The 288358-nt window shown below is 38.3% G+C and overlaps 4 protein-coding genes across 5 annotated transcripts; all 4 read right to left on the bottom strand.

Moving 5' to 3' along the window:
* Nucleotides 1–65973: 65973 nt before the first annotated feature.
* LOC134528186 (probable chitinase 2) lies at nt 65974–116289 on the bottom strand. Its single transcript, XM_063361576.1, has 8 exons — nt 116008–116289; nt 87674–87886; nt 86383–86542; nt 83120–83216; nt 81728–81943; nt 70113–70301; nt 68246–68374; nt 65974–67447 (listed from the first exon to the last, which is right to left on the bottom strand). The coding sequence occupies exons 1-8, from the start codon at nt 116105–116107 to the stop codon at nt 67124–67126; spliced, it is 1428 nt and encodes a 475-aa protein (XP_063217646.1). The 5' UTR covers nt 116108–116289; the 3' UTR covers nt 65974–67123.
* A 3418-nt stretch (nt 116290–119707) lies between these two features.
* LOC134528185 (uncharacterized) lies at nt 119708–138808 on the bottom strand. Of its 2 annotated transcripts, none has more exons than XM_063361574.1 (5): nt 137531–138808; nt 136628–136877; nt 127749–127926; nt 125544–125719; nt 119708–120999 (listed from the first exon to the last, which is right to left on the bottom strand). In XM_063361574.1, exons 1-5 carry the CDS (start codon nt 138492–138494, stop codon nt 120291–120293), a joined length of 2277 nt encoding a protein of 758 aa, XP_063217644.1. In that variant the 5' UTR covers nt 138495–138808; the 3' UTR covers nt 119708–120290. The 2 variants fall into 2 exon arrangements, with proteins under 2 accessions (XP_063217644.1, XP_063217645.1); XM_063361575.1 differs by having other exon boundaries at nt 125544–125701.
* A 21899-nt stretch (nt 138809–160707) lies between these two features.
* LOC134528184 (glutathione S-transferase-like) lies at nt 160708–172438 on the bottom strand. Its single transcript, XM_063361573.1, is given in 5 exon segments — nt 160708–161068; nt 164060–164202; nt 165592–165759; nt 168894–169043; nt 172400–172438. Coding segments are annotated over 4 exon segments (615 nt in total). The 5' UTR covers nt 169030–169043; nt 172400–172438; the 3' UTR covers nt 160708–160900.
* Nucleotides 172439–181797: 9359 nt separating this feature from the next.
* LOC134528183 (nardilysin-like) lies at nt 181798–285109 on the bottom strand. The gene is made up of 21 exons (XM_063361572.1): nt 284560–285109; nt 275096–275187; nt 272897–273012; nt 267253–267393; nt 265009–265177; nt 263547–263752; nt 253085–253255; nt 246834–246955; nt 241242–241362; nt 237148–237366; nt 230327–230450; nt 225027–225282; nt 204886–205036; nt 203204–203337; nt 202099–202333; nt 200465–200608; nt 195131–195267; nt 191976–192183; nt 188911–189012; nt 184607–184727; nt 181798–182087 (listed from the first exon to the last, which is right to left on the bottom strand). The coding sequence occupies exons 1-21, from the start codon at nt 284796–284798 to the stop codon at nt 181936–181938; spliced, it is 3360 nt and encodes a 1119-aa protein (XP_063217642.1). The 5' UTR covers nt 284799–285109; the 3' UTR covers nt 181798–181935.
* Nucleotides 285110–288358: the final 3249 nt, after the last annotated feature.

Below are 288358 nucleotides of genomic sequence, written 5' to 3'. Positions count from 1 at the left end.
TCCCTCAGACGAAAACAATTTGGTGGACATGGCATTAGAATCGAAAAGGTGGTTGTGACATCAGATCAAAGATGGCGGCCGTGACATTAGAATTCAAGATGTTGGGTGTAAAGAAAATGCAACGTTAAATTCATACACATCTAAGATGGTGGGCTTAACGAAAAGTGCAACGTTCGGAGAATGGGACGTTCGATTTCAAGATGGCGGAATTCAATATGGAGACGTCAAAGGTCAAGGTCATTTACCGGCTCAAGCTCCTCACTCCGACTCCTGTCTTCGGAGGAACATTTATATATTACTATACCTATATTTCATTTTAAAAAATGGAGATGGTGTTATTTACCTCCTAGGTAAATTTTACTTCAAATCAACTGCTATTTAAGTAATAACTCACATCTGTGCGTAGGCTTTATATAGTCAAGTATCAAAAATCCAGGAGTTTCTTTATTACTTCTCGGAAAACATTCTTGTGCTACAGTGATTTATTACCGCCTGTCATTAATTTTTCTGAGGAAATCTCACAAGCTATTAGAGTTTCCAATAATTTAGTATCCTTGGGAGAAGAAATGTTAATTGTTAAAAAAACAGAACTAGAAAGTTTAGCGGGCCAAGGCTCACAAGTAAATGTTTAAAAAATAATAATGTAAAGTACTAAGATAAAAATAATGCCGTTATTATGAATCATTTAAATAGTAACTTATCTCTGATGCAATATATATTTTTTGTGTTGTAAAGTAAATGGTGTGTCAGTTATTTTTCGAAGTACTCCACTAAATTAATGTTTATTTTAAAAACCAGAACCTAATAGGTGTAATGTACGTTGAAATTAAGCGGTTCTGCTTTGGCAACGCATCTTTCATTGCATCTTAAAACTATTAACTTGAAATAATCTCTATATCGCCATTTTGAATCTATAGAAACAAATCATTTAATTATGTTAGTGAATTTGGTGAGTAAAGTTAAATTAATTTTTAGTGTATTTTTTGTTTGTTTTGTTTTTGTGTTGGTATATGTCGATTGTCTTCTTTCTCGTGTACCTGTTGGTGCCTTGAGCTTCTGTCGAAATCCCGTAAACTTGACGTTACTTCAGGTATTAAAATATTACGTGATTGTTTCCATGACGGTTTGGTGCGCTCAAGATTGGACAGCTTTATATGGTACGAGTAAAATGACGAGCTAACAGGCTCGAAGACAGGTTTTTTGGGACTCGGACTATACTGCAGGTTACCAAAACAGGCAAGAAAAAGAAAGTTATTATTTAATGGTTTACGGTAGCGTTTCGCAGTATGCGGGTGAATGGACAGTGTAAACAGACCAATCACAAACCCGGGGAGGTCAATATTTTAATATTTTTTTTCCACGAGTGTAAAACCAACGGGGAACCAAACAGAGGATGCTTTTCACTAACTTTAACAACTCTAGACTTACCTATCATCTTCTCTTAACAGCACTATCCATAGCTTGGTATTTTGTAATCACTGTTGTTGACGAAATAAAATTCAAGGTCAGAGGATTTGGCGAAACAGTATATTGGCCACCTTAACGCACATATTTAGTAGAAGTAACACATTATTTTATTTATTCTTAGCCCTTTTTAACACGCTTTTTTTCCCGCGTTGATTATGAAATTTTTTTAGCGCATAAAAATCTATTGTTTTAAAACACTGAAAGTAAAATAGTAGAAATGTTACGAAATGCAGGTACCTAGGTTACGTGTAAAACTTAATGTTACTTATGCGAAAACTTTGAAGGCGTATTTTGGTTCAAAAGCTATGTTTAACAGTTTTCTTGCTCGTACTTCTCTTCTACATAGAGGGAAATTCATTCTACCATTATCAAAAATAGGTAATTTGGAACGTACCCAAAAAAAGGTAATTTAATACAAACACATCAATATAATAAACGTATCAGTAAATTCCTCGTGAGATAAAATATAATGTCACATAGGTGTGCTAATAATAATTAGAAAATATTATAACCACATAAATATAATGAGTTATACCTTATACCTCAATTTAATGCTGTATTCGAAAAATTCGGACATTATGAACAATAAAATTCAATTCTAAAGTATATACTTACTATTTTGAATTTCACTTCTTATTTAACATAACTTTAGTTATTTTGTTTCATAAGTTGGCCATTTCAACTCGATGGTTGTCAGTAGGGAGTTAAGACCATCTTCCAGTTAAGTCAAGGACAGTAATATGCTCGATAAGGGCATCACAGAGCATATTTAATCGCTCCGAAAATATTTAACAACAGTAGGAAGGCAGTAGTATATAATAGGGCATACTGAAACTGGGTTCTGGGTGTGGTGGTGGCGGAGTCGACCGCCATATTGGATTGTGACGTCACGGCGGCCATCTTGGATGGTTGTGACCTTGACCTTTGACCTTGACCTTGACATTTGACCTTCAAAATGTGCCAAAATCGTCCAAAATTGGGCAAAATTTGCCCAAAATTCCTCAAAATCCGCCAAAATTTACATTTTTGTGGAAAAAAATTACACCAAAAAATCTCAAAAATTTTGATAAATTAAAAATTCCCGTTTTCGAGGGAAAAATTTCCCGTTTCGTGGGAAAAATTCCCGTTTTTAGTCCTTAAAAATCCCAGCGACTAGAAAGTCTTAAAAGAGGCTTAAAATTCCTAAGAGATAGCCGCTTATAAGCCTCTGACGTCAGCTAGGATTATGACGTCACCGTTGCAATTATCGTTACGGTCGCCATCTTTAACTTTTTTATTTACTATCCGATTTTAATAAAAAAAATTTATAAAAAAATTCAATTAATAAAAATTTAATAAAAAAATTATAAAAAACAAACATTTACGACACGGAGCTCGGAGTCCGCGGTTGGAACCCGGTGAGGGCAAAAAAAATGACGACCGATCCTTCCCCCGCGGTGGCTGCTGGCATACTGACTCACACCACTTTTTTCAAAGCATATATAACATCATCTAGTATGAAGTCATGTCCGCCATCTTGTCTTCGATGCTGGAAGCCATCATCATTGTATCGTCGGCTAGAGTGCGCTGACGCCATGTTAGTTCAATTCGTATCCGCTAGAGTGCAGTAATCATTTATTATTGCTGTGACACCCGCCATCTTGTCATTTGGCCGCCATCTTGAAAATCCGTGATTATTTAGCTAGAAATGCGGGAAAAATTCCAAAATTCATTGAATAAATCACTCATCAATTTACATATTGATTCGATACGCTCCTGTCCCTGGTTCGATACCCGATCGATTCAATAATGTTTAATTTTATATAAAAAATAATAATTTCAATAAATCATGTTCGACATTTGTAAAGAGACTTTAAATCCTCTACTACCATCATCCTATCAGACATCAACACCACCATATTGGAAATTCGTAATTTGAATGCTAGAGATTCGGGAAAAAGTTCAGAATTCATTAAATAAATTTGTAATCTATATACTGATTGATTAGATCGACTAAGGTCCTTCGTTCGATCCCTGGCCGATACAAAACAACTTTAATATTTGAAAAAGTACCACTAAAGTGTCAGGTTTGAGAAAATAAAAAACACTGCAAATTCTTTCACAAAATAAACTTTATTACATACATACTACATACTACAAGTACAAAAAACACAGACAAATTACTAAAGTTTTGTGGATTCCTTGATTCAAACAGTCTTCTTATTATACGGACTAAGTCCTTTACATGACTTAAAAAATGTCTATTCAGTTTATCAGGTCGACATATGGGTACTTACAATTTTCACACAAAGACGAATTATTGACTTCATTAAAAGGACAGTGATATATTTCGTGTCGTTGTGCACTTTGAATATTTTCCAATGTTTTGTTACAAAATATACAGCTTGATTCCGATGAATGTACAGCCAGTCTATCACAATTCCTGAGGTGCCGTTTTAATCTCCCATATTGTACAAACTTGCCTAAACACCTGTTGCACTGATATTTAATGCGTTCAGAGTTATTACTACAACTGTGTATTACATGATCCTGTAATTCCAAGTTTTTGATATTCTCACAGTACGTGCAGTCGGGTGATGGAACACCGCTGGATGCTCCTTCCTTCATCAATGGCACTGGAATTGTTGACAACCATTGTAACACTGCTGACATGTTAACTTCTGAAGCCGTTGAAGTCTGCTCTGCAGAAGATGTTGCACGCGTCGAAATCTCCTGCTGTGCTGAGAGAGCAGGTGTAGCTGTAGACATCGTTGTCATCGTGCTCTGCACTGATGATGGTAGACGTTCCATCCAGGTTGGTGTAGATAGTGGTAATGAAGCCATCGAGTTCCCATAATAGCTAGATACCGGTCTATTATGTTATACAAGTCTAACTATCCGATCCGTTCATCACCGCAGTCAGAGACGGACTGAAGTTCATATCACCAGGGTCTCACTTACATAGACTCATCAGCTGGTACAACACATGAGTCAAAACAATAACCAGGTTCATTATACTCGCACTTAACTTTCTCGGAGCATTTTTTATAATGAAGATGTAAGCTATCAAGACGTGAAATTAGTTTATTGCATTTATTGCACTAGTAGTATACGAATGTATGTCCTGCGCCTGGCGTTCTGGCTGTGGAGCTGTGTGTCCTTTCCGCCATCTTGGATTGTGACGTCACGGCGGCCATCTTGGATGAGCGTAATGGGACACCGCGTAACGTGACACTTTTTCGTGCGTGCAGCCGGCGTAACGGGACACAGTGTAACGGGACACAGCGTAACGGGACAAGTAGATCACGGCGGCCATCTTGGATCCACCATTTTGGATGACGTCATTTTGTTTTCTAGAAAATTCCGACATTGTGTTGTCCGCCATTTTGAATTATGACGTCATCGTTGCAATTTTCGTAATGGTCGCCATCTTGAACTTTAGACGCCATCTTGAAAATCTGCAATTTTTATGTTAGAAAATCGTGAAAAATTATAAAAATCATTAAAAAATTTAAATAATCGAATTAAATAAAAATCTTAAAAACCACTGTTGCAGTTATCGTTACGGTCGCCATCTTGGATTATATAAATGTTGCATATTTCGTTACACCCGCCATCTTGGTTGAGTACTATACCATTCTTACACTTTACGTTACGACCACCATATTGGATCCTATTAATGTTGCAATTATCGTTATGGTTGCCATCTTGAAATTCAGTCACCATCTTGAAATTTAGACGCCATCTTGGAAATCCGTAATTTTTATGTTAGAAAATCGGGAAAAATTCCAAAATTCATCAAGAAATTAACTTAATAGAATTCCGATTGATTATATCGATTACCGTCCTAGGTTCGAACCCGGTGAGGGCAAAAAATAAAAAAATCAGATCCTTCCACCACAGAAGCCACCTACAGACTGACCTACCTCCACCAATAACAAGGTATTTACCATCAGCTGGTATGACATCATGTCCGCCATCTTGTCTTCGTCCGCTGGAGTCCACCATCTTGTTTTCGTCTGCTAGAGTGTGCTGACATCATGTTAATATATTGTTCTGTTCTCCATACCTTTAACCTTGTATATTAACATTAAACTTTGACCTTGACCTTGAACTTTGACCTTGACCTTGAACTTTTACCTTGACCTTGAACTTTTACCTTGACCTTTGACCTTGACCTTGAAATTTGACCTTGACCTTGAACTTTGACCTTGACCCTTGACCTTGAAATTTGACCTTGAAATTTGACTTTGTCCTTGAAATTTGACTTTGTCCTTGTCGGCCATCATGGATCCGACATTTTATGTTCAGTACATGCTACCAGGAGCCACCACCTGCCGGAGTACGCCATCTTGTGTGTGTACTTGTATTATAGAGGACATTCCCATCTGGATAGTTTTATTCTAACCCACTACAGTGCAGTAATCATTTATTATGGAGGTGCCCCCCACCATCTTGAAATTCGACCACCATCTTGAAATCATGTAATAATGTAGCTAGAAAAGCCAGAAAAAAAATCCAAAATTAATTAAATAAATTTGTAATCCATATAATGATTGATTGGATCGACTAAGGTCCTTGGTTCGATCCCTGGCCGATACAAAACATCTTTAATTTAAAACAAAAATACTAAAAAAGTGTTGGTTTTAAAAAAAAAACACCGCAAGTTCTTTTAAAAAAATTTTATTACATAAATTCAATAGGAAACGAAACGTATACACACATTACACACAGGACACGGAACGTACACACAGTACACACAGGAAACGAAACGTACACACAGTACACACAGGAAACGAAACGTATACACACATTACACACAGGAAACGGAACGTACACACAGTACACACAGGAAACGGAACGTACACACAGTACACACAGGAAACGGAACGTACACACAGTACACACAGGAAACGGAACGTACACACAGGAAACGAAACGTATACACACAGTACACACAGGAAACGGAACGTACACACAGTACACACAGGAAACGGAACGTACACACAGTACACACAGGAAACGAAACGTACACACAGTACACACAGGAAACGAAATGTATACACACATTACACACAGGAAACGGAACGTACACACAGTACACACAGGAAACGAAACGTACACACAGTACACACAGGAAACGAAACGTACACACAGTACACACAGGAAACGAAACGTATACACGCAGTACACACAGGAAACGGAATGATCACACATACAGTATCGGAAACACACACGCTTAGTTGGAAATCAGAATACAAGAAATAAAACATACTTTAAAATATATAATAATTTATTTATTTGTCAATAGTACACACATGAAAGTTAAACAATTTATTATTGTATGTAGCCAGCTTTCCGAAGTTCTTTAAGTATGGACGATACTTCCTCGATATACGAGTAGTTTCCTCTACGAACAGATGCCACCATCAGTCTTAGCCGGTCATCCAATATGTTTGGTTGTTTCAACGATGTGTTATCAATCTCTTCTGTCACCATCTTCCTTGCACGTTTATAATAAATATTATTATCTCTGGTGTCTACCGTTTTATCGTCATCCACAAGGTCACTTTCGTCATCGAGCCAGTGTTTATCACAAGCTTGATCAGATTTATTTATTGCAACACGTCATTTCCATCGTTTCGGTCTCAATCCACCATCACAGTCTTCGCTCTTACATGCTTGAGGTGCTTCAGCACAGTCTTCGATCACGCCATCAGCTTCAGAGTCACTGTAGCAATCACCGTAGAAGGCACCGTCTTCACCCAGATTACCGTATGAATTCGATAGCGTTGACGTCGAAGTGTCTTCATCTTCATGCTTCATTTTTAGGAGTCCATCATTTTTACAAAGTATTGTGGATCTACTGAATATCGGCTTGGTTGTATTCTCACTTTTCACGGTGTTGTTACTTCCATTAGTTTCAGTCTTCACGAAGCCATCAGCATCCTTCAATTTATGTTCTTCAACATGATCGATCGATCTAATACCATCTCGCTCAGGTCAAGGAAAAATTATTGTTGTATTCTTTAGTCTAGTGGATCCATCGATGTGATCTATGACGTAAGTAGGCTTGGCTTTACATGTTCTACAATGTATTTTTAATCCGTCAATTCGTGTTAACAACCTGATACACCGATTACAGCTTAACATTTTGCGTAGTGGGTTTTTAACACAATCATTCTTCTCATACCGTTCAGCATTCTTTATCAAGGTAAACACCTTGCTACAGTATCTGAAGTGATGTTGTTTTGATACAGCTACATACATCGAAGGCTCCAAAAGGCTCCAATTGCTCCAACAGCTTTTTGTTTCATCAGCGCCAATGATATTTGGCTAGAATGCTACGAGTCTAAGAGACTATGAGGTCTCAAGGCAACGAGTCTAAAAGGATCTAGCTGGTTATGACTTATACATGGCTGCGGCGAGTCTGCATGGCTAAAATACCGCGTGGCTACGTAAAAACATGACTATGAAGTTACAAGGATACAAGTCTACTCGGCTCCAAATAAATGCAAGACGACATGGCTACAAGAAAACTAGGATACAAAGCTTCAATTCTACGAGTCTACAAGACTCCACCAACTACCTTCGAGTGTTTAAAGCTCCAACTGCTCCATCAGCATTATGTTATAAGATTACAAGGCTACTTGCTTACGTAGCTACAATTCTATGAGGTCCCAAGACATCATGACTACACGACTACGAGCCATGAGGTTACGAGACTACACGCCTACGAATCTTAAAGTTTACGAGACTGCAAGGCTACAGAGCTACGAAGCTTCTAGAACACAAGTTTATGTGACTGCGAGGATACAGGACTTCAAGTCTGCATGAGTTCTTGACTACGAAGCTACTCCTCTACAAGGCTCCAATTACCGTATCTTTCTTCGACGGAATTTTCTCTTTTGCTCCAACTGCACCATCAGCTTTATGTTATAAGATTACAAGGCTACTTGCTTACGTAGCTTCAAGTCTACGAGGCTCCAATGCATCTTGACTGCGAGACTACGAGACTATTTCGATTGCAAATCCTCAAGGTTACGTGATCTCGAGGCTATAGGTCTATGATTTTATAATGTTTTCCACTGTGCACATTGTAATAGCCAGTTACTGAAGCTGTGGCTCTATGAACATCCTTATGGCCGCATGGCTACGAAACTTCATGTCTCTAACTGACTAAAATAGCACCATTCAGTGGTGAGAGTTAATTTATCTCATGCAAAGGTACTTGTTGCAAGTAGTTCCGCTTTTCAACAACAGATATCGCCACATGTTGCTTACAGATAAATAAAATTTATTTCTTTTATGTAGGATGCAGGATGCTCACTAACGCCTGCAAAAGAAGCACGGCTTCGGAAGTCACCAAGGAGAAGGAAATTCGTCTTGTACGTTAGTGCTTCACAGATGTCTCATGGTATATTACTAGACTGAGTAATAATATTTTTTTTTATTTCCACCTCATTAAAAAATATTGCAAGTGACGATTTAGTAGCCGAAAATCACTAATTTAATGTAACTTTGAATAAAATGACATGTCTCATTAAGAGTAAAACTCCTTCATGGAGAGATCGGTTTCTCAGAAATAACCAGAAGCACTTGGAGAAACCACAGGAATGATCGCAAGCACACGGAAAAAACCTTCATAATATTGACAAGAATAATCAGGAGCACACGGAAAACACCTTCATAATATTGACAAGAATAATCAGGAGCACACGGAGAAAAACCATCATAATATTGACAAGAATTATCGGTAGCACACGGAGAAAAACAATCATAATATTGACAAGAATTATCGGGAGCACACGGAGAAAAACCATCATTATTTTGATAAGAATAATCAGGAGCACACGGAGAAAAACCATCATAATATTGACAAGTATAATTAGGAGCACACGGAGAAAACCGACATAATATTGACAAGAATTATCGGGCGCACACGGAGAAAACCACCACACATTTTCTTTGATATCATAAAATAAAAAAAATTAAAAATAAAAATAAATTAATAAAAAATTTAAAACAAAAAAAAAATCTACAAAAAATACATAAAATTCTGGCTTGTACTAAAACTCTATCTTTGCTCAACAATGATAAGTTTACAAGATAGCAGAATCTATTTATGTATTTTTTGTAGATTTTTTTTTGTTTTAAATTTTTTATTAATTTATTTTTATTTTTATTTTTTTTTATTTTATGATATCAAAGAAAATGTGTGGTGGTTTTCTCCGTGTGCGCCCGATAATTCTTGTCAATATTATGTCGGTTTTCTCCGTGTGCTCCTAATTATACTTGTCAATATTATGATGGTTTTTCTCCGTGTGCTCCTGATTATTCTTATCAAAATAATGATGGTTTTTCTCCGTGTGCTCCCGATAATTCTTGTCAATATTATGATTGTTTTTCTCCGTGTGCTACCGATAATTCTTGTCAATATTATGATGGTTTTTCTCCGTGTGCTCCTGATTATTCTTGTCAATATTATGAAGGTTTTTTCCGTGTGCTCCTGATTATTCTTGTCAATATTATGAAGGTTTTTTCCGTGTGCTTGCGATCATTCCTGTGGTTTCTCCAAGTGCTTCTGGTTATTTCTGAGAAACCGATCTCTCCATGAAGGAGTTTTACTCTTAATGAGACATGTCATTTTATTCAAAGTTACATTAAATTAGTGATTTTCGGCTACTAAATCGTCACTTGCAATATTTTTTAATGAGGTGGAAATAAAAAAAAATATTATTACTCAGTCTAGTAATATACCATGAGACATCTGTGAAGCACTAACGTACAAGACGAATTTCCTTCTCCTTGGTGACTTCCGAAGCCGTGCTTCTTTTGCAGGCGTTAGTGAGCATCCTGCATCCTACATAAAAGAAATAAATTTTATTTATCTGTAAGCAACATGTGGCGATATCTGTTGTTGAAAAGCGGAACTACTTGCAACAAGTACCTTTGCATGAGATAAATTAACTCTCACCACTGAATGGTGCTATTTTAGTCAGTTAGAGACATGAAGTTTCGTAGCCATGCGGCCATAAGGATGTTCATAGAGCCACAGCTTCAGTAACTGGCTATTACAATGTGCACAGTGGAAACCATTATAAAATCATAGACCTATAGCCTCGAGATCACGTAACCTTGAGGATTTGCAATCGTATAGTCTCGTAGTCTCGCAGTCAAGATGCATTGGAGCCTCGTAGACTTGAAGCTACGTAAGCAAGTAGCCTTGTAATCTTATAACATAAATCTGATGGTGCAGTTGGAGCAAAAGAGAAAATTCCGTCGAAGAAAGATACGGTAATTGGAGCCTTGTAGACGAGTAGCTTCGTAGTCAAGAACTCATGCAGACTTGAAGTCCTGTATCCTCGCAGTCACATAAACTTGTGTTCTAGAAGCTTCGTAGCTCTGTAGCCTTGCAGTCTCGTAAACTTTAAGATTCGTAGGCGTGTAGTCTCGTAACCTCATGGCTCGTAGTCGTGTAGTCATGATGTCTTGGGACCTCATAGAATTGTAGCTACGTAAGCAAGTAGCCTTGTAATCTTATAACATAATGCTGATGGAGCAGTTGGAGCTTTAAACACTCGAAGGTAGTTGGTGGAGTCTTGTAGACTCGTAGAATTGAAGCTTTGTATCCAAGTTTTCTTGTAGCCATGTCGTCTTGCATTTATTTGGAGCCGAGTAGACTTGTATCCTTGTAGCTTCATAGTCATGTTTTTACGTAGCCACGCGGTATTTTAGCCATGCAGACTCCCCGCAGCCATGTATAAGTCATAACCAGCTAGATCCTTTTAGACTCGTAACCTTGAGACCTCATAGTCTCTTAGACTCGTAGCATTCTAGCCAAATATCATTGGCGCTGATGAAACAAAAAGCTGTTGGAGCAATTGGAGCCTTTTGGAGCCTTCGATGTATGTAGCTGTATCAAAACAACATCACTGCAGATACTGTAGCAAGGTGTTTACCTTGATAAAGAATGCTGAACGGTATGAGAAGAATGATTGTGTTAAAAACCCACTACGCAAAATGTTAAGCTGTAATCGGTGTATCAGGTTGTTAACACGAATTGACGGATTAAAAATACATGGTAGAACATGTAAAGCCAAGCCTACTTACGTCATAGATCACATCGATGGATCCACTAGACTAAAGAATACAACAATAATTTTTCCTTGACCTGAGCGAGATGGTATTAGATCGATCGATCATGTTGAAGAACATAAATTGAAGGATGCTGATGGCTTCGTGAAGACTGAAACTAATGGAAGTAACAACACCGTGAAAAGTGAGAATACAACCAAGCCGATATTCAGTAGATCCACAATACTTTGTAAAAATGATGGACTCCTAAAAATGAAGCATGAAGATGAAGACACTTCGACGTCAACGCTATCGAATTCATACGGTAATCTGGGTGAAGACGGTGCCTTCTACGGTGATTGCTACAGTGACTCTGAAGCTGATGGCGTGATCGAAGACTGTGCTGAAGCACCTCAAGCATGTAAGAGCGAAGACTGTGATGGTGGATTGAGACCGAAACGATGGAAATGACGTGTTGCAATAAATAAATCTGATCAAGCTTGTGATAATCACTGGCTCGATGACGAAAGTGACCTTGTGGATGACGATAAAACGGTAGACACCAGAGATAATAATATTTATTATAAACGTGCAAGGAAGATGGTGACAGAAGAGATTGATAACACATCGTTGAAACAACCAAACATATTGGATGACCGGCTTAGACTGATGGTGGCATCTGTTCGTAAAGGAAACTACTCGTATATCGAGGAAGTATCGTCCATACTTAAAGAACTTCGGAAAGCTGGCTACATACAATAATAAATTGTTTAACTTTCATGTGTGTACTATTGACAAATAAATAAATTATTATATATTTTAAAGTATGTTTTATTTCTTGTATTCTGATTTCCAACTAAGCGTGTGTGTTTCCGATACTGTATGTGTGATCATTCCGTTTCCTGTGTGTACTGCGTGTATACGTTTCGTTTCCTGTGTGTACTGTGTGTACGTTTCGTTTCCTGTGTGTACTGTGTGTACGTTTCGTTTCCTGTGTGTACTGTGTGTACGTTCCGTTTCCTGTGTGTAATGTGTGTATACATTTCGTTTCCTGTGTGTACTGTGTGTACGTTTCGTTTCCTGTGTGTACTGTGTGTACGTTCCGTTTCCTGTGTGTACTGTGTGTACGTTCCGTTTCCTGTGTGTACTGTGTGTATACGTTTCGTTTCCTGTGTGTACGTTCCGTTTCCTGTGTGTACTGTGTGTACGTTCCGTTTCCTGTGTGTACTGTGTGTACGTTCCGTTTCCTGTGTGTACTGTGTGTACGTTCCGTTTCCTGTGTGTAATGTGTGTATACGTTTCGTTTCCTGTGTGTACTGTGTGTACGTTTCGTTTCCTGTGTGTACTGTGTGTACGTTCCGTTTCCTGTGTGTAATGTGTGTATACGTTTCGTTTCCTATTGAATTTATGTAATAAAATTTTTTTAAAAGAACTTGCGGTGTTTTTTTTTTAAAACCAACACTTTTTTAGTATTTTTGTTTTAAATTAAAGATGTTTTGTATCGGCCAGGGATCGAACCAAGGACCTTAGTCGATCCAATCAATCATTATATGGATTACAAATTTATTTAATTAATTTTGGATTTTTTTCTGGCTTTTCTAGCTACATTATTACATGATTTCAAGATGGTGGTCGAATTTCAAGATGGTGGGGGGCACCTCCATAATAAATTATTACTGCACTGTAGTGGGTTAGAATAAAACTATCCAGATGGGAATGTCCTCTATAATACAAGTACACACACAAGATGGCGTACTCCGGCAGGTGGTGGCTCCTGGTAGCATGTACTGAACATAAAATGTCGGATCCATGATGGCCGACAAGGACAAAGTCAAATTTCAAGGACAAAGTCAAATTTCAAGGTCAAGGTCAAATTTCAAGGTCAATGTCAAATTTCAAGGTAAAGTCAAAGGTCAAGGTCAAAGTTCAAAGTCAAGGTCAAAGTTCAAGGTTAAGGTCAAAGTTTAATGTTAATATACAAGGTTAAAGGTATGGAGAACATAACAATATATTAACATGATGTCAGCACACTCTAGCAGACGAAAACAAGATGGTGGACTCCAGCGGACGAAGACAAGATGGCGGACATGATGTCATACCAGCTGATGGTAAATACCTTGTTATTGGTGGAGGTAGGTCAGTCTGTAGGTGGCTTCTGTGGTGGAAGGATCTGATTTTTTTATTTTTTGCCCTCACCGGGTTCGAACCTAGGACGGTAATCGATATAATCAATCGGAATTCTATTAAGTTAATTTCTTGATGAATTTTGGAATTTTTCCCGATTTTCTAACATAAAAATTACGGATTTCCAAGATGGCGTCTAAATTTCAAGATGGTGACTGAATTTCAAGATGGCAACCATAACGATAATTGCAACATTAATAGGATCCAATATGGTGGTCGTAACGTAAAGTGTAAGAATGGTATAGTACTCAACCAAGATGGCGGGTGTAACGAAATATGCAACATTTATATAATCCAAGATGGCGACCGTAACGATAACTGCAACAGTGGTTTTTAAGATTTTTATTTAATTCGATTATTTAAATTTTTTTATGATTTTTAAAATTTTTCACGATTTTCTAACATAAAAATTGCAGATTTTCAAGATGGCGTCTAAAGTTCAAGATGGCGACCATTACGAAAATTGCAACGATGACGTCATAATTCAAAATGGCGGACAACACAATGTCGGAATTTTCTAGAAAACAAAATGACGTCATCCAAAATGGTGGATCCAAGATGGCCGCCGTGATCTACTTGTCCAGTTACGCTGTGTCCCGTTACGCTGTGTCCCGTTACGCCGGCTGCACGCACGAAAAAGTGTCACGTTACGCGGTGTCCCATTACGCTCATCCAAGATGGCCGCCGTGACGTCACAATCCAAGATGGCGGAAAGGACACACAGCTCCACAGCCAGAACGCCAGGCGCAGGACATACATTCGTATACTACTTGCACTGAAATTGTATTCTTTTAACATTATAAGAACAACTTCTTCTTTCATGTCTGCGAGCATTTGAGGTGATAGTAAATGATGCGTCACAGTATTTGCACTAACGCAATGTACGCACTTCATTAGTGGAAGTATCCATTGCTGATGATGAAACTTCGGATGATGGTGGTATCACATCTTTTGAAATCTCCTCCAATGTTGACGTCGTCGTCGTTGCCAACGGGATCTGCACCTTCTCCGTCGTAGCTGTCTTAAAGGTTCCCGTAGACGATGATACAACCTCCGAGTTCGACGTTAAAGTCGGTAAAGATGCCATCGAGTTCGCAAGAACAGGTAATTACGCGAATTATGCACCAGATTAAACAAACTAGGTGATCCTTACACCACCGACGTCAGTAACAAACTGAGCGTCCTGCTGTCTAGGACTCGCTTATATACATGCGCCGTATGGAATAATACGCTAGTCAGATCAAGAACCATCTACAATAATAATAGAGTCAAAACAACATTAACATAGAAGGACAATCAACGAAAAGGCAGCACATTTGGAAGCACCGTCAACGAAAAGGCAGCACATTTGGAAGCACCGACAACGATAAGGCAGCACATTTGGAAGCACCGACAACGAAAAGGCAGCACATTTTGAAGCACCGACAACGAAAAGGCAGCACATTTCGAAGCACCGACAACGAAAAGGCAGCACATTTGGAAGCACCGACTACGAAAAGGCATCACATTTGGAAGCACCGACAACGAAAAGGCAGCACATTTGGAAGCACCGACAACGAAAACGCAACACATTTGGAAGCACCGACAACGAAAAGGCAGCACATTTGGAAGCACCGACAACGAAAAGGCAACACATTTGGAAGCACCGACAACGAAAAGGCAGCACATTTGGAAGCACCGACAACGAAAAGGCAGCACATTTGGAAGCACCGACAACGAAAAGGCAGCACATTTGGAAGCACCGACAACGAAAAGGCAGCACATTTGGAAGCACCGACAACGAAAAGGCAGCACATTTGGAAGCACCGACAACGAAAAGGCAGCACATTTGGAAGCACCGTCAACGAAAAGGCAGCACATTTGGAAGCACCGACAACGAAAAGGCAGCACATTTGGAAGCACCGACAACGAAAAGGCAGCACATTTGGCAGCACCGACAACGAAAAGGCAGCACATTTGGAAGCACCGACAACGAAAAGGCAGCACATTTGGAAGCACCGCCAACGAAAAGGCAGCACATTTTGGATGCACCATCATAAAGGCAGCACATTTGGAAGCTCCATCAACAAAAAAAAAAAGGCAAAAAGGAAGCACAAGTTACGAGACCTAAGTCTTAGTTAGAAATCAGAATACAAGAAATAAAAACATTAAATTCTTATAATTTAAATTATTTATTTTATTTCTTTATTCTATACAAATGCAAAAAAACAAGCCATTATTGTATGTAGCCAGCTTTCCTCAGTTCCTTGAGTATGAAGGATATTTCTTTGATGCACGAATAGTTTCCTGCACAAAGCGAACCATGTAGAAGTCTTAGCCGGTCAACCAATATGTTTGGATCTTCCCATGATGTGTAATCATTCTCTTCTACCACCATCTTCCTTGCACGTTTATAATAAATATTATGATCTCTGGTGTCTTCCGTTTTACCACCAACCTCAGGGTAACTTTCATTTTTGAGACGGTGATCATCACAAGCTTGATCAGATTTATTTAATATATCACGTCGTTTCCATCGTTTCGGTCTCAGGACACCGCCACATTCTTCGATCTTGTCAGCTTTAGGTGCTTCATCATAGTCTATGTCTTTGTCAACAGCCTCAGAGTCACTGTAACAATCACCGTAGAAGGAATCGTCTTCACCCAATTTACCGTAATAATTCGATGTTGATGATGTTGAAGTGTCTTCATCGTCTTCATGCTTCCTTTTTAGGAGTCCATCATTTTTACAAAGTAGGAAAGATCTACTTGAATTCGGCTGGAATTTATTCTCACTTTTCACGTTAAGGATGTTTCCATTGTCTTCATTCTTCCGTAAATCATCAACCTCCTTCAATTTAAGTTCTTTGTCGAGATCAGAAGAGCCAAGAAAATTATTGTCGTAATGCAGATCACTCTTTCTTAGTCTAGTAGATTCATCGTTGTCCTCTAGATTGTACGCAGGCTTGGCGTTACAAGTTCTGCCATGTCTTTTTAGGCTCTCTCCGCGTAAACGACTTGCTACATCGAACACAACTTATCATATTGCGCAGTGGATTTTTAACACAGTCATTCTTCTCGTGTTGGCTTTTATTCTTTCTCAAGATAAACTCTTTGCTGCAAAACTTACACCTATGTTCTTTCGATACAGCGTCAGATCCCAAATCGGAATTCATATTAATTACTGAGACTAATGCCAGATACCAATTGAGTGTTTTAAATTAGATCCATTACTTAAATAGAAATTTTTTCATATTTCATCAGCGAGAATTAATATATCTCATGCAAAAGTACTTTATGCATGTAGTTCTGCTTTTCAACAACAGATGTCGACACATGTTGCTTGCAGGTAAATAATATTTAGTTCTTTTATGCGGGATGCGGGATGCTCACTAACGATCGCAAAAGAAGGAGGGCTTCGCTAGACTCCAAGGAGAAGGAAGTCCGTCCTTCCTGTTAGTGCTTCTTAGATTTCTCAGAGATTATTATTATTTGACTGAGAAATGATATTTTTTTTAATGTCCACCTGATATTAATATTACAAGTGTTGATTAAGTAGCAGAAATTCACTAATTAAATGTAACCTTAAATAAATTAACATGACTCATTAAATAAAAAAAATCCTTCATGAAGAGATCAATTGCTCATCTGTAACCAGAAGCACTTGCAGAAAATCATCAAAATATTGTCAAGTATAATCAGGAGCACACGGAGAAAACCACCATAATATTGTCAAGAATAATCAGGAGCACACGGACAGGTAGAACAATGTTATGGGTAAGTACTACATAAAAGGTCTGATGGGTGCCAAACACGAGTGCGAAACGGCGTGCGACGTAAAAAAAACTTCTCCTTTAGGCCGGGTGTACGAACTACGCAAGAAATGCAAGACGCAAAACGTTCAGAAATAACATTACAGAGAGCCGGTTTATAAACTACGCAAGGCGCAATAGCGCAACGCATTAATATTGTTTAACATTCAACTACCTTGCGTTTTGTATTTCGTTTACGACGGCCGTATTTGGAAAGAAGTGATCCGAAAACTTTTACAGGCGCAGATTTTACGTGCATAGGAGCCCATTATGGTCTTTTTATTATGTAGGCTACATCGCGTTTACACGTGTTAAACTTTCACCTTTCACACAGCTATTGTAAATAACGTTTAAATAACTTAATATCACAACAATTTTGTCTTTGTGATAAGTGTGAATTATAAAAAAAAAGCTAGCTTTTTTTTTTTTTTTTTTTTTTACTGTTTCATATTTTTAAGTTACAGGGTTGGTGAGTTCTTGCGACTTGCGCGCTTGATAAACGACTTTGACCTTCTTGCGTTGGTTTGCGGTTTCTTGCGTGGTTTATGGACCCAGCCTCGCAGCCTCGCAGTGGTCGGGCGTGCCGGGAGATCGTGCACACGCCAAACGCGCGCGCATTGACACACATTCCGCGGTCAGGTGTCGGGCTACCGCGCTACGCTCGCCGCGGGCTTACGAGGGGCCGTTGGCATACATCCTCTACCTGTACGCACCCCTTCCCCCCTGCTCCTGCCGCGAACCGAAAACTTGACCACCTTCCCCCCCCCCCCCTCTTCAAAGTGCCGGCAACGTCCTTGCGAAGGTAGTGGAGTGGCCTCGTGCGCGCTCCAACACCTGGCGTTTCCGCCGCGAGAAGCCCAAGATGTACATCAAGTTCTGTCCCTGCCCGAACACGCCCGAATATTCGCCTTCGGCCAACCTCGGGATTTGTTTTATTTTTGCGCAGGAAAAATTAATTCTAATATTAAAAGTGGTCGGTTAGGTTAGCTACATTAAAATACTTTAAAACACTATGGACGGTTGGTTAGGTTAGTATAGCCACATTAAAATAAACAGAGAAATATAAATATATATAAATAAAGCTGAGGTTGGCCGAAGGTGAATATTCGGGCGTGTTCGGGCAGGGACAGAGCTTGATGTACATCTTAGGCTTCCCTTCCGCCGCGGTGCGTGTCAGTCAGGGCTCGTCTCTCGGGTTCTTGAGAACAAGCAGAGAGCAGAGGCGTAATCTCAGCTTTTAACTTGTTGGTGGGAAGGGGGGTTAAGGAATACCTGGGATCTAGAGGGTACGGAATGCCAACACGTTTAAGGTTTTGCCCGGGGGGGGGGGGGGAGGCTCCCCCCGGGTAACTTAAAAAAAGACTAGCATTAAATTGTTAGTGATTTCAGCTTTTAACTGGAGGGGGAAAAGCCATACCTGCGAAATGTGGTGGGGAGGGGGGGGTTACGGAATGCCCCCACATGTAAGGCGGGTTCGGGGGCACTTCCCCAGGGTAACTTAAAAATAAGTAGCATTAAATTTTTAGTTTTTTTTTTAATATTTTCAATATTTTTGTTTCACCAATAGTCACAAAACAATTGCTAACATTAATTAATAGCCAATCATTTGTAAAGTATATTATATAATTTACACAATTAAGGCTTGATTAATAAATAATCAAGAAAGTGTCCTGCTTGTTAGATTTTATTTTACAATCGTTTGTAAATTATTGATATTTTTCTTCAAAATGGGGTGGCTAAATACTGGGTTGGACAATTTCCACCCCCGGATTATACCTATGAGAATAAGTACTTAAACCCTAGTTAATAAGTAATAGTCCTTTTACAATAACACAAAAAGTATAAATAATATAAAAATATTAAAAACAAAATAAAAAAATAATAATTTTAAATCATTGTACTAAGTCTAATAATAAACACTGCACACCCATGCCACAGCTAGGTGTACCGCACATTTAGTAACCTAGTGCCTAGTTTGTAATATATTATTTATTCTCTTCCTATTCTTAGATTTTTTAGGTGCTGACTGGCAGCGGAGTGAGTGGTCAGTGTGGCCACTCACCAACAGGGACGCTTTGGGTCCCATATCACTAAATCCAGCTCAGGATTAAATTAAAAGCGGACCACGAGTTCAAGTACCCAATTCCCGCATGTACACACTTCTCTACTCTGTCCAACTCTTCATCCAGACCATCATCTGTCTCCTGTATTCTCCTGCACTTGACGCACGAAAATTTGCACCCCGCATGACTATTCCAAGGGTTTTCCCTGTGCCTGGGCACAACTTATCTAGTTATAGTCTAGACTCTAGAGTAGTGCCTTTGGGGTATTCATTTCCTAGCTGTCACTTGCAAAGCAACTCTGTCGACAGAGAAACAGTGGCAGAAGTATGTACGCAGTGGCGCTCCTATAGGAGGGGAAATAGGGGTGGTAATCACCCCTCCCCGGCTTTTAAAACCTACTGAACTAAATAAAATGTAAAGATAACAACAAATAATCGACTTCATATATTATCCAATGGATTTTAAAGATGTCAGAAATGCGTTGAAATATCATTATAATAAGGCTGTTATTTTTCAAAATTACGGATTACCCGTTAAACCGGGAGGTAAACCATACCGCTTAAAATACCTCCAACTTTCACCCCTCACAATATTCGGTGCTGGGTCAGTGCCTGGATGTACGTATACCATCGGTACATAGGCTACGTTTTTTTTTTTTTTTTTTTTTCTAATTTTGACAATTTTATTTCACATGAATGACTGTGGGAATTCGATCTCATAGTATGGTCAGATCTGATAAAGCTCTGAATAGCATTTACGTTGTGGTTTTTCATAGCGTTTAGTTATTGTGACGATAAGCAATTAAAATTTAATATGCATGAATCGGATTACTTTTAAGTAAGTGTAGTTAATCTTGCTGTTGTAGCTACACATAACGAGGTGAATTGTTCATGCGGGTGGTCAATACAGTTCCAAAACAACGACCGAAAGTGAACTGACGCATAGGTCTGGTGCCCCTGGCTGAAGCGGGTCGTTACCACAACGCCGAAATACCATAACGCCGAATGTCAAAATTAACCACAACGCCGAAATACCATAACGCCGAATGTCAAAATTGACCACAACGCCGAAATACCATAACGCTGAATGTCAAAATTGACCACAACGCCGACAGCCAGAAAAAACTGCTGTGTACCACAACGCCTAATTCCCACAACGCCGAAATAACAACTGAATGAAATTGTGTGTGTTTCTTAAATGTACCTAACGCCGAAATACCACAATCAAACCTAACCTAACCTAACCTAACCTAACATAACCTTACCTAACCTAACCTTACCTAACCTAACCTTACCTAACCTAACCTTACCTAACCTAACCTTTGTGGCAGTCCTGCAATGACATTTTTCGGCGTTGGTGTATTTCGGCGTTGTGGTAATTCGGCCTTGTGGTACACAGCAGTTTTTTCTAGCTGTCGGCGTTGTGGTCAATTTGGCATTTCGGCGTTGCGGTGCGTCCCCGGCCGAAGCAAAGGGAATATTATCTTTTTTGACGCCACGTGGTTCGCACGGAGGAGGTAACGCGATGCGGTCCGAGCCGATGACGCAACGCACGTGACCAGCGATCCCAGGGCGCATGCGCGGGGCAACCTGATCTCCGCGGGCCGTCCTGCGAGGCGCGGCGCTTGCAGTGCTGCGAGGCCCCGCCAGGGGGTGGAGCTGTCTGAGGCGAGGGCGGTCGCAACCCCCCACACATCCCCTCCACCGCCTCGGACCTATGGAAAATATCAGTGAAGAGTATATGCTACCGTGTGACTCAGTGGCGTAGCCAGGATTTGTGTATGGGCGGTGTTAAGAAGCATCCCCCCCCCCCCGTATGAAAACGGGGGGTCCGGGGTTCTTCCCCCGGGAAAATTTGGATTTTAAGGTGTAAAATAGTGCTATTTTAGCAGTTTCGGTACTTAAATTTAAATATTGTAATGGTAAAAATTTTATTAATTTTTATATGAAATTTGTTTGAGTGATGAATAAGAAATTAATTAAAGATTTGGTGCTAAGGGGGGGGGGGGGGGTTGAACCTCTAACCCCCCCCCCCCCTGGCTACGCCCCTGTGACTACCTACGACTACCACCGCGAGAAGCCTTCATTTCACAGACGAGAGAGCCACACCCGAGGTTCCCCGAAGTTCATGCTCGCTTTTTTCCCCGTTCTATCTCATTGTATAAACCGGTGTGGCATTAAATTTTGCGGTCGATTAGGATAGGTCAGCTACATTATAAATACTTTAAAACATTGTGGATGGTTGGTTATATTAGGTAAGTATGGCTACATTAAAAATACTGTAAAATCATTTAATGGTTGCTTAGCAAATAACTTTTTAATATGTAGCCATCCAGGGCTGGGAAACCGTTTACATGATTTCACAGTATCTTTAATGTGGCTATCCTGACGAAATCAACCGTCCACAATATTTTAGACTATTTGTAATGTAGCTAACCTAACCTTTTACAATGAAAAAAAAAAAACCTAGAAGATGCACGATCGGGCGTTTGGCTCTCTCGTCTGTGAAAAGAAGACTTCCCTACTACCGCAGGCCCCTGTCATTGTGTTAATGTCAATAGTAATGTAAGTTATGAAAATAAAAAAACTAATTTTCACGATATGCGCGCAGAATTAAAAAAAAAATACCAAGTGAGAAACATGTTAAATGCTAATAAAAATTATATATGTGCTTTTTAATTAATATACTTAGGAGATGGTTTTTGAATACTAGTAAATATAATTAAATAACCTTTATTATTGTGAGCATTAGTGATAGAAATTGTGTTCATAAACTTTTTTAAGTTTTGAGTGATTTTATTCAAGTGAGGTTGTGTTCCCGTGTGTATAATATATTTTCATTATAACTCATAAATTATTACATTATCCTACTAATATTATTAAGGCGTAAGTATGAAAGTATGATGGATGTTTGTTACTCTTTTACGTAAAAACTACTTAATGGATTTGAATGAAATTTGGCATACAGCTAGCTCATAACCTGGATTAACACATAGACCCCATATTAATATGAAATTCCATCCCTAAGGGAGTGAAAAAGTGACAGTTTCATTTTATAACAGAAAAAAATCATAGGTAATAGACATACAAATAGTGAGTGAGTGAGTGTCATTTCTCTATGTCTGACACACGATCATACACATAGTAAGGTCTGGCAAATTAATATTTTTCTCCTTGGTGAGACCAGTCCGCTTAGTGGAGCTCGCAGCGGCTAGCAAAATAAAGGCGCTAATAACAGTTTTGTTCTTAACTTCGTCAATAGATAGAGTTGCCTTGAATTTTAAACGCACCATCGTTTGATGCGTTTGTCATGTCTTTAATTTTCGTTTGTTTGTGCCGTATGCGTTCCTATACCATTCATCCGATTGTGATGAAATTTTGGTGATTTGTTATGCGCATGCCAATTAAGGTTACTGAGACGGTATAACTATTTTTCAATAGTTGCAGCACGAATAGTGTCAAAAAATGTGTTTATTTCATTTTATATAGTGACACTTCATCTGTTTTTGTTATTTAAATATAAAAGAGAGACAAAGATAGAGTGATATAGAGTGAGTTAGAGACGGATAGATAAGTTGAGATAGAGCGAGGTATAGAGAATTAAATGGGTTAGATAAAGAGATATTATACCTATAGATGTATAGAGCTATATAGAGACTTATATATATAGAAGATATAGAGATAGTGGGAAGTATATGTGTAGATATAAAGAGATAAATAGAGATAGAGAGATACATATATGTATAAAGATGTAGATAGAGATAAATATATATAGGGAGATGGATAGATGATTTGTATATGTGGAACTACTTCAAACATATTACAAAACAAAACTGAATGAGGCATTGCAATGTAGGCCGAGCATTAGCTAGATAATGGAATCTTTTCAATATTAGTAATCTCTTATTTTTCAGGTTTTTTCTATATTGCTTTAAAAAGTCTAGATTACATACAGACCAGGTAAATAACTATAAACGGGCAGAACCACGTCTGTCGGGATCTGAAAGTGATATAAATTAATTTTCACACTTGACATTCAAATTAAGAAGACAATTACTAACTACATCTGATTTCGAAAAAGGTCCCCTTCACCATGTAATTCAGCCCGGGCAACGCCGGGTATTGCAGCTAGTTATTTAATAAGTCTTTGAAATAAATTAATTTAAATAAACATACAGTAGTCTATATTTATTGATTTTAATTATTAATTTAAAATATATATATAATATTTTACTAAAGTAAATAATTAATTGTATACACGTGTTTATAAAAATTCCTCTATTTGTCACTGATGTGTTGGGAGGTAAATGTTAAAATGTTCACCTTAAAACTGGTTCGTACATGCCATTTCAATATTTTATTTTTTTTCGTTTTCTCGTCGTTTCTATTATTCAAGGGTTATTTTTAAAATTTTAGAACTATACCTCCGTTGCATTTAGTGTTCTGTAATAAATTTTTTCAACAGATTTTTTGCACTAAGTAAGAAGTCGCGCAAGTGATAATTACGAAAAATTTGCGAGACATTTTACACCCATTATGTAAAACTTCGTGAATATCTGTTGAAAATATTTACGGGCGAACAACTAATGCAAGGGGGGTATCGAGTTAAAATTTAAGTTTTATTTCTTAAATAAAAGTAACGATGAAATATTTAAAAATCCAACATTGCGTGTGAGACATAGCTTTAAGTTTACAAGGAATCCTAGGTACCTATTATCCAGGGATCTAAATAAATCTACCGATTTTTTCATTAAATTAACGAACACTGAGTTTACTTTAGTTTAAGCAAAAAATAAATAAGAGATTCATATTGGAGTATTAAACTAAAAAAAAATTATAAAATCTACAGCAAACATTATCTTCTTCCTTCCGCGTGCAGTTTAGTTCTGTTTAGAGCGGAACATTGAACCCTGAAGATGGAATCTTTCGTTGTTAATACGAAGATTTCAGTTATTTGTAACTACGAATTAGAGAACCAAAACAAAATATTAAAAGTTAATAGTTTTATTCCAATAACTGCATACAAACTGTTAATTCAAAACTGTATACTTCACGAATAGAGACCAGAAAAATTCACGGATTCATTTCGCAAAAGGCTGGAAGCCAGACAGGTTTACATTTTTCTCTTGACTCCGTTATTGAACCACAGTTGGCTAGAAGCACTCAGAGCCAATGAAAAACCCTCAATGTGAGACGTATAGAATCAGAAGCAACCCAGTTCAGACACAAGGTCTTACAAGTCAGAAGCCAATGAGCAGGTAGCATTTTCCCGATTATGTAGAATATTGTGGAGTCCATCCTAGAGGTATATGAAATCGCAAGTTTTTCTAGTACCTACTCATGAATATGTGCTCTAAATTCATGCTAGTATTGAAATATACGTTGGCATTTAATGGTTTTAAAAAAACATTAAATAATTACCTATTGAATGGATGAAACCACTTAAGTGCAATCAACCACAGTCATGTGTAGGGGCATGCAGATTTCGCGAAAAGATTTCGAGACTAGCTGAAAGTTAAAACACTGTAGTATTGTCTGTGTTCCGTTATTAGGTGATTTTCTTTCAGTTGCATGTCGATTGTTACAACACCAATCTCAATAATTCAGTACGGAAGCAAAAGCGTCCCAAGTGGCTCGGTCAAATAAGGCAACGACTTCTCTCGCAGACGGACGCCAATCACAATGAAGAAACCACAGTTGCGGGTATACCTTGTTGCAGTCTAATAGGCGTTCAGATCTTTTCGCAAAAAATACCTGCCCCTAGTCATGTGTCATGCATCGTTCGTTCTATTATTATTCTATTAATCAAGAACGGAAGTTTTCGACGTAAAAAAACCCCAACTTTCAAAGGCTTTCAAAACAAAATGGCTGGACCTATGTTAACGTTCAAGCTTTAAACACATCCGCCTTCTTGACTCTTCTTGATCCCGTTACTTCCCCTTCTTACCCCTCTCCCACCCGGAGGAAATATCTTAACCGGAGGACTCATTAATAAGATGTCGAAAAACGAGATATTGAAATATTTTCTAACGATGGGGGTCAAAAATTTATTTATTTATCGACTTACTTTACATTGAGAAGTAAAGGTATTGTCTACCACTTAACCACTGGCATGCTGTAAAATTAAATGTAAAGTTATAACGAAACAATCATACACAACTAAGCTAGCCTAAATAAAAGACAATAGACAAGAACATGATAAATATTTTACAAAATAAAATTGTTTCTTGTTTGGATGTGTCCAACATTAGTGGATCGGATTTTTAATATAGCTGCAACAAAGGCATGCCTAAACATCGAGCACACCATCATTTCCTAGTGGCCGAGAAATAGTAAGTAAGTAAGAAGTTTAAGTAATAGTGCGTACTGATGTAATTCCACGGTACCTTTTTTTTAATAATCCTTCTTTAAGATCTGGAACTAACAAATAAAAGTTTAGCTGGTAGACTTTCATGGTCAGAATCACTAACTAATTTCACTACAGTTTGTCAACCCTCTTTGAAGATGGTTGCAACAAGGCATCTTGAAACGTCGGGAAATCCACTGACAGTACAGACGTGGCTTCGACTCAGAAACCAAAAAGTAGTTAAAAAAAAAAGGGGGGGGGGGTTGTCTGTAAAGTCGGTTTACGGACGATAATTTTACGTGATAACGTCATAAGAAAACATTGATGAAAAATTGCATATTTTTTTTTTATTTTCAACTATTATTTACAGTTTTTTGCAAATTTAATTTAAATAATTTGTTTAAATATAATCACGAACGATTAGTAAAAAAAAGACCGCCTTAACCTGTTTGATATTATAGAAGATATTCTCGCACGGTGGTCGGCCGGTTCTCGCACGCTCGGCTCAGGCGGAACGTGACGATTTTTTCGTGCGTGCAGCCGGCGTTCATCGATTTACAAGACGTTATCACGTCAAAAAAATTCGACACGGGGTCGGGTCCGGACCTTGACTCGCTGGCGCCATCTGCACAGCATTCGCGCGCCGACACCCGGTGTCTCGAGTGTTTCGAAACGCCCGTTCGCGAAGGTTGGCGTGTCTCAACGAACCCGCCTCGCGCGCTCAGCCCAGCCTCCAGTTGTCCGGAGACTCGGGGCGGTATTCCAAGCAGGGTGTCCACAGTTAGTACTTTCCTACTATATCTATTACTTTGATAAGTTTTTTAGTGGTCCAGTACATTTATGCTCAGATCTAGTACTTTTTCTTTAATATAGTAATATTACAGTAACTCCAATATGTTTTATTATTAAGCGTAATTATTTTTAAAAACTATGGAATTTATGTTTGTGTGGTGTGATATTTAAGTTCAAGCATTGCAATGCCATAATAACTTCCTATATTGTTTAAACCAAAAAAAAATTATAATTTTGTAATTTTTTTTTAAATTTAGTACGTTATTTTTTTCAAATATGGTAGGCTACTTTTTCTCGCCTAAGTTGGTAGAAAAATATATTTTCCTCGTGGACACCCTGATTCCAAGACGTTCGGGTAAGGCACAGGACAAGCACTGCCTTGTTGGGACACAGCCGTGACCCAACTCGCGGGCACGTCAATACGTTTGGTACGTCCCCCATGTTCACGAAATTGAATATATTCGAGTTAGTGGCGTCAGATGCGGGGCCACCAACTGAAAGAAATCAACGAAAAATGTAAGCTCTGCGCATGCGCGGAATTTGGACAACAGATAGGTTACGAATAAGTAGAGACCTGTAAAATTCGCGGTTTCGATGGCCTTCAGGATAGACTGTACATACCCCTGTGCACTCGGGCAAATAACGCAAGTTCATTGGCTGCCGACTTGTAAGTCGTCTCACCTGGTTTGTCTGTGATTCGATTCTTCTTTGGTGAGGGTTTATAACTGGTTGAGATTCGTCCAGATGAACAGTAAGCCAATAGCAAAATTATCTAAGAGGTATATGTGTTTGAACTCTTGCCTTACACCGAATGAATCCGCGAATTTTGAAGGTCTCTACGAATAAGACACCGAAATCCGTTCCCTAAAAATAAGGGACTGGCCGTGTCCTATCTGGGACTAGGATTACAGTTAGGGTACCGGTGTAGCATATTCAACACATAAACCTTTAGTTTTGTGTTTTGGAATACTGGCCTAAGTCATCCACTCCCCAAACAGCACAGCAAACTCGTAGGCCGGGTTTATAAACTACGCAAGAAACTCAACACGCAAAATTTTCAGAAATTACATTTAAGAGTACCAGTTTGTCAACCACGCAAGGCGCAATAAGTCCAAATTCCAACTTGCTTGCGTTTTGGCTTGCGTTTTCGACGGGCATATTTGAAAATAAGTGTTTTGAAAACTTTTAAAGATGCAGAAGTTACGTTCATAGAAACCCATGATGTCCTTTTTATTATACTCGTATACGTATTTACACTTTTTAAATTTTCACACAGTGATAGGAAATAACTTATTATTTTTCATTTTTGTTTTCATAATAATATGAATTATAAAAAACTTTCTGGGGTAAAAATATGTTTTCTACTATTTCACCTTTTAGGTAGATTTCAAAGAAATATTACCGTGGTGCGATTTTCGGAATAAATTTTATATAATTTTTCGTTTCATGCTCCATAGTCCCCAGAACCATCGTCAAATCAAAAGTTTTTATATATATTTATATATCATAATTTTTTGGACACGATAACTATCGCAAGTTTTCACAATTCACTTCCAAACTTATAAATAAAATATAGTAGTGGAAAGTAACGGCAGAGTTCGTAAATGGACAATATCCGACCAAAAGGGTAAAAATGGGGAAGGTTTTTTGAAAAACAAAAAAATCGCAGTAATTCCCATAATATGGAAAATATCACATCCGTTTTAACGTATTATAACTCGTAGGAGTAATACCATTATATCTTATCTTAAAAAGTATTTGATAAGACTAACCATAACTGCAACTAACACTATATTGAAGATTTTCATTTTTTTCTTCATTAACATATCACATATTTTATTTATTGATTATTCTACAGAATAATACAACATTAAAAATTATTGTAGGAAATTTAAAAATCAACCGAGCGAACTATAACGATCGGTGTTTGTAATTATGTACCGTAAGTTTGCATGTGACTTTGACCGACGATAATTTTCGAACCGTTGATTGGATTTTCATAAAATTTGGTAAGTGGGCAGGTATGGCCAATGGAGTTTTTGAATTGAAGTATGAGCAAGAAAGGAACATCGCTGTGAACTGCTGCATATAGTTTATGTGCTTCAGGCCCTGGGATTGGTTTTAAAAAAATAATATCTGGCCCTCGAAAGTTCATCCTGCTGCAGAGCATGTCTCCGCGGCTGGCCACGGCCACCCGGCTATCCAGGCATGGGTTCGGAGACTCCAGACGGGGACGCACCACAACGCCGAAATACCACAACGCCGAAATGCCAAATTGACCACAACGCCGACAGCTATAAAACTGCTGTGTACCACAACGCCGAATCACCACAACGCCGTAATACACTAACGCCGAAAAATGTCATTGCAGGACTGCCACAAAGGTTAGGTTAGGTTAGACTAGGTTAGGTTAGACTAGGTTAGGTTAGACTAAGTTAGGCTAGATTAGGTTAGGCTAGGCTAGGTTAGGCTAGGCTAGGATAGGCTAGGTTAAGTTAGGTTAGGTTAGGTTAGGTAAGGTTAGGTTTGATTGTGGTATTTCGGCGTTAAGGTACATTTAAGAAACACACACAAATTCATTCAGTTGTTATTTCGGCGTTGTGGTACACAGCAGTTTTCTAGCTGTCAGCGTTGTGGTCAATTTTGACATTCGGCGTAATGGTATTTCGGCGTTGTGGTACAGTCGGCGTTGTGGTCAATTTTGACATTCGGCGTTATGGTATTTCGGCGTTGTGGTAACGACCCCTCCAAACTGTCAACACGGAGGCCGACGTAACTCTTCCTCTACGTCATATAACAAATATCGCGCTTGAGAACACGAGCGTTCACATCCCGAAACGGCCGCTTGGATGCAGAAAGCGCCATCCGTTTCCACATTGTTTCTACCCGGCTGGTAAACATTAGAATTCTTATTTTGTACGTTATTAATAATCATAATAATAAGTTTTAAAAATTCTTCAATTTTTACTATTTGTTGATTTATCTAAGATTATAAAACAATGTCCTTTTGACGGCATTATTACCGTTGTAATAAAATCTGAAGAAGAAAAAGATCAATTCTAAACATCAGTTATTATATCACATGAGAAACTATTTGTAGCAGTCTGTCACAAGAAATTTTATTAATTATGTACCAAGGTCGAACAGAGCCAAAATGTATAATATTCAATTTTATACATATATATATATATTGATTGCAAAAACGGTTGAAACCAAAGTGGCGTCTAAGAATTGAATATTACCTACCAGTTAATGATCTTTATGAAATAAAAAAAAGGTAATGTATTTCCAAAATTCTCATTTCCAATTTTCATTATAAAATTGTTTTTGTAATTTGTTCATTACATTATAAAGTTATGTCTTGCAGTACAGCACGCCGAATCAAGAACAGAGCTAATAGTAGATATCATGCATTATACAGAGAGAGTCTTTAAAGTGGTGTTTTGGAAGTATACCGTTTATGGCTACCTAGGGCTTATCTTTATTTCAAGTTCTTGTACTGAAAAATAATTTTATCTAAGTCATTAAGAGGCTTCTCCATCTTGAAATTTCAAATATTTTAATACCGCTTGCAATAAAGCTTCCGTGCTTTTTTTTTTTGTTAGTTTTACACGTCATAGGACTTAGCCTTGGCTACTTGGTGAAGTCAACACTGGTGAACTGGTGTGATCATCATGATAACTGAAGTCACCTACATGAAATAACAAATTATTTCCTCGCGGTGCTTAAAGACTAGAGCCTGTTAGTAGATATGTTGCTGCAACAAATTAGAGAAGGTATGAGAGTTACGATTTATCCCTTGACATGCCAAAAATGTTCAAAATTATAATTATAGCAAAAAAATTGAAAAATTCAAGATTTTGGGGCCTAATCCTAATTAGGGTGCCTTGCGTTCACTCGTAATTTAACTACGCTATCTTTGCTGGAAAATAAACCAACTTTTAAAAAATATATATCTAACCGACTTCAAAAACAATCCCTACACTAAAAAACGAAAAATAAAAAATACACATTTAATACAAAATACAACAATGCACGTTATACTTTTAATTTATTTTTGTCTCATTTCGTTTAGTACACAGTATTATAATTACTTATTAATCAATCAATCTACATTTATGATTTATTTATACAATTACAATGTGACAATTCTTGTCCAAAACTAATACCTATAAGTTTAATAAAATATTATTATTGGTATGTGCTACCTACTGATCGGTTTGAAATCGGTGCCAAGCCAAATAGGTAGTAGGTAGATAGACTAAGTTCCCTTCCGCCACATTGCAAGTCTGTCCGCGCGTGTGAGCTTGTAAGCGTGTATGGCTGTCTTGTAAGCAAAACAACCCAAGCGGACAGACACGAGCGGGCAAACTTCATTGACGGTAGTCTCAAATTATTGAAATTTAGATACGTTATAATGTAGTTGATCGATTTGATTAATATTACTGTTGAACATAGCTATTTATAGGATGATCTTTAATCAATAACAAAATATTTAGGTATTCTATTATATTATTATTCCGGTATGAATTAAAGCTGTTTATATTATTTTTTTTGTTTCGGGTTTGGCACCGACTTCAATTGCTGACAAGTCTGGCCAATCCCCTGACAATGCACATGATGCATGCGACCCTCTCCTTGCATGGCTACATCTCAGCATGACTAGGCGTATAGGCTACGGCCTGAGACGCACCTAGGTCCCTCCCTAAACCATACCCCTCCTACAAATTCACTTAGTTTTTAGTTAGGTTAGTAAGAAAATAATGATTGCTTTGTGTGCAGATACAGTGCATCCTAGGCAATCACAACACGGGCCTTTTTTGTTCATTAGATCGTAAATCTCAATATAATTGCATCGATACAGATGGTGATGCTCGTTGTAATTTTTATGACGAGGAAAAGTATGTTTTGTAAATTGGTTAGTAGAGTAAAGAATCTTGCAATTAAAATACAATTTCAGAGATTAAAGTTGATTCATCAGATAGAGAGATTGGTGTTTTGTAAAATGATTTTAAAAGGTGAATATCACCCTTAGAAAACTAGTTAAACTGTAATTATTTTACGTATACTCTACCTGAACTTCCTTGAATCTCAGACTCACAAGCAATGTTGGTTATTTCATTTTAATGGCATTGCTGCTAGTTAAAGTGAAGGATTTTCCTGGAAAGTTATCTCGATGGCTCTCTTACATTTTAAGTTTCGTCTCAAATATTCTCAAAGTACATTTACTGATTATCATCTAACAGAGGCAAAAAAGTCACGCATATTTCAAAAATTATGATCTTTAGCGTAACAATTTGCAGTTCGAAAACAACGTGTAGTCAATATCTGGTGAGACAATTTGCGATTCAACATTAAATGCTGAGAACTATCGGAATAAATTTGCAGTGTAATGCCTTAATAGTAATGGAAAGAAAATGACATTCGAGACCGGGTTTTAAGGAATCACCTTCCAAAATATTTCAGTTCAATTCTGACAGCGCTAGCGGTATTGAAGACAGAAGAAAACCGTTAGGGAAAAAGTGGTCGATCTTCAATATAGTGAAGACAAATTGCAAAAATTTTGGAGATCTAGTGAGCCAAAATTGTATTATCTACAATGACTTTACAGTACAGTCTGTGGTATTGCAATTGCCAATTTTTCAGAGTATTCTGATGAAGAGATATGTTCTCCAGAACATAAATGGCTGGTGACACCGTGCAATTCTACCGCTGCGGCTAAAACTTACCGCAGCGATTTTCGGCTGAATATTCTTAACTTTTTTTAAGATTGCGCAATTCAGGTCTCTCATTAATTCACTAAGTAAGTTTACCAAAAATTTAACATGTAAACAATTTAGCTATAAGAAATCACCGAGTAGAAACCAAAAGCGGCACCAGAAAAACTTTCAGGAAGGAGGTATCGTACTAAGAAAGGATTCATTTACAAAACATGACATCAGAGATTGGCGTTGGAATATTTAGAAACTTACAGTCTCAAAAACAACACGTTCATATTTCCATACAACTTTTGATTAAAGTTAAGTTGAACTCATGAATTTTAGTATTTAGAAAAACATAAACATACTCTCCAAAATAAAATTTGAAATGAAAATAAAATTCGGGCTAGGGATGGGACTGTCGTCCCTGGAGACGCATTTTGGGAGAAAATGGCAATCGCTCTGTTCCAAAAGCTGAGCGTGGGACGTTCCGTTCTAGGTAATTATTTTATTTTTACGTTTAACATGGTTACACTTGTAGACAATTTTTAGTGGCCAAACATCAGGAAAATTTTAAAAAATATATATGTACTGCATACTTTTTGCATAATTCACAGGCAAAGTTGAATTTTTTACATTTCTGTGCAGGTTGGATTAGGAGAACCAAATGGAATAAACAACTGAAATTTTTTGGGTTCAAATGCAATCTTGGTGGCTACTGCGTGGCATGGTTCAAATTTCTTCCAAGAAAATTGTATTTAAAACCTTTCAAAATCATAAAAAAAATCCTGAGGATTTTAAAAGGCTAGCTTAAAAATAAATAACTTACTTTTAAAATAACATTTACTTTAAACCTAAAATGTTTCAGTTTTATATTTTATTCTCACTATCAATACTGCACAAAAACGTTAAAAATTCAATTTTGCCGTAATAATTATGCAGAAATATGCGATATATTGGTTTTTTTTTTTTTTTTTTTCATTTTGTGAAAGTTTAGCCACTCAAAAATTCGGCAAGTTTAACTGTGTGGAACGTAAATATAAAATGAAGACCTGGAACCGAACATACACCCGTAAGGTTTTAGCGTCTTGTTTTTACAATCGAGTTTCTCGCGATGCAATTTTTTTTTTACTCTTATACAACCGGAAGCACCAACTTGTAAACAATAGTCGGCTTCCAAGAATAGCACTTTCTTGTTCTTTTTGCGGGGGGGAGGAGGGGAGGAGGGGGTCCGTCATCACAAGGAGAGCAGAGGCGAGGTTCGAACGCGGTTATTCGAGGTCGGGCGAGAAAAACCCGGTGGCGGGACGGCATTCCTGCCGGCGAAGGTCGCTCGGCATACCTAAAACAAAAATGCCTCCGCTCTTTTTTGCTCCCGCTCTACGTCACTCGGCCGTCCCTGGCACAGATGCGCGAGGCGGTAATGACACGGTGGCCGGCGCGGAGGTTGGTACGCCCGCCTCAGAACGGGCGAACCCTGCAATCCCCTAGAGCACCGCGGCTGAAGACGTGCTTTGCGCTTCGGCTACCGACGCCGCGCGTTCGCTTGCGACCAGCGGGTGGCGACTCTTAAGGGGCCCGCCTACCTGGGCACACACACGGTGTGCAGAGCTTCAGGAAAAACAACGCGATTTCAAAACTACTCAAGATATCCGAGTGGGGCCTATTTACGAATAGCATTTAAGAGTTCGCTGAGGACCGAAAAGTACTTTTAATTTCGGATTAAGTTTTTAAACTGTATTTTTAGAAGCGTTAAAATGCCTAAAACGCATGTTTTCAGAGTAATTTTTAGACATAAAACAATCAGTACAGATTCTTGAAAGCACTTAAGGGACTTGCATTACACCTTTATCTTCATTTATCGGCCATATAATGTTGCGGTCACCGCTCAAATTTCACAGTTATCCTGTGACGGCTAGAAGACTGCGCGCCAGTTCACACCCTTGCGCTTAGAGGCTATACCGCGCTAGAAGCACCAGCGCGCGTCGCACTTATCATCCTGCCTCACTAACACACATTCACCCCTGACGAGGCGGCCTATACGTTCCCAAGTAGTGTTCTTAAATCCACACCGTACTGGAGCTAGCTAGCTCGTTTGTAAACCAATAGAGAGCATTAATACTTGTAATTAAATAACAATTGAAATTAGTATGGCGGAATTAAAAAGTATTAATTTAATGACAAATATTAGCACAAATTGTATTGTTATCAATATTATTATTAGTTAAAAGTGTTTTTTTTACGTTAACGCGTTACCACCTGATCAATTCTATAACAACTGTAGTTAGTGAAATTAGCAGGTATAATATAGTCCATAACGTAAAGAAGATAAAAACCCTTTCAGCGTTCTGAAATTGTATCGAGAATCCTGACGGTAAATAAGTCTTGAGGTGTTTATTATTATTATTAATAATACTCTACTGTGCGATGCTAATAGTTATCTGGTGCTTCCCTTCGAGCTTAAAAGAAGTAAATTTGACAAACTGTTTTTTTTTTTTTCAAAACTTTCTACATGGCAATTTAGTCGATTATTATATGAGAGTACATAAAAACAATATTGAGTGCGCAGTCCCTTCCAGATAACTTCAACACTTACGATATTTTATCCCCCTTAAGGCCAGTCACACACAGAATGAGGCACTACACGACACGCGATGAGACATTTAATCTGGTGGTAGTTGACTTCCGTGTTTTAACGGACAAGAAAAGCACACAGAGTCAGGCGTGGCACGACGTCGCAAAACTGTCGCGACCAGACAACATCGAATGACTGCTCCAACTTCGTCGCGAGCGGTCTGCCTGATGGCTGCAGTGTTGTGCGCATGCGCTAATATGGAAAACATTTGTCAATAAAGGCATTCCGTAGTGTTTTTGTAGCTGACTAGTTAAAATACTGTTTTCATCGTTAAATTTAATTCGAGAGAATATTCGCTTGTAATGTATTTTAATTGAATTTTCCTCAATGTTGAGCTGGATGCAGATCGATTAATATTCCATTACGGGAAAGATATGTTTTGTATAATCCATCTTTGAAGAAGTATCACGACAGCAATTTTATTTCAAGAACGTGGGAAGAATTAACGTAACGAAACGTAACGGAAATACGCGGCATCGTTGATTTGTCGCGTCGCGTCGCATCGTCTGATTCTGTGTGCACCCAGCCTAAGTGCTTCGTTTCAGTCAAGAAAGCGTTTAGTTTCAAAATTGCCTTTGTTGTTGGCTGTAACAAGCGTAAGAAAAGTAATTCATTCTGTCAGACCTCCAGCAGAAAATGAAATAAACGAACCGCAAGGCCCGGAAAACATAAATATAGTACTTACACATTGATAGTTATTGCGATAAGCTCTTACGCAACACAAAGCAAGCTCAGCATCTTGGATACAATAAACATCAGTTTTAACCACCAAACCCTTTTTTTTCGTTTTGGCCTTCAGGAAATGTATGTTGCTCTAATCGGCAGTATGTAAACATAAGGAGAAAATAGTATTTACAGAGCGATATCCTTAATACCGTAGGAATTTTGAAATTAAGTGCGCAAATATTTTTTTTCTACTTAGGAAAGTCGTCTTTATATCTGAAACATAACTTAAACTTGCAAACATAATGAAACGAAAGAAAATTATACTCGTAACAATCAAGTGAACACACGAATTTTCTCATTTGTTAACTAGTTCTCAAAAGACGATGTAGCAGGGTGTTCAGATTTTATGATTGGCCGAAAACGTATCAAGGTGTTAGCAATAACACAAGAGTTAAACCTGGAACAAAACTCTACTTAATGCTAATACGGGGTCTGCGTAAAACGTATCGCAATGTACGATTGTAGTTGGTCAGATTGAATTACATGAAGTTCAACAATTACGCATAATACTGCGTTGCGTTAGTGAAATGCTTGTATTGATTGTGTCCCGGCCTTTACTGCCTAGTCAACATTGAAAGTCATTAAAGACAAAGATAGTTCATGAGATGAGATTGGAGCATTTACAGCATGGACGTGTTTATGGAGCAGGGTAAGGAGTACCGCAACATCTCAAGGCTACGGCTGTAAGTTTCCGCTAGCTAAAACTCCGGATGTAACACCGCCGGTACTCGAACCAAGATCCCCTTGGTGTAAGGCGAGTGATATTTCCAGCAGGAAAGAGCAGGTGCACAAGAATGGTTTTAAAAACAACAGTAAGTAGGAGGCTGGGTTGAAAAATCAAAAATCTCTTGACATAGGCCTATTCCGATTTTAATATTCTTAATATCACTTAAAATTCTAAAATCGATACGCTTTGGTACGTACCTAATGCTTATTTTATGGTTCAGTAAAGTTAAATATGTTAAAATATCAAACATTTCAATGTTTAAAGGTCACGCGATGCTATCGAAAAACCTGGAATGTACAAGTTTTGTGCAAGTTGGAACATTTTTTTATCATAAGAAAGTATAGCCTGTTCAAATAATCAAAACATCAGTCGTATATAGAAACATATATTGAAAAAACAAATGTGAAAAAAGTGGCGCAATATGTTAAATTTCGTCAATTTTTATCACAATTTGTACTATGTGCGATCGCAGAATTTTACACATTTTTAAAGTTATTGACGTAGTTTTTCTTCTTAGGAAGAGTCACCCTAATCCGGACCAGACCTTTCCGGATCACCAAAAGGCCGGAGTAAACGGAATTTGCATTAAAATACGCATGATACAATTTTGATATGGGTGAAAATATATACATAGGTATGTACATTTTTTTACTAAATACCAAGAGCGTACGCGGAATTTAATTTCAGGGAATGGTTGGTGAAAAGGGTGGTGGGGGGAGAATTATGTAGAACCTCATGGTATGCGGTTTGCTTTCAATTTGTTTTCCTTTTGTTGGCGGGAATGAGAGTATTTTTTATTTATTTTTTTAGGATTTTGGCAGATCCTTTACCCTTACGTACACCTTTGATAAATACAACTTTCAGTTTTAATACTATCGTGTACGGAGACACAAGTTTTAATCCTACGAACTGATGTAGGATTGAGAGAACAAAGTATTTTTGTGATTAAAATTCTAAGTTTATTGATAGTTACTTTAGAGTCCGGAAAAATTCGCGAATTCATTTCGCGATAGGCTAAAATTTACATACATATATACATTTAATCTTCTTCAGCTATTGGCTCACTGTTCGTCCGGACGACTCTGGGCCAATGAGAAACCCTCGACCAAAGAAGTATTGAATCACAAGCAAACAGTTGCAAAGACTCACCAGTCAAAAGCCAGTGAATTTGCGTTATCGTCCCGGAAAAAAAAAGAGAGATCTGTGTGGCATGTCCTGAAGGTCATCGCAACCGCGAATTTTTCCAGTCCTGATTGATGACACATAGGGGCACGCAAATTTCGCGAAATGATACCAAAATTAGCTGAAAGTTAAAACACTGTAGCATCGTCTGTGTTCCGTGATTGGGTGAGTTTGTTTCAGGTACATGTCGATTGTCACAAAACCAATCACAGTAATTCAGTGCGGGATCAAACGCGTCCTGAGTGGGTCGGTCAAGTTTTGACCGCGACTTCTCTCGCAGACGGCCGCCAATCAAAAGGAAGAAACAGCTGGTGCAGATATACCTTGTTGCAGTCTAATAGTCGTTCGGATTTTTTTTTCGCGAAAAATGCCTGCCCCTAATGATTATAGACCTGTAAAATTCGCGATTTCAAATTCCTAAAGGATAGACTCCATGATCCTCTATGCACTCGTGCAAATTACATCTGCTTATTGGTTACCAACTCGTAACACCTGTTGACTGGAATGATCGTGATTCGCTAATTCTTCTGTTAAAGATTTTTCATTGGCCCAGAGTCCTTCAGATAAACTGTGGCCCAATCACCGAAGCAAAATAATGTCAAAAGTATTTGGACTCTATCCTATCGCGAAATGAATCCGCGAATTTTTCCGGTCTCTACTAATGATACAGTATTAACGGGATGTCCGGACGAGCAGGACCAGTTACAGGACGCTAGTTCGTGGTTCAGACAAGTTTAGACGCTGGCTGCACGCTTCGCGGTCGTGAGCTGAGACTGACGTCAGCGATGAAGAAGACACGACACGACCTCTCGCTCTAATTGGGTGCTGTCACTCTCCGACTCGCGCCGCGTCAGCCTGCAGACGGATGGAGACGAAGCATCGTGAGAAAGTCTCGTCTGCTGCATCCCTCCTCTCACTGGTTCTTTCCTAACGCCACCTGGAAGGCCACACACACACACACACACACACACACACACACGCGCGCGGTGTGCCGAACTTCAGAAGAAACCACGAGATTTTAAAAACTGCTCAAGATATATCCGAGTGTGGTCTGTTTACGAAAAGCGTTTAAAGAATGTGTTAAGGACGGATAAAAAGAAGCTTGTTTTCAGGATTAATTTTTTAGGTATGAAACGACCGGTAAACAGTCTTGAAAGCACACAAGGGACTTGCATTACATCTTTATCTTCATTTCTCCGCCATATAATGTTATTTTTACCGCTCAAATTTCATAGTTGTCCTATGCACGACGAGAAGACTGCGCGCCAGTTCAGAGACTTGCTCTTACAGACGATACTGCGCTAGAAATACCAGCGAGTGTCACATTTATCATTCCGCCTCACTGACACAGATACACCCCTGACTAGGATAATTCCAAGGATCATTACAGAATTCACCGGTAATATTCTAGTGTAGTGACTTTTCCATTAAATAAAGACGAAAATATTCCGAAAATGTTACTATTGCACAAAACTAACTTACCCTAACCTAATAAACCGTTCAAAACATTTTACAGTGATAAAAAAGAGGATGAGTCAGCAAGCGGAGGTAGCTGCTATGTTTTTTTTACGTTTTGAATGCGTTATAAAGTATATCAAGTATAAAAATATCTAGTGCTATGTCATTGCTTTCTAGTTTATTTTCACTAATGTTTATGTAAATACATACTGTGTTACGGTCTCATAGCTCAAATTTTTTCAGTTAAATACTTTTGAATAATCGTTAAATTCGTTCTCATTGGTTCTAATTTGTCACGTTTCCGTGCAATTGCAGAATGGGCCTTAGAGGACCTCGGGAAGTGAGTTCCGGTTTTTGATAAGTGATGCACAGAAATTAATAACTCTTACTTATACGAGTCTGGAGAAATTTGGCGTGAACATAAAGAATGACCACGTACTGCAATGTGTAATATTTATCTCGGTAGATGTACCAAACTTATTTAGGATGAATGCGAAGATTTTTCTTTTCTTATGCTGTCGCAATTAGAAACTCGTCTACGTAAAAAATTGTGAACTATTTTTTTAATGCTTAGTTTCGTCATGTTTTACGTTTAATGAATACTATTTTATTTTTTATTTTTAGACAATGCGGACTGAAACATTTTTTTGTGAACGTTGCAAAAGAGGCCAGAAAGAATTTAACGAAATTACAGTCTGTAAGTGGTCCTAATTTCGTAATCGCCTCGCTACGAATGACGTAATTACAGCGTGAGTTTTATTTTTAGCCTAACTCCCTGCGGCGTGAAAAAAATCAGACGAGATTCCGCGGTAGAACCGAGCAACCACCGACGCACTATCGGTACATGCGTTAGGACGCAAACATACAAGCACAGACAGGTCAGAACTCAACCATTGAAGTTCTAGATGGCGCTTTACAGAAAACGACATAAATGCAATGTTCATGTAGGAACTGACGTAAATTGTGCTGCCGACAGAAATAACACTGGAAGTACAAATAAAGGCCTTAACACTTTCTAGCTCTAAGTTGATTTCTCAACCCCGAAGTTCCCTGTTGCAATGCAGAGCAAAATTTCGGTACGATCTACCACTTTGACGTTGTTCAACCTATAAAGCAAAGATAGTTCATTAGAAAATGACTGCGAAAGCAAACAATCTACTTCCATGGTGGTACATAGTAAGATATCGTGTGTGATAAGTGAATTATTGATAGGGGCATGTATTTTTTTTGCGAAAAAAAAAATTGGTGGTCTGTAAAGTCAATTTACGGACGATAGTTTAACGTGACAACGTCATAACAAAACATTGATGAAATGATTGCATACTATTATGAATAAAATTGAATCATTTTTATTTTAATAATAAAAGAAAAAAATACTTGAAATTATACTAGTAATCAGATTTTTAAAATGCAAGAATAATTAACCTTTATTGCCGAAATTGTTGTTGTAATAAGCAATGAAAACCACATTAACTTTTCACTTCACTTTATAAACAGTCGACGAAACAGTTCACGTGTAGATGACTTGTAATTAATGTTAAAAACTGGCGTTTAGCTATAAAAATTAAATATAATTATGAACAAGTTTTCATATAAAAAAAATTCTGATCACTCATCAGACTGCAGTAACGTGCGTCTGCGCTAGCGATTTTTTTTCCTTTTGATTGGCGGCCGTCTGCAAGAGAAGCCAGTGCCCTATTTGACCGGTCTATACAGGACGCAATTAATTCCCCACTGATGGATGGCTGTGACCGGTGCACCGACAGTACACATGCGCCTGGAATAAACCCAGCCAACCGCATAACACAGACAATGCTACAAAGTTTTAACACACAGCTGGTCTGGAAAATGTTTTGCGAAAAATACGTGCCCCCATATCATCGAACATTTGGTTTTTTTTCTCGTAAAAGTGGATTCTTCAAGTGCCAAGTTTCACTTCTTAACTGCCTTGTTGGTCACACTGTAATTATTAATTCTGTAAATTGAACAATAATATTCATGTAAAATCAAAGATATTTATAAATTTGTACATTTACATTAATAAAATGCTATCACTACAAAATAGTGTTCGAAGTAATGCTGAGTTCGGATTCTTACCCAGGAAATTATGCTTCTTGTTGTCCCAGTACTACCAGTAGTTAAAGCAATTTTCTTAACCGTTCCCTGAATAGCTTTCTAGTATTGGCTGAGCATATCGATAAGCACGGAAAAACAAAATAAAGTCAAATTATTTAATATTCACCTATCTACATAATTCATTGTTTTTTCAAAAAATATATTTTTACAAAACATTAATTGAAATATAAATTAACGTAAGAAATACTCAGTGTTATCTTAAAAAAAATAATAATTTTATACATTGAAAAAATAAGCAAAGCCGTGTGTTGTACGAAGGTAAAATATCTTTCTTGTAGTACCAGCAACCATTTCTTGGAAACTCGTTCCCCAAAAAAAATCTTTTGTAGAAGAACAGAAAAGTGTTTTTTCCGCGTGAGGAACGAAGACAAGCAGCGGGCAACCGGGTCGCCCCTCGACCCGGCGGGTACGCACCACAACGCCGAAATACCACAACGCCGAACGTACAATAACGTCGAAAACCATAACGCCGAATGCCAAATTGACTACAACGCCGACAGCTAGAAAACTGCTGTGTACCACAACACCGAATTACCACAACGCCGAAATACATTAACCCCGTCATGTCATTGCAGGACTGCCAAAAAGGTTAGGTAAGGTAAGGTTAGCACACAAATTCATTCAGTTGTTTTTCATTTTGCTCCTGTGCCCCCCCCCCCCTCCCCGCAGCAACATTTTTCGGCGTTACTGTATTTCGGCGTTGTGGTACACAGCAGTTTTCTAGCTATCGGCGTTGCGGTCAATTTGGCATTCGGCGTTATTGTACGTTCGGCGTTGTGGTATTTCGGCGTTGTGGTAACGACCCGACCCGGCCGCGGCAAGCAGGCGGGTCGGCGCGGCTTCGCAACAGTTCGCCGCCGTCGCGCTCATTAGCGAATTTCCCCGCAGGAAACCAGTCGTTGAAGTAGCTCCGGGTGGGCGGTTCCAAATGGAGCAGCGTGCGCAATCTCCCCCACCTTCCCGAATCCCTTTCCCCACCACAGCAATGCAAACCCAATATACACGAATCTTTTTTTTTTTCTTCTTCAAAGTGTAAACATCTTAGCTCTCGGTCTACGGCAATCGGTAGGAGAAATCTCGTGAAAATAATGTAACGAAAGTAGTTTAGTGGAAGTGTGACAAAAGGATGGCGGACCCACGTGTAGCAACATAAATCCGTATATAGTCACTTCCGTAAACATTAAGGGACATGCCGAACGCGTTGTTGTGCCAAATGAAATTTCATAATAATATTTAGTTGACTAAAATATTCATAGTAAAAAGTATTCACAAATTTTAAAATGCAAAAAAAAAAAAATCTGGCGTTACATTCATTATAATTCGTATTCTCCTATTTCCTCACTGGATTTTTTAAAATAGTTTTAATTACATTATAATATAATAGTAGGCCTAATGTTGAATCAGTTCAATAATGTTAATATAAGGAAGTTTTTATATAGTGATCTCAGTCGTTTGAGTAAAAACAAATATACAAGCATTTTCTTAGTGTTATAATTTGTGTTTTAATAAGTTGCAGGTTAATATTTTAGCAATACCATAGAAGTAAAACTTCTAAAATGCGCGTAAACTTTATAGTACTAATGTTTAGTGAATTTTAATCAGATAGACAATGTTATAATAAAATTCCTTGTCGAAAATCAGGTTCTTAAGGCTGCGTTTCATCAGAACTGTTTCTAATAGTTTAAAATTTCCGGTTGTTTTGCTGCTAATTGCAATCCGCGTTTGATAGTGGCAAGCAATTTTTACGATTCAGGCAGCGTATTCTAGCGGCGGGCGCGGAAAGTATGTGTTTGTTTCACATCCAGAAATTCTGGTATTAGATAAGCGACTATTTTGTTCAACAGTTAATTTATAATGCTCGGCATTATTATTAAAAAATCTATTTTAAATTGTGTGCCTGAGTTTCGTACTATAGGTTTGTTTGCAACATGAAAAACATGAGAACACATTAGTTTGCTCTTTACCTAGGTTAAGATGTTTATACATCACTGCGAGTACTGAAAGACACGATCACTTATTATTATTATTATTATTATTTGGGGAGGAGGGGGGTGGTTCAGAAGTCTTGTTTTGTTCCCCTGTGTGGACGCACTAACGTGACCAGCTACTAGAAGTTTTGCTCCGTTACTTTAAGTTCCTCCGGGAAATTTCCTGCGGTTTATTTTGACACTTCCAACTCTGGTAACTCCAAGTCTGCGCGACGTGTTCAGTTCAACCACAATTGATTTTTGATAAGCCCTAAGCAGGGCAGGTTACTGAACTGACTTCTTTTTGGGGGGAGAAAGGAGGCAGGGGAGCAACATCTTTCTGTTATTATTACAAACTATTTCTTGGCAACTGGTTTCCAAAGGAATCTTTTGTAAAAATCGCCAAAAAAAATTTTCTCCCTAGGTATCTGAGTTCACCTTTGGGCCCGGGGCATCCTCGGACAAAACAACAAGCCAGCAGCAACAGAACAGCCGCAGTAAAGTTTTAGAGTTGCGCGACCTGTACGAACAAGTGGTTAAGGTGCCGGACTATTCAGAAGGTGTATTGGTAGAGACTGGAAAAATTCGCGCTTTGGATGACCTCTAGGATATACTCCATAATCCCCTACACACTCGGGCAAATGCCACCTGCTCATTGGCTACTGACTCGTGATACCTGTCAACTGTGACGCTTGCGATTCGATGCTTTTTTTGGTTAAAGGTTTTTCATTGGCTCAAAGTCCTTCAGATAAACTGTGAACCAATCAGAGAAGCAATATAAAGGTACACTTGTTTGGATACTATCATATCGTGAAATGAATCCGCGATTTTTTCCGGTCTCTATGTATTGGTGTTGGTGAGGCGGGATGATAAGCTGGTACTTCTAGCGCGGTATCGCCTCTAAGCGCAAGGCTGTGGCAGTGTTCTCGTCGTGCATGGGACAACTACGGGAACAATACCCGGTTGTATCATGCCTAGAAGATATTATGAAAACACCCATTTAAGCCATTTTTCACTTTTCTAAAATTACCGTTTGAAACGAAAAACTGAAACATAAATACTAATCCAGCCTCGGTGTGTTTTCAAATGCTTTTCGTAATTTTGTTATCTTGAGCAGTTTATAAATTACGTGGTTCCTTCTGAATCTCTGCACACCATAGGCCTTAACAGTTCTATGAAACACACACCATTTTCAAGTTTATTCTGCGTGTCAATGAACTCCGCAATACTGCTGGGTCCCCACGGGTAACGTATAAAGCTACCGCGGCTTATTTTGGTGAATAGTAAGCAAAAGGCGGTAGATTAAAAAAAATTAAGGTGGCCTGTTATGCAATACATTCCTGCACCAAGGCCTTAACAACGTGACTCCCAAATTTCCAGTAGGTTTCGAACCACTTTTGAATTTGACCCTGGGCCTACACTGTTAGAAATCACAGTCCATTTTACATATTATTTTCAATGAAGAGAGCACCTGAAATAAACAGAAAATTATTCGAGATAGTAAATATCTTCAAGAAACTACGACGTATTCCTGCTTCCAAGTTGTGTGCTTCGTTGTAAACAAGGTAAACAAACAAGTGGGGCAAATAAAAAGTATTTTTGATCAGGACTAACACAATTTTTGAATATTTATTTTACTAATACAACAAGATTATTCTTGTGAATTCGTTTTCAAAACAAACGAACTCACTGTAAACTGACGAAGATACACAGAAAAAAATTGGTTGTCTGTAAAGTCGGTTTACGGACGATAGTTTAACGTCAACGTCATAACAAAACATTGATGAAATGATTGCATTATTTTATGAATAAAATTGAATCATTTTATTGAATTATCACTATTTTGTATGGATACAAAGAAAGAGTGAAATGAAATCTACAATTTAATTGATAAATTTACTCTTATTGCACCCATTAATTCAAATATGTTTATTACTTTAACGAAGAGATTAGTTAAACTATAAATTGTAGGTATACACGTTTGCTATTTAACTTCTTCCAACCTGTGTTATTCTGTTAAGGATAGGACGATGATAGGAAAAGTAAGAAACGAATGGGAGTGTTTCAAGTTTAATGTGCCTCGAAAATGTCAAATCGATGGTTGTTCCAATCGAGTGGAAGAGAGATAGATGCCGCGCAAGCGTACAATGAGCGTAACGGGACAATGAGTCATCCTTTTTCGTGCGTGCAGCCGGCGGTCATCGATTTATTAGACGTTGTCACGTCAAAAAAAAGTCTCTGCTATTTCTTACGAAGTATTGGCGCGTAATTCAATTTTTAAGTAGATTTTTCATTCAAGCATATTTTTTTTTTCAAACCATAGAAAAGACAGTCGAATATTCAATCATTTGACTTTATTTTGTTTTACTGTGCTGATTAATCTGCGCAGGTAATACTAGAAAGCTATTCAGATAACATTTTCCAAAGAACTTCAGCTATTGGAGGTACTGTGACAACTCAAAGCATAGATGCCCGGAAATAATCCGAACCAAGCATTACTGCGGACACTATTTTGTAGTGATACAGTTATTTCATGTGAATGTAATAAATGGAGAAAAAAAAATATCGTTATCCTCCAAAAATATATCTGTTCCATTTATAGATAAACGTATATGTATCACAGTGCAGAGAGAGGTTTCTCGCGACAAGGTGATCCGCGCATGCGCGCCTCGCAAGGCTAATTATAACGCTCCCGTTGTGCGGCTCAAGGTCTCCCTTTACCGGTTTGTATACCACTGTCCCGTCACGTTTTTACAACAGCGCAGTGCGTTGCTATGGCAACGCAGGGAACTTGAGCCAATCAGAGTTTTGAAGCACGCGACCTGACGCGACGTGCGTCGCACGAAGATCGCACGTTGCGTTTAACCGCACAGGAAAGTTTTTTGTTTATTTTTCAATAAAAAAAATTAATAAACAGCGCGAAAAAAAATCGCGCGGGATTACGAGCGCATGTAATGTAACAGTTTCCAGAGGTGCCGATCGTAGTTCACGTCAACTGAAGAGATTTTTGCCAAGAACAACCATAGTCCAAAAAATTTGATTTTGCTGCTTTTGGTCCATCCTGTTGTGATTTCTCGTGGGCGTGCATAGAACCAACTGTTAAAGCAAAAAGTAATAGAATGTACAATATGAGGTTTCGAAATATGATAGAGTCACGGCGCGATGACAAAATATTTTTGTATCGTCAACGTGCGGTTTTCACGCACACAGTGTTTATTTGCCATCACACACGTGACAAACACACGACAGCCATAAAAACCTTACACGTTAATTTTTTTATCGACATGTTAGAGAGAAAATTTTTAAATAAAAATTTTGGCATTCAATTGTATAGCCTATATAAAATTGCACCCAAAATTTTAGAAAACAAAAAAATATATATTATTTTTAATGCACAAATACTAACCGCATCACTAAGCACCAAATTAACTGTCTTTCGGAAACGACATTCTGACTTTAATTTCAGTATGTAAAGTCGCGCCCGCGACGCGATGTTTCAAATCGGGAAGTCTGTCGCGTCTGCCATTTTTGTCGCGTTGATATCACGGATGTGTCGACCATTATTGGTTGTAAAAAAAAATTGTTCACGTACACCGCATCGAAATGTTCACGTTATTGTGATTCCCGCCTTAAGTATCAGTATTACACGCCATGTTGGTTTCTTCATGTTCTCGTCAACACCATTATTACCATTATTTAAGGGTTCTTTCTAAAATTTTAACACGATACCTCCATGGAATTTTTTGTTCTGTAGCAAATATTTTCCACACACATTCACAAAGTGCAAATTAATGGGTTAATTAAGTCGCGCAAGTAATAATATTTACGAGTTCTAGCGCAAATGTTTTCACACATTATGTTATACTTAATGAAACTTTATTGTAAAAATACTGCCCATCTTGTTAAAATTCATTAAACAGTCAATACCATACAGTTTACCTTTGGCTTTGTGAACAATGGTTTACACCATCCGCCACAAACGGTAGCACTGTAGTTACACATTTCCGTTCCACGCAACACGAAATTACTCCTACCAAATGCCGTATACCGAGAGCTATTATGCTACAAATAAAATAAAAAAAAATCATAATGGATTGTGAGAACTAGCCATAAGTCTCCATGTATGACGTAAAATCCTGTCAACAAAAGTAATTTATGCAGTGTTCGAATTCAAGTATACCTACACGGCTATGTAATAGTGACTTTCTCATACCTGAACTTCACTAGCCCTTGTGGTGTACCAGACATGTATAATTTTTCGCCTTTGTAAATGATATTAGCCAGCTAAACATAAATATTTTACATTAAAATATAGAGTAAATAATTTTAAACACAGCGAAAATATTTTATCTGAAAATAGAAAATGTTAGGTACATTAAATTACAATCACATGAATTTATGGTCATTGACTAACGTTTTCTACCTTCGTTTCGTAAGTTGAAACTTAATAAAAATGTTGTTTAGTTAAATCTTTTTATCGTGATTATAATATTAAGTTAAAACGGATTTTAGTTGCCAAAGTGTTCTTTTATATATACGTAACCTACAAAAAGTTTTTTTTTAAATCAAAATGGCAACGTTTCTTCCCCTGGAAGTGCACGAGAAGTAGAAAAGATTTGTCTGCTCGAGAAACCTTCACAGAATAAAAATTTCTGTACTTTTAATAAGATTCCTTTGTAAACCAGTAGCCAATAAAAAGTTGTAATACTTCAAGAAAAATATTGTAACTTTGTACAACACATGGCTATGGTTATTTTTGCATATATGAAATACGTTTTTAGAGATAATACTGAGTATTTCTTACGAAAATTGGCCAATAATTTTATACTTTTATTGGTGTTTAATTCAATAATATTTTTTTAAACTATAGTAAAGCTAATCAAATTTTCAATACATGAAATTTATTTGGTTTTCTCATGCTTATTAATGTGCGCAGTTAATACTGGAAAGCTATTCAGGGAACTGTTTACAAATAACTAACTATTGGGGTACTGGAACAACACTAAGCATAAATGTTTGGGTAAGAATCCGAACCCAGTATTACTGCAAACACTATTTTGTAGTGATACAGGTGTTTGCATGTAAATGTACAAATACAAAAATATCTGTAATTTTAAATGAATATTTATGTTCCACTTAAAACAAAAAAAAATATATAGTGTACGTACAAGTAAGTATGTACTTGAGGTGAATTCGGACACCACCCGGAATCCGTCCGACATCCGTCAGTTTGGACTCTTTCGTCCGTAAGCGCTACACGCAGCTAGCCAAGAAATCAAATATTTTTCGAGGCCAGCGCTGCCAACAATCCAAATCTTTTCTCTCTCTATCTGATATTTATCTTGATGTTTTTTTTATTTCTTATGTCTTGTTCCTGGATGTATTATTTTATCGAATCCTCGGGAAGAAAAAAATTCAGAGTCGTAATTGAATTGTTTGGGAGTGAGTTTTAACAGAAATTTTGTTATCATGCAAAAACACCTGAACGAACAAATACAAACTCCGCAGGCCTAAATCCTGGCGACGTAGGTAGCATCTGTCCGTTAGTCCGTCAATTGTTTGATTTTGCCAAACTTTTGACGGACGGTGGTGACGAACGGGAGGAGAGACCGGAAATATTCGCGGATCCATAAAGTGACAGGCTGGAAGCCAAACACGTTTACTTTTGACGTAAATACGTCTTTAAAATTGCTTCCATAGTGGGAGGCAATTCAAAAATCGAATGATAACAAAATCGGGGGATACAGTTTGGTGTTGCAGCTACATATCTATCATCTCGGATCAAAGAATTCGTTACGCTAAGTGAGGAATGTGACGCATCGCGCGTAGTGAAGGGGGAAGCGCCGGCATTTTGAGGTCATTTTGCTGCAGTTCAAGGTTCCCATTTAGTATACCTACCTTTTGACTCGGAGAAGCTACGACGTTCGTTTGGGTTTCAATCGTCAGCTGTCGTCAAAATTTATCGATTGCATATATAAAACAGCGTAAAATAGTTACAGTGAAAATATATATGTGTGTGTGTTGTTAAAATTAAATAATAGCGTATTTTATATTTTTTATAGAAAATATTACCTGTTACGTACACGTATTCACGTACAACACACGACCGTGTCCATGACACAGCCTCACCTTTTTTTTCCCCGGTTATTATACCGCAGTTTGTTAGGAAGGACTCTGAGCCAATGGGAAACCATCGCCGTGAGACGTATCGAATCACAAGCAACCCGGACACCAGGTCTTACATGTCAGTGGCCAAAGAGCAGGTGGCGTGTTCCCGAGTGGAGAATTGTGGAGTCCAGGGACGTCGGAACGTTTTCATGAGTGGGGGGGGCGAAAAGATGTATCACACTTACCTCAGTCCTAGAGCGGGGGGTCCGGGGGCCCTTCCCCGGAAAAATTTGGAATTTTAGAAGCAAAATTGTCCTATTTAATGAGTTTCCTAACCAAAATATTAAATATACCATTCCAAGAATTCGATGACATAGTATGTATTAAATACTACTCTGACAGTAGATGTAGTACAATTTAAATAAAATACCATCTAGGAATTTGCAATCATTTTACAGTATATTGACAATCATAAATTTGAGTTTTCTAATCAATGTGATCACCAATGCAACGTTTGTAACTACTGGTTGAGAAAAATACTGCTAGGACCAAACATTTATTCTGGGAAAAGGAGGGGGACGAAATGCTACTATCGCCCCCCTTCCCATGCATAACAGCACGGGGGCAACTCGCCCCTTCTGCCCCCCCCCCCCCCCCCCCAGTTCCGACGTCCCTGGCGGAGTCCATCCTAGAGGTGTACGAAACCGTGAATTTTTCAATTCCCTAGCTGTTCACGACGTGTCCTTACTTCGAGTCGAGTAGCACCGCCGCGGACAGCGGGTGCCGGTGATGGGGGAGGGGATCGGGGAGGGTGGGAAGGGGTGGGAGGTGTAACTGGAGCAAGGTGATGGACCACGGCTTGTGGGAGGTTGAACTAGGTTGCCGCCCGCGCTTGTCTCGAGAATGCAGGCCAGCCGACGCCAGCTGCCAGTGGCGCCGTTCTTTCTTTCTTTTCTTTTTTCTTATATTGCCGCGTCTCTCTCAGGCATTACCATTCCCCACTCCATCCCTCCTCTCGAACCAGACAGTAGCTTTGGGGGCGGGGTAAGCAAATCATTAAATAATGTGATTTTTGAAATTATTTAAATAAAATTTAATGTGTTTTAGTTTACGCATTTTTTTTAATTTGTTGATCCAAATAGCTTTACTTTTTTTGGAGACTTTAAATACATTTTAACAGGTTTTTAAAGAGATTTTCAACAAATGTGCACACAAACCGATCGTAACGTATGAAACCAAAGTAGAAACTTAGTAAATAACCATAAACGTATGTGTTTGTAACGAAGTGTAAAACGGTACTACTGTCGGATATTTTTTTAAAAAAAAAAAAGCGATTAGATTTATTTATGAAAAAATAAATGTCAAAAACCTGCTTAAATTGCCAGTACTGTTCACAGAGATGAAAAAAGTTAACATGTAACTTTTCCTGTAGGTAAATGTATCACCAAAGCTCTCTTGCATTTTACGTTTCATAAGAAATTTTCTCAACAGATATTTACTAAAGATGGTCTAATGGCGGTCAAAAAGGGACAGTTATGATCACTTGTGTGAATATTTACAGCCCGAAAATAACGTTGACAAAATATCTAGCTAGAAAATTTCTGACCCTACAAAAATGCGAGAAAATCGCGTAACTTATGGCAATAACATGAAAATGAAATAACCAACTCGGTCGTGTGAGACGGGGCCTTAAGTAACGAAATGAATTAACTTCGTTATTTCCGTCATTCTACTTCCGCCCAACTTCGCAATAAGACCTGGAACACAGACGGTCCTTGCGCTGACTTAACAGGAGAGAAAGTTTGGCAAACGATGCAACCTTAACTGCACGTGTGTAGCATGTAAGGTATGTTACTTCAAGAATAACACGTAGCCTACGTCATGTAGACATCAAGGTGACTCTTGAGATGATATCACTGACATTACAGACTGTAAATATTGTAGATACAACTTATGAGCAGAAGATTTTGTGGTTTTAATTTAGTACAATTTCGTTTTTAAAACAAGAAATTTCAGTGAAATAGTTTTATTTTTAATTTTTATATATTGTTGTTATGTATTTGAAAAGTATTATCAACAAATATGAAAATAAAATATTCCTTTCACAAAAATCGTTTCGTTTTAATTGACACTGATGCACATATACAGTAAAATCATTAATAATAAGCATGTCTAGAACAGAACTAATCAGAAAAATATCAGCGAGTTCGTAATTTTTTAAACATGTTCCGTCATTAGTGTAGTAACGTGTTACTATTGTAAGAAATGCTAGATCAAATAATATAACATTAATTATTTTCAAATCCATTTAGGTCGTACATTATGTTAGAAAATTCATGTTACATAAATTACATTCAATTAATTTATCATGATCAAGATTATATTTTGTAATCTGAGTTAAGTCTTGTCAACTTGCTGAATGATTTCATGTTTTAGTTTCGGTGCTAAATGGTGTATTAGCTTTCATATTTCGGTGTTATATGTTGTATTGGTATGTTTTGCTGTGTTATTTCGGTTTTATCACAATTCACCGTATGATCGTGTCCGTACTATTATTTAGCTATTTTTCGTGTGCACTGCAGTCATCCTTTTGCTTAAAAAAATTGGTTGTCTATAAAGTCGGTTTACGGACGATAGTTTTACTTGACAACGTCATAACAAAACATTGATGAAATGATTGCATTATTTTATGAATAAAATTGAATCATTTTATTGAATTATCACTATTTTGTATGGATACAAAGAAAGAGTGAAATGAAATCTACAATTTAATTGATAAATTTACTCTTATTGCACCCATTAATTCAAATATGTTTATTACTTTAACGAAGAGATTAGTTAAACTATAAATTGTAGGTATACACGTTTGCTATTTAACTTCTTCCAATCTGTGTTATTCTGTTAAGGATAGGACGATGATAGGAAAAGTAGGAAACGAATGGGAGTGTTTCAAGTTTAATGTGCCTCGAAAAAGTCAACTCGATGGTTTTTCCAATCGAGTGGAAGAGAGATAGATGCGGCGCAAGCGTACAATGAGCGTAACGGGATAATTTGCGTAACGGGACAATGAGTCATCCTTTTTCGTGCGTGCAGCCGGCGTTCATCGATTTATTATACGTTGTCACGTCAAAAATTGAATTACGCGCCAATACTTCGTAAGAAATAGCTGAGACAATTTTTTTTACGTGAGAATGGGACACAGCGTAACGGGACAATGTGCATAACGGGACACTTTTTCGTGCGTGCAGCCGGCGTTCATCGATTTATTAGACGTTGTCACGTCAAACAAATGCGTGGAGTAAAGGAACGATTTACGCGGAATTTCACGTTCGTTCCGCGGCGCCCGAGCACGGTGCACGAAGACGTCTATTCCTCCCGGAGGCGTGCAGTGCAGAGCCTAACTTCACACTTGAACTCAGTGATCCACGCGGACGATGAAACTAAGCAACGGTAGACGCAATAACACAGCGAATACCACCATGACGTAGGAAATGCGCAGCTGAGAGAAGGCCCGAGGGTTTCCAACGTCATGAGGACGGGTGTGTCGCAGAGGAGATCTACAAACACATTCCCTTTCAGTTTTGCTACGCGATAACGAATCTAACTCAGCAGTGAACGAATCCATCCCAGCATACCAAAAATTTGTGCATCTTTATTTTTATAATGTAACTTTTTATATTAAAAAAAGTAAATAATAACATATTTAAAAAAATTAACATTATTGGAAATTTTTATACAAAAGTTTACAATTCGAAAATAATTTAATTTAGTGTTTTAAACTAAACCTCTTTTTTTCTTTTCCAGCATAGCAAAAATATGCAGCACTCTAACATCGCTTCACTAATAATATTTTTGACCAAGAGTCACGAAAAAGGCTACTCATTATTCCCCTTCCACCTCTTAGCCATCGAGCGCCCCACTGCTGAAAGTTGCAATTTTTTTCCTTATTCTCTGAGTTATCGCATATGATTAAACCTACTGGCTGAAATAAAAAAAAGTTGTACTTCAAGAATAGCTCAAGATTTCCGACTCCATGACTGTGGAACGGGTTTTGATGTCAAAACTATGTCTTATGGACAGGGACGTCGGAACGTTTTCATGAGTGAGGGGGGCCAAAAGATGTATCACACTTACCTCAGTCCCAGAGCGGGGGTTCCGGGGGCCCTCACCCGGAAAAATTGGAAATTTTAGATGCAAAATTGTGCTATTTAATGAGTTTCCGAACCAAAATATTAAATATACCATTCCAAAAATTTGATGACGTATAGTATGTATTAAATACTACTCTGACAGTAGATGTAGTACAATTTAAATAAAATACCATCTAGGAATTTGCAATCATTTTACAGTATATTGATAATTATAAATTTGATTTTCTAATCAATGTGATCACCAATGCAACGTTTGTCACTACTGGTTGAGAAAAATACTACTAGGACCAAACATTTATTCTGGGAAAAGGAGGGGGACGAAATGCTACTATACCCCCCCCCCCCCCCACCCATGCTTAACAGCACGGAGGCGACTCGCCCCTGATGCCCCCCTGTTCCGACGTCCCTGCTTATGGAGAACTTTTTCTGCTTATTGCATGCACGCAGGCCAAAATATGGGCAGTATACTAGATGCACGCACTGTTTTCAGAGATGACGTGTTGGTTAACCCCACCTGCAAAACTTTCGGGCCGCGAATTCTACAGGTTTGCGCCCCTGATGGTGTCTAGTGACAGCATTATTACAGTTTTAGTCATTCCCAAAAAAATTAAGTACATACCTACTAAACGCCGATTACTTCACGGTGTTAATTTTAGCATCCAGACAATACTAAATTCAGGCACTCCATTTAATTACATAACAATGCTCAAGATAGAGGATGGGGGACTCCTGCTGCCTAATGGCAAGTCTTCGACCAGGACCAGGGGCGCAACAACAGGGGGAGCAAGGGTATTTCCCCCCCCCCCTTCTGAAACCCTGAAGTGGGGGCAAACGGGGGCAAAGAAAGTGCTGTGTAATCAATTTTTAGATAATAAAACTGCTTAAATAGCACCATTTTCCACCTTGAAATACAAATTTTCCCGGGGGAGGACCCCCGGACCCCCCGCTTCAATAGGGGGGATCGATGATTCTTTATAAAAAGGTATATTGCCCCCCCCTCCCTTTTGAAATTTAGTTGTTGCGCCCCTGACCAGGACCTTACACTGGATTTGAGCTCAGTGGGGTGACATTCAAGATTCATGGCAGCCACTAAGTAAAGGGCCATGAAATAAATAGCTTAGTTGTATACACAACAAAAAAAAATATTAAATGTAAATACGGAATTTCAGTAGCCCGTCGCCTCCGTACGTCATCATTTACTTTTTCATCCACCAAACCGACTTACAACATGACCTCATCTGTCCGTCAAAATATTTTCGCAAGTGCTACCAACAATCGGTGTTTTTTTTTTCTTCTCTCGGAAATTTATTTCGATATTGTTTACTATTTACGTCATATTTTTGTACGTATTGTATTAACGTATCCTCGGAAAACTTCAGGGTCGTAATTGATTTGTTTGGAAATGAGTTTTAAGAACCGCAAAGTTATTATACAAAATATCTGAACGACCAGATGCAAACACCACAGACCCGTATTCTGGTGACAATTGACTGTCGCAGCTAAAACCATAGATACAATCCATCCGTCCGTCCGTGAAAAGTATGAGTTTGCCAAACTTTTGACGGGCCGGCGGATGACATTTTTCGAGCCCTACGATTGGCTGCAGGTTACGTGACCGTTTGACGGATGACAGACGGAGGCGACGGGCTATTGTAATTCCGGCCTAAGTAGGCAGAGAATCCTGAGAAAACAGCAGGTACTACCAAGGAAATAATTTTTTTTTCATTCAATTTATTGTGATGTATTGACGTGACAACGTCTAATAAATCGATAAACGCCGGCTGCACGCACGAAAAAGTGACCCGTAACACACATTGTCCTGTGGCGTTGTGTTCCGTTACGCTCATTGTACGCTTGCGTCGCATCTATCTCTCTTCCACTCGATTGGAACAACCATCGATTTGACTTTTCGATGCACATTAAACTTAAATAGCAAACACGTATAAAAGTTATAGTTAAAATAATCTCTTCGTTAAAGTAATAAACATATTTGAATTAATGTGTGCAAATAAAAGTACATTTATCAATTAAATTGTAGACTTAATTTTACTCCTCCTTTGTATCCATGCAAAATAGTGATAATTCAATAAAAATTATTCAATTTTATTTATAAAAGTATGCAATCATTTCATCAATGTTTTGTTATGACGTTGTCACGTTAAACTATCGTCCGTAAACCGACTTTACAGACAACCAATTTTTTTTTGTAAGATTTAACTTACTGTTAGAAAGGAGAACTATGCCTGAACTGTGCAGTAGCGTGTGTGGACGTCTGTTGAACCAGGGAGTGGCCACGTCTGCATGATTACATGGTAAGTGTGTGAAGCCGTTCTTTTTTCTTCGTTTAATTGTTGCGCCATATTGGTTATACGCCCAAAACATTGGCTGAAGTGTAATGTTTGCAATGTGGAAAGCTTTAAACGACTTAGCTTATTAAAGTTACTGTTTATAGCGATGGAGATTCTAAACCATACATAGCTACTAACCATCATTAGACTTTGTCAAGCACCATTTGCACAATGTTTTGGGCGTATACAATATGGCGATGTTGAGGTTTAAAACTGACTTCAACTACGTCACTACAAGCCGTCTCCTGACAATTGCTAACTCCGTGTGTAGTACGCCTGGCTCTTCCGTGTACTGTTTCACACGGTCGCCGCACGAGGCGCTGGCGGCGGTAGGAAGGGCGGGAGAGGCGCCGTGCTGCGTCGTTGTGACGTCACCATAAACCGGAGTTGAGCGTCTTGCGCGGGCCAGAACTCGCGTCAATACCAAGATGGCCTCACGAATGGGCGCCAAAGTGAAATAAAATATTCAAGGAAAATAGTATGTGTTGAACGTCACTTTCTGATGTAATAATTAAGAGTTGTACTATTAAAAGTAGATGGTCTAAATCAAACACATGGCCGTTGAAGTTCTGCGTGTTAAAGTTTAAATTCACTTTTTTCTGTTAGTGATTTTAATGAAAAATAAACCAAGATCATATTTCTATTCTATAAACTCCACTGCCCAATAATACAGTCTTAACTAGTCCTAAGGTTGAATACAAATTAAGGTAGGTAGTTACTTAGTAATAAATACTGAAGTGCTTTGCATAAGAATGTGTTAGCATTCTTTAGTTTTATATGTGGGAAGTGTACGAAAGAAGTAATTTAGCTCATGTTTAAAGAAGCAAACTTTAGGCTGTCAAGTTGTAAAATAAAGTTGTCTCAAGGTTGGGGTAGAAGTAATGTATTATCCACCGTGCATGGGCCGTGTATCGCCACTAGTGGATAGTGGACATAGCTATAGGTAGTGTTCCAAAAGTTTCGAGGTTATGCGTAGCTTACCTGCATTCGCATTCAAGTGAGTATGGCTTTGGCATATGAAACAATGTAATAGAGTGTTATTTAAGTGACTATCCTGTTGCTTGAATACTCCCTAAGATCTAACAGTCATAACGAAAATTCATCCTTACCTAGTTTGTAGGTGAGAATACTGTCAGACTTTCAAAATATTTTACAGGGCATAGGGCAGTGACAGAATAGCAAGATCAATTTAATTTCTCTAAGGTTTCCACTAATAGTAAATTACTGTACTACATGGTGTCCCTCAATTTAAGATATTTACTTTATATTTATCAGACAAAGAACACCATAACAGTGAAGTCATAACGTTATATAAAGCACTGTGTGCACTGTATCCTGTTGGCAAAACTACTGGATGAGCCGGCTCTTTGTTAATCTTCTTCTTTTTTTTTTCATGGGAACCAGTATCAGCAGAGGTAACTGGTTTCGAATGTTTTGAATTCCAAGGCTGAAGGTCACTGCACATCTGCCTTTAATGTCAACCACTTTCTGAATGTCTCGAGGCCTGCTTTAGGCTGGAAACCATACACATTTATTTTAGTTTTCACACCTTTATTTCCATCTTTCACGTCGAAGGACACGTGCTTGGTTTTTTTCTAGCATTTCACATGCCTATATTTGAAGTCTCAGCATATTATTGGGTTAGTATGAATTAAAGGTGATTTTATTCACAGTACACACACAAATGTACCTGCCAATACTCATTAAAGTGTTCTCAAAGCGTTGTAGTTTTAAATTTTCACAGGTCACCACACAAATTTGTAGAAACATTTCCCTGAATTTTCCATAACCAAAATTACAGATTTCTCTGATGAATTTTTAAAAATAATTTACATACCTATTTTGCAGTTTTCTGAAAGACGTAAAGATAATATAGCCTCAATTATCCCTATAGCTGTAGGTACTAGTTCAAACAGACTTTACAGACAACCAATTTTTTTTTTTTCGGGTTTGAAAGAAAATCAACTTCTTACTTTCCCTGAACAATATCAGTTTCCCTGACACTCCAGAATGTGAATACCCTGTTACACGAATGAGCCATATTTCAAACTTATTACATCTTAATTTGAAGACGACTCAACACTGCAGTAACTAAAATCATGGTAGAATATTTCCCTCAACATCTTTGGCATTTATATTTGCGTCTGCATATATTATATATCATTTTGAATGGAACAAGCTTAACATTCACTTAAACAATGGCTAATTTCATTGTAAACAGTGTAACACAATCATTTTATTTTAATAAATAGTGTTTGAAGTGAAACTTGTTCCAGGCGGCTACAATTTTGGAGTGATACGAAAATCCCGATCGCATGAGGGAGATAGTTGTTTACGTGGTGGGGGAACCGTTAGAGGAGGGGGGTGCGTCAGCTGAGACGCCACTGCAACGCATGCGCTAGCGGTCGAATGGTAAGACGGAAAGGATAAAAAAGGGGGGGGGGGGTTACGTACGTAGCGTAGTATGCAATATATTAGTTTGAACAGCCTGAGGGGGAGATGGCAGGGAGAGATAGAAATGACGCTGTTCATCTACTCCTCAGTTTTCGTAACGGCTAACGACTAGCATTTTCATATTATTTATTTTATTTTATTTAAAGTATCTATAATTAATATATTCATTATTAATTTATTGATTTGTGCAATTAACTTAATAAGTATAATTAATTTTTATGTGAATGGTGTGATTGAAAATGTAAAAAAAACGTGTAAGAGGTTAGCTTTATAAGTGTAAATATGTAAATAAAGTAAATATAGCGACCCGCCCCGACTTCGCACGGGTGCAATGCTGATACTAAAAATATACTACAGAATGTCTTCATATACAAAGTTCACAGCTTTTTTGTCATTAGACAATACAAACATAATACAGATCAATTAAATGCACAATGTATTTATAGGTACTTAATTTGATAAGGATTAATGATGTATTGCTTAAAATCGCTCCGTAAATAAGCCATAATTTCTCGTAAAAAGTAAAGGATAAAAAATTGTTATTGTGAGTTATCCCTAAGAGATAGACATATAGCATCACGGACTTTTTTGTAGACCTTTTAAAGATGTATAATACTTTAGTACATTATTTTGGTCTATCTCGTAGGGTTCAGCCAGCGTTTGCAATGTAAGCGCAAAAAAATGTGTTTATTTACATCACATTAGAAAACTCTAAAATATTCAGTGTTTCTCTAATATATTATGCATTTATTATACATATAAACCTTCCGCTTGAATTACTCTATCTATTTTAAATAAACCGCATCAAAATCCGTTGCGTAGTTTTAATGATCTAAGAATACATAGGGACAGACAGACAGCGGGAAGCGACTTTGTTTTATATTATGTAGTGATGTGAACACTGTGATTTGATATGTCAAAATGATTTTTATAAGTGTAATTTATGTTCGATTGGAGTGTTATTTTTTGCTCATCCTTTTTATTTATCTGGAGAACATGATTTCACATCATGCCAAAAAATTTTTTTTTAAAAAAGCAGCAGATAAGAGGTATTATCAAAGGCAAAGTAGGAATAAACCGTCAAAAGAGGTGTAAAAAAGTATCGAGAGTACAAGATGCAGAACCAGGCTTTTTATTTTAATTTGAGATCATATATGCATTTTAACTTTTCTCAATTAGTATCTCTTGTTCAATAAAAAAAAATTATAATTTATCTCTCCCTATAACTAATAAGCAACATGTTTCACTTCTGTCGTGCGTGGACTTCACACACACAATTTTTGTTATCTAATCGTATTACATAAATTGAATTACAACTGAACTGAAATGTTTTACTGTGAAAAAAAAAAAAAATTTACTCAAAATCAGTAAAAGCTGATGGAAAACCACAATGTGAAAAAAAAAAAAAAAGGCTAAAATAACAAGGGGAAGTTGCATGTAATAAAATGATGCTAACGATGATATTTTTTAGTAGTAACTCATAGAAACACACTGAACAAAATCAGAAATTTTTCCATGTTGAAAGATTTAAAAAAAAAAAAAAATACAATAGCAGTATCATTTGATTTTTTTTTTATAGAAAAGATGATATGCCGAAACGGCAATATATTACTCCGCCTACTCTTTGGTTAGGCTGGTCTGTTCTAAGCAATTCGTTTTCATAGCCCAGCTCGCAAGATTTCTTGTCAGCACTCAGGACATAAGACATTAGGACAATGATTTTTCCGCTAGCTGAAAGAGAAATTTTTATAAAATTAAAAAATTTGAGTTCATAGGTACATATTTTTTTTAATTTGGTTGTGTTTCAACTTAGGTAAACATCAAATTACATAATGTCCCCAAAATTACAACCATTACTCAAGTAGAAAGTTTTACAATACGTATGTAAACACTTTAAAAAAATAACCAAAATTTAACTTTCTTTCAAAAGTACAAATTTTGATGTATAAAATCTTAGCTCTCGGTACACGGCACTTGGTATTAGTAATTTCGAGAATGGAACGGAAGTTGAATGGAACGAAAATGAGAGCACGACCACGGTGTTGTCATTTGCGGCGGATGGCGCAAAACAAAATTCACAAATACAAAAGAAAATTTATATTATTAACTGTTTAGAGTTTTTGAACAAGATGAGCAGTATTTTAATAAAATACTGTCGAAAATTAGGTCCAAACTCAGGGCTTAGTATTTTTTTCAAGTTTTGTTCGCTTTTATTGGAGCAAATGGGATGAATCTATAGTCGACATAGCTGCTCACGCAGCGAATTCTAGCATCGGGTGCAGAAACTGCATGTGATTCGCGTTCAAAAAACGTAGCTGAGAACACAATTTGCGTATGTTTATCACGCTTATCAATATTTTTTAATAATTCTATGTTAAATTTTGTGTCAGAGTTTGATATCACAAGTGTACTATCTGTAATATTAAAGCACGTGCATTCGCTCATTACCGAGGTTAGATAGCAAGAACTAAAACATTACCTTACTTTGTTTTTATGGTTTTTGGTTATAAAAACTACTCCTAGGGAATTGTTTGATGACTCCAAAAACACAGTTCTTCTCTTTTGACGTGGCAACGTCTAATAAATCGATGAACGCCGGCTGCACGCACGAAAAAGTGTCCCACTACGTATGTCCCACTACGGATGTGTCCTGTTCGCTCATTGTACGCATGCGTGGCATCTCTCTTCCACTCGATTGGAACAACCATCGATTTGACTTTTCAATCATATTTTCGTCATTTGAATTATTAATATTATTTAATTTAACGATCATCCACCCTTTTCAGCACAATCGGTACGTTTGTTTAAAAGTAATGTTGAATATTCAAATATGTTTTGAACCAACAATGGTGTTTTACAGTTACGCATAATAATTCAAATTACACCCGGGATCTTTTGCACAATGTTTTAAAAAATATTGTAACACATTATAAATAAGTTTGGTGTATTTGGGATGCGTATTTGTTATAAAATCGTGTTATAAAAACAAAATAATATTATTCCCCTACCGTGAACAAAATTATTATAAACATGTAGGCCCTATATAACATCTGAAACTCTTATTTTCAAATGTGGCCTCGTGGCTGTGCGGTCAGCATCAGTTACTGGCTAATTCAAAGTTGTTGGTTCGAATCCCGGCAGCTGCGAAATAATTTTTTTTGTACTTGTAAAAATAAATACGTCGCACGCAACATTTCAAAAGTAATAAATATATTTGAATTAATGAATACAAATAAAAGTAAATTTATTAATTAAAATGTACATTTCATTTCACTCCTTTGTATCCATACAAAATAGTGATAATTCAATAAAAATGATTCATTTTTATTCATAAAAGTATGCAGAGGTAAATTTGATCATACAAAAGATAAAAAATTAAAAAAATTTCTTCCTCAAAGAATATAATATTTTTAATGCCTAACTGGTTTGGTTGCAAAAACCTATTACGGCTCAGTCTCAGGCCGAATATGATATTTCCTTTTCTTCTGGATCATTAATTTCATCAATGTTTTGTTATGACGTCACGTTAAACTATCGTCCATAAACCGACTTTACAGAAAACCAATTTTTTTTAAGTAGGTACTCTTTAATCATTTTTTTCAAAGGATTACAGCATTTGCATTGAAAATTAATAAAGGCCCTCCAAACTAATTTAAAGCAAGTTTAAAATTCAGTATTTATTTGTAGAGCAGGTTTATAAAATTTGATAAGATCTATAGTTTTTATTCTTAGATGTTTTGTCGTATCTCCGTTGGTTACACCTGGAACCATGAAATTTTCGTGATCGCGTAAAAAGACAGTACCTAACACTAATGAATTATGAAAGCTGATTTTCCTGCAAAGTTTTCCTTATTTTGACAAATTCACCAAAAACACGAAAATATGTGTTAACTCCTTTGTTAGCACAACAGAGAGAGACAAATATCTACTCATAACATCTTGCAATGAAAATAATTTGCAATCCATGTGAACAAGGCAAGAAAAGGAATGATGGGCAACAACAATCCAAACACAGCATCTATCCAGCCATTTCATTTTCATTATACCAGGAATTAAAAAAATAAGGATAATCAAACAGTGGTCAACAGATAGCACCTGCCAAAAAAACAGAACAGGTAGTAGATATATTAGCTTTAAATTACTTATTTTATGAATTTAAATACTTGCTTGAATAAATGGCTTTTATTGCTAGTCTCTGAATTCATTATACCAGGGAGTTATTAGCTGCGAAGAAGTTTACCAATAAATTTACTATAAAATAGAAGGTCGTACCTGCCAAACACATGAAGGATGCCAGCCAGTTTTTCACGTTAATAAACCAGGTAGTACGTAACTTGCCTGAATATGTTTTCAGCCCAGAAATATTCTACTGAGTGTTTGAATGTGGACAGAACGTGACTGACCTGTCTCATGGATTTAACTATGAGGTCCTGGAGACTGTGGACAAGGGCACGGAGACTCCACCGACTTGACGTCTCAGGGCGTGACTCGCGCGTGGAGCCTAAGACTCTCACCCGGGTGCCAAGAAGGCCCAGCTTCGACTATCATTGAGGCTCCACACGCGTGCAACCAGATGTGGGAGCTCCAAATCCACTAGTACCTAGTCTTGTAGTCCTGGCCCCGAGTGCACGCAGAATTTCTTTTTCGAAAGTGTTGGAATAGAACCACTTTTTAAATTTGTCATTTGTTGGCCAGAATATTTTTTTTAGGATTTTTTTTGTGTGTGGTAAAAAGTGTGGTAAAGAGTAGTGGATACATATCCCTTCCCCCCAATTTATCATCCTGCATACACCCATATTTATGACCACTGCATGCATTTGCTGCCACAACTTTTGTCCGTGGTTAATGTTGTTACCACACTTGGTGGACCATTTAATTGGCACAGACTTATATGTGTCAATCCCTGGTTTTAGGTAGCCATGACTCAGTGAGTGAACTAAGCCCACTCGGTAGGGATGGTGAATATGATGCACAATAAGTTAGTTATATCTTACTTGTGTAATTTGGCCTCCTCATAAATAATTATAAAAGATAGATTTTACATTTTATTACAAGTAAGAGATTGAATTTTCTGTGCAGAGCAGTGTAAAACTATAAAGATGTGCTTCTATTTGATAAAACTACTCACAAGAAGGGTCAATGTGTTTTCATTATTTTGTGTTCTTGTTAGTAGGCCTACCCAGTGTTGTGAAAGAACTGGACAGTGCAAACGGCATAGAATGCACTAATGCGATTTTATAAATTGTTGCACAACTCAACATCAAGATTGAAAATATAGTTGCTGTTGAGAATGACTGCATGATATATTCACATTTGGACAGTGAGCAAAAATTTTCATCTTATTGTCAGATATTTTCCAACCTGTGTACTGGTTTAAAAATCAGCAACACTGAAATTATGCTGGCTAGTTACGTCAAATGATCGGGTGTGAAAAATTTGAATCCTGTAACTGCAGGCATTTCAAGCCTACTAGAAAACATTTTACATATAAAATATATTACATATCAACATAAATTATTGCCATAACATTAAAGTGATTTGAATATAAATAATTTCTATACTAAGTTGTTTTGTTTGATTATGCTATTCTAAAGTTAATAAAGTATATAAATACATATTCATATAAGTAATCAAACGGAAAAAATAATTTTCAAAAATAAACCTCTTTTGCCGATAATGTTTATTATGATTTCTAGCATGGCTATATAGTTTTTTTGATGAAATTTTGTACCACATTTACCTATTTATAATTACAAATTTCCTCTTTATAGGGTAGCCCTAGTTATACCTTAGAATGAGTTGTGAACTTAGGTACCTATATTTAGTGCACATCTTCACAAATTCATTTATGATTTCCATACTTATTAGGCAGCTAGAATCTTAAAAATTGGCATGCTTATGGCTGTTGTATGTGACAATGTGCAGGCCAAATTTAATGACTCAAATTGTCCATTAAGTATGTTATGTTTAATTGACTCATCCATGTAAGTATATACATAAAACCCCATGTGTCTTTGAGGGTGATATCTTTTTTGAAAAAATTAATCCCTAGTGATTTTGAGTACAAAGCCCTCACTAGATGGAAGTTGGGGAGAGAACAGTGAACCCTTCCGAGATGTCTTTGGGGGCAGATCCTTCCCACTTAGATCAAAGGGCATATTTTCAGTACGAAGTTATCTATCCCAATAGCGATGATACCGGGTGGCGTAACCACTTACGGGAGGTTTATAAGATAAGCCTCCAATGGTATCTAACTAATATGTTAGTTTGATAATGTTTTCAAGCAGTTCAGTTCAACAATGAACTGTGTTTCCTATTTTCTAGCAGGATGCTTTTCACACTTCATGGGTGCATATACTATTCCTGTTATAAAAATAGAGACATTTAACAAACCAGCAAAATCGTTAATATGGCATCACTGTGGTCCCATTCATGCAGGATTTAAGACTTTTTACTGTTCTTTTTATTTTTTGATAAGTAATTTATGGTACACCAATCCCTCACTTTGCATGACTAATGCGTTCCTAAAAATGCTCGTATTATTCGAAATTGCGTATTCTGAAGCATTAGGCTCCATAAATAGCAAGGCTAATTTACTTAATGTGTTTAAAAATGTGTAGGAAAATACTCTTTACGTAATATAAATGACTAGAATAACACTCAACAATAAATATGTCACACCATTTATCTTTATAAGCCTACCATAGAAAACTTTGTATGACAACTATGACACCACATAACGGGAAATAGTTATCGTCAGTCGGCTGGCTGACTTGCCCTCCCGAGCGTGAACTTTAACTCATCATTTCGTGTATCTTTCCACGAACTTTCCAAACCATACTTTACTGGCAGTGAAACCGATATTACTGTCCAAATATATATATATATGCATTTAAATTTTTCAAAAATTAAACTGCTTGTTCACATATTACCGCTTGGTTCATACCAATCCTGTCAGGCCAGTGATTATTTTTTTTCCCATTGCACCAGTCTTTTAACAACTTTTTCCATGTGAATCATCTGTTCAGGTATCTAATGTCAAATATATTCCCGCTAGTACAACCAACATCAGACTTATATAAACGTTTGATAGAGTCCTTGTTTCATAAGTTTGTGCACACAGTTGACTTGCTTAAAACTATTGTGCGACCAACATAAGTGTGGCCTTCATGACATTCTGCACGCCATAATACATCTAGTTTTGTCTCCAATAATTCAACACAACTGAACTTGCTATAGCTGATATTTGTACAACAGCTGATAGCGTAGTCACACTTGCGCGCACATCTCTCTCTCTCTCTCCCCCCCCCCTCCACCAACTAACTGTATGCTAGAAAATATCTGTTGTTTACCGAGGTGAAGTAGACTTTGTGGCATCATGCCTGAGTTTTGTTTTGCTGTGGCGATTTCGTGATAACTGAAATTTACAGAAGTGCTATTCAAGACTGGGGCTGTAAAATTAACAAAAGGCTACATTAATTCGCGCAAATTGAAGACGTACTAAATGAGGGATTGGCGTATAAATATTTTCTATAAGTGTTCTTGCTGATACATTCCAAAATACAAACAGAAACTAGAACTTCTTAACTGTTACGTTTATTTTAAAACTATATAAAAAGGTAAGTATATATTACAAGGGCTACTGTGAAATGTGGAAGTAATAATAAACACAAAATTCCATAAATTTTATAAAAAAAAATTTTATTCCATTGAAACATTGCAGGACGCATAATATGCACAACATTTCTGGGGCAAGCTTATCGGATTCACTTGGCACTGTATTCAAGAGATGCACAGCAAAAATGGTTTATGGAAATCATAAAAAAATTCTCTTATAATTTACTTGAGATAACACTTGAATTGCTGTGTCAAACTGGTTCACTGCTGTCTTTTTCAAGAGCGCCACGTTAAGGCTCTGTCTCACATGCAAAGTTGGTTATGTATTTCTTTTTCTTGTCATAACTATATATTATTAAAGAGATTATCCTGCAAAATTTGTCACGATACCAGTCTTGAATTTAATGTTTCTTCTAAATTATCCATACAGATATTAACAAACACAAACACAGAAGAGTTTTAACTAACCAAGTTTCTGTATTATCCAAGCCGACCTGAGGCGCCATTACGCCTACTGACAAAGACTGTTGAAACATTTGTATGACCTAGAAAATGATCTAAACATTGTTGAGAGCTTTGATGAAATTAACTTCAGTGATGCAAATGATATCACTGGACCAACTGAAAACATGACTTTTTTCAAATCATACCAGTGTCATCCAAGATTTTGCTTATCCGAGTTTGCTGTGGGCCACATTAACTTGATTCATTGAGACTCAACTGTAGCTGTAAAGAGTCGAGCAAATGTTCACAGTTCGAAAATAACCAGTAAACAGGAAATTAGTGAGAAATTTTGCTACCCAACAGCAACTACAAGCAGTGGCGTAGCCAGGATTTGTGTATGGGGGGGTGTTAAGAAGCATCCCCCCCCCCCCCTGGGAAAATTTGGATTTTAAGGTTTAAAATAGCGCTATTTTAGCAGTTTTCGGTACTTAAATTTAAATATTGTAATGGTAAAAATTTTATTAATTTTAATATGAAATTTGTTTTGAGTGATGAATAAGAAATTAATTAAAGATTTGGTGGTAAGGGGGGGGGGGGGGGGGTTTGAACCCCTAAAACCTCCGCCCTGGCTACGCCCCTGACTACAAGAGAGCTATTGTGATAAATTTACAGGAAAAGCCCTCAAATATAACAGCAGGTGAGACGGGCTCAACGCTACTGAACTTGCGACGGAGGAAGACGGAATGTTCGAAGGGGCTTGTCCGCAGGTGGCTTCAGTGCATGCGAGACAAGCACAGGCAGGCAGCCAGCAGGCACGGCACTGCCGTGGTCGTGGCGACGACTCCGCTGCCCGGCTGCTCCGCGTTGTGGGCTTTCTCCCTCTCCTTCTCTCTCTCCTTCTCCTTGCGGGTGACCACCTCGTTCTCCATCTCCGCCAGCGTCTCCGTGATCGCCTTGTTCACGCTGCGCATCAGGGGGTAGCTGATCTTGATGGCGTTGTCGTCCGCCTGGTAGCGCTTGCAGTCTCCGTGGAAGTCGTCCGTGTCGATGGACCACGCCATCACGCCGCCAATGTCGTTCCTCATGGCAAATTTCACCTGAGGAAGGAGAGCAATTCCTGCTATGAAACACTACGCGCAAAAACTTGTGCGAAATGGTTTTGTGTTTTAGTTGTGGGCAAATGTGGCCTGAAGCAAGGCTCTACGAATCCTGGGCACCAGATCCCCATGATGCTTCATTGCTGGCAACTGACTTCTGCTAATATACCTATATATATAACTATACAGTGGTTTAAAAAACATCAGCCAATTTTGTTGTTAGGTACACAATCTTGTACAGAAATGACTTGAGTCCAAGAAACTGGGAAGGTATTTAAATTGCCTTAAGTTAGGTAACTCTAATTACTGAAATTGTACCAAGTATCTATATGGTACTGTTTTGTACGTACTTCACTGTAATAATAAAAATATAAAAGTTTAACTGCTCACAACAAAATAATTTTTTTTATCATTGGCTACTAGATTTTGTGCCTAGCTCCTAAACATTTAGCTATTTTGTAGAGGCTTGGGTCTAGAAGTACTTGAAAATAGTAAATTGTAATAAAAACTAATGTTAGCTGCTGTATTATACTATAATTTGGAAAACTATAAAACTAACAGAATTTTAGGTTAGTTTATACATAGTTAAAAGGTAGACACGTTTTGTCCTAAACGTGTATTTAATTTATGTTAACAGAAATTCATGAGTTTAGCCTATATGTTTTAGTGTGTGATTCTTGACATGTTGGTTCTATATCTATATGCCAGAGCATTTGAATCCATGTGGTATCCACCGAACAAAAAAAATTATAAAAAAAAATTGCTTTAAAATATTTAACAAGGAAATATGTAATTTACCTTTTCTGTCAAACTGCGTTCATCATCATAAGCAATAACTTTGTTCCCGGACACTGCATACGGCGTTTCAGATTTGTCATCCCAGTGAATCTGCCATTCTGTGTGATTGTTTCCAAGTTCTTCACAAATCTATAACATAAAAATACCAAACAAATTCAGGGCAAAGTATAATTTATTTAAAAAAAATTATTAGATATACAGAATGGAATTCTTTTGAATATTGTAAACTTTTGGAAAGTTTATCAACAAACAAACACTTGAAATGGACAAGTTTTATTCACAAAACTGGCAACAGCTTCTTAAGGCCCACGTACACTCTGAAATTTGTTATTACATAAATTTGATGCAATTAATGTTTGATCCAAGCTAGAGCTTAACTAAATCAACCATCAAATACCTAATATATAAAAATTTGAACAGTCTCATAAAAAATGTGTCTCAAGTTAAGAAAGCATGTAGATATCCAGTTTCAAGCACAAGAAGACAGTAAACCATTAAAGAATTGTAAGTAATACTCTAAAATTTACATTTAAACAATGATATAATTACATTATATATAAATAACTATGCACCAATGTGTTCTGGTAAAATAAAATTGTATTTTTCTTTAAAATATACATATGCAAAATTTAACTATCTATTTCTTGTAAAGGCACTTAACCACCCTTACTTTTTTGTTTGTATGTGGTATGAGTCAATTAATTAAAAATAAATTCAACCAAACTTTAACTACCGGTGCTATTTCCTCTATATTTTTTTTTACCAAGATCCTCTTTACTTTTATACAAGCAAATTGATAGACAAAAATTGGTTTGATCTAACAAAGTATGAGGCAATAATTTTGCAACCTGAGCTAAAACGCTGACAGCACCTGGTTAGATTATGCACATCACAGTGATAAGAATGGAATTTGTATACATATTTTTCTTCAGATTATCTTAGACCTATCAGTAGAGATGGGAAAAATTAATGAATTCATTTTGCAATTCTTCTGCTATTGGCTGACAATTCGTCTGGAGGACTCTGAGATTCCCTCATAAAATAATAACAGGCAAATAACAGGCAACCCAGTTGAAACGTCTCATAAGTCAACTGCTAATGAGCAGGAGATATTTGCTCACTTATGAACAGTACACTGGAGTCTATCCTAGAGGCCACTGAAACAGCGAAATTTTCCGGTCCCTACCTATCTCTACCTATCATGCTTCCTTCAAATACAGCAGACACATGTAAATTTAAAATTTAATTGATGGTGCTGAACAGGAGTGTATGCAGATTTTAATTTCAATGTGTGAGGGGAGAGGATAGAAATTGTTTTCTTTCAAATTCTTTACTTGTGTTGATGGAATTTATAGATGTTTTAGGATATCTAAGAATTTCAGGGGGGAATATTTATTTCCCTATGTATGTTCTTAGTGCTGGCATTTCTATAAAAGATCCTTTAAAAATGATAGAAAAACCACTTTTAGCAAATAAAAAACATTTACCAATAAGACTGCAGCAGCAGGCTTTTCCTTCTCTTTGTGAACAAACAGGAAAGTAATTTTTTAAGTGTGAGGATGGCAGAAAGTTTTCTATAACTCATTTATCTCTGCTGCACTTTGATAAAATGTCACAAAAGTTTTATGTAAGTATGTAAATGCCATACAGCATTTTTCAGGATAGATAAAACCTGAGTACATGATTATCTTACAGACATGAAAACTGTAATCTAACTATAACTAATAAGTTCAATGACCTATGAAAATGGAAATATATACTTTTGCAAATGGTCCGAATTGCATTTCAGTGAACGAAACACATTTCATAAAACTTACAATCCAACTACACACCAGGTTACATCATTCACTGTGTTAGTAAAGTTCACCTCGTTGTAGCCCATGAACCCATTCTCTCGCGTGTAAGGTCCTTGGAAGCTGGTTTCCAGGGCGGTCTCTCCCAAGCCGCTGCCTTGCGACTGTCCTTCGACGAGGAAGGTCCGCCCATAGAGTGGCATGCCCATTATAAGCTTCCTGGGCGGCACTCCCAGCTTCAGGAAGTACTTGATGCTGTACTCCTGGAATTTCATTCACTTTATAGAATTTCAAATACCTAAAACTATACAACTATATGAACACACTAAACCACGTGGAGTGAAAATTTTCTAGATAAAGAATTATTTTTAAATTTTTATTTTATTTACATGAGCTGTGAATTAAAAGTGAGTGTGTAGCCACCATGCGCTAAAACTACAATGAGAAATTTAAGAATTATATTTTACTCATCCTGTTAAAGTTTTTTGTCAATATAATACGTAGTTGTATTCATTTGGAGAAAAAATTATAATTTTTTAAAGCAATTTTTTACAATTATAACATATGTCGTTTACACGCCCGGCTAAGCAGCGGATCCCTTCAAAGAATTTCTGCTCCTAAACCAAATTTTAAAGCCAACACTTGCACACAATCTGAGGGGGACAGGATGGACGTGTTTCAACTTTTAGGATGAGGGGAACCTTCCCCCTAACTTTCTATATCGTGAATATGCTATTATTCTACAGTAAAGAGTAAACTGCAACTTAGAACCGTAACGTTATAGAGATTACCGGTGATTATTGTCATTCATACTGGGCTACTGTTATGCAAGTATTTCATCCATATTTTTGCCAGACTTTCCTCGCACTCAGAAAAGGCTGTTATTTATGTTTCCACATATTCTATGCTTAGCGTTGGTTTGCGCACATGTAGGTAAGGGCAGACTTCCTCAGTCCATCACACTTCTTGCAAACATCAACATGTACAAGTTCATGATAAGGAAGAAAAGAAAAACATAATCTGATTTGCTTCATAATAATACAAGAGATGACTATTGTTAATGTTTCTTGATTAAGAAACCTTATTTATAATGGTAAATTACCATAAGTATAAAGTAGACCTTATGAAAGCCAATTTTTGTCAAAATAAATAATTTCTGAAACCATAGAGATGTAATTTTTTTTAATGACACATGCTTTTTCTACCATTTCATTATTATAATAAATTTTAAAAAAAATTTTACGATATTAAATCAAAATAAATGTTAATAGCCTGAGTAGTAAGCCAAGTAACTCTGCAACATATCACAATGACAAAGTAACAGCTTTTTTTTTTTACTTAATGGCATTCCACTCCAAAATACATTGAGTTAAATGCTGCCGAGAGTTAGGGGTAGTTGGAGGAAGAGTCACGCGACACAAAATATTATTAGGGCATCTTAAAACACATTCATGCCAATCCCACCATTAAAATAACATTCTTTTAATATCCCATAACACTATACAGAATTTCATCAAGTTTCATTTGTGGCAGATATTCACGTTGAGGGCTGATCGCGCATTACCGGTGATTTTAAGATGTTAAATATGGGCGCCACCACGTGGAAGGGCACGTGGACCCGGCGGAGTCTCACTCTCAGGGCGTTACGTAGCCCAAGTGGGGACGAGTTACCAGCCCTTTCTATCCTACCTTTCCAGACCTGGCCCGCTCTAGGCGTCGGGCACGCCACACTCCTAGGCTAAGTCACTCACCACGTGGTTAAATAAAATACTCAGTTTATATTTTATTCCCAGATTTAATTTCACTAACACGTTATCTCCACGTCCGTTACACGTTACACGGTAGAAAAAGCCTGAGGCACGAATCGACTTAGGTGAAGACATGGTCCACACACGTGGCCATGCTACAAAATTTACTTATTACACGATTGCTGAAAACTCGACTGAGACAATTAATTAATTAAACAGCCCGCTGGCCGAGAGCTGCCCCGAGGATGACGAGCGAAAGAGATTCAGAAATACTTAACGAGACAGAATTACTTGGTCAGTGCAGAACAAAGGTTGAAGTCCCCGGGGTGCTGGCGCGTCTGCTCTCGGTCAGTGATGAAGATCGACTGGGCTGAGCTCATCGCTCGCAGGTGGCAACATGGCGCCCTTCGCGCCAACACAATTACCGTTACTGTATTCTACGACTCCGTGCCCCGGCGAAAGTTGAGTAAATTACAGATAAACATTAAAAATATATAAAAATTACTGACAATGGAAAGTTTGTTACTATTTACTTATTTAATGATAATTCATATAAAAACATTCCTACCCTCGTCCAAGTCCGTGCCTGTTCGGGTCCGCCCGGGCAACGTCTGTGGTTATTTCAAGTAACATATTTAAATTAAAGAAACCACAAGTAAATTGCACAACACTGGGGAAAAGATGAATAAAAACAAAAAAGGGTTTACAAATAATATTAACATAGCAATTTTAGGGATCGCCGCACTGCTTCTAAGCGCCCTCTTGTGGTAGTTCGTGGCGCGCAATTCAAACACACGACTACGTACATGGCGGTACAAATGCCGGGGAAGGGGAGAGGAATGTTGAGGAAACGGAGACTGACTAGGCTCATGGGGCGTAGCCCCGGCTGACGTCAATTGCCCCCCCCTCGAATAGCCGGTCATGTCGACGTTTCCGCTGGGTCGCCTGTGGGCGTGGTCGCCCCCTTATCAACAACAGCTGTGCTTCCTCGCGATCCCTCGGGGTCGTAGCGTGTATCGCGGAGCCGGAACTGGGTCTTGTGACGCCCGGTCTCCCCTCTCTTCCCGCGGTGTTTCGTCTTCCTGCGGTTCGGTTACTGTCACCCTGAACGTGGAGTCTGCCAACGAGTAATGTAGCGGCCATAATGGCTCGTCCGGCGAACCCGGCCTACTCTCTACTTCCTCCGGCCACCTTATCAGTGGTTGGGATGTCGACTGGCCCTCCGTCACTCCGGGCGTGTCCCTGAGAAATCCCCTGAAAGGCGAGACGTCACTCCCCGAGTCTTCGAACAGCCGCCTCGGCCGGACATCTGTGACTGCGAGGGGCGTCGCCTGTCCCGCCCCCAGGTCCGGGAAGCCTCTGAACCCGCCCCCGTCTGTTGGGGTGGACGTGACCAGCTGTGCGGCCGCCCTCCCGTCTGTCTCGTCCGCCGCCTCCGTCTCTTCCTGCCCCGTCTCCGCTCCGTCACGTCTCGTTCCCGTCTCTTCCGCCCCGCCCGCCGCCTCCGTCTCTTCCTGCCCCGTCTCCGCCTCGTCCGCCGCCTCCGTCTCTTCCTGCCGCGTTCCTGCTCCGTCACGTCTCGTTTCCGTCTCTTCCGCCCCGTCCGCCGCCTCCGTCTCTTCCTGCCCCGTCTCCGCCTCGTCCGCCGCCTCCGTCTCTTCCTGCCGCGTTCCTGCTCCGTCACGTCTCGTTTCCGTCTCTTCCGCCCCGTCCGCCGCCTCCGTCTCTTCCTGCCCCGTCTCCGCCTCGTCCGCCGCCTCCGTCTCCGCCTCGTCCGCCGCCTCCGTCTCTTCCTGTGCCAAGCGCACATCGTCCCGGTGATATTTCGCGGCCCGGCCTGAGGGTAACTTTATCACGACCGCCGTGGGCCCCGCCTTGACCACCGCCACCGGGCCAAACCACTTTGGCGCCAGGCCGGCGCAGAAGTTGCGTCGGCCGGAGGAGAGGGGGTGGAGCCTCGCGTAAACCAGCTGGCCTGGTTTCAGTTCAGGGGGCGGGCGGGTCGTCTCGGGTGTGCGTTGTGCTTGGTAAGCTGCCTGGTTACGTCGCGCCCTATCGTGCGTCTCGGCCAATCGCCTCAGGCGTCCTTCGGGGCTCTCTACGTCCGGGTCCGTTTGTTGTTGCCGCACGTGATATTCCCCGGGGAGGGTGAGGTTCCGCCCCTGGACCATGGTGGCTGGTGTTTCGCCGGTTGCCGCGTTCACCCGTCGCCGGATGCAGTACAGAACGTCCGGGATGTGCGTGTCCCATTGGGCGTGGTCATCCGCGAGCCTCAACCGCAGTTGAACCTTCACCTCTTGGTTGCGTCGTTCCGTGGGGTTCGCGCGGGGGTGGTACACGGGGGTGGTGTGTAGGATTACCCGCCATTTTCTCCCCAGCTGCGCCCACCGGCGCCCGACAAATTGGGTGGCATTGTCCGACAACAGGACCCGGGGGTACCCCCACCTAGGAAAAAACTCCGTTTCCAGGCTGCGTGCAATGGTGCCGGCGCGGATGTTCGCCAGGGGGTAGGCCTCCACCCAACGCGTGTAGCAGTCTGTCACCACCAACAAAAATCTTTTCCCTCGGGGCGTGCGGGGATATGGTCCCATTAGGTCTATGGCGACTGTATGGAATGGCTCGGTGGGCTGCCTGGGTACCTGCTGGGCTGTCCCGTCGGTGCGGCGCGCCTTGTGCCTCTGGCAATGTTTACATCTCCTCACGCAGTCCCGTACAAACTTGTTTACCCCTGGCCAGTAGAACTGTTCCCGCAGATCGCGTCGCGTCTGGTCTGCGCCGGGGTGTCCGGCTAGCCTGTTCACGTGATACATGTCAAACACCTCCCGGCGGGTGGCGGCTGGCGCGAACGTCCGCCATTGGCCAGCTGTCCCCTTAGGTCGCGCCTGCAGTGTCCCGTCCAATACACGGTAGCCTTCACATTCTCCGCTCCCGCAACGGCGCACGATCTCCTGTGTGTCTGTGTCCGTGAGTTGGGCCGCTCGCACGTAGGCGTCTAAGTCATCAAGCTCCGCGCCTGGCGGTAATGTCGGTGTGACGTTAAGGTTTAGGGCACACAGTGCGGCTTGGGTTGTCGGGGTGCGCGGGGTCCTGGGTATGCGCCCGCTGGGTGGTGGCAAAAGCTCCTCCCACTCCGCATCGTCACAGGCTGTGACGGTGACGTCCGGATCTCGCGACAGCTCGTCCGCTAGTTCGTTCTGTTTTCCCGGTACATGCTCGACTTCGAAATCTAAGGCCTGTAGAAGCATGGCCCAACGCGTCAGCTTCGAACGTCGCCCCTGCATCGTGGCCAGCCATTTGAGACATTGGCTGTCAGTTCTCAGTACGAATTTCTGCCCCTCCAGGTGTGGGCGGTAGCGTCTGAGGGCCCAAACTACGCCTAGACACTCACGCTCGTTCACGCTATACCGCTGCTCGACGTCGCCGAACTTGGCGCTTGCATATTCAATCACCCGAGGCTCGCCGTCGTCGCCGAGTTGTAACAGGATGGCCCCGATGCCCTTCTCGCTCGCGTCTGTTTGTACGATCAGGGGTCTGCCTGGGTCCAGCCGCGCGAGTAAGTGGCACTGTTGAAATCTGCGTTTTAGCTCGTCAAAAGCGTTCTGGGCTTCCACGGTCCACCTGAACGGACGTTTGGGTGACAGCTGTTCTGTCATCGGCGCCGCTACTACCGAGAACTCTGGGACGAAGGCTCGCAGCCAGTTAGCTAGCCCCAAGAACTTTTGCAGTTGCTTGCGCGTGCGTGGGGGCTCCTTGTTGATAATTACACTCAGCTGTTTTTCCGTGGGTCGGTTTCCGTCCGCGTTAACCACTAAGCCCAGGAAATCTAGTTCTGTGGTCCCCAGGTGGCATTTTTCGCGATTGCATGTCAGACCATGGCTCGCCAGGCGTTCCAAGACTAATGCTAAATGATGCGCATGTTCTTCCCACGTCTGAGACCAAACAATTATGTCGTCCAGATACGCGGCCGCAAACTTGCCCGAGTAGTTGTCTAAGACCCGTGTCATCATCCCTTGGAAGGTAGCGGGGGCGTCCTGTAGGCCGAATGGCATCGCGCAAAACTGAAATCTCCGCCCGTCTGGGGCTGTGAACGCCGTCTTGGGTCGGTCCGCCGGACGTATCGGCACCTGCCAATACCCAGATTTTAGGTCGAGGGAAGAAAATATCTTGGCGTTACCCAGGCCTGAAAGTGTGTCGGCCATGTTCAGCAGGGGGGGTGGGGCATTAATTGTCACTCTATTGATAGGTTTGAAATTGACACAGAAGCGTAGTTTCCCGTCTTTTTTTTCTGCCAACACGACCTGGAAATTATACGGACTTTCGCTAGGCTCAATTATCCCGTCATGCAACATGTCCTGAACCTGGTCTAGGATGGTCTGTTTACCAACGTGGCCGTAGCTACCGGGTGGGATAAACATTGGCTCGTGAGGATGGGTCGGGATGGCATGCTCAGCTATGGTGGTACGTTTCAGCGGGTCCGCGGACGCAAACACATTACACTGATGATCGAGGACCTGCTGGATGGTAGCACGAAACTCGGGGGGAACTCCGTGCTGGAACTCGTCGAGACTGACCTGGTTTACTGCTGGTGGAGTAGGCTTACCCAGCCCGTGGATGGTCCGCCGCCCCTGGGTGCCGACGTGGACGCAGCCGGCCCGGATGTCGATGGCTGCGTGCTGCTCGTAGAGCCAGGGTAGCCCCAGAATGACGTCCTCACGTAACTGCTCCACCACCAGCGCCGTCGTGACGGACCGTTGGTCCCGCACGTCCACCTCCAGCGTCGCGACGCCCTGGGTGTAGCAGGCGTCCCCCGTGGTAGCCAGCTGGAGTTGGCCCGGGTGATACTCGAAGTTGTCACGGCCAATCACGCGTGCCGCCACACAGTTGTGGCTGGCGGCGGTGTCAACAAGCGCGTGGACTGCGCGCCCGTTGACAACCACCGGAATGCGCAACAGGTCGGCCTCCGCCGCTCCCACGTGACCCAGGAGAGGCCCCGCCGCCGTAGGTCTGTTGTTGTTAGGTGAGGCGGGGGAGGTGGGCTGTCTTAGCGCGCCGCCCCCTGCCGTCCGTTTCCCGACGGCTGCTGCGCCGCGAAGTCAGGCCGGAACTTGTTCCTCACCGGGCAGTTCTCGTGCCAATGGAACGTGCCTGGTGGACACGTGTGGCACTGAGGTGGTGGGCTGCCGCCGGTAGTCCGTCTCCGCCATGTCAGCTGCGCGTGGCCGCTCGGTCCGGGTTCGTCGCGCCTAGCTTGGTCTCGGGTGGGCGCCGTGTAGGGCACCAGCGCCTTGGTGTCGGCGGGCGTCGTGTCTTCCTGCTTGGTGCTCAGGGTGGCGTGGATCCTGGTCGGTCTGACAGCTCGTAGGTCCTGCTCTAAGACGCGCGCCTGTTGGACGAACTCCTCTGCCGGACGCCGCGTCATCGGGCGTAAATACGGGCGAAATTCCGGGCGCATCAGCTCAACTACCCGCTCCAGCACTCCGGTAGGTTCTTCTCCGGGAAACAGCCGCTTGTACAGACGTATTTTTTTCATGATAAACGCCTCCGCCGCCTCCGTCGCGCCTTGCTCGAGACAATACAGCTCCGTCCGCACTCTCATCTCTGTCTTCACGTCCGCGAATCTGGCCTCGAACAATCTCGCGAACTCGGTCCACGGCATGTCATACTCCTGGACGATCTGCCACCACGTCTTGGCGTCGCCTTTGAGCGCGGTGCTCACCCTGTTCGCCCACTCACACTCCGGCACTCCGTAGCGATTCAGGCGTTCCCGACACGCGTGTACAAATCTCCGCGGATCGTCGCTGGTTCTGCCCGCAAATTCCGGTAGCTCCACGTGTCCTATGAGAGGTACCCTGCTCCGTGGTGTGTCGGCGGCGTCTCTCACCGGGCTGCGGCCTGACGGGCCCGCTATTCTCACGTGGTGGCACCACTGGCACGTGTACCACCCGTCTTGAAAGGAGATTATTTCGGACTTCGCGAAACACGCCGTGTGCTTGAACGCGCGACAGTTCCGGCACCAGCCTCCCTCCCGCGTCTTGCCCTCACACTCCGCATCCGTGCACTTCCCGTGTCCCGCCTCAAACTGATCCGCCCGTTCTGCCTGCTCGTGGTTCGGCTGCGCTTCATACTGTCCTACGCACACGCACGTGTCCGTCCACGAAGAAATCGCCGTCCCGCTCACCTGGCGCGGTCGCGCGCACATAACACAATATAAGCTATTCTTTTGAAACAACTCACTTGCCTTAATCGCGCCCGGATTTTTGTCAAGTCCGTGGTTGTCCGACATGGTCGTGTGGTGGTGAGGCCGGTCGATTGCCCCTCTTCCCTTCGCTACGCGACGCGACGCGGATGGCGGTACACACACACACTGACCTGGCCCGGCTGCTGTTGTCGCGAGGAATGCGGCCACCTGGCTGCTCGCAGCGAATTCCTGGAAGCGCGCGCCCGGCTGGTCACGTGGCCGGCGCGCCAGAGTCCCGCTATGCGCTCCGCGCGAACAATAGTTCCAGCGCGAACTTTAGTTCCGCGTGCTCCGCGTAACAACCGCCTATCTCACACGCTCGTACAGGTCTGGTTTTCGCGGAAGATGTAACTCGCCCCACGCTCTTGGGCGCCAATTGAGGGCTGATCGCGCATTACCGGTGATTTTAAGATGTTAAATATGGGCGCCACCACGTGGAAGGGCACGTGGACCCGGCGGAGTCTCACTCTCAGGGCGTTACGTAGCCCAAGTGGGGACGAGTTACCAGCCCTTTCTATCCTACCTTTCCAGACCTGGCCCGCTCTAGGCGTCGGGCACGCCACACTCCTAGGCTAAGTCACTCACCACGTGGTTAAATAAAATACTCAGTTTATATTTTATTCCCAGATTTAATTTCACTAACACGTTATCTCCACGTCCGTTACACGTTACACGGTAGAAAAAGCCTGAGGCACGAATCGACTTAGGTGAAGACATGGTCCACACACGTGGCCATGCTACAAAATTTACTTATTACACGATTGCTGAAAACTCGACTGAGACAATTAATTAATTAAACAGCCCGCTGGCCGAGAGCTGCCCCGAGGATGACGAGCGAAAGAGATTCAGAAATACTTAACGAGACAGAATTACTTGGTCAGTGCAGAACAAAGGTTGAAGTCCCCGGGGTGCTGGCGCGTCTGCTCTCGGTCAGTGATGAAGATCGACTGGGCTGAGCTCATCGCTCGCAGGTGGCAACATGGCGCCCTTCGCGCCAACACAATTACCGTTACTGTATTCTACGACTCCGTGCCCCGGCGAAAGTTGAGTAAATTACAGATAAACATTAAAAATATATAAAAATTACTGACAATGGAAAGTTTGTTACTATTTACTTATTTAATGATAATTCATATAAAAACATTCCTACCCTCGTCCAAGTCCGTGCCTGTTCGGGTCCGCCCGGGCAACGTCTGTGGTTATTTCAAGTAACATATTTAAATTAAAGAAACCACAAGTAAATTGCACAACACTGGGGAAAAGATGAATAAAAACAAAAAAGGGTTTACAAATAATATTAACATAGCAATTTTAGGGATCGCCGCACTGCTTCTAAGCGCCCTCTTGTGGTAGTTCGTGGCGCGCAATTCAAACACACGACTACGTACATGGCGGTACAAATGCCGGGGAAGGGGAGAGGAATGTTGAGGAAACGGAGACTGACTAGGCTCATGGGGCGTAGCCCCGGCTGACGTCAACGTAATGATATTAAAGTTTTTTGATAACTGTTCTAGTAAACAGCAGTAACAATGAGAAAGAACTATTCAGACATTACAAATTCATATATATTTAAAGGCTATTTATTAGGAGAAGTTCTCATTTAATGATGAATGAGATGTAAATTAATTTGTCTCTTTAATGGATTTCAGGAAGAGACATATTAACTGAATAATTAACTGTTAAAATATTAACAAAATCTATCACACTAAAAAAAATATAATACAAATCATTTTGAAGTCTGCACCAGAACTTCAACAGCTAGGTATTTTTTTTTAAATATGTATAGAGGTGTTGATAAGATTACTGTTGGTTCTACCCAACACATCTTGCTCAGCTGAAAGATGTTTCAGTGCTCTGTGCTTATCACCGATATGTTTTAAAATGTCTTTGGCCCTATTTTAAAGTAATCACCCATCATTATTTAGATTAACAAAAAAAAATATGTCTAAATAATAAGTTACTGAAATTTTGTTATTCATTTGGTACCTACATGCTATAAATCACTTTTTCTTAAAATTTTCAAATCAACCATGATGCAAACAAGACTTAAAATTTAGATGTACTTTATGCCCATCAACATGAATTGGACAGTATTGATTGAAATGTCATAGCATCCAGTTTATAAACAGGCGTGAGAGAAGATGCATGTGTTTGGTAAACAGTAACTCTCTATGACCATTTGAGTAGGACATTATTACAAAAACTTGTTACGTAATTCGAAGCTACAAACTAACATGTATTAGTGATAGAACACAGGAGTGGTAAAATAAGGTGGATATCAGAACTTTGGTGTGGACCATTATGCAAACATGTTATAATTTTTGAAAACATTTTGTGAAAACATTTTTAAGTGTGTATGGATAGTGTTCTATTTAAAACTTCCTGATAGAATTATATGATAAAATAAATTTTGTATTAATATTAATTTGTAAAATTATTCACTTAAACAAATTTTATGTTAAAAACAATATTATATTTATTTTCATCAACGGTACGTTCAATGTGTAGGAACAAAAAACTGCTTAACAAGCACCAATTTGCACTTTTCCCTGGTGGACAACCCGCTTTATTGGAGAGATCAATGTCACAGGTAAAAATTTGCAAAAGGTAGTATTTTGTACAAGTGGACAAGAAAATTGACTGCCCCCTCCCCCACCACCAAACTATGAAAATATATATTTGCTGATAGAATAAACTCTGGAATACATACTTTGACTTTTTTTATTTACTTTTCCATGCAAGCCAGGCAATCGATATTGGATATACTAGATAGATATATTATGTCTAAAGATCTCGTGAACATCAAGGCCATCAGAGAGAATGAATGATGATGTAGTGAGTAGGTTAAAGAAACATCAGTACGTATGGCAAGTTTCTCTTCAGCAAAAATCTGGCTCTTACTGGGAACCGAACCCGATCACCTTAGTGAGAAGCGAGTGATCTGACCACTCATAATCACACTGGTCTTGTCAGACAATGAGAAAATGTTTGCTAAAATTTGTACGCTTCACTGAGAGGTTATTAATCTGGCATTCTATGATTCGACACCTTCTATAATATGGTACCAATCAAGCCTCTTGCATTTTAAATTTTTTCAAGGTGGATACCGACTTTCGACTTTGGCTGCCAGGTCACATTACTGCGCTGCTGGGTATTTAAGTTTCCTCAGAGTTTATTGTTACTGTCGCATTCATTTCGGTACAGTGTTTTCTGTTTCCTAATGGGTTACATTTCACATTTCATGGGTGCATTTCAATTAATGATCTTTTTTTAATAAAACCAATGCTCATCTGCATTTTTTTTCTATAGAGCAGCTTTTTACTGTATATTGATTTTTTCCTTTGTATTCCCATTAAAATTACATTGGTAATTTGGCAAAATTGCTAATCGGTAGAGACCGGGAAAATTCGCGAATTCATTTCGCGATAGGCTAAAATACAAATCGTTATACCTCAGTGCTGCCTCTGCCATTGGTTCACAACTCACCTGGATGACTCTGGGCCAATGAGAAACACCCAACCAAAGCTTTATCGAATCACAGGCTGCTACGCTGTGCTACAGCGGCCAATGAGTGGGTGGCATTTGACCGAGTGTACGTAGAACTATGGAGTTCATCCTGGAGGTCATTGAACCCGCGAATTTTTCCGGTCCCTACTAATCGGGCATGGCCGCATTGAAGATCAAATGGGAACTGAATACCCACCACGTTGAGCTTGTCCCCGGGGAAGAGCGGGCGGAGCGGGGCGTTGGCCCCGGTGCGCTTGTCCCAGGTGCCGTGGTAGTCGTAGCACATGGCGTGCAGGAAGTCCAGGTGCTGGCTGAGCTGCGGCACGTCGTATCCCCCGTCGATGGTGTCCTCCGCGGCCCCCAGCGCGGCTGTCAGCAGCCACCCGTGCCTGTCGAACTCCTGCCGCAGCTCCTGTGCAGCCACACACGGTCCGGACTGTGCAGCCGCGAGCTCTCGGCAGAGGGAAGCTCTTCCGGCGACTCCCCCAGAGGTGGATCCAGAGAGACATGGTCCAACCCCCTCCCTCCTCAAAATGATAAAAGATGCAATGGATAAAAGACTTCTGGAGTAAATTTTGTGCTATTTGTTACATAAGAAATACTTATTAAAGCTAGATGAATAGCTATAAATAACTTATTCTGGACCTAACATCTAGACTTAGTTATTAGTATGAAGGTATTAAGACTCATCCCCCCGATTTTATTGAGTGGGAGGTATTAGGACGTCCGGTGCCCCTCCTACAAGTCAGTCCTAGTGACCACCCCTGATCTTCCTTAGAAGTGAAACTTTTTATAAAGCTGGTAGGGTAGATCGAGGCAACTATATCATTAGAGCATAACTTGGAGAGCAACGATAATGACAGGGGCACTCAATAGCTCAGGAGATGGGTGATAAAATGTATGTTTGCATTATAGCACAACTGCTTACATGTTCACTTGCACTCTTCTACACTTACATACTTGTGCATTTGCACACTTTCATACTTGCTCACTCGTAAATGTACTCATGCGCATATGTGCTCATTCAAATACTTGCTCACTTGTATACTTGCTCACTTGCAAACTGTGAAGTTTAACTTCTAATGTGTGTGGTAGAGATTTTCCTATTTTATTTATTTGTATTTTTTTTGTTGTTACATTTTATTGACGAGGTCATTAAAGACCGACAATTGCAATACAGATCTGGGACCCAGGGGAAGGAATTAATCATTGCTTACAGTAGGGATATTCAATTTATTCATCAGAGATTATTAAATGCTGGATCTAACTTTAAGATAAACACCAGCATTAATCACGAACAGCGCCCAAAGTCACCTGGACAACAATGCAAAACAATTTTATCTTTTGTTATTGCAGAAATATCCAAATAATGAAAAGAAAAGTTAAATAATTTGCAGGCAGCTTGTGGCTCATACACTGCCAAATGATAAAAAAGCCACCTTAGCAAACTCGGCCATGAATGTGACAGAAGCATTAATGGCTCCACCAGTCATGATAGTTCCAAGGGTGCGGTGGGCTCCAAACCATTTGGTTGCCGACTCGGTGTTCACAAACCACGCACTCTGACTCTTCAGACAGCCTGCCCTACCTTCACCAGCTGGACAAAGTTCTGCTTGTCGCTCGGAGATCCGCCTCTCTTGCCGGGGAACTCCCAGTCCAGGTCCAGGCCGTCGAACCCGTGCTCTCTGCAAGAGCACACGCGGTGGAAACAACACGTGAGAGTGTCACACGTCAGCGGGCCAGTGAACACACTGCCGCTGCTAGCCCCAGAGGCCTGCATTAACATGCAGATGGACGCAACCCTCGACGGGAGCTTCACATGAGCCATATGAGTCCTAGGTTGCTGGAGTCAGAAGTGTACGCAGAATTTCGTTTTTTGGAAAGGGGGAAGGGGAGATATAGCCGCTATTCCCGCTAATGCTTTCAAATTCTTTCCTTTCGTCGGTGGGCATAATAGCCTTTTTTTAGGATTTCAGGGGAGGCGAGGAGATACATCCCTCCCATCTCTCCCTTTGCGTACACCCCTGAAGGGTGAAGAGGGAACTAATGTGCCCACGCCGAAAATCTATTCCCACTAAACTATAGTGAAAGGTATTTAATCCACCCCATTCCTGACCAAGGCCAAGTCGGATCAACGTTTTTGCCGGATTTTATTGAAGGTCAACATAGTTCTAACGTGGATACCAAAGAAAAATTTATATACAGTAGTTGCAATGATATTTAAAACAGTTTTTATATGATGCTCTATAGAAAGAAAAAAAGAGGTGAGAGGTAGCGATCTTCAAAAACAAATAATATTTATGTATATTTACCCGTGAAATATAAAATGAAATAGACCAAAAACAGGAAATGCTATAATGAAATGACAACTGTCAGTATCAATAAACTGTGAGCAAACTAAAAGCACTGGCAGCCAAGGCCAACAGCCAGAACCAGCTTAGAAAAATCTGAACATGAACAGCTTGATTGGAGTCCGGTTTACAGAATATTGCAAACCAAAGAATGCAGAATTAAATATATTTTGTTGTAATGTGACATTATAGTTTAGGCCAGCAAATTTAAAACTTATTACACACAACATCATAAGTGAATTTCAAGAAATTCCTGAGACGTGGAAAATCAAAATAAAAAGTTTGGCCAAGAAAACATAGAATTTTAAGCCCAGGTTCAAACAGTACAAAATTACTGTTTATGCCGGTTAAAAAATTGTTCATGGTATTTGTTTTAACCTATTGAAATCAATGTCTTTTTACTTTCTCTTTTCCTGCTATAGGTAGTAATGGAAACAAAACAGTCTAAGGAAGTGCCTAAAAGTAGCACACACTCTTCTCCTACCGAATCCCAGTAGGATTTGCTGTTTCACGGTTAGCAAAAACATTATTCCTGTGAAAACATACATTAAATAGTTATTTAATAGCCACATTATATCTTTATAGAAACCCAGGATGGGTGGGTTAGATGCAACTGCCATCTCTCTATACACCAACAGTATTACGGGGATTCTGTTAAATTGTGTTGTAAGCTGTTAAGTTACATGTTGGTGATTTTTTAATATTTGAGATATATTATTTTGAATGTCTTGTTTTATTAAATCATGTATTTTAGTTTACTATTCTAAAATTTTAAGGGCTATTATATCTTTAAAAAATTAAATTAAATTCATAAAAATATAAGTAGAAGTATGTTTATACATAATGGTGTAAACAAAGTACACATATAAATCCTTGCAATAGTCAATAAAAAACTCCATGTACACAACCTATGTATCTATCAGTCATATAATATTATTTATTCACATTTGCATTTCATAAACTACTGATGATTAATATCACACTTTTTGAAGAATGTATAAGTATTGTCGCGGTTGACACTCCCGGTGTCACACCACCACAAGTTAGACACCCGTCTGGGAACAGCCTTCAACACTCCAATCTTGTTTATCTTTTTTAAATTATTATTTTGCACGCTGCTCCGATAAACGAGTGCCCCAAAATTCATAAATAAATTATTCAAAAAGTTTTTAGAAAAGGAAGAGAACAGATTTATAGTATTTAAAATGAAAAGAACGTAATTACTTGAAATGTCAAAAACTTTAATGAGACCATTTGCGCATGAGCATGGTAAGGAATTTAATTTACGACCAAATATCAAAAAAATTACAATTATATCTAAAACCATTTGCCCTATAAAGTTACAGAGGCTTTTAATATAGCCACGTTTTAATATATACCAATAAATAATAAATACTGCAATAAACGCATAAATAAATTCAGACATTGATACAAAAACCGTTCTAAAAATATATATATATGTATAAATAATAAATTACAATACTATTCAAATAAAAGTTAGTGAAAATTAATGTCTCTCTAAAACATCTTGATTACACCCGGGTGATTTTATTTTACGACGCTTCATGGCAAGCTTGATGGAAGGTTCGGTCAAAATGAGTACGAGGACGCAACATACACTCAACGTGGGAATTAGGGTCTTTTGGCAAAAGTTATTTTTAAATTGTTCACTGTTATGGTGGGCAAAGTTTATATCAACGCCCCGGGGTTACAGGGGCAAAAGTTCGGAGCCAGAATCACTTACTTGGATTGAACGTTGCACGTCGCATCCCACCCCGGACCTCCTGGCCCGGAGTTTAGCCGGCTGTACTTTAGCACACATGCTAAATGCTTCATTAACGAAAAATGTAGCGTGGACTCTTCATCCTCTTGGCAGCACCCGCCACAATCTAAGTATTTCCCGAAGTTCAATATACGTCAGCTGATTTATGTTAAAAAATATTCACGAGTTCCCGCCGGCTCAATACCGCGAGCCATCACCCGCGCTCGTCACGCCCGAAGCGCATACACGTCCACCACGGCGATCAGCTGACGACTCACTCATACAGCTCATTCCGTCCCTCTTGACGTATTTCCCCCACCACCTTATTGCCTTGGAACAGTCCATTTGAATGTTCACAGGGGGGGAAGCGTCGTACACCGTATTATGATTCAAAGTCCAAAACGATATAATTAAATATCAAGAAACTAAACCATTTAAAAAAACCTAATATAAAAACATATTTAAAAATAAGATTAACAAAACTTATAAAAGACCAATACTTATAAAAAAAAAGGAAAAGGGCAAATACTAAAACTAAAATTACGTCACAGCCATAATTCAAAATTAATTAAAATAAATATAAAATCAAGTGGCCATAACACCTATGGCCACAGTATGAAGTTATTATTTTTAGTATGTTAATGACCGAGGATATTACCACTGATAGTCTACATGTGATACATTGATTAATAAAGAGTCCTTGAGGAAAACTGCTATGTAAATGGTTTTTGCACCTACTGTATGAACTTGACAGTGCTGGCGATGAAAACCTGCCGCCTGCCTGGTTCAGCCGCTAGTATCGAGTAGTTGGCCGAGCCTTCGTTCCAGCCGCCGATTGCAATGGTCACCTTCAGGTGGGGGAACCGACTGCGCAAGTTGGTCATCTTCTTGTACGAACCTGCAATATTCACCAAAATTACTTAAAAATAATTACAGTACCTACTGTATATGGTTCAAATTGTAGTTTTACAGAATTTTCAAATAATATTTATGGGATGATATTCAATGTTCACAAATGTGAGCACAAACTAAAAAACCACTTAAGTTTGATTGGGAAAAAAACACTCTTATGTTAAACTTGTTTCTTCAAAATTACCATATGTTTTTACCACTGATATTAAATCAAAAATACAGATATATATATACACACATATAAAAACTATTTTATCATGAACTTATCCAAAACAAGCAGCTGATATTAATTTAGAGGACAGCATTTAATGATTTTTATCCAGATAATGATGTATACTACATCAAATAGGAGTTTTCCTGACATTATGACACATGCTATAGTAAAATAGGTGGAAGTACAATCTGATCCACCTTAACTATCATATATTTGTTCAATCACATTCGCCACCCCTTTTCCTTAGATATTTCTCTAAATATTGTTGGATTGGATCAACGACTGAAAGTGTTGTATAGTTATTAAAATGTATCATCCTTTACAAATGGAATTCACTCTTCAGAAAAATCGTAAGCACAAAATTTCTGAATTTTTCATATATGATCCCACATTTATAAGAATGAGTTTTAATGACTTTTTTACTTATTTATTTTGCAAATAGGCCAACTGAATTCTTATGAATGAGTTTCCTCAAAACGGGAATTTTTGAGTCATTTTGAGTAATTTTTTAAGGAATTTTGAGCAATTTTGAGTCCAAAATGGCCGCCGTGACGTCAGAGCAATCGGCAGGTTCCACGGCTCCAGCTCCTCCCGCCTGTTCACGGAGGAACCAAAACATACTACTTTCCTGTATGATGAATGGTTCTGTGCTTAATTTTTTTTTACATCATGTTGCCTATACTGTAGTTAACACTTTAAATTTTCTCTCATTAATATTTGTATCGACTTATTAAAGTGTCTAGCATATATATATATATATATATATATATATATATATATATATATATATATATATATGCTAGACACCCTAATCATTTTGTCGAAGTAGATCCTCTCAAAAAGCGTATAACGGCAACCTGGACGGGACAGACGCCCCCAAAGACTGGATGCCAGTCCACGAACCTTTCCCGTAGTTCTCCTCCAGGTCGTGGTAGGGGTCGAGGCTCCGGATGCTGTTGCTGGTGATGTTGAGGCCGGCGAACGCGTACACCAGGTGGGTGCAGAGCGCCGGGTCGAGGTCGTCCAGGGCGAAGGCCCCCCTGCCGGGTCGGTAGCCGGCCCACGCGGCCACGTAGCACACCACGGCGCGGTCGTGGGGCGGTCTGGCCGCTGCAACTGCAAACCACCCGCGTCGTTAGGAACTTGCACGGGCAGAACACGTCAATTTCTGGAACTCAATAACTAGGGCCATGCAGATTCACGCGAGAAGATTTCGAGACCAGCTGAAAGTTAAAAACACTATGTAGCATCGTCTGTGTCTCGTGATTGGGTGAGTTCCTTCCAGGTACACGTCGATTGGCAACAACCACCAATCACAGTGATTCAGTGCGGAAGCAAACGCGTCTTGAGTGGCTCGCCCAAACAAGGCAACGACTTCTCTCGCAGACAGGCCGCCAATCACAAGGAAGAAACCTCTGGTGCGGGTACAACCTTGTTGCAGTCTAATAGGTGTGCAGATCTTTTCGCGAAAAATGCCTGCCCCTATCAATAACCCACCACCCGATTCCCCCCCTTCCAGGGGAGTTGATTTCCGTAAAAACCAGTTCTTAGGTCGGCATTCCAAAACACAAAAAATAAGGGTTCCACGTCTTCAATATGCTACACCTGTACCCCAACAATATTCCTAACAGATTTTAGTGTCCTATCTGTTGCCGTTCTGTTGGCAAAATTAAGAGCATGCGCACAGCTAAATTTTTACGTCGATTTCGTCCAGACGGCTGAATCGCATATATGCGTCATTATTTCGTGTATGGTCATTTTTAAGATCTTCGGGGGATGTACCAAGCGTTTTGGTGTGCCAAATGAAACTTTATGATAGCGAAATTTTTCTGGACTACATTTTGCACACTTTTATGGTCATTAATTATCGATATCGATATTGGACTATGCGAGCGCACTCTGTAAAGTAATCAACTTAACTAAATGTGATATAAGATTGAAAACGTCTTTGAAATAAACTGCACACATCGCCAACTTCGTATTTATGTTAATTAAATAAGTATTCAATAATATCCTTACAAATAATGGTTTTCAACTTTAAAATACATCGTTTTATACAGAAAAATAAGTTTATGGTAACATCTTACACTGGAAAATTTTTTAATAAAAATAACATAAATCTTATTATTGGACCTTCGAAACACGGGCAAGGTCACTGTCTAGGTGAGATTCTGATAAAACCAATCCTTAAAGCAGAATTTAATATTTCTTCGTAAAAATTCGCCACTGCATTGATAACTCATCGTTTATCCGATCTCTATGAAATTTTGCATGCTTGACCATTGAAACCTTGGAGGAATTAATTAGTCTATGGAGTTGTTTGTTCTGAAATTGAAGTCAACTGGTTAGCACTTGGGCAGCAAAACAAATCGTAGCTGTATAAAGGCTAATATGCTATAAAATTTGTTTAATAGTTTGAAAAGAACTCAAAAGGAAGAATCGTAAAGATGCCATCATGTAATGATGAATATTGCTGAACAAACATAACTTAATATCAAACCTCTGCAATAAATTAGGGTTAAATTTGATCATAGCCAAAAATTGTTTTGCTGTGCAGAAGGAATAAAAAGGGGGGGGGGGGGGGGGGAATTAGAGGTCGTTCTCATTTTGACTTCATGTATTAGCATGGCAAATACTGTGTACACCAAATCCTTTATTTCTTACCTCCATGTTAAAAACACGAGGAATGCACTGCCACAGAATAAACAATGATTATTCTGTGGCACTGCTTAGGCGAGATTTCGATATAACCAACACGTGACGTCATCCCGCAATCACAAGGTCGGGTAGAGAGCAGCTGCGGCCAAAAGCAAAAAAAGAAAAAGGTGTCGTGGCCTTCGCCAAAGCTTGCTATCTGCTTGCATGGCGCGCTGCTATGGAGATTTGCCTCGCAGCATTACCTCACAGCGGCCGCAACGGATTTCAGGGCTGTTCCTGTGAAGCGTCTGACGCAGGCGTCTTGACGCGTCACGCAGTGCGTCAGATGCAGCACGGCTGACGCATAGCTAGCGCTTCCTAAATAGCGTCAGTCTGTCTGCAGTCACCGCTGGGCCGTAGCCAGGATTCTGTGAAGGAGGGGGTCCGGTATGACCATTGTATTATTTTTTATGAGTAAGTTTTCTCTATAAGGGAATTTAAAAAAAAAAAAATGGGCTGTCACACTAAAAACTTAGGGAATAGTAATCTTTCAGAACTCCGTTTACAGAAAACTGTACATTTTATATTTTTTTATATATTTTTTAAATGCTTTGTTCTTAAGTCAAGTGTATGATGATGTTAAAACAAGTCATACAGTGGCGTAGCCAGGATTTGTGTATGGGGGTGTTAAGAAGCATGGCCCCCCCCCCCCGTATTAAAGCGGGGGGTCCGGGGGTCCTCCCCCGGGAAAATTTGGATTTTAAGGTGTAAAATAGTGCCATTTTAGCAGTTTTCGGTACTTAAATTTAAATATAGTAATGGTAAAAATGTTATTCATTTTAATACGAAATTTGTTTGAGTGATGAATAAGAAATTAATTAAAGATTTGGTGCTAAGGGGGGGGGGGGGGGTTTGAACCCCTAACCCCCCCCCCCCTGGCTACGCCCCTGAAGTCATATATATGTAAATATATATATAAACGTTATTAAATACATGAAACACACGTGTCATGTTTGTTTGAAAGACATGGTTACAGTAACACGTGTGCAAACCGGCAATAGATATAGACTACTTGAACAAAACAATCATCCCTGCCGTTTCTGCGTGTGAAGAATTTTTAGGTAATTATATGGAGGAAATACGTCATTGTTAGAGCCACGAAATTTTCGCGCATTCATTTAGTCGCAAGCTAGAATGCAAACCTCCACACTGTCGCACTGTGTTCATGATTGGACCGCAGTTATTTGTACACGCCCCTCTACGACCGTGAGCCAACGATGTCCAGCTAGGAGAGAAGTAAGCGAATCAGGTAGTGCCAAATAACAAGGATAAAAATGTTCTCGTTAAGAAATCAACCAATGGGAAAGTAAACATGGGTCGAGCACACCTATAAGTTTGAATTCTATCATGAGGCCATAGGAATCCGCGAAATTTCCGGGACTCTAGTCATTGTAACCCACTAAGGATTAAAAGAATCCTTTCCGAATAATCTCTAACCTTATATAGCTAAGTTGTTGTAATTTTCTTATTCAGTCTTCGCTTTTTTTTTAAATCGTGGAAAGGAGGGTTCCGGACCCACGGACTTCCACCCCCCCCCCCCCCCCAACCGCCCCGCACCATAAACCGACTACGTGCCTGAGCCACGGGACTGAAAGGATGAATGAGCACGATTTGTTGCTTTATTATACGCTAGAAGCTGAACATAAATCCTATTGCAACTTTGTCCCCCTGTGGCTACCGGCGCACGCAGTATGGTATGGATAAAAAGAGTAAAATTGCGCGGATTAATTTACCGATGTGCTAACTTTACAATAATTATTCCTTAGCGCTGCTTTTACCATTGGCTCACAGCTAACGTGGAACACTCTGGGCCAATGAGGAACACTCGACCAAAGATGTATCCAATCACAAGGCTACTACGTTGGAACGTTTTGCATGACGGCAGCCAATGAGTGGGTGACATTTGTTCAAGTATACGTAGAACTGTTCAGTCCATCCTGGAGGTCATTGAACTAGCGAGTTTTTCCGTCTCCATGTATAATACATTCCAGTTAAATAGGAGTCCGAAATTTAGAACGAAAAAAAAGGGCCTATTTGAACGCATTTATGACGTCTTGAAAAGTCATAATCTAAACTACAAATTTTTTTCCCCTGATTTTTTAAAGAATGCTTAACCTAAGTTTAAAAAAATTACCTACTAACAGTACAGAAGCACGACAAAAAACTTCAAAGGTCAGTTGGTGTCTGGAGTATAATTATTTTTGTTTAGTTCTAGGAGATTTTAGGTAAAGACTGGAAAAATTCGTGGATTCAGTTCGCGATCCGTTATAATTCAAATAGTTATACCTCAGTGCTGCATCTACTTTTGGCTCACAACTCACCTGGATGACTCTGGGCCAATGAGAAACACTCAAACAAAGGTGTATCGAATCACAGGCTGCTACGTTGGGACGTCTCACAAGACAGCAGCCAATGAGTGGGTGACATCTGCCCGAGTATACGTTTAACTGTGCAGTCCATCCTGGAGCCTATTTATAGGGGATTCGCCCCTCTCGCCGGCCAATAGGACCGCCACTTTGCACACGTCTCATTTGATCTCGGCAGGTGCATGTCTGCTGTCAGCACACCAATCACAGTAATTAAGTGCGGAAGCAAACGCGTCCTGATTGGCCCGGCCATAAAAGGCAATGGATTCTCTTGCAGACGGCCGCCAATCACAAGGTGACAATCGCTAGCACGGGCATACCTTATTGCAGTCTCATGAGTAGGGACCGGAAAAATTCGCAGGTTCAATGACTTCTAGGATGAACTCCATAGTTGTACGTACACTCGGTCAAATGCCACCCACTCATTGGCTGCTGTCTTGTGAGACGTCCCATCGTAGCAGCCTGTGATTCTATAAAGCTTTGGTCAGGTGTTTCTCATTGGCCCAGAGTCATCCAGGTGAGTTGTGAGCCAACAGCAGAGGCGGCACTGAGGTATAACGATTTGTATTTTAGCCTATCGCGTAGTGAATTCGCGAATTTTTCCGGTCTCTACTCATGAGCAATGAGATTATTTCGCAAAAAAAAAAAAATACCTTCCTCCTACGGATGGTTCTTTTTCGACCGTCTCATCGGCATGACGCGGGAACGACTCCATAGCGTCTCTCGCGAGCCCTTTTCATTCTTATTTCTTGTTCGTCTAGTTATCTGTGCAAAATATGGACCCTTATGAAAAAAGGAATAATTAAAATGTCATTGGCTGTTGGTGGGCATGTAAAAAATATAAATAAATTTAAAGCGACAGTTAAAATTTCACAATTTCGTAATATAAAAAATTGCAAAGATTTTATCACTTCATAGGCCTATATTGAGAAGTTTTTCACAGGAATTTTATCCTTAGTATTTATAAAACTAACTTGAGTATAATTTCCCGGCAATATCATCCTAATAAATTAAGAAACAAAAAATAGCGAAATAAACGAAAAAAAATTAATTTCCACGTTGATTTGAAAACATTTTAAGAAGTTTATTTTTCAGATTTTCCAGGGAAGAATTCCTTTCCTCGTCGGGGACTATTCCCTAACCCTCTTTCCTTCCCCCCCCCCCCCCCCCAAACAGGCGTCACCAGTAAGGCCCCTCTCCAAAATATTAGGACCCTGAAGACTGAAAAGGTAAATAGCCCAGGGCCCGGCTAGGTCTATGGTCGCCAACTGGCCATGACTCGTGTTGTAATTTATGAGCAGGTACCCGAGTTAGTTTCGAATGCAGGAAGGCACAGCCATAAAATGCATCGCGATGCAACATTACCTTGCACTATAGGAAGGATCAAAGTATAATCTTACATCCACAGTTTTACTGTAAATAGTAATTCAATACATTCCAATGCCGTAAAAAGTCCAAATAATAAGGTGTGCCTAATACGGCCCACCTTCAATATATATTTTCTTTTAATTCATGGTTTCGAATACCTCCTTAATACACCACTTAGCCCAAAGAACCCTTGAAATGTTCATCTTAAGGCCCTCCACACCCGGTCAGTCCAGGTTCTCAGTACGGACCGATCAGTCTTGTGATTGCTGTTGCTGTCGGTTGCAACGTTTCATCGTAGAATATGGACGAAACTTTGCATGCTGCCGTTGCAGATATTCTTTCCTGATAAATTATTCTCGGGTCAGTTTTATAAATGCTCAAGATCAAATTTTCAGCATAATCACATCATTACATGTGGCAAAAACATATTTGCATTATTATTATTTTTTCAAACGAAATCTTCAATCGAAATAGGTGTTGACCAGCACATTAAGTTACAAGATAATAAAAAATTAAACTATCCTTTTCCCATTAATGTCCATATTTTTTATGCGAAAACTGGGAAAACTTAATAAATAAAAAAAAATTAAAAGTACCGGCGTGAGGTCCTAGGCAATTGCCCGGCTTGCCTTGCCCTGCAGCCGTCTGTGTAGACCACTTGCTCTACTTTGTTAGAACTGTCGAACAGTGGGACAAGTTGTATGACACAGACTATAATTGCGATCCGTGGCGGACACTAGCTATGTAACCCACCCACCAAAACAAAAAAAAGGTTTGGAAAAAAAATTGCAACATATAAGTGAAAACAGTATTGTTATTTTGGGTGATGCAAGGTGATATGTTACACTACCTGAAATTATTTCAACTTCGTGAGAAGCAACATCGCCTACGGCTACTTCTAGTGGCCCATGCATCAGTGAGTTAGTGTCAATAGTAATGCAAGTTTTTTTTAAATACGGGTATACATTTTTATATTATTTCCAAATCCCCCCCCCCCCTTTTTCATAAAAAAAATTAATCTATCCGCCACTGCTCGCGAGCCAAAGCACGAGAAGTGTGGATGACTAGTTGGGCCGTATTGATAGACGGACCATATCTGGTACAGTTTAGTTTTTCTTTGGTTTCTCGACGAGGAGTCTTGGCGGAAGGATCTATCCGAGCCACGGAGAGAAGATCCACCGCCCGTTCAGCGGCTGCGCTGCCACCCAGCAACGGCGAGGCAGCACGACTCCTTCAGAACGACTTTCACCAGACCGCAGACTGCATTTACTTCTGCGTGGCACCTTGCAGCTCGCGTCTCTCTCTCTCTCTCTCTCTCTCTCTCTCTCTCTCTCTCTCTCTCTCTCTCTCTCTCTCTCTCTCTCTCTCTCTGCCTGTCTGTCCTCGCATCACACAGCCGCCGGCAACCGCCCAGTCAGGGGTGTAACAGAGTTAGTGAGGCGGGATGCTAAGCGCGACGCTCGCTGGTGCTTCTAGCGCGGTATCGCCTCTGAACGCATACGGCGCGCAGAGCTTCAGGGAAAACAACGCGATTTCTAAACTACTCAAGATATCCGAATGAGGTCTGCTTACGAAAAGCATTTAAGAGTTCGCTGAGGGCCGAAAAGTACTTTTGATTTCGGAATAAGTTTTTAAACAGTATTTTGAGAAGACTTAAAATGGCTAAAACGCATGTTTTAAGAGTACCTAATGTTAAGGCCTAAAACAACCGGTACAGATTCTTGAAAGTACTTAAGGGACTTACATTACACCTTTATCTTCATTTCTCCGCAATGTAATGTTACGGTCACCGCTCAAATTTCACAGTTATCCTGTGACGACGAGAAGACTGCGCGCCAGTTCAGAGTCTTGCGCTTAGAGGCGACACAGCGCTAGAAACACCAGCGAGCGTCGCACTTATCATCCCGCCTCACTAACACAGATACACCCCTGACGAGGCGAGCCCCTTTACTGACACGCATTCTCCTCGTCGTGCATATGACAACCACGAAATTTGAGCGGTGACCGTAACATTATATGGCGGAGAAATAAAGATATAAAGGTGCAATGCAAGTCCCTCGAGTGCTTTCAAGAATACGTATCGGTTGTTTTATGTCTGAAAGTTACTCTGTATACACGCAATTTTAGCCATTTTTTACTCTTATAAAAATTCAGTTTAAAAACTTAATCCGGAAACAAAACTACTTATCGGCCCTCAGCGAATTCTCAAATGCTTTTTCGTGAACAGGCCCCAGTCGGATATCTGGAGTAGTTATCAAATCGCGTTGTTTTTTCCTGAAGCTCTGCGCACCGTCTTCATCCGACATCCATCCGTCAGGATGTTTTCCCAAATGAGTGCTGCCGATATTATATGTTTTTCTCTCTCTCAGAGATTTGTATCGTTATTGTTTTCTTTTTATGTAATTTTTCTGTTTGTATTGTATTAGCATATCCTCAGAAAAATTCATATAAGAGTCGTTATTGAATTGACTGGACGTGAATTTTAACAACCGCAACACATTTGAACAAACAAATAAAAACTTCACATGCCTGTTTTATTGTGACAATTGACTACCGCACGAAAAACAATAGATAAATTCCATCCGTCTGACAGTCAAAAGTTAGAGCCACCCGACTGGCTGCATGTCACCTGATCTGAAGAACTCGAAATTTTGTTTTGAATGAAATACCACTTATTAAGTTCTGGCGCTTGATTGGGTTTGCAAAACAATTAGATTCTGCTGAATAAATGCGCAGAATAAAATAACAAAGGGCAAGATTTAGGAGCGCTCAATTGGCTGAGCAAAGGGAAGTATGTTCCGTTCCAGGTCATTATTTTAAATTTAAGTTCCACATGGTTAAACTTGCTGACTCTTTGAGTGGTTGAACTTTCACAAATTGTGTGTGTGTGTGTGTGTGTGGCGTTCTTTTTGCGTAATTCGCTGGCAAAGTTGCATTTTTAACGTTTTTGTGTAGTATGGATAAGGAGAATGAAATAGCGTATAAAACTGGAACTTTTTAGATTTAAAGCCAATTTTACTGGCTGGTAAGTGATACTGTTTAATTACTTTCATAAAACAATTATTTAATTTTACGACTTTTAAAATAATCAGAATTGTTATGATTATAAAAGGCTAAATAATATTAAATATTTTTTTCTGAAATAATTTTAAACCATACCACACAGTAGCCATCAGAATTGCCTTTAAACACAAAAACATTATGTTATTTATTCCATTTGAATCTCCTCAAGAATGAAAACGGGATATAAGAAAAACCCCGGCCTTAAACTATATATATATATATAGTTTATGGCACATATTTTAAAAACATTCACTGCAAGAAATTCAGTAATCTCTCCGCATCTGGAAGAACAAAAAAGAATCTATTACAAAACCCTGCGTCTACACTGCGAACGATTTACGCATGAAGAAACACAGAGTAACAAATTCAATGTTTCTAAATGCCCACAAGTAGCAAATAAAACACTGTAATTTAATGAAAAAATTATCGCACCGACAGACTACACAAGTTGGGTGAGAAAGTAATAGTTGTATCGTACCGGGATATTCGATGATGTAATTTCATTCCACACTAAGCATCCGTGGTTTCAAGGCTGTGTTGCGGCCCAGGTTTACGAGGAAAAATGATTCCACGATGGTTTTCCCATTGACTTCCGCATCATAAAGGTGATCGAACAAACACTTAATCACATTCAATTAGGGGATTCCTCGCGCCTGGAAAAAAAAATGTGTGCATCAAATGAGACAAATTGTTCTTAATTATCTATGTATGGGTAAACTTATATAAATAATTTCCGTTTGGGTGAGGTTTGGGGGGAGGGGAGGGTTAGACACCAGATAGTTATTCTTGATACGCCAATGCTGTTCTTTCACGCATAGGTACCTCAGATCTTTAAAAATCAACCGTTCAGAAAACACTCCCATGAACTGGGACTGAAAAAACGAAACACGTTTCAATTGATGAATTGGCAGCATAAGAAAGTTATCAGAAACGTAGTTCCCCGTATCAATGTCTCAAAAAAATTTAAAAATTTACTAAGCGTTGGTCACTGGAATAGGTTTCGTCTAGTTTACACCTCGCTCAGTACATGCATACCAGTTACTAGACCCCCATGCTAATGTAATTTAGGGGAGATCTATTCATAACCCAGAGTCGGACGCCAGAAAAATTCGCGTTTGTGCATCGTCGGATATGTTTTTGGTTGTAAAAAAAAGTATGTTAAGTGCATTAAGTAACTAAAATTGTCGCAAAAATGAATATTTTTTTTTCAGGAGGGTAAGTTTTATGTACGTGGGCACTGTAACTAAAATAGCAGGCTGGTTAAGTTAGGTCAGCGACATTTAAAACACACTAAATCGTGAAAATACAAGGGGGAAAAAAAATCTAGCCCAAAGGTCATTTATTTTTTAATGGTTATTTTTATTCCAACCGGTGAACTACGGAAATGTTCGGGAACTCGTGGTGAGTCAGTGAATCGTCTACTTCCCGTTATTCAAACCGGTCGCGGGATGAATCTAAAATTAAGCGTACATATATCTTAAACGTAACTCCTGAAACTATGAACCTGACCGAATGGTCTGATTATGTCGCAGAACACTGTTCACGGAGTTGGGGAACTTGTTGGTTTTCAGACGTTAAAAGAAGGGATGTTGATAATTGAAGGAAAACTTATCTCTTTTACAAGCACTGTATCTCACTACCATCATACTTAAATGCCCATTTTTCACCTGTCCACACGAGCATTAATAACTTTATTGATAAAAGACGAGCGCAGAACGTGCAACTGCTTTCAAACAAGACCTTATTCCTGCCAGAATATTTGATGTTTTAATCTTTACGCCAAATATTTTGTGACTTTTGCCTTTGAGCGCCTGGAAGAAGCAGTATCATATACATGAGTATGTGAGTGTGTCACAGAACTCTATGTACCTAAAAGTTTTACAAAATATTAACACCAGGCTAGCTCCATAAAAAAATGTAAAAAATTATAAATAAAGCTTGAGTTCTAGGTTAAAATTCTTTAAAACCATTTATGTATTTCGCTTGATAGAATATAATTAATTTGGAGTATATTTGATTTTTTTTTAATTTTAAAGTTTTAATTTTTTCTGCTGTATAGTAAAAAATATCCCATTCAAGTAAGTATGAACTTGTAGGAGGGAATAAATAAGTATTGGCCTATTTTTGTCAGAATTTTTTAGCAATAGTTTAAACCCGTAAATATATTTTAATCAAAATAATGAGAAATACTTTTGAAAAAAAATTCATTTGCGCTTTTAGTAGTGTACTAGAATCGCGTGGGATGTACACCAACATTTCAAGGCACCCGGTACCAGAATTTCATGCTCGTCATATGGCAACCCTGGCGGGGGCTTCGGAGCCTTGCAAACGGCCGCCCTCGCCCTGAGCAAGCTCCTGAAAGCACTTCCGCTTCGCACAGGCGAGCGCGCATGCGTGGAACAACCACAGCGTCCCCGTATCCCGCCGGGAAGCCTACGATGTACATTCTGTATTGCACAGACCCGAACAAGCCCGAATATCTACCTTCGGCCAACGTCGGCATTAAAATGATTTGACAGTATTTTTAATGTAGCTATACTGACCTAACATAACCAACCATCCACAATTTTGTAAAGTAATAAACAAAAAAAAACTGACGAAGTTGGCCGAAGGTAGATATTCGGGCTTGTTCGGGTCTGTGCAATACAGAATGTACATCATAGGCTCTTCGTATCCCCGCCTGGTCAGGGGTGTGTCTGTGTCAGTGAGGCGGGATGCCGTGTGCTTCTGGCGCGGTGTCGACTCTGAGCTGGCACGCAGTCTTAAAGTCGTGCACAGGACAACAATGAGGCTATCAGAGGCAACCACAACCTCATATGGCGGAGAAATGAAGATAAAGACGTAATGCAAGTCCCTCGAGTGCTTTCAAGAATCTGTACCGAACGTTTCTGTGCCTTAAAAAAAAAAAATGGTTGTCTGTAAAGTCGGTTTACGGACGATAGTTTAACGTGACGTCATAACAAATATTGATGAAATGATTGCATAGTTTTATGATAATATTGAATCATATTTATTGTATTATCACTATTTTGTATGGATACAAAGGAGTGAAATTAAATCTGCAATTTAATTGATAAATTTACTTTTATTTGCACTCATTAATTCAAATTTGTTTGTTACTTTAACGAAGCGATTATTTTAAATATAAACTTTCATACATGTTTGCTATTTAACGTCTTCCAATCTGTGTTATTCTGTTAAGGATAGGACGATGAAAGGAAAAGTAGGAAACGAATGGAAGTGTTTCAAGTTTAATGTGCCTCGAAAAAGTCAAATCGATGGTTGTTCCAATCGAGTGGAAGAGAGATAGATGCGGCGCAAGCGTACAATGAGCGTAACGGGACACAGCGTAACGGAACAATGTGCGTAACGGGACACTTTTTCGTGCGTGCAGCCGGCGTTCATCGATTTATTAGACGTTTTCACGTCAAAAATAAAAATAAAAAACCCGCTCAGTGTAATCACGCCCGACTCGCCAGCTCCAGCGAGTAAACTTGAAGACTGGTCAACCTTAATCTCTGCACGCTTGCCGTTGATGTTTCTTCGAATGGTCGAATGGTGATTCTTCAAGTGGGGAAAATACGAATAATAACTAAAGTAACTTGTTGGTTGCTTAGGTCAACTGTATTTAATAATAATTATTGCGTATTATTGGCGTGTTAAATACGAATTATTAATGTAGCCAACCTAACAAAACATTTATCTTCAGTCGTTATTCGGCCTTTTTTCCCCCCCAGATGCCTCTACTTTGCACATAATCCACTAGATGACTTCGCCAACGTATTAAACAGCATCAGGGAGAGATTTTAATAAACAGTCTTGAAATTTTATGTGCGTTTTAAAACTAATTTCCGAAGCAGTTCTGGAACATGGAAATAACAGTTCCATTTTTTTTTTCTCCAAAATCAAAGTTAAAATATATATTCCACTCATTACATTACGCAAAACAGGAAGCGTTGTACGTAGTCATTAAAGGGCGATTACGCGGCTTTTCCGTTTGCTCTAACCTGTAATCGCCCCTTTACAGTACTCACTGATTTACCAGTAAGAAGGGGCATATTTTAATTGACGGAATCTGAGTTGTTTTTTTCTCTCGAAGTATAACATCTTAGCTCTCGGTATACGGGATTTGATAGGAGTAATTCTGTGAGTGGAACGGAAGTTGCATAAACGGAAATATGTAACCACCGTGCTGCCTTCTGTTCACAAAGCCAAAGGTAAACTTTATAGTATTAACCTTTTTAAAGAATTTTTAACAAGATGGGCAGTATCTTAATAAAATTACTTGTTGAACATCAGGTTCAAAGCCGGGGTTTAATATTTTTTTTCAAGTCCTTTTTTCCAAAGCAAAGCCGTTTCATTATAAATATAAGTTTAAAATTTCGCTCTGCAAATGGAATGATTAGATAGTCAACGTAGCTGCCCCGGCAGCGAATTCTAGTGTCGGTTGCGGAAACTACGTGTGATTCGCGTCCAGAAATGTAGTTGAAAACACAATTTGCGTATACATTTATAACACTCGGGATAATTTTAAAGGACTCTACATTAATTTTCGTGTCCTAGATCCGTATAACAAGTGTATTTGCAACACGGGAACACACGGATTTGCTCGTTACCGAGGTTAGATGTCACACATCTCTGGCAGTACTGAAAGACCCGCTAACATTTGTTTTTATGCGGATACAATTGCCAGAAAATGTCTACAAACATCCAACATTAAAAAAAAAAAAAAAAGTGTCACAAACCTGGGGAAATCATACTTGCCTACTTCCGTAGCGTAGTTGATAGTTAGTAGGGGCGCCATAATCACTGCGATGGGTCGTGGGTTCGAGTCCCGGGCAAGACACTGTTGCAGGGACGGATCTAGAGGGAGGAAGGGATGGGTGGGCAGCCTGCCCTGGGTCACCGGGTTTGACAAGAGGGGGAGGCGGGGGGGAGGAGAGAAGCAGCAATATGGGCCGACAACATTTTTGTGTACTACAACATGTATGTGAATTAAAAGGCGAACAGCCAAAATAATTATTCAATATCTACCAATATTTTTATTTTACTCATTATCAATTCAGTTTCTAGTGCGCTTGTGCCGCATGCTTGCGTAAAGGCCGTGAAATAAAAAAAAGTACACTTAAGCATCGGTAAGTACACGGGGTTTATTAAAATTTTACATAAAATGTACTTAAGGATGCAAAACAAAAATAATGCAAGGTACGGTTATTGCTGTTGGGGGAAGGATGAGAGGAGGGGTTGGCGCCCCGGGCGAAGGAAAGCATAGATGTGCGTGACGTTTTTACTAATAAAGTTAAATACAGTTAAGTTTGTAAGCTGCCTTCTGAGTAGCATAACGGCATAAAGCCCTATCAAGTTAAAAAATAACTGCTCAGTGACAGTTTGGACTGAACTGAAGCCCTCCCTTCAACACGATAAGTCTTGTGGTTGCTGTTGATGTTCGATGTATCGTTTCATCACAGAATAAGGAAGGAGCTTTGGATGTTGCAATTGCAGTTGCACTTTTAATTATAAAAGGGGAGGGGTAGAAATAGCAAAGCGACCCAAGAATATAACAGAGATGTCTGGCACGACATTCACCTGATGAACTTGTTATCTGGACTGACGGTTCGGACTGGCGAGACGCCGTCCCCCACACAAGGCGGTTCGGACAGAGTGCTCTCGTCGAGACCACAGTCGGAGGCTGATGGAAAGCCGCCATAGTTCGTCAGTCCACCAGTTCCGACTGCTCAGTCCACCGTCCTCGCTTACACACGGGGCAGTTCTGACCGTTCAGTTCAGTGGGATGAAGAGCGGAACTATGACGTGTCGGAGCTGTAGTCGGCTCTAGTATCTGAGTGATGCTCTCAGCAAGATCCAAAAAGGGCGTGTGATGCGAATATACAGCCTCTCCCGCTTACGGCAACCCATAGCCTTCTCGTGGCGCCAGTGTTTAAACAAATATGGGAAATGCCGGGGGTGCCCACTCCTCAGACTTCCTCGGTATGTCCGAACGGGAATTCTGGTGGACTAGTAAGCTGTGGGTAGGTGACTACGCCTTGCTCCTGCAGAAAATCCACTGGGGGGTTTTGGACCCCCAAACCCTAGGTGGTGTCTCAAAGCATCCGATTCAACGTGAAGAAACTAAGATACATATTGAATAGCGAAGGGTGGTAGCGCGGCGGGGGTTCGCTCCCGGTCCGGGCACCTGGGCCCTGGCAAGGCTGTAACCTTTGGGCGGTGGATTGTCTAAGGGACAGTAATTAAGGCAATCTTTGGTTTGGTGTTACCTTACCTACCCGGGCTCTGGCACAGCTGTAACCTTCGGGCGGGAGATATGCTGATATTGGAGATCCCAAAGACATCCATGTCCGGATTCGGGGGTGCTCTGCCGCCGTGAGGCTGCCTGGGAAAGCACTATACCTGAAGATGAAGGGTGCCACGGGACTGATCCTTTACTGTGATAGTTCCCTGCTGAGATTTCCTCTAATGGCTCAGGATCAGGATTGGAGTAGGAAAACATGGTGGTAGTGGTCCTCCTATGCTTGGAGAACATTCCGAGGGGTCCCCGCCCTGCTGACGAGTGGAAGTGTTGAGCTACTCAAGCTCGGGTACTAGCCTGCTGAGCTAGTAGAGGTTGGATAGGCCTCAGCTGGATCACGAGCAACTGGGTGACCGAGGGGTCCCAGGGAAGTGAGAGGCATGGTTCCACAGAGGGGGCTAGCTCTGTAGGAGGTCTGGGGGTTTACGGCGGAGCTGGGGGTGGGTCGGTGGGGCCGAAGTTGGGATGGGTCTCCTCGACCTCTCGACCTAGCCGTGCGCTCACCAGTAACATGCCGCGATTGGAAATGGCGAATCTATTTCCCGGTTCTCGGAACCCATGTTAGGCACTGGTAACAGTGTCTGGCATGTAAAAGACCCATCCTTCTCCTAACCAGGATCATGCCCTAACGGGATCAATCGCCTGGGGGAGTATCGATGTTTTTAGAGGTGTGAACCTATGTACATGTTCAGTTCCGACTGATCGTGTGCGGGGAAGTTCAGTCGTGCTACTGCGACCCCGGCGTGACCCCGCGCCGGTGAGTCGGCGGCCTCCAGTCCCGGCCCCTGCGGCTGCCACTGGAGCGAGTCCACGCTGACGTCACGTTTCCGGCCAGGACCGCAATTCCCGCTACCCGCTCCACGGATGGTCTCCTCCACACTGATATTCCTTTTTACGTTTATTCAGTTTAGATTTCGGTGTTTAAAAACTGCCTCTCCCCCCCCCCCCCCCCCAATTAGTTCACCTGCTGTTTTTATCTTAAGTTATACTTCTTTTTTGTGCGTTAAGGAAAAAAAAATGATGAGAGTGAATTTTTACGATGCCACGAAACCATGCAACGAAATTTTCACTCAATGAAAAAAAAAAAAAAAAAAAAAAAAGGCCACACACACACACACACAATTATATATTGAATACTCGTCCATATCATTAAAACAATTTTGTTATGAATATTAGTGATATAAATTGTTTTTATTAACTTTTTCAAATTGTATTTATATAAGAGAGGTTATGTTTCCGTGTGTATAATTTATTTACATTATAGATTATTACAGTATTATTTAATTAATGAATAAGAATAAACATTCAAAGCGAAGAAGACTTGAAAAAAAAAAACTAAACCCCGACTTTGGATCAGATTTTCGACAAGGAATTTTATGAAAATAATGCCAATCTTGTTAAAATTCATTAAAAAGTTTATAGGCCTACTTTAAAGTTTCCCTTTGTCCTTGTGAAATTTGGTTCGCACCATCCGCCACAGATGGAAGCACCGTTGTTAAACATTTCCGTTCATTCGACTTCCGTTCCATTCACAAAAATTACTCCTAACAAATGCCGTGTAACTATAGCTAAGATGTTTACACATAGAAAAAAAAATACGATTCACTGATGAGAAATTATTTTCAGTCCTGCTCACGAGTCTATGCCCCGGTCGTGTGATAACTGTCGGGGGGCGTTTCAAATGTCGCGCTGCGGTCAAACCACCTCAGACTCTTGGTTGGCCAAGTTGTTACGTCACAAGAGGGAACACCCCCCCCCCTTTTTTTTCTAAATGAACCCACGACTGCTGGAGCGCCACACGTCGTTACCCCTGACGCGCGAGAGGTTGGGGAGGATTGCGTAAGAACGACTTGGGAAGCAGGTCGAGTTTCGCGACCTTCCCGCAAGCGCTTGTACGTGTTTAGCAGTCGTTTCCACCGAGTAGAGACATGCAAAATTCGCGGATTCATTTCGTGATATGCTACAATTCAAATAATTATACCTTAGCGCTGCTTCTGCAATTGGTTCACTGTTAATCTGGAGTAATGAAGGCCATTTAGATACCCTCGCTCAAAGAAGCGTCGAATCAAAGACACTCGGTCGAGACGACTCACAAGTCAGCAGCCAATGAACAGGTGGCATTTGCCCGAGTGTGTAGAGTGTAGTAGAGTCTATCCTGGAGGTCATTGTATCCGCGAATTTTGCAGGTCTCTACCAATGAGCGACTTCCGCAAAAAAAATTTCCACCCAGTTTTTGGTTTCGTGGTCCCTAGACCTCCAAAACCATAGTCTACTCAAAAGTGTATATATACTTTCTTTATATATCTGTACTTCGGAGGCATAATACACTGTCTCACAAAAACAATATTTTTCATGAGAGCGCTTTAAATAATTTAAAATTGCGCTTCAGTTATTTACTCGACTACTTAAAACCCTTAAAGTCACACTTTGTAAATTTCTAAGATATACCTTTTTTTTTTATTGTTTTAAATGTTTTGCGTGGTAATTATCTTACGCTATAATTATAGTATTAATGTATAATTATAAAAAGAAAAATAAGGTTTATTTCATATCCATAAAGTATGATGTCCACTATAATGTAGGCACAACGCGTAAATCTGTATATGATTATTTTTTATTACGTCCTGATATTCCAATATTCAGCTGCCAATATTTAGCTTATTTTTACTGAAGCACCTGTCAAAACATAATGTTATCTTGAACAGAGCGTATTGTTATTGGCCTGCTTGTGCGTACGCAGAGGGGTGGACTGGGAGGGGGGATATCTAAACCCCCTCCCTCGAAATCATAAAAAAAATCTATAAAATCTATCATTCCCACCAACAAAAGGAAAGAAATTAAAAGCAAACAGCGAGCACAGCAGTCTCACAATCCCCCCCCCCCCTTTTTTTTTCATCCACTCAAAAAAAAATGAAATGAAGTGGTTGCTTTACTGAACGATAAATTTCACATCAGTAAAATCAAAATGTCGTTAATTACAACAAATCGTTCGATACACACACGCTGTGAAAACAATAGACCTACAATCCTATTGCGATCTTCACCAGTAAAAAAAACAAATTTAAATAGTATAAAACAATCCACGTCTGTCTGTTCGTTTGCTTCTTTTAAATTAAAAAATGTATTTTGATGAGGTTTTCACCATCATTTAGAAAATTTCTTCCGGAAGGTCTATATGCATAGTACATTCATATTAAATTTAAGGATAGCAGATAAATATCAATGTTTTGTAATCAAGTCGTAAAAAGACGATTACGTGGCTTAAGCTGAATTATACATCAAATAATGTACTACGGAATTGCAGGTCTTAAAAAAGCCTGCAGTAGAGTCCGCGATAGCATATGTCTATCTTCTAATAATGACTCACAATAACCATTTTTGTCCTTCAAAATTGGTTCATGAGTTATTTGTGAAGCTATTTTGATCGCCACAGTATTAATCCAAATTCAGTTAAATATGTTAGGTACTAATGCACTTAATTTAGATCAAAATTAACCTTTGCACCGTACCATTTGATCATAGTACGTCACATCCTGGGGAGCCGGGGTGGGTCGCTAGTAACAAATAAAAACGGGAAAGCCAACTAAATACTTGCAAATAAGTTAAAAGAATTTTGTTATCAGAGAAGTAATTCACAGTAAGTATTTGAACATTTTAAAGCTTTGTGATTAGCTTTTGAACTGTCAAATACCAATAAGTCACGAAAGTTTTTGTTCATCTGTACAAATAAAAAACTGTATTACCTAACTTGAAAGAAAACTCATCCAAACGCTGTAGACATAAAACAGTTTTTTTTTTTTTTTTTTTTTTACTGAACTCCGTCTGTTTCATAGGGGAGCAGGGTTTATGGTGCCATAAAAACAAAAGGAAGAACATATTTTATTCAAAAAACTAAATAATAGTTTGTGAGTTTCTTCTATGTACGGCTCTGTGTCATATTTTTCCCACAACTTTGGAAAACCAAAGAGGAATGGGGGGAGGGGGGAAAGCTACCATCCTTCACTAGTCCCTGGATACGTCCTTGTCAAATATGCAAGCCAGTGGCGGTCCTATGGACGCAACCTCCTTCCCCCTTTTTGGTCTCAGAACCAAAACATAAATAATAAATAAAAATGTTGAGCAAACTAAACGTAACATACTCCAGTCCGCACCTGACCATCGAAGTCGGTTCAATTGTAACCTGTGAAAATTTATTATATTAATTTTTTTTGTGGTTCTGCACTGCGAGTATTAAAAAAAAATCCTTAGTAGGTACTCTTAAAAATTCATATAAGACATAGTTTTGATAATGAATTTTGAGGACGTCAGATTTACGTTAAAATAGCCGTTCAAAGGGACCATCATCATGTAATATTTCGGACTCTCCATTTAACTGAGAGGTATTCCACGCCACCTAAAACACTTCGGTGATTTCGCCTCTCCCCAGAACGCGAAGCTGTGTGTGCCACTGACGCCAACCAGGTCGAAGCCTCTGTGGCAGTTCCGCCGCTGGGCCGACCAGGCGTCAGCATCTGCGAACCGGGTCGTTGTGGTGCGTCCCCCCGCAAACACCCCCCCCCCCCCTACTCCTCTCTCTCTCTCTCGTGCGCGCGCGAGCGCCGACACAGAGACGGGATGGCGTAGGGCAGAGATAACAGTTTTTCAGGAAAACCACAGGATGTACACAAACATACGTTCCAGTTTCAATGGTACATCATAACAGTTCAATTCAAACTATTATAACAAACCATACATCAAATTGAAGGTAAACTAACCTAGTTTTTCCTTACAAATGTTTAATATGTGCACCTTTAGTTATAAAGACACAAATACAACCTGAAGTCCAATTCTTCACACACTTTGGTTAACACGTCCGGAGTAATGGAAGCAATAGCCTCTTGAATTCTGCGTCGCAACTCTGACAAATCATTAGGTAGCGGCGGAACGTAGACACTATCTTTAGTAAAGTCCCAAAAGAACAAAAAAAATCGCATGGCGTTATGACTTGATGTAAGCTTTTGGACATACGCCATTGCTAAAGCACATTTATGTCTGTAGAAGAAAACTAAAAAAAAAACACAAAAGACGAAAAACACAAATTAAGCAAAAAATTGCTGTTGTCAACAGGATATAAACACCACATAATATTCCATAACAGGAATATGGTCACAAACAAAGAAAAACAAAGAAAATGGACTAACAGCACGAAAAAAAACCACAAATGATGACAGCACAAAAATATTGAACCCAAAAAATTCAGCACAACAGTTGAAACGAGACAAAAACACAGCAAAACGAAAAGACGAAACAAACACAATAGTTTTCCAAAAAACAGAAGAGAACGAAAAAACTAAGAGGAAAAAACACAAATGATGACAGCACAAAAATATTGAACCCAAAAAAATTCAGCACAACAGTTGAAACGAGATAAAAACACGACAAAACTAAAAGACGAAACTAACACAACAGTTTTCTAAAACAGAAACAAGCTACGTTTCGGGAACTGCTATCTGCTCCCGTCCTCAGGCAGAGACGCACATGGTACGAAAACACAAGTGCGACTGCGACGGCGTTCTGTCAGGTAAACGTGGAGGCCAGCGAAGAAGAGCTCTGTCGTTTCTAATTGCCTGTACCATTGGCGGATGTTTTTGCCACATGGAAGATTATAATTAAACTTTAAACGAAACGCACGTTGAACTGAAATCACAGATTCACTGTTAGCTGCAGAACACAAAACGCTTTACGCTCAGGAGTCGCCATTATGCGTAGGTGGCGCTGCAAGCGAGAAAACAACAAATAGTACTTGCGCATGGGCTTAACTAAAAATGTTTTTGAGTTACTCTTTTATTGTGACCTTGAAACAATACACTACAACGCTTACAGTTGATACTATTAAAATTTATAACTAGGATAGGTATTCTTTTATGGCCATACTGTATTACTGGGAACAGGTTACAGTCATTTCCTGAAAAACAGGAAAAAATTTACAAACGATTATACATTCAAAGAAAAACAAACCAACTGTGTCAACTTTTTTCATGGCGGTATTAGTGTATGGAGTGGGTTGTCTGTTCTGAAATTGAAATCAACTGGTTAGCAATTGGATAGCAAAATATATGGTAGCTGAATCAAACCTAATTGCTTGAAATTAACTCGCTAGAAATAATCGCAAAAATGCCATAATGTAGTAGGTAATGTTAAACAAGCACGATATCAGCAAGGAATTAGCGTCAAACTTAATTATAACCTAAAATTTGTTTTTGGTATCCCGATAGGAAAGGGCTGGCAAGGGGTCGTTCTGATTTTGATTTCAAGTATTCACGTGGAAAAAGACTGCACGCAATAGCTCCCACTTCCTACCAGCGTGCTTTTTTTATACAAACATAACCAAATAAAAGATACACATTTGTTATTCTTTAACAAATGATAGGAACAAAAAAAATTTTTTGGACAGTTCCTGTCAGTTGCAGAAAATTAATTACTGTACAACTGATATTAACCTATCTTAAATAACGTAAATCTATGTTGGTAATGGGGGAGACAAAAAGGGTACATTTTCAGGGGAAAAATGTTCCCACTCAAGTGGGTTCACTGAAGAGAACAGGAGCCCTCGTGCACATGGAGAGGCGCAGAGGCTGCGCGCAATGAAGCGTGCACCAGGCGTCTGGTAACACATCAGCCGCTGTCACTCCCCTCCTCCACGACTACCGCTGCCGTAACACCCAGGCCCGGCTCGCTAGAGAAAGTGGTCCCTCCATCCACGCCACGGCCCGCCTGCACGAACAGAAGGCTGCTCACACACACTTCGGAGAGCCCGCCACCCGGCCCTCTGTCGGCACTTGGCCGCAGACGAGTGGCTTCCGAGGGGCGGGAAAAAAAAAAAAAACACCCCCAGGGGGAAGGCAGTTACGACCCGGCTACAATGTTAAAAAATTTTCCATCTTAGAGATACGAATGACACTGGTTATATATTTATTATCTCCTGGGATCATGCGCGGCCCCAGGAAGACTTTTCGGGAGGGGCTATCGTACCTAGCGTTACAAAAGGGAAATACAGGTCCGTAAGGATAGCCTAAATAATCAACTAGAGTTTTATTTATTAACTACAATTTAACATGTCCGCTAATTAATCTCCCCACGGCTGCGTCTGACACCGTCCGTTGACTCCGATCTTCGCACACGAAGCCAGCCCCTCGTCGTCAGCTATCGCTCACCAAGGGGAAGGGAGAGGAAGACACTAACCCTATTCACTTCGCTGCTCTTCGCAAGTCGGCTCCCGTCTTTTATACTTCTGTAAAGGTCTCCCGTAGACCCCAGAAGTGTCGCGCCATCAAAGCCCGCGGATTTACCACTCGAAGCTGCAAGAACAATGTCGTCCTAGTTACGTCACTTCCCACAAACGGGACTCTTAGAAGCTGGCGAATCCTCGAGGACTCCATGGGAAGGTGCTTGGTGGGTTGGGGGGGGGGGGATGCGCGCGGGATTGTGGTTGTCAGAAAGCCGCCGCTAATGCAAGGTCCTTGTAGACATAAGGTGAGGAGGTGGAGGGACGCTTCTTATCTGTGTCCAGGAGGGGTGGGGGTTATCCCAAGTATGTCACACCGGGCAGGCTAGTTGTCCTCGTAACCAGGCCCCGATTTCAGGTAGCCAGCGCTCTGGGAAAATATCTTTAGCCGCTCCCCTTCCATCCAAACATCATAAAATTTTCACAAATTTAAGCTCTTTTATTATAATAAATTGTTACTGCAATTTTTTACGGCTGTTGTAACTATCGAAATAAAACCTGAGTTTGTGTATACTCCATACTGTTAAAAGAGTTTTAAATCGAAAGTATTTTGTTTAAGGCATAATATTTTTTAATCGAGTTTCAATAGTAAGTATAAACCGATATTTCCTCATGACATGTATTTTTGAAAATCAAATCATTACCGTATCTTAAAAAAATTTTGTTTTTTCTCCCATTCTTCAATTTTTTTTTTTTTGCTCTTCTATTTCTTTTTTCGTGCCTCAAATTCTCCAGCCCCCCAGAAAACGGCGCTCCCGTTGGCCCTTTTGTCAATCGGGGCCTGCTCGTAACAGCACCGTGGCTGCTGTCCCTCGTGGTGTTTCGCTCCCGCGGGCTGTGTGCCGGGAGTACCCTGCACCCTGGGGAGTGCGTGGGGTGCTTCACGAGCTAACCGAGGGCGACGTACCAAGACACGACTTCGAATAAGTCAGATACTGGCCTTGGAATATTTACTAACGTACCGTCTCAAACGCTGAACCTTAAGTACTTTCATACAACTTTAATGAAAAAATAACTTCACTGGATAAAGTTAAGTACTTAAGTAAACATATATTTATAACTTTCATAATAATATAAAATCGGAAGGGCTGTCTCTTCCCCCCCCCCCACACACACACACACACAAAACATACACAAAAAAACACACACAAAACCTCGCAACCGTTTGGAACCGCGCTCGCCTGGGATTTTACAGTATTAAAAATACATTTTAAAAATTTTTACGTACACATTAAACACACTATTCTGCCTTCCTTGCTGTTTGCACTGAAATCCGGCGTTGTTTATACGAACATCCAGTTGTCTGTACATATTATAAATGTAAAGTCCATCTTACTGTAACAGCAAAACGTTTCAGCAACGTTACAGAAACGTATCTGAAACATTTGAGATGTATTGTGGGATTACTTTGGGCGAGTTTACTTCCCTAGTCGCCTGCGATTTTACCTGCTACCAAACCATCGATGTAACTAACAACTCGCTTTTCTCCCCCAAGTCAAGATGATGAAAAACATGTCTACTTCTCTATCGCTACCTACTTCGTTTCGGCTGGGAAATAAAGAAATGTTCTACTTACTAGCCGTGTGCCCTATGGAAAAAATTTTTATATTTTAATTTTTGATTGATTATGAAAAACGCTGATACAACCTACTTTTATTTATAAACAGAAGCCTAAACACCAATTTACATATTTCATAAATCCAAAATTGAAAACTTCCGTACAAACTTTCATCACCTAATTAACCCCCTTCGGGAAAGAATTTCAAAAATTCTTTCTTAGTGCTCACCTGCGTTATTTAAGGAACTCCTATGCAAAATTTCATGCCTCTAGACCCATCGCTTTATGGAATCAGGCCTCGCCATCTTGCAATTTCAAATATTTTGATACCGCCTGGAACGAAGCTTTTTTGAAAAATGTTTTGGTTTGACATGGCATAGGACTTAGCTATGGCTGCTTGTTGACTGGTGTGATTATCATGATAGTTGTAGTCACCCGCGTGAAATAAGTTATTTCCTCGCGGCGCTTACAGAGTAGAGCCTGTTAGTAAGTATGTTCTTGGAGTAAGGTATAAAATGTCTGGGAAATATGATTTATGCTTTGACATGCCTAAAATTGGGACAAATAGTTCAAAAGTGTAATCATAGCAAAAAGATGGAAAAATTCAAGATGTCTGGGTCTAATCCCCCTTAAGTTGTGCGTTGTTTTATTAAGTAGATGATCCTCGGTGCAGTTTTCTGTTTTACAGCCTACTGTCTCACAAGCAATAGGTAACGTTTGATGTTTCCTCTAGCAGGTAAAATTACATCTTCATAACAGGTGATGGAGAATTGGAGGGGACGGGAGGGGAGAAAGTAAGTGGTACCGAGCGCTTATGTCAATTCAAGGAAGAATAGTATATTTTCAGGCTGAAGTGCAACCCACAGACGGAAATTTGTACGGCATATTTTTTTTATTTGGTTGTATTTTATTTCATCTAGAATGTAATAGTCAAGTATTTACAGCTAAAACTTGTTCAGTTACAAACAATTTAACTAGGCACATATTTTAACATAATCATTTCTACCACAGTTGATCAGATGCCGTTACAAAGGGCTTGAGGGACTGAAGAAGAGACCATTTACCCCCAAATCCTTTTTTTTTCTTTATCAAATCGCAACTTAACCTGGATGCACAACAGCGCGACGAGCGTGACAAGGCAGAAAAAAATATCGCGGTAAATTACCTACCGTTAGCATCACAGAACAGTGATGAACATTTTGAGTGTGACAGAAGTCAACAAGCACTGATTAAAATTGTGCTATAGATCGTCTGTTGAAAAGTTAAATTTTCAAACACACAACTGGGCTTGTGAAACATTGTAATAAATGTATATATAATATGTCGCGTCTGCCATAGGCGTAGAACCTGAGGAGGGGGGGGGGATGGGCATGGAATTAAGAAAACCCTCACTGAGGGGGCCCGCTTGCGCTTGCAAAAAGGTGTCTGTGAAACGGGTTTGATGTCAAAACTATGCTCTATGAAAAACATTCTAAATATTTTTTTATTTATTTTTTTGCTTATTGTGTGCATATAGGCCAAAAAAAGGCCAGTAAACAACATAGAAACACACTATGCTGAGATGACGTGTCGTTTAACCCCTTGCGCAAAACCCTTGGGCCACATCCCCCCCCCCCTCCCCCCCGCAATTGTGAATCCTACAGATTTGCGCCCCCAGGCGCCGTCTGCTGCAAATCTGGATCACTTCTGTCGCATCTACCACGCTATTAATCCAGTATCATTCGAGAAACACTGACCTTTTCTGGCCGCTAAAACTAGGAAATAACAATTATTTCCAAACACAAGCCTCCCACTCGTTAGTTTCTGCAGTCGATACTGTAGGTGATGGCCACGTGCGTGAATGTGAACAACGTTAAGGGCATAGGCGTGCGCACAGTAGGTGCCACAGGTGCCTTGGCACCACCATTAGGGTTAACGTTATTTTGTTTTTTAGAAGCAGAAATAATTCATACTTACAAAAATTCGTATTATTTCCAAAAAAATATGTTTTCCAATCGTGTCGAGTTACAGATATGTGCTCATAACACTATCAATTATCAATCGAACCAACTATACGCACGGAAACAAGCCAGTTGCAATTACTTGTGTTGTACACGCGGGCCGCGGCTACGAAACTTCTGAAATGTAAATACTTCTCATAGTTCTCCTCGAATTACATAGAATGCGCGCTCGGTGTCCACTGTTCGCTCCACTCGGCAGGCGCACGGAATAATAGCCGCCGTCCGCCAGGGTTTATTTAAAAAAAGAGATAGAGTTTAGTTAGTTAAACGGGTAGGCTTACTTGATGACTTATATGCAGTCGCCGACAAAACATTTTTGTGGTATTCCAAAAGTTTAAATTTTTGCCCACTCTCATTTGTGTATTTTTATTATTTTAATATTTTACATATTTAAGGTATGTTACAAAATCTCCTTTGATTTGTTAATTTTAAAACTTAACATCTGAGATTTTTTTTTCTAGCATTTATTTGGCGTCAAATTTTTACATCTGTGTATTTAATGTTTTTGTTCGGAAACACCTTAAATAGCACCATTTTGCGCTTTCAAATCCAAATTTTTTCAGGGGAGGACCTCCGGACCCCCGCTTTAGGATCGCGTCCGTGAATGACAGGGCTGTTGTGTAATCTGGCACCACCAATACTGAAGTCCTGCACATGCCTATGGTTAAGGGTGACGCTGTAGACATTTACCTCTATGACTTATTCTCATTTAAAAAGTACTTGATATTTTTCAATTTTAGTTTGCGCAAGAAAGGGATACGAAGTACACTCGACGTCGGTCTGGTGGATTTAAGTTGCCCTGTACCCGCACGGTGACTACGTGTTCAGAACACTGGCCTCCCACCGAGACGATACAGGTTTGACTCCCGGCGTGGTCGAGAACGGGTTTACCACAAGTGCGACGAACGTCGCCAGGGCCGGATTTAGGGGAGGGCAACCTGGGAGAAAGCCCCGGGGCCTCCACAAACGGAGGGCCCCCCACAATATAGACTTCGGAAAAAAAATCTTTCAAATTCCGACAAGTAAACACTAGTAAACATCCTTTGATATTCTTTTTTCGCTGTTTTACCTTTACCTACAGTACTTTTTACATACATGATTATATTATTTTTCAATATTAACAGAAATATTCATTAACACTAAAATTTAATTTCATATAATTCTTGTCTCCGATTACATTTATGTATGTTTTTTTTAATACTAAGAGAATCTACTTGATTTCACAATAAATTATTTATTTGAAAACTCAACTGAAAAAAAATTGTTAATTTTTTTTTTTTTTGGAAAATAATTTGGGGCCAGGGAGCCTCCGCTCCTCTGTTGCCCCGAGGCCTCCAGACCTCTAAATCCGGCCCTGAACGTCGCAGTGAAACAGAGAGTTGTATGCTGCACGTTAGCATTCATTCGGTACTAAGTTCACAAACACTTAATACTTTGTTACAGTTTAAATCACTCTGTTCAAAAACACATTAAACATTTTCCCTCAAATAGACCACTTCAAGAAAGAAAAAAAGGGAGGAGGAACGACCACGTTTATCATATAAAATCCGCATCAATTTCTAATGTCCTCCAAATAATGTTGAAGATTTATAAAACGTCCATTCACTGTAAGGTTTTGTTTTCACTTAAAATTAATTCCTCACTTTTATTTCACTCTCTCCAAAAGGTTTGTCACTATTCCAAAAAAGTACTTAGACGAAGCGGTGAGGTCGAAATTTCCAGACAGACGTAAGTCCGGTTTTATACCTTTTAAAAAAACACAGGAAAAATCTAAGTAATACTTGATTGTATTTTTTAAAAATTTCAAGCGGCAATCATACCCTATTTTTTTTATGAAAATAAATTATCTCAGTTCAAGCTACTCTCCGATGAAAATTTTGTAACACTATTACTGCTGATGCGTTAATTTAATAATATTTAAGGCAATTTTAGAGACCTCGCAGGCACAATAATTCACACATATTTGCACATTAATGAGGTCAAAAATGGGGAGGGGGGAGAGGGAGGGAAGTGCTGTGGTATTCGATTTTATGGCCCGTTTGACAATATATTACCAAGAGTTTCCAAAACACTAAGACTTGCAGAGTGGGTAAGGAAAACTGGGGCAAAAACCTTTTAGGTTAATAAATGGTAGAAATGCTTCCTCTTGCCTGAAGTCAAAGTTCAAGCCTGCTTCGAGTCGGCGCCAATGAATATGAATACGCGCGGTCAACACTGAAATATGTTATGTTTACGTATGTATTCGTATTCTTACTCTCAAAAACCACAGCAAAAGGACGATTTGGCAACCAAGTTGCAAAGAAGGCCCTTCAGGAGGGAGATGAAAATGTAGGTAGCAGCTTGCGGGATACTTCAACATCCAGTTTTTTTTTTTTTTTTCCACCGGGCGGACTACAAAAAAAAAACCTCCGTTACGTTGCGGGAAATCCTTCAGCGGCAAACGTAATAATTTAGATCTGCAAGTCAGCATTTCTACCACAAAAGCTTACGCGAAGAACGAAATGTTTAGCAGTGTGCCATGCGGCAAGCAGGTTACACGTAAAATCTACACAGGACATAAAACACTCGTCTACTTTTCTTATTAATATTACGTAAAACGTACGCAAGGACTTACCTGACATGCTAGGGTTGCCACTAACATTCCCGGCTCCGAAAACAGTAACAGCTGCACAAGCACCGCATATTAAAACAGCCACGCGACACAATTCACCCATGTTCTCTTCGCGGCAACGCCAACTGACGCCGCACGCTGTGGTGAACGGTTTGGGGACTGGAGGGGTTAGGCAGAGCGGGTTGCGGCCCTGGATTGAGCTTCACAAGCGCACTTTCCCCTCTTTCCAGTACCGTTACCCGCACGCCAGCCAACTGTAAACTGTCTTCAAAGCAGCGCCGCGCCTGACTCATCGCCACGGTTATGTTGACGATCCATTTTTTTTCTTCACAGGTGTAGATGGAAAGAGGGACCACCAAAATAAATGTACTAATTAAAAAATACTAAATACAAAGAATTACCTAACAAAACCACTGTGAAAAATCTCCACATTTTTACATTTTAATGAAAAAATATTATGGTGACAGCATATACTAACCACACAGCAGGGGAAAATGCCCCCCTCCCCTTTTTTTATTTCCCCACACGCACATACAAATATACAGGTTGCCCATAAATTATCTCGACAACTTTAACAATTAATAACTTGGGCACTAGAATAGATAAAAACGAACGGTTTGTAGCATATGACATGTACACTTATAAAGTTTTTTTTTTTTCTCTAGTATTTCAGGGACACTGATTGGCTAAGACATGTGGACGCCACAGGAGAAGGCCCAGAGTGTAGCCTGGTTCATCGAGACGAAGTCCGATACCCAAGTCCAAAGGAACTTTCGGACCCGGTATGGAAGGAAACCACCGTCTCGACAAAGCATTAGAGATTGGCATAAGTCATTTATGGAAATCGGTACTGTGCTACAAAACCGGGAACAGGTCAGCCATCTGTTTCAGAAGCTACCGTGACCGTGGACACGGTACGGCAAGAATTTGCAAGGAGTCCGTCAAAGTCAGTGCGTACGGCGGCCACACAGTTGCAAATGCCACGATCAACAGTGCACAAAGTGTTGCATTCAAGTTACAACTGTATGCCTACAATGTTGAGTTGCTGCACGCACTAAAGCCGACAGACAACCCCCAGCGGGAACAGTTTGCAGTGAAAATGCTAGCTAAAATTGATGCCAACAATGACTTTCTAAAGACGATTTGTTTCTCCCATGAGGCAACATTCCACGTATCAGGTAAACTGAATCGACATAACGGTCGTATCTGGGGATCTGAGCGCCATCATGTGACACGTGAAATGGAACGAGACAGTCCCAAAGTGAATGTGTGGTGCAGGCTTATGCACAATTGCATCATTGGTCCGTTCATTTTCATTGAGTCGACCATCAACAGCGGCTTTGAATATCTATACTGTACAGAAGTCGCCAGCCCAGGTTAAAATTTCTAATACGGTGTGAGGTAGTTGGTTAATTCACCGCCGCAATCGCCACCATCTCTAGGGCATCGACTTGTGGTGGTCCCTAGCGGACAAGTGTCGAACTCTTAGAACACCCCTTCCCCTCCTGTTGAACGACCTTGAGTTACAGTGAATGATGGGTGGGGGGTGCGGGGAATGACAGCGGGCGACAGTGCTGCGCTCTAACGTGTAAATAACAACCTAAGACGATACAGGGGGTTACGGCAACGCCCTGCAGCGGTTAAGTTCCCAAGCTGCTCATCATACGCTCCTGAAAAACGTAGAGTAAATCCTATCCACTCGCGACTTCTATACAGTATGTATATTCAAAGACAGCGGTGTGTACTTGGACATGTTACAAGATTTTGCAGTGCCACAGTTGGAACACCTTCAACCTGACGTTATCTTCCAACAGGATGGTGCACCACCTCACTGGTCCCTGATTGTTCGTCAGTTTCTGAACGAAAGGTTTCCGGAAAGATGGATTTGACGCGATGGTCCGATTCGGTGGCCTCCACGATCACTTGACATAACACCACTAGACTTTTTCTTATGGGGTTTTGTAAAGGACATGGTGTACCGAACAAAGGTAACAGACGTACAGGACTTAAAGACACGCATCCGCAATGCATTTCAACATGTTACCATGGATATCCTGGAGCATACATGGCATGAATTAGAATACCGACTGGACGTTCTTCGAGCTACTAGGGGTGCACACATTGACGTGTATTAATATGGGTAAAAAACTTTATTCGTGTACATGTCGTATGCTGCAAACCGTTCAGAAATATCTGGTCTAGTTCCCAAGTAATTAAATTGTGAAGTTGTCAAGACAATTTATGGACACCCTGTATTATTCACCCTAACAAATGGAAATAATTTGAAAGTAAACAGCAGGCAAAGTGGCTCCATCTATCACCATCCCCTAACCAACCATCACAAAAAATTTTTAAAAAATTCTGCATACTCTCCTTTATACTACAGCCCAAATGCTGTCTGGACAAACTAACTATCACAATGCTTTTATTTTTTTACACCTGTAAACAGATTCTATCATGATGGTAAATAATATACTATTAACTCTCACAAAAGTCACTATTGTGATATAACTCGCTTGCACATGATTTATGACTTGTGGGAACATCGGTAGTTGTCGGCAAGATGGTTGTCCACACAGCTCACCTCTGATCTCAACAATGCAAGAACAGCAATAAGCTTTGAACACTTTATGCGGTACAAGCGCAAGGGCAATAACTTCCTGTTCAAGATCATCACAGCCGATGAGATAAGGGTGCACCACTTTACAACGGACATCAAGTCTGCTTCATTGTCATAGAAACATCCCAGCTAACCCATCACAAAAAAATATGAATGTTGCAGTCCTCAGGAAAAATTATGCCAACAGTGTTCTGGGACATGATTTTGCTCAATTTCGTAATGCAGGGACACAATGCAGCATATTGTTGCCACACACTAATCAAACTGAAGACTGCCATTCGATGCAAGAAATTAGAGTGCTTGAGTAATGGGGGTGGTGTTCTTGGACAACAGTGCAAGATCCCCACCCAACAAGGGACACTGCAGAACACAATTGTCATCTGGGATGGGAGAGATGAAATCATACGGCCTAGTCCCAATCTTGCCCCATGACTTCCACCTTTTTCTTGCCCTGAAGTCGACACTATCTCTTCGGAAGCAATGAAGAGGTGCAACAGAATGTGAAGAACTGAAATTGCTCAGCACCAATTTTTGTACCGGGAGGGCTTCTTGAAATTGATTTCACAGCAGGACAAATGTTATCCATCAAAGTCGATAGCGACTACTTGGAAAGAAACCCTAATGTTATGTATTGTTAAGACAATAAATTTTTCTGTTTGTGATAACTTTCCTGCGAAAAAATTATTAAACTTTTTTAGAAGATACCTTGCATAAATACTTAAACAAAGAAAGAGGTCAACTTTCTGCTAGACCATGCACATTTACAAAGAGTATTTATTTTATTTTTATGAAACATGTTATCTATTGACATCACACACACACTGATACAACTGCAACTAAAACATTTAAAAAAAAAATAACAAAAAATATTCTTTCCCAAAAAATTAAATCAGGTACAAATTAAATTATATTAAGCTCATAAAATTTATTTTAATTAATACTGCCTGAATGAGTATACAAAACGCTTTAATGTTTGAATTTTGTCATAACAAGAACTTTTCTTATATCTTAGACTGTCGCCATCTCAAATATACTTTACTGACAAAACCATAATAAAACTAGAATCTTTTAAAATAAAACTTATTTAATTTAAAAATATATTTAATCTGTCAAAGGTATCTACATGCATTAAAAAATCACCATCTTATAAATACTGAATAAGTGATTGTATACAAATTTCCAATTAAATATTTTATGAGAAACAGAAATAAATATATATAAAACATATAAAGGAACTCATATATTCTCAGAAAGTAATTTCTTTGAATTAACTGTCAAACTTTCAAATTAAAAACTAAAAGTATGCACAGAGGTTTGTAATCACTACTAGGGATAATGCACATGTTTTCTTTTACACTAACTATTCTTTCCTTCTTCATATTCAACTGCAAAATAAAATAAAAATTACAAATGGAAGAGCCGAGATGAAATAACAGGTTATACGCTTATCAATGTTTACAATTAGCATGGCCATTAATTTAGACACCAAGTACTCATTACCTTTGTAAAACTTCATTAAAACTCATTTGACATGTTTGTGATACCTGAATCAAAAAACAGTACGTATTTACATTGTAGTATTCTTGTAGGCATTAAACTTAAAAACAAATTTAAGTATTTATTATCTCTGCAATGAACAGATGAAAGTCAAGCATTTTCCAAACAATCAATTTTGTTTGGAAGAATTGTCAGCACTTGCACCATGTTCCTGAAACAGCTGCATAGGGTCAGAACGAAATACAATTTTCTGGCTGATTTCCTGGAACACTTTGCACAGTTTGAGATACCCTGAATTCTCTTCGACCGGCTCAGGGTCTACTCCGCGACTTCCCGGCGCGCAGACCTGGACAAAGTCGTTCCTTGACAGCCCGGAGGCCGAGCTGGCGTTCGAGACGCTTCGCGACTCGCGCCGTTCCGGCGTCGTCGAATCGTCGACGCTCGGCAGGCTGCGGAACCGCCGGTGGTCCCCGGCCTCTATTCCCTCACTGTCGTCGAACCGCACAGTTTCGTCAAGGTGGCAGCTCTCCGCGTCGCTGTCCACTCCGTGGGCCAACACGACCGAGGGATGCACTCTATCGTCTTCCTCGTCGTTGTTGCTGGCAATGTCGCTGATCATCTGCCACGTCGGGGAGATGGCCGGTCTGGAACTCACCACGCTGGAGGACGGAGACGAGCAGTGCGGGCGGCTTGCGTTCCTCCTCGTGACCTGAGTGCCCTCGGGAAGTTCCATCGCCACGTCTCCGTCTCCTTCGCCCATTTTCACGGAGCATTCGCTCACGGCACGAATGAGGCTGTCCAGCTGATCCTTGGCTACCTTGTGCGGTACCACATGTTTCAAATTGGTTAGCTGTTCCGAGACTATGAGCTGGATGTTTCTGAAAAAAATGAACCGCACAAACGATCATTAACTTAAATATATAAAGACAGCTGAATAACGATACATAGAATTATCAGGATGTTGCACAAATCTGTAATAATAATTACCTGTCTTATATCAAACATAATTTAAAATTTCCGTGATTCGTTTTAGTTAAAAAAAAAAAAATTTACCTAGTTTGCAATTTCTGACAGACATAAAGGAAATACATGCTTTAGGATCTTCACTGATGGCCTACTTATCCCTACACTTTCTTTATTTCACACAGAACCTTGCAAATACTATTTTATAGGTGTATGACTATGCACTAACACACCATGTGAAAGAAAAAAAATGCTTTCACAGTCTGAGTGATGGCAGACTGGAGCATGACATTTTCCACACAAACTAAGTACTATCACTGAGAAATTTTCATGACTTTTCCAGGATTTCAAATAGGTCCATTCCCTGAATTTCCAAGTTTAATAACAACGTTACTGAATTTACCCTGTTTGTGTATTAAAACTTATTCTTATGTACAGAAAAATCAGTTTCAATTAAAATGAAACTGTTACAGTTGGTACATTCTTTGGTTAACTCGCCAACAAGTTGCAACAAACACTAAAAATAAAGCTGTAAAAAATAATAGCAGACTATTATGAACCAGGAAAGAAGCATTAAAGAAGCATTTCCATGATGTCTGTACAGGTGTTGTCAGACCAAACAGTGGCAATGTCAGGTGACCATACTTTTTGGAGACATTTAAATACACTGGTAGGACTCGCCTACTTTGTAATATTGGCATGGCAAGAACACATATGTGAATAGATTTTTCTGCTGATGTTTGTTGGAATTTAATTTTTGAAGTTATACTTCTTTAGGCGCGTTATGAAAAAATGATGAGAGTGAAATTTTTTTCACAGGAAGATGGCAGACCCACGTGTATGAACATAAACCCACATTAGGGGACATACCAAACGTATTGGTGTGCCAAATGAAACTTTATGATAGAGACATTACCATGGAATTTATTTTGGTAAACTAAAATAGTCATAGTAAAGAGCAAATTCCAAGGTTTAAAAAAAAACACATTATTTTGGTATTACATCAAATACAGTACAATCCCGCTAATCCAAACTAATTGGGACCGAACCCTGTTCGGATTAGCGAAAATTATGATTACGCGGGATTTTGTCATTTAATGCCATATATTGTCTTTTTGAGGAGTATTTAGTGTCTGATGTCAAAATTGTACCAGGTTGCGAAAATGCAGAAGAGTGCGTTGAAAAGTGGACAGCCATTGACGACTGTGGCCACAGATGAAGATATCGTAGCAGCTGTGCAGGGAACGTCAACTGATCTCGATGCAGACGACAGTGAGGAGGAAGGGAACGCGCCGACTGATGATGTTTCTCACACTGCCACAGCCAGTGCCCTTGATCTGGCTTTACGTCGAGCAACATGCCGATGCAACCCAAACAGATGTTATGTTTATGCAGCGTTGGCGAAATATTGCATCTTCAAGCCGATTTAGTGCATTTCGTCAAAGGAATATTACTGATTTTGCCTCTTAGATAATGGTTTGCTATTTTACATTTTGTTTTTTGTCAATCCTGTACATAACATGAATTCTACATATAGTATGTAAGTAAATTCAAAAATTTTCAATACGTACATATGTATTTAAGTACTAAGTATGTACGTAATCTTATTTTTTCTCTTTTCAGTTAGTGAAATAGATAAATTATAAGTTTCTTATGTACATATTAATAAACGTACAACATTACTTGAAAAAAATTGTTTTTCTTTACTTTTCCTAGTTCTTAAATGTTATAAAAAAATTAAATTTTTTGTCCTAGCCCTATTCGGATTAGACGGATTGTCAGATTAGCGGGGTTTGGATTAGCGGGACTCTACTGTATAATACACATTTTTCTCGTATCCTTCTGTCAGTGGCTATACTGCGTGGTCAATATGCTGAAGGGCCGTGGTTCAGAACTCGGCGGTAGGTAATTTTTTTTTATACTTTTTTAGGTGCGTTATGAAAAAATTATGAGAGTGAAATTTTAAGATGCGCGTGCATCACTGTAACACAAAATTAACAGATTGAAGCTGCCCGCTAAACCACTCATTAAGTCTCGAAAAAAAGCTACCAACAAAATAGAAATAGAACCTCTATTAGTCGCGCATGTTGGCACGCTTGTCGCCTCTGATCACTGTTTTCATATTTACAGTATTTATCCACATGTTTCTAGTTTCTACATTCACAACACGTGTTTTAGTTTCATACAAGTGTGAATTATATATGTGCTAATAAATTATATTCAGTAGTGATTTAAATTGAATATTTTGATTAATATTATTTACTATTTGTAAATATTTGTAAAACAAATTGTGCTTATATACTTTTTCAAGTGCTCCAATACAATTGAGGTTAACTATCCGTATGTATTATTTATTGATATAAATTAAAATATTATTATTTAATATAATTAATACTAAATATTATTAAATTATTGTCAAATATTTATTATTGTTTATTTAATATTTACAAAATAAAGAAATAAATTTAATAAAACATTTAATAAAAAATTGATATTTATAAATTAAATTCGAAATTCTAATTAATATATTAATTTTTAATATTTATTATTAAACTGAATAAATAATAAAAATTTATAAAAATAAACGAATAAATTAATGAAAACTTTTTGATAAATATGAAAAGTGAATATTTAATTAAGAAAATAATAAATATTTAAAAAATGAATAAACTTAAATTAAATTTCTGAATTTATTATTAAATTTATTTATTTTCTTTTAAAATATTAAATAATCAATAATAAATATTTAAAATTAAGAATCTTATAATATTTAGTACAAATTATGTCATATATATTTATAATTCTCAAAATTTTATTTATTTAAAATTTCAATTTAAACTGAACTTTCTTGACTGTGTTGACTATCTTTTTACAGCCCTTTTATTATTTTATTGTACTAATTAATTATTTGCATGCAATTAAAAACTATTTTTTAATGATGCCAAAGAAGTATAACTTTTCACGCGCGTACATAAGTACATGCACCCTTTTTTTTTTTAATTGTGACAAACCTTTTTTAACTACCCCAAAAAATGGTATGCCAAATTAAAAAAAATACATTACTTAATGTATAGCCTTTTTATCCAAAGACCAAACAAAACATAATAAAAATTACATAATGATTGCTTACATATTGGTTTCATAGTCTAAAATACTGATGAGTAGGCTAAAGGAGTAGCAGTAGTTTACAAATAGCAAGAGTAGCTATCTGAACTCGAAATGGCATCCAAAAACACTCCAACTGAGTGCAATTACTGTGTAAGGTTTTGAATCCGGCATTCTGTGTTTCAGCACACATTTTATTGTTCGGCACCCATCAGACTGCCCGCATTCAGATTCCTGTGCGTGGATTCTGGCAGTTTACTTTGGGTGCCAAGTCACATTTCTGCACTGCCAGCATCATTAGTTCGCTCAGCGTTTATCATTATGTAGTGTTGGTTTTCATTTCATTACAGTGTTTCCTGTTTTCTAGCGGGTTCATTTTCATTTCACAAGTACATTTCAGTCATGACATGTAAGGAAGACCAATACCATCTGTATATTAATTTTCCTTTGGTAGTCCCATAAAAATTATACTGATGTTCAATAATCCATCAAAATCGCTAAAACAACATGGTCATAGTCCCAAACACAGGTTTAAAACTCTTTCACTGTAAAATACTAACATGTAGTATTTGTATACATGACTTTTTACAACAAACCAGCAAACTATAGTTATCATCTTGACACACACACACACACACATGCACACATTGGCTTATGCTGCAATTTGTTGTATTTGTGTTTTCTGTTTGTTATGCTACATGCACAGCTAGTTTTAACTGTTAAAAGACAAAACTTATCTGAAAACTTTAAATACTGTGAAATTCAACTTAAAATAAAAAAATACTGCCAGTAAAAGTAAAAAAAAATTCAATGAAAATATTGCTATGTATACATCCTGTCCAGTTGGTAGTGTATTAAGAAAATTAGTATTGAATGAGCTGCATTAAAAATCGCTGTCCATTGAAATACTTTTATTTTAATTAATGCATATAAGAGTACTAATCATTAAAGAAAATATTAATTTTTTTGTAACACGAATGTGACAGTGTCTCGTTATCAATGCATGCATACAATTTACTGTGATCATGAAATACTGAATCTGACATCAGCCAGAGGGATACTGAAATTTGTTTCTGAACAAGGCTTCCAAAAATGTCCGGTATTAATAAATTGTAGCTTAAAGTCTCGTCTATATCGGTGAGAGGTAACCTAGATGAGAATAAAGCATTGACACAATGAATGTGTGTGGGAAACAGGAGTACCCCTAAAAACAAACAAACCCAAGAAATAATCATCACTTTTCTCACCAACATAAAACACTGGGTTTGATTCCACCGAGAATCAAACCCAGATCACGTTGGTGTGAAGTGAGTGGTCGGACGACTGTGGCTCCCAACTGCAGCGAGATACGTACTTGACGAGCTGCTTCAAACCCTCCACGTCCCTGCTCCTGTCCTCAAGCATGAGACGGTACTTCTCGCTGTCCAGCCTCGCGACTTGCAGCTCCATTTCCAGCCTCGCCACACACTGATTCGCCTCGCGGAGGCGCGACGCCATCTTCGACTGTGCCTCCTGAAAGGAGTTGACCATCTGTAAAATCAGCAACGCTCTAAACCGGTGATGACCAACTTCACTCTTTTTGAGGGCCAGATAACATTTTTCAAACCAACTCGAAGGCCAGACACACATGAATTAATCTTAAATGTCTTGGTACAAATGTTTATGTCGTATTATTTTGCTGAGTAACCTATTAATGCAACATATGGTATGTGATGAAGAAACGAAAAGTAATTCTCTTAAACACTGTATTTATAAAAATAAATCAAATAAAGAAGAATAACAAAAAATATATATATATAGTACAAAAATACATGAAAATTTTTCAGAAGTTCTGTGAAAAATATCATAGCTTCAATACAGTGTCTGTTACCAACTTATTCTACACATAAAAACAAAAAATTTAATAAACGACAGTATATATGATAAGATTTCTTTGTTGAAAGATTCTTCAACCAGTCCGAAAGAAACAATATCGCAAGCCACCAGTTTGGCCGTCACTCTCTAAGCCATAACCCTCCAAAAGAATTTTTTTTTAATAAATATTGATATTTAACATTGGTCGACGAGGTCACAAGGGACAGTAAAGCCGGAATTACAGTAGCCCAAAGCCTTCATTAGTTAATTGGTTAATCACATCACCAGTGGCCAATCAGATGACCTGGTAAATTCCATCCATCTGTCTTTCAAAAGTTTGGCAAACTCACTTTCGACGGACAGACAGAATTATACCTACGGTTGGTTGTGCCAGTCAACTATTGTCATGATACAAGCCTCTGGAGTTATTTTTGTCCATTCAACTGTTTTTTATAGCAACACTGAGGCTGTTAAAACTCACATCCAATAAATTAAATCATGACTCTGGAAATTTCCAAGTCCATCTTTTCATCTAGTCTATGAGATAATTACAGCAGGTACCTAATAAAGTGCAACACAACTGAGGAATTTGTCCACAGTATTAGTCTATGCATTAAGTTATAAAGGCTCCAATTATTGAGAAGACTATTGTAGTCTTCTGCATACTTAACTCAGTGGTGATTTTAAGATTCTTAACTCTGAATAGTTACAAAATTAAAACTTTCAAACATGTATACATGTTTGAATAATACTCACATTAAATTCAATGACTTGTAACCAAATAAAAGTTTTTCAAGTTACCTCCAGAATTTATAATTGTAAATAATTTCTAAATCTTTAAGAACATTCAAGACTAAAGATGATATTAACCGAAATCTTTGAGTTACTGGGTCAGGTAAAAACAGAGCAGGGTTGTGTAGATGTGAATAAAACATGTTTAGCAATAACACATGATGCCGCAAGAACCTCAAGGAACAACAATATAATATTTTTTATAACCAATCATGGTTGTGAGCCTCAGATGGACAGTTTTGCCATAATCATCATTTTAGATACTGTCTACGACACCCCATAACAAATAAAATTCATGCATGATATTTTTACATGCTGACAAGTAATTCATAAATACCAACAGTGCCTTAATTTAAATTAAAAACCCTTAGGTTTACAATAAAATGACTTCACACACATGCCACTGTGCCACATATACATTTTATTCAAGGTACAATGTCAGATAACATTATAACATACACTCTGCTTTGAAGGGCGGCACTGGATTTTTAGAGCCCTTCTAAACAATATATATGGATACATTAAAAATAAATTGCCTAATTGGGTTTGAAACCATGAACCTGAGAGTCGGTAGCAAACATAATATCATTACTCAAGCCTTGAGCCTTGAGACAACCATGGATCAAAAATAATTAATGTGGCAAAGTAGAGTAACTACGATGGTAATTAAGTAGGGCAAACCAATACATACATACATTCATGCAAATGTTCTCGGTATGCATCAACAAAGTGCAATATCATTATTATTAGTCTTCCTAACCATCACTGTCAAAAACTTACGAAATCAATCCAAAATTTGCATACCCCAGCAACAGACAGCACAGTGATTAATAAAGACTCGGACCATCACACTGAATTCCTTTATGACAGTTCAAGTTTTGTAGAGAGGAGTGAGCATTACTAGTATACATACCTTGTTCTCATTTGTGAGCTGGACTGACAAGTTTGAAAAGTTGGTAAGCATTTTCAGTTGGTCATCATTTTTTACCTTCAATTTTTTCATCTCTTCAGTTAGTTCATAGATCTTCTGTTGGTATTCCCTTTCTTTGATTTCTAAAATTTCAATTCTTTTCCTTTTATCAGTCACCTCTCTGTGAACATTTTAGGTAAAGAAAGCATTCTCAAAATTTTTACTACAAAATGATGCTATTTAGAAAATATCTAACAATTAAAAAAAAAAATTAATAAGTCATTGGCTATATATAATAATATTACAAAATATCATGATGACTATTAAACTTGTATCTACCTAACTTTCGAAAGCAATATACAACTAGCCATACATTCTTTCCTCATGAAGAACTAATTCCATGTTAACATAACGACTACATATAGCACTGTCTGTGCCAAATGATGAAAATTCATGCTGTTGAGTATATATAGCTACAGGAATCTGATGATGTGGCCATCAGTCATTATTACGATAACATTCTGGATGCAGGCGGGCCAACACAAATGCCAGCTACAAGACAGGGAGAGAGAGGGGTAGTCACCAACATGGCTCGGACAGTAGAATACAGTATTTGGATCACTTCATTCAGCATGTAAAGCCATCTAAGGATATTCCTGTACTGCTCATACTAGAAAACCACGAGACACACATTTCTATTGCGTTCATTAACAAAGCTAAGGAGTCCGGGGTTGTAATGTTGACCTTCCCACCACATACCTCGCATAAGTTGCAACCTCTAGACAAAACTGTATTTGGACCATACAAAAAGTTTTATAATGTTGCTGTAAATGAATGGATGCTCTCCAATCCTGGCAAACCCCTGACCATCTACGAAGTAGCCCAGATGTGTAGTAAGGCCTACTTGCAAGCATTTTCTGCAAAAAACATTGTCAGCGGCTTTGAAGTTACTGGGATACACCCACTGAATGAAAATATTTTTGGCGATGAAGAGTATTTACCCTCTAATTTTACGGATAGACCATATGAAAACACTGAAGATGCAAGTTCTGCTGTGCAGCCAGGACCTTAAACAGTGGGAACTTCAATAGCAGCTAATGGCAATCAAGTTGTGGAAGCTGGACAATCCAGAATATCTCCATATGTGATCAGACCATTTCCTAAGGCTTTGCCACGCAAGAAAACAGGTGGACGGAAAAAAGGAAAATCTATGATCATGACAGACAGGCCAGAAAAACTCACCATTGAAGAAGAAAAATCCAAAACAAAGAACAAGAATAAAACAAACAACAAGAAAAGAAGGCAGAAGTCATACCCATGAAAAAGAAAGTGAAAAGAAAATTGACTTATTCAAGTTCGGAAGATGACTTCGGCGTAACTGAACAAGATACAGATTCAGAGAATGAAACATTCAAAAGTCTACTGCAAGACACAGCAAGAGAAGAAGAAATTACAGAAGAAAGGTCATAAGAGAACACAGTGAAAGCAGGAGACTTTGTCTTAGATTAATGGGAAAGAAAAAGATTTTTTATTATGTGGCTGAAATAAGTAATGTCGTTAACAATTCAGAATATCAAGTAAAATATCTAAAGAGAGTAGAGAAAACTAATAAGTTTAAGAGAGAAAGTGAAGACAATTTTGATATTGTTGAGAGTGATATAGAGAAAAAACTCCCCCAACCTATTGCAGTTGGAGGTTCTGAAAGACAAATTTCACTCTTGTCATTCAGTGTTGATTTTAGTTCACTTACTGTACATTAAGTTAGTAAGATATTGTTTAATGTTTTGGCCTACTAATTGCCTAACATGTGATCTTTGTAGAGATTCCTTACTTTTTTAACTTAACTTACCTGTTAATACTATTAGATTACTTTAAGTAAAATTAAGTTATTCATTTAAGGTTTTTATTTAGGGAATACTAATTGAAAATCCTATTTACAAAGGTGCAATACAAATGTCCAAAGGTACATATATATATAATGTACCTTTGGACACATAGCACGTTTTTTTTGTTTGTCTTAGAAAAAAGTAAAATTTTAAGAGATAAGTTTTGGGGAAAAAATACATTTTAACCTATGAAAACCAACAATTATTTGACTGTAATCAGAATTAAAGTATTGTAAAAAACCTTGTAGAAAAAATGTTTTTTCTGAAAATTGTCCATTGGTACAACACTCTCCCCTACATTTAAAATATGAAATTATATATAATTTTTAAATTTGATAATGTAATTTCTGTTTTACGATTAACTCATACAGAAGTCATGTAAAATTCTGATGCAGATGGTTTGGTGCGTGACGATGTCATTATGGAAATTAAGTGCCCTCTTTCAGCAGATAAGTACCAAAGTCCGAAAGAAGCTATCAATAATGGACAGGTAAACATATTCAGCTATATATGTGTTCATTTTATCTGTTTAGTACTGCTAAATACAATGACCACTTATTGAAAATGAACTTATAGATTCATTTTGTACAATATTTGTGTCATAAAACATATCATGTACTGATTCCAGATGACTTACTGCGCAATAATTAACGGAAAACCGCTACTGAGACGTGATTCAAACTATTTTTATCAAGTGCAAGGACAGATGCACATAATGGGAAGAAAATATTGTTACCTTGTGCTTTACACTTCCCACTGGATGACATGTAATTATCGAAAAATACGACGCTTTCTGGTGCGAAAAAAATGGAAGCATATTTGTGCAGGTATTTTTCTTATTATTTTACATACAATTATTGAGTAGAGCAGTAAAATGTGTAGTTCATACAGTGGTGCTAAATGAAGTCTACATTTATATGCCTCTATGGTTCTTCATTTTTGTAACACATCTTTCACTGTAAGGTTTTTATACCACTGATATCAATTAACAACATATACATTGCATTACTGGTAGTTTTTTCGTAAGCAATTATGGTACACACACACACACACATTTACGACTCAAATATGTCTTCTTATCAACAGCTTAACATATACAGAGAACTTGCACTGTTAAAATAAAAATATAATTAAAGTTTATGTTTACACACATACAACATACCTAAGTGAATTTATTATTATGTTTGTTTCCGATTCTACAAGAAATGTCTGCTGCAAGAAATAGTAAACCCTCAGTTTTCAAAACGGTTTGCCAAGATGGATATTAAGGATCCCTTATACATAACAGCCCAACAAGAAGCCCAGAGGGCCAAAGAAGAGATACTTGTGAGGAGCTGTAAATGAAGATAGAGTGAACCACAGCTTAATACTTGTATTTTGCACCACTTTAATGTATGTATTTAATATAATATCAAAAATAAATTAATTTTTCAAAACACACAAAATTTTAAAAAAAATTTCTTGTGTATCCCAATATTTAAAATTGAACATAAATTTAAAAAAAAAAAAAAGTGAAAACAGTATTTCAGATTCATACAAATTTGCTGGTATTGGGAATGTTGGGGTTGTGTTCCAAGAGACTATTTTGCTTACGAAAATTAACTCTCATCTGATATGCAAAATTTGATGTTTTCAATTGCGAAAGTTACAGTTTAAAGGGACGGCAATATGTTTTTATTTCTGGAATTTCAGTTCTCTTGAGTTTAATGATTTTTTCCTGAAAGGCTTTCTTACTAACGTATTGAAGGAGGAATTGATAGAACACCACGCCGTTTTGATTACTTTTATTGTATAACTTATTCACAATGTTCAATAACAGCAGGAGCCGCGGAAATCAACTGATATTGATCCTAGCCTCCCACCACGGCGATCCGGGTTCAAACCCCAGTGGGTTCCATCTCCGGAACATTGCATGTGGGAATTGTGCCAGATGATTTCGCTACTCCGCAGGTTTTCTCGCCCTTTCATTCCGCACTGCATCATAACACGCTTCAATAAAAGAATCCTCAAAATGCAATGTTTTAAATATAATCTTGCAATGAAAAAATTAAGAAAAGGAAACAAGCTATCAACGAACCAAAAGGCCATGCCGATAATCCGTCTTGGTTTCAGGAAACGTGAGTTGCCACTTTCTTATCGCTCACATGCCTGCTCCGCATTCACTCAAGGTGTTGGGGATAGAAGCAACATATCTCCACAAATAGATGTCCTGTTTTCATGAGAGAAAATATTTAAATTATTTAATTTTGATTACTAGTTTTACAGGATGATTATTATTCAAGTAATGTTCAGGTTGCAAATTACTATAGAACATGGTAAGGTGCGAGTCTAAGACATAGCTTTCTGTGGTATTTATGCTGCATTCGTTCACTGAAATCAAGAAATTTATTTTAAAAATGGTTTATTTTCCATTTTTTTAATTTAGAAATTTTAAATCTTTTTAAAAATATAAAAAGTCTCAGACAACTATACGACATTATATTACTTACATCCAAAAGGTTTATAGCTTTAACTTCATTCATTCTCCCAAAAAAGATAAACAGCGGTACACATATTTCCCACTATTTAGCACACCGTACCCAGCAGCCTTAACAGTGTCAATGTGACAAGAGGTTTGAGATTTTGAGAAATATTAGTATAAACAGAAAAGCTAGGACTGTGGAAAAAAATTGAGGTCATTAGTCATATGCGATTACACGTACAGTGCAGAAACAAATCATACCAGACGTGGGAATTACATTCCAGTGTCTACTTGGAGGAACAAAAATAACAAAACCCCTCCTCAGAAGTTATCTACATCTCTTCAACTTTTAAATACTTTGTCTTTGTTGTGGGGAAATGGTTGATAAAGAGGCTTACAAGAAGCATCCCCATTGCAATCAAAAATGTGCCAAACGATTACTGTCCCAAAAATTTCAAGTATTTGAAGAATGTATGCAAAGTGTAACATCTGTTGTAAATGGATGTAAATAGCATTGATAGCAAAATTGACATGATTGCGATCAATGCACAATATAAAAATTCATGTTATGAAAAGTCAGCAGTGATACCCTTGCCATACGTCAATCTTCAAACTTCTAACCCCACCTTAATTAACACCCATCTTTATTTCAGGCTGATGAATGCAGGATGCAGCAACAAATTTGTATTGTTACATTTGATCAGTCAATTTTCGTTAATGTCATCGATATACTCTCCAGGTGGACGAAACTGATGAGCTGTCCAAGGTGATTGTGAGATTAGGTGGATTTCGTCTATTTATGAATTACATGGGTGCGGTGGGCAAAATCATAAGTGGCAGTGGTATGGAAGAATTGTGGAGTGAAGTATTTGCTAAGAATGCTGTTGTCCACATGCTTAAGCAAGAGCATTATGATCTCATTCACTTTCTTGGGCAGCTGTGGCTTTTTTTATTTTGGAGCGTTGTGAAGAACCTTGAAACTCTCAGGGGTATTCACGAGGTGATAAACTTGTCTTCCTATCAATAATCTATTCTATCTTTCTATCATACGAGAGCTGTATCCTCCAGCACGATGAAGACACTAGCAGAAAGACCCCCATACAGCTAAATTAAGACTGCAGTGTTTCAAGAAAGTTTCTATAATTAATGATTTAATAAGAGCAGAAATAAATAATGGTGATTGGAACCTTCTTCTCTTCTCTGTCAAACATATTTAAGTTTACCTCCATGCAGCTGGGCGTAGTCCTTATGCTAAATCAGCAACATCCCCCCCCCCCTATTCCACCAGAATATGTCCAAACAAAAGACTACTTTATCGAAATAAGAGTTACCTTTAGTTTTTTTACAGTCCGACGATAGGATAAATTAAAATGTGGTTTTTGGACGGACATGACCATACAACAGTTACAAATGGGATCTATTAGCGTGGACTCAGATATCCTAGTACTCATTGCTGCACTCACTGATGCAACCCCAAGGTGCCGTGTACAAGTTAGTTCAAGGAAAATTCTATCATTGGTATAAACGTTTACTGCAGCATACTGCAGAAAATTACACAAAGCCTTTGGTAACATGACAAAACACCTAAGTACTTCTCATACACGTTATGGGATGCGACACAACCTCTACTTTGTACAGAGAGGTTCAATCCCACGCTTCAACAAGCTACGAAATGAAAGTGAACTGCAGAAAGTTGTGGAAATATTCAACTCGTAGCCATCGAATAATTACGTTGCATGGTTAGGAGAAAAATTAATTGTCCATTTAAACAGAGGTAAATGTTCACAGGGACTTGACAAAACCAAATACAAGAAATATGTTCAGACCGTTGATAAAAAAAAACCTTGCAAACTACATTATTAATCTTATGAGTCTTCCTCCTACTTCAGCTGCCCCCCGCTAGCATAGTGTGAGTATATAACCAAGTCCCAGGCATGCAAGGGTAACGTCTTTTCAGTAGCGCATCGGACAGGAAGAATATAAGTACAATTTACCCCTGGCACCAAACAACCTGCTGCAGCTCATACATTGTGAGTGCCAAAGAGACTGCTCCCGAAATTGAGTGTGCAAAAGAAGTGGGTTGACATGCACCACTATGTGCAGCAATGTGTGAAAGAGCCCTGCTTCAATCGGAATATTCTGGATTCCGAGGATGAATACCCTATCAAAAGTAAAGGTGATACTGAAGATCATGTTGAAGCCAAACGTACACTAGGCTCAATATAACTCCGAGCTTGAGCTACGTCACACATGAGGAGTAGGGACTACAACACGTGTGGGGGGTTGGGTGGATAAGGAGGGGGTATAAGCAGATACGGCGACCTTGCACAGCAGGTAGAGAAAAGCAGAAAACATTGACCACTTACCACTGACGTTCCAAGCACTACCTCAGTTCTTCAACGCCACTGACTGTTCCATCCGAAGAGTCTAATGTGTAAACGTCACTGCTGTCACTGTTTGCATCACCTAACTGAACAATCACTTTATCAATTGATAATTGAAATTTCAATGTCAAAACGAACATCCTTATTCCAGTATTCATTCTCGAGTGTCTTGACGTGATTGCAAATCGGTATCCAATATTCTGGACCCATTCGGTTGAATATCTCCTCGCAAAGTTTTTTTACATTTGCCAAATTGCAAGTAACATTTCTTGAAGCGACTTCTCCTTTAACTTTAGCCCATAAGCTTTCTATCGGATTTAAATCCGGATGATAAGGGGGCAGACGAAGTAATGTGTGGCCACTATTTACCAATAGTCTGTCTGCCGAGTACTGCACTTGCGATGGTTTGTGCTTCTTTATGAGGTTATAAAAGTTTGGTTTGAGCATGTCGCTAGTAAAGGAAATATTCTCCTTACTTAACCACTGCTGCATTTCCAATTTTGTCGAGCTGGAGGTAGGCGTTTTATTTATTTTAACATTGTGATAAGGAGCATTATCTATCACAACAATACTGTTTGGTGGAAGATTTGGTGTTAATTGTTCGGTGAGCCATTTTTCATAATTATCTTTATTCATGTTTTTGTGATAATCCCCTGTTGCCTGCTGCGACTTCCACATTGCCAGAGCATTTGGGATAAAACCTTTTTCGCCACCTGCGTGAATCATTATTAATCTTTGACCCTTCGCGACAGGCACTAGTAAACCATTTGAGGACATGTCACTCCACATTTTATTTTTTACATGAGACGACAATATGTACGATTCATCCATGTATATAATTGTGCGTTCATCGTTTCTATATTGACGCATACTCTTGAGATATTCTATACGTTTTTGCTGAATATCTGATTTTTCTATTAAAAGTAAGCACTGCGATTTGGTTTTCTGCCACCTGAATCCTAGCTTCTTCAAAGTCGTCCTTAAGGTTGTATTGCTACCTTGGTAATTTATGTCATTCTTTAGTTTACGTCGTACAGTTTCGACAGTCGGCACACGTTTTTCAAGTAAGTAAAAATTGTACACAGTACGTCGTACCACAGCTTCATCAAAGGTGTCCAGTTCGTGTTTACATGTTTTCTTTAGCTTCTTGTTGGGCGTCTCGGAAGATGTTCCTTCACCAGCTTCAGTCCTCTTAGCCTCCCTTTTAATTGTTTGTACAGTCGTGCGAGACACACCTGTCGCCTTAGCTGTTCTCAGCTGTGCTTTCTCTAGTGAAATGGAAGGTTCCTGCAATCGCGCTTCATTTTCCATAAACTGCAGAACGTTATAGACGATTTCCCGCGCCTGCGAGTGCAGTATTTTACTCTTAACTTTTGACAACACTGGAGGCATTTTATGTATAAAGTTGTACTTTACTGAAGTACTGCCCTACATATATAACACTGGCTCTGAACAAAAGTGATACACTACATGCACACAAACCTCAGATCCAAACTATAAACGAAAACGTTTAGTAAGTACCACGGATGTGTTAACGAACATATTCGTCGGATTTCACCGAAGGACCACATTTTCACTCTGTGCAGTAGCGTGTAGCCCCTGTTATCAAGTTACGCATAATCGCTCAATGCCGCGCCGTGTCTGCCCTCCCCAATGTCGTGACTCACGTACACACATCCATTTTCTAACCGTCACCCAGGCTCGGAGTTATGTTGCGTCTACTATAGGTACCAGCATCTCAACCAAAGAAATACGAGATTACTGAAAGACACCACTATGTCAGCCGTACTGCACACTACCTGTGTATTTAAACATGTTCCCTTTTAATTAAAAAATTAATTCCATAAAGTGATAAGTTTCCAAGAATTCTATAATTCTTCAATGAAAAAAATTCAGTCTTTATGTTTTGAAAACTGTTTTATGTTAGTAAAATTATATAAACTCTATATTTTAACCTTTTTATTGCAGTAATGAGTTCTTCTTCCAAAGCAGAAACATTTGGCACCACAAGCACCTCCACTGCTGAGTTATGGCATTTTTTTGGGTTTTAATTATGCATGATTTTTTGCAATTCTTCTGGGGGGGACCTAAAAAATGTATTTCAGATCCAGTCTAACGTAGGTTGGGCAATGTTGGTGAGGGGTTACTTACGCTTCCAGCTGCTCCTTGTTCGTCGCCAGCTGGCCGCACCGCGCCTCCGACTGCCGCACAGTTTCCCGGAGGGCAACCACCTCCACAGCCTCCCGCCCGGGTGTGGACTGGGCCGGCTCGCGCGACTTGGAGGGGCAAGAGAGCGAGGTCGCCGGCTGCTGGCACTTGACGCACTTGTTCTTGACGTGGAGCCTCTTCAAGGTGTCCTCCATTTCGCCAAATATCCTCATAACTCTCCCACTGGCCAACGCTGCAACAGCACCAGTACGAGAATTCCAATATTACAGTGGGCTCCAAACCACTTACTCTGTGCTCACAAATTAAGTCATACAGGGATGTTGGAATCGAACCAAGCTAAATGAGGACAATGCATAGGCAATCGCAGCGACCGACAGTTAAGTGTCAGAAGTCCCCTTATTTTATTCCCTAACACTAATATAGTGTTGAATATTTACATCCACAAGAATGGACTTATCCTGTCATGAAAAGCTGCATCAGTGATTGTGAGAATCCTAACAAAACTGTAAATGTTTAAAGTAACTGCTTCTGGAGAAATAGGTGAATATTATATTTTTTTTTTTTTGAGAGATTTCTTTTTATTTAAAATTTTCAACAAAGATGCTAAGTATTAATAATTTTGCTGACACAGACATAAAAATTTCTAATTATATTTATTATTTGCCTTATTTTAAAGACGTCAATACTTCCAAAATTTTCAGTGAACTGTAAGTAACTTACAGGTTTACTAGCTACAAGGAAATTGAGTACCAATTATAAAACTCCAATACAAAATTATAGCAGCATTAACTACGAGACATACTTTATAATTTTGCATCACATTAAAATCATTTCACATGTCCATATTTAAACTAGGCAACAAATGAAGCATTTAAAGAAACTTACAGCTGTTGCTTAAAATTCCTTGCAGCTCTGTTACTAAAAAGTTCAACACTCTGATTGGATCAACATTTGCCAAGGCTATTTTAATATCCTTGCGATATTGGTCACTGTCACAAGTACTACCACAATTGTCAGCACTATCTCGGAGAAGGTCCCGTTCAATCATTGGCCGCTGACCAGAAGTTACAGAACTGGACGCACCAACATTTTTACAGCTTTTAATTCTGCTGGTTGAATTGTCCACTGTTGATTTACTGCTGAGCTGTGTGTGACTGGGAGCATGTGCTTCATTGACGTTTGTACTAGATTCACCACGCTCATTCACATCAGCAGATTTAGGAATGCCAGCACACTGCATCAAGTGATTGTGATTTACTTCTACTGCAGTTACTGATGGATTAGTAAACGCGGTGTCTCTCGATTTCAACAGTTCACACCACGGACGATGGTTTCTTTCGCTTCTCTTGTGATATGTCGTGCACTTATTTTCAAGAGGGAGATGAAAACGTTCACCACCATCATCCCCACGCATTTTAGACGATAAGTCTTCACCGGGCTGGGCACCTTTCCTGACGCGTGAACGAGATCGCGAGCGTGCGCGTGTACGATCGATTGGCTTCGTTCTGACCGTTATCTCCACAGTGGCACCCGAGTTCTCAATAATTTCTTTATGAATAACTTTTTCTTCAACATCCTGATTTTGTACTGGAGTCAGTACACTTCTCCTGGTATAACCAGAGCTGTGTGGTTTGCCTACAATATTTCTTTTCGTATTTGTCTCACTAATACTGGTTTTACCTTCTTTCGCATTGTACCTCGACGGTTTCTTTGACAGCGGCTTATTAGCTGGTCTCGACACGATAACATGTTTCCCACTGCCATCTGATAGCTGGGACAGCGCGTTCTCTTTGGTGTTGATTTCTCTTTCCAAATCACGCAAAGTCTTGTTTAAATGATTGGAAAACATGTCATGTTAACCTATAATGAATGTGATCAATTCAATCCGCTTACCATAATCATTAAAAAAAAAAACTCACACAAGTTCAAGTCATCTGACCCTCATGTAATGATAAGATACTTATTAAATTCATTACGTTTAAATTTTGAATACAAAAACAAAACATTTATAAAAAAAAAACCAATAGCAATAGTCGCAGAGATACTACAGGTGCTGCCAATCATCAAACATTTCATCAAAACAAAATAAAACAGTGTATTCCTATTTTTAGCTGCAAGCATTGAAACTCTCGGAAAGTTGCAATTAGAGAACGTCCATAGAACATTTATGGATATGTTACAGGTAATACTAGAAGAAGTAAACTGATTATTACACGGACTAACTATCAATATCAAAGTTTTTTTGGTTTAAAGTCCGAATAGTAGTTATAAACAATTTGAATTCGGCATTTACCTACAGTGGCGTCTCGTCAGGGCAAGCAAGGCAAGCAGTGCTTGCCCAGGCAGTTTCCAGACATTGTATTTTTTAAATAAATATTTTATTCAGTATAGTATTTTACTTTGGCTCGTGCCGTTAGGTGTATGTATTTTTTACACTATCTTCTTGGGACCCAATACTGTGCGCTGTGCGCTATAAGAAAAGAACTCGTTGACACACAAAAAATGCTGTTTTAGAAGCGTTGCTAGGTTTAGAAGCGCTGGTAGTACCGCTTTCAGCAGGAAGGCTGCCGCAGTAGTTTCCTTTCGGAAGGGGGGGTGGCATGATACAAAGGTTCAGGGAGGGGATTGGCTGTAAAAACACGCGGTAGAAGCTACGAAGGTAGCGCTTTCTTACCGAACTGAAGCGAAGATGGCCGAAGCAGACGGTGGAATTCTTCCGCCGACTGCTTCGGCTATGTCCGCCACAGTTCGGCAGGGCAGGTGGCGAGGTCGCGTTTCAGTCGGCGGTCGTCTCTCGGGGCGCGCGCATCTCTCTCGCGGGCTGTCGGCTGGCAGTGCGTGGGGGATTTGTGGCCGTGCGGGAGGCGGCCTAGCAGTGCCAACTGCTACCGACCGCGTCCCGCGGGTGGTGGGTACGGGATCCCAGCTCGAGAGTTTCAATCTCTCTGGGGTGACTGTGAATAACCAAAAGCAGTCCGCGGACCAATGGCCTGCCTGTGGAGTCGTTATTACGGCTATCGGGGTGAAAAGTAGCCTGAATGCAGCTCGGCGCGTGGCAGAAAGCAGTTCCGTCGGCGAACAGGGGCACCGTCGGCACCGCAGGGGAGCTCGATGTGCCCTGGGTGCGAAGTGTAGATGAACTGCGGGCTGGAAATTGCGGAGCTGTGAACTGCCGCGCGCGCAACGGAACTGAACAGCATCGTAACTCTGAAGGAAGAGATGGCGGCGCCTTCAAGTTGGGGCCCTTTTGGAGCCAGTGGTAGCCTGGGCGGCGCGACCTTCAACCGTCCCGGGATTTTGGAGGACAAGAGGGTCCGTCTCGCAAGATACTTAATTCGCCTGAACGACTTACCCCCACCCTGGCTTGAAAGGTTGTTGGCTGTTGACTGGAAGAAGGAAGATGAAGATGGTGCAATGTCAGGCTGCCTTTCGCCCTGTGCGCCCGCAGTACGAGCCGGTTTACTGGCTCGTCTGCCCACATCTGGTTTAACTGTGGCTGCCTGGGGAGCTGGGCTGGGCTGACGAGTGAAGTCGCCCGCCCCTGGGGGCGCATGCGCCCCTGGTTAATAATAACCCAGGAGTACCCAACATTTAAATACGGGTCACAAGGCCCAAGTACCCAACTCTAGCATGGTTGATTTCTCAGCCCCTCCAACTCTTCTTACCTGGACCCGTCTTCCCTCTTGTCCAGTAGTTACCTGCTTGCTTAATGCATGTTAATTGATCCCCGCATGGTTAAAAACCCGCATGGTAGAGTGTATAGGCTTCGGCCTGAGACACACTTAGGTCCTCCCTGGACCCTCCCCTTACACACTTAGAATAATTTAGGCTAGGAAAAAAAAATCGTGGCGTTTCAGGAATGATTGACGTGCCAGTTTCTTGGTACACGTACCAGTTAACAGAGTTTCTGATCAACGTATGAAGATAATTTCTTTTGTGTTGGTACGAAAAATACCAAGATTTAATTTTTACTATTCTAGTACATTTTTATGAGGTTCTTCTCTTTATTTTAAGTACTTACTTTGCCATATGTGTTGTCTGTTTATATATTTTGTACCAGATATCGATGATACTACACTCCCACTTAGTATATAAGTAATGTAGAGTAGGTATTTTACTATCAGAATAATGTAAGTCAAACATAATTTTTTTAAAAATAATTTATTTTAAAAAAAATGTCAATTTTTCTACCTGTGGAATAATCAATGTTCAGTTAAGAAAACTACTTAAATAGCACCATTTTTAACCTTGAAATCCATATTTACCCGGGGGAGGGCGTACCCCCCCCCCCCCAACCACAACCACAAATCAAGTTTTGATGTGAACGAAGTTGTTGCTTCCCCTCATGTAAACCTCACGCCTCGCCACTGTTTACCTAGGTCTTTCACTGTTTCACTCTATGGGGCTGCTGCTGATAAGTAGCCCTTGTAGGTACCATTAAGGTAGATTCACACAAACCCATGCCATGACAGCGCCGTGGCCAGCATGTAAATACACCAGCCCTGATCTCACAGTAACGTCCATTCATACTTGAACGTGGTGTGACTGGCCTCAGTCAGTGTTTTCTATAGCAAGACATACCACAGAAAAATATGAAATGCTCAGAAGAGGAGTAGCAAGAAGTGAGAAAACGTAAGCCCAGGAAAAATAAAATAATGGAAGGGGAATTTGCAAAACTTTACAAGGAATTGAAGAATGATGAAGCAAAGTTTTACGAATACTTCAAAATGTCTGAAGATACATTTAACATTTTGTTGAGCAAACTGAAAGTTAACCTGAAAAAGTAAGACACAAAATGGAAAAAAGCTAAAAATGTATTTATTGCTATCCGTGTCCATGTACTTGGGGTTGGACAGATAATACAGCACAGTATAATTGTGCACTAGTTCAATAAGTTTTCCATAATTCATTTTTACCTTTAAATAAAAAAAAACATTAACTTCAAAAACTAAATGTCACTTTGAAACAGCACAGACACGGCTGAGAAAAGAAAATATCGGCGGGTCTAATCTGACGGTCACGGTAAGGCGAGGGTGGGAGCACTGACTGCACTGTCACGGGTGGACGCTGACCTAGTGTGATCAACAACACTCAGTTTACTAGATGAATAATTTCAGACACGCCGATGGAATCACGTGCCAGCCACAGCATTGTCGTGTCACGAGTATGTATGAATCAACCTGACGCCGACCGCCAATGCTCCTCTATGTCGCATAGACCGCTATGGCTCATCAACATCTCGAAAAAGCGTGTGCACCGAACGCGCTCGTGCGCGCAGCAAAGTGTAGTTCGTGCGACGAGGCGAACGCCATGCAACGAGTGCTGCGCCGGTGGAAGGATCCGGCTGGGTGTGGCATATCCCTCCGCCGCACTACAACAATTTAATTTATGTATATTTTTTCACAGGTTTTATTAAACATTATTTTTCATCAATTAATATTTCAGTCCTTGCAAAATCATGTTTCACTGTGCGATTTGTCCCGAACCAGGCCGGTTCAGTTTCCCGCGAAATTCACACATTTCCGCGGGAGGGCTGGCGGGGGAGGGGGGTCACGCGCGGCGACACCGTCAGTGCGTCATTGTCCTTCAGGAGCTCCGATAGGCCGGCAGCCTGCGCGCAACGCGGAACCATCAACCTTTGCTTTCACCGACATGTAGCTTTCAATAGTGTAATATCTTTTTAAACTTTTACGTACAGTTCCGCGGTCGGCCTCAATCTACCATGAGGTATTTAACTTAATTAAATCAGTGCTCCAAGATGAGTGTTTTACGTAATACGTAAGTACTGTGGGAAGTTTACGAGACTTTACATCGGCGCTTCACGCCTAACTTAGCTTACCAGCTACTTAGTTTTAGCCTGCACGGGGCAGCCAGCAGGCGACATGTGCCATCGAACGTACTAACGAATCAGTCCCTGGGACACATCTAGGTATCACGTTGCCATCGTCCGGGGTCTCGGGCTCGAGTCCCGGTGTGGCTCCTAGTGGGAAAAGGCGGTTCTTGATCTGTGTTGTCCGGGTGGGCGCCAGACTAGCTCGTTTCTAGTCGTGAATTTGGGGTCGTGGATGTATGTGCCCCTGCGTGGCCCACTAGGGCCGGCGGCGGTGTTACGTGAGATGATTTTAAATAAGAGACGTGGAGTTGAGGTGGTGGTGTCGTACCTTTTATTCATAGGAACGAGTCGTACACAATACAACACTCTACAGAGGTCCCCGGGGGGAGTTTACTCGTTATTCCGTGGCGCCGTATTGTTTGTGTTCCGCGTTACGTGGCCTCGGACGCTGTTACGTCTCAGACGTCTCACTGGGTACGCAGGTAACGTAATTTCGTAACACAAAGGCGGGACACAAAATACACTGAATTAAGGGGGCGCGCACAGGTTACGTGGCACTCGTTACTCGGGTAACGTAAGTTGGCAATACAAAATACGGGATACAAAAATACACTGAATTAAGGGGGTGCGCACAAGTTACGCGGCACTCGTTACTCGGGTAACGTAAGTTAGCAGTACAAAATACGGGATACAAAAATACACTGAATTAAGGGGGCGGGCGATTGGAGACGGCCAATCCCGTATGCAAATGTCTCGGCGCGGGTGTCGTGCCCACTGTGGTGAAACACGCACCGCAATTAAGTTTGTCCAAGTTCCCTTGCGGGTTTGTGGTCAGCGCCGTGCGCGTGACCTTAAATAAAGTTCTGTACGTTGCGGGAGACGGCCCGTGCCGTATGCTGAAGAGCAGCCCTGCTGACCAAGTGTGGTGCGGGGTGTCTTTAAATTGATGCGGCCGGATTAGGTCCTGGACCGAAAAAAGGGACCGGGTACTCACGGAGAGGTTAAGTAATAAAAGGGGTTTTGTTAATTAGTGACTATATTTACCGGACGTTACTTTCAATGTAGACAAAGGATGTTGCCTCTCCGTGGGACGTAGGTCCGCCCCGGTCCGTGAGCTGCACTGAACTGCCGAACTGGCATGGCGTCCGAGGGAGGCTCGGTCTCTCTCGTGCCAGGCGTGACCTCATTACGCTAGACTCCAAACGGGTGTGTCTGGAAGAGATTTTACTGTCGCTAAAATCCTAATTTAATGTTTCAGGAGGAATGGGTACGGTTCTTCTCTTGTCTACTCAGGTTTCCGCGGTTTTGCCTTTAATTGCTGTTCGGCTCGCCTGACTCGGGTGGGCCATGGCCAGGGGTGTGTTCCGTTAGCGGGAGCGTATACTGGCGGGTGCAGGTCGGGCTCTGGGGTGGTCGTCGGCCAGACGACGTCAACGTAGAGTCGCCGGAGACACGGGCCTACGTGCCACTAGCCCAGTTTATTAAGTGTTAAGTAGTAGTGAAGTGTATTGTCCGTCAAGATATCGTTCGTCATGTTAGAGTGTATTTTTGTAACTGTCGCATCACGTGTACAAGTCCGCCCCTCACGCGCATTAAAATCGTGAGCCGCCACTGAGGAAGTGAGCTGCGCGTGTGACTAGTCGCGTCGGGCAAACCGTTACGGCCAGAACGGGCAGCACCATGTATTGGGCTGTGATGTATTAAATTCACCAAATATCTTCCAGAAACTTTGTGTTATTATTCAGGCGTCCCGAGTGGCCCTAACAGCTTGGGGGGCCCTACTGCGTTAACCCCTACCTCTAGCCACGAGGCCGAACCTTCCCTGAGATCACGAACCCAAGCAAAAATCACGTCTAAATAGTCAGAGGTAGCGGGGACGGCATCAGACCTTTATGGGAAATTCCGAGTTGGGAAAAATCTACCTGAACTATTCAGTCCTTGTAGCATTTTGTTCGAGTAGGACAGCCATTATCCGGACCTGGCCGGTTCCAGGAGACAGAGCTTTAGTTAACGCAGCCGAGCAAACGTCTGCTGGCCTCAACCACATCCCCTCGGGATTAATTTAATGTGAATAATTCGCACACGCGAATTAGGCTTACCGCCTGTTATCTTTAATATAAGCGTGGCCGACTCCAAGTGACCACTAAACCTCCCCTACGACGGACTACCCTAGGGAGAGATATTCGTAACACAATCAAGAGTAGCCTATATAGTGTCGTGTAATTCTCGTGTATCAATTTCTGTTCAAAGTAGGTACTAATCAAGTCTAGTGCTGTTTACAATCCATGTTCGTCAATACATACGTGTAACCCACGTTCACGAGTGCAAATGTTTCTGTTGCGTAGTTAGGCACCTATGCTGAATAGGGAGTGCCATCATGTTTAATTAGCAGCTAGATTACACTTTTAAATCCAAGCCACCGAGTCTAGGGAAGCACGCTGGGGCCGATCGACCCACACAAATGGTTAGACGCACGAACTAGCCTGGCACCCTCCCGGAAAATCAAACCATAATTTACAACCAGCCCCTTAGACTCATTGCGGGAATCGAGCTCGAGACCTCGGCTGGCGGCAGTGGGTAAAATACAAAATGCATGTATTTATTTACGATCTGATGACTGTGATAATTGCAATGTGCGTCCCCAATGAAGTGAGCTGCAGGGTCTCGTATACCTCGACAGTAAATGTGTAGGAGGGTAGATTAACTACCACTATGCTGTTAGCATCGTCACAAGCATTGGCCTTGGCAGTAATAAACATACCACTTCCAGAATTCAAAGGAGTGGAACACAACCCAGTAGCGTTCTTGCACGAGTGCTACGTGAAACTTGAGCAGTGGACTGACAGAGTAGGTTTTTGCTTGAAGGGATCAGACAGGGCTTGGTAACTGACGGCTTACACCCTGGGGTATTTTTGTCTGTGTCTCCACTTACTACATTGTAGCCATGCAGCGACGTCACCTCTGAGTGCATAGAGTCCCCACGCACTTGCTAGCCGGTGCCAGACTCACCAGCATACCACCTCGGCAAGGCGGCAAGTTGATAATGTTAGCAGTAGCAGACATTTCTGGGAACTGCAAACTGGCTCCGGGACTACAAGCCGAATTTTTTGCTAGTGGCTGCACCACTAACTGTTTTGCTCTCTCCATGCAAAAGATACTGTTGTGATCCTAAGTCACAGCAAACTTTCAACAAATTTTGGTTCTATTTGGACAATGCCATACACAAGCAAAGCTGAACTCATCTTGCAAGGTGTTCCTCGAACAAATTTCAGCATGGATAATGATAGTGTGTGATGTATCCTCGGCTATGGTAGTGCCAAGTTGGGAGCAGTATAATGGGGCTACCATTGCAATGGACAAGTGTGGTTGGCCATGGTACGGGCAATACAGCATTATATTTGACGTACATCTTAGAACAGATAGCAGGTACCAGCAGTGGCCCTGTTCCATGCAAGAGGTAAAGACCAAATTGGCACAGTAGACTCAATTTTTTCAAGCCTACGATTTCGACACTGGACATGTAGCAGATCGAAAGAATTTCTTAGCAGATGCCCTGCCAAGGTTTCCGGATCCTTCAAATGATGCAGTGGATGATGTAGTTGCCGATGATCTGCTTCCAGCAACTCCTGCTGTCGCCCGGGTTCTCGTGTTCGAGACTCGGCGGGGTTCCTAGCGGGAAGGCTGTTTTCTTGCGAAGTGACGTGTCCGGGAGGGCGCCAGGCTAACGCGGTGGTTAGCCACGAGGTGGGTTGTGAGGTACGAAGGCCCCTGCGTGGCCCACTAGGAACGGCGGCGGTGGTCGTGATGTTAGGGGTCCCTAATGCCTGCTGTACAACTGGCCCTACACAGCATAGGACGCTGATCCCTAACTGGATTGGGGAGGATTGCAAATAACGTACACGGTTTTGCACTATCGTTTACACGTCGCGCATGGATGGTGCGGAGTGGACGTTTAATTACGTAGTAGTTACACTTGCAATTACATTCACACAATTTCCCTACATAAAGTACACTGTCATTATACACTGGGCGCTCTGACGCGCCATCACTAAAGTTACGTCCTCATGCCAGTCGAGGTTGAGGAGAGAGTTTGATTGGAGTCGGCCAATCCTGTAATTTGTGAACGGCGATGCGCGGGCCCACCTGTGTGGACTGCGGCTCGCTATTAAATTAAGTAAAGTCTTCCATTAGATGTAGCCAGTGCCTGTGCACTCGGCAGGTAATTGAAAGTCTGGTATGGCGGGAGTCGGCCCGTGCCGTATATTGCACGGCCCCGCGTAATGCGTTGTGCGGGGCGTGTTATGTTTACGCGGCTGGGATAGGCCCTACACCGGAAAAGGACCGGGCGCACACGGGGAGTAATTAAAAAAGGTTTCGAAGTTTGACTATAGTTACCAGAAGGAAGTTCAGTGAAAACAAAGGTTGATGTCTCCCCGTGGGACGTGCGTCCGTCCCGGTCTACGAGTCGCGCTGTACTGGCATCTGGCCCTGGCGCGGGGGAGGGGTGAGCATCCTGTCGCGCCAGAGTTTCTAAAGTTCCGTTATTCGTAAAAAATTGTATTAATAACAAAATGTAAATGGCTCTAAATTCACAAAATAAAACTTAGTAATTAACTCAATATAAATATATGTTTTAGAAGTTAGATGTAACAAGTTTATATAAAATAAATTTGAATTATCAGAGTCACACTGGAGACTGTTCGTCGCTTGATGACTGCTCCAGTGGCGAATGATAAATGATAATTTGGGACGGTTTTATTTAAGTTACATATTACGTTACTGAAATCAGGCTGAAGGCCGCAAGGAGAGCACTCACAACTGTATTATTATAAAACCACACGTGAGTGACCCGGGCACTCCTACATCGCACTTGTGTTGCACGGGGTTGTTAATTTACAAATGGCGTATTCTTTAATGTGTATTGAATTTAAGATGTGCGGGATTTGGTTTGTCTTGCCGATTAAGTTAAGGGGGTTGATTATACCTATGTTCCGCGGCGCTCGCCTGACTCGGGTGGGCCATGGCTAGGGGCGCTTTCCATTAGCGGGGTCGGTTACTGGCGGTTGCAGGTCGGGCTTTAGGGTGGCCTTCGGTCGGATGACGTCACTCCTATCCAACTCATTGCAAGTATCCGATTTTAGCGCAGGTGGCTGCAGATTCTCCTGGGCAGTTATTTTCGGGGACAATCGAAGAACTCCATGCTGCCAAACTACTGACCCAGTCTAGAGCGGCTGACACCAAAGAGTGCAGAGAGGGATATGTCAACATGGTTTTTAACACATTCTGGTTGATCGATGACATTATCCTGCCCCGCCCCTGACCGACGATGTGGAGTTTCGTACCTTCATGCCCCAACAGATGTGGCAGGCAGTCCTTCAGCTAGCACATAATGAATCCTTGGCAATGGTAAGGTGCGCCATAGCAGTGCACTCCCAATGCCAGTCAGACAAGACGTAGGTATGTGCGCCAGTGCCTGCTATGCCAGAGAGCCCATTCGACTCATCAATATCTATCAATCTCTCCATTACCTTACCCACACTATATTTAATTCAAACTAACCTGTTGCTTGTAGGTTTTACTTTGTCCTATTCTTTTTGAAAAAAAAAAAAAAAACATCACCACTGCCTCATCCACTGCTTCAGTAACTTTACCTCCTCCAGCAACTCTGCAAACACAGGTACCTATCTACATCCACACTTGCCATCAAACTTGAGGTATCTCTTCCTGAAACCTAATCCAGCCTTCTTCCTCCCATAAAACAACCCAACCATTATCATTACATCTTATTTCCATATTACAATCTCATCCCTTCCTTTTAGCAACTCCTCTTAGCTCCAGACCATATGTATTCTTCTCAATCTTCAATGTCACACAGGCAATACTCCTGCAGTAATTGAATATTATAAACTTCTGTCTCTCTCTTCTTCTTTAGGACTTACAAACTCTCTTCTCTTAAAACCTTGATATTTAAATATAGAAGTCCAGTTTTCTTTCACTCTACCCTCCAACAGTCTTCCCATGTACACATCCATTGCCTCCCTTGTTTGTTTTTCTTTCCCCGGTTCCTTCCTAGCTTACACATGCAGTCTCCTACACAACATACACCTCATTATTTTTACTTCTCTCTCATAGAAAGAAAGTACCTACCTCTTTTCTCCTAATTAGCACAAAACCTACTATGGTCACTACATGTCTTTCACGAAAGCCCAACTGTCATATATATTGTCGATCACTGTCCATGTAACATATCTATTCTGAATCAATTTTGCCCGTTTTTTTTTTTTTTTTTTTTTTTAAATAATCTTACCTATTTTCCTGGTTCTCTGCCCATGGTCCCATTTGTAGCTCCACCATATGGACACTGTGGTTCCTGGTTCTCCATCAAAAGTATTTATAACTGCCTCAATTGGCTATTTATAAAACATTTAAATCATTTTCTAACAATAACTTTACAATACCAAACTCAGACCCCTAAAAATATTACATAAGCATCAAGTTAGGTTAAGGGGGAAAACATGTCCTAGATTTTTGTGCAACAAAGATGTACTGGATCCATTTAAATAAAATAAACCTTAACCAAATGGAAGGGCAATGATTTATTTCTTATGCCATTCAATATAAATAAAGGAAGATGCAATCATGCATACACACTAAAGTTGTTCATTCACTGCTCGTATGTAATTATTTTTCAAAGAATAACATAGCGAGTTTTGCATGGTTGTGTTAAAATTTTATTATCAATATAGAGGATGCACACTCTTCTAAATACACCACTTAATACATTAAACCAGTAATATTAACTAAATGATGTTACTTCATCATATCTGGAGTCACCTGTCTTCCATATCAATTCAGAGGTGGATCCAGAGGGAGGGGGTGGGCATGGTGGCACATGTCCCCCCCTCCCTCCCCCAGAAGGGTAAAATATGCTCTGGATAATACATCTTCTGGAGTAATAAACAGGTATCATATTAGATCCAAACTCCTGGAGGAGCACCCCCCCCCTCCCCTTTTTTTTCACCCCAAGTCAGTCCTGGATTTGCCGCTGTATCAATGAACTATTTTCTTGCATTTTGATGAAACTTAGTGTAATTCCTGGCCCAGATGTTCCCCGGGATAACATTTTTTTTCGATGTTAACTGTTATGTGTTACATCACACAGTGTCCATCTGTCCCGGTTGCCTTGTGCATGCGATGTGTGTAACCAAGAACATTATCTCATGCATGCTTTTCACCACATCACATCGTTGTACTCCTGCCAGCCAGACACATACCTATGGTCACGTGTAGTAACGAGCTCCAGCGGTAATGTCAATGAGTAAAAAAAAATGTATGAGTGCGCTCATCATAAACTAGGTACTTATACCGGTATCCCAATTGTAATTAATTAGTATCGTCCTGGGAGGCTGACACACATCGCCTTAAGCATTATTTAAAGTCTAGATCCCGTCTCTATCAGTACTGCGGACAACCATTGGAACAGATCCCCTAGTGATGGTTTAACATGCCACCACTCTTGGTATAAGTTGAGACTCCAATTGCAGAACATTTTTGGCACTGAATGATAATTGGGAAAGCCAAGGATGCAGTTTCACAAATGACGATGGGGAAAAAGGGATTAAGGACACCAGCTGATGTAGAGAGGGGGAAAGGTGACTGTGCACTGGTTCACAGTCAGCATAGCAAGAGTGAACCTTGTGTGGCTGAATGGATATTTTGTATAGACACCTTGTACGCAAGTCTAACCTTGGCTATATGGCCTTCCTGATGCTCAGTAAGCACACACAGAAGATGTTTAAGTTTATTAAGCCAATCACAACACACTCCTATGCATGCTACGATAATGCTTGATGAAGTTCTAATTCTAACCAAAGCTATCTACAAAATATCTACACAGAATCTATACCATAGAACAAGGATGAAGCCGACTAGATGAATGAACAGGAAAATGAATAATGTGTGAACCAGTTCGTAACAACTCACATCGACGATGATGTTTGTGAGAAACGCCGAGCTCCGGGCGCAGAGGGTTGTGAAGTGTCACTCCACGTGACTGTCCTACCTGATCACCGCAACTCCCTGCCCTCCTGTGCTTCGAGATCACTACGACATGTCGCAACCCAACAATACATTTGTGTTTACTTAGGTTTCAGCTAACACTTCCTGAATTATTATAATTATTATTTGTAATTACCCTAATCAGTTTTAGTCACATGACATAAAATGTTTATATGGTGTTGACGTCGACCCAGGTGCCTACCTAGCTCCCTACAGGCCGTTATGACGAGGCAACGCCTCTCCTGCCAGTTAGGCATAATGATATATCAGTGTGTGTTGTTTTTTTTTTTCAGCGGACTGTAATCTTTTATATTTTTGAAGGGTATTGTTGTGTTTGTACACCGGGCGACTGAGGTCCCGCCCTGCCTGCAAAACGTCATGTGCTCCGTGGGAGACGTCGAGGGGAGGGAGAGACGCGCCGGGAGGGGAAGCGCCGCGCGCGGAGCGCTCAGTCCAGTCAGTCGCGAGGGAGACACGATCGCGAGTAGTCGCACAGTCGCTGGGCAGACGGCCCCGAGGAGTAGTCGCGGAGTAGTCGCTGGGCAGACGGCCCCGAGGAGTAGTCGCTGGGCAGGCGGCCCCGAGGAGTAGTCGCGGAGAGTCGCGTGAATCGCGGGAGATTCTCGTGGCGCGGTTGCCTAACAAGCGGTCACGATTGAGACGCGGGAGAAGGCTTGCAACCTACAGAGACTTAAAACCTATCCTGAACATCGGGAAGTTAATAGTTATCGTGTCAGTGCCAGCGTCGCACGGACTTTCGGTGCGGTACGGAACGGCGGGGCACAGCCCACGGAGCCGGGCTTCACCCCAGACGGACGCAGGCAGGAACGGGGCCAGCCCCAAGTATTCCGTGTTAGTGGGCTAATAAATCATGAGTCGATCGTTGAATTTGGTATTAGTCATTTCGGGCACCAGGTTGACGTTCCCCGGAGGCCACGAGGCCTGAACCCCCTCTACCACGAGCAGCCGGGCAGCTGCACTTTTCCTGGGGAAAAACCTGGGCGACGACAAGTGGCGCTCAACTTGTGTGGCTACGAACTTTACACAGGGCAACGAACAGTAGTGAGTAATTTCAGTGACGTGCAGAGTCGTAGGACGGGCCGTGAAAGTACGCAGGGAAGCAAGAGGCACGGGGAGCGGAAGCAGGCGCGCCAGTGCGGCGCGAGGCGGGCGAAAGCACGTCGCGTCTCACGCCGGGATCAGATCGCGCGGCGAGATAGCGAGCTGCGGACGATAGCACGTCGCGTCTCACGCAGGGATCAGATCGCGCGGCGAGATAGCGAGCTGCGAGGGAAGTGTCGCAAGGCGGTGTTGAGTGTCGGCGCGTATTCGCTTACAAAGCTTATCGCGCGAGTGATAATGGACGGGCCTGCCGGTTCAGCCGGGTCGGAGGGACGCAGTGGCGGCATGGACTCCGACGCAACAAAGATGGAAGGGGGAGATAGGTGCGCGTGGTGCGGGCTAGTTTTTACCGCGAAACTGGGCGGCGTAAAAATGGAGGACAATGAAGTGTGCACCTGTCCGTGCAACAAGACAGGGAATCCGGGAGTGACACGGGAGAGTGACGAACAGAATCACGGACATTCACCTATAGTGATGCGAGTGACAGAGGTCGCCGTCGTGTTGCCGGAGTTTTCGGGAGAATTACACGAATGTCCGCGGGCCTTCCTAGCCGCATGCCGGGACAGATTGGCGAGTGTGCCGAGGGACAGTTGGGTGCCCAAGGTCAGCGGGCAGCTACGGGGCCGTGCACGAACCTGGTGGACGGACACCGGCGATTACCTCACAGGATGGGAGGAGTTTGTGCGGACATTCGAGAGGCGCTTCAACGGGCCACAGGCGCGGGCCAGCTGTCATCGGCAGCTGTACTGCACGACGCAGGCGGACAGTGAAAGCGTCGAGGCATTTGTGCACATGAAAATGCGACTCTATCGCCGTTTGGACACTGGGAGGCCGACGAGCGAGATCCTCCCACTCATCTGCGAGCAGCTGTCACCGGACTTGAGACCATTCATGCGGGGCGCGACCGATTTGGAGCTGTCCGAGTTTGTCGAGCGGGCAAGGGAGGTGGAAGGCGACTTGCGTACCAACCGAGAGGAGAGGACGCCGTTGCGCCCGAGGCGCGAGACTCGTGTTCAGGGACAGGTGGCGCCAGGGGACGCTATGGCCTTGGTGCCCTATGGGGCCCAGCCTCCCCCACGTCACTCAAGACCGCAACTCGAGGCTAGACCGGAACAAGCAGCCAGGCGGGACGGGCGGTATGCGGACAGAAGGGCGAGTGGCAGCAGGCCACCGCGGTGTCAATATTGCACCTCTGAGCAATACCACTGGCACGTGGACTGTCCGACACGGGAACAAGTGTGGCGGAAGATGGAGGCCGAGGGACGCCGGCCGGGAAACTTCCAGTAGGGGGCAGCGATTTAGTCGGCCACTGTCCCCAACGCACCCGCCCGACGATCACGAATCAGTCACTGTCGGCGGACAGAGAGAGGGGTCGCCGACAGGAATCTTCAGCCAGATTCACGGGGAACAGGACGAACGGGCAAACGTCATCAGAGGTCGCGACGTCATCCGCAGCACATCAGGGTGTACCAACACAGCTGGCACCACCAGACGTCAGCGGCGGGCCGATACCAGCAGTCGCCGGCATCACGTCATCGGCCGGCGCGGCCGAACCCACCCGGCCGCCAGTCGCCCCGGCAGCCCCCACAGCGAACTGGGCCGCACCTGTCTGCCTGGGACGGCTGGGGGAAGACGAGGCTGCTCTGCTCCGAGTCCCGGTGCTCCTGAACGGGCACCCCGTCCATGCTCTGGTGGACACGGCAGCGAGCCACTCGTACGTCGCTGCCCACCTGGTGCCGGAGGGGGAACTGGAGCAGTACGAGGGGACCGTCCTACTGGCCACCGAGGGGACCAGCGCGCCCACCTCTGGGCGCGCCCAGGTAACCATCGGCATACGTGACCAGTCTAGTCAGACGAGCGCCCTGGTCGTCCAAGGACTCTGAGATGACCTGATCCTGGGCCTACCCTGGTTGGTCCAGGAGGACGCCACCATCGACATCAGACAAGGTAGGCTGCACGTGGGTCGACGGGGCCGTCGCACGGTGTACAGCGTGGGTCGAGCAGTTCCCGCCCCGCCAGCCAACCTAGTCCGACTGGCGGACATTGCCAATGACGTGCCCCCTGAGTACGTCACCCTGTTCGAGGACATGTTGTCACAGCACCCCCAAGTCTTCGCAGCCACGGACATGCTAAGGCGCACGACAATGGCAGAACATTCTATACCTACCAGGCCCCACCAACCTATTTTTGTAAAGCCCCGCGGTTTTGGACCAGTCGAGCGGGGAGCCATACAGAAACAGATTACAGAAATGCTCAGGGACGGGGTGATCGAGCCGAGCGAGTCCCCATACAATAGTCAAGTGGTTATGGCAAGCAAGAAGGATGGGTCTCTTCGTTTTTGTGTGAACTTTAAGCCAGTGAACTCAGTCACAATCCCTGCACCCCCACCCCTCATAAACATTGCAGATTCCCTAGCGGGATTGGGGGACGCCACTATTTTCACATCACTAGACTTAAAGAGCGGGTACTGGCAGGTCCCTGTCAAACCCGAGGACCGCCCCAAAACAGCCTTTACCGCCCCGGATGGTCGCCGATTCCAGTTCTGCGCCATGCCGTTCGGGCTGATGGACGCCCCCACGACGTTTCAGACCATGATGGTCCGCGTCCTGGATGGGTTCGTGGGCGAATTCGTCACGGCCTACCTGGACGACGTGATCGTCTGGTCCAGATCGTGGGAGGACCATGCACGACATCTTGCTTTGGTCCTCGAACGGTTGGCCAGGCACGGCCTCACCTGCGCACCACATAAGTGTCACATCGGGGCGGCGGAGCTCGAATACCTGGGGCATATGGTGGATGCCGCGGGTTGCCGACCTCTACCGAAGCACTTAGACCTCATAGAAACTAAGTCAGCACCACGCACGAGGAAGGAGTTGCAGCGCTTAATGGGCCTCTTAAATTGGCTATGCTCCTTCGTTCCGGATTTCGCGACGGTGACTGCTCCTATCACCGACTTGCTCTCGCCCAAGACAAAGTACAGGTGGACAGCCGAGGCAGACTGCGCCCTGGAGGCCGTCAAGCGCCTGTTCCGGAGATGTCATGTCCTCGCCCGTATGGCACCAGGGGAGCCCCTGTACCTGCAGACGGATGCCAGCAAGGTGGGTATGGGGGCGGTGCTATACCAGGTCGGCCCCGACGGCGAGCGGAGAGTGTTGGAGTATGCCAGCTCCAAATTCGGGCCGGCCGCGAGGAACTATGACGTAAATGAGCAGGAATGCTTGGCGGTAGTGTGGGCGGTTAGTCGCTACCGGCACTACCTTGAGGGCAAAGAGTTCACTCTTAGGACAGACAGTCAATGCCTCAAATGGCTAAACACGATGCAGGGCCGCAAGTCTAAATTTACCAGGTGGGCCATGACGCTACAGAACTATGCCTTCCAAGTCGAGCATGTGCCGGGGAAAGCGAACCAGCTCGCGGACGAGCTTTCCCGGCACCCTGACCCGGCAAACGTCTACGAGGACGGAGGATCCTGGGAGGACCTGCTTCCTCCACAGGGTCACTCCTCAGCTATAGGGGAGTCATCCGGGCGTGCCGCCCTGTACGCTGTGACTCACCAGCCCCAGAGACTCGGTCGCGAGTCTGTAGACACACTAGACGACCTCATCAATGCTGTCCAGCAGGTACAGCTGGGAGACGCCGCCGCCAGGGCCGCTGTCGAGGCGTGTGGCGCCCAGGTGACACCGTACCAGAGGGTGGTAGACGGGGTCCTGCAGAGTAGGGCACCTGGGGATATGGAGTCATGGCGAATTTACGCCCCGGAGGGAGCCCGATCCGCCATCCTCGCCTACTTCCATGACCACCGGCTCGCGGGTCACCCTGGCGCAGAGCAGACGGCGGAGGCGCTGCGCACCACGTTTCACTGGCCGGGGGTGGCCCGGGACGTCCGGGAGTATGTGAGGAATTGTCTCCGCTGTCAACACTGCAAGGCGAGGAGGACAGATGGTGAGGAGCAGCAGCGACCGAGGCGGCCCCAACACCCCTTCCACACCATAGCGCTAGACATCATGGGTCCTTATCCTCGGAGCAGCAAGGGAAGGAGGTTCCTCGTGGTAGTCACAGACTTGTTCACCAGGTGGGTGGAGGCCTACCCTGTCTCCAACGTCCGTTCGGGTACACTAATCGCCCTGTTGGACGGGGAGGTTTTTCCCCGGTTTGGATACCCGGCAGTAGTTTTGAGTGATAATGGATGCCAGTTCACGGGTGCCAGATGGAAGCAGGCATGTCGAAGATGGGGGGTGGACCATCATACTACCCCCACATACCACCCAAGGGCCAACCCAACCGAGAGACGGAACCAGGAAATTAAGGCGCAGCTCCGTCTCCGGTTGGGCGAGGACCACAGCAAGTGGGACTTGCATATTCCGGCTCTCCTGTACAGTCTGAGACGAAGGACGAATGCGGTTACGGGGTACACACCGGCAGAACTAGTCCAGGGGCAGAACTTGGCGCTGCCAGGCGAGTGCCGCGTGGCGGCAGCCGCTACAGCAGGGGAGTGGGGCGAGTCGCTGCGGGCAGAGCTGTCGGAGAAACGGGAGCAGGCAAGGCAACATCAGGAAACCTACCTCCGCAAGCACACGCCACAGACGGATAGGCCACCGCCCGTGCTAGCGCCGGGGGAGCAGGTATTTGTGCGCCAACACCACCTGTCATCCGGAGCCAAAAAGTTCTGCGCTGGGTTAGCGCCAATATGGGCGGGGCCCCGGCCCATTCTACGTCACGCAGGACCAACGTCGTACATAGTACGGACGCCCAATGGAGGGCGTACCAAAATTCATAGGGACGACCTCAGATGTGCAACGGACGTGGAAACGGACACAGAGCAGCCCGGGAGTCCGGATTGGCCGCCAGCATTGCCGGCGAACGCGCCCCAGGGAGCGTCCCGGACGTCAGAGCCACGTGGTCCGATAGGCCCCCAGGCCCCGGGGGAGGCAAGGGAAAATGTGCCAGACGTTACTCCCACAGACATCACTCCAGCACCAACGTCCACGGACATACTGGAGACAAGACCAACAGACGCGACAGAGGACGTGATCCCGGATGACGAGACACGAGACGTGACTTCCGCGGCTGCGGGAGACAGGACACCAGGCAGGGCTGAAGGGGAGGAGGCAGAGCAGTGGCCTTATAGCCGGGAGCTGTGGCAGTACCTGGAGACAACGTTGGACTCTCTGGAGAGGGGTTGGAAGGGGTGGCCCGCCCTTGACACGGGGCGGCAGGCGTACCGGGACGGGTCACGGGAAATTGTCACGGAACCAGAGTCGGATGACGAAGGGGAGGGGGTCAGTGAGGAGCAGGGCCTTCCCCGCCAAATCTCTGGGGGCGGTTGCGACATTTCTGAGTGTCTGGGAACAGATGTTGAGGCGAACACAGGGGACGAGGAGGAGCGCCGCCTGCGCCAACAGATGCAGTGGACCGGGGGTGAGTGCCGTTCGGATGACCCGACCCCCACCCTGTTCGACCTGTTTCCACAGGCTGCATCCACACCTAAGGCGAGTCCGCACGCAGATTTTCCCCCTCAGGCAGGCCCCGCCGCGCTCGTAGTAAGCAAACCCGCTACACCATCTCGTCCCTCCAGGACCCGTAGGGCCCCTGAATATCTGAAAGATTACGTGTGCCCCACTCTGACCATGCCAGTGCGCCGCGACGTACCCATACCCAGGTGCAGCGTGATGAGCCTGTTACCCTCCTGGGAGCAGTGCGAGGTTGACCCCCAGTGCGACCACACAGTGTTTGAATTATCCCCAAGTGCGTCGAGTGATACCTAACTGAGAGACGTTGCCGCGCATAGCGGCCTCGTGGGAGGGGGGGCATTTGACGTCGACCCAGGTGCCTACCTAGCTCCCTACAGGCCGTTATGACGAGGCAACGCCTCTCCTGCCAGTTAGGCATAATGATATATCAGTGTGTGTTGTTTTTTTTTTCAGCGGACTGTAATCTTTTATATTTTTGAAGGGTATTGTTGTGTTTGTACACCGGGCGACTGAGGTCCCGCCCTGCCTGCGAAACGTCATGTGCTCCGTGGGAGACGTCGAGGGGAGGGAGAGACGCGCCGGGAGGGGAAGCGCCGCGCGCGGAGCGCTCAGTCCAGTCAGTCGCGAGGGAGACACGGTCGCGAGTAGTCGCACAGTCGCTGGGCAGACGGCCCCGAGGAGTAGTCGCGGAGTAGTCGCTGGGCAGACGGCCCCGAGGAGTAGTCGCTGGGCAGGCGACCCCGAGGAGTAGTCGCGGAGAGTCGCGTGAATCGCGGGAGATTCTCGTGGCGCGGTTGCCTAACAAGCGGTCACGATTGAGACGCGGGAGAAGGCTTGCAACCTACAGAGACTTAAAACCTATCCTGAACATCGGGAAGTTAATAGTTATCGTGTCAGTGCCAGCGTCGCACGGACTTTCGGTGCGGTACGGAACGGCGTGGCACAGCCCACGGAGCCGGGCTTCACCCCAGACGGACGCAGGCAGGAACGGGGCCAGCCCCAAGTATTCCGTGTTAGTGGGCTAATAAATCATGAGTCGATCGTTGAATTTGGTATTAGTCATTTCGGGCACCAGGTTGACGTTCCCCGGAGGCCACGAGGCCTGAACCCCCTCTACCACGAGCAGCCGGGCAGCTGCACTTTTCCTGGGGAAAAACCTGGGCGACGACAGTGTCCATAAATAAATGTCCCAGTTTCAACTGTATATTATAACATTTTAATTCAGACCATTAAAACAAATCATACATCAAATTGAAAGGTAAACTAACCTAGTTTTTTTTTTCTTAAAAATGTTCAATATGTGCACCTTTAGTTATACCGGCACACATACAAACCTAAAGCCCAATTCTTCCCACACTTTGGTTAACACTTCCGGAGTAATGGAAGCAATAGCCTCTTCAATTTTGTGACTCAACTGTGGCAAATAATTACGTAATGGCAGAACGTAGACACAATCTTTTACAAAGCCCCAAAAGAAAAAAAAATTGCATAGCGTTATGTCAGGTGAACGTGGAGGCCAGCGAAAAAAGCTATCGTCTCGACCATTACGACCAACTCAACAGTCATCTGGCTTTAAAGCATGTAGCAACTATAACCGGTACATACTTTTAACTAAAGACATGTTGAACTAAAAATATAGATTCACTCTTAGCAAATTGCAGAACACCAATCGCTTTACACTCAGAATTTGTCATTTTGCATAGGTAGTACTACAAGCAAAAATACAAAAAAGCAGTACTCATGCAAGTGCTTATCTGAAACTGTGTAAGTTACTCTTTAATTGTGACCTTGAACCAACACTCTACAACACTTACAGTTGATACTATTCAAATTTATAACTGGGACATACTTTTATGGACATACTATATTTTGGGTTTGTTTCACGTGCCTATATGTTTACGTCGCTACCCATCTGTACGGAAAGGTTGCCAAGCACTGCACGTGCATATTGGCCAGAGTGGCAAGGCAGTTAGTCGCCTGCTGACTGCGCACTGGGACAGATGTGTCGTGTGTTAGCTCAGCTGACTCACAACTTTGCGCCCTAGCGGAGACCAAACTTCTCAAATAATCCTTGCATTTCTTTTGTTAATTGTTTCAAGATGCTGAATTTCTTCATTCCATGCTATTAACATTATTAATGCAGTTAGCAACACAGGCACGTATGTATTACTTCTCATCACTCAATGAGTCTATTATCTCAGTGTCAGATTTTACTTAAAGATGTGCCTGGCAGTCTACAGTCAGGTTGAAATCATATCAAAAACACTTTTTTTTGTGTGTTTGAAATTTTTTGAGCAACTGTCTAAGAAAAAAATACAAAAATACAAAAATACTTGCACACACAGGCCTGGAAGGAAACTTGTCTCATTTCTGGATGTGTTTATACTTCTCTAGTGACCTCGTTACCCAAGAAAAGAAAATTAAAATAAATAATTTCCAAACAGAATTTATTAAGCAGCGTACAATATTATTTTAATTAACACTTGGAATAAAAATTTTTGAATACTAACCAACTGGTACCAGTCAATGACTAGTTAATAAAGCATTAACACTTTTAAATATTGCGTAAATGCACCAAACTGCATATTTTAATATTTATTACATCTGAGATACAGTGGCGTAGCCAGGATTTGTGTATGGAGGGGGTTAAGAAGCATGTTCCCACCCCCCCCTTTATTAAAGCCCGGTGGGGGGGAGGGGGGCATTAATTTTTAGTTTTAAAATAGTGCTCTTTTAGCAGCTTTCAGTACTTAACTTTAAATATTGTAATGGTAAATATGATATTAATTTTTTAATAATATTCTAAGTGATAAGTAAGAAATTAATTAAAGATATTTTAATCAATCCAAGTGCCTTGTCCACGTCCAATCAAAATCATAAATCGTGCTCAAAGCTCGACAATACAAAAAAAAAAAGGAATAAAAAGGGTTGGGTTTCGGCAGAACTGGCCTATTCCTGGAAAAAATTAGCTTTAGCTTGAAGAGTTACCCAGTCACCACCTGCTTATAATTATCGCGCTGGTTAAATACAATAGGTGTAAGATATTTGAATGCTTGGGACCCGTCGCGGCATCACAACCTTATAGCTTCTGCTCGCGACAGGGGTAGGGAAAGGGAAGGAGAATCGGTAGGGCTCGCTTACTCTTCCCCTCCAGCGCAGAAGCCGGTGATATCAGTAAGACACCCAGGCTTTTAGCTAACATGCTTTCAGATATAAATATATATATTAAAAAAAAAGGGCTAAAGAGGAGGGTGGGGGGGGGGGGGTTAGAACCCCTAAACACACAAACCCCCCCCCCTCCCCCGGCTTAGCCAATGCAGAGATATACAAATTATAGAACCTTCTACATCAAAACTGTGGCCTAGTTATAATTAACATAAATAATTTGGGCAAAAAATATTCCTTTCTACATGATATTTAAATGTGATTTATTGACTTTGTGCACATAAGCTGCACAGTAAAGTGTTTTGAGTCCACCATTAACTTCTTACTTGCAAAAATAAAGTGCAATTTCAGACTGAAGTTGTCACATATTTGAGGTTATGGAATATTAAGTCACTCTGTATTAAAACTTCAAATTTAATAATTTCAACAAAAATTTTGTTTATTGGTTAGCATCAGTACACAAACCCACATGGTTTTGTTTAAAAATAGCTGAACTTGAAGGTGCTGTTGGAATAAATCTAAGCCAGTTACGTGTAGAAGACAAGAATTGGTCTATATTACTTATATTCAGAGTGTATTGAGTCTATGAAAGGAAACTAATCACATTTAACAATCAGTTTTTGGACGCTTCTCCACCCACGCCTTGATTTGACGGACATTCTCCACTTTCACCCTCAAGGCCTTCAGCGAGGGGTACTTGTCAAGTAAGTTGTGGCCAGCTAAGTAGTTCAGGTAATAGTGAATTCCAATGAAGTACAGGTCAGCCCAAGTCATCTGCAACATAGCAAGCACAGTGGCACCACAAACATCAAATGTCTACAATCCACACACTACTGTACAATTCAGAGTACATAATCTATATACAATATAAAAATGAAACCCGTTTTCCTTGGTCACGGCATCACGCGTGAACGGCTGGACCGATTTCACTAATTTTTTTTTTGTTGTGTTTGCTATGGTCAGGAGAAGGTTCTTATGAAAGAAAAAATTAAGAAAATTGTGCGGAAAATTAGAAAATTTAAGAATAATGAATTCCTATTTCCCTTGGTCACGCCATCACGCGTAAATGACTGAACCGATTTCACTAATTCTTTTTTTGTTGTGTTTGTTATTGTCACGAGAAGGTTCTTATGAAAGAAAAAATTTAACGGAAAATTAGAAAATTTAAGAATACTGAACCACCATATATAAAATTATTTCCAAACTAACCCAACACTTTGTACAATATAAATATTTTTAAAGTAACCTTATGACATTCAGCTTTAAGCGTTTACAGTTTCCAGTGCGGCTTGCATTTGCAATGTCAATAAATAAATCGCAAGGGCAGTCGCTAAGTGTATGTGGCATCAACCTAGAAAATCCATGTTTTTCACATGGCCAATTATATGTCGCCTGTTCCCGTGTCGGAAAACCATCAACATTATTTATTTACGCGCCAGAACATAAAACTAAAAATATAGTTTATCAAAAAGCATTAGAGTAGAGAGAAGCATTGAGGGGTACAGAGACTATTACATAGTTGATTTATAGAGCGCGCGTGGTATTGAGCTCATTGTTTACTTAAAAATGCCAAGTTGTTCAATAGCAATTTGTAAAAACATTAGTGGAATTATTGAATCCTATGGAATAAACACTATTTTGACAATATATATTTTGTTTTTTATTTAATTAAATTAGTAAGGTCCTTTTAAGTTATAGTGATACCAGGGAATTATGGATTCATTTTTATATGGAGGATATTATAGATTCCAGTTCAAATTGAATAGGTACTCATACCTAAGATAGGTCAGCTATACAAAATAAAGTAGTGCATCATTGCTACGCTAAGGCGGTACGAAGTTCGCCGGGTCAGCTAGTTACATAATAATATAAGGCAATTAAAACACTCCCACACTATTTACAGTAGAGACATTAGTACAAAGCGGAGCATAAGTGAGTGCACCATGTTTTTTTTGCATAATTATCGCACATTTTAAGTAAAAATCAAGTTTTAAAATTAAAAGTGTGTCTTTTATGCATGAATTTCACGTTAATTTTTTCATAACAACAAAACTGTTGCATGGAACTTACATTTAATGAAAAAGTGGAGTGTACAAAAGTACGCCAAACTATTAAAATTAATAAGTCATTAAAGAAACATATTTTGTATCAACCTAATTGATAACAAAAATTGTGACTTAAACGTGAGGTGAAACTAAGGTAGCATACGCATAACTATCGTCATTGTAGTGCACATATCCACGAATGAGTGTGGACCGGGCTATCAATTGTGGTTTACTCTGTATGAGATAGAGTGCACGTTTTGCATGAAATCGGTGAGCTATTATTATTAAACTATATGCATGCACTTTATACTGGCATCCATATAACCAACCATGTACAATGCCATCTAGCGCTTTGCTACATTTTCATTCTCGTAAATTCTTTACAGCGGTGACGGAAAAAATAAAGATTTATAACGTTTGAAAGGTTTGAAGGGTTTAGAAAACGATTTTTACACTTTGGAAACATATTATTTCTGTTAGTTAAATAAGAAAATGGTAATATTCTAATGAACAATGGATTTCATCATAAATAAAAAAATAGTTTCATACAGCAAACAAAGTGTCTGGTTACGTCTTCATGAAAAAAAAAATGTGTGCTTGGAATCTACGTGTGACAAAAGTGAAACTTCTTCCTTTATTATTTTATTAGGTACAGGAAACATATATAACATATACAAGTATGTAAGTTTGCAAATGGCGAGTTTGCAAGTATGTGAGTGTGCTAGTATGATAGTGTACAAGTATGCCATGTCATTTCTACCTCTTCACTGCAGTCCCCTCCTCTACTGGTTCCCCCACCACGTACCTAACTATTACTCTCATGCGAATGGAATTTTCGTAATGCTCGAAAATTGTAGCCCCCTCAGGAAACAAGTTTTACTTCAAAAATTACGTACATCTAGTGGAGAAAATGGCGGGACAAAATCATTTGATCATATTGTGTGGGAATGTCTTAAATGATTTTTACTGTAATTACAGTATTTTTCCATACCTGACAGTAACTTGAAAATTGTCCTGTAATTTTTGGCAAAGTCATTCTAGATAGCAACGATTATGCTATAAAACAAAGTTACTCAAGATTAAGTCTGTTATAAACACCGTAACATGTTTCTTTATGTGCCTGCAAGTTATTCAAATTCATATATTTTTGAGAGATATCCACATAATGGCAAAACTATTTTTTAAAAATCTTTACAATTCTGAAGAACAAGAGTAATTAATTGTAGTTTAGAGACACTTGATGGTTCCGCAACTTTATGTCTCTCATAGTACTTACATTCTAGCTGGTCCAAGATTTTTTAAATAAGTTCTATTAACAAGTGGGGGAAAAAAATAAGAAAGAACCAGGAACGTATTTAATTTGGCCATGGCCTAAAAAAGAGACATTTTATATTTCTGCAATTTCATTATTTAGGCAAAAAAAAAAATTTAAGTACAGGAAATGTCTTTAATCCAGCATGTTTAGGACCAACAAACCAACTCCAAGTACATATATTAAAAATGCCTGCATAACATTAGTGCGACCTACCAACCAATATAAACAACCAGAAGTCACCAGAAAAAATCTGAATGCAAGCGGCTTAATTAGTGACAGGTAACACAATGTGCTAAACCATATAATGCTGTATTAAGACCTTTCACTGAAGCTTTCAAAAGCAATTGGGTTCATATAGTTACATACATTAACATCATGAGCCAAACTACAAACATTTTTTCTTACCTTCCCAGCAGCAAGAAATCCATTGTTTCTCTTCACATGTTCCTCAAACTTATCCATATAGTATGGTAATGTAGTTCCTAACACTTGATCTTTAATCTTCTCTTTTAGTTGCTCATCCTTTTCATAAGCATATTTTGATAATTCTGTAAGATAATGTTACAGATTACACACATAAATAATGAATGTCACACAAAATCTTAAAAAAAAAAAAAAAAAAAAGTCATGGGAAATGTGTACTTTCCTCATGAATAAATTGTTATATGATTCAATTTTGATTTCAATTCAAATTATTTTACACAAAAATAAAACAACAGGCTTTGACTGATGATATATACAAATCATAATTAGGGTTTATTACTTAATGGAAACATAAATTATCACTACTATATTAAAATGATTAAATGATAAACCTATCCTTTTTTTTAGTGTATTTTTTTAACTCTGTTATAATCAAACCAGTACATCAAAATTAACAAAAAAAGGTAGTCTTGTCAGAACACTCTCAGGTAAGAAATTTTTGCAAAACTCATGCAAATATCAAAAATTTAAATTTCAATATCCTTACAAGAATGCAGCATGCACTACACACAATACACTAAGGTGGTGGTGATGAATATATTTTCATGTTCGATGGTATATTTAGTATTTCAGATGTTCACAAAAAGTATTTCTGGGTCGATAAGAATCCAAAGGCTATCCACACTTATCTTCAACTAGTACAATTCTACATAAATGTGTGGTGCTGTGTGATTGGCAGTAGCATGCTCACATTCCTGTGGACCGGTCTGACCATCCAAATTTTGGTTCACACACCTTAGGAGGAAATAGGTTCCTGCTGGTCATACCATCCTACACCACTGGCCTGTTGGCACCCTATTTGTGATTTTAAACAAAAACCTGCTATACCTGCTACTATGGATTATTCATTTTTCAAACCACGTATTACCAATACATCAGGAAACATTAACTTACACACTTGTTTTCAAAGGTAAATGGATGCATATAATTAGTATATTTTTAGGAGCGTCTCCAGTAAGGTCATAACAAATACACACGCAACTCAAATCGAGGTAAATTGTAACATTTGTACATAGTAGAAACATACATTGCAACATTTGTCTGAAGTGATTTCGGGGAAAAACAACCGGAAAAGAGAAATCAGGAGATACGGACATGGGATTCGAACCCAGGTTCTCCAAAATGTGTATAAAATGTTTTACTGTTGCTTCACTTTGCTCGGTATTGTTATAGCTTTGGTTTGTTTCTCCTGATATACTGCATTTCAATGAACACATTATTAACCTGTGGGAGCTCATAATTTATTTCTAACTTAAAATGTTTTTGGTATGTTATTTAGTAGTTTAAAAAATGGTAAAATTACGATAACTGCCTTAACAAAACTTACATCTGAAATTTAATAAATAACCAACCGTAAAAAAACAAACATATATTTACGTCAGCAGGAGTGAAAAGGGTTTTGTTATCTATTCTTTCCACCACAAGCACCACCATGGTAAGTGTTTGTAACTTACGCTGGCGGAAATCTGTGATGGTGTCGACAATTGCATCAATCTCAAGATCTTCCCAGGCATTACTTCCATTCAAACCAAACTACTTTCCCAAGTAGCGACATATAGCAACAGATTGGTTGATCTGCTTCCCATCAATTTCAAGTAATGGCACTTGTCCAAATGGCATTGCTGCAAAACAAAAGAAAATCCCTTTCGGCACAGCCTACCGGTGTAGGTAGATTTCTGAGTCCCTATTTCTTCTGAAAACGTCTATAACTATCTGGAACATTTTAAGAAATCAATGTTCAACATTCTATTTGTTTTCCTATATTAAAAAATGATAGATTAAACATTTTCTCATAGTCCATGTGGCAAAAATGTTTTGAATGTTCTTAACTCAATGCATCCAACATTGAACAGCTAAGAATGAATTTCATATTATGCCTACTAATCTTAATATATATAAATCCAGTGTCCTGATGTTTGTTTCCAGTGAACTCTTCACCAAGTCAACCGATTTGGATGAAAATTGGCATTTATGTGTAATTTTTTCCAACTTGAGAGATAGGATAGTTTTTATTTCAATTAATGGTCTTAATAATTTATAATTAATAATAAACTGATTATCAATGTTGATTGGTGTTTAAGCCCGGGAAACAGTGGGTACTTCGTTTCCATGCCAACGTTGCGTGCTTGAGAGTCGGGAAACCATCGGTGCTATTCGTTTTTTCTTCGGTACATTACAAAGCATTGTATTAAGTTTTGTCAAAATTAATTAATTTTCATTTTATTTCATTTATTATAACTGTAAATAAGAGATTTGGTCCCATTTTCCCCCCAAATAATACAACCGTACGAAGCCAGGTCGAGCAGCTAGTTCAATTAAAAAACTTTTTTTTACCTTCAAACACTGTTTTTCATCCCTTGCACTAATACGTGGTTTTTAAGATTAGGGTTAGGACCTAGATTTTAGATAATGTTATCAGAAATTTTTTTAAACATTATTTAGAAAGTTGAAAAATAAATAAGAACAGATTTGGTACAGAAGTTTTAGTATTTTATTTTGTAGTAATGGTTCATTTTATCAAAAATTTTCTCAGACCAAAGTATTGGCTAATTTTTAGAATATTTACAATAAATTGTTATAAACTTTATAATTTTCCTACTGAGGCAGTTATAAATTATTTTCTCTTTCAACCCCTGTTATTTTCCAAACCTTGCAGTAATGGTTGGCCAAATAATAATTTTTTTGATGAAAGTTGTAGATAACATTTAAAGATTTGCAATAAATTAGAATGGATTTAATAGTTGTTCATGGATATTATTATTATTATTTTAAATCCTACCCCTGTTTTTTTTCCAACCTTTTGCAGCAATGGTTTGTCTTTTCAAAAATTGTTCCAGACATAAGTTTTATTATTCGATTGAAGAATCAAAGACAGCACAATAGATGTGGTCCTAATATGATAGTAAGGTAATACAGAGCGGAGTCAGATATTGCTAAACAGAGTTGCAAAATGTTTACGTATGTAGTTTTTTTGTGCCAACTTTACAGTTAAATACTAATCACTTAAATTTACACCATTGTTAGGGACAAGATCTTATGGTTTTATTTTTATGAACTTTGTTTATTCACACATATAGAACAATTAAAAAAAATAAAAATACATTTACTTGTTCAATGATACTTCAACAAAACAGTGTCATTTTGTGCACTGTTACAATATAATGATTTGTAATCAGCATGTCTAACTACTGGAAATAATAAAAAAAAAATCAGCAAGTATAAATATAAAAGTATAATGTTCCAATGTTGTAGGCCTACTGTAAAAATTAGTTACTAATTACAGTAGCAATACAAAACAATCCCTTTCAACCCAGCCTACAGGCATAGGTAGATTTCGAAGTACCTATTTCTACTGGAAATATTTTGGAAACTTCTATAAACTCCTGGAACATTTTTGAACCTAATGTAGCCTACATAACATCCTATATGCTCTTCAAAAAAGATTGACTAAACATTTTCTTATATTCCGTGCAGAGAAAATATTTTGAATGTTTTTAACTTAATGCATCCAGCACTGAATGTCTTAACAAATTTTATATTCTGCCCACTAAGATAGTTATGCAATTATTTTTGATCTAGAAACACTATTTTTCATCTCTTGCACTAATACGTGATTGTATAAATTTTTTTTGAACAAAGGTTTAAAGTAACATTAAGATGATTAATAATAAATTCTGACCTATTTGATGCAAATAATTCTAAATTTGTTTTTTAAATTTGATTCCCTGTTTTCACAGAAATAGTTTGTTTCATAAAAAATTGTTTCTGCCAAAGGTTTCAGATAAAGTTTAGGCATTTTACAATAAATTATAATGGATTTGATAGTAGTATATCTTTAAAAAAAAAAGTATTGACTTTTGTCTTTCTACCCTTGTTATATCCACCCCTTGCAGTAATAGTTAGTATTTTCAAAAATAGTCTAAGACAAAACTTTTGGGTAAAAATTATAAGATTTACAAAATATTTTAATGGATTTGAAAGTGTATCTACTAAGGGGGTTATGAATTTTTTTTTTAATTCTACCACTCTCTTTTTCAACTTCTTGCAGCAATAGTTTGTCTAATCAAATATTGTTTCAGACTAAAGTTTTAGATAAAAATTATAAGATTACTACAAAATTTATAAGAATTCCATGTTGTGCTTACAAAGAGAGTTATTTTTTTTTTGTCCTCCAACCCTTGTATATTTTACACCTCGTAGTAATGGTTGGTCGTATAAAAAATTATTTCAGACGAAAGTTGTAGATAATAATTTAAGGTTTTACAATAAAACAGAAGGGTTAAACAGTGTACATGGTACATAAATTATGAATTTTTTTATATTCTACCCTTATGGTGTTATTAACTTGCATAATGATGTCCCTAATCATTGTGTGACAAAAAGCGTTATTGTTGCCTTCTTGAGTTTCCTATGAAAAACGGTGCACACACATCACAAATTGTGGGTATATCGTATAGGCAATCTTTTGTCATCTTAACAATGTCAATATTAAGCAGTGATTAAAAGCATTTGTAGGTTTTGCAGAGGGAAAGGTTGCACCGGTAATATAAAATAAAAAAACAAAAAAAAAATGTTTAAGACTATGTTCTACTATGTTTCCAACTTGCTTACGAAAAATTTGGAATGTGTTTTGCAACTCACCATTCTTTATATATTTCTTTCTCAATTCCCTAACGTGTGTTCTATGTACACCTCTCTAAAGACCTCCTTACAGATGAAAAGTTATAATAATGAAACCAACACCACATTGACTCACATGGCTTCATGGATGGCCACTGTTCTCTCTGGAAACGGTAGTCTTCGAACTCCTGGTTGCCATACGCCAGCAAGAAACGAATCGGTTCTGCGAGACCCATGATTGGGAAGTAGGTAAGCTTGTATTTCGGTGCCATTGTTATGGGCTAACCTGAAATATAAATAAGGCACAAAACATTGTAACATTGCATGACCCTGCCCTCCCCAGCTTTCATGAGTATTTTTGAGAGGAATAAGTATATTATTACGACCTATGTGGGGAGAACTTGGTTCCTAAGGGATAGCCCAATTAGGTTTTTTCACAGTTTTATTAATTACTAGTATTTACATTAATAATAAATAATTGTACTTCAAAATATCCAATCACAAATCACTAGCACTTAATGTTTATTCTCAAGTAACTCAATGTCTGTCAAGTTCCACAGTTCGCACTCCTCAGTGAAGCAAGGCTCACCAGTGGTTCGCCCCTTACCTCACGCATGTCCACACACACACAGTATCGCGCCACTCAGTCGCACTCACACGGTCCCGTCGCTCCAAGTCGTGCCGCTCTCGAGGAGGTCTCTCACCCTCTTCGCCAATGTCGCACTTCCCTCCACTCGCGGAACTCTCGAAACTCTTGGAATTTACTCGGAATTGTTGTGAATCTCGTTGTGGACTGCCATGGAGGTTGGCGTCGCTGCTTAAGTACCCTTCTCGAACCGACAAGAGAGGCTGTGACGAGTCGCATCATCCTGGGCCGACCCGACACCCAAAACATCGAGAAAGACGGTGCCCATTCACACCACTCCAAGCGACTGTCCGCAGAATTTCCAAGGCCGCTCAGCGATAGATAATAGCGCCGGGGAAGGACCATCAATGCGCGGGAAGCGAAAGAGGGAGCGAGGTAGCGATAACCCTTGTGATCCGGCCAGGCATGCATGGCATGCCTTACGTCAAGGACATCACGTGACATCAATGGCTGTGCGAGGCTGCCAGCCAGCTCCGAACCTGGTGCGCGTTGCAGTCCTGTCAGCGTTCATAACAATATTATGTTTCGTCATGCAGATGGACCAGCAGATTGTATAGCTTCAAGGTCATAGTTACCTAGTTTTTCTTAGTTGTATTTTATCATAATTAAAATAATAATAATCATTAATCATAAGTATAGTATCATTGTAATTAATTTTTATATTTATTAATTTTATTTAGAAAAGCCTGTTAACAATGTTTTTAAAAGTTTTCACTTTGCTGGCTAGGTTTCTATATATGTAAAAGTGATTTTAAATAAATTATTTATTTAAATATTTTTAATAACTATAATTTTACATTTGTATTAAATGGTATGTTTGGAACATTTATAGAACATGGGACAGTGGGTCTTGCAGCTGGTGGTGATCCTATAATGTTTCTGTTGAATATTAAAACGAATTCTTCTCATGCCATTAACTATAATACTTACAATATTTTGTACTCATATTTTCACAACTAAGAAGTTCGTAAAAACATGCTGTTTCAGGTCTCTCCAAACTGCCCAATAAAATATCTACACATGAGAGACGAAACTGAAATATGACACTTGTCTAAGCAGGTGGACTGGCTCTTAAATGATTTTCTTAACAGATTATTTCAGAAACCTTAAGTAGTCTAAAATTATTTTTAACACCTGAAGTTACACACACCAATTAAGTGGCCCAGCCAGGTGGTAACCTGAAAAGTAATTTGGTAAAATTTGAACCCATAACTTTATCTAATGCTCTTAATTATGGATCTCAGTTTATTTTTATCCTGTTCACTACTGTTTCAAGTAGATCATACATTCAAGGTTAGTTAGCATGACAAAATTAAAGCTAAACAAACTTCAAAAATTTATCAGTAAGATGTTAAATCCTGTACTCTATGATAATTCATGAAGTGTTTACTACCGACAGCTCTCGTATCTCGAATTGTTTGTGGAAACCAACAAGTTTCCTGACTGATAAGACAAGAATATAATGCAGGCACCTAACTACCAGTGATAAGACCTTGCAAATATAAGATTACCTGTGGGAGTGAGTTTCTAAAGTGTAACGAAGCAGGGGTGTCCATTCTGCGAGCATGGCGATTGAGAGAAACCAAGGGCCGAGGGTAAAATAATTTTGTTGGGCCCGCTTTCAGGTACATCTTTTAGAACCCCACAATAACACAATTAAAAAAAATTTTAAGATTGTAAATGTTTTTGTGGCCATAACTTTAAGTGTGACCTGTGTGTATTTAATTACCTTGTAAGGTTTTCTGTGAATCCAATAAACCAAAAATTATAATTTTCATCCTATCAGGGTAAACAAAAGCATTAAAAAAAATCTAAAAAATTACGAACAGATTACCATCCTTCCCCAGGGCCCTCCCTCTCGACGATCCTATCCGTGGTCCATGAACAAGACACTGTGACAGGCAATGATGGAAAAGTTTTCAAAATGTGAAAGGTAGGGTTTTAATAATCCGAACCTTTTGAATCATTGGCCAAAGCTTCTGGCTGGTGAGCTGAAAGACAGGACTGGGTGTTGTTTCATCCCTTCACTTATGTACGGCAGAAGACAACAACAAACCACCGCAGATACACCATGCTGTGGAAGCCACGAGTGTGGTGTGGATCCCACCATCTCGATCAAAGTGCTCAGACACGAGTATCAAGGTGTCATAATCATCAGGGTTTTATTTAAGGGTCCCGCCTACCTAGGCACACACACAGTGTGCAGCGCTTCAGAAAAAACAAACCACATGATTTGAAAAATGCTCAAGATATCTGAGTGATGTCTGTTTATGAAAAGCACTTAAGAGTACGTTGAGGGTAGATGTATAGTCCTGTTTTCCGTATTTAGTTTTTTAACTATTTTTATAGAAGAGTGGAGATGACTAAAACAGGTGTTTTGATAGTAATTTTCAGGCATGAAAAACTTCGTAGAGATTATTGAAAACACTCAAGGGACTTGCATTACACCTTAATCTTCATTTCTCTGTGATTTATTGTGTTAAGGTTACCACTCAAATATCATAGTTGTCCTATGCATGATGAGAAGAATGCACACCAGATCATAGTCTTGCACTTAGAGGTGATACAGTGCTGGAAGCACCAGCACTTATCCTGCCTCACTAACACACATACACCACTAACTGGGCGAGCCCCTTAACACGGTTATACATACGATGACAGCAGAAGGGACCTATCACTAATCATATTAAAATGTATCATGAACCACAAGTAATGCCGGAGGGACGAGAGAATAAAATCTAACTTGAACAACTTATTTACAAACTGACTTTTCAAGTAGTTTAGGTAATGGGAATGAATTGAACTTATCAAAGGTTATTAGATGCAAAAGGAATGAATGTGAGGAGGAAACTTGAGTATCTTGAGAAATCCTATGATCACAGCAACATCAGCTTGTTTCCCCTACCGGGAATCGAACCCGGATCGGATTGATGGGAGGTGAGTGATCTAACCATACAACTCTACACACAAAAAGAAAATAAATCAACTAGACTCACAGCTTGAAATGTGTTGACAAGTGGTTCTTTTGCGTACCTGCAATGGAATGATAAAGTTTTATATCTTCCTTGCCAGTCCAACTTGCGCTCCCAGCTCAACAGATAAGATATCGCTGCGACGGTGGAGGGGTGACAAACAAAAATACCAGAATAAGATTCACGGAACAAGTGATACTGAACGAATTGCAGAATTCATCAAGTGCAAAATTTTTGCCATCATGTTTAACATGTTGGTACAAAACTGATTCAAGACATATTATCTTTCTTAATAATTTCACTATGGTCAACTAATTTTTTTTTAAAATATCAGATCTATAAAGCCAAGAAATACTATTGCATACTATTAATTAATATTTTCCTTTGAGAATCTGACTCTTACAACAGATTACACATAACGGCCTAATTTAAATAGTTGTAGAACTCTACTTTTAAAATAATTGGACTATTCATACTTTTGTGTTCAGACAAGTCATTTGAAAGAAAGAAAAGCCATGGACGGTAATATTTTAAATATCTAAACAAAAGTATTTTCAGCAGTCCTTTATAACAAAAATAATGTCCAAATAAAAAAAATTGGAGGCGTACCATTATTAAAAGGAGTCCATATTGGAGGGTCATGACAACTTTGGCCCACTGGTTCAACGGACCATGAAATTGGTAAATGTAAACGGAACCTCGGATGCTGCATGGGTTTCGACAACCCTGTCCAGTTTCTCCTTTGAGATAGCTTCAGAAAGGGTTGGGTAACTCGTCAAAAAACTTGTTGTCTGGGTGATCTCAGGATTAATGAATTCAGGCTTAAAAGTCTTTTTGACATCAAGGTAATTTCATACACGTGAAGGAAGGTGAAAGAAGGGTGGAAAAGGAAGGGGAAGAGGGTGAAAACACGGATCAGTAACAAACTGCATTGGTGGGGTGGAATGGGAAAAACACCTGATTCTCTGCAACGTCTGACACATTTACAGCTAGTGAAATAATTCCAGGGTTGAATCCTGCCCAGAATCGAAATCAGATCCACTTGACGGGAGGGAAGCGATTACAGACAGGAATACGACACAGTGACAGTACCAGCTTCACTTGGCAGTGTGAACATGTAGTCCTAATATGTATTTTATTGCGAGTTTTGCTTTCCAGCACTGTCATTAGCATTATATGGCCGTAACCTGGTGCATACTCATTTAGGGGCAGGAAAGAGAACTGTTGGATACCCACGGATAAATTCTAAATTCATCACTGGAAGGGACTACTGCTCTACTATTCATTGCTTACTGTAGATTATATGATTCACTAACACTACACACTCCAAACAGTTAAGTTCTTGTTATTAACATGATGATATCTCATGCACTTCAACACATTACCATCACCACAAATTATATTCATGAAGACTAATAGTTTCAATTCAACATCTATATTTAAAATGGTGTGAATACAACATATCAGTATACTTACTCAACATCTCCATACATAGATAATATCTTTAAAGTTTTGATAATACCCATGGAAATAAAAGTCATGTTTTTCAGCACACATGACAATTCTCTCTCAAGTGAATTGCAGAATTTTCCCCACATGTTTACCATGGTTACAATCTGCTTTTGTAACCCAAATAAAAAAAAAGATAAAAGTTTTCGCTGGCATCATCAAAAGTTTCAAGTTTTAGCTGATAAATGACAGAAAGTTGCTGCAGTGACACTTCTGATTGCTTTAGACGCAGAAAGGAGTAAAGAAAAGAAAAAAAGGAAATTGTGGGCAAGAGAATGGTTGTTAAGAAGAGATCTGAATCGAGGCACACTTGCCATGCTTTTTGGGGAGCTTGTGTAAGCAAGATTTGAGGTAATGCTATATATGTCCAATTAGTTTTTGCCTTGAAATGCGATAATCTGTGGATTTGTGTGTATATGTTACAGTCCCGAAGATCCAAATTCCTTCACAAATTAAACACGGATGGGCGAAGCTGTGTTGGATGAGCTTCTCGTTCTCATTGCGCCCAAAATAACAAAAGAAGATACAGTTATGAGAGAAGCTATCCCTGCAAGATATAGGTTTGCCGCAACACTGAGATATCTTGCAACTGGTTCCACATTTCAGGATTTATCCTACTCGACTATAATTGCTCCAAATACACTTTCTAAAATAGTGACTGAAACACTGTGAGCTATTGTGACAGTCTTAGATGAGAAGAAAGTGATAGCTTGCCCAAGCAACCCACAAGAATGGGAATGTGCTGTGGCAGTTTCCACACTGTGTAGGTGCATTAGATGGGAAACATATTAATTTCAGACCACGAAGGTGTGAGGGATCTATGTACAGAAATCACAAAGGCCATGATAGTATTGTTTTACTTGCTCTTGTTGATGCTAAATATCAATTTATTTTCATTGACGTTGGCAAAAATGGGCGTTTGCATGATGCTTCCGTGTTCCGAGAGAGCACCTTCTCACAAAATTTGTTGTCTGGCAATTTGAACTTGCCAGTGCCACATCCATTGCCTGGGGGAGATGTTCCCTTGCCATACGTCATCACGGCAGATGATGCTTTCCCTTTGAAAGAAAATATTATGAAACCTTACACAGGACATTCTTTACATGTAAAGAAAAAAATATTCAATTACAGACTCAGTAGAGCACGCAGAATAGTAGAAAATGCTTTTGGTATACTAGTCAACAGGTTTCGGGTATTACTGCACACTATTTCTCTTTCTGTTGAAAAGGTAGAGTTGATTGTTTATGCATGCTGTTTGTTGCACAATTATCTATTGAAAGAAAAAGTGCCCTGGTATGTACAAACAGGCAAGCAAGACGTAACACCACCATTAAAATTGCAGTCTGTTGCAACTCAACGTGTAAACAGGTCGACAAATCAAGCGGTAAATGTATGCAATGAGTTTGCTGAGTACTTTTCCACAGTTGGTGCAGTTCCATGGCAAAACCTGCGCGTGGAACTAGGTGACTACTAGCCTGTTAAGTGACGCACTCCAGAAGTTTAAAACACTATATGATGCATTTTTAGTCATATTATTATGTTTATAATTCAGTATATTTGCTTTCCTGTATTTTGTTGATTAATTTTTAAACACATACAATACATCCTTAATAATTGAAAACTATACTGAATGTTGAATCTTAAATAGAAATGCAGTGAGCTAAGAATCAATTTAACAGCAAAGTTAATAATAAATAAAAATTTGTCAAAACTATTGCATTGATTCCCAAGTAAACAAAAGGGTTTTAGATTTTCTTACCACAAAAAGTTTTATTACGTACTTTTTAGTTTCAGTTTTATAAACCATCATTAAAGGAACTTAGCAAAAACTTGAATATCACAGCAGGAATTCAAGTGTTTTATTGTGATGCGTAAAAGAGGCAAAATTGTATTTTTACATAATGTATGTTAGAAAAAAGACAGGTTCTGCAATAACAGCTTAAACCTGTGCATGTAATTCTTCTCTTTGTAAAACATTTTTAACGGAAAACATCAAACAGTTATATAACATATTGTATTTGGCTCCGTGCATATGTATTTCAAATCAAAATGTTGAAGGCTATTGTTTAGGAAATTATATGGGCATTAAATCATACATTTTCATAGTCCTCCAGCTTACTTTGTAAATTTTGTACTGTATTTTGAATGTTTAATATTTAAACTCTTGAGTAAATGATGACAAAAAAATTGGTAAGTAGTAAAAATATATAATACATGTTTGTTCTTAACCTGCTTACATGTTACGCCATACTTCTTTACAACTACATAAATGGAAAGCAAACTGTATTTTCATGTTTGATATTTTGCAAGGAATAAATTTGTATTAAATTATTGTCAAAGAAAATCGTCAATGTGTATGCTAAAAAGTTGAAAGTAATTTTTGCGGTAATCGGTAATGTCTCACTTATGTAATTAAGCATCACATACTGTACTAACATGTTGTGTCCTCAACAATGTCTATCCATTTTCTTGTCTAGTCCAATAAACATGTAGGTATTGAGTTATAAGATATTTCTTGCAATATAGCTCTTGAAGTATGCTGAGCACATTGTAAATATTTGGATATATGTAATGTTATTTTATTGTTTCAAACAGACTTTCGAGAAACTGAGAAAACTTCTGAAAGCTCAGCAGTCAGTATGGAAAGTTTAATTTGCTGCATCTGCACTTGGGTGTGATAAATTCAGGTGTATAAAGAATTTTTATGTAAATTTTTGTGGAATATATTTCATTCCATTCAAAGAAAGTATAAAAAGCATATCCCTTAACTAAGGTGGCATAGTTGGTTGTTGATGCTGCATCATTAAGAATTAAATGAAAGTGTTTGTTATCACAAAACTCTGTACGTATGTGGTTTGGAACTACACGCCAACTCTCTTGTTTTCATTTTTAAAACAAATGCTGGAGATGAGGTGTGTGTGTGTGTGTGTGTGCGTGTGTGTGTGTGTGTGTGTGTGTGTGTGTGTGTGTGTGTGTGTGTGTGTGTGTGTGTGTGTGTGTGTGTGTGCGCGTGTGCGTGTGCGTGTGCGTGTGCGTGTGCGTGTGCGTGTGTGTGTGTGTGTGTGTGTGTGTGTGTGTGTGTGTGTGTGTGTTGCAACATATTGTGTATTCATGGCTTAGTTTAATAGGTTCCAAAATGGCAAAAATAAAAAATTCATTACAGATATATCTGAAATGTTATGAAATTTTATTATACTCTAAACACTTACCTACATGAAGTCATAATTTTTTCCCAAGAAATTTATATACTGTCCAGTGAAATAAATTTTTCATGTTTAATTTTCACTACAGTTCTAAACAGAAATAATTAAATATGATTTATTCGTAAAGAATTTGTGGGATTCGGCAGGTTGAATTTGTTCTGCTCATTAATGTTATACTTTGGAATAAAATTGCTATTGAATATCCATGCAACTATACATGAATAAATTTCATAAACTTTAAGGTGGTTGACTTTGTGATTTCAACTGGAAAAGCATCATCAGGCCACTTACATGTATTTATACAAAAATATCATCTGTGAATAGCACAAAAACTTACAAACGTATGTTAGTGCATGTATGCATGTGAAGTGTGTTAAAGACAGTTGTCACCTCATGCGTGAATTTTAAAGTATGTACAAGTACAATTCATAGAAGTCTTTCTTGAAAGTATACTTTGATGAAGTGTACCTAATTCAGTAAATTTAAGTATGTTTGAATGTCAAATTTTATGTAATATTATTGTGTAAATTTATTTGCAATAACATATTATGTAATAAAAAATTGGTTGTCTGTAAAGTCGGTTTATGGACGATAATTTAACATGACGTCATAACAAAATATTGATGAAATGATTGCATACTTTTATGAATAAAATTGAATCTTTTTATTGAATTATCACTATTTTGTATGGATACAAAGAAGGAGTGAAATGAAATCTACAATTTAATTGATAAATTTACTTTTATTTGCACCTATTAATTCATATATGTTTATTACTTTAACAAAGAGATTATTTTAACTATAACTTTTATACATGTTTGCTATTTAACCACTTAACATGTTAACCCGATTTAAGTTGGGTTATTGAAAGTGGTAATATTATGCTAACCCGAGTATACTCGTGAACAATTCACTTTGCTGTCCTTCGTTATGTATCCCGAATATTTCCGTAGTGTTTCTCGCTCTTGTAGTTTACTTTTTCCCGTGTAGATTGCGACACATATCGACTATCTGTGTACACTTCAAGCTTTGTAACGAGATGGCAGCTCTGTGCGCTTGCCGACACGCAAGATAAGCGTGTTCATGAAACATTCGTAACTTACACTGGTTTTTTCTCCTAAATATTTAGTTTATTATTTCCTTGACAGGGTGCAGTATCTATTTAGATTTCATTACCTTACCATGCACAGTGCAGTGATCAGAGACAATAGCAATGGTACTGTTTTTTCGCGAGTTTTGCGACACTCAAGTAGACAATTTCTTTCGTTTTCGTATGCGTATTTCATAAATAATTTTATGAATATATAAACTGAATATTTTATTTTTATTTTAAATGAGTTTTGTCATGGATATTGCCATACGTTTTGCGATGTTTTCTTTTGTATTTGGGTATGAATGTACTCTATTCATGTACATTATTTTCGTATTGGGACATTTTTATGTTTTTTTTTTTTTTTTCAGACTGTGTGTGACAATGTCAAATGTGTACTTATGTAAACTTTGTTTCATGTATATTATTAATAGTATTGTTTTTATTTAATATTTTGGCAATTTATTACTGGCATATGTAATTTTGGAATACATATAATTTTTTTCTACTCTTCATTAGTGTATATTGTATAAACTTTTTGCATCAACATTTTGTAAGGATTTTTTCCTACAAATAATATGTTATTACTTAATGAAAACGTAATTAATTACACAAAATAAAATTGATTCACAAAATATGACAAAATATTACATGATTTTCATTTCCGCTGCAAGAATAACATATTTATGCCGACATAATGACTGGCCGAGTTAACTCGGGATAAATATGTGGTAAAATTATCATCCTTCATATTTCATAAACAAACGAATTTTTTTTAAAAAAAAGGCCAACTGTTTACGTTACATTTCTAAAGTACTTTTCTATTTAGTAATAAAAAAAAAAGTGATTTTTTCGGAACAGATTTTTAAAATGTTATTGGAATGTTAAGTGGTTAACTTCTTACAATCTGTGTTATTCTGTTAAGGATAGGACGATGATAGGAAAAGTAGGAAACAAATGGAAGTGTTTCAAGCTTTCAAGTTTAATGTGCCTCAAAAAAGGCAAATCGATGGTTGTTCCAATCGAGTGGAAGAGAGATAGATGCGGCGCAAGCGTACAATGAGCATAACGGGACACAATGTAACGGGACAATGTGCGCAACGGGACACTTTTTCGTGCGTGCAACCGGCATTCATCGATTTATTAGGCGTCACGTCAAAAAATTTTACACTACAATAGTTTCAAGTATAGTTGTTTTCATTTCAAACATGTTTCCTCACATTAGTACTCTAGCAAAAATATAATGAATGATAGATCTTATATAAATGACATTTCTTGAATACTACATTATTGTAAATCTTGATATCTGGCTGTTATAACCGTTTGTGTTCATCACTTATAATTTCTGTTTTTCTGAAGTAAATTCTTTCAAAAGTGATCCTACTAACTCATACAAGAATCTACAGGACACACAGGTTTTTTTCCCTTAATGTTTTGGGGTTCAGGGGCTGACAACACTTTTGCTATGGCCGCAACTGCCTCCACATACTGATCATTTTGATTTCTTTTTCTTTTATTTCTGACTTTGACCCTCTTTGTGAGGAGCCTCCTTCAACAGAAGCACATGCATGTTTCCCTAATGGAGATGATGCCACAGGTGAACAACTAGCTAATGAGGTGCCTACTTCAACAGAAATTCCACCTTTTTCTGACGAAGATCTCCCAGATGAACTAGCATTAGAAGAGACTTCTGCCGAACACACAGACAATGATGCTATTACCACTTCTTGGTCGTACTGTGTTCGAAAGAAAAAATCTTCGCTTTCCTGTGTACTTTCATAATTCACGATGGTTTCCTCCAACAACACATCTGAACATTGTTGAACACTTGTTGCGCACACTTTGGAAGATTTACGTTTCCTTGGTAGCATCTTAAAGTACCAAAGACTTAGGGTGTATATCTGCAAAAAACATGAAACATAAACATAAATTAATCAATTGGATATGTTTATTTTAATGTACAGCTTTAAGGTTTTACAGGCTCATAAACAAAACTATCACACCAGTACACAAACAGACAGCAACATTACCCACCTCCTAACCTCATAGCCTCTAACATTTTTTTCACCAGGGCAATAATTTTTGATAAATTGTACTTACATAGTCTGTTCCAGCATCACTTTTAATTGAGGCTCTTCGTTTTGAGTTTTCAACATTAAACTGATTTCGTATGTTGTATAATTTGTTTAGGCACTCTTTCACACTGGTGCCAGGCCGAACTTGGTTCACTGCATTGAAAACTCTTTCAATAGCTGCATTCCGCAATGCTTTACAGTGATAATTCTTACTTTTTACTTCATATAAACATTGCTCTTCCCTGTATGCGTTTATTAATACTATCAGTTCATCTTTTGTCCACTTGTTGCCTTCCATGTTTATAAAAAAACCCGCACCTGATATGAAAACAACTTCAATGTTTTTGTTTTGATGTAGTATTCTGATTGGCCGATGCTTAAATCTTTTAACACAACTCGTAACGAAAATCGGATATCATCAATGATGAAAAACCAGTAGCAAAGCTCGCAGGGCTGCTAGTAGGAGACAAGAATTTGAGTAGAAAAACTAGTTACCTAGCAAGTACGACTTTTAGCAGACAACATCGTAAGGAATATTGTACCGTGTGCGGCGGGCTTTAGGTTCTGGCCAACGTCTTGACACTAATTAAGCCCTAATAAAATAATTTTAACAATAAAATTTATCTATTACTAATAATTCAATTTTTTTATAAATAAAAATACTAAAATAATGGACTGAAATAAAATAACACAATTTTTGAAAAACATACATAAAATATTGATGAACTAAAATTACTAATAATTTTGTTTCCAAAATTTAAATTGAGAAACTGTAAAAATTCTAGTTATATTTAAATAATTTGAAGGACAAAAGTTAAGCTGTCACAAAAATATTTATAAAAACACATTTTCAAAATTAAATTAATATGCTAAATTTTAAAAACATTTGTATAAAACTTCAAAAAAGAACACAAATCTAATGCATACAAAAAATAATAAATTATTTAAAGGAAAGATATAATGGTTGAAAAAATCGGCAGATGGATATGGATGCATGAAAGACTGGCAGGTGAATAGACAGACAAATGAATAAGAATAAATGTATAAAAATATTAAAAATGTATTAATGAATAAATAACACATACATAAAAATAAATAAATATTTTTTTATTTTTCTAGATTGAAAAACACAAACTTCATTACACAAGATTAAAAAAACAAAAAAACATGAACTTAAGTACAGAAGACCCTTTTGATCTAAGTCAAAGTTGGATTTAAAAATTAAACCACAATTTCATGTTTTTTGTAGCCATTTTAACTTATTCTGCTCTCATTCTAAATTTATCATAAAAAATATAAAAAGTAAATAATGTTTAATAAATGATATTTATTTAATTTCATGATTTTTGTTTCCTTTATTATAAGAAGTATTTATATGATCAGAAAAGGTTTTAGTTACCTAAATATCAATGATAAGATCCTCATACATTCTTGTATTGATTATGTTCACTAGAACCCACGGACACACAATATCAATAAGATATTTGGACATGATTGATTATATATTGCAAAATGATTTTAGCATATGAAATAAAACCAAGTACATAAGCCAAGCATTTATATTAAAAAATCTTACACATACATAATATAGTGAAATATAACAAACTGTATTTCACATACAAAACCAACAATTTGTGAGCAGGCAATTGTGAACTTAATTTTTTTTTAATTTAAGCACTAATACTAATCAACAATCTTGTTATGGGGATATATAGTTAGTTTGTCCTTAAATATGCCTATGTCTGAAATAAAACTCTCTGGGGATTTCTTATCCGAGGTTGTTATAAATTTCAATGAAAAATCCACTGCATGGGCATTATGCATCTGTAATTGACCTGAAAATCACAAAAGAGGCATATTATTCACAAATAATTTAAAATTGAACACATAATTGTTAGAAGCCACACAGAAAACAGAGACATAAAAAAATATTTTTTAGCATATAATTTTATGCCTTAGACAAAAAAATATGTTCAAATATTTTCATCACAGACAACTGTGAACTTCTGCCCTTGCACATATTAACTTTTTAAGCTCTATATCTATATGTAATCACTAAATGTTTAGCATTTGTCTAGAACACCATACTTAAACTACATTTATGTACTTTCACTCTGAGCTTTAAATCTTGACGACAGCAAGGTCTTTATCAATGTTTACCTAAACATACAATCTATACATAAAACAGAGCCAAGACAAATTAGAAAATGAATTGACTGGCCATGTGCTATTACACAGGACAACAATAGTTTCAGTGCCGGGGTATTTAGAGCTGATTTAATATGAATTTGGTTCCCTGAATTCAAATATGGCATTAGTTTTTGCCTAGAAGGTCAAATTTCTAAGATATAACATTTTAACGAAATGTATGTTTTACGTTATTTTAGGTTAAATCCATGAACCAAATCTAAAAATTAAACATGAAATCTTATTATTAAATTACACAAATATTATATATATGTACAAAGATAGTACCTGGTCATCGATGGAACCAACTAGTCACTCAACACTTTGGAAGATTCTTTTTGGTGAACTTATTCAATATATCTTTGGAACATATCTTTGGAACTGTCTCTTTTTAAACTCCAGCAATAATCTGCCATAATGTGCGTATTCCATCTTCCTTGATAGTGGTCCTCCATAATTTTAATATCTTGATGAAATCTTTCACCTTGCTCCTCACTGCTGTTTCCTAAATTTTCAGGAAAACGGTCCAGGTGGCTGTGTATTAGTGAAACTTAATACTCATGTTGCACCCAAGAAATTTGAAATTTTTAAGCGTATCGTTTACCAGTTCAACATGGTTTTATGCTTTTCGTTGGCCCAGAAAATTTCAGACAACTGTGACAAATGAAGCCCAGGTTTTCCGCTCAGCCTCATTCATGGAATTTACGAAAGCTTGGTCCTTAACGAGTTTTCTTAATTCTGGGCCGTAAAATATTAATGCTTTAATTTTTCTTCACTGAAGTGAGGCATTTTCCCCCCTATAAATGCAAAGCATGATCCGTCCTTATCAAGAGCCTTTACAAACTGCTTCATGAGCCCCAGTTTGATATGCAGTGGAGGAAAGATTATTTTCTCTCATTCCACTAAGGGTTCATTATTAACGTTTTTTCCTTCAATGACCATGTCTTCTCTCTTAGGCCACTCTTGTCTAACCCAGTGGTGTGTTTTGTCTCTGCTATTCCAGAGACACAAGAAACAAAGGTATTTGTGTGGCTAATTTGCTGTCCGAGGAAAAAGTTTACTATTTTTAAGTCCACACAAATCACCCATTGATGTTCACAATACCTTATCTTCTCCAAGACCAAAGCTATGGTGCTACATATATGTTTCTTTCATTGTCATTGAGTGAGCAATTGGTATTGAACCATATTTGTTCCCATTGTGTAGAAGAACACATTTCAATCAAGCTTCGCTTATCTCAAAAAGTAGAGGTGATAGAAAAAAAACTAATTTAATATTTATATTCAGTGCTCTAAATAGTGCCCCAAATATAGCTAAAATCAGTTCCAAAAACCTAGGCACCAAATTTTTTTTTCTTGTTGACCCATCATAGGTCAGAATTTGGTATCAGAACACCATGGCAAACCGAAATGCCTAAACTCAAATGGTTGGTACAAAATTCAAACTGGTTTCTCCCAAATTTTAGTCAAACAAAAATGTACTTCTTTCAAAATTATAATAAGGGCTAACCAAAAAATTCCTGTTAGAAATAATTAAATGTTAAAAAGAACAGTTTTTTTTTTAGTGTTAAGTAGGTATTTGAAAACAATGTGTATTTTTGTAATAAAATATATATAATACAGTTATCATACAAACAGAGAGCACTATTTGAAACTAATGAGTGAAAATCATTAAGTCACAAAATTTAATTAAAAAATAGCTTACAATTATAATCACCTCAAAGTTATTTTTAATTTTCTTTTATCAACATGATATCCACTAATATTCAAGCATGTATCCTATAGTTTTATCAGTCCCCAATACCAGCTACATAAAAGTTTTGAGTTCCAGTCTCAGCCACATTATTACATACACGCTGCTATTCTGCCGTACAATCATCTAGCACCACTCGAAAACTCAATGATCCATTTGGCAAATGCTACCTGGTCAATGCAAAATTAATACCCTGCTGTTAACATTCTTGGAGAGTACTTTGCTATTTTAAGACAAATATATCAATTTGTGACTTTCTTAATAACTTTCTCTCATATTATAAATACTTATAACTGGTTTTCATGGCATCAAATAAACTGAGACTCCTGTTTTGGTTCATTTTTAAACCGAAAGAGACCTAGACATTACTTATCGTTATTACGAGCCGTAACACGGGCCCAAACACCCCACTTACTGGGCCGCCGCCTATTGATGCGTGGTGAGCCGTGGACTCTGGCATGCCTGTGGACTCTCGCGTGACTCTCGTCTGAATCCCTGCCCCCCGAGTCCTTGTCAGGTGTGGTGTGTCCCACCACCTGCACGCATGAGAAAGACAGCTTCACTCACAGTACGTTCCGCAGACATATTTGGAAGAGCGTATGAACAGCATTTTTTAAATACCTTTCTTTTTTTATACATAAAATTTTGTAAAGTTTGGAGTTTCAAAAATTTGCATAATATCTTAAAAGTTTAGTATACGTCTTTTACAGAGGTTTGAATTTCATTGTGTACTGCATCTGATGGTTTTGCATCTTCCCAATTCGATCCAGAACTTTTCCTCAAAGTGAATTTGAACTATTCGCATACACACAGACCTGCCAACATTCAAATTTAAAAAATCATGAGGTCCTCGATAAAAATTTTCAGGCCCATAAATACAGGTTAGATATAAAAAACAAATCAGAATCATTAAATTTAAGTGACATACCTGTACATATGTTACATGGTATCTGCTTCAAAATTTATTTCAACAAATTATAGGTTGCAGAATTAATTTAGTTGAACTAAATTTAGCGCTGTCGTGTAGTGATCATGCAGGGCCGCAACTAAAAAGATGTAAAATAACATTCTGCTCGTGTAACACTATTATCACTGTTCACAGCAAAATTAATTTTTTAATTGGAAGCAATACACTTCACGTGTTAGTTGTGTTTTTTGTAGCGACATGTTTCACGTCTCCTCTTCCACTATGCAAGATAGAAAAATCAGCACGGCACACGCTACAAAATGCAAAATTGCTTCCTTTACGTGACTCGAGTATTGATGGAAACTCGTTACTGTAAGCTTTCGTAAAACTTGTTTTGTAACTTTTACAAACAAAATCTTGGGGCCCCGAAAAATCGTGAGGAAACACTATTTTGGCGTGAGGGCGTGAGATGGACCTTAAAATCGTGAGCCTCACACCAAAATCGTGAGAGTTGGCAGGTCTGTACACATGATAGTAAAAACACTTTGCAAATGTTTCAGAATGTGCAATGCATCAAAAAAAAATTTTTGCCACAATTTTTACAAACCCTTGTAATATTAGAAGTTTAATTTACGATGGCCAATGTAAAATGTACTCACACAAACGTTCAAACAATGTGAACTGCCAACCAAACTATTAAATTTAGTTGCATGGTTGTGAAAAATAAAATATGGCTATTTGTAAACTAATCTTAACTCCTGTGACTTCTATCTGTGTCCAAATATGGCATTTTAAAACAGCTAAAAGAAAATTTTTCATACATAATCAACATTATTCCTGAAAAAATTCAAAATAACACTTTTGAAATGTTACTGTCTACTAGTAACATGCGGTTGATTGCTTTTTCCCTCACATCAGTTTTGAATAACAAAAAGGAGAGAAAATACAGATGAGGTACAGAATACATAGGTATGATAAGGGACAACATTAAACAGACAATAAGGGAGACCATAAACAAAAAAAAAAAAACAGAGACAAAACACATTCATGATGATATAGCATACGATAAATGTCACCGAGATAGAGAAATATTTTCTTACATGGATGTTGTGGGAACCAAATGTAACAATTTCCAGTTACAAAATAGACAAATTTTATCACAAGAACTTTAATGTTCCTTGGATTGGTTTCTAGTCATAATTCCTGGAATAGCCAAAACCAACTGTAGTTAGTCCTAATATGGCTAATATTTATCTAAATAACCTTTAGCTTGGATGCTTATTTGCAAAGCAAATTTTAAAGTATGAATTTCACTACACAAAACCAAACCAATGTTTAAATAAATGTCTTAGATAACTACCATTAAATCTTAAATATCACAGAAATCATATTATGACTGCAATAAATGGCATGGTGTCTTAAGTTAAAATAAAGACGTATAACTAGAGACAAGACTTTATGATTTTAATACACTGTCTTTATTCATAAAGATAGTGTATTATTACACCAACATGGAACTAAAATATTTCTTAGTTACTTCTTTCACGAAAATATTTTCATTTTGAAGGAGACATAATGCACTTTTAAAAAAAAATAATTTGTATTAAGCATGTCTAGAAATACTCAGAAAATATAAATAAATCAGCAAACTTTGGTGTTTGAAAAATGTGCCAACTACATTAATGTGAAAACGTACACGTACTAATAAGAAATGCAAGATCAAACAAAGTAAGATTTATTTTTTCCAATGCATTAAATTCATACATTTTGGTACAAACTTCATGCTAAATAAATTATATGCAATGAATTTGCTATGGAAAATTGTTACGTTTTTGTAATTAAGTTTTGTCAAATTGCTGATTCAGGGTGTCAACTGGATTGTGGTTAAAATATTTAATGACTTTTTCATAACATTCCACAGTAAAAATACTAAGCCAAAAGTGTTATTTACACCCCTAACAACCATAACAAATGAAATGTACCATGTATGCTATACTTTCATTCTTGGCATAAATGGAGTTGTCAGTAAGACATAGAACTAGGATGTTAGGTTTATTTTCTAGGCCACACAAAAGAATTAAAGAATTCAAATTGCTTCATTCATAATTTAGTGAGTTAGTAATTTATTATGCCTATCTCAGAAATGCTGCAAACTGTGTGACGAAGTAAAAATTTTAATCTCCCCACTAACATTTTCAAATATATAAATATAAACATTATATAAAACCACTATCACAGGAAATTGAAATTAAAATTATTTTATTTTATCAAAACATATAGTTTTTTAATTTAAAAATAAATAATTTACTAGTGTTGAAGGTAACAATTACATACATTGTGATTATAAAATTTATTTTTTTGTAATTTTATTATTTTAGTCTGCCATAAAATTAGAAATCACAAGATATGACCAATCAAGTCTCATGACAATTTTGTTAATGAATCTGCCAATTTAAACACACATTTTCTTAGACCATGAACGGAGCGGGTGTAAGGTTACATTCAATCAATTTTATACTTTACATTTCCATAGCGAAGACTCGAGAAAACAACAAAAAACTTATTCATAACGGCATTATAAGTTAAATTTTCTGTGTTTACTTAATGTTTACAGTACTAGTACATAGAGGTAGAGGCATATTTTCCTGGAAAATAAATTTTACAATATGATTTTGTAATGTAGAATATTAAATAATAATTCAACATAAACTTAGTTTTAAGACATGTGTTCAGCATTTCCATGATTTTGCTACACTGGTTATAGCCCAGACACAATCAACATGGTAATAATAAACACTTAATACCACTGGGCTTGTTTAAATGCTTATCACAATGTACAATTGTAGCTAGCCAATTTCAATTATAAAGAGTTATACTGTATGTATAATACTGTGTTGTGCTTGTGAAAAGCTGTTTATTGTGGCTAGGCTTTTAACAGTTACTTTACAACAACACATTTTGAACTCACCACCATTTTCTCTACTTCCAAACAATCGTATACAACACGACTTTTGGTATATAAAAATCGGCACAACACAGTGCTAAGGAAAACCGCCAAAACCCATTCACTGATTTCGTCAAGGCACATCTAAACGGCGATTGTGAAAACTTTATATAATATTTATTGTATCTAACATAGTTCTTATACATGTCATTGAAATTCTCGTACATTACCAATGGTTGTTACCACTTATTTTACATTGAATATCATACAAATATCACAATATCCTCATATACGTACAAGAAAGTCGCACATATTTGGGATCACAACGTTCAGAAAAAAACAACTTTTCGTCACCCAGCAGACACCCTGACTGATTTCATGATTTCAGTGGCATTTCAAAGCTGAATGGTGTATTATTATACACTGCAGTGGTGTATCAACATCCTTTGCCATGTTATTTGGGTTTTACCGCAATTCATCATATAATCTTGTCCCTATGTTTAACACATTGCTTGAAAACATATTTCTTTAAACAATTACTGAAAATACCTCAAAAATTTTCCTGATTAGAAAGAAAAAAAAGTGTACTTTATAACTTACTTTAAAAAAACACCTCTCACATAACTATGTTTGTAAATAGAAATACAGCAAAATAAAATAATTATAAAGCAAATTACATAGAAAATGTGCAGCACTTTTCACATGTTAAAAATTTAACCTAATTTTACGTATTTTATTCATTAATTTTATTTTTTTTGATTTTCTTGGCATTAACTTGTAAGTAAAAATAGTAAACAGGACTGCGCGAAAGAGGATAATAGGCCGTCACGCTACTAGGTCAGGTCCGACTGCAAAGCACATAGCATACCTGGACAGATAACTTGCGGAAGTTGGAGCTACTGCTGGAAGAAATGTGGTCTTTTAACCACTTCTGCAGCTCTTCAAGGCTGATAGTCTCCAGAGCTTTTACCTGGTGGGGCACAAACGAGATAAACCACACTTCTGTCATTATATACAAATTATGACAAAAAAAAAAACCATATACAGCGAAAGCTCTTTAATCTGGCATGTTCGTGACCACAGCCCTGCTGGATTAGCGTTTTTGCCAGATTATTGATTGTCAATATAGTTTTAATGAAATACCAAAGAAAATTAGTAGAGAGTAAAATATTGTTCAAAACAAGTTGTAAATCTGTTCTATAGAAAGAACAAATACTGATGAGCGTTGTACTTTTCAAAACAGCATTAAAAAATCTACCCATGAAATATGAAATGTTAACCCGCTCGCTAGCAGGCCTGCGCAAAGCTTTGACTAAGCAAATCACCCGAAGCTCTTTTTAATATTCAATTTGACTTCGCCAAGAAAATTTGCTGTTCATTTTATTTGAAGATTTGGTTGTAATGCGAGCTTTGCATCTGATGTGAAGCTTTGCATTTGTTGCAAAATTTAAAACACTGGAAGTTTAATATTTACTCATGAAAATATTTAGCTTTTTTTTGTGTTGTACTTGTTTTGCTTGAATAATGATGGTTACTTAAAATATCAAAAGAAGGTGCTCCATTTAAACCATTATATGCATAGCTATGTTATAATTTTATTGAATTATGTTAAATATAGGGCCCAACTGGTTATCACTTAATCAGTTAAGACATTACAAATGTTTGAAGATTATTATTTTTACTTCATTACTGTATTTTATAAAATAAGGGTATGCAACTTCGCGAAGAACAATTATTTGCAATTAAGATTCGATTCACAAATATTTTAAACATGTTTTGATATTTGCTTGAGATCAAAAAACAGGCCTACCCGCTAGAAAACAGTAAACAATGTGCTGAAATTAAAACAGACAGAAACTATAAACTAGAGTGAACTATAAACGCAAGCAGTGCAGTAATACAAACTAGTGGCCAAGGCCCACAGTTGAAACCTTACAGAAAAATTCTGACAGTGAGCTCTAGCTTGGTACTGTACACAATTACAGAAAGTGTAGAGCCACTAAATTACAAGACCTCTTGCTGTAGGGCCTACGTGGCTATACTCATGCTTCAATCAATGTTTTTAATAATATAGACCAGCATTTCAGCTTACAATTATTTTCAGAAATATTTCACTCGTTGCTTCTGTTGAACAGTGCTACACTGCATGAACAGTGATACACAAACTTTTTCATCTTTGGAAAGAAGAAAGTTGTACAAATTAAACCAAAATCTACACTAGTTAGTAAACTATTTGGTGCACTAACTCACTCATTACATACACATATTTATTTCAAGTGATCGGAAACACTTGGTTGTTTGCTAATAGCTGAACCAATGAAAATAAATGCTTTAGAGCTAGTGATATTGCTGATTATAACAATTGGCTGATATTTTCAGACAGCAGAGATTAGTACTAAAATCTTTAATCCACATTTTTTTATTTGGATCAGTCCAAATTTTAAACTTATGTGTAGGTAGAAAGCCCATAATATTGCATAAGAATTAAATAAATTTACATAAGTCATTTAGCAATCCTGATATCTGGCAACACTTTAGTCAAGACCCTTGATGGGGAAAAAAAAACAAAATAAACTGTAAATTAATCAACAAGTTTAAGTTTTAATTGGGTCAAAAATCAGACAGTCTTTAATAACTGGCTTGTGCCACAAATTTGGGATTATTGGCACCAATTTATTTTTGACATAAAATTTTAATTTCACATTTTAATTTTGACAGAGAATTTATAGCTTAATGTAAACTTAGTTATCTTATTGTTCTCTCCCATTAAATCTTTTTCCACTGGGTTCCTCAAGAGGTTCCCAGCGCTTGAACTGAGGGTTTGCAAAACAGACATCAAAACCCTGCTTAAATTCTTACCTTATTTAATATTCAAATTTTTTAGAAACCAAATTATTTTTCAACCAGTAATGCAAAAAAAATAACAAAATAACATTTTTATGAGTATGATTATTGACTGAAATTGATTGCAACAATCATGTGCCATAATTTCCAGCAAATAAACCAAAACAGTATAAAATACAAGGTCAACTTTTCATTGATGAAAATTGGGACATAAATTTGCACATTTACATTAAGACGTGAGGTTACTTGTTAAAGTTGATGCACAAGTAGAAAAAAATTTTTAAGCTAGTCAATTCATTCCACAAATAATTCTTCCCCATTTTACTTGGAGCCAATAGCATCCTAAATACAGCCAGATGTGCAGTCTCTGAGCAACAACACAAGTACTGTCGTGTTGAAGTAAGTGACAGTCATTTAATGAAGTAATTTTTCTATATATTTTTAGGTCATCTGCAAATAACAAACCAACAGAATAATTTAGTGCTTTGGTTATATCATCAATAAAAATGAACCGACATAGTACAAGTAGCAGTCAGCTTAAAGATCTCCAAATTTACATAGAATTATAATTTCGCATACAAGCCAATTTTAAAAAATATTTCCAATAATGACTGTATTAATTATATACTTAAATCATCCAACACATCTAGCACTCTGTAAACTTCTTAGCTATAGCTCTTCTTAACATTCGATTTGACTTTTGGAAAACTTTAAACACTGGAAGTTTAAACATATATATAAGTTTACTAAGTAAATTTTTTCTTCATATCCATCCTATGACCATTCCCCAAGATATTGTAAATTGGGTAGGTAATCTAATAATTATAAATAAAATTATATGTGTTGATTCTGGAAAATTTGTTAGTAAAACATGTGTCAATGCCATAGTTTGTATGTTTCAATGCCATAGTTCATATTTTTCATTTCTTGTAAAAATTATTTAATTTTTGACTCTTGACACCCAGATTTGGATTCGAGGCGTACATTTGAGGAACTGTTTGGGATTTTAATTCTGATTTAGATTTGAGGAAATTAGGATTCAAAACATCACCAATTGCAATTCAAACATGAAGTACGTATTTCACCCACCTCTCGGGACATTCTATCAAACAAATACGTGTTGTTGAGAATCTCTTGCCAATTCCTGCCGACTTCCTCCTTCAGATGCAGGTCTCTGCATTGCTTCAGGTTGATGAGAGAATGTCGCACTTCTTCCAGGTCGCTGCTCGACAAATCTCTGAGCATGTTAACGAATCTCTTCAGAAATGCCTCAATTCGCTCATCAACGTGATCAACACTGAGAAAACAAAAAATGGTGAAGAAAACGTGAAAAATAAACCCAGTATTCGTTACTCGACATGCACTGCATATCGCTTTACAGAATTAAGTCACATTAGATAAAAAAAGCACATGCTTTGTAGTTTTGTGCATTGTTTTCGAACAAATTTCAAGAAAACTTACTCAAGCCAACAGAAAACAAACGGTCACATTCTAACTTATTTTGCTCCTATATGAGTTTTTGCTCATTATTTTAAAAAAAATCTAAAATATTACATTTAATTATTTACAAAATGTTTTATCAACTTAACAAGTCCTTATTTAACAGCCTACTACAATGCATTAGTGGTAAATTATGGCAGATACACATTTAGCAAACAACAGAATCACGAATTACATTAACAGGTAAAATAATTTTCTAATAATAGAAAACTTTATAAGTTTATGCTTTTTTTAAATCTTATTAGAACTGAAATATGTCTCTCTTGTACTATTAAACACATTATTATATCATAACACAGAAATTTTGTTAGCGCCTACAAACTTCAGAATGTTATGCCCACCCCATGTTACTTATGTAAACAATGCAGTCCATGAATTTTTTTATCACTGTAATTAAATTTTTTGTTGTTAAATCTCAAAATGTTACTCAAAATGTCTGTTTAAATTTACTTCAATGTATTAACAAATATCAGCACTTTAAACTGATTTTAACGGGAGTAATATCTTTAAAATGGTAGTCAACATGCACACTTACCTGATTGTAAAATGAATTATTTTGATGAACATACACACTTATGGAAAAAAGTATTCAACTAGCATTGTTTTGATTAGCGCTCTGTTTTCTTGGAATGAATTACGCGACTTCTTCGAGGTGAGGGTGTATACAGTTTTGAATTAACAGATTGTGTATAGCCTAAGTTCTAAACTCTTCATTTTTTAGTACATCAGTCGTAAGTCAATAAAAATTAGGTTTTCACAAAATTATCAAAAACACAGGTTTTTCTGATTTTGGGAAAACCAAATTTTAATTTATTTATGAACTATATACTAAAATTAAAGAGATTACAACAAAGGCTGCATGCAAAAAAAAATTATTAGGACTTGTTATTAAGTTGAGACAAACTTTTAAATATGGTTACACTATGAATACATTTAAAACCACGAGCAAAAAGAAGAAATCATAGATGAAAAATACAGTAATTTAGGATAGGTACTATCCCCTTAAACACCACATATAGCTATTGACCTGTACTGTACCTAGAACACAGAGTGAAGTGATGGTGGTGACCATTTTACTGATAGTGCTAGTAACAATAACAGTTATATTTGGCAGGATACAACACATATGATGAACATTGTAAGTAGGGACAATATTATACTGTGAACTGCTATAAAAACGAAACAATACCACAAAGCATGTCAATAAAAAATACTGTACATATAACACCAAAATGCAAGTTACTACATCATTTTACACCAAAATGTCACTAAACACAAGAAATAAATCACCAATTCAACAAAAATGACTAATTACAAATATTTTGCATTTCAGTATGATTGATAAATTCATTGATTGTAATTTATATAGCACAAATTTTGTACCAAAACGTACAAACTAAACGGATTTTAAAAAATTAATATGTATTATATTGTTTCATCTTGCATTTATTAATAAGAACAGGTTTTTACATTTATGACAGTGGCAAATTTTTAAAACACACAAAAAATTGTATATTTATTTTTATTTTTGTGAGTAGTTCTGTTGTAAGATCTCTCCTAAATCAAAACTCTTGAGAAGTTGACCAATCATATTTTTTCAGCTGAGATCAACCCCTTTTATTTTCATGGGAAGAGAAGAAAAAAAATAATTGGGATACTGAACTAAGTTGGTGAGTATTCTAGTCAAAGAAGCTTTAACAGTATCAGAGAACAAAAGGGAGAAAGATAAAAAGGAAGCCAGAAGGAAGTGAGAATTACAAGAGAATGGAGAAATGAAGGTTTTAAAGAGACGGCTTAGGCTCTCGTGCACAGTGTAAGAAAAACTTTGCAAGTTAATCAAAGGAAATAATACTTTTCTTTGCCTTGTCATTAGCTCATAACTGTACTAGTAGTCCTTAATGTCACAGAACTTATTTTAGGTAAATAATGGTAAGCAATTTTGGGAAAACATGAGACCCTGTTACAATCCCTAGAATTTAAGTGTCAAGCCCCTATAGTGTGACAGATTACTGTATACAGTTACTGTAATAGGTAATTTCTGAAATGTGCAGGCAAAAATATTTCAGTACTGTATTATGTATAACATGTGAAATGACTGATTTCACTGTTGTAAAAACTATGTATATGTACTGTGATAAAAAAAAAAACCTAATGTAGGCCCTTGCAAACTACACAATCTGATATGCACAATCATAAATACTGTATTTCATGCATAAAAATTTAATATTAGCCATAAATACAAAATATATAAATAAATAATACCCTTCAATTAAAGACTAGTTGTTTTAAATGTATGAAGTACTTATTTTGTAGTTAAATAAAAAATATATTAGTTGTGTTATTTGCCACTGTTCTTTACAAATCCCAGCTCAAAAACATAAGAGTTAATTTACTATAGTATTGTCTGGCAACAAAATACAGCTGCTAGTTTCAAATGTGACAAGAATCTGTAAAATAAAACTAAGAAATAGGCCTAATAAACAAATTTTAAATTTGAAGACTCCTTTTTCTAGAAATTTTTATTATTAGAAAATTCTAAAGTAAATTAAAAATAATTGCAATAGCTACAGTGAAACCGCACTAAGAAAATCACACTTAAGAATGTTTCCTGCATAATAAGTTGTTTGGCACGTGACCTATAAATACATACAATTTTACCCTTAAATTAATTTTTCCCAGTTAATATGTCTAGTTTTTAATTACCTTAAGAAACTTCTAAACAGGTATTTACTATTTACGATTACCTGTGTTTATCAGCTTGCGAGTTAACGGCAACTGTAAATCCCAGTATCCCATAAGTGTCTCTGACTTCGCAACAAACATCGTATCCAAGCTGCTCTTTAGTGCGCAGTGTGTTGAAAACTGGCTCCTCCATTAATTTCTGAAAACAAAAATGAAAGTATTACATTGCAAATTGAAAACCACTACACAAACATTCTACCACTTGTAATCAAAAAACATACACTAAAATCAATGAATGTTGTTACGAGAACTGTAGCGACAATGCTGGCCAGCCAGTCCGCGCGCCCGCCTGCATTACTGCTTCTCGCCTAATCCAATCAGCAGAGGCACCTAACTACCCCCCTTTCCCTTCGCCCGTGCTTTCCCATTGAGACCAGATAATCCTCTGCAGCTCTCCAGGGTTCAGCACGTTCCCAGAGCCCTGTCTGTGTTAAGTAAAGTAACTAGGATGCCATTAATCGCGGAGATTCGAGTGTCAAGTCGGGGATTCTGTTGATGCAACACTTCGACAGGCTATGAGATATTTCCATGTGGGGACTTGAGAGGTATTTAATACAGAGACAGGTCTGCGGCGAGTAGTGTTAAGAGTGACAGAGGTTGGTGGAGACACCAGCGGATCCTCAGAATGACCTGGGAGGGCAGTGAAGTGACCCCTTGACGAGTAAAAGTGTATACTTGAGACGGGTTTCGTGTGCAAAGATTGGTGCATTGAGGACACTGTGCTGTGTGTGCAGCGGACGAGTGAGTAGCGCGAGGAAGTGTGTTGAGACAGAGGTGCGCGGTTATACGAGCAGTAAGCAGAGCCACTGTTGAGCCGAGCTCCGGTGGATAGACTGTGGACGTAATGAGAGTGATTAATTTGTGGAAAGCCATTTTAAGTGTTGTTATTTAGGTATTAAAAACTAGTTGACCATGTAGCATTGCAGTATACATGCCTTTTCTATTAATAATATTGTTACTAAAGATGGGTTAGGTTGCCATTATATTTTATTCTGAATTTATAATTATTTAATAATCATGTTTCTTCTGTCATCCTTTTAACTGTATTTTTCTACTTATATTTACTTAATGTTATGTGTAATGAGTTTTTTCTATTATTTATTTAAATTTGAATATTGTATTATAATTATATATATTACGTTTTATTAGATTGCAGATGTTACATAAGGTTCTAGAACAAGGGACCGTGTCTGGGGTGAGGTATAGAAAGAGAGAGGCATAAGAGGCCTGTAAGTGCAAGTGAGAAACAGTGATTCCCCAGTAAGAGAGAGACAAAAGCAGTGATTCCCCACTGGTCGTGGGAAATGTGTGATAACTGCTGTCTCACGGTGTGGGAGAGAGAAGGAGAATGTAAAGTCCCTAGCTCTATGGTTAGAAAACTGTTTTCAGTGTGTGTTCTGTACTCCTATTGGCTTGTATCTGTAAGTGTGAATGAAGCGTGCGTGTGATTGGTCGGTGAGGTCATGTGACGTCTACTCCCTGCGTGGAGGAGACATGTCATGAGTTCATCAGTAGTCGTCGGGCGATCGCTGCCAGGCGAGGCTGCGTTTCGGTGGTTCGCGGTTTTTCGCTAGGTGCGGTCGTGTTCTAGACCGCACATATTTCGGATATTTCCTGCAAAAGGTTGTTGAAAGACTTAATCAACGTTATTTTTGTTTATTAATTTTTATCGCCCGGGCTGCGAGCATTCTCGACAGGCGAACGTACGAATGAAACGAGTGAATGAAACAGTGAAAGTGTTTGGATTCGTCGGTGCATTCAAGTTTGAAGGAATAAAACAAAAACTACAATCGACGCTTTAAATCTGTTTATATTGTATGTAACGAACCGTTACAACCCGGCGAACTTTGCTCCGCCTTAGAGGCAATAAATGAGCGTATTTGGATTTTAATAAATTCAATTTTTTATTAAGATAATAAATATAAATAAAAAAACAAGTATTTTTATGATTCTTTATTGGCCATGTCTTTTGGTGCATGGGTTGCACTCTTCATTGAAGCACCTCGTGATAGACGACATTTTTTGTTTTATTATCAGGCACAAGAACAAATACCGCAGACGGTCTTCCGACCGTGAACATGCCACATATAATTGACCATGGTAAAAACATGGATTTTCTAGATTCAGACCACAAACTTTCAAGGATTGGCCTTGTGATTTGTTAATGGTCATGGCGAATGCAAGACGGATTGGAAATTGAAGTCGTTTAAACTCAAACGGCATATCGGTTGGGATCATCGGAATCCTCGGAATGAGAACTTCCTCACCTTCGAATTTTCCTTTGAGTATCGTCGCGTAAATCACATTGTTCATCAATTTTCTTACCACCAAACGCGTTCCGTTGCACAGTTTTGGTTGGTTTATGTTTCGAAGCATGATTACTAAGGAGCCAACCTTTAGTCGTAAATTGTGCGGTGGTAAGCCAGGCACATCCAAGGAGTTTAAAAATTAAATTGGATAGTTGGTGGCTTCATCTTCATTTGTTACACAGTCAATAGATTTGAATGAATGCAGTGTACCAATGATCTCATTCTGAAATATGTAGTTTAAGTCATCTACATCTTTATTCTAAGCCACCAAAATTGCTCGCTCACTCAACCATTCATTATTTTTGTGTTTAGTAATGATGTTTGGGAATACTTTGTGACAAAGTTACAGAAATTCGGAGGAAATGAAATCAATCCGCTCGATTCATCGATATGTACTCGACCATTACCGATAGTCAGCAATTGCTCAGAGAAATCTTCAGCAGATGTATCGTTCAGCAATGCAACTCTCATGTTTTTTGTCAGCTGAAGTTTCTTCACATAGCGCTATAGATTCAATGATTTAAAGCAAGCGTTTATTTCGTCGGCAGCAGTTGATCTTTGAATTACTGGCATTGTTTGACAGAAATCGCCAGACAGTAAAATCATTGCGCCTCCAAAACATCTCGAGTCATTGCGTAGATCTTTCAATGTTCGGTTAAGTGCTTCCAATGCACGTTTATGCGCCATTTTGCATTCGTCCCAGATGATGATTTTCGATGCTGATAAAACTTTGGCCATTGCGGAGTGTTTTGCAATATTACATGTTGGTTCTTCAATAGTATGAAGATTTAACGGCAATTTTAATGCTGAATGAGCCGTACGGCATCCTTCTAACAAGGTGGCTGCTATTCCAGAAGAAGCAACTGTAACCACAATGTTGGATCTCGCACAAACAGTGGCTAAAACTACTGACATGAGGAATGTCTTACCAGTTCCACCAGGGGCATCCAGGAAATATAAACCACCATTTCCATCATCAATTACCTTCATTAATGTATTATAAACTTCCTTTTGTTGGGGATTCAACAGTGGTACATTCGTTTGAACTACTAAATCTAATTCCTGAAGATCATATTCACGTTCCCGTTCCAATTCTCGATTAAATGCGTCATTCATTTCACTTAATTGCCTACCTAACAAGATTTTGTGCTACAATAAACCCTCTTTCATCGCATAATTGTTGCACTCGCGTAATCGTCGCGCCCATATTTTTGGTCGTCAAAATTTTGTTAAAAAAAACTCTCGCTTAAATGTAGCATGATGTTTTTGGTCCCGCTATTAGATTCCAAGCGCTTTGTGTGGGTATTTTTTCAGTATAAAACAATGTATTTTAAAATAGAAATCTAATATTTATTCGGACATTACCTCTTACTTATTTAATTAACGGAAATACGTACAGTGGAACCTCATTATTATGAGTACGGGATACTACGAGACCTTCGTTGTTAAGACAGTTTTGTAATGCACCATCAGTTTGACTACGTAAATCATAGTAAATTAAACCGGTTATTACTAGTGCCTCCTTGTTGGCCCTGTCGTAAGTAGGAGTGATTTGAATGGCATCTTCAAAAAAGGAAAAACACCGTCAGTTCAAAAAATAATGTTCACGCAGTAAATACAGACAGCTATGTGACTACGCAGGCGCTAGACGGACTGGGTGGAAGGACTGGTGACAAACAACATGCTCTCACTCTCTTTCCCTCCCACTCTCTTTCTCTTGACGGTGCCAGTTGCTTCCCATCCTAAGTCGCGGAGGGGTAAATCTAAAAATAGACCAGCTAACACCCTTCCTTTACTCCCCCCCCCCTTTTTTTTTTTCACCGCTTCACATTTCACATACCTTCCCTCCGTGATCTTTGTATCAAGCCATTTAATTCGCGATTAAATCAAAAACCGTTCTAGATACAAAAAATTCCATAGACACACTTTCTATTCGTAATTTAATTTGCTACAACTTTTATTCGACACGTTTTTTCACTATAGTGCACATGGTGTGATATTAAGACTGTTTGAACAGTCCAGAATCTAACTTGACTTTAATTTTTTAAATTCGGTTACTACGAGTACTCGTTACGAGAAGTTTTGCCGCCGTTGTCAGCTCTCGTAGTAATGAGGTTCCACTTAAGTTGTCTGATGTGTAAATTTTCTTTTAAAAACGTTTTTAAACTTTATAACCTTCATCTTTTCGTCTGCGTCGCCGCGGTGTAACGCTTACAAAAATGTAGCCAGCGCTCGTTGTAAACATTAATGTTTGGTTATGTTGCTTCCTGTATAGAGTGCGCACACGTAGCCAAATACCGATGTCTCGCCGAGTTCATGCAACGCACGCTCTCTGTTTGGTTATGTTGCTTCTCGTATAGAGCGCGCACAAGTAGCTGAATATAGATATCTCGCCGAGTGCATAAAACGGGCACTCTCTGTCGAGTGCCGAGTTAACTACATCTGATGGCCCGCTCTCTTTCGTGGAGTGTGTACTTACTGTGGCGATAGTTAAGCGTTCGTTCGGCTTGCATTTGGATGACAGATTTTGTTTTTCTGTTTAAAGTTAAAAGGTTTTTTGTTGCAAGACTTATTAATTTCAATAGTTTGGCGTGCTCTTTTATACTTCACGTTTTAAATAAACGTACTTTCCATGAATTGGTTTAGTTTTTATGAATAACTTTATCTAACTAAAAAAATTTTTTCCGCATAATCGTTGCACCGCTACTTTTCAAGCTTGATTTTAGAAAAAAGTGCGACGATTATGTGAGAAAACACAGTACCACAGAAAAGTATAGACGATAAACTATCTTTACAAAATCACTCCTCATACGTGATAATAAGCGCAAAATAACTTTCCAAGTAAATAGTGTGCACATTATTAGTTGCAGGTTGGTTCTAATGACAGAAAATAAAGACACATTGCTAGAATTGGACACTGGGAAACATTCAATCAGGTTATAACTGCAACACTATTTACACTTGATGCCATGTGGAGAGGCTAACTAACAAGGAAAACACACATATCTAGGTAAACAAAGCACCCACCACGATAAGCTCCAAGATGCACGAGCTCTTAATAGTACCCGGCCCACTCTGGTAGTAGTTGATTATGAAACTGTTTGGGTCTTGGTGGTTGAAGGAGCTAATACGGCAAAAATGTTCTCCCTCCGGGATTTTCAGCACCTTTATCTGTAACATACTACTAACATGTTATTCCTTCTACATGGACATTAAATACTCCAAATAAGTACGTTCTGGTAAAATACATACTAACTCTTTAGGCATCTCAGATCATACTAGCAATTCATATAAACACTGGAATAAAAACATATAAAAGCTGCAATCTATAAATATTCTAAACATTCTTAAAATTTTTTTTTTTGTGATAACACATTTTAATACATAAAGTAGCACAAATAACTTGCACCGGGGTAAGTTGTATGGAAGGGGAAGTAAGGGATGGGAATACATTTTAGAGGGCACAGCAAAGAAGGTTGGAAAGGCTCTTTGTGCATGGCTTCGTTAGAGACAAGATCGTATGGTGAATTGCGATAAAACCGAAAGAACACAAAAAAGCATGTTAATACACCATATAACACTGAAATGCCAATTATAACATGGAATTAAGCAGCATTTAACCAAAATGTAATTCAAATCACAAAAAAAAAAATCTTTAGATGTTTTAAATTCAAGGAATTTCATTAGTTCGGAAAACATTTGTACCAAAGTTCATAAACCAGAAAAATGATTAGTTCCTTTGATGGTGCATCTCTTGTTGAATCACTTTGAAACTGCAAATAATTACTGATTTATTTTTATTGTTCTAAATGTATTTATTTTAGACAAATCTATAAATTTATTACATAAAATAAAATTTACGTAAAATAAATTTTTTCAATTTAATTAGCACATACATTCTAATAAAAAAAAACCTTCATGCTGAATACATTACATTCATTAAATTTGATATATTAAATATTATGTTTTTTTGTGATTCAAGTTAAGATTTTATAAAAAAAAATGCTAATTAATTCTATGATAGTAGTTGCATTTGGGTGCTTTATGGCATGTTAATTTACATTTTGGTGTTATTTTGGTTTTATCGCAATTCACAATACAATCGTGTCCCTAAAATAAGTACTACAAAAAAGAATTTTAAAAATAAAACAATAACACACAAAACTTCCATTCTAAAAATTAAATTGGACTAAAATTAAAACCATAAAATCTTGTCTCTAGGCATTGTTTTTTGAGTGCTATAATCGTTTGGAATAAGCGACAATGTGGTGCTTAATGAGTGATAGAGCCAAGCGATAAGCTTAGAAAAAAAGCCAAGGTTTTTAGAACAATTAATATGTAACCAAGTCATGCGAAGTCGGCAGCACTTAGTTCTGTAGGCTTCTCCTTACTAAATGACTGCTGGTCTTTTTGAGGAACACATTTCCATAGAGCTATAAACACCAACTCGCAAGTTGTTTGACAAATTTGGATGTAGACAAGAAGATTATCATCAAACAGGATATGTAGTAGTTGTATGACAAAATAACAAAAAAATAAAATAAATTTAACGTTGCTAGCAATTCTGAGGATACAAATTAAGGTAAATGCTGAACTACTTTTGTCTTACCCCAAAAAATGCTGACGAGCTTCAAAAGAAAACATTACAAACGAAAACTAACTTGAGGCAGCGTGCTTGGCAGAGGTGGCCCACATTTCAAAGTCTTGACCACGGCATCACAGGCACTCAGGGCTTCCTCTTTCGTCACGTTGCCTTGAATGAGACACTGGACGTACAGATGCTGCAGGATCTGCCGAGATAAGTCTTTCAGCATGTCCACATCTATCTTCTCGTATGCAGCATGCTTGTCCACGTACGTCCAATGCTTCTGAAGAAGAATGGCCAATCGCAAGTCCCTACGGCGTTAGCAAGAAAAGTGGATGAAAATCATTAATTAGATTGTATCTCATTAATAATACACAAAAAACTTTCTACATTGGCCATATTTTTATGGCTTGTTTACAAAAAAAATATTATAAAAATTAATAAAAAATAATATGTTAGTACATTGGCATCAACATTGTACCTAATAAGTGTTTAAAATTAGGATTAAGATTTCGTGGTGGATTATAAAAAATAATAAAAAAATGGAAAAACACTAAAATGTTCATTGATACATAGTGGAACATCAAAAGGAAAATTTATACGAAGTATGAAACAACAAAACTGGAAAAAAAAATATATATATATATATATCTGAATCACAAAAACTGTGTAAATGAATTTATAAAATTCAATGAATTTTACAATCATTGTTTTATTACTGAATTTACTCCGTTCTAAGATGAACCTTGTGACTTTTGGAGGATGTGCCATACAATTGATAACATCCTAGTATTACTAAGCAGGACGTTACAAATAAAGTCGTGGCTAGTCATATTTCAACTAAAATGCCTTAACACACAATTGGTTATTGATTTATTTCTATATGGTAATAATAAGAGCATAAACTATTTCAATTAATAAAAACTGCTTCTATTACACTCAAATTAGACTACATATTTTAATGCACCAGTATTAACAAAACTAAAAAAATCAAAAATGAACCAAAACAGAAACCATAAAAGGTAGTGTGTAATAAATTTACATAAATGATACTTGTTAAACTGTTTACATACTTAAATTTTGTTTGTGAATGTTATGTAAGTTATGAACATAAATAATATTATTTGTGTGATGTTATTAAATTTAATTTAAATTACAGAGAGAACTATTAAACAATTTACCTGACAAGGCGCTTTGGCTTCATGAAGCTGTTGTAGTAGCTCCTTTTTTCATGTTCCTTTAGCGCATCAAACATCTCCTGGGTCAAGTTCTCTTCAAACCTACTCATGTGCTCCACAATGGTCTTCAACAACAACTACAAATGAAAAAATACAATATCTATTACTACAACAACAGGCTCTGAAAGCCTCTTAAAAGAGTAAAAGACATTAAATCAATCCAAGTTCTTAACTAGATATAAGAACACTACTATTTTGAAGAACAAAACTTTCAACTCCACAAAGCAAGTCCTTCAATCAGGTAACTTAGGAGTGGTTATAGAAAAACATAATGTACTTATTAAAAAAATTAAAGGATTGTGGTAATGTTACAGTACGAAGAAAAATTTCAGTTTCTGGGCTTTAGCCACACCTGTATGTTGCTTATGGACGTTTCAGCACACATTTCTGTTGCTGCCTTCTGTTATTTGCTGCTCAGACTCATGGCTAGTTACTGAAGTATGGCAGGGTGTTACAAATTTTGTGTTTTATGGAAACAAAGAACTGTTTGAAGTTTGCGCAAAAGTTAGAAGTGATAGTTTCATTAAAAAAAAATGTTCATGTTCGGATAAACAGCATGGAGGCTCGATTTTCCCCCACACATCTACAAAGGGAGATAAACATAACATGATTGGGGCTACTAAGCGAGATGATCCTTTGGTGGTTAGCCACTACCTTCCTCAGTACGGAGGTGAACAAACAACACATCACTAGGGGCATATATTTTTCGCAAAAATATTTAGAGACTAGCTGAGAGACACTGTAGCATCGTTTGTGTTTCGTGATTGGTTGAGCTTCTTTCAGGTGCATGTTTATGCGGTTACACAAATTACAATAGTTCAGTGAGGAAGTAAATACGTCCTGAATGGCCTGGTCAAATAAGGCAATTGCTTCTCTGGCAGATGATCACCAAATACAAAGGAGGAAACTGCTAACTCGGGCATACCTTATTGCAGTCCAATGAGTTTTCAGATTTTTTTTTTTACAAAATATACATGGCCCTAGAGATTAACCAATGCTGGGAACAGAACATAAATTTTCCACAGGTTTAAAATCCCCATCACCAAGAATCAAACTCAGGACCTTTGGATCACCAACCACTAAGCCAACAGCTCGAACTATTCAAATCATAATATGAATTCATTATCTCTTTCTCTAAAAATAAAATAAAAATATGTGTGTGCACGGAGTCTACGCATGACAGAAGTGAAAGTTCTTGTTTATTATATGTATTACATATTAGGTATAGGAAACATAACTCTCTTTGGCTGAAGTCACAAATCAAAAATAATACCTATATGCAATACTGCCTGTGCTAAATTAAGCTATTACACAAGAATGCAAGTGTGAAAGTGTGAAAGTATGCAAGAGTGCAAGTGTGCAAGAGTGCAAGAGTGCAAGTATGCAAGAGTGCAAGTGTTCAAGTATGCTGTGTCATTTCTACATCTCCGCTGCCGTCTCCTCCTATACCGGTTCCTTCACCACGCACCTAACTATACCCCTCATGCGATCAGAATTTTCATAACACTCGGAAATTTTAGACCCCTCAACGGGGAAAAGAAAAAAAAAAAAACAACCACCCATACTGTGAAGAAGGGGAACTATGGGAGCTTGCGAGATGGCCATTTTCAGAACAGAGACAGTACCTGCAGCTTATCGTTGAAGCCGTTCACCATGACGATGATGCCGGTGTCCCCCACCCTGATGGAGTACTGAAGGTGAGCTGCGATGGCTGGGTAGCAAGCCTCCGCCACCTGCTGATTCAGCAGGCTGCAGTACAGGTCGAACATCACCCAGCTGAAAAACAAGCACGCAAGTGCCAGTCAGCGTGCTGCCAAACATCCCCCGCAACCTACGTAGGTGCGGTGGAACGTATTCAGTCCGGCACGTTCCGGACCACGGCCATGTCAGGTAATCGAACATCAACACAGTTTCAACAGGACTACCAAAAATAAATTAACACACAAGAGGACAGTGATATTTAAAAAAAAGGTTGTAATAACCTGCTCTACAGAAATATAAAATACAGATATGACGAGGTATACAGTAATTAAGTAAGAATTACCGGCAACACCAGTGTCGTATTGCTTGAATTGTTTGCGTGCGCCAGTATCCTGTGACATGGTACACAAACACTTCCTTTGTTATCTTACAAGCAGCTACAAAACTGTGGAACAGGGTGGCCACTCTACACTGAATACTAAATTCCTGGTTATTTCCAGGTTGTATAGGCTCATTTAAAAATTCCAGGTTTAGCCTTCCAATATTTAAAAACAAGTCCTGCTAAAAAAAAAAAATTGGACAATTTTATTCATTTATGTCATGCATGTATTACATTCAAAATAACCGTAAGAATTTCTCTTTTGTTTTTAATCTGTTAGGAACTATTCTTGTCACAATGCAGTATACTTATATGAGTTATTCCAAGAAGACAATAGGAATATAACAAGCAACTTAATTTCTTTTGTCAAAAATTAATAAATTTAAGAGTTAAAATTGTTAAGTATATTTTGGGACATAGCTACTTTTTGATCTGAGGAGCTAAATTTTCTGCAAAATGTTTTTAAAAGTTAGTTTTAAAGCATCCAAATATTTTTCACAGTTTTCTTAATGTTACAATTCTTATCACAAAAATTTAAAATATTTCAGTCATTTACTTTGAATAAAATATTCAATGTACACACAATATATATTGTTTACAAACATGTTTTGCTAGTAAATTACAAGTTCACAAAACTACTACTTCATTAAGACACCTTTTATGGTGTATATGGTGTATATATATATATATATATATATATATATATATATATATATATATATATATATATATATATATGTATGTATATATGTGTATATATATATACACACACACACATATGGGTTTATAAATATGTTATGTACATTAAGTTCTTAAAATGTTCCAAATGAAGTTTCCAAAATATTTCCAGAATAAATAGGTATACTCTAAAATGTACCTACCTACGCCTGTAGGCTAGAAAACAGTTGTACAATGGCAGGATGCTGTCACTCACAATGCTAGACAGCTTTGCTTTAAACCCACTTCAACCTTCATGACAAGTCCGTCGCCCTACAGGCCACCTCTAAAGAAAATATGTCAAAAGACAGTTTATTTTTACTGGTTAGTTTACATGTACGTTTTCTGCTTGCCGTAGTTAAATACACTAGAACCCCGATGTCACGAACCCCGGATTTAACGAAGCAGTGATTTTATGAATACATTCTCGGGAACCGTTAAAAAAATTGGACATTTTGACCAAAATGTGAAAATCAGAAAAAAAAGAAAAGAAAAACGAAATGAAAGATCATTAAAATCTGTTAATTTTAACACACAGCATATTTTTGTGTCGGCTTTAATACTTCCAATAATGTTCATGTAAGAATAACAAAAAAATAATGGGACATTTCCTTTAAAAATATGGCAGCGGTAGGTTCTGCAACGCGAGTGGGCGCACACTATGCTCGCCCGGCTGGCTGGCGGCAGCGGCTTTATGACGCATAAGCTCACCCCTCCCTCCCCTCGTTAACATTCTTCAAGGCTAGCTCATACCTCCCAGACACACAAACCATCTAGTGTCCTCCCTTATAACACCCCAACTTCGCTTCCTTTGAAAAACCTTCAATGAGAAAATGCTCATTTCACCCTCGCTTCTCCCGTAAAATTGGGCTATTATGAATGGGGTACTAAAGCGATGAGGGAGGGGTCAAAATATGTCACTTTTCACACCAAGTTCAAATTCAGTCATCTCTGGCAAGGAATTTACAAGCTTTCAAACATAAATATTTATGTATTTTAATAGCAAGGGTCCTATGAAAAGGAATAAACCGAATAAAATCAAGCTGCTGTCACCAAACAAAGCATAAAACGGCCCAATGCGTGGTCGCTTCGTTATTGCTCGCGCGAGAGGCGAGACGTGGAATGTTAGAAGAAAGATAAATGCGGGGGACAGACGGCAGCCAGTGTGTTTCCTGTGTGGGGAATAAGTGGCGTAGCCTTTTTTTTTTATGCTGGGTGAAGCGACCTTTTTCTATCAACCCACGGGAAAAGATAATTGCTTGAGCTGTCAAAATAAACATCCCTGCGGCAGTTAAAACAAGTCAAGGCGGGCGTGCATCCAGTCGATCGCTGTGTATTGTCGACCGATAGTTATCAAAATCAAGAGAAATCCAGCAGGTAGCTTTGCCTTAACTGCGTACCACACTAGACACTTGCAAAAAGCTAAACGTAAACACGTTGCCACAAAAACCTTTCTCTGCACCCTGCCGGCAAAGGGACGTGGAATGGGGGTTGTTAAGCGTTGACAGTGGTCGACAGGAAGTGGTATCTATTTTTAGATATGCGCTGCCTACGGCAGTACAGCACTCTGCAAGAGAAACGCAGTAACACGCTACTCACCACAAGAAACTTATTTTCTGTCGGATTTTCTTCGGATTTTCAGCAATTTTTTCACGGTTCCTCGAAATCGGGTTGTAATAGAGAGGTGGTCGCAATAAATGGGGTCGCAACAAAAAGGTTTTACTGTATGTATTTACTTGTTTCATGCCACGTATCAGTAACAAGATATGTATATAATATACGTATATATGTATGTGTATATGTATGTGTGTGTCTATATATATATATACATATATATAAAAGATTTTCTACAAAACCCCAAAACCACAGGACTGTTATCCTATGGCCAAAATGTGAACCATGAAGTAGAAACAATATATAAATTGATAGTCACCATTAATCTACCATTATGTTCACATACAGTAATCTGACAGTCAAAATGCTATCACTCTAAAATTAAATAACCTCTCTTATCTCATAATCATTGCATGCACATAATCGTCGCACCAATATTTTAGGGTGTTAAAATTTGGGGGGAAAAAAACCTATTGCGTAAATGACGCATTATGTTTTTGGTCCTGCTATTAGATTCCGAGCGCTTTGTGTAGGAATAACAATGTATTTTAAATTATAAATCTAACATTTATTCGGACATTACCACTTAGCTATTTAATTAACAGAAATAAAAAGTTATCTGATGTGTAAATTGTCTTTTAAAGACTTTTTAAATGTTATAACTTTTATCTATTCGTTTGCGTCGCCGTGGTGTACCGCTTATAAAAATGTAGCTAGCACTAGTTGGCATCATTCATGTTTGGTTATGTAGTTATGTTGCTTCCCATATAGAGCGCGCACGCGTAGTCGAATATCAATACGTATCTTGCCGATTGCATGCAACACGCGCTCTCTGTCGAGTGCCGAGTTAACTACATTTGTTAGCCTGCACTCTTTCGTGGTGTGTACTATGACAATAGTTTTGCGTTAGTTCAGGCTCGCATTCGGGTCTCAGATTTTGTTTTTCTATTTAAAGTTGAAGAAAGGTTTTTGTTGCATGACTTATTAATTTAAATTGTTTGGGGTGCTTTTGTATACATACAGAGCCGTGTCTAAGGGGGGGCAAAAGGGGCATTTGCCCTGGGCCTCACATTCTAGGGGGCCTCAAGTTTTATTTAAAAAATATATCATTATTTAAAGTGAATTCCCATTTAATATCTGGCGTAATAATAACTTGTCTATAAATTTAGATAGGCCCTACCTATTTATTTAGTTTTGTAAAGCATGATTCCACAATAAAACCACACCGTGCTGTAACTTGTATAGTTTTATTTATAACTACTGAGTAAGTCACATACATCGACGCCGGTCGCCGATAACTACTGTGGTGTGGACAAAGCGAGTGGATTCATTACATACCACAACAGCGATTGTGGTGCTACGGGTGCTATTGTTCGATTCGAGAGGTCGATTAATGTGATGTGTGATTCGTTTTAGTTTCAACATATGTCATGTAATTAATGTACGCGTAAAACTTCTTAATGTAAGATTGACGAACAACAATCAATATCCCTGTTTTAATCTATTTGTGCAACTAAAATATGTTTTAGTGAGATTTTAAAGCTATTAATTTTGTTTTTGCAGTAATGATTTTATTTCTTTTAATGATTTTGTTGGTTTATGAATCATACGAACTCGTTTATGATGTTCATGTTGGTAGTTGTGTTCAACAATAGAGAAGTCCATCAGGCGGGAATAATGTAAACAGACCTTGATACTACACCAGAGTTTTAGTTTGATAATAATTGCTAATTGGTTGTGTTTTATAATAATGTCACAAAATGAGTGTACGTAAATTTGATAGTGGTGCTTCCAAACGTAAAGCAAAAAGAAGAGAACAAGAATAAATAAACAAACTTCCAAAACTTACAGCCTTACTAGAACCATGTGATTGTGATGGTAATTTGCCTTTGACTTTACCACTTTCAAGCTCTGATAAAGTTAAAGAAAACACAGAAGTAACTAAAATAGATAATTGTAATCTCATTAACACAACTCCAGAAATTCCCATAACTTCTAGAAACTGTGCTAGGACTGAAATAAGTGTAGAGTTTGATAGTGCAGTGTTAATAGAAGAAATCCATCAAGATCCTGCGGCATGGCATGGCAATATCACTGACGAAATGATTAGTTATTGTGTTGATAAGAGGCCGGACTTTTTTTAGTAATAATGATGGAGACTACACAGCTTCTGCTAGGCAATATCCAAAATGTACTCGTAAACTAACAACATCTGCATTTGTGAGAGTTCTTGAAAATGGAGAGCGACAGGAGAGAAAATGGTTATTGTACTCTAAATGTACGGGAAATGTGTTTTGCTTTGCGTGCAAACTTTTCAGTAATTGTAAACTATCAAAATTTGTAAATGGTTTTTCTAATTGGAAGAAAACAGAAGAAAAATTGAGGGAGCATGAAAACAGTATTGAACACAAAGCATGTTCTTTAAAATGGGTTTCAAGAAAAAATAAGAAAATGTCAATTTCATCACATTTAGATGCACAAGTGACTACTGAGACAAATTACTGGAAGAATGTTCTTGTTAGAGTAGTGGTAGTTGTAAAATTTTTGTGCAGTCGTGGTCTTCCTTTTCGTGGGGATAATCAGATGCTTGGATCACCTCGTAATGGTAATTACCTAGGAATTTCGGAACTCCTTGCTCAGTTTGATCCTTTTTACAGGAACATTTAAGGATACATGGGAACAAAGGAAAAGGTCATGTATCGTATTTTTCTTCTGATATATGTGAAGAATTCATTGAGCTAATGGGCAACGAAGTTCGGAAACACATGCTAAATGAGACTAGACAGGCAAATTATTATTCACTGATAGTTAATTCTACACCTGATGTTTCCCATATTGATCAGTTATCTTTTGTATTTAGATACTGGCTTAACGGTAACATTTTGGAAAGGTTTTTGTGTTTCTTTCCAATTTACAGCCATACAGGAAGAAATTTAAATGAAGTTGTAACCTGTACTTTAAAAGACAACACCATTGTAATCCAGGATTGCCGAGGTCAGAGCTATGATAATTCAGCCAACATGTCAGGAAAATACGAGGGCCTACAAGGGCACATTAAATCAATAAACAGCTCTGTGCTGTATGTTCCATGTGCAGCACATTCAGTAAACTTAGTAGGAAAAAACCGTGTTGGTGAATGTATTCATGCAACAAAACTGTTTCTGTTTTTAGAAAAGCTGTACTCATTTTTCGCTGCTTCCACTCACAGGTGGTCAGTTCTTGAAGAAGTACTTTCGAAAATAGCGGAAAGCCAAAAATCACTGTCAAGAGCTTGTCGAAAACAAGGTGGTCATGCAGAGAATATGCATTGAAAACTCTCGTCATTCATTACGATGAGATTTTCTGTGCATTTAATCATATGTTCAACGACAAAAATGAAACGCAAGTCACAAGGATGGAATCGAACTCCCTCATGAAGAAAATGCAATATTTAGAATTTGTTTTTATGGCCGTATTTTGGTACGACATTATGGAAAAATTCGGTGCAGTAACCAAGCATCTACAGAAGCCTGGACTCGATGTCATAACTGGTCATCATCTGATGAATTCTTTGAAAGATTTAGTTTCCGATTTGAGAAATAATTTTGATGAAATTGAAGTTAAAGCAACACAACTAAGCAACCATGTGTTACAAACTTTTGTAGATACTAGATCTTACAAAAATAAAAAATTTTTGGATGGAAAAGACGAACTTTCAACTGTTGTAACATCCCGCGAGTATTTCAGAATCTCCACATTTATATGCATTGTGATAAGCTCCGCATGGAACTGGAGAAGAGAGCTGCTTCCTACAAAGATATTGCCTCAACATTTGGGTTTCTTTGTAACTTAACTACAGCAAGTGAAGATGAACTCAAATCTAGTGCTACCGAGTTGGTCAGAAAATACAGAAATTATCTGCAGCCTGTTATTACAAAGGAATTATTACACTTATCATCATTTCTCAGAGAGCAACAAGTTGAAGACAGTGTTACATCATTCACTCCACAAAAGGTTTTGCAGCACTTATATAACAGTGATATAATTGATGCATTTCCAAATGTAGCAATAGCACTGCGCTTGTATTTGACACTAGCAATCACAAAATGTGAAAGTGAAAGATCATTTAACTGTCAGTTCTGATGAATCAATGCCGATCTACCATGTCACAAGAGAGATTAAACTCGTTGGCGATGATTTCTACAGCATTTCATTTGATGGACTCATTAACTTGTTTGCTGCTAAAAAGGCAAGGAAGATGTTAATTGCAAAGTGAGTTAATAAATATGTAATTTTGATTGGTCGGGATCTGCAACTCATAAAATTGTGTAAATATTTGAGAACGATTTAAGACTTTCGTAAATAAAGCAGAGAAATATTGGGGGTGGGTTTTGACTATGAAATATTACTCCATTTCAACTAGAAAATTTGCTGTTAATTATTTTGTTTTCCCTGCATAAATATGTTTCATATTTCTGTGTATACAGGCTGCATTTCATTATGGTACTTCTTGTCCTTTTTTATGTTAGTTATTACATAAATGTCAATGCAAATATGAGTTTTTCATATCTGAAAATTATCACTACAATAAAAAAAAGGGGGGGCCTCCGAATATTGTTGCCCCAGGCCTCGCATTCTCATAAAACGGCCCTGTATACATACTCCACTTTTTAAATAAACGTACTTTCCATGACTTTAATAACTTTACCTAACAAAAAAATATTTTCCCCCACATAAACGTCGCACCCCTACTTTTCAAACTTGATTTTAATATAAAATGTGCGACAATTATGCCATAAAAAACAGTACATACAAATAAAGACAAAAATAAAAGTGCCAAAATAATATGCTAAGAAAAATTATTAAAAGTGTAAATATGACAACTTTACAGTTATAAAATTAAATTAATTTTGGCCTATTTTGTGGTATTTCGTGGTTCATGACTAGGGCCCCCTGAAAGTGGTAAATAAAATTTTCAGATTTCGTCATTAAAAATTACCAAAAGCGGTGTTAAAATTCACTTTTAAAACACAAAAGCGGTGCTAAAATTCACTTAAAAACACAAAAGCGGTGCTAAAAACTAAAAAAAAAAAAAAAGCGTGTGTTACCGTAAATATATCTGAAATTATTTAAGTTAAATAATTTTACTTGAACCTACTCATTACTGAATAGTGAATACCCTAAACAAATAGGTTACATATATTTATATGACAATACTTTTGATTTAGACACTGATTATTAGTTTGTTCCCATAAACTAATCTGGAAAACTATTAATCCCTTTAACAAAATCGAGGACGCATCACAACTACGAAATGCCAAATTGATCACAACGACGACAGTTAGAAAACTGCTGTGTACCACAACGCCGAAAAATGTCATTACAGGGCTGCCACAAAGGTTGGGTTAGGTTAGACTAGGTTAGGTTAGACTAGGTTAGGTTAGGATAGACTAGGTTAGGTAAGGTTAGGTAAGGTAAGGTAAGGTTTGATTGTGGTATTTCGGCGTTAAGGTACATTTAAGAAACGCACACAAATTCATTCAGTTGTTATTTCGGCGTTGTGGTCAATTTTGACATACGGTGTTATAGTATTTCCGTGTTGTGGTTACGACCCAACAAAATCTATAAAAACTGTTGGCCAACTAATCATCATCGTCACACCATTCGAAAATTAATGTTTGTTTACATTTTTCCATTTTTTGGCGCGATTTAAAATGCTTGTTCCTGGTTCGCCCGAAAATCTGCTTGATACTACGACGCTGTTCCAACTATACGCCAGCGCCCCCGGCTGACGTGATATGGCCACTCACGTAAGGCTGTTCCAAACACCGTTCACCCAATCATCTGCTTGCTTTTGTATTTATACGGTGTCGCTGTTTCAAGCTGACGTCAGTGCCCCGAGCGGTGTGTGTACGCTTTAAAACTTTGCCTGTTTGTCTTATCTATCCAAACATTATGCCGGAAAGGAAAATAAACGCCGTAGTTTTGCGAATTTTAACAGTATATTTTTGGGTTTAACATTATAACGTGAGCGTGTGTAAGCTTTTGTTTGCTTTAGTTCATTTATGATTAATGTTTGGCGGTCATGTTGCGGTGTTTGTTTTGTAACACCCCTCGTGCCTCAAAATAGAATTATTTGGAATTAATTAAAAAGGCCTTGGAAACATGCTGGATACAAAAAAATAAGTTAAATAAATAAATGGATTTACCAGAGGCGGCACGAGTTGGGGAACAAACAAAATTTAGGAACTTCCTGTAACAAGCAAAGGGGAAGTTGGGGGATCGTTAACGTCAGTAAAATAAAAACTACACGATTAACTTGATCTATAGTTTCCCTGTTTTATTTGCCCTGATGAATTATCTTGTTCCATTATATTAACATACATAAGGTTTTACATAACAAGTTTCAAAGATTAACAAAAGGAAAACGAAAATAGGCCGGCCTGCACTTACTTAAACCAATATACAAACATTTGCATTATGAGTTTTACACCCAAAGTTGGATGGATCCGATGATTACATTGATAATTAGTTCGATTTGTTTTACATTTTCTTGAGAAAAACACTGGTCGCTGGTGGGTTGGTCATCCGGTTAAGATAGTTCGTAGCTAGGTAAGGGGGAAATGTTGAATTTACATTACCACCCGGGGTCTTCAAACAATCACGTCGGGTAGTAGAAGCGTTTCTTCGAATGTGACCCACGGAACAGAAAGGGGGGGGTGGTCACGAGATGAGAGCAATCTCTCCCCGTCATCGAACCCTGTCTGCAACAGTCCAAATCAAAACTGATTAGAACTGGTATACAGGCAGTCTATGGGGCAGAAAATGCCCAAAGAAAAATTTAAGGGAAAAAAAGGAGGGTTCGCGAATTATCACTCACCAAAACAGGGGAGTTGCCCAGCACGCTGCCATCGTGGAGTCAGCCAGGGACTGGAGCTCGCGAATTGCGCGGCAGGACGCGGATGAATTCTTCATGATTAAAAATTTAAAAGAGAAAAATTTCTAAGGCAAATAACTAAACTATGCAGACAGACTAATCTACTAGAATTGACTTGAGGGATAGCATCCCTTATACAAGGCGACTACATATTCGTTAACGGTCGGATGAAATCTAGCCGATTCGCCGATACTCGATGGAGGTCTGTCTGCGGACGCGACGCGAGTTGATCTGTGTCGCGGCAGGACGCGTCTCGTAATTAAAAGTACCCACCGGCTCTAACAGGTGGAAGGGGGGGTGTCTGGGCCGCCGAAAAAAACCGAACTTGCCCGAACGCGGGCGGAGAAAAAAAATCTAGCAGGAGTCTTGAAGTTGGCCACACTGGGCGACCGTAGAGAACTCTGTCGGAGGAGTCTGAGTTGAAAAGAATCGACTCGCGCCGGGCGTCCATATAATTCAAGGCAAAGAAAGTGCTGCTCTCTGGCGCCCTAGAGGGTAGGCAAGCGGAGAAGTTCGCGACTTAGTCGCTAGGTGGTGCTTGTGATCAGTTTTGGCGCACTCGCTTTTGCGAGAAGACCTTGAGAACGGTCACTGGTGTCCAGGGGGTTACGACCGGTCATTGGTCTTACTTGGAACTGAGAAGGGGGGGAGGTGGGGTAAAATGCAACGCTGATGGGAAACTACGCCCCGTCGTGGCTACAGAGGGGCGAATATAACACTAAGACGTGATGAAAAACGCGAATCTCAGCTCGTCTCTGCGAACTGGTCGCCTGCAAGCTACAGGCTTGCCTTTGCAGTTAGGCTCACGAAGAGAAATGATATTACAGGCTTGAGGCGTGACTGAAGGCGGGGGAAATGGTAAGCTGTCTGCTAGTCAGGGATTAGGCCAGCAGAATATCCGATACGCCGATGGGAAAGGGGCTTCAGGGCACTGAGACAAAGTTTAACTCAGAGGAGTACACCGGACTAACATATTAAAATTACACTATAGTAGAGCAAATAAAATTTCCACACAAAAATTTAAAATCATAATAAAAATTTAAAATATAGTGTGTCGAATTTACAAATTAACGGCACATACTTCCCCCCTGAAAGACGGAGTCAGGGTGGCCCACTTGAGCCACCAAAAACCTTGGTTCCAGAAACTTACCCTGTACCAGGATCTACTGTAGTAAACTACTTACATATAAAAAAAATATCTTGATCAAATCGAAGGTATATTATAATTAATTAATTAACACTTAACGATGAATGATGTAATGAGGAAAGTTGATCTCAGATGTTGGGAATGGTGTCACGTGACAAAACTCTAAAGCTGGGCGCTGTGAGGCGGGCCGAAAAGCACTGAGGCCGAAACAAGGGAAATGCGTCCTTGAGCACTCAGTGACTGATGGGGATTGTAACCCCTGTAAATGGGTATGGTAACCCGTAACTTACAAAATATATTTGGGAATAGAACCCCTGTACAATTGTCTTTCCATAAAAGGCCGAAGGCATTGGGACTTTGCCCTGCACAATCAGGCCATGGAGAAGACGGTCAAATTTTCTGCTTCCCCGAAGGTAAAACAGATCCTCAGTCCCAGAGTGACACCGGGCCTAAGGGTAAGATTCCCTTGGCGGGTTTTTAAATTATCGGGGTTGGAACCCTAAAATATCAACAATCCGTATGAATGAATGAATTTAAAAAAATTAAATATTCGACAAAGTTAGAAATTTTAGCGCATACCACTCTGATGTTCAATATAACTAACTAATATTTATTATTTAAAAGTTTTCTTCAAACAAGATAATAAATTAACAACTCTTCGCACTCAAATTTAAATTGTTTAAAGAAAGGTAAAATGTAGAGCTGGGCGGGATCCCGATTTTACGGGAAATTTCGGAAATGAATTTTTCCCGAAATTATTCGGGAAAGTAATATTTCCCGAAAATGTATATTGATAATTTTTCTGATAAAATCACTGCGTAACCTATCTTTAGGTGTCTTCGTAACGGAACATAAGTTTTCTGTGATGACAGTAGAACCTCATTTTTACGTACCTGAGATATACGAATTTGCGTAATTAACGTATTTTTTTTACTGGCACCGTTATTTTCCCTATAGTTTTAATGCATTATTTTCCCGTTTAATGCTAAGCATTTCCCGCAATTAATGTTGCATTAGCGCTCCATTTTATAGCTAACCGTGACACACGTTTAGACGGAACAATAAAAGTAAAGCGAATTGTGTAAACTGTATTTAGTTTACTTTACTACGTGCGTTGGTGGCCACGGCAATTTCTCAGCTTCGTTTGCCATTGTAAACATTTTTTTTTGTGCCACTTGCCAAGGTGTACCATACGGCCATGAGTAAAACGTTTGGTGATGTGAACGTTCAAAGTCTTGTAAATATGGCGTCTTCGTGCATGTTCGGTGATGTTCGTTTTAACAAATAAGAAATATTGCGGAAAGACGTTGGCGACACTGATGTATATTACATCGAAATGTATTTGAACGTTCATAATTTTGGTGTTTAGGACAAACGACGGTGAAAGCAAAGATAGGCGTTGAGAGAAACTGTGGTGAAATGTTATTTCTAAATATTTACATATCATAAAGTTTGTCACCGATGCTGTTCCACACACAAAGCCGAGCGCCAGAGATTCAGGTTCCTTTCTCTACAGAACAACATATTCAATGTATTTTACTCCGGTTTTAAAAGCATTGTGATATTATCTGTGTTGGCGAGTATTTTAGTGTGAAGTTTTTTACATAAGGTGTGTGTGTTTACGTACGTGAATTTCATCATGGAAAGTCGCCACACCAAATTAAAAACTCCTATCTGGTCTTTTTACCAAAAAATGCCAGATAATGTGTCTGCACAGTGTAAACAATGCAAAAAGGTTTTAAAAACCAATTTTGGTAGCACATCTGGGTTGCTTCGACATCTGATGCAACATTCAAATTTGAAAAAAGAACTTGAACAGATAGAAGCAACACGGAAAGGCGAAATATTGGGGAAAAAACTTTAGAACCAACAAAGAAGCAACTTCGCTTAGACGAAGCTTACAAATGGCCTTCAACACATGAAAGGGCCATTTCACTGACGAACTGTATTGGGGAATGGATAGCTGATGCTATGTTGCCATACAGTACAGTGGAAAATCATAAATTTCAAAAAGTCCTTAAAATAGCTCAACCACTTTATTCAGTGCCATCTCGTAACACTTTTTCAAGAAGAGTAATACATGAACTGTACAACAAAACAAAGGCAAAAATGTCTGAACATATTGCCAATGCAATAAGTTTATCCAAAATTGCTTCTTTATCATTCACTTGTGATTTGTGGACATCTGCTAGCAACGAAGCATTCATGTCGCTGACATGTCATTTTATTGAAGATTTTGACATGAAGAAGTACTGTTTAGGGTGTTACAGCTTTCCTGGTGGACACACTGGTGAAGCAATTAGTGAGAAACTAGTAGAGTGCTTCAATGAATGGGACTTAGAAAATGCAGGGGACAAAGTGGACATGTAGGGGAGGACGGGGCAAGTTGACGAGCGGGGCAAGATGACGAATGACTTATTTCCACGTCATGGCACTAGATAGCACCACCTAACAGACACTACTAGCGCTCCACACTGGTGGGCACTAAAGAATCGCACAGTGAAGCCGCTGCCACCATTTAGTTGTTTGTTAGATGATGTTCGTACATTTGGTCTGACGTATTGTAATTTTCAAGAACTTCGAAGTAATATCTCATGGACAAACAGGTAAGATATTTGGATATTCAATGCCACACATTATTACCTTAGACTATATACTTTTCTTAACCACTATATATTGTTAACCTTTTATTTTTTTTCCTAGCGAAAAAATCCAATACTAATAACATTGCTGATCGGGGCAAGTTGACTGGGGCAAGATGACGACTCGTCATCTTGCCCCAAGTGCTTTATACGGTTTTTGTGGTATCCACATACAACTCTTTTATAACTTTTGTTTGATTTTCTGAGCTTTATAATCTCATAAGCAAAATGCAAGTGTCATCACAAGCTCACCCATGAAAGCGATTCTGGTTCAGAGGAGAGCTCAGAGGATAGAACAAGAACGTTTGAAGCAACAAAGACAAGAGTCTAGAGAAGCCAAAAAAGGAACTGTTACTAAGAAACTGAAGCTCGATTCTCGAGAAAAATCCAAGAAGCTCCAACTTTCGACAGGCATGACTTCAGCTCAAATATCCGAAGTGCAGTGTCCAGTGTGTGATGAGATTTATGTCAATCCTCCATCAGAAGACTGGATCGAGTGTTGCAAATGCCACACATGGTGGCACGAGGACTGCTCGAACTTTGAAGGAGGAAAATTTGTGTGCGATTATTGTTTATAAAACACCAACTCTGAATTAGTTATGTAAGTTAACTATTAATTGTAATTTTCAACAAACCAAGCCTTTAATAACATGCCTTATATGTAAAAACGCATGTAACAATGTTAAATTAGTTAGTTTACAGTAGTTTGCATTCTAAGAATAAATATGTTTAAACTTGTGTCAAAAATGTCATCTTACCCCGTAGTCAAAGTCATCTTGCCCTGGTAACGGGGCAAGATGGCACATTTGCATTATATTTTTAAAAGGGCAGAATTTTTGAGATAATATAGAAATATAGATTTTTTTCATGTAGTTACACCACGACAAAAGACTATTCTAATAGTGTCTGGAAAGAAGGAAATCGTATTTCCAAAATTAAAATTATAAAAAATGGTGAACTCTTAACATCGCCAACTTGCCCCGTCCTCCCCTACATTGTGAGTGATAATGGACGAAACCTTAAGTTGGGACTTTCGCTATGCAAACTTAAGTTTACGCAGCTGCAGTGCTTTGCACATACACTGCAGCTTGTATTGCAAGATGCTGTTAAAGTAACATGTGAGATCAAAGAGGTACTGAAAAAGTCACGTTCTATTGTTGGACGATACAAACACAGTGCGCGAGCAACTGAACAGTTGCATCGAATTCAAGAAGAACTAGATCTGCCGGTACTAAACTTGATTCAAGACTGTCAGACAAGATGGAATTCAGAGTTTTTAATGCTGAAGAGATTGTTTGACAACAAGATACCTCTTTCTCGTCACTTACCAACACTGAACATGGACAATCTGCAGTTGAGTGAATGGAACCTTATTGACTCTTACATTAATATATTGCAACCATTGTATGATGCTACAACCCAACTTTGTGGTGAACGTTCACCATCAGCATCAATGGTCATTCCGGTCATTTTTTCTCTAAAAAATTGTCTGAAGGCCTACATCAACACCAATGCAAAACAGGGATGGGAGTTTGCAAATGAGGTACTTCTGGCTCTCCAAGCACGATTTCCATGCTACGATCGAAAAGAGCCATACTATACTGCAATGTTAGTAGACCCGAGGTTTAAGGCTGTTGTAATTCCAACGGAAGAAAAACTTTTGGCACGTAACCACCTGGATAAAAAAGTAAAAGAAATCACACAGGCAACGGCACAACCAGGTATTGTTTAATTTATTTGTAGGCCTAGTTATTTTATTTATACAAAAGCCACTATAGCATTGTGTAAGAATGTGGTGTTTCTTTTTCTTTCAGTAACAACTGCAGGTACCAGTGAGTTGGCACAGAGTTCTACTTCTCTCTGGAGTGTTTTTGACGAACTTGCTGAGAGCGAATCAAGTAACCAGATCATGTCATCAGAAACTGATTGCTATTTCAGTATGCCTGTTATACAAAGAAGTGATGATCCCCTAAAGTGGTGGAGAGAAAAAGGAAAAGATGCGTTCCCTAACGTGTGTAAAGTTGCAATGCAGTATTTAGGCATCCCTGCAACAGAAACAGCAAGTGAACGTGTGTTTTCTTCTGCTGGGAACATTGTATCCCCCAAGCGTATGTCCCTTACCTCAGAACATACAGAGGAACTGGTGTTCATACACGAAAATGGAGGCATTTCATAGTATTGTTTATTTTTTCAAAATTTTTATTTTAATACTATGGCTTTTAAAAGTTAAAATGATATGGTTTTGATAGCCCATTTTTTAAATAAATAAATTTGCTTGGATACAAATTGCACTTTTAAATAATTCCCGTTCCCGTCCCGTTTCCCGAGGGAAATCATAGCTTCCCGCCCGAATTTTTCCCGAACCAAAATTACCTATCCCGTACAGCCCTAGTAAAATGCAATAAACCAAAAATTATCAACCAAAAGGGTTATAAATTATTATGGAGCGGTTAGATCTTCCATGACTGCTGATAGGTTTCACACTGCCTGAGAGGGGGTTTGAACATAGGCCGTCCAAAGGTGAGTGCTGGGGATCTAACCCAGTAACACTCTATGGTCATAGGATTTTTCACCTAGAGAACCGAGTCTCGGCTCGTTGGCTCGTAGGACCCTTCTTTTGCGCTGCTCGTTGGCTAGCTTGACCTAGCTCCTATTTTTTTTTTTAAAAAAACACATAAAAGAAACCTGTTTGCCGTCTGGAAGTCACGTAGCTCTTACTTAAGTAAACTATATCATCGATAACGATGTAAAAGAAATACAACTTTAGGGTAGAATGCAAAGGAAACAAAAAAATGGCTAGATGTGACAGCTTCTGTGCTCAGAATCGATGTACGTCACTGTACATCACATTTACGTGCAAGGGAAAATAAAGAAATAAACATGTACAAGTATTAACGCAAAATCAGTACAAAAAAACACTACAAACATTATTCTTGCTTAATTTACGAATTATGATTATTAAAAAAAATTGAACTTAATCAAAAATTAAATAGATAAAGTCGTCGAACAAAATTCATGAACATTAAAAAAAGACTGTCAGAGAAGTATTACTAAGTTAAAAAAATAAAACAATTTACGGCACGCAGCTTGTTCAAGACTGAACTTACATCTGGAAAAATTAAAAATTAAAGTATCTTAAATTACATAGAGTGTGCTAGCCTAGAGACGGGATGCTTATACGTACCCCAAATTAATTTAGTGGACCCCTCGTTGGAGGTTGAAAGGATTTCACCACTCTCGGTGATTACTATAAACTTTACAATGAGGCTAGTCACCTCGTAGGTACTTAATTTCGGGAAATACGTATTTTAATATGCTTGATTATATTATTATTATTATTTTATCACTATATTATGTTTTCAAGTATTATTACTTTAATAAAGTAGGACGTGAAATTCTTATAAGGCAAATGACTTTCAGTATAGTTTGAAATCATTATTATGATGGGGAGGAGCCCTTGATATGTAAATTAAAATCTATATTTAAATATTATGTGCGTATTTATTAGTAATGGCGTTAGTAGCCTAAAAAAGTACTCTTAACTTATAGTTATTTGTTCATATGTAAACTTAATAATTAAATTTAAACACATTAAGCTGACTACTGCGGGATAACAGTGGAAAACAATAAACTTATTTGGCTCTCAGTCATAAAGTAACTACGGCGGGCGGAGATAAACAGAGCCCGGCGTCACGACAAAGACGTCAGCTGTGGTCACCCCTCGAAGATAAGCGGGCGGCAGAGGCCGCTCGAAGAAGGTGGGGGGGGGGAGGAGGAGGAAAACAAACATGACAGCTCCCATGTGGCTGTCGGGAAAAGGATGTGAGCGGAACAGTTGCTCACGTAAAAATTTGCTATGGTCCAGGATTAATTGGACAAAAACAAAAAAAAATATACGTCGCTGGCATTCGTCTCGCGCTACTGGGAAAGTAAGGTTCCCGGTGAGATTACAGTTGGACACCCCTACAAAGGTCGCACAGGGCGCACAGGGCGCTGAACTGAACATGAAGCCACGGACGTGCGCCGTGAGAGATAACCGGCACGTAGGGACGGGGGAGGGGTGTCTGTGGCCTTGTGTGTGTCTGCGGCTGCGCCGCGGCAGGGACAACAGCTGTGGCTGGCTGAAGGACGTCTCGCGCGCTACGCGCTAGCCTAAGTCCACACGGGAATTTAACTCAAGATAAATTTTAAAGATTTAACTCATTATAACTAAGGGTGTGTACCAGCGATCAGTTTACAATATTATTACAAAATTGTTATTATCAAAAATTAATAAAAAAAAATTTTGTACTTTTATTTTTATTTTAGATATGCTTATATTATTCAGGTATGCCTATAGACCAAGGTAACCACGCTCTGCTACCAAGTTGTAACACCCCTCGTGCCTCAAAATAGAATTATTTGGAATTAATTAAAAAGGCCTTGGAAACTTGCTGGATACAAAAAAATAAGTTAAATAAATAAATGGATTTACCAGAGGCGGCACGAGTTGGGGAACAAACAAAATTTAGGAACTTCCTGTAACAAGCAAAGGGGAAGTTGGGGGATCGTTAACGTCAGTAAAATAAAAACTACACGATTAACTTGATCTATAGTTTCCCTGTTTTATTTGCCCTGATGAATTATCTTGTTCCATTATATTAACATACATAAGGTTTTACATAACAAGTTTCAAAGATTAGCAAAAGGAAAACGAAAATAGGCCAGCCTGCACTTACTTAAACCAATATACAAACATTTGCATTATCAGTTTTACACCCAAAGTTGGATGGATCCGATGATTACATTGATAATTAGTTCGATTTGTTTTACATTTTCTTGAGAAAAACACTGGTCGCTGGTGGGTTGGTCATCCGGTTAAGATAGTTCGTAGCTAGGTAAGGGGGAAATGTTGAATTTACATTACCACCCGGGGTCTTCAAACAATCACGTCGGGTAGTAGAAGCGTTTCTTCGAATGTGACCCACGGAACAGAAAGGGGGGGGTGGTCACGAGATGAGAGCAATCTCTCCCCGTCATCGAACCCTGTCTGCAACAGTCCAAATCAAAACTGATTAGAACTGGTATACAGGCAGTCTATGGGGCAGAAAATGCCCAAAAAAAAATTTAAGGGAAAAAAAGGAGGGTTCACGAATTATCACTCACCAAAACAGGGGAGTTGCCCAGCACGCTGCCATCGTGGAGTCAGCCAGGGACTGGAGCTCGCGAATTGCGCGGCAGGACGCGGATGAATTCTTCATGATTAAAAATTTAAAAGAGAAAAATTTCTAAGGCAAATAACTAAACTATGCAGACAGACTAATCTACTAGAATTGACTTGAGGGATAGCATCCCTTATACAAGGCGACTACATATTCGTTAACGGTCGGATGAAATCTAGCCGATTCGCCGATACTCGATGGAGGTCTGTCTGCGGACGCGACGCGAGTTGATCTGTGTCGCGGCAGGACGCGTCTCGTAATTAAAAGTACCCACCGGCTCTAACAGGTGGAAGGGGGGGTGTCTGGGCCGCCGAAAAATACCGAACTTGCCCGAACGCGGGCGGAGAAAAAAAATCTAGCAGGAGTCTTGAAGTTGGCCACACTGGGCGACCGTAGAGAACTCTGTCGGAGGAGTCTGAGTTGAAAAGAATCGACTCGCGCCGGGCGTCCATATAATTCAAGGCAAAGCAAGTGCTGCTCTCTGGCGCCCTAGAGGGTAGGCAAGCGGAGAAGTTCGCGACTTAGTCGCTAGGTGGTGCTTGTGATCAGTTTTGGCGCACTCGCTTTTGCGAGAAGACCTTGAGAACGGTCACTGGTGTCCAGGGGGTTACGACCGGTCATTGGTCTTACTTGGAACTGAGAAGGGGGGGAGGTGGGGTAAAATGCAACGCTGATGGGAAACTACGCCCCGTCGTGGCTACAGAGGGGCGAATATAACACTAAGACGTGATGAAAAACGCGAATCTCAGCTCGTCTCTGCGAACTGGTCGCCTGCAAGCTACAGGCTTGCCTTTGCAGTTAGGGTCACGAAGAGAAATGATATTACAGGCTTGAGGCGTGACTGAAGGCGGGGGAAATGGTAAGCTGTCTGCTAGTCAGGGATTAGGCCAGCAGAATATCCGATACGCCGATGGGAAAGGGGCTTCAGGGCACTGAGACAAAGTTTAACTCAGAGGAGTACACCGGACTAACATATTAAAATTACACTATAGTAGAGCAAATAAAATTTCCACACAAAAATTTAAAATCATAATAAAAATTTAAAATATATTGTGTCGAATTTACAAATTAACGGCACAGTTTACCATTGACGAGACAAGTCTTTTACCCTGTATTTAAATTTCGCGTAAAAACACTGCGATTTCGCGTTTTAATACAAAATTTCGTGTAAAAACGCGGTGTTATGGCAATTTCGCGTAAAAACTGTATTTAACGGTGATTTTGGGTTTATCGTCATTTAATCGCGATCGCAAAAAGAACAGGCCCCTATTCATGACGTTACCTGATTGTATGTACCTATTTATCATCAGCAGACTTGAGCTTACACAGTAATGATATAAATTTTTGGAACTTGTAAACCTCGAGAACTGATCCGATTCTGTTCCCAGCCCGAAATTCCCTATCCCACCCAGCTGTACAGCCAGCCCAGGAAACATCGAGTGGACTCACTTGTGGACGGACTCCATCATGAGGGGGGATATGAAGTTGAAACAGTAGTAGGCGGTGGGCTGCTTGAACTTGGTGTCCTGCTTGTGCCACACCTCCATCGTCACGTCGTCGCGAACCTTGACGGGGTGCGGGGGTGCCGGGCCGGCGAGCGGCAGGCGGTCGAACCTCGTGGGGAGGAAGACGTTGGGCGGGGGGAGGAAGAAGCCCGGGTCCAGCGCGGCGTCCCGCCACGCGCTCAGCCACTCCTCCGGGACGTCTGGCGACAAGAGCACTCGGCGCATGCGACACCGCTCTCTCCACAAGGTCCTCTGTACGTGCGGTCACTGCCGTTTCACTCTCACGTGACACCTCCAGCATGACTCGAAGTTGGTGTCCAAGTTGTTCAGACCTTTAAGTACAACCTTAAATCTCTTAAAAAAAATACATTTTTGAAACAGGTAAAAATTAAAAAACAAAAAAATAAAATTATGTATGTTTATAGATAATGAGAAAAATTATTTAAACATCTAAAAAAGTAAAATTAACTACAAACTTTAAAAAAAAATTGATTGTATGCTCTAGAATGAGGCACATGAAATCTGAGAATAAACAAGCACAAAAAATTGCTATTTTAACCCCAAAACACAAAAAGTTAAGGGCAATCCACATTGAAGTAAACTTGCAGCTCATTACGTTAAATTTGCATTAATTCTACGTAAAAGTTTGTAGATAATAATTAACTCGATTTATATTGAAATGAGGAATTCTATGTTATGGAAAAATACAAAAAAAATACATATTTAATTTCTGTAAATGACATTAAAAAGTAAAGTGTCAATTCAGTGTTAGTGTGCATTAAAAAATTTTTCTACTCAAGTTTGGATGTATATTTTGAAAATATATTTTGGTAAATACTGTAATGTTGCAGAACCCTGCCCTCCTAATTAAATAATTTTTCTTTTAAACTATGTAAACAATAATAAGTCAATGTTTTTAGAGTGTTGTGTATGTTCTGAGACAGTATAATCAGAATTTATGGATACTAATATATGTTATTTTCACTTGCTATGGTTTTTAAGAAGGTATTTTGTATTTTAACAGACGTTTTTAATCATTACTATTTTTTATGAAATTATTCACAAATGAGCCGCTGTACTAGATTTTTGCATGTTTAGGCCTACTTTTTCAGGTTATTTCTAAATGATTTTTATTTTTGTAAAGTAATTCGTATTATGATTATTGTTCTTAATTTTAATTAACGTATTGCAATATAATTATAAATCACGGTACTGTGTCTGGGCTGGTGTGATGGTTAGAAAGAGAGGCAGGAGAGGCCTGTAAGTGGAAGTGAGAAAGAAACAGTGTTTCCCCGCCAACCGAGATAAAGACGGTAATTCCCCCCCTGTATGGGAACTGAGTGATAACTGCTCTCTCACGGTGTGGGAGAGAGAACGAGAATGGGAGTCCCCGATTTCGAGGTGAAATTGAAAAGAGACTGATCAGGGGAAGCCCAGAGTTCTGTGTGTAAAAGATCTTTTCATGTGTTGTAACTTGTTCTGTAATTGGCTGATATCTGTAGAGTGAATGAAGCGTGCGTGTGATTGGTCGGTGAGGTCATGTGACGTCTACTCCCTGCGTGGAGGAGACGAGTTCATGAGATCACCAGTCGTCTGTCGATCGCTGCCACAGTAGGTCGCGTTTGGTGGCTTCTCACTGAATTATAATGTAATGTACTAATAGATAATTTCACGTTGGTGGTCGGAGCCAGGCCGAAGATTAAATCAACCTAATTTGTTTTTTTTTCTTTCGGACAATGAATTAGAAATTGCGGCCACCTTCGTCGGCAGTTGGCTCGGGGCGGAATTCGTTTTCGCTGGGTGCGGTCCTCTTCGAGGTCGTCCCATTTTCGTGTACTTGCAGTAAAACATTACTGAAGGACGATATTTTTTTCCGGTAAATTCTCATCATGCGAACTACGAGCATCTTTTCGACAGTCAGATATACATGTGGAACGAGTGAATGAACAATTGTAAGTGTTTGGATTCGTCGGGGCATTCTGTTTGGAAAAAAATAAAAAAACAACAAAATTTGCAATCGGCGTTGAACTGTTTTATTTTGTATATAACGAACCGTTATAATACAAACACCGTTACTACACTTCCATTATAGCTTAAATAAACATATTTGAAAGCCATACTTTTTAGTTTTGATCAGTATTTTGAATGCTATATTTTTTATCATAGAAAAAAATTATGCCCACTACGAGAATGTTTAATCTCTAGTATCATGTCATAAGTACCAACAGACATTGGTAAAAAAAAAGTTAGATGTTATTTTTAAAAAACGCTAATTACATCATTATAAATAGTAGGTTTTATTTGCTGTCAATAAAAATAATTTTATTGATCAACTAGTTTCACAATTCATGTTAAGAGACACAGAACATGTACATAAAACAATAGGTACTCTATTAATGAGAGTAAAAAAGAACTGCAACTTAAACATTCAAAATTTTTCTGTAATGTTCCTTGGAGAATGTTATAAATAAAATAAAAAATTCCTTTCAGCACAGCTTACAGGCGTAGGTAGATTTCGAAATATTTATTTTTGGAAACTTCTATAAACTCCTGAAACATTTAAAGAATTTAATGTACATAACAACCTAGTATATGTTTGCCAATATTAAAAAAAGATCGATTTAACATTTTCTCATATACCATGCAGAGAAAATATTTTGAAAGTTGTTAACTTAATGCAAACAGCATTAAATGTCTAACAAATTTCATATTATACTACTAAGATAATTATGCAATTATTTCTTGTCATCCAAGCAATATTTTTCATCCCTTTCACTAATACATGGCCATATAAAAATTTTTTAGGACATAGGTTTAAGGTATCATTAAGATGGTTATTAATAAATTCTGATGAATTTGGTACTAAGGAAGTTATATATGTATATTAAATTCAACCCTGCTTTTAAGGTCATAGTTTGATTAATCAAAAAAATTGTTGCCAAAAGATTTAGATAAATTTAGAAGTTTTACAATAAATTATAATGGATTTGATAGTATATCTATTAATAAGAGTAATGACTTTTTATGTATTTCTATCCACATATTTCCACCCCTTGCAGTAATGATTTGTTACATAAAATTTATTTCCGATAAAAGTTTTCAACAATATTTAAAAAGTCAAACAAAAATAAATTCAATAAAGTACATGGTAGGGGAGATTTATTTATTTTATTATTTCAAGTCCAGGTAATGGTTTGTATTATTAAAAATTGTTTAAACAAAAGTTATGAACTTTTTTATAATTCAACCACACAACACACAACAATCTTGCAGTAATGTTGGTTGTTTAAAAAGCTATTTAAGACTAATGTTATAGATGATAATTTTAGGTTTTACAATAAAACAGAATAGATTTAATAGTGTACATGGTACAGAGATAACGAATGTTTTAAAATTCTACCCCTTTATTTTTTCAACACTCTGCAACAATGGTTCGTCTTATCGAAAATTGTTTCTGACAGAAGACTCAGATAAAATTTACAAGATTTACAAACTATTTTAACATTTGATAGTGTACTTACTAAGGGAAATTGGATTTCTTTTTTTATTCTACCCCTTATTTTTCCAACCCCTTGTAGCAATGGTTCATCTAATCAAAAATTGTTTCAGACAAAAGTTTTAGATACAAATTATTCAATTAATAATCAATTTGCACTAATTCAATGTTTTTGTCCTCCAATTCGTGTTTTTTTAAACCCCTTGCAGTTATAGTTGGTCTTATCAAAAGCTTATTCAGACCAAAGATTTTGGTATTATTCCTATGAGTAATAATACATTCAAACAGATGTGATATTGATATTACCCATATTATGAGAGTTACAGTGATTTTTTTTTTTTAACACACCTTCCCCATTTCCACCCCTTTGGTTGGATATTGCCCATTAACAAACTCAATAGAGATTTTCCACTACTAGATTTTATGTATCAGTTTGGAAAGTATTTGTGAAAAACTGTGACAGTTATCATGGCCACAAAATTATGATTTATGTGTGTGTGTGTGTGTGTGTATATATATTATATATATATATAAACACACACACACACATGAAACGAAAAACTATATAGAAATTTTCTTAAAGTCGCACCATGGTAACGGCTTCAATAGGTAGTATTTCTTTGAAATTTACCTACTAAGAAGGAAAGCTAAACTATTTTTACGCAACATGTACAGCAAGATTTTATGGTTTTATATTTTTACCTGTTTCATAGTAAAAAAATGTATTACAAGTGATTGTATTTTTACAGAAAATTGTGCATTTTAATAGCATTGCATATAAATGAATTAAGGTATTCAAATTGTATATTTTACATCATGAATCAAAACAAGATAACTTATGGTTTTATTGGAACTACTAAACCTACAGAACATTTTAGCAACAGAAAAAAATATTGGATTGATTGAACGGTTTGAATTTCTTGCCGGCAATGACATAGGTAGCTTCAATTTTAAATTTTACTTTTTATGACTGTCATATTATTATATTAATATGAATCAAATAATCAATACACAATATTGAAAGCCCTATTTTCTTATTCATTTCCTTGTGATGTTTCTCAGTATGGCATAAGATAAAGACTGCTTTTATGTACTCAACTGTAAATTAACTTTTTTAAATAAATAAAATTAATTTATGTTCTTTACTTTTCTATTATATTTTGGAAATAGCACACACAGAATATAAATAAATTTTGTAACTATTATTTACTTACATATAAATAAATAATTAAATAAATATATTATGGCTTCTAAATAAAAGCTTTAATATTTATGAATTAAATTTATATTATTTTGAAATTTAATAAAATTGGTACAATTCTGGTGAGTTTTGTTTCATATTTATCTTGTTTTTCAGTGTTATTCAGTGCACTGACATACATTTTGGTGTTATGTGTGTATTAACTTAGTTTTAGAGTTATGTTTCGTATTATCTTTCATTTCAGTGCTATGACCACTGTGGGGTGTACTTACTTCCATTTTGATGTTCTTTTGGTTTTACTGATATTCACTGTATAATCTGCCTCTCTTTATGCTTTAATTGGCTATTGCTATGTTATCTTTATGTTAAAGTTGGATCAACTTCCATGTTATGTAAACTTTATGTTGTCACTAAAGTCTGTGTGAACACATTGAAAACACTGATTTGCCATCCATGCATGCACATATTGGTAACACAAATTCAAAGTGACGAGCTTTATGTTAACTTAAATGTGAATTGGCCTTTAATATCTTCCTCGTCAACATACCAGACACATTATAACTTGTGTTGAACCACGGTTCTGTTCTGTCATAAACCACATCATCATCTCTTCTAAATATCATCACATTTATTTTGTCTGGTGACAGTCGTGCCAGGCAATCTGTAATTGCCTACAAACAAAACAGAGAACACTTAAGAATACATTAGGAATAATTACTATGTGGGGAAAAAAAGTGCTACATAAAACATCCATGCCAAAAAAAAAATTACTTTTGAACCTAGGGAAATTTAGTATATGCTTGGTAGTACGTATATGCTTAGTTTCCCACCACACAATAATTTTTGCATGCTTGCAGAAGGCTGGTGTTTCATATTAGCTGTAAGTGCTTAAGCAGGTAGTTACTATAATAGGTGCAGTGCTGATTTATATTTATGTACTGTAGCACAAAGAATAATATTAAGGGTCCAAAAATAGAACACATATTAATTTTTCTTGAATGCACACAGTTTTGCACTAAGCTCTAGTCTCCACTACCATCTAAGATAGTAGTGATAGTTTAAATTTCAATCTTCTTGAATAAGAATCAAAAAAGTACAATTCTATCTTCTGAAACAGAATCTAGTCTCAATCACAAAAAAATAAAATAATGTACATGAAATAAAGATGTTTACCATGGTGTTAAGACATTGAATCATTTAAATATTCGTTTCACAAAATAAGTTTCCTGAATCAATATATTCTGAAATTTTATTTACATAATTACAAATTAAAAGTAAAATATTAAAAAGACCCATTAAAATTAGAAGTGGTGAGTGCAGGTTTTTTACTACATTTCCTCCAATATATAAATATTTTAATTTTTTTCCTTTATATCTCAAATTTTTTAAACACATGACATTCAATGGTATTCAAGCATTCAAGGATTTGACTGTCCCAACCCTGGTTAGAAGTTAACTAAAGTATCTCTTAAATGCCAGCTTAACTTAAGTACTTGTTAATTGTTATACTCAATAAGTTTTCACCAGTATAACAAATACCAAAAAACCAAGGAAATTGGTTGCAAATTATGCATATACTATGACTAATGTCTAACATCCCCTATAAGTAGGAACTTGAACGATTTGTGATTGCGATAAACTTGAAAAATAATGTTGATTACTGATACTTGAAGTTAAAGTTAAAACACCATTTTCTAATTTTTTTGAATCTTTTTCACAAATCTGTATAATAACAACAACAACAACAACAACAACAACAACAACAACAACAACAGCAACAGAAAAAATAATAAGTGCCCATTTTAAATTACATTTTCACTGCTTTTTCGACAAAAGAATATTGAAAAATGGTGGAACATACGAAAAAATGCACAGACAAAACTTTTTAAAATTTAACTATGAAAAAAGTAAGAAAAAAAGATTCAAACAAATTTTTTGTATCTTTCACTGTTTTAATTTTAATTGAAACTTTCCATATGCTCTGCTGTGCGGCTGTTTCATACTTCTTCAGCTGTAAACCCAAGCCCTTCCAAAGGCTGTCGGCTATAGGAATTGAAAAACTACATGCACTGCCTCTAAACTGTGTCACTTATGCCACTTTGAACAACCTCCTGAACCAACAAGGGTGTGAAAGATGAGACAACCTAACACTTTGGGATTCGTGGGGGGAGAGTTTGTCGCAGAGTCCCTCCCACTTTCTTCCTCACTTCTTAACGCAGGTTACTTGCCATTCCCACTTTCTAAGTTTATTAAAGATTTATTATATTTATATAATCAGAAATTAGGTTTTCTGGTATGATGTAATACAACGTCTGGTTATTCTTTTGAGAAGTATTTGTTTATTTGCAATGCGTTTCATGAACATAATTTACATAATTTAATTATTTTTAATAATTCTGATGGCTTCACTGTGAAAGTAATTTTTACATATTTTTCTGAAGTGTGGGAAAGACTTGAGATTTAGTCGAAGTGCTGTTGTCATGTGCCATAATTGGCTGATATTTTACTGTACAGTTTTGTCATTGGCCCGAGATTATGTCACATGCTCACCCTTTTTTCTCTTGGAGGACAAAGAGTGGCCATGGCGGCAGTCGTTGTGTGTTCATGGTATCAAAAGGTCGTGGCCAGAAGAAATCGCTAGAAAATAATATAATTAGGTAGTTGAGAGCAATTTTCACGTCTGTGATCTAGATGGGTGCTGATTTTAAACATTTTTGGACCTTTGGTTTGGAATTCATTAACTGTAGTCATTGGGGTAAAGCCCACAACGAGACTTTAAAATTTGTTTTTAGTGGTCATTCTAGGGATAGAGTCCTTGGCTTGTACCGTAAGTTTGTGTGACATAATTGGATACGAATATCAGTAATAAATCTTTATTTTGTCAGACATTTCAGTACTATTTTAAAGTAAATTGGTTTTTCGAAGCAACAAACCTTTTTTGTGATGTGTTGTGGATAATTTGAAACAAAGTTGTAGTCTGAAGGGGGCGGCCATCGTGATAGTATCAATTTTCAGTCAAGGGTAATAAAAGCAGTAATAATCAGTAATTTTTCTAAAGAGACTTATTTTTCTCATGAATCATTTAGAGCAACGTCTGTACAAAATTTGAACAGTATTTTCAAACCCAAAAAAAATTCTTCTAGTGTTTTTAATGTATGTGCAATCCAAACCAATTTTGAGCTACCTGGTGGCCTGGAGTGTTACAAACTTCTTCCCTTTGGCAGTAAGCAAAGATCACCCCCAACCACTCTTCATTCTCATGCCCAAGCAACCACATCTATTGGTGAATAATTTACTTTTTTTTTTTTATACCTTGATTTCTGAACAACTGCGTTATTTCTGCAGTGTAGAAACTCAGTTTTTTGAAAAATATTTGCAGCTTCCTGTTTTAAAAGAAGCAGTGTAAATCACTCATACTGACATAAAGTGGCACCTGAAAAGCTCCCCTGAATCATGCTAAACCAGAAAGATGCCGGTGAAGATGACTAAATTTAACACAGAGAGTTAGAATTTTTGCACCTAAGTATTAAATGCAGTAAAATATTAAATAGAATATCTATTTATAAGAATTAGGTTATTATTATTTTTTTTTTAAGTTTATAAGTTATCAAACAAAAATAAAATAACCTTGCTTTTTGTTGGGAATTTTGTAAAAAATATCATTGCTTTTAAGAAAAAATAGTCTCCCCTTTTTCAGGTCTCAAATGATCCCAAAATGTTTCCCAAATTTTTTTCCCATCGATAGGGAAAATAAATTTTCCAAGATTTTCAGGAATTTAAAGTTGTCTTCACGAGATATGACATAACCTCAAATAAATCAGCTAGTGAACCTAGTAACTATTTCCTTCAAAATAAATTTTAAAAAAGGTTTCACGATTACTACAACATAATATGCACTTAAGTTAGTTAAAAAGAATTTTTTCAGGCAGTGCGATAATTTGTTCTTTTAATGTCTGATATACCTACGTAATTACCTACGACATACCCAAAATTACACAAAATTAAAAAATAATTAATGCCTAACTTAATGTATATAAGAAAACACACATACAAATACATGAAAATAGTTTTATCCCATATACTCACGAGAATAAACTTTTCAAACATTGTGTAAAAACACCAGTTAAGTTAAAAATAATGGCTAAGTTTTTAGTAGGGATGTGCGAAAGTGTCTTTATCCACACGAAATGAAAGTGAAAGAAAATTTATCAAGTTTCGCGAAAGTGAAACGAAAATGAATTTTTCTATAAGATAAATATATTCTTAACGAAAGTTAAGCGAAATTTTTTAATTAACAAAGAAAAAAAGTGCCCCAAAATTTGCTCTTCAGTAATAAATTCTATTACATAAATCATTTTGGTACCTTTTGATGTATATATAAATATTACTATTTAATATAATCAACATCCGCCCTAGACCACACAACACAGCCCCATGTCACTCGTAAATTTCAAGAATCAATCCAGATCTTTCAGTGCACAGACTATTTCCTTTACAGTCGTAATGTCGCAGTCTATGATAATATATTTATCACGTGCATGGTACTGATGAAAAAACACGTGACTACTGCGGAACGGCCACCATCTTGCACCACTGTCACACATGGCTAGCTTAGGAAGCTGTAGACCAGGCAAGGGACATGGTCAAAACAAAACATAACAAATGGTTGCTGCCAAGTGCTCATTACATGCAGTGACTTGTTGACCTTTTTGTCTAATTGGCTGTATATTATGAGGATTTTATATGCCAGTCAGAGTATGTAAAATTTAAATAAAGCAGACGACAATGTTTTTGTTTGGCTGTGCGTGAATAAAAGTAGGTACGTTCTTTGTTTATGTGTACTAACAGTTCTGGAATGTATGTTTTACGAATATAGTACCTACACTACTGTTTGAAAGCAAATGAATCAGGTAATTTTTCAAATATTGCATGATTTTGTTTTGATACCTAGGCATACGGTAATCACGGTTGAATTTTGTTTACTTTATCTGCCATGTTTGTTCAAATTATGATTTTACCGTATTTTCATTAACGTGAGTTTTTTTTTCATCACCACGTAAATTAATCTTAATGGAAATCTTTTTTCTAATTAATAATTTGCTTGTTATTACTAATAATGTAATAACATATGCAAATCATATAAAGACATTACAGTAGAATCTCAGTGCTAAGTACTTACAGGTACCTCAAGTTTTTGTACTTAGTACTGAAACATGCATACATATCTTTACAAAGATAAAAAAATAGCTACAGGAGAGCCGCAATGCCATATGTATTCGCAACTGCAACTTGCTTTTTTCCCCTTGTCTAGTTCTCTGAGTATATCCACTTTTTCCTTAAGCGTGAATTGCTTTCGTTTCTTTTTATCTCCAGGATCATTCATATTGTAGCACAAATACAATGCGGTGTCTAAATAACGTAACCTGAAAATAAACTCAACAATAACAATAAACAATCCCGGCACAGACATCAAACAGTATTTTTAGCGTAGCGTAACACTTTTGTCTAAATAATTAATACTTCTCTCAAACCTCCGTCTTTCGATGTATCGAATGGTGTTGTGTTGCTCACGTCGCATACTACGTACGGTATAATCTATGGTTGTGCGCGCAACTGTTTGTTAACTTTGTTTTGAGAATTTAGAGGTTAGAAAATACGTTGCGGTGGTATTTGTGTATCTTTGTTCTACTACATTAATCATTTAGCTGGAAATTTATTTACCAGTATAAGTAAATTTTGGTGTAGTAATGCCACGCTACTAGTATTTATACGTTATAGTGAAAATATGATACTTTAAACTGAAACCGTGTTGCATGGCGAAGATATGATTTTTGGCAGGGACTTAAAAAAAATTCGTTAAGTGAAATATACTTTATAATAAGGTACGTTATTGTACCGGTATTCTACTGTACATTTTTATTAAATTACGATTTCTTTTTCAACTAGAACAAACGAACTTCGGTAAGCTATTGAACTTTCGTTTGGCTCGAAATATTTCGCTAAAAACGAACTTCGACAGATGAAATTCTTACCGAAATCGAAAATGAAAGTAGCAAAATTTCGATTTCGGTATCGGTATACCGAACATTCGCACAACCCTAGTTTTTAGTGATAATTTTCTTGGTTATAATATTTAAGTCACTATTATTTTGTCATAATAGGTATTCTGCTATTTTAAAACAATAAGAATTTTTTTTTGTCAAATCTGATGAACCTCCAAAAATCAGTTTCCTAACAATGCCAAAGGCCATACACAGAGTATAAATAATTATTGTGGGAAGCCATTGTCCTTATTGTTGATCGGATCACATATTTCTTTTGTCATATCTGTGAGGAAAATAAACTGAAAATTACTATTACAAAATTGAAACTAGTTAATATAATGTTAAATGGAATAATGTTTAAATTTAAATATTTTAACCCAGACAGTTTACAGCATACTTTTTTTAGCAACCTTGGGCTTAAAGATACACAAACTTCAGCTTTTTGTAGTTCATGGTGGTTGGTTAAACTGTCTTAATTTTCTACGGTGCTTGGCCCGTGTAAACAAAGAGGTTGACCTATTTGTATATTTAGTGGCATTTGGTTATATGCGGTATTCTGTAATTCTGATGCATTTTCTTCATCCATTTGGAAAAACAGAGAAGAATATCTTCAGAGTTGAAAGGTGTTTGGAAGGTTTATGAAAAGAATGCTAACCAAACTGCCAAATGTACAAAGTACAACAAATAATTAAAACAGGTTACGGTAGCACATCTGTATTGATACGGCACTTAGAACATCCTATATTGAAAAGGGAATCTGTTACTCAAGAAAACCATGAATGAGAATCCAAAAAAAATCATAAGTTAGTATGTTTTAATATATTTACATCTTTGTTTTATATGAGAGTCAAATTTATAATTTACTATTTTTAAGAATATTAAAAATACATATTTACAAGACACCAAATTCATAGGTGTTGTATATTTCAACTGACTTTTTCACCCGATCCTGTTCCTATGGGAAAAAACTTTTCCCACCCAAAAACTTCCCGAATCCAAAAATCTTTTCCCGAACAGCACTAGTCTCAACCCATAAGGAGATTAAAATCTGCACCAATAAATACCAAAATATAAGTTAAGAAAATCCAGAATACAAAAAGCCAAAATTTATTTTTTATTATAACAAATGTAATATATATGTTGAACAATATGGGATAAAATAAGTAACAATTTGTTAAGTTTTTTGTTAAGGTGAAAAATTGTATGTTGAACACACACATGAATTTATGACATATAAATCCAACACTCACGACAGATACCATCTGTCTAGCTGGCACAAAAAAATATAATTAATAAAAAGATGCAACAAATTCAAGAGCAATACCTGTGGATCGTATTCATAGAAGAGATACGGCCCTGCAATGTACTCTTCAGGAGGATAGAAATGCATGTTTTCACAGAGTTCTTCAGTGAAATCCCAAGCTGATGCTTCATCCTCGTTCAAGAAGCCTATCTCGGCAATCAACCTTATTTCTTCAAAAAACCTTTCATTTGGGCCTGACTGCTTCATCAGTTGCAAGTAACCAAACACCGCTTCCACGACCTGCAGGCAAAGCACTACCCTACACTGCTGATTATCAAAGCCAAGGTGCCAGCCTCGAATCCACCCCTTGGATCCGATTATAGAATGCAGGAACAAAATACTTTAAGAGCAAAAACACTGAATCTTAAGCTTTGAAGAAACATTAAATCCTCTGAATTTTTTACCAAAAAAAAATAAGTAAGAGTAAAATAAAAGTATATTTCCACATTCAGGTATGAATGATGAATATTTTTTTCTTCTCATAGTTGTTCCATACTGTGTTAAACATTATGAGATGGGAAAACAAAATTCAATGCTAGCTTTTAAAAGATAAATCAAGCATGTCTACTCAACTGCGAAGGTGTTACGTGTGTATGACTTTCTGAAAATATTTTTCCTGAAATATTATTTTTCACATTTTTTTGAATATTAAATACTGTAGTCTCGATTAACCGAAGTTCTGTTTTAAACAAGTTGACCTATAGTGCCATTCCCGGCAAACACAGTTGAAACATTTGTTTAAGGAACTAGAAAAGGATATAATTGCTGTCAAATGCCTTAATAACATAAACCATAATGATGCAATTCAATTGTGACTTGAAAAAATTTACAATGAAGAAAAGCTGGAAACACGGTACGCTCGAAAAATGATACCACTGGGCCAACTGTAATCAAGACGATTTTCTTAATGCTACTATAAAAAAATGATACCACAATAATTTTCTTAATTTTACACAAAAACATGATACCACTGGGCCAAAAGAAACCATAACAATTTTCTTAATGTCACACTGAAAAATGATACCATTGGGCCAACTGAAACCATGATGATTTTATTACTGTTATGCTGAAAAATTATACCACTGGGCCAACTGAAAACCACGATTTTCTAATTATACTAGTCGTGTGCCCAATGGGATTTTAGAAACTTTCATCCCCTATTAAACCCCCTTAGGTATGAATTTTCAAAAATCTGTTCTCAGCGTTCACCTACCTTATATAAGGAACTCCCACGCAAAATTTCTTGTTTCAATAACCACCCGTTTAGGCTGTGCATTGTCTGTCAGCAGATCTGTATTATCCTAGGTTGTCATGCCCACATTAACTCTGTTAATCGAGACTACAGTATACAATGTTATATATATTATATAATACAGCATACATCCTAATATATTATATTGTTATGAAATGTAAGCAGGGCCGCGGCGCGCAGGTGCAGAGCTGGCTGGCGGCTCCACACGGCCACTGGTCACGCTGCTGCCGCAACGTGAGACGTGCCGCGCATACCTGGTGGATATCAAGGATCGTTGCTTCCCCTCTCTCCAGCCCTCCACTCCCCGCGCGACGATTTATCTCGGCGATGTTAATATGACACCTGACAGCTGCGGAGTTACGCGAGCCCCCGACACGTGTTTCGAGAGAATTCTGCTGTCGGGTCGGCGCGGAATGACGCGACTGGCCCCAGCCGCGCTCGTGAATTCTAGAAGTGGCACCTGTGATATATAAGCCCAGGACGCCGGCCTCCGAGAGGAGTCAGTGAGCAGAGGAGTCGGGAGTTTTCCCGGGGCGATAGTGCCGCGGGTGCGGCAGAGCGGCAAAGTCCTTGGACGAAGGTTCCAGGGTGGGGAGTCAATGAGTGAATTCAGTGGAGTCGGGAGTTTTCCCGCGGCGGAGTTTCTGGGCGATAGAGCGGCAAAGTCCCTGGACGAAGGTTTCAGTTCCGGGCGATAGTGTCGCGGGCGCGGCGGAGTTCCGAGCGAAGTTCTGAACGAAGCGTCGAGTGGATCCTCAGAGAAGAGTAATGCGACGGCGGCGGCGGAGTGCGGCGACGGCACAGAGGAGATAAGAACCAGAGGCGAAATCAGCTGTGCACACCCAAACTCGCCGTGTTGACACATCGTAGGCTAGCCGCCATTTTTGTGGCAAGTATAATTCTGGTGTTGGTATAGCGTTTTAAACTTTGGGATGCTGCAGAGATCAGTTTTATGAAAATGAATGAGTTTCGTAAACGTTTTGCAGCCACTTGGTGCTCGGCACCAAACTGTTCAAACAACAGTGGTCAACCTGAAAAAAGAAGCTTCTTCAGATTTCCTATAGATGAAATACTGTAAGTAAAAATAACGTGTCAACCTAGTACGTATCTATAAGTTCTGCAATGTTGATTCCACAACTTGCAAAATGTGGCTGTTACTTTCCTTCTTCTATTTGTTATCTTAATTATCAGTAATATTTTAGAGTGTAATGTGGGTTTGTTAACTTAAGCAGTAAACGAATATAGGAATTATCGCGATTAAAATTGGCTGAGCGTGCTAAAATAAAATAGCTGCTTATAGACCTATAAGTGTTCGAGTAAAACCATCAGAGTGCTTTAAACATAAGTGATGGGCTAAAATTTTCATTAATATGTACTTTTTTCATGTGGGTACATATAGTGTTGAGTAATGATTTCATTAACATGAAACGTAATCAGTTCGGTTACCTAACCTGAGGTAAACCTAACCAAACATAATTGTAACCTAATAAACCTTATCCCAATGTAATCTAACCTTATCATACTTAAAAAATGAGGGTAAATGTTCCGTATTGTGTATCCAGGTGTATCCAGATATACCTTTGATCCTGATGGCATGATCATGATGACATGATCCTGTACAACTGAACCTGTGGTACATGATGCTTTTTTTTAGCAGTGGGGATAAGCGTAGCGCCGACGCATTTTACAGCGCGAAAGCTGATATAAAAAATAAATTATTTGTAAGATAAATTACATCAGGTTTCACGCTACGCCTCAGCGCTACGTGTCAGGGATTTTTTTTCAAGACTTTTGCACGTGAAGCTATTCCTGATATTTACTATATAATTTGAATTTATTGCAACAGGTTGACTACCTACTGTCCTAGAACTAGGCCTAATACTTTCCATGCTTTACTCACTTAGGTACGTACCAAAAGAAAGGAATGATTAGTGTGCATGTCATTTTTTTATTATTATTATTATTTTTTAATATTTCTGGAGGATCAAATGCAACAAATTTGATATAGGTCTTCCCACTATTTTTTCTTGTATGCAGATATGGTCATGGATTGTGTGCTGTATAACCTCTGATTTCACGCAAATAAAATATTTCGTAAGTTGCCTATGCAAACACGCCGTCACACACGGACAAATAGGCTCGTCACTTAATTAAACACGCTCTAACACAACAAAATATCACCGTCTCATAATACTTCACCACTAGTCAATCTACGCATGAATCGTAACTGAATGCATTCGTTACGTATGGTCCACGCATTAAACCTTAATGGCAAATTGAATATAATTATGTGTCCAGTAGAAATTTTACGGAATAATGATCCATACTTCAGGAAAACGTAGCATTCAACATGTGTTTATGAGCAGCGCACACGCCACAAACATGGCGGCCAACTTTTCGACTGTCTGCTGTCGAGTTCGCCAAGATCAAAGAGACTGCGCCTCTATTTCGTCTCTGGTTCACTTATATACTCTGTGGCGACGGAGTACCACGACGGAGGTCCACGAGGGGTGCTGCGGCGAGAGTTGCACCAGAGGTGTGGCCCAGCGAGGTGTACGGTGTGTAAAAACTGAGTGACTGGGGAATGAACATTTTTAAGTGTAATAGATTATTAGGCATTTTTAGAAGATTATTTGTTAGTGATGTAAATATTGGCAGTAAATAAAACTGTGCAGTAAAATCTTTAATTGGGCTATCCATTTACGAACCCGGTAGTTTTCCCATGACGATTTATTATTTTTATTTGTAATAAATCGTAACAATATATATAGTATAGTATATTACAGTATATTATATAATACTGTATTAATATTATTGACAGGCCCATTCCTAGCTACAACCATAAAATTATTAACCATCCTACCTGTGGAATGTGTTTGGCCCCTTCAGTGGTGAGCCCGATGGATATGTTGAACAGACAGTACATTGAGTTGTGCTCAAAGTCATCCTCGCTGTTGCCAGCTTCAAGGTCCAGAGCCCAGACTCTACAATCAACAAAACCAACGATAAATTCATGCTGGCAGCAAATTTAAATTATTTAAAATGTTATTTTTAAATTCATTTACATATACAGTAGAACCCCGATTTAACGAAGTGCTATGGTTACCGAAAATGTTTACTCTAAATTGATGTTTCGTTAAATCCGATTTACCGATTTTCAATGACCCCCGCACACATAATCGCGTCCCTATGTTTCCTTATCGTAGACAGGGGCGACGCCGATATCTTGTGCTGCCGTGCTATCTCAGACTTGGTCAACTTTCCATCTTAAACGTTTTTGATCTCGCTCGTACGGCCCCCGGTTCGTACGTACACCTCAGTCGTACGTACAGATTTTCAGAAACCGTGAAAAATTAGGCAAAAAAAGCGCATGCGCAGTATAACTCACTCAACGCTCCGCCCAGACTCGTGACCTTCCATCAGCAGCCAGCCAATAGACGCGAGCTTAGCGGACAAAAAAAATAAAAGCTTTCCGCCCGTCTCCCAGTTTTGTCTAGTTCTAATACCAGTAACATAAACAAATCGTCAAAAAAACGTAACAAAGCCGATATCCAAAAACAGTAAATAAAGTCATGTACAGTATAATCCCGCCGAAGCACGCAGCAGTGTCTAGCCGAGCTCGGCGCGTCCACTATCGCACGAAAAGCCGTCTCAGCTGTCATGTTATCTTACCCGCAAGCACGCACGAAAAGCTGCTGTGGTAGCTTTTGCGAGAGCATAAGAAACTCGTCCGGCCAGGCTGGCGGTAGCGGCGGCTTGACGTCATACATGACGTGACGCTGCTAATTCTTCAAGGCTCATCCCTCCCAGAGCCACAAACCAAGTAAAAACACCCCCTTCCCCTTTTACCAACTAACATTTCAACACATTCCCTCCCTTATTTCAACCTTCCGCGTGACAAACTGTCAGCATCCTCCTCCCCACCCACACCGCGTGTGACAAAAGCCAGGTTGTACAGTCCATTATCGGTAAAATAAATATTTTTATGGGCTTATACGACTGTCCTTCACCGTTAATAAATACTTTATAAGTTTAAGTTATTATGATACAATTTGTTTATTAGTCACACAGCAGTTTCTGCTGAAAAATCACTAATACCTCGAATTTTATTGAATAGAAAAATTTAGCAGGGCCGTAAATATATTTATTTTAATGCATAGTTACTTTTCCATCTGCATTCCAACGTGTTTTTTTTCTTCTTTTTTTTTACGCTGCGAAGGGACGTGGAAAAGATAATTGCTTGAGCTGTCAAAATAAACATCGCTGACGGCAAGGGCCAGAGCACATCCTGTCGGTCTGTCGCTGTGATTATCTACTCCAAAAACATGTCACAGCATTTCAGGATAGCATTGTTCTTATATCTTTCGATTATAGCCGAATGTTTTATACCTGATCCACACAAGTTCCTTCAACGCGTTTTTAACGAAAATAACCACCAGCCTGCTAGCATAGCCGAACTCGCGTGACGCAAATTCATTTAGCGCGAGCATTTTATGTATTTGGATATATTTGGGGGGGCGGGGGGTAAAAATTGGCCCGAAATCTCTATTGCGGCCATTCCGTTTATAAGTCAGTTTTTCCGGAAACCGTGAGTGGTCGCATCAGCGGGATTCTACTGTACCAATAAAAAAGCTAAGCAGGTCGTCAACAGGCAGTGTAGTCAATTTCAATCGCAATCTGTAGTCAAAATCCAAGAAGAAAAGCAAAAAATCGAAGTCCGAACAGCACTTATAAAAAATGTATCCCAAGAACTAAACACCGCGCACAAAGCTCTTGCTGAGAATAATGATAATGGCGTTTTGGTGTGACGTGGTCACAAGTTGAAAAAACCTGGAGAAAGGGAATATTTGGAAACGTGTGATTATTGGCTAGCACTGTTACTATGTGGGCGTGATTGGAAGATAACGTGGTGAGTCAAGCCAGTGATAAATAAAGGGGGAGGGGGATGCGGACAAAGAAACCCTTCATGACGTCATGTGTCGCGGACAGTCTATCTATCCAGGCACGCGCAATGGCACGCACCTACGCAATTCAGTTACAGCGCCCGGAGTTTTTAAGCAATTTGAACAATTTTTTTTTATTTTTTCGTGTTTGGACAGATGATGCAAAGGCACATATTAATATATAGTACCTCCATTCTATTACTGACACCACAGAGTGTATTTTTTAATAAGTTTCCGTTGCAATTTACTTTCATTTTTTGGAAATCTATATTATTATTTTAATAAATTGGTGTTTTTTGATGGTTCCTGAAAACCTTTTCGTTAAATCGCTGTTTTCGTTAAATCCGTGTTCGCAAAATCGGGGTTCTACTGTACTCTACAAATGCTACACTTTTACTGAGTTACTTTTTTTTTAAACTAAAATAATGGCCATTGACTTATATCTTACATGTTATAAGATTAATCTATGTGTAACACAGAGAACGACTGGTTTGCAGTCTTTTTGATGTCAGCTTGTCTCTAAGGGACTTTCAACTATGTCCCTAGCCTTTAAGGGTGATTTATATAGTGCTAGTTTTGAACTGTTCTGTTAATGCAAATTACTGGCAAGTAAAGCAGCTAGCATTGAAGAGTTCAGACAGTGCTATTGAAGATGTCAACAGTCAGAAAGAAGTTTTGTAGGGGCAGCAGTTCTGAGTGAAATGGCTTCACAGGATAATGTACTATGAGTCACTGTTGTGCTACGTGCTCAACAGTGGCGTAGCGTGCCATCTCGGCGCCTGGGGCGGGAAACCCACTTTGCCGCCCCCATTCTATAGGTGCTTAATTAAAATTAAATTTCACATACAATGAGGTACCTTTTATTGAAGTTAAAATAGGATGAGCGGTTTTACAAGCGGATTCTACGGGCCTTATGAGCAGCGAAGTCAGAAATAACTTTGTCAAAATCAATATTAGCAGCCAATTCTTGTTCAATCGACAATATAGTCAAGTTTGATAGTCTAGAGGAGTTATGTTCTTATATATTTTTAATGCCTTTTTGGTAATTATATTTAATTTTCGGAGCTCCGAAGTATATGATCAAATTATAATTTTTCGGGGGAATTGTTAAAGTATTTTTTTAGTATTATTATATAGCTATTTTTTATAAGTAGTAATAGGTTATGTATTTTATGATGGATGCACCGAATTGTGATGAAACGATTTTATGATATATATATATATATATATATATATATATATATATATATATATATATATATATATATATATAATGTTGTCATATAAATTTTGTGTCTTTTTAACATGCTGCCTCCTCTCACTGTTCGCAACCTTATTAGTATTTTTTAAGCCTGCTATTAGTTTGGGTTTTAATATTTTTTTGGGTTTACCTGCGCTCGCGGTACGGGGAAATATATGAGTTTTACTGTGTCCCGGTTTGCGGAAGTTGTTTGGTTTGCCCTGGGTTAAGGTCAAACTTTACAGTACAATGCGTAGTACTAAATTCAATGAGTGCGAAAGAGAGGCATCGACACGGGCCGACGCGTGAAACAAAAGATTTTGTATGAGTAATGAACATAATAAGGAGTGCCGCTCAACTCGGCACGCGCGCGCCGGGCGGCGCGGCGTGATGCGATGTTGCTGTTCGTATGTAAACAAACAAACGTTATAAAGAGCTCTGTCAGTTATTTCGCAGTTTTTCTTTTAAATAAATATTAAAAAATAGTTGGTGCGCAAAATTTTAGATAAAAATGGAACATTATAGTGTGTCTGACACATGTAATGAATGAATCATAGATCAGATCTCAACCCGCTTCACCGGCGACCCGCCCCTGCGGGCTGCCGCCCGGGGCGGGCCGCCCCCTCCGCCCCACCCACGCTACGCCACTGGTGCTCAAGCTCTTAAAGCTCAAAATCCTAATCGTGATTGTAACAAAAAAAAAAGTGAGGGAGTTTTTCAGTTCTCACCAGTGATGTGTAACATCTAACCTAGCTAACAAGCAAATGTGTGTGTTCCCATGTTGCAAATACACACGTAATATGAAACTACATATGACACAAAATTTAATGCAGCATTCTTTAAAATAACACAAGAGAGTGAGTGATAAATACATATATGAAAACTGTGTTTACAACTAAATTTCTGAATTCAAATCACACGTTTTTGCACTCGCTGCTAGAATTCACTGCCGGAGCAGCTACGTTGATTATCGAATCATTCGATTTCCAGAGCGAAATTTTAAACTACACAATGAAACTGCTCTGATAAAAAATACTAAACCCTGGATTTGGTCCTGATTTTTTACAAGGAATTTTATTAAAAACTGCCCATGTTACTTGTTACTATTCATTAAACACTTTATACTATAAAGTTTCCCTTTGAACTTTGTAAACATTCGTTCGCGCCATATGCCATAGATAGCAGCACCATGGTTGTAACTCATTTTCATTTCTTGACTTTCGTCGCATTCATGAAGTTACACCCACCAAATGCTGTATACCAAGAACTAAGAAGTTACACATCACAAAGACAATGTGGGCATGGAAGTGAAAGTTTTTTCGGCATTCTAAATTAGAAATGACTTACAAGGAAATAATCTGTATTTTGCTGGACATTGCATAATTGAACACACAACCTGGTTGCTTGAAAGTAATCCTCTGCTTCATCTGCCACCGTTTTGACACACATTACTCACATAGTAACTGATAATCTCACAGACAACCAATCACTTGACACAGGGTGGTAATGTTGATCATGTTCAACTCTAGCACATCTGGACGCAGTAACTTTAAGCTTTTAGACACCGGAGAACAACAGAAACCATGTCTTTTTTCACTAAAAAATTTGCTGCCAAAATTAAAAAACCCACCCAAAGGTAACAAAAGCAGCACCATGTAAACCACCCTTTAATTATGTATTGTTTGTCATATTTCTACAATCAGTTGGGACAACATTATAAGGCATTACAAAGTCAAACACTTTCACTAACAAGCAAGACATCTGATAAACAAATACACAATACAAACAATAAAGATACAGAACAAGACTAAACAAGTATATTTAACATCCATAACAATGATAACAACTGAGAATACACAGTGTATATTGTTACAAAGTACACAGTTGAAACTAGTTTATGACATGGCACTAATAAAGAAAAACTGTAATGCATGTCACTCTAATACGTCCAAAAACTTCCTCTTAAAATATTTAAAAAAATATATAATTCTGAAACAAAAATCTGAAAAATGTTTCAGCTTGGTTAAGTATGACAACATAATATAGTTTATCATGATTTTTGTTATATGGCACACTTCAGAACACCAAATGTAGACATTAAATTCAAGTTATCACTACACTACTGATTCAAAAACCTCTTCACACAATTAAAGAAATCCTCCAAATATAAAACCAACCACAGATGGCAAGTTTAGATGTGGTAATTAAACTTATAACATAAAAACACTGCGTGTACCTGTGTTTTAATAAAAAAATTCAATTGTGTACTCACTTTTTGCGCAGATAAGAAATAAGACTTCCTTTGCCTTCGTAGCCTAGTGCTGAGGAGATGACTTGATGGGGCTTCGAACGATACATGTGAACGAATGATGGCAAAGCCCAAGTTATGTAGAGCTGTAACAAATTCATGATCTCAACTGTACTTAACTACTTACTGTAAATACCAGCAGTTAGCAGTTAGGCAGTGATGGGTCAAAGCTACTTTTTCTGAAACACAAATCTCAATCTAGATCTCAAGAGTCAGCAGTAAAATAATACACAAGCAAAAGAACACTAATTTATATTTTGGAAAAAATATTCAAATCATACCTAGTCCTGCTGTCAAATTTCACTTACTATCCTTCATACTACTATATTTCAACAAATCACAATGAAAGTATGCTGAAAATCAAAATTATAATTATATTTGGTGTAAAAAATATACTTTTATTTTATTTTTATACTCGTGCGTTGTTTAGACAGAGAAAGAGCGATATTTTAAGGCGATTGGTGCATGGTAAAAAACGGTCACAGGCCCGAAAACAATGAATTTTGTATCATATGACCACTAAAGAGTCTAGATGCCTATGTGGGTGACCGTTACTATGTAGGGAGGTCAGGAGCTTAGTTCCAGCTCGTCAGTGGCGAGATGGCCTTCATACGGGAAGGGTGTTGCTGGTGGTCGCTCTGCGGCCTGCCATCTAGCTGTAACTAACAAAACCTCGAAGATTGTATCTCGCTCTCCCTCTAACACACAGCCGATAAGGTTATATCGTGCCCGGAGGAGGGGAAGGTTTAGCAGGTTTCTCTTTCACTCATCCTTCGCCATGGGGAGGCGGAATGGATTATTTTTTTGTCCGTAACTGCGCACATGTGGCTGAGAGCTAACCTCTCCACTCCCGCACATCTTCTCACTCAACTCGCTCGTTCTCTCACACTATTTCAATAAATCTTTTCAAATCTTCAACATCAATACTTTAAACCATTGCGCTTCCTACGGATTAATTATATTTCATGCACGTGCCCGAATTCAGCTGCAAAAAAATAAAACAGGTAGTCAATTTTTTTCTTCAAAACCTTCCGAAACACTGTGTGTTAAAAAACATTCTGAAAGCCCATTTTTCTAGATAAATGGAAATTCTAATGGTTAAGGAAATATTTTTCCAATGTTTGTAAACAGTAAACAACATATAAAAAATCTTATAAATGTAAAATTAAAATACAAACAACCCTATAGCAAATTTAATTTCAATATGAAAAAGTCTACAATAATGTTTACAAGAAACGAAATTGCAATAGCAATACAAAAATATCGCAATTTTGTTACATTGTTAACATATATATTATTTTTAATAAAGGCAATAAAAATGACATACTCAATATTTGGAATAAAATAAATAATACCTTAAGCCCTACATAATTGCTGCGATATTCACAATAAATGCTTTTCTTAAATATAGTAATTAAAAAACATCGTAAATGAATTATGAACATACATATTATGGTGAAGGAAAGTGGACACTATCACACTGAAAAATCTTAGAGGGTAGTTTTCCTCATCTTATTTCTTTCTTTGCGTTTTTGGTCTTGTTCGTTAAAATATTTCATGTTCAAATACTTGATACGCATATACGTTCTTGTCCTGACAAAACAGTATTTTACTTCTTCTGGATATTTATTTTCAGTAGTTCCGCAAATAATTTTAGTCAGCGATTCAAAAATCCCCTCTTTTTTGCACAAATTGTTGCCATGAACATTATCAAAACACATTTCAGCGATCTTTATTAATTCCAAAAATTCATTAGTGGGACATTTTAAGTTACCCTTTGATTGTACATGTATCCAGCTATCGTCCTCCGAATTGAAATCCGTAGTGCCAAGGTCAGGATATTTATTTCTGAAACGGTGAGCTATATAGCCAGAAACATATTTCAGCCCTTCAAGAGAAATTTCGTCACTTGAAAGGGGCCTGGCCTCTAAATCTAAGTCTATTTCTTCCATGTCAGCAAGATCTATTTCATTTAAAGGTGATTTCTCTTGAAATGTCTTTGTAAAATACATTTCCTTGCACAAAAGTAGTTCTGTAATTCATTCTGATAAGCACTGTCCTGTTCCATTTTATTTGACGAAAAATCACTTACCAAACACATTTTGTCTGTCTTCTCATCCGTGTTTTTCCGTTCAGCAAAAACTGCTGCAGAATGTTTTCACAATATGTAGTTTATAATTCTGTATTTAAAGTAAATGGGCGACAGATGCGTATTTTGATGACCCATACCTCTAATATACGGAGAGAGAAAAAACCACTCTAACACATCTTAGTTCAGTTTAACTGTTAACAAATATTTAGGTTAACAGGTCCTATACATATTTCCGAATGTTTTACTGACTGAGTTATACTGGACATTAATTAAATTGATCGCTGATATTTATACTTTAAAACAAAATTTTGGATTTATCATTTTATGTAAACTCTAATGCGTTAAAAAGTGTAACGCAACACTACACACAGGTAGTGATGTCTAGTGCACTGCCCTATGCACATTAGTTAACAAAAAAATAAAATATTAATTACTGATAAATAATACCTTGATGTCGTGATACAAGTAACACATGCTTATCTGATATTTATCTCAATTAGAATACGAAATAGGAAGACAAAATAATTAACTGATTTTAAGTTTGATTTATTACTTACACAGTACAGTGCATTTAGAAGACAAATGGGTCTTAAGAAGCGAAAATCGTACTCGATTAAAGGATGGTATGGTGTTCGGTATATTACGGTTTCACTCAAAGTAACGGTTTCACAATGCTTTTAAGATATTAGTTACATCCCAACATAAGTTTAAAACATTTCTCTTAAGAGTGTGCTTCGTAGCATTAAAAGATGTGGCTTAATTATTATTTTGCAAATTTATCATTGTTATGGTGACGATGTCAGGGGTTTTCGTAATTTTTTTTAGAAATATAGTACTGTATTAGCAACTACGTTAAGAACTGTTATTTTATTCACACAGAGAAAAGAAATACAAAATGCTAAAATTTGGCGTTTGTCTTTTTATATACTACTATATAGGTTTGTTATTAATTTATTATATGTGTGTTGTAACATGTATAAAAATGTTAAATATATTCAACAACATTTGGTAATTACTATATATATTAAAAAACTTTTATGTACGCGACTTGAAACTACGTGAAAGGTTTTCAGTCTATAAAACTAGTCTATGATTTTTTTAAAATTATTAATTCTTATGCAAACAATTAATAAAATTGAAAGTTTCTTACATTGTCAGTATATGCATAGCATTACAGTTATTCCAAACAATTCTCTACCAGTGTTTACCTAAGGTTTGCATGTTACATTGGTTCTTCTACTAATACACGTATATTACAAGAGGTTTGTAATAGATTAAATGAGGTAGGTAAGAATTCGTTTTTATAAACGTTGTGTATGAAATTATAAATTTTGAGACGTATAATAACAAAAAGAAGTGCGTTCCGAAGACATGTCGGTAGTGTTACCCACTGAAACATTATTCCCACTTCAACTCTCTGTAAAAATAAAAGTATGGGGTTGAATGCGTCAAAAGGGGTATATAAATAAAATTTGAGGCTTCTTCCTTATTTCATACGCTGGTGTCCCCCACTTAGAATTGCAAACAAAAAATTTTCCTCGATGTTGTAATTTACTCTGCGTATTCACAAAAATTTTTGGCAGTAAATAGGTATTTAATTTTTAAAAATGAAAGAATTCATGTTTCGAAAAAAATATTAAAGCGATGTGTGGAAAAATGTTTACAGATACTCCAGTAAAATTTTCAGTTTGATTGTTTTGATAGTTTCAGAGCTGTTGGGAGTTTAGTTTGGAGGATTTTTCGGCCGTGCGAGGCAAGTTTGGCTCGTTTTCGTTTGCTTCCAGCGTAGGAAGCAGGGAACAAACGCCGATACCCGGCTTCACCTCGCATCCTCTGCTGGCCTTCCCTTGTCCTCTCCAGATGTATTACTGTATATTAGCTCCATGAACGCGACCTTGACAGACCCTTCGTTTCTTCGGCCTCCTCTCTCGTCCTCCCTCTACACCCCATTCTTCCCCCTCCCCACCCGCAGGCTGCGGCCAGCCGGCCGGAGCTCCGCCGGACTACCTGGTTCCGACAAGCGCCGCCCTCAGCGCCACGTCGTGGGGACATTCTTCTCGGCGGCGAGAGTTTTACACGCAGCGCTAGAACTGTCACTCCAGAGGGCGTGTTTTGAGTCGGATCGTATCAAAAACAAAAGGATATGAAAATATATACATAACTCAATAGTGTTCTGCCAATTATGTTTTTATTTTCATTTAAATTTATTCTTTAAATCGCTCCTGAAGTAGTCCAGCAGTGATCAATGGAAATTGTCAATATTAAACTGTAATTTTGACGATGAAAATTTTTTTTTCTTACTTTTATAGGTGCAGAAACCTATTCGTACACTCGTTTCTTGAACTATACTTAAGTTTAACATAATTATGTGTTTTCTAAATAATTCTGGTTTGGAATAAAAATAAATGCATTTAAAATGACATAACTCAGTAAAAAAAAGATTATTAAAAATATCCTAGGTATATTATGTCTCAAAAAGAAGCATCAAAAATAAATATGTACAGTTAAATTAGTTTTGTCGTAATATTTTCCATGCACCAATCGCCTTAAAGTAATTCCCCTGAGCACCACACAATGGAGCAACTAGCTTCAAGCTAGCGCGTTTTGTGACACGTGCTCAAAGATGACGCAACACCTAACATTGCCCAGTCAGCGTTGGGTGGACCTAGTAAACGCCTAATTCAAACATAATTCAGTGATTTTTCGGACTTTACTCAACAAATTTGGATTATTCCAAGTTAACCAAGGTAAACATACGTTTACTTCTTTTTCTTCTAACATATGTATGATTAAATACAAACATACGGTAAAATTTGAAAATCACGTCCTGGTTAGATGAAAGACCAGATTTGGTTATCTCGTGTCGGGCAGTCCTTGTAGCTTCAAAAGTGCACAAAATTTTTCTTATGGTTTGACGACTTCTTTAAGTATTATTTATATTTAATGATAATACTAACTGGCCAAAATAAATAATCCAGATTACTACTACAGATTATATTATGGTAAATATTGAAAGTTGTTTATAATTAGTAGACTACTAACGTGAGATAATTGAAGAAAATAAATTTTACTGCATCTAGGTTTAACATTTTGTTTTCTGCCTTGTATAGGAATATATTATATATTTATGTAATTCTGCAGAGTGGCTTCTGGAAAATAAGGGAATTAATAAATGAAGAGAAAGGTTGGTTAACACCTAACATATCTAACACTTATTTTTTTAAATTTAATTTCTAAGTATTTGCCATTTTTTTTTTTAACGTGTTTAAATAACCTATTAAACAATAAAATTTCCATAGCAAAAAGTTTATAAACCAAGTGGGAGAAATTTTCACTTTAGTATTATTTATCTATTTTCTTCTGCCATTTTCTGGTTAACAATTTCTCCCACTTAAAAAATTAAGATTTATTTCTGCATTTTCAAACATCATGCAAAGTATTACAAAAAAAATGCTTTATAAAATACAAATTGTGTATATGTATAAACAAATAATAAATAAAGAAATCAAACATTTTGAATACACAATCAAAGCTATGAAGATACAAGTACATGATATGACTTTTGGTTTTGTTTCGCTCGTGCTAAACATCAATACTAACAATTTACACTGCAATAAAAAAAATACTTGGGAGACAAATTTTTTTCCCTCAAAGTTTGTTTGCTGTGTGTTGCAAATCTATTACATAATGGCACCTATTGTATTTCTTGTGTTTCAAGACATAAATATTTTCCGCATATATATTTTCAGGGTTTTGTAATTACGTAAAAACCACAGTACTTTCAGAAAACTACGGAAATAGCAGGAAAACGTAAATAATGACTACATAACAAAAAAGATTCATGGTAAAATGTTTGCATAATAAACATACGTAATTTTACATTCGTTGCACATGTGGAATATTTATCGAATTAAAAAAAAATACTGTCGAGTCTTGTCCGGCCGAGTTTTGAGCAGAGTCAAGCTGAAACTACTTGCTCGACTCGAGTTTTTGAGTACCAGCCCATTTCTACAGAATAGGTACTGAAAAACAACATATCTATTTTAATTTTTACATCTTGAGTTTGTCTTACATACAGGAATAATATTTTTTCCTGAAATAACCAGAACCTGCATTTTCTCACCTTATTAATGTCTTTCACACTCTCGACCTTATATAACTTGGTGAATTCGGGAGTGTCAAATGAAATGCCATCAGAAAATGGCTTGAAGTCATCTGGTGGTAGTTTATTGTTGGGTATGGCTGAAAAATATTTGACAACCCACTCCTCCAGGGTTGACAAAGGAAGTCTAGCCTAGAAACAGATATTTGAGTAAGATGAACCTTCTCAACAAAAACTTAACATAATTTTGCAACTACTATATATATTAATGCAATCATTAAGTATACACATAACACAGTACACCTAGTTGTCTAAGCAACATCATGAAACCTCTGAAATAACAATTGATTTTTTTTCTAGTTTTAAATGTAATTTAATTTTAAACATAACTTATAAACATCAATTTGAAAACTGTAACAAAATTACACTAGGTAAAGTCGAAACAAAAACATTCTACCACAGTCTTTAATTTCAGGGTTCCATTTGTCATTTACAACACATTATAACATTATAAAATTATAACAGACAAGGTTCTCAAAATCATGCTTCAAGTTATAACTTCAAAAACTACTTATTACTGAAACTATACCAATTTTCTGATGAAACAATGCCAATAACACTACATATTTGTTTACTTAATTTTTTTATTTATTTCTAAAATGAAACAATAATGATGTGGAGCTTATTTAAGATACACTTGCCCAATATGACCCACCTAAGATTTGAAATTCGATATACATAAATAGGGTGACTAACACACTATGGATAACCTATGCACACACCTAAAGAATGATTGACAACAAGGAATGATGAGCAGGGGAAATAAATTTTTTTAAAATCACTACATAGTATAAAACAAAGTCGCTTCCCGCTGTCTGTCTGTCCCTATGTATGAATAGATCTTTAAAACTACGCAACGGATTTTGATGCAGTTTTTTTTTAATAGATAGAGTGATTCAAGAGGAAAGTTTATATGTATAATACATGCATAATATAGCAGAGAAACACTGGTAATTTTAGAGGTTTCTAATGTGATGTCGTAAATAAACACATTTTTTTGCGCTTACATTGCAAACGCTGGCTGAACCCTACGAGATACCTAGATAAAAATAATGTACTACAGTATTGTACACCTCAAAAAGGTCAACAAAAAAAGTCCGCGATGGTATATGTCTATCTCTTAGGGATAACTCACAATAACCATTTTTTATCCTTAACTTTTTACAATAATTAATGGCTTATTTACGATACGATTTTAAGCAATACAGCATTAATTCTTATCCAATTAAGTACCTTAAATACATTGTGCCTTTAATATAGATCAATATGGCCCTTTACAGCATGTAATTTAAATGAATATTTTCGAAGATATTACAGATTTAAAATGCAGGGACATAGCGATTGCAGCGGGTACCGGCCGGGGGGTCGGTATATAAAGACATTCCGTAGTATATTTACATATTTAGTATCAGCACTGCACCCGTGCGAAGCCGGGGCGGGTCGCTAGTGTTTTACAAAACAGCTTTATTTGCAAAATAGTGATAAAATCAGCTCATGTTTATGTTTAAAAAATTAGCTTTTCACTATTTTGGATATAAACGACAGTAAAACAAACTGTAATTTAGTTCAGCAATTTTACAAAAACATTTGCTCCAAATTTTTCTGTAATCTAAAACCATTAATTACAATTATTTATTTAGGTAGTTTTTTTGAGTCGTAGCGTCTCTTTCGTCATAGATAAATGCAGTGAGAGGGCTGCTACTGTTGATTTATACTTGTTGTAAATATCGAATTATCTTCCTTTGATGTCCATGCTAATATAGGGCCATGTTATCTGTTGTAGTCCATGGCTGTAGACGTTTGTTTTTCAATAGTACTTGTACAAGTGGCTAAACAAATACAAATACCAATATAATTATTTGTTTTCAATTTCAAACTTCAAAAATTGTCTGTTTCTTCAATTGTCCATGCAATTTTTCTGCTACCATTTTGTGAGAGAATAGTTTAAAATGCAGAGTCTAAAATTTTGTTGATAGTTCTTATGAGTATGTTTACGCTATCGTTATTTCTTTTGAGTTTTGTGTGCTGTAAATTGTGTGTTTATGATTACGTACACAAATATACTTATGTTAAAGTGCGGTGCTTGCTTCAAAAAAATACCACAACATAGCCAAATATAGTTCAACGAACAAGAACTGGGATGTTCCCATACATCAGGAAAATATATTTATTATTATAACTACATATTTACATCAAATTTTTTAAAAAAGCGACAAAATATTTGTGAAAAATTTTTATTGTAAATATTTGAATTTGCATTAGGCAACACAGTAAAGTTTAATGCATAAATGAAGCAGTTTCTTTTGTGCAAATTTTTGTTAAGTGACCAGTAATGCAGCAATGAATTTCGTAATTCATACATAGGCCTAAACAAATTTTATTCAAAAACTTACTACGTAATAAAATTTGCTTTAACCATACTATCAATAGATAAATTACAAGTTTGCTTATAATTAAATTCTTGTGCAACTTAGTCTGAATTCTTTTACTTATTACCTCAAAAACATGAGCTATCATAAATGTGTTTTGTTTGCAGAACAGGAATTTATTTTATAGTATCAATTAATTTTTATGACAAAATCGGTGTTGAGATAAAAAAGGAACAGTGATGAAATGAATGGAAAGAAGGAAACAGGAACCCATAGACAACCTACCAGTTAATTTTTCCCACTTTCAAAAAATCCATGTGCACACCTAAAACTATTCTGTGGAGGTGCAATGTGGATGCAAGCATTTCTAATTTCTAACGAGATGGTAGCTGTGAACAATATTAAACACAGACACCTTATAGAATCAATAAACAATAAATATGGTTGGTACAAAACTTGGTTCAGTATACATATATGGTTTAGTACTTTAGTTACTACAGTCAATCCTCAGTAACACAAACCTGAAGGAACCATAATTTTGTCAATTTCCAGTAATAGAGGTTTGTAGTAACTAAACTATAACAAAATTTAACCGGCCACCCATCTCTGTTAGTACCCTGGTGGCTGGTGCAGGCAGATACACCTGGCTCATTGCTTCTACGTGACCTTGAACTGCCGACTCATCTGGGGAGGGAGCAGTATGTCTTCCCCTCCCTTCCAGCCTACTAAAACATGTGCCGCTAATCAGCACTGCTCTTGCTTCCGATTGGTTAAACCTCCTCCTGGCCAGATATGCGATACAAGAGGGTGCAGAAGTTGTGATTACTAGTCGCCACCTAACCACCATTTTGCTTTATCGCCTCAATACTCGACGCCTCTGCTTTATCCTCTACCCTTCGGAACTGCCTGCACTTCAACACCTGCCATCTTCAGCTCCGAGAGCCACCTGCCTGCTGCCGATTCTAACGTTCATTTACAAGCACATTGCCGTGAAAGGTATAAGTTCTCTACCGTTCGTTCCAGACGCGCTGTGCCCGTCAATTGAAAGAAAACTGCTGCCAACTGTCCGTTTCCCAGATATGAATCCGTCTGTATACAGATGCTTTTTTGTTTCAATGGGCGTGCTGTGCAGCAGGAAGCATCCAAGATTGGCGCAGGCAGTTCCGCCTCCCGTCTATTTTGACACTACATAAATGTATGGGCAGGTTTCACCGTGTGTCAAGGGGGCCTGATTCTGTGATTTGTGTTGGGTACAATAAACTGTCTTGCACCGGAAATTGTCCCGACGAGTCATTTACCGACTGGAACCTTGTGCATGCTCTGGCGGGGAACACCTGCCACATTAGTGGCAGGAAGAGACTCTGTCACACCACCCGCGCCTCCGCCGGGGAAGCCTACGATTCACTGGTCCTTTCGTACACGCCCGAAAACGCCCGATTACTCATGTTCGTGCAACTTCGGAATTTTCGAAAAAACGCGCGCGCGCAAATGTTGTAATTCAACATGTCCCATGCTGGTCAGCAGTTTTCAAGGCTTATTGCAAAACTATGTTTTCAGTGAAGCGGAGAAAAGTATTTCTGGTTTTTTGGATGGAGAGCATCAATACGGAATTTTTTTGGATGAACTGAAAAAGTTAGGGCAAACATACTCTGTGCGAAGCAGCTACAATTATGCCACAGCAGGTAAATAATATTATGTAATACTTAACTGTATAATTAATGTATTCAATAAAATGGCAACAGATTGCTACCTAGTTGTTATATGGCATATTTTTAGAAATTGCCCTAAATTCATTATGTTCAAGTATTATTGTTTTAAGCATTTTATCTCCATATATGTATACTGAGGATAAGTTAGATTCGAATCTCGGATTCGAATCCACAACCGTACCAACTTATCCTCAGTTATATGTATAGCATATTTTATAAGCCCCATTACACTTAACAGGATGCAAAGAAAAGTGGCTGTGAGAAAATCATATAATACAAATAAGATAAAAATAAGGAACGAAAAAGTGTAATACTGCAGAGTTGCAGCTTCATCAGATTACCTTTAATGTACCTATGTTATTAGTCACCTTATTTTTCAGAAAGCTTTACTCTGCAGTAACTGTAATTCTGCAGTGATGGTGTTTTTGGCAGTGTTTTAATACACAATATGCTATTTTATATGTAATAACAATACTGCATGGTGAATTGATTTTGTTATTACTTTTTTGCAGCTTCACCTAAAGTATTTTTTCAGTACAAGCAGGGCAAATTAACTCATGCCCCTGAGATTGAGTATTTTGGAGCACCATTCACAGTGGAGAAATGTGTGTTTATGGAGTGTGCTCAAGGTCCAAAATATTACAATGCCAAACAGACTACAGATCAACTGGTAAGTTGTAAAACTGTGTGTTCATTGATGATTTGTATATAAACTCTATAATATTCATAATACATCCCAGTGAATGTGAGTTCTTTTCATATCTTGCAGTTATTAATAAGAAAGCCTTAGGTCCAAGGATACCTAGTATCGTATTGTTTTCTGTATTCTGCTTATTAGCAACAGTTCTTTTCCCAAAATTTGTAAATCAAGGAAGTTATAACAGACACTTAAATCTTTTTATATATGTAACTATTATTTATCAATTTAATTATTACATTGTTGGAACCAAGTAACTATTTAAGTCACTTAAACTTATATGCAATAAGTTGACATCATAAAGCAATATTAATAATAATATTTAATTAGCTAGGTACTTAATTATTAATGTTATAAATCATTGTTTTACATTGTATTTACTACAGGAATGTCACAGCTGGAAACATTTTCCATGACAAACAGGGTTATGCAATTTTCTTTAACTCAATCTAGAAATATAAAAAAAATCACATACATTTCATACTTGTTTTTATCCATCCAAAACAACCATGGTGAAAAAATATTAAACAGTATTTTTAACAATTGTATCCTGTTAACATTACCATCATGACTATCATGGGATCTTCATGTACCTACTACCTATCACCAGTCTGAAGATATAATTTTTTTTTAATGTATGAAGCTAAATTTAGTAAATTTGAAGTTGAAGATTTGCCTAATTAAATTTTTTTTTTTCAAGCCTGACCATCCACAACCAAAAAAGAAAAAATTCTTGATAAAAAGTACCAAAAAACTGGGTTGTCCAGGTGTCATGGCTGTGAGGACTGTGAGAGTCTACCAGGAATTTACCGCAGCGGACTCGCAGAGGAAGAAGCATGCTGTAAGTTATGTACCTAATACAGATTTTAAGTTACATCTTTTACCAAATGCCACTTTAGTGCTTTGGTAACCAGTCAATATGCAAGTAGTTTTGAGCCCTCTGTAGGAACCTTAGAGATCACATGACAACTTAATGTCTTTATTTGCACATTCACAAGAAATATAATATTACATGAGATGTGTTTCTGTCATGGATACTTAAAAGAGAAATTGGCTTTGAAATGTGAACTTGAAAATGAGTGTGATTATGTTTTAATAAGCATAGCAAAATATACAGCCAACGTAGTTTTCTTCTTAAATTTATTTTATACTGTAGATAGTGCAATAGTGGTTGGGAATCAACATAAAATCACATGAATATTCATTATCTCAAGTATTACAACATTTCCTGGTGCACGACCATTAGTTTAGTAGGTCTTATAACTAGGGCCTGGAAAATTTCGGTGTTTTCAGTATGCAAAAAGCGGTACTTTCAAATTAGAAAAGCGGTGGTTTAAAGTCGGTATTTTCGTTATGCAATGGAAATTTTACCGGTATTTTAAATGTTGACTAAATTGTGCAGTTATTGAATATAATAGTTTACATATTTAATAAACAATCCATGTATACTAGGAATAGGCTAATATGCATAATAACAGCCAATTAAATCCAAAACAGTTACACAAAACAGACACGTTGCTATAGATGTTTGCAACTACATTTTTTTTTTCTTTTTTTTTTTTTGGGCTGCCAATGCCACATGCTTAGCCGACTTTAGGTGTTTGTCAATGAAATCTTTTCTATCCCATGAAACTTTACAGTTGCAAAATTTGCACATCACTGTGCTATTGTCAGTACAATAAAACCCATGTTTCTGATACTGATATGCTCATATTTAATGGAGTGGAGGAACACGGGGTTGCCACTTGAACAAACCCCAGCGCACAAATGAGAAGAAACTTAGTGTGAACTATACCCCAGATCAATTTTGAGCATCAAAACCATACACGAACACGGCTTATGTAAAAATAAGGTAATTATGCTGAAACACAAGACTTGGGTTAAAGGATACTTTAACCTTGTGTAGATCAAGTAGAAAACATTCGGCTATAAACGAAAGAAATAAGAACAATGCTATCCTGAAATGCTGTGACATGTTTTTGGAGTAGATAATCACAGCGACAGACCGACAGGATGCGCTCTTGCCCTTGCCGTCAGCGATGTTTATTTTGACAGCTCAAGCAATTATCTTTTCCACGTCCCTTCGCAGCGTAAAAAAAAAGAGGAAAAAAAAAACACGCTGACAGTTTTTCACGCAGAAGGTTGAAATAAGGGAGGGAATGTGTTGAAATGTTAGTTGGAAAAGGTGTGGGGGGGGGGGGAAATTGTTTTTACATGGTTTGTGGCTCTGGGAGGGATGAGCCTTGAAGAATTAGCAGGGGATGGGAGAGGTAAGCGTCGCGTCGCGTCACGTCACGTATGACGTCAAGCCGCCGGGCGGGTAAGATAACATGACAGCTGAGACGGCTTTTCGTGCGATAGTGGAGGCGCCGAGCTCGTCTAGACACTGCCTCATGGCCAGTCTAGAGGGGTGGTATCTATTTTTAGACGTCTTTTGTATGCCTGGTTGCTTACAGTACAGCTCTCGCCAAGATAAACGTGAACACATAGAGCCCAACAAAGTGTAACAGACTTGTTTTTCAGCCGATTTTACTCAAATTTTCGACTTTCTCTGCTCAAATTTTTCATGTTTTCTCAAAAAACGGTCGTATAAACGGAATGGACGCATCAGAGGGGGCTCGCATCGGCGGGATTCTACTGTAATGGTACTTTTCGGGGATATATTCGCAGTGTAATATAGAAATGTTGTGGTTTTCGCGAATGTACTTACTTATCGCGTTTTCATGCGAAATTCGCGCGAATTTTCGCAAAATTCGCGATCGCGAAAAATTCCAGGCTCTACTTATAACTAAGCAAGTTGTAGGCTTCGCGTGCAGGCAACTTCATGTGTCTGGTGCACGCGGTGAACTGCCGTGAGGCAGTAATCGTAGCAACGCCTACCTCAACCTGTGCATGCATTGGAACTTCTGACCACCACAATCATAACTTAACTTTTACGAAAATGGTGTTCTTGTTAATTTCAATTGATAGTGACAATATATAATATTTCTTGTGATGTTTGTAATTTTATATGTGTATGTATACAAAAACATGTACAAATATAATATTTCAGTGACAAATAAATTGATATTAATAGCAAAAATTATTATCTCCAATCTTAAACCCACATTAATTCCACTAATATTTATTACTTCCTATTATATTTCATCGTAAGCATATATTTCATATATTAAAGACATAAAAAGTAATTGGTAGGGCCTAGAAACACTGCTTTCAACATCTTAAGAGAAATATAATCAATATAATGAATCAAATTGTACTTGTTAAAATAACATAAAAGTTTTTTAATTCTTCGGTTAACATAATAGGCAAAACTCATTTTAATTTGGCAACCTAGATTGAAGTGAATTTCAATATCATATTATTATGGGAAGTTAATAGATTATACATACAGTGGCAAAACCATCCAGGCCTTCAAGAACCTATATTTAGAAGCAGTATAATATTAGAACACGTTTACTTCACACTCATATGATTAATTTAAAACTTTTGTATGTGAACAATTTTTATACACAGGATGTTGTGTAAATGTAACATGAATATTAATTACCTTACAGGCTAAAAAATCACAAGTTGCACAAATTTAGATATTAAGGTGTGTGTATTTCCCATATGCTGAATCGGCAGCTATGTGCCTTATGAAAATATTGTAATAGTATGTACTTTTTTTATTCCATTATACTACATACAAGAAGATAAACTGATTGAAGCCTTTATGAACAAAATGCATATTCAACCATTTTTAAAGTTCGACAGCAGTCTCTTGCCATTATGTTAATTCATCTGCTACAGCCATTAAGTGTTTGATTAATTGGTTGATTGAACATACGCTTGCGACTGAGCTTTCGCCTGGTGGAAAGGAGTTCTCTCTCTCCAACTCATTCTCCTAAAATTCTAAAACCTCCTCTGTAAGTCTTTTCCTCCTCTCACATCCAGTATCCCCCTTTCAAGCCCATCCAACTCTCGCCCCATCCGCACCAGAAATACCTGCTTTCCTCTCTCGGTTATCTCCACTCCTCTGAATCTTCCACTCATGATCTCCCCTCCCTTTATACCTCCCTCTGTTAAACCTAGCTCCCAACTTTCTCCAGCCCTCCTCCCCTTTAATTAACATAAACAATATCATGAGTTTCCACTTTCCCCCTCCTTTACAGTGTGTCCAACTCTAGTTCGATCATTACCGTATGTAACAGACCTTCTCAATAATATTTTCAAAAGCTATCCATGTACCTTTCCTAACTTTTTGTCACTTTAGTTAACATGGAGTAGCCTAAATAAATGGTGAATGTATCTCAAATATTTTTTTTCTTCCAACCTATGCCACATAAAAACAAATACAAATATATATCTTCATAGTTAATAAATAAATTGATTTACATACTGTGGCATGAATACAAATATGATACAATGAATGTGTTAACACTAATTTTTCAAGCATCAAATCTTTCACTTTCTTTTAAATGCATTGAAAAGATGTCCATGATATAAACATATACAATCATAAGATTTTCCCATTGATAACCAGAGATTCTATAAGGTACGTATTAAATATCAATGAAATAGTGACTACACCAGTGATCCTGTAGGCTGTAAACTCATGAACCTATGTTAATCTTCACAACCTAAAGAAGATAATAAAACTGAAATAAATAAATTTCTCGCAAGAAATGCAAATACAACTGATGCACCATACAGAAAAAGTCCATGTGTTAAAGCTCGATACAATAAATTGAAGAAAAAAATTAACGAATAGGAATGTGAACTATCAAACCGACAAATCATATGCTCAAACCATACACGACTCCGCTCATTAGGTATTTCTTATAAATTTCTGATACGTATTTTAAATGAAAATGTGACAAAACAATATAACCTCAATAACCGGTAATATTTTCTGCAAGCAACGACCATATACCACCCCCGTGTTTACATTCTTTGTGTACGTTAAAAAAAAAAAAAAACGAAGTTGCACGAACATGAGTAATCGGGCATTTTCGGGCGTGTACGAAAGGACCAGTGAATCGTAGGCTTCCCCCTCCGCCGCGCTGCTTGCAACTAGGCCACCTTGTGGCGAGGTGGCCATTGAGACCCCGATGAGAATATCAACCCCTCGTCGCCCCCTTCCAGCGGAATGGAGCTGCAGAGTAGTGTGGCCAGCATCAAAGAACGCAACACATCTCGGTTTTCAACCACTTGTTAAGTTAAACTTTAATTATACTGTGGTTATTGATTATGTATCCGAAATAAATGGTCTGTGATGCAGCTTAGCATTAATTTTAGTAGCAGGTGGAAAGAATAACAACAATAAGAATCTAGTCTTTATACATCAATGCAAGACAAATGTGAATTTATATGCTGTAAGCTTGAAAAGCTCCTCGTCTTGCATTAGGATAAATACAGTAAGTGTGATACAGTAGAGAGTAGAACATACTTTTTGAGCCATATAAATTTTTTTGCAATCTTTAACTTTATTGGAACTAAGATTTAAAAATTAAATAAAAACTGTAATTAAATTTTGTAAGAGTTTGGTTATTGTTAATACAAACCTCAATACTGCACAGGTACAAAACTATGGTCCCTTCAAGTTTTCTATTATCGAGGTTCGACCGCACACTGCTAAGTTCACAGACACCTGAAACGTCCTTCACCTGAACAGCCAAGGTCATGTGATGGGCGGAGTAGTGCTTCTCGTGGAACTTGTGGGCCTCTGCGTACAACTGGTCATCAGACACGCCGTCCCGCAGGGTCTTCAGGTTCCCCCACGAGAACTTGTTGACGGGGTGACCCTGCTTGGCCAGACTGCACAAGATCTGCTCCCTCCTGTTCCCGTCGATCGGCAGCTCTATCTGAAACTCTGCGAGGATTCACGACACTCATATACGAGAAATCATCGAGACACAAAAGGCCTGGATTATCCACATACACACCTCCTGTGAAAATAACATTAAATGCTGCCTACCTGCACAAAACAGCCACTTTACACAAGATAACTTCCAAACAAAACACGCACACATTGCATGGTGAAGCAAAAAACATTGCAACATATGAAACACTAGTATGTAATTTTAAACTTGAGTTTTTGAGTTGTTAAGATTTAAATAACATAAACAATTTACAAATGAAATTACATATGAAAAAAAAAATTCTACAACTTACAATGAAGGTACTGTATATTCTTCCATTTTTACAACTCTATCGACCCCCCCTTCCCTTCCGGGGTCTAGACTCTAAAGCAAGATTAGCTGCACTCTGTTGTCAAGCTAAAACTAAGAAGTTTACAAGGTACTATGTTGGTAAGTAAAAGAAAAAAAATTATACTTACAGAACATTCTTCTGTTATTAACTGTTCACTTTTACACTATAAAAACTAATTTGTGCAATATCTATACACAACAAAACTCAAATTTTTCACCTAATATACAAATCAAATCATTTTGCTTTAGTTAAATGCCACAGGAATTCTACACACCAAACTATTTTGTAAAGAAGTGCCTGCAAATGCATCTAGCATCTCACAATATTACAACAGTTCCAATACCATCCATCTCCTCTCCAAAGATACATCAACAGTACGAATCACAGTAACGCCAACTCCTAGGTACAAAAATCAGTAATTACAATTGTGCATATAATAAAACATACATAAAACAGAAAATGTGAAATGATATAGTTTATACCAAATCACCACAGAATAATTTAACATATTTATTCAGTAATGGGCTAATTTGACTAATTTGATTATTAAAAGACTTAAAAGCAATTTACTATTAAAAAAAAAAAGGTATAAGGATTTAACACACACACACATGTTTTAGAGCAAACCTAATAAGCTCAAATGGGTTAAACCAAATAATATTTTGCCAACTAACAGCTTAATGGCTAAATGCAAAAGACTTATAGAACTAAGCAGTTATAGGTACACACAATATTTCTGACCCACCATCAAATTTATTTATTTCCTTAATATATATATAAAAAAAAATACAGCATAGTTCCATAACTGAAATAATAATTGGAAAATCTGTAATACTTAGCTTCACAGCAATCAAGGCCTCAAGCTTTAATATCATTACAGCTCGAAAAATAAAAAAAATAAATATGACGTTTCACCTGACTCAATCGCCTCTCTCTCCCGCTGCATGGCTTCTTTCCTCATGAGCGGGGCGATGAAGAACTGAGAGAACCTGTCCATCGCCTTCTCCAAGTGCTTCTCCTGGCACTCGAAGTTGAACGTGGTGTGGGCATAGTCGGTGGAAGCATTACTCGAGCCGCCTCGGTGCTAACAGGAAAAACAAAACATAAAAACTAATCTCAACAACCTTATACCAGACCTAAACAAGAAAGTTCACATAAAAAGTACGCCTACTCAAAAATACTTTTTTTTTCTCCAAATTATTTCTATGATGTATGGGTCAGCTCATTTAACTCTAATTGTCGGGTAGGCCCCACCTTAGGAATAGGCGTTTTTTTTAATTAGTTAAATTTGCATACAAAACACTCACTTTAAATTTAAGTTTAATATATAGGCCTACAGGTTGAGTCTGAATTTCCACAAACAAACTTCGCCTACAGATAATCCAAGAAAATAAAATTTAAACATCTATAAATAACTTATGGTCTAAAGAACTGTCCAAGGCTGGTATGCGTCTCTGAAGTTGGAGCTGAACAAAATTTGCATTGTAATTAATAGAGAAAGTATATAAAATGGAATAGTACTTAGCTTCTTAATTCAACAAAGTTTTAATGACCCAACAACTTTTGTCACAGCCTTAGAATGATTTCATTAAAATAATTGTGAGTAGTAACACATCACAAAAATATAAGGAAAATACAGGTGTTACCTTCAATTATTTCAATACAATTATTTTATGACAGCAATAAGTTTTGATGTGGATGTAGAATTTTGTTCAAATAAACAATATCCAGATGATGTGTTGTATATCTAATACTTTCGCAATTATTTACAACAAAAATGATGTTCTGCTCCAACTTCAAAGATGTATACCAACCTTGGAAAGCACTTTACACCATAACCATAAGTCTTTTTAAAGTTCTGACATATTTCTCAAAAGTAGATTGTATTTACATCTGTATATAACATTTCACGAATTATGCATTACCTACATATAACATGTTTTCTAAAATGCAATAAATGCAAAAAAAATTTCAACATCTGTGTATTCTATATATTAAAGCTACATATCTCCGCATTAATGTGTCTGTTGGCACCTTTATTTTAGTAAAAAAAATAACCAATCTTTTCATTCCATGCCATTCTGGTGTTTTTTCAGATGTCAAACATGGTCCTACAATATTTGTTTGCCAATTGTCCCGCAATGGCAAAAATATAATTTTTATTTAATTTCTATACAGTTGAATTTATTTAATTTGTAGACAGGAATCCACAAAAAATATGTGTTCAAGTGGTGAAGGAAAGGACATAAGCATTTCAATTCTAAATGCCATTGAGAACTATGAGACAATTTTACAAAAGTTTTACGAAGTTGAAGGAAAATTGTTAGCTTAGTTTAAGCAAATTACAATTAGTGCATTGATAATGCCCCTCAGTGGTTTTAAAATGAAATTGGTTTTACAGCTTGACGAGTCCATTGGAAAAAAAATTAAAACACTGGCAAGTCCTAAATTGACATTTCCTTCTTATGTTTTTCTTTTCGTCCCCTTGAAAAACATTATAACAGGGTTCTACTGATAGTACATATACTATACATGTTCGCTTTAGGGATCGTCCATTAATCACGTGAGGCTCTAAAGGAGGGGGGGTGGGGTCGGGAAAAATCACGAAATATCACAATGGGGGGGCGGGGGGGGGGGGGGGGTGTAGAGAGATATCACGTGTATTTATTTTTTCGCGCGATTTCTACTAAATCGAAACGCGATGCGTGACCTTGACTCGCCGTAGCCAGGCAACAATATCCCCGCCCGCCGCAACATGAACCACCCGGCTCGGCTTGCCAGTCACCAGTAAGACTGTGATTTTGGCGCGTAATACATGCGTAAATCACATATAAGCCTTTCCTTTATTATTTTTATGCTAGTGAGAATAAACCTAATGTGTGTCTGGACATTTTTATCACTGTGCTTAATTTTAACACACTAGGAAGAAGATAATATTCTGAATTTTTTAAAAATCTTTTGTACCAAAAAAATACACGTGATTTATTGGTTGGGAGGGGGGGGGGGGGGTAGTCTGAAACCTCACCACAAATCACTAGGGGGAGGGGGGGTTAAAAAAAATTTGCTAAAAAAACATCACGTGATTAATGGACGACCCCTTATATACTCAACTAACACTTTTGGTTTTATTTTTCGTTAGATCTTAGCTAACCAACTCACTGTCAAGAAAGCGTCAAAATCATTTTCTTCGGAGTACTTCTTACTCCCCATGAACACCATGTGCTCGAGGAAATGGGCCATGCCCAGGATATTCGGAGGGTCGTTGAAGCTGCCGACGCCCACGCACAGTCCGACTGCTGCCTGAAACGTGCGACTCAGCGATAGCCAGACACTTTGAGGCTGGCCTAATCTGCATCGAGACAGATAAAACTCGGGTCGTTTACAACTTGACACCCTCGTAAAATTTCAAACATACTAGAAACACACACACACCTAATATACTTAAGCAATCGTGTAGTTTCAGTTTATTTGAGTAAACTTGTCATGTTACAAAAAAAAGGGGGGGTTGTCTGTCAAGTCGGTTTATGGACGATAATTTTACGTGATAACGTCATAAGAAAACATTGATGAAAAATTGCATACTTTTTAATTTTCAAATATTATTTACAGTTTTGGCAAATTTAATTTAAATAATTTGTTTAAATATAATCACCAACAATTAGTTATAGATATAAACTGAAATCAAATCAATGTCAATAAATTATTAATTTGAAATGACAAAATTGGACAAATAAATCCAATTTTTTAAATTGCTGCTTTTAAAAAGCCCGCCTTAACCTGTTTGATATTATAGAAGATTTTCTCGCACGGTGGTTGGCTGGTTTTTGCACGCTCGGCTCAGGCAGAACGTGACAATGAGTCATGCTTTTTCGTGCGTGCAGCCGGCGTTCATCAATTTATAAGAAGTTATCACGTCAAAAAAAAAAAAAAAACATTATTTGCAAATCCGTAACCAAAATATATTAAGGCTCATCCCAGATCAACAAAACCTCTAGGAAAGTTTATAGTCTGATGCCAGGTCTGTCAGAAACACAAGCATCTCCTGAATTATTTCTTCTCCTCCTCATTGCTATTCCCCATACTGCTCTAATTCATTCTCCCATAAGGTCTTGGTGAACACTAAGGCTACTTTACTGGGCAAACCCATTTCAGGAACTTGAGAGTAGCATTAATGCACAGAATTATGTGATTTAAGCTACTGTGTTTTCTCACATAATCGTCGCACATTTTATTCTAAAATTAAGTTTGAAAAGAAAGGTGCGACGATTATGCGGAAAAAATTTTTTTTTGTTAGGTAAAGTTATTCATGAAAACAAAACCCATTCATGGAAAGTACGTTTATTTATAAAATGAAGTTTAAAAGAGCACGCCAATCAATTTAAATTAATAATTCATGCAACAAAAACCTTTCTTCAACTTTAAATAGAAAAACAAAATCTGTGACACGAACGCAAGCCACTTGAATATGTGGCGTGAACTAACGCATAACTGTCATAGTACATGCTTGCCACGAAAGAGTGCGGGCCATTAAATGTAGTTAACTCGGTACCTGACAGAGAGCGGGTGTTGCATGCAATCGGCGAGATATAGATATTCGACTACGTGCGCGCGCTCTATACAGGAAGCAACATAACCAAACACGAATGATGCCAACTGGCACTGGCTACAAGTTTATAAACAGTACACCGCGGCGACGCAGACGATCAGATAATGGTTATAACTAGGGATGTGCGAGTACCTGATATTTATGGGTACGGTTCGAATCCACAATTACCCGAACCCGGAATCGTTGTACGTACATGGATTCGAACAGTATTACGAATATTCACAAAAGTTATAAATTAATTTAATACGGCTCAAAAATACTAGCAGTGAAAAATAAAAATTGGCTACTATTACATAAGTATTTATAATATGATGTATCAAAGAAAGATATGTAATTTAAATAATTAACACAGTGACATTAAAAGAATTTCGAGATTTCGAGAGCTTAAACTATAATTACGAATTTCATCGTATAGCAAACTATAAACTAAAAACAATTACTTACCTACAAGAAAAAAACATCTTGGCTATTTATTGGAGAAAAAATGGTTTCGTTTGCTGAAACGTTTATAAAATTGAGTTTTCCCTGTGGCGTGCAGTTTATTACGATTGAGTTGGAGAATCGAGTATGTTTTGGTTATTAATTAAGTTTACATAATTATAAACATTTAAAACTCAGTGTAATAAATAATTGCCAGTAGTTACAGTTAGGAAAAAGAGAACACACATTATTTTTAAATTAATCAGTTATTTTTTATTATTCCGTACTTAATATTCGGAATTGGATTCATATCTCAAATATTTCCAGGGATTCGAATCGGATTCGAACCGAAATGAAAATCAAGGATTTGCACATCCCTAGTTATAACATTTAAAAACTTCTTTAAAAGAAAATTTACACATCAGACAACTTCGTATTTCCGTTAATTAAATAAGAAGTGGTAATGTCCGAATAAATATTAGCTTTATACTCTAAAATACGTCGTTTTATACGGAAAAGATACCTACACCGGTACACCGCGGCAACGCAGACGATCAGATAAAGGAAATAACGATTAAAATTGTTTTTACAAGAAAATTTACACATCAGACAAATTCGTATTTCCGTTAATTAAATAAATAGGTGGTAATGTCCGAATAAATATTATATTTCTACTTTAAAATACACCGTTTTATACGAAAAAGATACCTACACAAAGCGCTCGGCATCTAATAGCGGGACCAAAAACATTATCTGACGTTTACGCATTAAGTTGTTTTATCCCAATTTTGACGGCCTAAAATATGGGTGCGACGATTATGCGGGTGCGACGATTATGTGATAAAAGAGGGTAATACTTTTTTTTTTTGACAAAGTCAATCAGTTTTCATGGTATGTATTTCAATCACTTTTTAATTTTAACTTTCATAGAAATTATAACAGAAACTATTTAAATGACCAAGAAGAACAATTATTCTATATGATAAACCGAGTTGTACAGGGTTTGTTCGGAAAGTAATAGGACTAAGTCGATTTAAAAAAATTTATTGAGCCAATCGTTACAATTCTTTAAAAACTTTCAAAGTAGGCTCCTTCTGCGTCGATGCAGCTCTGCCACCGCGATTTCCAAGCATTGAAGGCGTCACGGAAGGCATTCTCCGGAATAGCCTTGAGAGCCGCAGTGCAAGCTGCTTGGATCCCCTCTTTCGTCTCAAAATGCTCGCCTTTCATAAGCCTTTTAAAGCGAGGAAACAAAAAGAAGTCCGGGGGGCCACATCTGGGCTGTAGGCCGGCTGCGGAAGCGTTAGGATGCCGGCCTTGGTCAGGTAGCTGTTCACAAGAAAGGCGGTGTGAGCCGGGGTGTTGTCGTGGTGCAACTTCCAGTCGGCTGCAATGTCTTGTCGGACCCGATTGAACCTTCGTTTGAGTCTCTTGAGCATTTCCACGTAAAACTTGGTGTTGACGGTTTGTCCAGGAGGAACAAATTTTCATGGTGTCGATGCCTTTGATATCAAAAAAGAAAATGAGCATCGTTTTCACTTTGGATTTGCTCATTCTTCCCTTTTTTGGGCGAGGAGACGCCGGCGTGTGCCACTCGGAAGATTGCCTCTTTGTCTCGGGATCATACTTAAAGATCCTTGACTCGTCACCTGTGATTACGTTATTCAAAATTGGGGTCACTTTCACACATGTTCAAATTTTCTTGGCACACTTCCACTCGCCGCAATTTCTGGTCGTCAGTGAGCACTTTTGGGACCATCTTCGCGCACAACTTGCGCATGTTCAAATGCTCCGTCACAATATCATGAAGCACAGATTTTGTTAAACTTAACAGGCAATTAAACGAATACTCAGTGAGTTCAAAACTTTGCGCACACGAGTCACATTGTCAGCGTTTGTCGAAGTCGAAGGTCTTCCAGCACGGTCTTCATCGGCGACCTCTTCCCGGCCCTCCGAAAAGGCCTTGTGCCACCGAAACACACCACTTCTTGCTAAAGCATCATCTGGGTAAGCCTGCTTGATCATATGAAACGTCTCTGTCGCAGATTTACACACAGAATTTAATCACGTACCTCTGCTCTAACGAACGCTGCATTTTCGGCTTGCACCACTCACAGAAACACGTCGTGCGAAAAAGCATGTCCTGACTCTGCAGCTGCTCGGAGACAACTGACTAGCCGCTCGTTCGTTAGTTAGGAACCCCCTCTACCGAATCCAGTCGGTGCGCGCTCGCTCCGAAGTACAGTCGCGGCGGAAGAAAATCAGTCCTATTACTTTCCGGACAAATCCTGTATATGAGGTACCTACAAACCAAATTTCAATAATTCCATTACATTCTTTACCAATTACTGAGAAAGAAAAAGACACCCACATCCCTTCCTTTATTAAATAATACTATAGATATTTATTCTTGAACTTAAAGGTTGCCAATACACAATGATTAACATCGTCTCAACATCAGGGACCTTAGGGATGAATAGGGGATGCTTAGAAAAGAATGGAGCATTAATGGAATGAATGTGTGTGGCGGACAGGAACCCCCCCCCCCCCCCCCCCGTAAATTAAAATTACTAAATAATGGTTTCTAGCCCTTGTACCATTTATTGAAAAGTTTTATTTTATTGTTCTTGGCATTGTAGCGACTTTGGATTTCCTTGGTGGAAAAAGCAATTAGACCAATCTATAATTATGGCCCCACCAACAAACAAAACGAATGTAAAACAAAAATGAATAAACATGTCAAAAAATTATCTTAGGTAATGTACTGTATAGTACGTCAATTACTATGATGTAAAAATGCCATCTGGATGCCTAATAGCTAGAGCCAAGATTTTATGGTGCAATGAAAGATCAAAAAAAGTAATCATTAAAAATAGAGGATTTTTTTTATCATTATTAAAAATTAAATAGGTGTCATATTATGCACATATAAAGTATGATTGCATTGAACAACTGCTTCAACAATTTGAGATATGACATGTAGAATTTGTGCATAAAACAAAATTATATTAATAAGAGCAGACATTAAAAACCAACTAAAATATTCACTATTCTTCTGTAATGTTTTTAGTTAAAAAATTTTTATAATTAAATTAAAATAATAAGTAAACTAAACTACTTTTATTTAATGTCTGGGGCCTAGATTTATGGTCTTATAAATACTTTCGTTGCGAAAAATTTAAGATTTTACTATACTTTTTGCGTTCTTTACATTTATATTATACTTAGAAAAAGACATATATAAAAACTACATAATTTTTTGCACACAGATCATAATTATTTGAGTTAAAAAAAAAGCCTTAAGTTAAGATTTCTGATTTGAATTTTACGTTATAACAGACAAATTAAGGTAATTAAGGTGTATTTCATTGCATTTTGGTGTTATGTGGAGAAATGACTTACATTTTAGTTTTATTTCAGTTTTATCACTATTCACCATAAAATACTGCCTCTACTGAAAACTTGGCTGATCCCTTGAGGATTATTCACCCTCCTCAACTCTGCCCATGGGTGATGCATTGAGCGTGGGGTTTCACCCAACTTAAAGTAACCATACGTTTCCCAAAGCTTTGGTGGAAAACGTATGAACAAAAGCTGAGTGAAAAATGAAGGCTTACATCTAATTCAGTAATTCATTATTCAAATACAAGCACAAGTTAGAATTTATTATCTTTTTGTGGTTCACATACTTCATGAGCTGCTAACATTGCTTCGTTAAAATACTTTAAGGTATTGCAGTTCCTGCATAAAGTATTTGAGTACAATTTAGTTCATTACCAATTTCTCTTCTGCTTCCTCTTCAGACGAAGATTGAGAGCTGTCCGACGACGAAGCACTATCATCCTCGTCATCGTCACTTTCACTGGAACTTTCACTGCTGTCTGTGCTATCGCCTACACAAGCAGAACAATCGTAACAGGACAGTAAATTCACACAAAAAGAAATAAATTTTTCTGGTGCTTTCACAGAACTTACACCACATTAAAAATAAAAAGTTTAATGTCACACAATGGCCTCAGCTCACCTCTTCTAATTTTTTTAAAATGTCACATTATGCATAGGAAAGGTAAATCAAAATGTTCAATGTAAGTGGACTCTGAATATCTTAACGAAAACTCAGGTGTTCAAATTATGGGCAATGTGAGTGAATTTCAAATATTTATAATTTCTCTCTTCTAACTGTACATTCATTACAGGTTTTGATGATTCTTAGAACACTGCCATGAATATTTTTACCATAATTCAATAAAACACTACATAAGCACAACACATTTTCATGAAAATTACATATTCTAGAACTATATACATTTAATAATGGAAACACGTGTTAGATTTTTTAAAACAATTTCTAAGTTTTAAAATCAATTTCTAAGAAATGTCATTCCTAAAGACAAGATTTTATGGTTTTATTTTTTAGGTCAATTTTGTTTTTTAAAACAAGATATTTCAGCTTTATTGTTTTTATACATTGTTTTTATTCATACAATGGTGTATTATTGAACAAATATTTCTTAGTACTTATTTCACCAAAATAGTCTCATTTTGACTGACACATGATGCACTTATACAATAAAATTATTTGTAATAAGCATGTCTTGTAAAGAACACAGAAAAATAAATATAAATCACCTTTCTTTTTTTGTGTTTGAAAAATGTGCCAATATGATTAATGTAAAATACATATGTAATAAGTGATGCAAGATCAAACAACATTACCTATACTAATTTTATGCAATCAGTTTAGTGTATACATTTGGTACAATAGTTATATTAATAATTACAGTCCATGAATTTATGATAATAAAAGATAACATTTCTGGGGTTTGAGTTAATTTTTTGTAAAATATCTGATCGATTTGACATACTTTGCAGTGTTATTTTGATTTTACCACAATCAACCATATAATCTTGTCCCTAGTCAGTGGGTATAAAAAAGGAGCAGCTGTTAAAATATTTTTAATTTGATAATAAAAAATATACTTAATTCAGTACACTAAAATAGAAACTAATCACACCAATAAAGTAACAGTGGGAGACAACTGCCAAAAAGATAGTAAAGGTTGTTTAAATGACTGCATATGGCTGGGGTCTCACACATCATGTAAATTTTTAGTTTATACATAACATCTAGTCATGTGGCCCAAAATTTGCCAATTGTACTGCGTATGCGCCAAGCGTTGTTGGCTGCCAGATAGCAAACAATAATACTTTCAAATATATACCCTCATTTATTAATTACTACAAGCTATCAGTTTTTATTAAGGAGTTTATAAGAAATCTTAGTGAAATTTAAGGATCTTTTAAGAGCCCTAATTCAATTACAGATAAATCATGGAATTTTTAAGGACATTTAGGAGGTGTATGAGCCCTGAGAGTTACTGAGTTAAAATTTTATAAATAGCCCTTGAATAAAAGTACCTAATAAGGAAAAAATTTAAGAAACAAAAATGATTGTGATTGAGCCTTAAGACAGCAGGATCCTGTGCAAGAGACTTGGGTTGGCATGAAGTTGGAAGTATGAATATTTTAATATTAAAAGGAAAACTTAGATTGTTGCTCGGAGAGTAAAGAGCCAAGAACCAGTTTGCAACGAAGCTCCTTTAATACTTTCCATTTAAAAAAAAATCAAAGCAAACTTTGATGATGCAAGGACCAAAGTTAATAAATGAATCCTATAAGAAAAACTTTACAAAAAACAAAGCGAACATTATTGTAACAGCGGACTTAGATTAGAACATTTTTTTTAAATTCCAAATGTGGAATCCAAAAACACCACAAATAGCACAAAATATCTACTGCTGGATATTAAGGCATTCTCAAAAATCCACATTTTGAGTATATTGTTAACTAAGGTGTACAGGCAAGGGTTATGACTTTTAACATGCAGTGTGAGGGCTGGTTGTAAAATTACGTATGCCTGCCACTAAATCATATCTTAGTACAAACAAAACATAAAAAAATAAATAAAAAATTTACCATTACTACTATCAGAATCGCCACTCAGTGACACCAAGTTTTCAACATCTGATATTAGAAGGACTGTTAAGTCATTCTCCAGCTTCAAGACTCTGAAACCACACACCAAAAAATTATCACACGAAGATTTATAATAGACATGGGACAACAGTATAATTGTGGTATAGAAATAAAACTTCTGAGTAAAATTACATACTAGTTTACACTGAATAAAATGGATTAACAGTGTTTACATAACACAATAAGTATCTATAACATAATTATCATTTGTCTATAATTTTTACCATCATTAGGTACAGTTTTTAAAATATGATTATGAAAGATTTATATAAAATAATTATCTGTTATTTTCTTAATATTATTTTATAGAATTTCTTTTTTTCAAAAAAAAAAAAAAATTTAAATAAACAAAGTGTTAAATAAAGAGTTTATTTTTTCCTTGACATTTACATGATCCCAATATTTACAAGCTATCATGATAAGATGTTATGCTATGTGCTTCACAAAAATTTGTCAAGACAGCATAAAACACACAAATTATTGCTAAAAACTTTGCAGATATAGTTATTGCAAAGCTCTAATTAAGGAATAAGTTACGTAAGTAACAAAGTGATCACTGGGCCGCTGGTAAGCTTGCCAGCTGAGCACCAGTGCATGAGAAGCAGTGAAGATTGGCATGGCTGTCACAAGGACATGACGGTCGGAAGACAAGTCTCAACACAAAAATACCTCAAAGCCTCTGCAAAAATGAGCCGATTCACCTCCACATCGCCAAGTCGACATGTACGTCGCATGACACAATGAAAATGTTAGTGCTCCGCTGACAAGTTTGGTAACATCAAATAATGGAGAAAGAACCTGACCTACCAGTATGTTTCAACATCTCCAGGCACATTCTACACAGCAGTAGTTGTTCCGTATCAAATATACAATTTTATCCCTTGGTCTTGATGACATGATCCTGTAGGCCTACACAATGATTCTGAGGTACAAGATGCTTGCTGTTTTAGTTTAGTACATCAAAAGATTCTGGCCCAAAAAAACTAAAATTTCACAACAGATTATGTCAGTTCTTGTGAACATTTATTCATTCGTATTCAACTTTCGATCATAATTCATTGTTACATCACAAGTGTTTGTTATGCCCAGGATCCTTTGACATACTACTAAATTAAAACAGCAAGCATCATGTAGGCCTACCAAAGGATTACGTTTACAGGATCATGCCATCAGAATCAAGGGATAAACTTGGATACGTGATACGGATTATTTACCTACGCAGTTTAACTGATGCCTAATCAAAATTTCCAGGCGGTCTGCATTGAAGACCATCGGGTCATTGTACTAGGGCCTTAAAACTGATTACGTCAACTTGGTAAAGGTTTGAAGGCATCTTTACTAGTGTGACAAGGGTGACTCCCGCCAGGCAACCACCCAGGCTCCCGCAGCTAGCAGGGCCACACGCCGGGTCACTTTTTATAACACACGGACCTATAATGTAAAATGTTTTTCATTCAACTGTTGATTTCTTTGTCTTACAGAATTCAAACATCATATATTTCATTTTATAAGAATATCAACATTCCTTACGATAAATTAGCAAAACTAGTTAAAATTTAAGTTCGGTTAGCTTAAAACACTTGTTTGAAAGCGTTTAATCTATCGATAAATATAAAAGACTGTGTTTGTTTGTCTGTCTGTAGTTAAACTGGCGCAGAGCCGGTGAGACCAAAAACAGTGAAATTTAGAACTTAGATTCTCCAAGAAAAGAGGGAGTGGGGGAAGTTGTCCGTTTATTTATTTATTTATTTATTTATTTATTTATTTATTTATTTATTTATCGTCTTTATTGGTGGCGAAGTTAAGGCGGTATGCCTTTTCTTACACTTAACCACTTTTCTGCAATTACATTAAATAGTGGAATATTAAAAATTAAGCATAATGTAAGCAGATGTTGACTAAATATTAATAGAACAAATTAAAATTCTAACTTAATGTTCAACTATTAGCTATTACAAAAGATTCAACCATAACTAATTTAAAGTAATTAAAAATTTAGCATAGACATACATAAAAAGGAAAGTGATTAAACATACAGCATATAGTATTAAAAAAAAAAGGTGCTACTACATTAAAACCAGTCACTCGCACATTCACACACAGATTCAAGCACTAGGGTAGCGGCGAAGTGGTCATGGTAAGCAGTTGTTAAGAAGATGTTTTTTCAGCCTGTACTTAAAGGAAGCTAGATTTTTTGTTTGCCTTGTAGCTTGGTCTAGTTTATTCCAGAGCCTGCTACTCACGGTTGCAAAAGATCCCGACAGACATTTGGATGAATGCACTGGGATAGATAACATTGGGTTGCGTGTGGATCGCGTGTCATGGCTATGGTAGCTATGTAGGTAATTTATACTGGCTGACATATAATGAGGTGATACCTGCTGCAGCACCTGATAAGCAAGGATAAGTATGTGCATTTTGCGTCTTTGTGCGAGAGTGAGCCATTTTAGCTGCTGATAGTATTGGGTTAGATGATCTCGTAATTTAAGGTTAAAAATGTATCTTACACAGCAGTTCTGGAGCTTCTGTAGTCGCTTAGCTAGTTTATCAGTTAGATCAGGAAAGAGGACATCACAATAATCAAAGTGAGGCATAATTAATGTTTGAACAAGCATGGTTTTAATACGAGGTGGAAGCAAATTTTTTAACCACCGTAAGCAGTGAAGGGAAAAATGTACCTTCTTGCATATTTGCATTATCTGCTCCCTCCAGGTTAAGGTTGTGTTTATCAGGACTCCCAGATTTCTTACGGCGTTAGAGAACTGAATATCAACTCCTTGAAGCGTTAAGTTACAGCATTTGTTAGTAGTTAATTCAGAGAGCTTATGAGGAGAACCAATTAATATTGCTTGGGTTTTATTTGCATTCAGCCTGAATTTATTAACTTTTGCCCACTTAGAGACAGAATCGAGATCATCATTGACAGAACAAACTGACTGATTGATATCGGCTGCTTTTGCGTGAATATATATTTGCACATCATCGGCATACATGTGGTATTGGCAGTGTTTTAGGCATTTAGGTAGATCATTTATGAATATAGTAAATAAAAGAGGCCCAAGAATTGAACCCTGAGGAACACCTGCTACTATCGGGAGCCACGTGGATACTTCCATAATGAGAACGACACGTTGGTAACGACCACCTAGGTAGGAATTGAACCATGCACAAACACTATGAGAAAAATTGTATTGAGTTGACATATTTTGTACAATAAGATTGTGATCTACTGAATCAAATGCTTTACTAAAGTCAAGCAACGTTAGGATTGTTATTTCACGCCTATCAATAGCATGACGTATGCTATCAGTAACATTAATGAGGGCAGTAGTGGTACTGTGGCCGGGTCTAAATCCTGATTGGAAGGTATCTAAATAATTTCTCTGTAAAAGGTAAGCATAGGTTTGCTTGTGCACCAGGTGTTCAAAGGCTTTTGAGACAGTTGGTAAGATGCTTATAGGGCGAAAATCTTTAGCTGTCTCAGGAGACTTAATTTTTGGTATGGGCTTTATGTGTGAATACTTCCATTCTGTCGGGTATTTACCTATTGTAAGGGATACGTTAAAAATATGTTCTAATGCAGTGTCTACAAAAGGTAAAATAATTTCCAGCATTTTAATTGATATTTGGTCGTTACCAATTGCATTACTTTTGATGCAACGCAAGGCTTTCGCGACATCTAGACATGACACAGGAGAGAAGAAAAACTTATCTTCAGAATACTCAGAGTTGTTAGGTACGAATGTGTCAGACAATTTGGTTGTATACGGGATTGGCGTACCTATCTGTATGCTGGCTGACGAAAAATAAATTCAACTGATTCAACCGTTTGTAGCATCAAAGTGATTTTTTTTCTTCAAAATTCTATATAGTTTTTTAATTTAATTTTTTTACAGATATTTACAACCACATTTTCCTTATAATCTAACAACAGCTGTTGCATTGTTGAAGCTTCCATCATCTCTTGGCAACGGCTAGTAGATTGTTAATGTACTAATTGTTAATTCACTTTTAGATCTTTAATTATCATTGCCATCATATAGACACAGTATTGGTTAAATAAATGGTTAAATAAATGTGAATTTGAATGCACTTATAAGCTATTGCACCCAAATGGCACCTTTAGTTCATTGTTTATTAGTTTAGGCATCTTAGTTATAACAATTTTTTTTTTCAAAAAGTGATTTTAAAAATTCAATTAAGATTTTGGTAAATCTGTATTGTACGGATTAGCGCCAAAAAAAATCGTACAAATATGAAATAACTTTCATTATATGCTCTTTTACGTCCTATTTTCAAAACTGCCTGCGGAGGTTAAAAATTCCAATTACTTTTGGAGATATCGCCGTTCTTATTTTGCAATACAAGCCCTATGTAATCATTCAACAGACGCCATTTTATATTTTGCCGTGTGTGCGCGAATGCCTAAATAACAGAAATTTTCCATTAGGTAAGGTTAGTTACATGATAAATACTTCAAAATAAACGGAAATTAATAATAATATCAATTAATTTTACTTGTATAGTTTTAAGTATTTATAATGTAACTGACCTGACCTAACAAAATGGGACAAAGGTAGATTAGGTCAGGTCAGCTACAGTATAAATACTTTGAAACTGAACGGTCATTAAAAATAATAAAAATTAATTTTAATGGTTGTTTAGTTTTAAAGTATTTATAATGTAGCTGACCTAACCTAACAAACCGGGAAAAAGGATGAACAGTAGGAACTCACGTAATTTTCTTTTTACGTGATGTAGTCGTTCAACTACGTCGCGAAAAAAAAAAAATCATTCTTGTAAACAAGCAACAATGGTGAAACGCGGGAAGCCTACGATTCACTCATCCTTCTGGACATACCCGAATACTCACGTTGGCAAGCCTTTCAACAGACGAGAGGCAAACGCCCGATCGTGCATCTTCGGTTTTTTTTTTTTTTTGTTTATTGTAAATAAATATGCAACTCATGAAAACTAATAGTCAATTAGGTTGTTAGCTACATTATAAATACTTCAAAACATTGTGGATGGTTGATTTGGTTAGGATAGCTACATTAAAAATACTGTGAAATCATGTAAACGGTTTCCTAGTGCTGGATAGCTACATATTAAAATGTTATTTGCTAAGCAACCATAAAATGATTTTACAGTTTTTTTAATGTAGCTATACTTACCTAATATAAGGGTCATTCCATGGTTGCGTGTGTGACATTTTGACAGTGGATTTAATAATATAAAAATTATATAATGAATACGTCATAATAAATATCACTTTTTTTCTTATAATATATTAACCTACAACTAGATAAGTATGTCATAAATTTTTCAATTGGTTAAGGAGAATAACACTTGCAAAAAAAAAATTGTTAATCTTTGTTGCGTGCGTGACAAAAGCATACACCCCTCTTTGATGGAAATGAAATCAATGTTAAAATTCTGTTTTATTAAAAGATAAAAATGATCAATACTTGCTGGTAGCACAAATAAAATGTGCACCTTTAAGATGATCTAGTCAATGTTCCTCAAAACCAATATTTTCACATGCAAACTTAACTTTGCAAATGTTGCGTGTGTGACTGTTGCGTGTGTGACACTTTGAGACATGTATTTAAGCTGGTATAATAATCAGCTGCAAATTGACAAAGATATGTTCGGTTGCAAAATAAAATAAATATTTACCAAGATAGCAATAAAAGTAATATTATATTACACATAGAAAAAATATATACTGATTACATAAATGAAAATTGAACCCTATCATTTTTCTTTGCATCCTTAAAATGTTTAGACTGTTTTCTTTTTATATATGATGTAGCTTGATTGCTATCATCTGCATCTGTATTTTCTTCACACAGTCAGATACTGTTCCAGTTTCTGAAACAATTTGGGGATGTCCTTCCACATTTTTCCACTGTTTCCATTTCATTTCATTAGTCAAAGTTTCTTCATCATATTGACTTATAATATCTCTGACAGAATTGCATGCCAACGTACATTTCTCACATATATCTAACATGCAATCAAATCTTTCAACATCACAGACAAGAATTGCTAGTAAATCATTTGTACTATGTGGGAAAACATTTACTTCCTTTGCCAAACTTTCCACCAAAAAATGCATGTTCGCGTGGTAATGACATACACATGTGTTATGACTCATAGTAGAAACGGGATATACAAATTGCGGTCGAAGCTCAATCGGGATATTCCTTCACAAACTCTTCATAGGCCTCCGCAATGGTCATCGTCATATTACGTTTCTGTACAACATCTTTCTTGCCAGACTGAACATTCTTAACAGTGCATTTGTCCTTTCTTCCTGGTTCAGTTCTGCTTATATCATCACGGAGATAATACTGCGTCACTTTAGCTTTGGTTTCTTCATTTAGTCTCTGGCCATGTTCTTTTTTCATTTTATTTAGCAGGTTCAATCTTTTCCCATATTCTGGTAATTCATCAACTAACAATTTCGCTACTACTGCTTTACGCTTTCCTGGGCTATGTGGTAAAATTCGCATCAATTAACAAACTGCTTTCCCTAGGGATCTGTTACTTCTATACAAACTCTTTTCAGGCAACACATTACTATTACTCTTAACAGTTTGTGACTTTTTATTTTCTCTGTGCTTCCTCTGCCTTATTCTGTCTTGCTTTCGCTTGAACTTTAACTCCTTATCAGTTTGAATACGTTTTTGTTGGTCCCTTCGTAATTTAAATCTTTCACGTTCTTTTCTTAAGTATGCTTCATACTTCGCTGGGTCTTGTTTAAGCCTTTCTCTAAAAGCCTGTGACCTATTCGTAGATGTCATAGTTCTTCTGCAACAATACCAGTTATAGATTTAACATTAACCTCAAATAAATTTTAACCAATAACAGCATGTAACACACAAAGGCATTTGCAAAAATGGTCATTTAAATTTAATGTTGGTGTTCAAATAGAAACTGTGTTACATGCAATCCTCTTGGTTACAAGTTTTTTTTTTAGGTTAGTTCATAGTTGAAATCAAACCAGAATGCATCTCTTTTGTGTTGTTGGAGTTGCAAGCTTATAAAGCTTGTATTTGACGGTGTCACACACGCAACACTACTTCCAGTTAAAAATATAAAAGTTGCCAGAAAACTTTGTTATAGTAAAATGTAGGCCATGTGGCACACCTCACTTCTAGAAAGTTTCACATTGATATGTCAATTAGTTGTTTGTAAAAACTAATTTAACCATGTTTTGTGTTGCGTGTGTGACACAAAATCATTACATATTTTCATTTTATGCTGTGCAATATATGCTCACCTGATTTGGTCCAAAATGGTATTAAAAATACTTCCACATCTGTACAGTATGGTCTACATAAAACAATGGACATAACTCAAACAGGAAGATAATCAGGGTAGTCAATATGGAGATGTACTTTTCCCTTTTTGGCAACAGTACTGTTAGCACTAAAGTCTAACATTGGAAAATAAAGTTTTAACTGTGCAAATAATTTTTTAATTTTGCATATATAGTAAAAGGATTATTAAGTAATACAAAAATGCACTGTACAATTAATTTTAAATATTTTAATTTTTTTTATACTTGGGTCATCTTTCATGGAATGACCCATAACTAACCATATACAATGTTTTAAAGTATTTTTAATTACTTCTTGCTAATTTTAAGAAAAGAAGGCTTGCCAACGTGAGTATTCGGGTATGTCCAGAAAGATGTGTGAATCGTAGGCTTCCCGCTCAACCCGCAGCAGTGCACAAAAGGAAATTAAAAAATTCAATATCTCCTAAAGTATTTGGAATTTCTGATCTCCGCCGGGTTTAATGAAAAGAGGAAGTTAAAGAGCACAGAATAAAGGTATTTTCGGATTTTTAAATTTTTTTTAAAAAAAATCGCTAAAAAATGAATATTAAAAAATTCGATATCTCCAAAAGTAATTGGAATTTTTTATCTCCGCAGGCGGTTCTGAAAAGAGGACGTAAGATAGCATATAATGAAAGTTATTTTCATATTTGTACGATTTTTTTTGGCGCTAATCCGTACAATACAGATTTACCAAAAAACTGTAAAATCATTTTATGGTTGCTTAGCAAATAACATTTTAATATGTAGCTATCCAGCACTAGGAAACCGTTTACATGATTTCACAGTATTTTTAATGTAGCTATCCTAACCAAATCAACCATCCACAATGTTTTGAAGTATTTATAATGTAGCTAACAACCTAATTGACCATTAGTTTTCATGAGTTGCATATTTATTTACAATAAACAAAAAAAAAAAAAAAACCGAAGATGCACGATCGGGCGTTTGCCTCTCGTCTGTTGAAAGGCTTGCCAACGTGAGTATTCGGGTATGTCCAGAAGGATGAGTGAATCGTAGGCTTCCCGCGTTTCACCATTGTTGCTTGTTTACAAGAATGATTTTTTTTTTTTCGCGACGTAGTTGAACGACTACATCACGTAAAAAGAAAATTACGTGAGTTCCTACTGTTCATCCTTTTTCCCGGTTTGTTAGGTCAGGTCAGCTACATTATAAATACTTTAAAACTAAACAACCATTAAAATTAATTTTTATTATTTTTAATGACCGTTCAGTTTCAAAGTATTTATACTGTAGCTGACCTGACCTAATCTACCTTTGTCCCATTTTGTTAGGTCAGGTCAGTTACATTATAAATACTTAAAACTATACAAGTAAAATTAATTGATATTATTATTAATTTCCGTTTATTTTGAAGTATTTATCATGTAACTAACCTTACCTAATGGAAAATTTCTGTTATTTAGGCATTCGCGCACACACGGCAAAATATAAAATGGCGTCTGTTGAATGATTACATAGGGCTTGTATTGCAAAATAAGAACGGCGATATCTCCAAAAGTAATTGGAATTTTTAACCTCCGCAGGCAGTTTTGAAAATAGGACGTAAAAGAGCATATAATGAAAGTTATTTCATATTTGTACGATTTTTTTTGGCGCTAATCCGTACAATACAGATTTACCAGTTTTTTTAATGTAGCTATACTTACCTAATATAACTAACCATATACAATGTTTTAAAGTATTTTTAATTACTTCTTGCTAATTTTAAGAAAAGAAGGCTTGCCAACGTGAGTATTCGGGTATGTCCAGAAAGATGTGTGAATCGTAGGCTTCCCGCTCAACGCCGCAGCAGTGCACAAAAGGAAATTAAAAAATTCAATATCTCCTAAAGTATTTGGAATTTCTGATCTCCGCCGGGTTTAATGAAAAGAGGAAGTTAAAGAGCACAGAATTATATCTGAACGATGTTTAAACCAAACAGCCTGTACACCTGGATAGCCAGGTCCATATTTATGTGACGTTAGGTTACAGAACCATAACGCTTAGAAAAATTAATGGAAATTAGACCAATTAATATGCATACTCTACTTACTTGTATTCCTTTTCGTCGAACAAAGACTTTCGTGGGGCACCAAAGATTTGTCTTACTTGAACGTTAACCTGAGAAGGTAATGGAGTTCTCATCTTTACGCGAAAATTTAATTTATATTTTAAATCAAGAAACAGTGGTGACTGATTAGCTAGAGTTCCCTGACAACAATTAAATCGTAACTGTGAACATAATTTCCAATTAATTCGAATTTTTGATGATAAAATGCTCAATACCTGCATACATAATAGGAAATTATATTTATCTTAATTTGTACAAACCAACAAGTAAAAATATTTCCAGAATTAGCTAACTGTATTCGTCTTATTGTGAAGGTTAGGATACAGGTGTATAATATTTACTCAAAAATAAAACAGTAACAATTGAGCATCTTTGAGCAACATTAGGCGCGTTCCCATTTCTACTTTAAAAGAAAAAGATACCAAACTGCCAAGTTCCAACCAACAATTATATTAATAATTAAGGAAGTTGAGAAGACTTGACTAGAGAAGGCCAGGTTGATACATGCCCATCTTAGAAGATTTTGTGGAATGGTAGAGATTACGAGAGGACTACCCAATAGAAGGAGATAGGTTTTAGATCTGTATAATTGAAATATTACTGTCAATAGAGATTCTGTTATTGTAGTTGAATAATTTTTGTGTGATATTTGCCAAAGTTTGATATGTAAACGAAAAATATATTTAAATTACCTACGGCATGAAAACTGTTGAAAAATTGTTGAAAACAATTTTGCATATTTTGAAGTGTAGAAAGAAAGATAAGACTTTGGGATTGTGATTCCCAAAATCACACTGAATGTTCACAATAATTATTCATTTGTTTAGTGATATTGACGTCGTACCGACCATGGCCTCTAAGCCCGTGCTCCGCACCGCCAGTACCGGAATAAGTAAAACGAGCGACCCGGGCGTGACCTCAATAAACTCGAATAAACTTCAGTACACAAGACCCCGGGGACTCGATTCATAAAACAATCAATGAATGAGACACTAGAACAATAGTAATTATTCATAAGCATATTAAGCAAGTGCGTCGTAGGTAATCCGTGCGAGCACCGCACGCACGGAGTGGGCAACGAACCTCATTACCAGTCGCTGCGGCCACTGGCCTTAATTACAGTGCCCTTGAAGCTGATCAAGTCAGGTTAGGAGAAATCAAAAATGCCGTCGCCCGGGTTCTCGTGTTCGAGACTCGGCGGTGTTCCTAGCGGGAAGGCTGTTCTGTTGCGGGGAAACGTGTCCGGGAGGGCGCCAGGCTAACGCGGTGGTTAGCCAATAGGTGGGTCGTGAGGTTCGGAAGCCCCTGCGTGGCCCGCTAGGAATGGCGGCGGTGGTGATGATGCTAGGGATCCATAATGCCTGTTGCCCCACTGGCCCTACACAGCAAAGGACGCTGATCCCTAACTGGATTGGTGAGGTTCAGAAATAATACACACGGATTTGCACTGTCGTTCGCACGTCGCGCACGGAGAGTGCGGAGTGGACTTTTAATTACGATGGCAAATTACACGGCACTTACAATCACACGAATTCCCTAACATAAAGTACATTATCAATTACACACAAGCCGCTCTGACGCGCCGTCACTAACGTTATGCCCTCACGCCAGTTGCAGTTGAGGGAGAGTGTTTGATTAGAGTCGGCTAATCCCGTAATTGATAAACTGCGCCGCGCGGGCCCACCTGTGTGGACCGCGGCTCGCTATTAAATTAAGAAAACATCTACGATTGGAGGTAGCCAGTGCCTGTGCACTTGGCAATTAATTAAAGACCTGTTGTGGTGGGAGTTGGCCCGTACCGTATATGGCACGGCCCCACGTAATGCGTTGTGTGGGGCGTGTTAAGTTGTTGCGGCTGGGTTAGGCCCTACACCGTAAAAGGACCAGGTGCACACGGGGAGTATTTAAAAAAGGTTTCGGTTGTGACTATAATTACCAGATTGAAGTTCGATGAATACAAAGAGATGATGGCTCCCCGTGGGACGTGCGTCCGTCCCAGTCCGCGAGTCGCGCTGTACTGGTGTTTGGCCCTGGCGCGATGGGAGGGGTGAGCTCCCTGTCGCGCCAGAGTTTCTAAAGTTCCGTTATTCGTAAAAATTTACATTAATAATAAAAAGCAAGTGGCTCTAAATTCATACAATAAAACTTAATGATTAACTAAGTATCTATATATGTTTTAGAAATGACATTTAATAAATTGCTATAAAATAAGTTTGAATTATTAGAGTCATACTGGAGACTGTCTGTTTCTTGATAACTACTCCAGTGGCGAATAATAATGCTAATTTGGGGCGGTTTGAGTTACGTCACATATTACACTATTGAATTTAGGCTGAAGGCCGCAAGGGTTTCACTCACAGCTGTTTTAGTAGAAAGCTACACGTGAGTGACCCGGGCACTCCTATGTCGCACTTGTGTTGCACGGTGTTATTAATTCATAGTGGCGGGTTCATTAAAGTTTAGTAAATTTACTGTGTACATGCCTTGGTTTGTCTTACCAATTCATGAAGGATGTTGAAATACCTAAGTTCGGGGGTGCTCGCCTGACTCGGGTGGGCCATGGCTAGGGGCGCGTTCTGTTAGCGGGGTCGGATACTGGCGGTTGCAGGTCAGGCTTTAGGGTGGCCTTTGGTCGGACGACGTCAAATGCCCCACCCCCCCCCTCGAGAAGACCGATCTTGCGCCTCTAGTGACCCCGCCACGTGGGGGCGCCCCTAGCTTCGGCAGCAGCTCCATCCAGGTGGTGCTCGCGGTGGCCGCAGCTGGTATGCCCTGCGCTCCGGTCCGTGGCTTGGTATGGGCTCCTCACCCGTTCCGGTATTCCGGGCGGGTTCGGATTGGAGGCTTTCCCGGCTTTTTCGTCCGGCTCTGTCACCACGGCGGTGGTGTCGGCGTCGTCGTCTCCCGTCGGTGCGCCGGGGGTGTGGGAGAGCTCGGTGATGGAGAGTACCCAGTGGTTGTCGCCCTGTTGCTCCGGTGGTATCACGGGTTCTGGTTCGGCGGGCCACTCGATGAGGGGGCCCTGGGGCTTTGGTGGTGTCACGGGTTCCTCTGTGTCTGGTTCGGCGGGCCACTCGATGAGGGGACCCTGGGGCTCTCCCTGCGGTCCTTCTTCCCAGTCGTTCGGGTTCCCCCTAGGAGGATTGCTTTCCTCTGGCTGATCGGGTACATTGTCCGCGGGTGTGTCAATGGTGCTTCCTGGTGTTGTGGCTAGGACGTACGTCTCCAGGTATCGAGGGAGGCTCCGTTGCCGGTGAGGTCGTGACCTCGCCTCGCCTTCGGAGTCCGTCTCTGTGGGTTGTGACCCAGGTGCCTCGTGGGGCGTGGCCCTTGTCCTGGTGAATGAGGTGTTGGTGAACACCAGTGTGCGGGGTCGCTGTGTTTCCGGCTGTCGTGTGTGTGTTGGTTCCGGTGGGTCGTCCTCCCCGCATGCCGTGTTATTGTCTGGGGTTGGGGGGGTATCCTCTTCTGCCACTCGTTCCCCCGGTAAGGAGGTGAGCCGGATGTCGTCCCGGTGGACCTTCTTCAGGCGCCATCCTTCGGTGCGGACTAGATATGTTGTCCTCCCCAAGCGCCGTCGCACGGTGTACGGACCACTCCAGCGTGGGGCCAGCCCTGCGGAATAGTTGCGGGGTGCAGCTGAGAGTGGGTGCATGCATGCGAATACTTGATCGCCGACTTGCACTGCGGGTGGTTGGTGGTTGGTGATTGGCGTTATCTTGGTGGCGTAGTCTTCCTGTCGCCGCCGTGCTCCGTCGTGGAGGGTGATGCGTCGTTGGTC

This window comes from Bacillus rossius, chromosome 1, assembly GCF_032445375.1.
Source record: "Bacillus rossius redtenbacheri isolate Brsri chromosome 1, Brsri_v3, whole genome shotgun sequence".
In the NCBI taxonomy this organism is placed as follows: Eukaryota; Metazoa; Arthropoda; class Insecta; order Phasmatodea; family Bacillidae; genus Bacillus; species Bacillus rossius.
The sequence above is the reverse complement of the archived record's forward strand: the minus strand, read 5'-3'. Positions and strand labels throughout refer to the sequence as shown.

Bases quoted from the DNA above. Each gene is read 5' to 3' on its own strand.
- LOC134528186 (XM_063361576.1), bottom strand. From the start codon at position 116,107: ATGGGTGAATTGTGTCGCGTGGCTGTTTTAATATGCGGTGCTTGTGCA. The intron at 87,887-116,007 runs GTAAGTCCTTGC...GGTGGTTTGCAG, and splicing joins TGGCAACCCTAGCATGTCAG to TTGCAGCGGCCAGACCGCCC. The intron at 83,217-86,382 runs GTAGGTGCAAAA...GTGCTCTTGCAG, and splicing joins AGCACTGTCAAGTTCATACA to AGAGCACGGGTTCGACGGCC.
- LOC134528185 (XM_063361574.1), bottom strand. From the start codon at position 138,494: ATGTTTTCCAATCATTTAAACAAGACTTTGCGTGATTTGGAAAGAGAA. The intron at 127,927-136,627 runs GTAAGTAACCCC...AAATGTTCACAG, and splicing joins AACAAGGAGCAGCTGGAAGC to AGAGGTGACTGATAAAAGGA. The intron at 125,720-127,748 runs GTATGTATACTA...CTGATTTTACAG, and splicing joins AGCTCACAAATGAGAACAAG to ATGGTCAACTCCTTTCAGGA.
- LOC134528183 (XM_063361572.1), bottom strand. From the start codon at position 284,798: ATGCAGGTATTGAGCATTTTATCATCAAAAATTCGAATTAATTGGAAA. The intron at 241,363-246,833 runs GTGAGTACACAA...TGTTGATTGTAG, and splicing joins ATTTCTTATCTGCGCAAAAA to AGTCTGGGCTCTGGACCTTG. The intron at 184,728-188,910 runs GTATGCTATGTG...TCATGCGTGCAG, and splicing joins TCCGCAAGTTATCTGTCCAG to GTGGTGGGACACACCACACC.